Source organism: Podarcis raffonei, chromosome 5 (assembly GCF_027172205.1).
Source record: "Podarcis raffonei isolate rPodRaf1 chromosome 5, rPodRaf1.pri, whole genome shotgun sequence".
In the NCBI taxonomy this organism is placed as follows: domain Eukaryota; kingdom Metazoa; phylum Chordata; class Lepidosauria; order Squamata; family Lacertidae; genus Podarcis; species Podarcis raffonei.
The window spans coordinates 7,353,636-7,595,867 of NC_070606.1; the positions used below are offsets into that span (position 1 = coordinate 7,353,636).

Consider the following 242,232-nt stretch of genomic DNA (forward strand, 5'->3'; position numbering starts at 1 on the left):
TGATTTATAATGAACTGAAAAAGGTATTTAAATATACTTTCCCCAAGAAACCAGAGGCCTTTCTCTTGGGTATTGTCGGCCAGGGGGTGCTAAAGACAGATACAACCTTCTTTATGTATGCTACAACAGCAGCTAGAATACTCATTGCAAAGTACTGGAAGACACAGGATCTACCCACACTGGAAGAATGGCAGATGAAGGTGATGGACTATATGAGTTTGGCAGAGATGACGAGCAGAATCCGAGACCAGGGAAGAGAAGCGGCGGAAGAAGAATGGAAAAAGTTCAAGGACTATTTAAAGAAATATCATAAAATTGGAGACAGTTAGAATGATGTTGGATTAAAATAAATGGTTACTATTAGTAATGGTTATGATAAAGAGAATAAGGGTGATTAGCATAAATTTATAATAAAACAAGGCAAGATTTCGCTGAATAACTGTAAGAATTTGGAATACAGAAACGGGAAGTAAGAGGAGGTCGAGGAAGTAAGGTTTAGAAATTGGGTTATGAAATGGTACTTGTTTTATGTTTTATTATTGTTGAATGTTTGTTCATGTATGTTTTGTTTCTGTTATATAAAAAAATTGTTTAATAAAAATATTATAAAAAAAAAAATACTTTCCTCCAAATGCCCCGGCCAGCTCAGGTAAGGCAAGTGAGAAACTAGGGAGAAGGCCTTTTCTGTTGCAGCACCCATGTCTGCAACACTCTCCACAGGGAGGTTCTGCTGTTATCTGGTTAGTGCCTTTGGTCTCCTCCAATTTGTCTAATTTGTTTTTGTGCTATTTTTCACTGCTGTTTTTGTTTTATGTCATGATTATGTCCCCCCTCCCCATTTATTAATTGGCATTACCTTGAAAATGCTATATAGATGGTATATAACTCCAGTGAAACTTGGAAAGATGTTTAAAGTTAGTAATAAATGTTGGAAATGTCAAGAGAAAGAAGGAACACTTTATCACATGTGGTGGGAATGCAAGAAAGTGAAAAGTTTTTGGGAAATGATTTATAACGAGATGAAAAAAATGTTGAGATATACTTTTGTTAAGAAACCAGAAGCATTGTTACTAGGCATATTAGGTAATGATGTTGAAAAGAAAGATGTGAAGTTATTTAGATATGCAGTTACAGCAGCCAGAATCTTAATGGCCCAAAAATGGAAACAGGAAGAAATGCCAACGAGGGAAGAATGGAGAATGAAATTGATGGAATATGCAGAAATGGACAAATTAACGTGTAAAATTCGAAACCAACGCGATCAGAGATTCACTGAGGACTGGAACAAATTTACAGAGTATATCAAAACTGTGTGTGATCAGGAAATAACGCTTGTTGGATTTCAGGAAGCTCTGTGAAAAGAATAGATAGGAATGTCGCTTAAAGGAAAAGATAAAATAAGGATTGTTAAAGTGCAACATAAATTTAAGGAATGTGAAAAGTTGTGATAAATATGGAAATTGTCAGATAGGCTGATGGAAGTCTACAAGATGTATAAGTTAAATTGGATGTTAAATTGTAATTGGAATGGTTATTGGAAATTTGAATAAAAATTAATTATTAAAAAAAATATATTAATTGGCATTACCTTGGGAACTGTTCTTGAAGGGTGGTGTAGAATTTTTCAAACAAATGAATTTGGGGGCCACTGTGTGGTTCCCAGTGTGCCACGATAAGGAAATCAAAATCACCTCAAATCGCAGAGGAGGCTGCCCACTGTGTCTCTACATGATGCTTTGCTCTGGCCCTGCATTGCCTCCACTCAGCTTTATCCCTGCCTCTGGTGCGATGAATCGGTCACTCATTCCCCTAAGCAAAACCACAGAAAAATTGCTTGTCCTCAGGCAAGTCGTCCTGCTGCATCTCTGCATGGATAACTGCCCAGGCTGTGCCTCCCTTCTTCTGCAGAAACACAGAGACTGGGTTTCTCTGAGAGAGGTTCTTTCCAACCTTACTCTTACAGTGCCACACTCTAAAAGTACCGTATTTTTCGCTCTATAAGACGCACCAGACCACAAGACGCACCTAGTTTTTGGAGGAGGAAAACAAGAAAAAATATATTCTGAATCTCAGAAGCCAGAACAGCAAGAGGGATCGCTGCGCAGTGAAAGCAGCAATCCCTCTTGCTGTTCTGGCTTCTGGGATAGCTGTGCTGCCTGCATTCGCTCCATAACACACACACACATTTCCCCTTACTTTTTAGGAGGGAAAAAGTGAGCCTTATAGAGCAAAAAATACAGTAAACTTTTGGGCCCACAAGGTTGAGTTGTGCCACCAGTTTTAATTCAGAAAAAGTATTTCTCTGCTATCTGAAGTTTAGGAAACAGACAAGAGTGGGAAGTCCAGTTATATGTTGAAACTGACTCACTGAGGCTGCAACTCCTTTGCAATTTCCTCGGAAACTGGTTTCTCTGCTTTGCAACAAGCCTTCTCTTTCTACCAAAACTTCCCTGTGACGAGAGGAATTTCCTTCAGTCAGTAAACAGTGGATCCAGTCTCCGTGATCCGCTTTGGAGAATACTATCCAGTGTCCCCGGAGGCACTCCATCCAGTGGAACAATCCATTTGGCAAATAATGGCGTAGGAAGAAAATAAAATAAAAAAGCTTTGTGGGGAGGACAGCTGAATAGCTGCCAGTTTAGTCATCCAGCAAAAATCTAACCATTTCTCCACACAGCGAGCTGAGCACCGCACCCTTGAAGGCTCTGAACTTACAGGGAGCCCTTTCATTTTTTTGCAGGGTTTCTTAGGCGATTAATTGCAACACTGTCAAACACAAATAAGAAAGGAATGTAGGTAGGCTTATATAAACTTTAAAAAACAACTGGCAGGAAAGCCCAGGGAACTGTTACTCTAGAAACCCAGGTCTGGGACAAACCCAAAAGTTACTGATTCCAGCTCCACACCCAAAGGCAGGAGACTGCATGTACTGGAGCGTGATGCATTATCTCCTCCCATCATGTGCCCACAAAATGTTAACTCATTTCAGCGATGGCACAAACACAGAGCAGTGGTGAACAAATTGGCCCAGCTAGAAGGGTCTGTGATGTTTGCCCTCCATTTCAAAACACACACACTTTCATTCCTCTCTGTCCATGGCTCCAAAGAGCATGGGTTTGCTACTACATATTCATTGGGAACATGATATTTGTCTGAATGTTAATTTGCTGGAGACGGTTTACAGCTTTAAATAGCATCTGTAAACTGCAGCATGTTTTTAATATTTTCTTGCTGTGCTGTGGTCCCAACCCACAGCTTTTTGCTTTGGGAAGCTAGGTGCCACTGGCAGATATCCTCTGGGCACAGACAGAAGGAGCTTTAGGGGTGGGGATTTTCATTGGGGTTGAGGTGCAGCCAACAGCCCTCCCACTGAAGAAGCAGTCTTGATGAGGCCTCCTGGCAGGTGCTATATAAAGAATAAAAATGAAGCAATCCAAGCTAAACAATGCAATTTAACACAATTTCACATACGTAGTTCAGTATTGTTTTCTGAGCATGATTCACGGTGTGTGTGTGTGTTTAGCTGGCAACATTGTTTTATTTGAAGGCAGTGGTTGCGTTACTGCCTGAGAGGCACTTTGGTATTTTTTAAAATAGTTTTTATTAACTTTTTCCACCCCACCCCCAAATTACATTATAACAAATACCATAATTCACCAATACCAAATTATCCCTCCCCTCCCTCCCCCCGAACTTCCCTCAACCTCCTTCTCTAGATTGCTTTTACACAATATCAGTTCCTGCTTATTTCCTTTCCATTCATTTTAAAAAATTTAATCTTATAATTTGTACAAATTTTGTTACTTGTAAATGTTTACTCAAAACCTGCTAATGAGTCCAGTTCTTTGCATTGCTTTTGTAGGTATTTTGTAGGTATTCTGCAAAAACAGTGATTCGCGGCGTTGATGTGGCCTGTAACACACACACAGCCATAATGCCTTGGGCCCCACATACTTCTGAGCCTGCCTTCTGTGTTTTGCACCATTATGCCCATTAACTGAAGCTGAGCATATGCTACTCTCTGTATCAACCAGGCAAGGATGGGCAAAGAGGTATTTATAATAGCTCTCTCTGCTCCAAGCCCTTCAAAGTTTGAGACCAAATGGTTTCCTAAAGAGCTGTAAAACATTCCTCTGTGAGCCAGCATTCTTGGCCAGGTCAACGCAGCAAGGGATAATTTTATTTTTAAGTGTGTGTGATGTTTATTGTTACCAACCCTGAGCGCCTGAGAAGCAACTGGATGTTGCCTGAAGGAGGAGAATCAGGGGAGAGGAGTGCTAAACCACTAAATGCCTCCCTTCCTCCCTAATTTCCCCTGTAAATACCCCCTTCCCCGCTACCTCTGCCAAATGCTTTTCTCCTTGCCCAAACTAGTTTCCAGATTTGGAGCCTGGCCAAGGAATGACATCCCAAGGATTTGCAGGAGAATAAATATTTACTACTACTGCCCAGCCACAAATTATCCCAGTGAATACCTGTGTACCTTAGCATTGTGAACGTCAACATTTAATTCCATTCTTAGAAGTATCTGGATGTTATTTCCCTCAGTGTCATGAACCAAGATAATTACGGGGAGCCATACGAGAATTACTACCATGTTTCTGAAGAGAAGATGTATCATCTCAGCTCTTGTGGTATTCAAACATTTCCCAAAGAAATGCATCATAAAGATAATAATTCAGAATGGCTTTGGGGCCATTGCAACCATAAGAAATTCTGTCGTGAAGTGGGGAGGTCACTCCTGTGGTATCTTCAAGGAAAAAGAAACTCCCACTTTAACAATGAGCAGAAACATTTCAGGGTGGCCTCCTTCCTTAGACTGAAAATGAGACATTTATGTCGGGGGTTAAGTAGCGGGAAAGAGCTGGCCAAATGTAAATAAAACGAGGAAACAGGCTGGATGTTTGAACACAAGGAAGTGGGTAAGGAAGACTTGGGCACCATGATCAGGAAGGCTGGTGGTTCCAACTTGATGACAGCGAGTCGAGGCCTTGGGAATGGTGACGCCAAGTCAAAGACACACAGGTCTGGCAGAGTTTTTCGTTGTTCTTGCTGCCAACTGCCAGAAAAGCAAAGGGCAAAGGCACTTCCTTTTCAGTTGTATATGTTGTGTGAGCAATCCACCAGAAATGGCAGAGCTCTAGCCCTGGTTTCCCAAAGTTATCAAGCTTAAATCCAAGGCTTCAGAGAAGGGAGCAAGAAAAAAAAAATGCAGTTTGATGGGCAGCCTCCACAATGAGTACTCTGAGAATGTAACATTATGAACATCAGGACTGTCAGGCTTCAACACTGAGGAAATGCATGTACCTTTGGACACCCAAATGTCTTCTTTCCCCAAACCTGCCATTTGTTGTGCTCCCTGGTACATGCAGTAAATAAAGGTAAAGGTCTCCTTGACCGTTAGGTCCAGTCGCAGAAGACTCTGGGGTTGTGGCGCTCATCTGGCTTTAGTGGCTAAGGGAGCTGGCATACAGCTTCCAGGTCATGTGGCCAGCAGGACTAAGCCGCTTCTGGCGAACCAGAGCAGCACACGGAAACGCCGTTTACCTTCCCGCCGGAGTGGTACCTATTTATCTGCTTGCACTTTGACGTGCTTTCGAACTGCTAGGTTGGCAGGAGCAGGGACTGAGCAACGGGAGCTCACTCTGTCACAGGGATTCGAACCGCTGACCTTTTGATCGGCAAGCCCTAGGCTCTGTGGTTTAACCCACAGCGCCACCCTCGTCCCATGGAAGCTTTAACATACGAAGCAGTAAAAAAAAAAAGCTACATTCAAAGGTTGCTGCCAAGTATAAAGGCATTTATAGTTGTGACAGAATCATCAGCTGTTGTCACTGAAAAGTTGTATTAAAATGATGCAGAGGTTAATGTGTTGCAAGCACGTCAAAGTGCAAGTAGATAAATAGGTACCGCTCCGGTGGGAAGGTAAACGGTGTTTCCTTGCGCTGCTCTGGTTTGCCAGAAGCGGCTTAGTCATGCTGGCCACATGACCCGGAAGCTGTATGCCAGCTCCCTCAGCCAATAAAGCGAGATGAGCACCACAACCCGAGTCGGCCACGACTGGACCTAATGGTCAGGGGGTCCCTTTTCCTTTCCCTTTACCATGGCTTTGACCCTAGCAGAACTTCCAGATCCATGCTTCTGTTAATAGCATTATTAATAGGGGGGGCTATTGGATTGTCTTTTTATTATTAGGTATTTTGTGGTTTTATATCTTGATTTTATTCTGTGAACCACCCTGAAACCCCTGGGTATAGGGCGGCATATTAATAATAATAATAATAATAATAATAATAATAATAATAATAATAATAATAATGTTGGAACCTGGGCAGCTGCTAGATGACAGTTGCAAGATGGGTGGGGATCAGCAGAAAAACACAAGCCAAAAGAATTTCCATTGTAATTCAAGACTTACTAGCTCCAAAGTTAGCTAGTTATGGAAAGGAATATGTCGTACCTCGCAGAGAGAGCACCTGTGCATGTGCAGATTACCTTTTCCTCCTGTTGAGTAATCCGAGCCAGCCTCTGCATATCTAGAATGGGGAAGCATAACCATAACATTGCTTTAACCCTATATAAAGCAGTCACACACCCCACTCCTGGGTGTTTAAAAGTTAAGTACTTTCCTTGTGCTTCTGTTCCCGGTCCACCCACACCTACGCTGGTGTTGCCTTGGCAAACACAACTTTGCCTTGGCACTGTGGCCTGCGGTTCCACCTTCAGCACACTGAAATCAATGTGGGAATGCTTAGAATGACAGCCAGTTTCTTCTCCAGAACGCTCATCTTAAGAATTGTTTCTACTACATCTTAAAAGCTCTAAATCTGCCGTAGTCCGATTTGCTGGGAGTTTGCTGGGATAAATGTCACAATTGACAAACCCACGCACAAAGGCCAGCAGTTAGCTCAGCTCTGAAGATCTATTGAACATCAGACAGGGCTCTCAGTCAAGTGAAGCATTCACGCCCAATGAATGGCTGCCTTGTAGATTTATTTTCAGTAAGAGGAGAATGTGGCAGTCTGTGTCTGACAATGGAAAAATCTCTCATCTGGTTTTGCGATCCAGTTACAGAGCACACAAAACAGCCTCTCGTTCTATATAACTGTTTGGGGTCTTGAATGTTGCAAGCTGTAATTATGCATTTTAGTTTCCCTCTTTTTTCTTTTCTTTTTAAACCAATGTAAAAGAGCAAAACAAAAAAAAGATGTAGCTCATTATGTGTGCCTTGCAATTACAGGGGAACTTGCAGGCACCACCCACATTCTAAATATAGAAGCCAACACGCCTCGATTAAGCTTCTACTCCATAGCCAGAACATACTGCTCTGGGTTACACAGGCAGATGATAATTCAGCAGCAAGTACGCTTTAAGAATCAAGTTCCTTTCAAGATTAATTAAAATTATGCCATGGCAAACCGTAATACAGTGGTACCCTGGTTCTCAAATGCCTTGGTACTCAAACAACTTGGAACCCAAACACTGCAAACCCGGAAGTAAGTGTTCCGGTTTGTGAACTTTTTCCACAAGCCGAACATACTCCGTTTTGAGTGTTATGCTGAGGTCTGTCTGTTTTTGCTATTTATTTTGCGTTTTTGTTTTGTGGCTCTTTTTGGTTTTGGTTTTATGACTGTGTGGAACCCAGTTCAGTTACTGATGGATTGTGTGAGTGTATTACATTATTGCTTTCATTTTATGGTCTCGTTAGATAGCAAAATCCATGTTAAATTGCTGTTCAAGGGGTTGTTTTTAAAAGTCTGGAATGGATTAATCCATTTTGCATTACTTTCTATGGGAAAGTGCGTCTTGGTTTTGGAACGCTTTGGTTTTGGAACAGGTTAAGTTTGAGAACCAAGGTACCACTGTATGGTTAAAAGAAGCTCTTGGGTATCATCCTCATTTTGCTTTATTTACGTGATGAATAGATAGACTGTCCATAATCTATCTGTTTTAAAAGTGAGAATTACAGGTAAATGTCTTCTTCTTTGGTGATCACTCGTAGCCGAGTAAGATTGTCTTCCATAAACACGGTTTTAACAATGAGTCCGTAAGTGACTGTGGAGGCCAATTCTGGATCCACACATCCTTCCACAGTGGGGACATTGGTTTCCGGGCAGGAGTTGATCACAGTGTGGATTTGCCAAACATGCCTTCCTCTTAGCACGTTTCTCCCTTGCGTTCTGAGTTTGAGTGTCTTCAAAGCCCATGACACCTTTGGTAAAGGCTGTTCTCTTGCTTTGGAAGACGATCATCAGGCATCTGCACAACATGATCAGTCCAGTGAAGTTGATGTTGAAAAATCATTGCTTCAAAACTGGTGTGCCCAGGCCTGCAGTCCACACTCCATTTTTTTCCTGCTCCGTTTTTACAAAAGCTTTGTTTCTCTCTTTAGACAGAATTCTGTAGACAACCGAAAATTAAATTACCGTATATACTCAAGTATAAGCCGACCCAAATATAAGCCGAGGCACCTAATTTTACCACAAAAAAACTGGGAAAACTTATTGACTCGAGTATAAGCCAGTTCACCATACCACAATAAAAAATGTGCTGAAAAAGTAGGCTTATACTTGAGTATATACAGTATGCATTTCACATTGGGTATGAGGGAGTTGGGTATGTTTACCCTGGAAAAGAGTTTGAGAGGAGATACAAGAACCATCTTCAAATATCTAAAGGACTGTCACATGGAAGAGGGAGCAAACTTGCCTTCTCCTACTCTGGTGGGTGGGACCCGAAAGAATGGATTCAAGTTACAAGATATAAGATTCTGGCAATAAGAGCTGTTTCACAGTGGAATGGGTTCCCTAAAGAGGCTGTGGACTCTGCTTCTTTGAAGGTTTTTAAGCAGAGGTTGGATGGCAATCAGTCAAGGATGGTATAGCTGAGATTTCTGCAATACAGGGGGTTGGACTAGATGACACTCAAGGTCCCTCCCATCTCTACAATTCTATGATTTAGGTCTTGAGTATAAAATGCGAACCTATCTGCATAAATTCTGTCCAAATATTTTGACTCATCTCTTCATGTCTGTCACATGTTTTTTCCCCCAGCACCACAGTGATCCATGCGACGGTCACCTCCAGGCTTGACTACTGTAATTCGCTCTACGCGGGGCTGCCCTTGAAGCTGTCCCAGAAACTCCAGCGGGTGCAAAATGCTGCAGCTAGGCTCCTCACAGGGTCTCTGCCATGGGAGCGTATTCACCCAGTGCTTTTCCAGGTGCACTGGCTCCCGGTGGAGTACAGGGTCAGATTTAAGGTGCTGCTTTTGACCTTTAAAGCCCTTCACGGCCTAGGACCCTCGCACCTACGGGACCGCCTCTCCTGGTGTGCCCCGCGGTCCATAAACAGCAAGGGTCCTGGACCCTAAGGAAGTCAGATTAGCCTCAACCAGAGCCAGGGCCTTTTCAACACTGGCTCCGGCCTGGTGGAACGCTCTGCCTCATGAGACCAGGGCCCTGCAGGATCTGATTTCTTTCCGCAGGGCCTGTAAGACTGAGTTGTTCCGCCTGGCCTTTGGCTTGGAGCCAATTTGATTCCCTCCCTCTCTTTCTTTTTTCTTTTCCTTCTCCTCCTGCGATGAGGCTACATTTTAATATTTTAATGTTTCATTATTTTAATGTTGTATTTTAATTTTGTTTTTGAGTTGTAATCATTCAACTTGTTTTTATTATTGCTTGTAAGCCACTCTGAGCCCGGCCTTGGCTGGGGAGGGCGGGGTATAAATAAAAATTATTATTATTATTAAAAAATACTCCTCTGCATGGATATTCATTGTCAGTTACCATCCATTAAATCACTTCCAATATATATCTAAAATAATTTAGATAAATTATAAATTTTAAATAAATTAGTTGGTTGCTCATGAATAGGATGCTTAAGTTTATATTTGCTGCCCACGAAGTCTGTTAAAGTAATGGGAGAAAAGAGTCAGGATCTCACCCACATGCAAGAAACATTTTCAGTATTTGAGGATTTTGCTAAGAAATAGAATGAAAAAACAATTTAGCCCTCTTCTCCCCTCCTGTGTCAGAATCAGTACACTGAAAAGAAAGGCGCTTAAAAAAAAAAAAAAGTCACTATGTGGTCTTAAATCTTTATTAAGTATCAAATTTTCTCCAATGTAAGTTACATCCCAGTTGTTAAGTCTGAATAAAGAAGACAAACCCTTATATACAAGTTGTTAGACTTTAGCTTAACAAATATAGTACCTTCTGAAAATTAGATTTCTTTTAAACTTTTATAAACAAAGCATAAAAACGAAGATCAGTACTAAATAAAGCATTTTTAAAACAAATATATAACTTTAGAAATGACTTTCAGAATGCTAAAGTGAATAACTGGAGATTCCTTGAATGCTGCTAACGTCCCACTCTGCCTGAGGCTCCTTTAGACCATTTCTCGGTTTCTACGAATAGCACAGCAAAGGATCATGCTGAAAATCATACCGAAGATCTAAAAAAAAAAGACAGACACACAATTGGCAAAGTTTCTCCATGAAGAATACCACGAAGGAGATCAGTGAATTAAATAATTTTGGTTTAGGTTTAAAACTGCAATGGTTCAAAGCCAGCGATGGTTTGGAAAGCAGTTCAGCACCGCTCAAGTTCTGAAGTGCCCTCAATCCTCCCATCTTGCAGGAGAGTAGATCACAACAGCCACTGAGCTTCACAGTGTTTGCTACTGATGGTTTTCTCTCAGCAGGCTTCCCACTGTTGGGCAATTGGACCTGTTGATGGCTTTTACACGTAAGGGCCTTTTCGGTAGTGGCACCCGCCCTGTGGAACGCCCTCCCATCAGATGTCAAAGAGAAAAACAACTATCTGACGTTTAGAAGATCTCTGAAGGCAGCCCTGTTTAGGGAAGATTTTAATGACTGGTGTTTTACAGTGGTACCTCGGGTTAAGTATTTAATTCATTCCGGAGGTCCGTACTTAACCTGAAACTGTTCTTAACCTGAAACACCACTTTAGCTAATGGGGCCTCCCACTGCCGCCGGAGCACGATTTCTGTTCTCATTCTGAAGCAAAGTTCTTAGCGGAGTCTGTAACCTGAAGTGTATGTAACCCGAGGTACCACTGTATTGTATTTTAAATCCTTATTGGAAGCCGGCCAGAGTGGCTGGGGAAACGCAGCCAGATGGGCGGGGTATGAATAATTAAATAGCATTATTATTATTATTATTATTATTATTATTATTATTATTATTATTCAAAGAACGCCATGCTTGGCATTATGCAACATGCAGCTATTATGCCAACCTTATGGAAAATGCTGCCACTTACCATCACCACACCAACACCAATGCCGACTGCTCCAATCACATTCAGCTTTTTGGTGAAGACTTCCTCAATAACCGTTGGGCATGCCTGGAAGAAAAACCAATCCTTCACCTTGTGTACTCTTATACATTAGGGTTACCCGATGTCCCCGGTTCCTGGGGACAGTCCCCGGATTTGCAAATCTGTCCCCGGACAAATTCCGTCCCCGGAATGTCCCCAGATTTGCAAATCTGTCCCCGGGAAACATGGCAGTGGCAGTCTCAGCAGCCTGGTAGTGCAGTTGGCTCTGGCCGGCTTCAGGAGCTGCTCACTGCCATGGCGCCTGCCATTTTTCCTCATCAGAAGTCCCCATTTGATGTGTCTTGTGCGCAACGCATCATATGAGGACTTCTGGTGAGGAAAAATGGCAGGCGCCACGGCAGCAAGCAGCTCCGGAAGCCAGCCAGAGCCAACTGCGCTACCAGACTGGCTGCCACTGCTGAAGGGGAACCAGGGACGTCCGGTGGTACAGATCTCCTGCAGAAGCAAGGGGCCAGCGGGGACTCCCAAGGGAGCAGCGGAGGATCAGGACCAGCTCCCCCACCAGAGCGCAGTGGGGGGGAAGAGTCACATGAGTCAGGACCAGCCTCTCCTCCAGCAGGGAGAGAAGATGAGTCAGGGCTGACCACGCCCCCATCAGAAAGTGGGGAAACGGAGGGGAGGTCAGGTCCAGCTAGCCTCCCCGAAGGAGGGAGCAGTGACACAAGTGTAACGGTCAGAAGGAAAGTGGGAGGCTGCGCGCGCGCGCCAAGTTCAAATGTACAGGCGCGCGGGACAGCAGGAATCCCGGATTGGGAGCCAGGTCCTAAAGCCCGAAGGAGGGAGGGGGAAGAGTCAGGGGACTCAGCGTCAGAAGAGTCTAGGAAGGGTGAGACCCCGACTAGCAGGCGGACCCAGAGAAGGAAGGAACAGAGGAAGAGGTGGAGTAAGGCTAGAATCTTAAGCTGGTGTCAGGGGGGAGGAGATTCAGACGGAGCTTCGGCGGTCTAAGGTTACAGACGTAGCGTTGCACGCTGCGCGTGGGGAAGTGAAACTGAACTTCAATAAAGACTTTTATACTAAAGAACGAAGCAGCGTTGGTCTTGTGTGAGCTGGGACCTCGGGCAGCGCTGACAATTTGTTTCACAGGGTGTGAAAGAAGGGCTTTGCACCTTTATATAATATGCATGTGTGCTTGGGCCCAGGGTCTTTTGCCTCACCATCCCCACTACTGACTCCCTGTTGCTACTCAGCTTCAAAAAAAAAAAGGGGTCCCCGAATTCATTGGGGAAAAAGTCTGGTAACCATATTATACATGCAAGCACCAAAGAGATGGAATTTGCCATATAATGCTGAGATTTAGTAACAAGAGGCATGTCCCTGTCTGCGGCACGACGACATACCTGTAGCTGAATGGTTTCGAGGACACCACTCTGTTTGGGACAGGTGTCTTCAATTGCTGCCTCAATAACCCCTGTGAGGCCACAGCAGTTCAGCTAGAGCAGAGAGAAAAGTTACATTTCAGTTGTGTTTCAAAGTACGGATGAAGCATACAAGTCAACAGCTCTGGGTAAATTATCAGTTTGAAGGACTTTGCCAAAATAAGATCTTTGGAGATTATTCGAAAGCATGCCTACAAACCACTGAAGCCTCCTGTGCAGTAAAACTTCTCTAGAACTCAGTATAGTTATACTCTTGCCCAGATTTGGCCAAAGAACAACTGCATGTAGAATCACATTTCCATGCAAGACGTCAATATGAACGTGCACTGGAAACACCCCAACCCCACCCCATCCGTCCTTATCCCGGTCTCCAGCAGGGACCTGGATGAAGAGACTAGAAGCTACAGGTGGAAAACTGTCTCACAAAGATTGGGAGACCAGAGTGCCTGCGGCAATTGGGCGAGAATTCCCAGAGGAACTTCTCAGAGCACCAGGGCTGATCCGGCCAGCGTCTGGACCCTCAGCTGAGCTTGAAGAATCAGATGCCTGCCATCACACAACAACAGTCCAGCAGTGCTGGGAGCACACCAGGCGGGAGGCTGTGGAACAAAGGAGGAGAAGGGCCTGTCTTCAGGCCAAAGGGGCTGGCCTTTTGTGGTTCTGAAACAGTCTATAGGGGGTGAAACCTGGAGGAGTTAAGGGTAAAGGGACCCCTGACCATTAGGTCCAGTCGTGGCCAACTCTGGGGTTGCGGTGCTCATCTCGCTTAATTGGCCGAGGGAGCTGGCGTACATCTTCTGGGTCATGTGGCCAGCATGACTAAGCTGCTTCTGGCGCACCAGAGCAGCACACGGAAACGCCATTTTACCTTCCCCACCGGAAATAGTAGACCTATTTATCTACTTGCACTTTGACGTGCTTTCGAACTGCTAGGTTGGCAGGAGCAGGGACTGAGCAACGGGAGCTCACCCCGTCACAGGGATTTGAACCGCTGACCTTCTGATCGGCAAGTCCTAGGCTCTGTTGTTTAACCCACAGCGCCACTCGCGTCCCCCTGGAGGAGGTAGTCTGGGGTTAAAGGCATGAAAGGCCTGCCTGCTCCCCAACTTGGTCAGAGCAAGCTGCTCACTTGGAGCTATCCATGGTCCAGCAACCTTTGAACAGCCTTGCACTGGACCGGAACACAACACATCCAGACTACAATGAGCCCAAGTGGTCTAGGTGGGAGCGACTGATGGTCATTCAAAGAAACAAAATGCAAATAGCACCCCTTTCACATTAAAGGTCAAGGACCTCTCGCAGTTAAGTCCAGTCACGAATGACTCTGGGGTTGCAGTGCTCATCTCGCTTTATTGGCCGAGGGAGCCGGCGTACAGCTTCCAGGTCATGTGGCCAGCAGGACTAAACCACTTCTGGCGAACCAGAGCAGCACACGGAAACGCCATTTACCTTCCCGCCGGAGCAGTACCTATTTATCTACTTGCACTTGATGTGCTTTCAAATTGCTAGGTGGGCAGGAGCAGGGACCGAGCAACGGGAGCTCACCCCATCGTGGGGATGCGAACCGCGACCTTCCGATCGGCAAGCCCAAGAGGCTAAGTGGTTTAGACCACAGTGCTACCCGCGTCCCAGATTAAGCTGTTGCAAATTGGGACTCCTGGCTTTCATTCCTAGCACTCACTGGCTCAGTGGAGATGGGAAGTTTTTCAATCTCTTAGGCATGGTTAAGAGATTTGGAAACTCCCCCACCCCACCCCCCAAACTCACAAGCACCTCCTCCCCTCCCCCATTTCAATTCTCCTCCAACTACGGACAGTGTTTGTGACGGATGCAACCTGAGCACCAACCACAGTCGCTTTTAAACACGTTTGGTGAGGATGTTAACATCAACTATAGGTAGCACTTGTCCGGGAGGGGAAAATACAAACAGTCCCATCATGGATAAGTGCTCTGAACCGGTTACAGAAGCAAAGAAAAAAATAGTTGAGCTCTGATCTGACTTACCGCGGCCTGAATGGCTCTCAGCGTTTCTTTGGTGGCAGGTTCCCTTCTTTTGTCATATACTGATTTGTAAAAGTCCTGCACCTCCTTAACAATCTAAAAACACAAACAATATAATAATTCACCCCAATAAAGATGACAGTGGTTACATTAATATTTTTGCTTAAAAAGGAGAAGCTGGAATATGCTGTCTACGACATGACTGCTGAAGTCCTTCAGGCTAATCTATCAAACACTCCTTGCCCTCCCCGCAAACCTAACTTGGCCAGATCTAGGGGCTTAATGTCTACAGAAGTGCAGGAAAGGAGGACAATAGGTGAATAGTACTTGTGTAGCTTTGAATTCTCAATTGGCGTTAAAGCAGAACACTGTGGTTGCATCTAGGTCTAAGTGGTGTGTACCGCATCAATCAGATGTGAGGGGTGGGGAGGCGGCCCCTATTCTACCAAAAAGGAATGCTTGGAATAAGGAAATATAACGTATGCCCTGTGCTATCTTAAAGAGTGACAGGTTTATTATTGGTTGTCAGACTCGATTTGGGGGACAGTTTTGTCTTGGTTCCAGTCCTTTCTGGCCAGGATAGAGCCTGTTGGTGGTGCTAGTGGACTGCTGCTGTATCTCATGGCCTTCTGCTTATGGGATGCCTCAAGTTCTATTCTGTCCCCCTCAGTTAATTATTACTACTACTACACTACTACTATTACTACAACTACAGCCCCCATAGTAAACCACTGGGGAAAATCACATGGAGGTTCCAGTTGCCAAGTACCGAAAATGCTGGTGACCCAAAACTCTACTTCAAGTTTCTATCTGCTAATCCTGAGCAGATATCTGGAGCCAGAATTTTGGATGTATAATTCTGTTATAATTCTAGATGGCATATAAAATCAACTTTAAAAATATGTTTGCCTTACCTTTTCCTTGTTTGAAAATCCCAAGATGGCAGCAGCTACTTCAAGGGCAAAAATCACAAGAAGGAAGGTAAAAAACTAGAGGCGAAGGAGAAGAGAGACATTTTGAGTTAAGGTCGTGGCTGAACAATGGTTTATAAAACCATGAGATGATAATACTTAACAAGTCTATAGATAGGGCTTTAGAATGCTCTGCGTGCTTTGTAAACTTTATCTCCGTTACCATATCACAGTCACCTTCCAAGGCAGGTTAGTAGGCTAAGTGTAGCAGCTCACGTAAGACCACTGAGGACATTGGAGGAGACATCGGAACGAATGGCTTCCTAGCTCACACTTGCGCAGCCCAATCCTTTGCAGCCAGAAGTTCCACTTTGTTCAACAGCATTTACACATGCATGCTCAGGATTATTGTGATAAATGTGTATTTTCCGTTGAAAAATTCTCAGCGCAAAAACAGAGATTTCTTCTCTTACCTAATGAGCATGTTATTGCTAAACACATCTCTGAACCCTAAGTGACGTTTCCCCAATACAGTAAGCCTGTCACTTATGCAGGGGTTACCGTACTTTTCTGTGTATTAGTCGAGGTCCCCCCCCAAAAAAAATAACGTTAAGAAATGGGGAGTGGGTGTCTTATACATGGGCAGTGCATTTTGCTGAGTTGGGATTTGTTGGTCTGTGGTGTCATTGCTGGCTTTGACAAATTCTGGCATCTATTTGCTTTTGCTGCAGTAATAATGTGTGCGTTTTTTTGTTGTTCATCGAGGAAGGAACAACTGCTAGGCGGCTTTTGCTGTGTGTGAGCGGCAGCGCTGCTCTGACGGGTGAGTGATTTTCGGCAATCTCCCCCCTAAAAAAACCCAGCTTAACAGCTCTGGGCAACCTCCCCCCATTTTCTTCAGTTTGAGTCCCCCAAAATAGGGGTCGTCTTATACATGGGGGCGTGTTATACACAGAAAAATATGGTCTGCTCTGGGGGTCGCGCCTAAAGCCAAAATGTCATATCGTCAAAACACATTGGGTTCAATAGCAGGTGGGATTGCCAAAGTCATTACCCCCAGAAACCCTGCCCCATATTTTTGCTTTTTAATGTCAACACACCTAAAGCTGAATGTGCTCACGTTAAATGTGCAATAAATTGCGGGCTTACTGTGTTGCATTCCTCCAAGCACCGTATGTGAGCTCTGTGATCAAATTATAGCCGAGTATCCATTTGCACACCCTGCTTTGCTTGTTGCACTATACGCGTACAGCAACCAATGGAATGGCGTCACTTCTGTTCCCGTATCTGGGAATTCCAAAAAGCAATGCCATGCACTGAGAAGCCTTGAGCCTCACAGACTTGGAGCTGTGCTCCACATGGGTACCTACTGGGAAATTCCATCGGCTGCACCCAAAGCCTTAAATGGCTGTTCTAAATCATAGAACCCCTTAGAAAGGAGGACGAATTAGGGAGTGGAAATACTTCAAAGGCAAATTATATCAAGACTTCCCACATGGAAGGAGATTTTAATCCCCGGCAGCTCCAATTCAAAGGGATCCTCGGGTAGCAAAACTAGGAAAGCCTTCTTGGAGAACTTTTACTGGATGAAGTGGGGAGCACTGGGTTTGAGGTACCCATGGTCTAACCACACAGGGGTCAGCAACCTTTTTCAGCCGTGGGCCAGTCCACCGTCCCTCAGACCATGTGGTGGGCAGGACTATATTTTGGGGAAAGAAATGAACCAATTCCTATGCCCCACAAATAACCCAGAGATGCATTTTAAATAAAAGGACACATTCTACTCATGTAAAAACATGCAGGTTCCCGGACTGTCCGCGGGCCGGATTTTGAAGACGATTGGGCCACATCTGGCCCCCGTGCCTTAGGTTGCCTACCCCTGGCTCTAACGTGAATTGAGTTTCACCACATGTAGCAGGATCCAGTTCTGTGACATAAACATTGCAATCTAACTTGTCTTGGCAACTTTTGCACATGTGCATTCTAGGAGGAGTTTATGTGCATTGTGAAGGAAAGCACCGTATTTTTCGCTCCATAAGACGCACTAGTTTTTGGAGGAGGAAAACCAGAAAAAAAATATTCTGAATCCCAGAAGCAGCGATCCCTCTTACTGTTCTGGCTTCTGGGATAGCTGTGCAGCATGCATTCGCTCCATAAGAAGCACACACATTTCCCCTTACTTTTTAGGAAGGAAAAAGTGAGTGTTATAGAGCAAAACATACAGTACTTCCTTTTGAAAACAGGATCCAGAAAGAATTCAGCAGACATGAAAGCGGTATAGCCTTCTACCTACCATATAAACTAACATACTTACCAAACCAAGCATGCACTGGGACTCCTGTATCGCTCCACAGCATCCCAAGAAACCAACCAGCATTATGAGGGCACCAGCTCCAATTAGAACGTAAACCCCTGCAGGCAGAGGGATTTTTAAAAATTGAAACAGAGAAGATTTATTCTCAACTAAAAAAAAAACCTTCACATTTTCCAAGTTTGAACAACATGAAGGCTACCAGCTACACTGCCACTACTGTTTATGTCTTACATTTATATACCACTTTTTCTTCCAAGAACCTCAAGGTTGTGTACATGGTTACACTAGCGCCATTATTGTTGCTTCTTTAAAAAGAAAACACTACTAGCAGTGTTTCAGAACAAGTCTCTATAATAATGGGTTTTTGGTGGTGAGTGCAAAGGACAGGGGGGAAGGCTATTTTGTCTACTCCCATAATAGAAACCAGTCACTTCTCTTATCACCAGAAAAGGTTTACAACAGTCCTTTTTAAGAGTATTTCCCTCCTGACTAGAGACTCCCTCATGACCCATCAAAGCTTATTTATCAGTTGTGCAAACCTTAATAATCCAGCTTCTGGACTCAGCAAGACCCCAATTGCATCTGCAAATGTTTGCAAGCAGCCAGCACCTTCAACTCCTGCAGTCGGCCAGACAAAATGGCCATTCTCAGCCAATGGCCTTTAGATGACCACTTTACCCATAAAGAAAGATCTTTGCAATATATGTTGTGGAGGGCTGCCCTCAGCACTTCTGCATCACGGTACCTCTGTCCTCCTCCTAAGGAATCCATAAAATCCTCCGATTTTATTATCGGCTTCAGCACTGAACTATCAGTGTGAGAGACGACCTTTCTGCTCGTGCATGACCTTTGGGATAGGCTTTCCGATATCTTCCCACAATGCTTGAGGCCATATGAGAAAGTTACAGCTGGAGAGCCATTAGTGCAATTCAAAGATGACCTATAAGGCAGAGCACGCCATCCACGTCTAGGGAGCATGGCATAAAATCCAGGCTGATTGCAATTCCAAAACACAAGAGGTTTAGCTGATGACATGTATGTAGGAAGAAGAAGAAGAAGAAGAAGAAGAAGAAGAAGAAGAAGAAGAAGAAGTCGCTCAGCAGATCGAAACTTCTGCCAGACAAGGACTAGGAAACCAGTAACACCTTCATGGAGTTTTGATGGAATATATAACCATTAATAACTTTGCCAGTGTGTCAGTGGTCTGGGGACTATCTAAGAAAAAACTGACACTGGTTGGTACATTGGCAGGGGGGGAGGAGCAAGGGAGAAAATCCCACAGACTTCTTTGTCCACAAATCCAATGTTCCTACAGAGGGACTGTCGAAAGAAAGGAAGGACAGCAATTCCCCTTTCTTCAAGGCATAGCAATCTAAGACCAGGATTCCATGCCTGGGATCATCCCCGCCCCAAAGTATTCTAAGGCTGCTTTTCTGGGAAAAACTAAAGATAAAAACAGTACAAAATATAATAATTATTTTACTATATTAATATTAAAGGTCTTTCCCAAGAGTGGCTTGGCTTGCTTTGTGCTAGCATCTCTTAATGTGTATCCTTAGCGGTGATCATGAGATATCAAAGTATCCAATTTTCTGCCAAGTGGTGGCATATCTACACAATTTCAGATTTCCAGCTAGATTAGAAGTGCCATATCCTTTTTTAGGGTGCACACTAGACCCCCGTTTCCATCTGGGAGATATATTTTTGTACATTTTTAGAGACCAAGGAATCTGAGATGGCACATATAAAAAAAATTCACTTTGTCAAGGGCAAGGAAACACCCTAATAATTTTGGTATCTATGTGAACAGGTCATTCCATACCAAGAATCTTTACACATCTTATCACTGGTTTCCTTAGTCACTGTTAATACTTTTAAAAGCAGTGTAGGTATCAGGTGTACTGTTCATACCGTTGAGCAATAATTTTACAACATACCTGTATAGAATGTATTGTTATTCTCCTCCTGATCAAAAATATCTTTTGTTTGTTTATCAAATCGAAGCCATAGTCCAATTGCAAGGACTGCTGTTCCTGCAAGCTATGGAGAAAGGTGTGGGGAACAAAAAAAGAGAACATTTTAATTATGCATTTTACCATTTTAGTTGTATAACAAGTCAATTTTGGACAGTCCTCAGGTATTATTGACTTTTTAAATATCCATATGCGTTAGACTAATTGGTTTTCAAACTTGGGGTCCTTTGGAAGCTGATATCATGAGAAGGGGTTCCCAGAAAGATTGCTTGTTGTGGCTGCAGTGTTCCCCGGGCAGTGTGGAGAGCACTTAGGGTGAAAACACATGGGTCACCAATTAATATAGCCCTGTGCCCACAGGTTTCACAAAAACAGAGAAGAGTGAAACTGCATTTTTATTAAATGGCTGAAACCATCTGCCAAATCATACTGATCCTTGAGCATGCCAATACGTTTACACCTTTCACAATAAACATGTAGTTTATGTAGAAATAAGAGTTTGTAAGAACGTTAAGTAGAATTCTGCTGGGGTAACAGATATAAGATGTAAGAATTGCCTGTTCTGAATCAGAACAAGAGAGGCCCATCTACTACCATCTACTGTTTTCATAAGCTGCCAGCCAAATGCCCTTGGAATCTCTCAAACAGGCCACGATCATTTGCTGCAAGCATCAGTACTTGGTCATTATGGCAGAACAGGAATTCTAGAAATCTTGGGTGGCAAATACAGGATCCCAGGATGGTTCTCTTTTAAAAAAGAGGGTTGGCGGTGAAGAAGAGAGAAGAGAAAAAGCTTGAAGGGGAGCTGCTCATGTATCTTTTGCCTCTCCCCATCCCAAACTCTGAAAAGTTACAGGTTTCTTAAGAGTGTCCTCAAGCTTTCCTAATTCACTGCAAAGTTGTACAATTTGTGTTATGAAGGAGATTATTAAATTCTGGACACAAGACTGCCATTCATTATATTAATAATAACAATAAACAACAACAACAACTCATCTACTACTACTAAATGCTTTTATACTCATTTCTCCCAAATTGGGACTCTAGGAAAGAATGCCAGCACTTTACAGCTTTCTAAGGTGAGCTTTTGAAGATGCACATTCTGCTGTTGTGGAACATCTGGCTGAGCTGGTTGGGCTTCATCGCCACACTGTGATCTGCAAATGCTCTCTAGAACGCACAGTCAGCACAATGTACATTGCAGAAGCTTGGTAGAATTCCTTCTTTTTGAAGGAAGTCACTAATCTTGTCACTTAGAAAGCCCTTAGTTTTCCAGATGGCAGTTTGAAACCCGCAGACCCATCTAGGGTATGGAAGCGCCAGTGCCAGATCACAGAAGATCCAATTCAAGGACACACTGTTTCATCTCTGAAAGCACAATTATTATTGGGTACAAGGTGTTCCCTGGAGAAGACCATTAAACCACTGCATAAATGGTTTTAAGAGAAGAATTTACAATAACATGTCCTTGCAACATTTCAGAAATTTATCTTTTTATATATAAAAAATTTCAATTTACAAATGTGTGTTAATCCATTTTAAAGTCTCAGATATATAAAATAGATGTTCATAAATGTACCAAGCAAACACATACAAATATGTGGTATCTCTGAAGAAGTGTGCATGCACATGTAAGCTTATACCAAGAACAAACTTAGTTGGTCTCTAAGGTGCTACTGGACAATTTATTCTTTTCGACATACAAATATGTAAACCACATGTCTGAAACCTACAGAAAAGTCCTGAAACCATTTTCTCTCTTCCAAATTGACCTCAAATATTTCTCTGCCTCCCCATTGTCTCTTTGCTCACAAATCCTGTCTCAAGGGCACATTTAAGATGTGAATAGGGTGAGCCTGTGACCTGGATTCAGAAGTTGTGTAGTTATCATAACAAAAGAGTGGCCAGGATGCCCAGGTAATCCAATCAGGTAACCTGTCAGACAGGATAAAAACAAGGCACTCAGGTTTCTGTTGTAGTCCACCCCTTCTCTGATGTATTAAGGGGGCGGTCTTGGGCTACACCCCTTCTGTGCTGTAGGTATGATGTATCTGGGGTGGGCAATTTCAAAGTCTATATAAGGGCTTGCACACCTTTGTCCAGGGTCTCTCCCCCCCTCCTGTGTGTGTGAGGGGGGAATAACCCTGTAGCAACAGCTTTAATAAAGATCAGGCTTACTAGCTGCTTTGCTTCTCAATATTCTCTGGTTGGCCTCTGTTATTTTCTCCTACCAATGGAGAACCTACAAAAGGACCTCTATATGGGCTCTTGGGTACCCCAGAAGGGAAAAGGAGCAGTTTTTTCTCATAACACCTCCAAATTTAGGAACACAGGGAACTACTTTATGCAAGAGACCATTGATACATCTAGCTCATTACTGTGGAGGAGAAATGCAAGTACAAAGCAATTGAAAGTGAAAGAAAGAGAAATGCGTTTATGAGAAATGGTGGATCCTGCAACTCTGGGCTGGGTGGAATGTAAGGTCTGCATAAACTGAACGCAACAGGCATCCTTCACCAGACCACGTAGGCTCTGGTAGTTTATCTCAAGACGTGATTATCTCCTAGGGGCAAACACACAAACAAGAGGGAGGAAGACCAGATGATCTTGTTTCGTGAGTGGAAAATTCCTACTATTCCCATGGGTATCTCTTTGGGTTATGCCACATTTAGTAGAAATAGGAGTGTGTTTTAGCTGCTGGGTGTCCCATTTGCCTCATTCACATGGTGAGAGCAAGTTGGGAAGCACTGCAAAGTTCTCACAAATGTGTCATTTTACTGACAACGGTTTCTGGAGTTCCATCGGCCACTGCAAACATCCTAGGTTGGGGGCTTGAATCCTGACACTTCCGTAATAGTGACCTGCTACACGTAAAGCAGATTTATACCTGAGCCACAGCCCTTCCCTTTGCAATGGCTTGCTAGACGAGACAGGAAGCATCACAAATCCAACAAGAAGGTGAAAATGTAACATTTGATATCTCCTCAAACGCTAGTCTTTTCCCAATGGAGGCAGTTAACCCTAGAAAAACCTGTACAGTGGTACCTTGGTTTACAATCATAATCTGTTCCGGAGGTTAATTTGTAAACCAAAACAGGTTGTAACCCAAGACGCGCTTTCACCAATGGGGCCTCCAAAAAAAATTTGCTCATAATCCAAAAAAAGGGGTCGTAATCAAAAAAAAAGGTTGCAAACCGGGACACGCACTTCCGGGTTTGACGTGTTTGTAATCCAAAACGTATGCAGACCAAGGAACCACTGTACAATGAACGGAAGGCTGTACCCTAGCATACAGAGAAGGTGTCAGATTCAATCCAGTGTTTGAAATTTGCCAGGCGCATTTTGCACCTGGCTACCAAGTGAAGTTGCCTGGGCACCAGGATGGTGCCTGACATCTACACCATCTCAAGATGCAAGCCTGGGGATCCTTTAATCTCAACTGTTTTCACACGCTAGCAACACATCCTGTAGAATTCTGTTATATTTTATCTGCACAATCAGAATATTTCAGGAACCAAAAAGTCGTACAGTAGTACCTCATTTTGCGACCGGGATCCCTTCTAGAGTCCCGGTCGCTGGCTGAAAAGGATGCTGGACAAAGCACCACGTCTGCACGTGCACACAGAGAGGTTTACACTTCTGCATATATGTGATTTAGTGCTTCTGCGCATGCGCGAGCGGCGAATCTGGAAGTAACCTGTTCTGGTACTTCCGGGTTTGCCACAGACGTTCGATGGAACAGGTGCTCGATGAGGCGGATGCTAGATGAGGTACCACTGTATTGAAAAATATGACTTTCATCTATTTCTTTTATCTCGTATTTAGTTGCATTATGATCCGAAAGTATCTTTGGTTAAATTTCAATTTTTATAACTCTAGGTACTAATTTGCTGGATGTCCAAACATAGTCTATTCTTGCATCTGATTGATTTGGTTCTGTAAAATGAGTAAATTGTTTTTCTAATATGACTTGCAAGCCATCTGCCCCTCTAATGGACACGGCAACCCTGGTTTAAGGAGGCATTTGACATCTAGCTTATATATCTGAGTTTCTAACATTGACTCAATCCCTGGCATTACCAGTTCAAGAGGGATATCAGTAGCAGGGCTGGAAAAGGCCTGTGCCTGAGATTTTGGTGAACCACTGAAAACTGGAACAGATGGCGTAAGCCTTGACAGACCAATGGTTGAACTTAAGATATTGCTAGAGGGGAGAGACTGATGGAACATCAAGGGCAAACCTTTTCCACCTGCCTCACATCACCCCTTGCCTCAGAACTTTCTAAGGAGCAGCTGTCACCTAAGTAGCTATTCTTGTTCTCTCCAGCATTTGTTGTGAGGTACTACACTTTGCCTTTTTTTTTTTTTTTTTTTGAGGAACATGGCTGCATTGGGTTTTAAATATTTCTGAAATGTTTAAGATTTTGTTACCTTAATTTTTTGTATTTTTTATTTTGTGGGGGTTTTTTTGTGAACAGCCTTGCGGGGCTCTCCTCCTTTTTTGGCCGCAAGGTATCTTATAAATAAACAGTAACGTAACATACTGGATGAGAGTTATCCAGCGCTGTATCGTGGTCAAATATCACATGTTACGGTTCCATGTGTGAGCTGACCCAGAGAAGGCAGTGGTTGAATAGCCAGCAGCCTGTGAGGCAGGTCTAACAAAAGCAACGCAACACACAAACAGAGTCAATCCTTTCATTCTGTCAAGGTTTCTTTTGTAGCTTGGAAACACCTCTGATGTGGTTCTCACTGAACATTCAAGAGTCACTGCAATATTCTTACACAAGTTATCCGCTGTGAACAGTGCTATTTGTTTCTCATATTTGAAGTCTTATGTGCATCCTCTGCACTTGTCAGCCTTCATGAAAAGAAGAAGGGTATCAAAAATGCACCAACGTCCTGATATGGAGGTGGTGATTAGCAGCTCTTAAAGGAGATCTCAGCAGCTACATTGAGAGAAGTTTCAAACACTGCCAGTGTAACAAACTTTACAAGTTTTTCCTTCCCTCTTCTGGTTGTTTGGGAATGCATAGCTCCCTTCTCCTCCACAGTTGCTAGGATAAGTGGATGGCTCTATCAGACCAACACAAAGAGAAGCTGCAAGGTATCAAGTAGCTCGATGGCCACATTCCAGTCTAGCATCCTCATGCTCCTGAGAGCTACCCAATCATCTGGGCACAGGGCCACAAGGAGGAGGAAACTGGAATCATCTGCTTCCATTTGCAACCACTGAATGAATGTCATTTCATTCAAACTCAGCACAAAACTGAGGTTAGTTCAAAACAAACGCTATAAGCCCCCGTGTTAACATCTGAACCAGGTCAGTGTGCTGTGGCATGAAGTTTTCATTGACAACACTTTACTGTACAGTGGTACCTCAGGTTACATACGCTTCAGGTTACAGACTCCGCTAACCCAGAAATAGTGCTTCAGGTTAAGAACTTTGCTTCAGGATGAGAACAGAAATTGTGCTCCGGCGGCAGCAGGAGGCCCCATTAGCTAAAGTGATGCTTCAGGTTAAGAACAGTTTCAGGTTAAGAACGGACCTCCGGAACGAATTAAGTACTTAACCCGAGGTACCACTGTATTATGAACACTTCTTAAGAAGTGATCCACAGCTATCTTGGGCGGGTAAGGTTCCTGGTGCGTTTAACCACAACTTGGCAATTAGGAAAGCAGGATAACATCTTCCCTGTAGACAACACCCTCTCTTCTGAAGCACACACTTCTCCTACTGCTTCTGGCTACAACTAACCTGGTGTAGACAATGATATATCACAAAGAATTACTGCATTTCTGAAGAACTGTGGACTGCCTTGCTTGCTTTTGAAGTTACCATATTTTTTGCTCTATAGGATGCACCAGACCACAAGACGCACCTAGTTTTTGGAGGAGGATAACAAGGAAAAAAATATTCTGAATCTCAGAAGCCAGAACAGCAAGAGGGATCACTGCGCAGCAAAAGCAGCAGCTGATATTATCTACGCAAGTCTTGAATAAAAGCAACCCAAGAACAGCAGCTCTGCCTGCCTGCCACCCCTAACCCTTAACTCGCACCCACAGTGCAAGTCTAAGCAGGGAAAGAATTGGTTTCTGGCACAGTATGAGAAAAGCTGGCCATGCCAAAGGATAGATGGTGCAATTTATGTTCAGAGGGTGGAAATAACCTTTTCAGTCACAAAGGAGAGAAAAACCACGTGGTGCCACAGAATTCCTAGGAATGGGCCGGGACTGGATTAGAGTTATGCTAGGATATCCGGGCACACAGTAATTTGATGATTGTGTATTGATTTCATAGTTGTAAACTATTTAGGAGCCATTTTGGCATATACCTATAAAATAAATAGATGGTGATGGCACCTAGAGCTTTTTGAAATACCATATTTTTCGCTCTATAAGACGCACCAGGCCACAAGACACACCTAGTTTTTGGAGGAGGAAAACAAGAAAAAAAAATATTCTGAATCTCAGAAGCCAGAATAGCAAGAGGGATCGCTGTGCAGTGAAAGCAGCAATCCCTCTTGTTGTTCTGGCTTCTGGGATAGCTACGCAGCCTGCATGCGCTCCATAAGACACACACACATTTCCCCTTACTTTTTAGGAGGGAAAAAGTGAGTCTTATAGAGCAAAAAATATGGTATATATTTCAGCCCTGTGCTGCCCAAAAGATGTACCGTATTTTTCGTCCCATAGGACGCTCTGTCCCATAAGACGCACCTAGTTTTTTGGGGGGGAAATAAAGGAAATTTTTTTTCCTTTATCTACCCCCCAAAACCAGGTCGGGGAACAGCGGGATGGTGGCGCTCCGCCTCCCCGCTGTCCCCCGAGAATGTGTGGCTGGCCGATGTCTGCCCGAAGCACGGGGCGCTCTGCTTCAGGGCGCCCCGTGCGCCGGACAGCAGGCTGCTATCCACAGCGTAGGGAGCCCTGCAGGAACTCCCACAGGGCTCCCCACGCTGCGGATGTCTGCCCGGCGCGCGGGGCGCTCTGCTTCAGGGTGCCCCGCGCGCCAGACAGCAGGCTGCTATCCGCAGCCTAGGGAGCCCTGCGGGAACTCCCGCGGGCTCCCCAGGCTTGCAGATAGCTTCCTGAAGCCTGGAGAGCGAGAGGGGTCGGTGCGCACCGACCCCTCTCGCTCTCCAAGCTTCAGCGAAAGCCTGTATTCGCCCCATAGGACGCACACAGATTTCCCCTTCATTTTTGGAGGGGAAAAAGTGCATCCTATAGGGCGAAAAATACGGTATATTTTTCAAATCCTAGTGCAGGGAAGATTCCTCCATAGCCAGTGGATAAGGTCCTAAGTAAAAGGCAACTGCCAGCTTCCAGTTAAAGCTGAGAAAGAGAAATGAGGGCAAAATAATCAGAGAGGGATCTGAGTGCAAATGTCAATATAGCTCAAGACATCCTATAAATGAAGTTGGGGGGGGGACAGAAGAAGAGTTACGCAACAGCTTCCAAGACCCTAGCACTGCACTTAAATAGGGCAAGTGGTATTTTCCCTTAACAATAAAAACTCAGCTCCAGATTGGTCTCCTTGTGTAATTTTGCCCTAAATAGCCAAACATTGCTAGAGGTTAATTAGGCAATTTCCAGAAACTTGGGTAATATTCTTTCTGTGGATGCACCACTAAGCAACTTTTACAGCTAAATGATGTTTGATGAATTTCCCTGTTAATCACTGACACCTATTTGCCTTTCCAATATGTAAAATGCCTCTTTGTAAAAGGGAGCCTTTTTCTAGACAGAATCACCCTTCAGGCTTAACCGGGACATCCCTTGTCACTGCTGAACAAACATGGACACTAAGGCATCGGGGAAGATTTCCTCTAACGTGTAATTTAATCCAGAGAATAAACACTGCAGGATAGGCTACTGCAAAATGCAAACAGCAGTCTGAGAATCACTTTGAGGCCTCGTGGAGGCGGGATGTTGCTCAGGCAACAATCTTTGGCATAAATGCCCCCATTCAGACAAATATAGAAAAAATGTCCCTGTTTTCATCAGAGACATGTTAGAGGGCATGCAGTTTTCCATGCAAGTTCTAACCTTGGACATAACTTCACTTGGTGTTTGGAAAACTTGCACAGGATTGTGTTGTACGCATAATTTGGCGAAAATAAGGACAATATATTTTCATCACATTTTGTATTAAACCGTGTAAATATATGGGATATAAACAACTTTGCTGATCTGCAAGCACTTTCATAATTGATAAATTTCAATTTCCCACACCCAGCTCAGAGGAGACTTAGTTTCTCAATCCATTTCAATTGGGTTTTTGTACAGAAACTGCCCTGATCACCCTGTGGTAGTAGATGGAGAGTAGGAGCGTGTTGGTTCTCCTAGACCAGTGGTTTCCAAACTTTTTTCAAAGAGGGCCAGATTTGATGAAGTGAAGGGCCGTGAGGGCCGACCAAAGGGCCAAACTTTTTTTTAGGATTGAAGTTCTTGAGCTTGAGGGCTGAAGTTGTTGAGTTTTTTTTAAGGATTTTACCCCAGGAAATAAACTGCCACAGGGGCTGGATTAAACTGACCAATGGGCCCGAAACAAACTTTGGACATGCCTGTCCTAGACCTTTCAGGGCTTTCCACACCACTGATCATAGTACCCTTCTAGATTTTGATCATTGGGATTTAAAGGCACCGCTTTTATGGTAGTTGCCTTCTGACTGGTGCTCCAGGACAACTCTCCCATTCCTTAGTACAGGGTAGGGTTTAATCTTGCTACCTATGTTTTTTGACATATACTGTATATATGGAACTGATCGAGATGCAATAAATATGTGGACATCAACTTCATTTCTATTTCTCATCTAATTTAGGTAAGTGGTAGTGACAAATGGGAGCTGAAGCACGCTAATAGACTGGATGAGAGCCAACACACTGAGGCTTAATCCTGCTAATACAGAGATGCTGTTGGTGGGTGTTTCATCCTGTTTTGAATGAGGTTGTATTCCCTGGGTTAACAAGCCTTGGGGTGCTCCTTGAACAATCTGAAGATGCCATTTACCACCTTTGGCTGGTTCACATGCTATGTCCGGATGTGGACAGAGATGGTAGTCTATTTTGCACTGGACCACAGGCTATTGTTATCGTATAGGCATGGAAACAATTCACTGTCTTGATCGAAGCGTTCCTGTGAAATCCATAATAACCAGTTCATACATCTACTTCCTGAATACATGCACCTCAGTATCTCCCATCTTTTGTCACAGAATCTCCCACTATCTCCCATCTTTTGTCTAAGGCTAGAGGCTACAGCAGGGACGTGGGTGGCGCTGTGGTCTAAACCACTGAGCCTAGGGCTTGCCGATCAGAAGGTTGGTGGTTCGAATCCCGTTGTGAGCTCCCGGTGTTTGGTCCCTGCTTCTGCCCACCCAGCAGTATGAAAGCACGTCAAAGTGCAAGTAGATAAATAGGTACCGCTCTGGCGGGAGGGTAAACGGCATTTCCGTGCGCTGCTCTGGTTCGCCAGAAGTGGCTTAGTCATGCTGGCCACATGACGCAGAAGCTGTCTGCTGACAAACGCTGGCTCCCTCGGCCTGTAAAGCGAGATGAGCACCGCAACCCCAGAGTCGTCCACGACTGGACCTAACAGTCAGGGGGTACCTTTACCTTTTTTAGAAGTTACAGAAAGGTAGCCGTGTTGGTCTGCCATAGTCAAAAAAAATTTTTTCCTTCCAGTAGCACCTTAAAGACCAACTAAGTTAGTTCTTGCTATGAGCTTTCGTGTGCATGCACACTTCTTCAGATACACTATGAAGAAGTGTGCATGCACACGAAAGCTCATACCAAGAACTAACTTAGTTGGTCTTTAAGGTGCCACTGGAAGGAAAAAAATCTTTTTTAGAAGCTACATCAGGCTTCTAAAAGCCTGCATCAGGCTTCTACATCAGCCTCAGCCCCCAGATGCTTTTGGCCTACAACTCCCATGATCCCCAGCTAGCAAGACCAGTGGTCAGGGATGATGGGAATTGTAGTCTCAAAAACATCTGGAGGGCCGAGGTTGAGGAAGCCTGGGCTACAGAGCCAAGCCTCTTAGGGTCCAAGCTTTATAGAAACAGACAGACTGCGGACATATTCATGACTATTCTATACAGGATCTACACTTCTCAAGAGGTCCAGGGTCTACTGTATGGCATTCTCTTGGTGAAGTAGAGATTATAGTTTAAAACAAATCACATCCATATCCTACAAGCGAGCATTTCCTCATTTCTTGAGGCAGCTGTCCTCTGTGCAAGAGAAGAGGAAGACATGACCTCAGAGCCATTTCTTTCCACATAGACAGTAAACAGGGATGTTTGTGACAGCAGACTGACCACCCGCCTATGTCCCATGTGCAGATTATGCTTTGCTTATGTGCGTTCACTGTGACACAACCACAACAGGTTTCAACATGGAAGAACCACGCAAAGCCGCCTTTCTGTAGCAGCCAGTTTTGCTGAATCACAAGGGCCCAGGCTTAAATCAACCGGGACTTCTGTGCGTGCATCGTGCCCCAGCATGTTCAATGCAGTTTGCAGTACATACTCAGTAATCCTTTACAAACAGCCTTATTGGAGATGTATTGTGCGTGTACTGGAGATAAATATTTGGAATGAATGGCTACTCAAGAAAATCTGCATTTAAAGGTTTTTACGTTGCTGTACTCCACCCTGATGGGGTGAGAGCAAAACAGAAATACTGTACAAATATAATTAAGAGATTAGGGGGTGAAATGAAGTGGTAAGCCTCACTTCAGATTTGTCATAGCTCATCTGTCATAAATGTATAATGTACTATTAAGTTAAAATGTGAGCTGCAAGTAGAAGTACTGGTGAAATTATCAGAACCTTTAACTAATGGAGCACCTGAAACCTCTGAAATGCTGTATTTGTGTGTGTGTTTTAATGTTATATTGAATTTTGCATTTATGGTACTACAGTGGTACCTCTGGATGCGAACGGGATCCGCTCCGGAGCCCTGTTCACATCCTGAAGCGAATGCAACCCGCGTCCGCGCATCGCTGCTTCTGCGCATGACGTCATTTTGAGCATCTGCGCATGTGGTGAAACCGAGAAGTAACACACTCTGTTACTTCCGGTCGCCGTGGAGCGCAACCTGAAAATGTTTAAGCTGAAGCTACTTCAACCCGAGGTATGACTGTAATAAAAATAATTCATCAAAAAAGGGGTAAAGATTGCAAGATGTAGTAGGTGGGAAACTTGCTGGGAGACAGAGAAGAGACACTTATGAAACCCAAGAGTGCAAGAAAATGACAATTTGGTTAGGATTCTGACAATTACACTACTTTAAGAATAAGAGTGCCTCAAAGTATGGCATTTCTGTTCATTCTGAATCAAATTATTCATCCTATCTTTCTGAAGCTTAGCATGGATATCTACCTCTTGTTGAATCAAACTTCAGTAAAGTTGGTTGTTGTTTTTTTAAAAAAATGGCTGCCTTATAGTACTTTTAACATTTTTGCACTGAAGCACTGCTTTCCCACACTTGTGAAATGTTTAAATGTCTCTTCCCACTTTTATATCCCACTTTTCTTCCAAGGGGCTAAAAGGAGTTGTACGGTCATACCTTGGGTTGCGAATGTGATCCGTGTGGGAGGCACGTTCGTAACCCGCAGCATTTGCAGCCTGAAGTGCTGCGTCTGCGCATGATGCGATTCGGTGCTTCTGCGCATGACGTCATTTTGTGCTTCTGCACATGTGCGAGCTCCAAAACCCGGAAGTAACCCATTCTAGTACTTCCGGGTTTGGCGCGGTCCGCAACCCAAAAATGCACAACCCGCAGCGTTCATAACCCGAGGTTATGTATGTGTACATGGTTCTTCCCCCTCAGGAATTTATTGTCACAACAACCCCATGAGGTGCATTAGGTTGAGGGTATGTGATCAACCTGAGGTCACCCAGTGCGCTTTATGGCCAAGTGGATTCAATGAATCCTGACCTCCCAGGTTTTACTCAAACAACCTAACCACTACACCACACTGCCAAACAGGGCTAGATTTAGGTTTGATGAGGCCCTAAGCTACTGAAGGTAACAGGACCCTTTTTATGTCCAGCTGTCCTTTGTCAACAACAAATTGTCGCTTTTGTGTGTGTTGAGTTTATGCTGTATGGTAATTTATGGACCTAGTAGGTATCTAAAGCCATTTGCACATTACAAACACAGCCAGCAAAGAAGTGTAAAGTTAATGATGACGCTGTGTAATATGAGGTAATGCATGTTCTTTGTACTTTTGCCCATTTACTGTCATTATTTCCCCCGATTTGAATTATAAAATGGGGATTTTCTTGAGTCACAATGAGAGTACCCCTAAACATTTTTTAAGGGGGGGGAAAGCACTGGATATACTTACACAGTACATAAAATTTACACAGCATACTTTTTGGGGTTTCCTTACAACACATAGCTCAAAAAATGATAAACCAGGTAGCAATAAATTTTGGTGCACCTGAACACTGGGTGCCAGCACTGCGGCAGAAAGCATGGGTGCACAAAGGCCCAGTTCTAAGCCAGCACATCACGTGAGGCGAGAAATGTGTTTACTGTGCCATGACTCCTCACAGTTTCCTTGCTTTTTTGGTGTCTAAACTCTTCAATTAAAGTGAAGGGTGTTTCCCCCACCCAATTAAAAAGTACCTTAGAATATATCCTATGTTGTTTGGGGAAGGCAGCGGGGGCTGGATTGAGAAAGGATATGTATTTATGCATGCAGGCAAGTGGAGATTTCGCTAACTTCACTTTAAAACAAGCCACCTCCTTGAGCTTTTGCACCTTCAAAGCCAAGTCCCTCCCTCCCCCCCTTCCTGTGCAACCAAGACATTTCACAGCTTCAGGGGAGGGACTGCTGGGAAGCAGCTTTCGCAGCAAAAAAAGGAAGCCACCCGGCTACCTCTTTAAGCTGTGCTGGAATGTCTGGTTTTACGGCACCATCACTTTTCACAGACAAGAACCGAGTAAGAGCCACTTCTTCCTGGGGTTCCTCGGTAGCTTATCAGAAATGCCTCCGTCAGCAACAGCAGGCAAGATTCCACAAAACACACCTTGTGCGCCACTTTCTTCCATCATGTGTGCATGTGTGTGTACTGGATATGACATTTTAATGTATTTTTAATCTTTTGTTGTAAGCTGCCCAGAGTGACTGGGGAAACCCAGCCAAATGGGCGGGGCACAAATAAATAATAATAATAATAATAATAATAATAATAATAATAATAATAATTAGTCATAGGATTGCTCTGTTTGGAAACAGGCCCCAAGAAAGAGCTCCGCCTGGTCCTGTCATTGTTATCTTTAGATGGGCAGCAAAAACTTATTTCAATGAACTTCCGCAGGTTGCTTTCTTGAAACTGGTTTTATGTTCCAACTGCTTTTTAAGATGCTTGCTGTCTTTCAGCGCTCTTTCTTTCTTACCGTGTGCTTTCTTTTTGACTTCAGCTGCGTTAGAAAACTTCATACTAAAGCGAAGCATTAAGCATCAAAGGACAATCTGAACTATGCAAACACAAGCCTGTCCACTCCCTAGCAACAACAAAATGCCGAACAAGGAGAAATGAAATTTCTCTCCCTACTTCAATCAACTACTCGCCACACACACACAGAACCGACAACAGCAGACAAGCCAATTTGAAACTGGTCAAGCATGTTTGAAGCAGGGCCGTCTTAAGGTTACCTGGTGCTGTGGTGCAAAGCTCCCTCCGGCGCCCCCCTTTCCCAGAGTTTTTTAGGGAGGACGGCGCTGGAAGAGGCGGGCAGTGGCTGGAGGGTGGCTACTCTGGTGGGGAAGAAGTGAAGGCTGGACACGGCGCCTCCCGGCTCAGCTGGCCGCTTTGTGCCGCGGTGGCCGCGGCAGACAGAGGCTCCAGGCGCGGCACTGCTTTAGAGCGTCATGGTGGAGGTTGGGAAAGGGCGGCAAGCTGATGCTGGGAGGTGCCACATTCAGCCTCCGCCTCTTCCTGGCGCCCTCCAGAACTTGGCGCCCTGGCGCCACTAGCCTCTATGGATAAGACGGCCCTGGTTTGAAGTGCTCCATAACAGCTTCTCTGCCACAGAGACTTCGCTTCAGCTGCTTACTGTGAGATGCAGGTGCACAGCTTGGATACTGCATGGCTAGAACACGCCAACAGCAAATTATACAAAGTATCCAAGAGTCAAGAGTGCACATTCACCCACATACCTAGCCCCACATCCAATATCTGAGCTCTGCGCTGAGCGGACTCAGATTTTGTTATTGGGCTTCTTTTACAAAAATAAAATACAATTAGGGCCCCTTTAAGACGGTGTTTTTTTCAGAGCGCTTTGAAGATTCTGCCACAAGTTCTTGACAGTGTAACAGTGGATTATCATTCTGCTTCCTTAGATGTTCTGTGATGTTTGCTCAATGCGACTACAGTGGTACCTCGGGTTAAGTACTTAATTTGTTCTGGAGGTCCTGAAACTGTTCTTAACCTGAAGCACCACTTTAGCTAATGGGGCCTCCCGCTGCCGCCACACCACCGGAGCACAATTTCTGTTCTCATCCTGAAGCAAAGTTCTTAACCCAAGGTATTATTTCTGGGTTAGCGGAGTCTGTAACCTGAAGCATATGTAACCTGAAGCGTATGTAACCCAAGGTACCACTGTACATTGCTGCTATCAGAAGGGGCTATAGCGTCACTAAAGCAGGACAACAAAACCCAACTGAGAACATTTAGGGATATGATATTTCTAGAATACCGTTCATCCGAAGATCACCCTATGGAGGAGTCACCAGATGTCACCCACTCACTTTCAATCTTCTGCATCATTGCTTTGTTGCAGTGGGGGTGGGGTGGGGAGAGAGAAGGGCAATATACATAAATATACCTGCACACACTCTCTGAACTTGTATGGCATCCATGCCCACTTCGATGTTCTCCTGTTTCCACCTGAAGGGAAATTCCTTGTACTGGAAAATCCCTTTACACATATGCAATACTGCAACAACCTCCCAAGCAGGTTAGACCTGAAGTTGCACAATGGTGGGGGAGGCAGGCAGAAAGTATTGAATTTTAGTCTCCTGGTGGGTACAATAATTCTTGGAGAAACTAGCCGATTACTCAGCTAAGCTTTCTCAGAAGCCCCCACTTCACCACAGCCTGAAACACAGGGCCCTTGCTAAAATCCACTATCAGCGCTTTGGCTCCTTCGCCATTTCAGTCTCAGACCTCCTCTGGAACTTACTGAATGCCAAGTCACTTCACAAGCTGTGATGGCACAGAATTCCTATGGGACTCTATCAGCTTTGCATCACTGTGAATTAACATTTGTATAGCCCTTTCTGGTGTTCATGGGGACTTGATCCACATGCACCAGCAAGATGCATTCCAGTTTTATTGTTATTCCCCATACTGTAGATAAGTGGACTGAGGCAGAGAGGGCAGGTTTCTCAAGGTCACCTAATGAATTCAAAGCGAAAGGCAAGATCTGAAGGGGAGGGGGGTTGTTCTTGGTTTATTAGTAGTCATTATGCTACACCAGCCTTTGAAGGCCCTTTGGGAGAGTTTCGCATATTTTAATAAATGCATTTTGGCACAAGGTGCTTTTAACAGGTAGGCAATTTCAAGCAAGCAACACTGATGTGCATTCTGGGGGAAGCAGAGTATTGGATTACACCAATGTTAACTCCTGTGGAGGAGTTTATTTATTTCAAAGAGACAGATTCCAGATAAAGCCAAGATAAAAGATGGCACTAGGGCAGAAGAAGTATGTAATTCAAACACAGATTGAAATACCTCCCCCCAGCCTGACGCTCTCCCATAATCCCTGACCATTGGTCCTGCTGGTTGAGATGATGGGAGTTTCAGTCTGGAGAAAAGCTGGTCTACAACTCATTCTGCCATCTAGAATAGAAAGCAGGGAAATGATACCATTCCTAAGGAAGCACCTTCAGAATGTACCTTCTTTACAAAAACCGTAACAATCTGGAAAACCTTCCAGGAGTCTCCTGCAACCTATTAAGAGAACTTCAGTCTATGATATGGAAAGCAGCTACAGTGGTACCTTGGTTTACAATCATAATCCGTTCCGGAGGTCTGGTTGTAAACCAAAACAGGTTGTAACCTAAGGCGTGCTTTCGCCAATGGGGCCTCCAAAAAAAATAATGGGTTGTAATCCAAAATGGTTGCAAACCAAAGTCCCACTGTACATCCAATTATTTTTCTGGCTACTGAAGATCTTGCAAGTATGTACTTGGAAAGGGCCTTTCAAGTTACAACTTAAAAACTGCAACATCTTTCCCAGAAGCTTTTCTAATCTGGGTGCCCTGTGGTTATACCTTTTTACATGAAATGCCCTCTGCGCATGATCAGGGCCCCTAGTGTTACATTTCGTCGTGACCTGATCTAGTAAGACAAATCCTGGCTTAGTGAAAACAAGCAAATGTGGGGGCTCCTGGAGAGGCCCTCCAGCTACTGTGAGCCAAGTCATGGCTTGCCTTCAAGTGTTGTCTGAACCCAGGACTATGGCTTGCCTCCAGAAAAACCGCAAGCTGTGAACCCAAGAACAGCTCACGGAGCAAGGGCAAACCACGAGCCTGGGTTCAGACTGCACACACCAAGCCAAACGGTGGCTTAGCTCACAGCAGACGCAAGCCAGAGAAGGACGCAAGCGGCTGCGATCTCCTCTCCCGGGAGGTCCCACTAAGCCAAAGAGCTTCGGTTTAGCAATGCTTCCGGGCCAGGTCTGTGTTTATGTTCTTAGAACGGAGCTCCTGGGAGTGGAAAACAGTTTCAGACTTGAATCCTAGAGAATCCCCAGCTCAAATCGACTGTGAGAGCTACAGTGTGACACTGGAGGGGGCACAAATTGAGGCAGCCCCCCCCCACTGCTCAGTGACCCTCCCAGCAGAGGAAACAGCAGAGAAGCCCTCAAGGGACATGATGGGGGGCTGTGCCAAGAAACCACGTGCTCTGCCAGATTCACCGGTGGCGCAGACCACTCCTCTTACCATGAGTCCTGATAACTCACACCTCTCTTGTGCGGGGGATCAACTTAATTATAAACTCTCCACCAATTACCAGCTCTCTGGAACTCTTCCCACTAGCTCCCAATATGTTCTCTGTGGTTTCTCAGCAGAAAGGGAAATACACTCTGCAGCTGCCCAGGGGTAGGTTATCTTTTACGCACAAGCTGCCGGCTGAAACCCTGCACCTGGGCAGGTGTGCTATCTCCCTCCGTTCCCTTACTCCCCCGATTCCGGCGCTGGGTTGCCACTCCCCGCTCGGGCTCAGCTTCAGGGCCTGCCGGGAGACACTTCCCGGGGGAGCGGGAGGAAGCCAAGGTCCCTAAACTCCCAAGGGCCTGTTTATGGAGCGCTTGCCCGGCGACTGGAGGCGCAATCCTGCGCGGCACCAAGCAAGCATCACCCCGCAACTCCCCGGGCGTCTCCCCGCCCAGGGGTGCCAACTTGAATAAAATATTGGGGGGTGCAGGTAAGCCCCACCCTGCATAATCGATCACACACCAAACTTTTGAATGGCAGTGCCAATAAACTTGGGAGGGGGGCAGCCCTATCAAATATTGTTTAAAAGAGGAAAGGGACCCCGGTCCCTCGGAGTTGGCTCCTATGTTTCCACTGCTTGCCTTGCCGCAAAGTTTTTTTGGGGGGTGGGAGCGGGCGGCTAGACTGCGCGAAGGGTCCTAAGTCCCTTTAATTAACCGGACCCACCCCAAACAAAGGCGCGGCCGCGGAGAGGTTAGGGACCCCCGGCCTGGCCGGGACGCGCCACACCTGGCCCGCAAGGGAAGCTCAGCTCCGGCCGGCCGCGGCTACCCGGCGCTCCGCAACACGTGGCCGGGGAGGGGGTCGTCTCAGGTCTCGGGAAAGCAACGAAACGCCCCCCCCAAGCCTCTCAACGTGTTGGGGGGCCACGAAGCCCCGGCCGAGGAGAGTAGGGGCGCCGCCAAGTCTGCGCTCCCCGGCCGCGCCCTGGCGGGCTGCCGCTCCGACGACGCGCCAACTTACCCAGAAGAAGAAGTTGAACGTGAAGAGCAAGTACTTGATGCACTTGGTGCCTCCCTTGACGGGCATCTTGGAGGGTTAGACGGGCGCGTTTCACTCTCGGGCGACTTGGCTCCGGCGGCGCTCCTGAGCTGCTCGGCTTTGCTCGACGACGCGGCTCCGTCTGCCCGCCCCGCTTTCTCCTTGCTGCTGCTCCGACCCGCAAGCCCCACCTCAGACCTGGCGGCCTCGCCCTGCCGCTGCGCGCCGCCTCCTCCGCCTCCTCCTCCTCGAGCGCTGCGCCCGCCTCGCCGACGCCCTTCCTGGAGCTGCCCAGCGGCGCCGCCCCCTCGCCGGCGGCGCAGACTTGCAGGTTGGGGCGGAAAGAAGCCCCGGGCTTCCCTGGGGCTGAGTCACAGTCGCGGGCGAGCGGGGAGGGTCGCCGTCCTGCCCTGGCGCGCCCACCCACCCCGCCGGGGCTCGCCTGCTTTCCAGCGAAGAGTCCGGTGGACCCCGAAAGCTTGCCGAGTTGCCGGAATTGCTTGTTGTTTTTCGCCCAGCTTGTTTGGCATTATGACTTGCCCGGCGTCATCGGTGTTTGCTTTACACAACAAAAGAGGGCAGGCCCTTGCCCTAAAGATCTTGCCACCTGAAACTCGGTGGGGCCAAAGCGAAACAAGCGGAAGGGATTCTTTCCTCCTCTTGTTTTGCGCTCCACCCTCGTTCTCTTTGAGCAGCAGCCCCAAACACAGAGACGTTTAGGAGGTGGTGCTTTTTCCTTCCTTAGCCACACTTCCTAGGCACAGGTCTGGGGTTTCCAGGTGAATCCCGGCTGAATCCGAGCAAACAACAGACCACAGAAACCCCAGCTCCCGTTTGCTCAGATCCAGGGCTAAAACGCAGATTTTCCCAGGAAAAGCTGCTGAAAAGAGAAAGAAACGACGCAGATGTGGAGCTGGAAACCCCATCCCCATGCCTAGAACACAACACAAAAGGAAGCGTGGATGGGCCCTTAGAATTGGCATTTTGTGTGTGTATGAACACAAATGTTTTCAATCCTAAAGTACACAGATCAGAGCATGGAAATGTTGTTTAGTCGTGTCCAATTCTCTCCATGGGGTCACGAAGAGTCGGACACGACTAAACGACTAAACAACAACAATTCTTTGTGACCCCATGGACCAGAGCACGCCAGGCACTCCTGTCTTCCACTGCCTCCCACAGTTTGGTCAAACTCATGTTTGTGGCTTCGAGAACACCATCCAACCATCTCGTCCTCTGTCGTCCCCTTCTCCTTGTGCCCTCCATCTTTCCCAACATCAGGGTCTTTTCCAGGGAGTCTTCTCTTCTCATGAGGTGGCCAAAGCTTTAGGATCTGTCATTCCTGTGAGTACTCAGGGTTGATTTCCCTAAGAATGGATAGGTTTGATCTTCTTGCAGTCCATGGGACTCTCAAGAGTCTCCTCCAGCACCAGAATTCAAAAGCATCTATGCTTCGGCTATCAGCCTTCTTTATGGTCCAGCTCTCACTTCCATACATCACGACTGGGAAAACCATAGCTTTAACTATACGGACCTTTGTTGGCAAGGTGATGTCTCTGCTTTTTAAGATGCTGTCTAGGTTTGTCATCGCTTTTCTCCCAAGAAGCAGGCGTCATTTAATTTCGTGACTGCTGTCACCATCTGCATGTGATCATGGAACTCAAGAAAGTAAAATCTCTCACTGCCTCCATTTCTTCCCCTTCTATTTGCCAGGAGGTGATGGGCCCAGTGGCCATGATCTTCGTTTTTTTGATGTTGAGTTTCAGACCATATTTTGCGCTCTCCTCTTTCACCCTCATTAAAAGGTTCTTTAATTCCTCCTCACTTTCTGCCATCAATGTTGTGTCATCTGCATATCTGAGGTTGTTGATATTTCTTCCGGCAATCTTAATTCCAGTTAGGGATTCATGGAAATGAGTCCTGCTGAATCTCATCCAAGAGCCACCTAGTCCATCCCACTCTCACATTGGCAAACTATGGGTAGCCCACAAGCAAGACATGAGTGCAATAGCAACTGATATTCAGAAGAATATATGCAGTGCTTTTGGGGTGGGGCACAGGGATATGCATACCCCTAAACATTTTGTGAATCTATAATTTATAAGAATTTATGAGAGTAGGAAAATGAGAGTATCCCTGGACATTTTTTTATATATAGAAAAAAAGCACTGAATATATGCCTCTAAGATGGGAAGAGGGTACACAGCGATTATGGCCAGTAGCCATCCATAAATGCCCATGCTCCATAAATTTGCCCGGCCCTCTTTTAAAAGGCTCTCTCCACGCTACCACTTGTCCTGCCCCTTTCCCCCTGGAAAACTTGTTCCATACCACTGAATTGGAGCGCAGGGGGGGAACTTGGCTTTAATCCTGGCCAAAGCCTCAGATTGGGGGCCCTGCCACACCTACACACCCCTCAGCACATTTGTTCTTAAAGGGCATAAAAAGTGGGCAGTGTATTATCTGAATACAAAGTTTTATTTTTATATAATATTTTTATTGATTTCCAACGTCATTTACGCAACAAAATGTCCAACGTAACAAGTAAAAAAAAGATTTTATTTTTTTTACAGTATTAGGAGATATAATGTATATCAATTTACAGCATTATAATTTTAAAGCTTGTATCGCGGAGAAGGTGGGCCAGGAAATGGCTTTCATATTACTATGGCGGGCACTCTGTGTGGGGGAGCTCAGGCTGCCTAATTAAGCTGCCCCAGCAATTAAGAGTTTCAATAGATGACTTTCTCTTCCGATTGCCACATCTCTTTATTCCTGTCCCTCTCCAGTGTGACGTCAGATCCCACTTGTGGTATCATTGCCACAGATGTACTGGTTGACCTCGCTCCTTTCCTCCCACTCTTCTCTCTCTCTCTCTCTCTCTCTCTCTCTCTCTCTCTCTCTCTCCCTCCTTTTAAATACATCTTCTTTTAACCTCCTACTCTCTGGAAGTATGGGTACATGATTTGGGGGTGGCCCGCAGCTTTATTTATTTATTTTTTTTAAAAAAGTATACCATTTGATTGCAAAAAGCCTCAAAGAGGTTTGCAAAGCATAAGACAGCAAAATCAAGGGGGGGGGGAATACAACCTTATTTTAAAACATGCAAAAGTTAAAATACTGAAAAAGAATAAAATTGCCTCAGCTTTCGAAGCATCTGGGTAACCTTATCTAAAGAAGAATGTTTTTAGCAGGTCCCTAAAAGAGTACAATGAGGGCATCTGCTTGATTTCAATAGGCAGGGAGTTCCACTGCCTCATTAAATGATTGAGATCTTACAAAAGCACATGTCAGGGAAGGTGATCTCATAGGTAAACTGGCCCTAGGTTGCTAAGGGCTTTGTATGCTAATCGTAACACCTTGAACTTAGTAGTAAATCAGCAATCGCTGCTGATCACTGAGCACAGGTCTTATATGTCAATAAGGCCTCACTCCTGTTACTTTGGGGCTGAGAACTCCAGTTCCTCATTTATACCTATATTGCGTGTGTGTATTGGCAATTATTGGCAATGTGAAGAGCAACGGGTAAAATCTTTCACCAAAACAAAGTGTGGACCAGTCACAGTGCTATGGTGTCCTGTAGGGAATTTTAGAATGAAAATTCCCCAGTTCCCTATTCATAAGCATGGCCTGAGGTCATCATGTGTTAATGTGTGTTACATAAGAAAGTTTCATTGCAGAGAAGAGGACAGTCTCCTGGTTTTTTTACGTGGGTATCAGTTCCTGATTCAGGCTATTCAGACACTATTTCCAATAAGGAACTGGAAACTAGACACCAACGTCATCCCTGTGAAATGCAGGCAAGAAGCTTGTGTAGACAGCAGCATTCATAGACTGAGGGCAGCTTCGGAGCAGATCCACACTATGCAGCCAATGCACATTTAAAGCACATGACTTCATAAAGGTAAAGGTACCCCTGCCCGTTCGGGCCAGTCTTGCCAGACTCTAGGGTTGTGCGCTCATCTCACTCTATAGGCCGGGAGCCAGCGCTGTCCGCAGACACTTCCGGGTCACGTGGCCAGCGTGACAAGCTGCATCTGGCGAGCCAGCGCAGCACACGGAACACCGTTTACCTTCCCTATTTATCTACTTGCACCCGGGGGTGCTTTCGAACTGCTAGGTTGGCAGGCGCTGGGACCGAATGACGGGAGCGCACCCCGCCGCGGGGATTTGAACCGCCGACCATGCAATCGGCAAGTCCTAGGCACTGAGGTTTTACCCACAGCGCCACCCGCGTCCCACATGACTTCATAGAGTCATGGAATTGTAGAGTTGGAAGGGACCTTGAGGGCCATCTAGTTCAACCCCCTGCGATGCAGGAATCTCAGCTAAAGCCCTGGACATGAAGTTGGCTGTTCTGTGTCTACAGGACCCAGATTAACTTTCATTTTGCAAAAGCAGCTGCAGTCCTTAGTTTGGACTCAAGCTGTGGGTTATGAGAAGCAGCCCAGTCCAGATTCCCTTTGGAGCCAATGTAATGATTATTGCTTTTGCTTCTGTTGTGATATTATTTTTCCTTCAGCACTGGCATAGTCCTCCTGCTCTTTTGACTTTTATTAGGTTGTGAACTTGAACTTTTATTATTATTAATTATCAGTTGTTTAGTACTATAAAGAATTGTTTAGTACTTAAGTACTAAAAACGCGGGCGGCACTGTGGTCTAAACCACAGATCCTAGGGCTTGCCGATCAGAAGGTCGGCGGTTCGAATCCCCGCGACGGGGTGAGCTCCCGTTGCTCGGTCCCAGCTCCTGCCCACCTAGCAGTTCGAAAGCATGTCAAAGTGCAAGTAAATAAATAGGTACCACTCCAGCGGGAAGGTAAACGGCATTTCCATGCGCTGCTCTGGTTTCGCCAGAAGCGGCTTAGTCAAGATGTACGCCGGCTCTCTCAGCCAGTAAAACTAGATAAGCGCCACAAGGCCAGAGTCGTCCGCGACTGGACCTAATGGCCAGGGGTCCCTTTACCATTTTACTATAAAAATAATGAGCAGTGACAGTGGTGGAAATCAATCTAACTTAGGATTTCAATTTTCTAATGAAGTGGACTCTAGTCTCTTTCAGGTTACTGGGAGGGTTCACCAATGAGGCAGTTAAGGGAGGGAGAGCAACTAATTTATGATGGAACTTAACCTTTTAATTCCTGCGTAAGGTAAAGGTAAAGGTACCCCTGCCCGTACGGGCCAGTCGTGTCCGACTCTAGGGTTGTGCGCTCATCTCGCTCAAAGACCGGGAGCCGGCGCCGTCCAAAGACACTTCCGGGTCATGTGGCCAGCGTAACGAAGCTGCAGCTGGCGAGCCAGCACCAGTGCCGCACACGGAAACGCTGTTTACCTTCCCGCTAGAAAGCGGTACCTATTTATTTACTTGCACTTAAGGGTGCTTTTGAACTGCTAGGTGGGCAGGAGCTGGGACCGAACGACGGGAGCTCACCCTGCCACAGGGATTCGAACCGCCGACCTTACAATCAGCAAGTCCTAGGCACTGAGGTTTTACCCCAGCGCGACCCGCGTCCCACTAATTCCTGTGTAGTCCTACCTTTTAAAATCCGTTCAGCAATTCTGTCATTTTGAATGTTGGCACATACTTCCCCAGAGTAGCTGAGGAAACCCAGCCAGATGGGCAGAGTATAAACAGTACAATACCATCATCATCATCATCATCATGGTAACTGTGACTGCTAAACAACTTCCTTCATCATCACCACATATGATAGAGAAATAGCTGGACTGGCTCAGCAGTCTTTGCCACCGGACTTCTGACCTTGCTCACACTCAGCAGTGAAATGTATAACTGCGCTTGTTGGAGGGGCTCAGTTAAGACCAAATTTGCCAAATTTGTCTGCATCACAAAGGACCAGGAGGAAATTGCCCTATCATTCCATGTGATCGTAGTGTTTGTTACGTGCTGCTCCAAGGTGCCAGGGTTCTGTATTCTTGGAATGAAGGTCTTCGGAGACTTTTGTGTCTTTAGGGTACATGGTTTTATTTGCACATATATACAACCTGAACACAGGATTGGGGAGAGGCTCACAGCATCAACACCCCAACAGATCTTGCTTCTCCATTAGGTTCCCATTGAAGCTCCAAGTCACAGCTTTGGATTCAGCACAGAACAAACACTTAATGGGCCAACTGCACCAAGCTTTTTTTTAAACAACAACAACAACAACCCATGAAACAAACCCACTTTATTCCATATAACCAGTTGCCAAGAGAACAGAGCTCTGGAAGATGGAATTTGGAGCAAGTCAGCTTTTCTTATCCCTGCTGAAATCACTTCTGCCATGGAACTGCCCAAGGTGCAAGCCCTGCTTTCCTCTGGCTGTCATACTCAGAGAGAGAAGCAGGTCCTGAGAGGGCTTCTGTTGGTGGAGCAGCCTAGCAACACGACACAAAGAAATTAAACAGGCACAGTGTTCAGCAGAAAGAGGGCAAATGTTGAAATTGTAGGAGAACATACTAATTTTTCTGTCCGACACCTGTTTCAGTTTTAGTGTATAGAGCAGCTGGTAATGCTTTTGGATAAATGAAGTTTGGAAATTGTTTTAACAAAACTTAGGGCCACACGCTATTGCCAGTTAACTGCTCATTAATGAAAGTAATGTCCCCAGTGTTCACAAACAAAGGTGATTATACCTCCTCTCTCACACTAGAGTAACAGCTGCACTGTAAACAAGAAGCTCAGAACCTTCTAGAGAGGAGGTTGTAACCACCTGATTTTACATCCTGTCACCCCAGAATATCTGGCTTGAATGCTGCAAAGATGAATCTTTGTCACATTAATATATGCATATATGAGATATTTTACAACATCTTACTTTTTTTGAAAAAAAGAGGTGAATGTTATTTCTAGCTGTTGCTAATCCGTGTCTATTTGTAATAGCTGTTTACATCTATATGAGGCGGAGTACACACAATGTACAGCTTTTAGCAGGTTACTGCCACAGCATTGTTTACACCAGGCATCCCCAACTTGTGGCCCTCCAGATGTTTGGGCCTACAACTCCCATGATCCCTAGCTAACAGGACCAGTGGTCAGGGATGATGGGAATTGTAGTCCAAAACATCTGGAGGGCCGAAGGTTGGGGATGCCTGGTTTACACCACTGTTTTTAAACTCTGCTCCTAGGAACCCTGGGGCTTTCTTTTCTTGGAAAGCTGTCTTTGGCTCCTCAAGGAGAAGATCAGTAATGAAAGAGAAGCTTCCTTGAAAGAGAGTGCTCCACTAACTATCAATCATCCCTCTTAAGTTGCCTAGCTGTAAGGAAGGATGGCGCATGCACCAGCAGCAAATGGAGAGAGGGATTCTGGTACCCTGTGCTATCACACAGCACACACAACCAGCAATTTCCCACCCTGCAATACAACATTTCCAAAAAGTAGAGTCACCATGATCACGCAAATAGCACCAGAGTGGCAGAGTGCCAGGTCTTACAAAATACTTCTGTCTGTAATCTCTGTACCATTTGTCTGTGGAAACTAGACTTAAGTATATGTATGAATGTACTTGCATGTTTGGCTCATCTTCCTTTAAAAGGTGATACATACAAGGTGTATGAGGGACGCGGGTGGCGCTGTGGGTTAAACCACAGAGCCTAGGACTTGCCAATCAGAAGGTCGGCGGTTCGAACCCCCGCAATGGGGTGAGCTTCCATTGCTCAGTCCCTGCTCCTGCCAACCTAGCAGTTTGAAAGCTCATCAAAGTGCAAGTAGATCAATAGGTACCGCTCCAGTGGGAAGGTAAACGGCATTTCCATGCACTGCTCTGGTTCGCCAGAAGCGGCTTAGTCATGCTGGCCACATGACCCGGAAGCTGTCTGTGGACAAACGCCAGCTCCCTTGGCCAATAAAGCGAGACGAGTGCCGGTCACGACTGGACCTAATGGTCAGGGGTCCCTTACAAGGTGTATACTTAGTTGTGTGTTGAGACTTATGGTCCCGAATCTTGAAAATAAAGTGCAGAATGTGAAAAGATCAGATGGTGATCAGACTTCATGAGATTAACTTCATGAGATATGGATTGAAAAGAAGATTTGGGGAAGTTATATAGAGCCAGTAAAAAAGACTATTTAAAATTACCTAGAGGGAGAAATGCAATAATTGCACCAATTGTTCTTTCTAGGACCAGTGAATGTCTCAAGACTTTATCATCCATCACAATGAGTAACATGCACCGTCTTGTACTAGGGTAAGGCACAACATCAGAAAAAGGGCCGTGTGATTTCCATGGCGGGGTGGGGAGTCTATTTATTTACAAAGCAGCTGTCTGCTTCACTATGAAGTGAAAAGAGCTCAACAGGAACTCTGTGCTGGAGGAAGAATTATTCATTTATCTGAAAAGCCGTGCCTTTGGGGAGGGAGGGATAAAGACAGTGGTAACTTGTTAAGAAAATATCTTTAAACTCTGGATAAAGTTATATAGGGAAGTAGTAGACCTGGGGGGTGGCAGTGCGAAGGAGGACAAGGTTCTTGTAGACATCTTGTGCAGCAACAGGAGAAACCTGTCATGTAGAAGTGAAAAAAGGCTGAACTTGCTGAAAACTATTTTTTCTGTGTAACTATTAAAGGAACATCTGACCTTCCAAGTGTCCCTAGTTTCCAAGGACAGTCCCAGATTTACAGAAGCCTTCCCGGTTCCTGATTTGATCCCGGAATGCCCCGCTTTCCTTTAGGACCTCCCTATTTTCCTCAGAGAAATGTTGGTGGGCATGGGGTTATGAGCCCACCAAGCCAAGGAGATAAATAACTATACAACCTTTGGAAGATATTTGAAGGCATGAAAGCTTTAAAATGTTTAACGTTTTATCATGTTTTTATATATGTTGGAAGCTGCCCAGAGTGGCTGCGGCAACCCAGTCAGATGAGTGGGGTATAAATAAAAATATGGAATAGGACAATTCTGTTTTCATCGGAGAAATGTTGGAGGGTATGGAACATGAATCCTTTTATGGACTGGCCAGCTTATCAAAATGTGAAGCTCTACACACACACACACACACACACACACACACACACACCCCTTTGTATTTCCTCACACCTTCTCTCCTGCCGGTGGGGCTTTTACTGACCTGGTTCTGTATTTCTGAAAAGAAACCTGATTTAGCATGTGGACTTTCTGCTGTTAGATATCTCAGAGTTAAGAAAAATCTTCATTTGCCAGATTTTAGTATTTAAAACTAATATTCAAAGGCACGTGAACAGAGTGTGAGGGAGAAAGCCAGCCATCTGCCAGCAGAGGTTTGTTAAATTGTTGGCTGTGACTACAACCTTGATCCATTGTAGAACCAGGAGAAGACAACTGCCATTGCCCTAGAAAGTCTGTTGTACCAGGCAGAATTTCCGCAAGTAGCTGTGCAACTCCTGTTACAAAATACTTATGAATAATCTGCTACTTGATGTTCATATATGACTCCTTTGTACATGTTTGCACAATCCATTTGCTGTGCAATAACTCTTACGTAGTATTTATGAATAATATCGTGAAACTTGGTGTTCATTTGTTACTCCTTCCTTTTACATATTTATTTTTTTCTAAATATAGACAGCTTTCAAAATGCAGTTTTGAAAGTCTGGGTGTTGATATTGCAGAGGAGTTGCCAATTTTCCATGAGATTACAAAGAATCTGTTGTTTTTTGTTCGGGCAGCCAAGGTTACTGAAGAGGCAATGAATTCTTGCTGTGGGTACAAAGATCTATATAAATGAACAGGTTGCCCCATACTTCCTTGGTGAACTCTTCCTGGATTCACTAGAAGAAATTTGAGTCTTAAGTGGAGCATACTCGCAACCGCTGGGCATTATAGTATCTCTGGGTTAAACCACAGAGCCTAGGAATTGCCGATCAGAAGGTCGGTGGTTCGAATCCCCGCAATAGGGTGAGCTCCCGTTGCTCGGTCCCTGCTCCTGCCAACCTAACAGTTTGAAAGCACCTCAAAGTGCAAGTAGATAAATAGGTACTGCTTCGGTGGGAAGGTGAACGGCGTTTCCCTGCTCTGCTCTGGTTTCGCCAGAAGCGGCTTAGTCATGCTGGCCACATGACCCAGAAGCTGTACACCAGCTCCCTCAGCTCCCTAATGGTCAGGGGTCCGTTTACCTTTAATCACAAGAGGAAATGGGGGGCATTTGGGATTCCATTTGGTCAATTGTTCCCATCACCCTGGCACAGAAGTAGCAGAACAAACCACATGTGGCCAACCTGTGCCCCTCTGAACGTTCCCCCACCACCTGTCGATTTTACTATCCCTGTTGAATTTTGCTGTCCAAAATGTGACCTTTCCCGCTGCCCCTGCCCTGGGTCATCAAAATCAAACCAGCACTTTCCATGTGTTTTTTCTCCTGGCTGCTGAATGTTGCCACTGGACAAAAGCTGCTTATTTTCCTGGTGCCCCTGTCTTGGGTGTTTATCTCCTGCCACCAAAATCCAGCCAGCACTGCCCATTTTCTACTTCTCTGTGGGTGCTCCATGGTCACCCCTCTGAAGGTGTCTTCTAGAGCCAGTGTGGTGTAGTGGTTAAGAGCGGTAGTCTCGTAATCTGGGGAACCGGGTTCGCGTCTCCGCTCCTCCACATGCAGCTGCTGGGTGACCTTGGGCTAGTCACACTTCTCTGAAGTCTCTCAGCCCCACTCACCTCACAGAGTGTTTGTTGTGGGGGAGGAAGGGAAAGGAGAATGTTAGCCGCTTTGAGACTCCTTAAAGGGAGTGAAAGGCGGGATATCAAATCCAAACTCTTCTTCTAGCAGATGCTCTGGCAGCTGCACGCCATCTCAGCCCAGCTGCAGTATTGTTGGGGGCTTTACATTGTGACCCCCATTGGTCTCTGGCCCTGCTTCAGGTCAGCATGATGCTCCCTGCAGGGCGCACCAAATGAAGCCCTCTATCCTCAGCATATACCCTATGCCAGGGAGAGGGCACTTACTGCAAGGCGACTCTTCATTGCTCATGAAAGCAGAACTCCCACTGGGCGTGCAAGACAGGGGTCACCAACCCAGCTCCTGTGGGTGCCAGTGTGCCCACAAAAGCTTCCAGCACTGCCCTTGGGCATGTGCCACAGACTCTGAACTTTCTTTTTCTTATACATAAGTTTCTAGCACTCCTGGGAAGGAGGTTGAGGGTCAAAATGTGTAGGCACATTCGAAATTATTTCTGTGAAATAAGAGTGGTATGGCCAGCTTAAATAGATTTTCCTGGTACAGTGGTACCTCGGGCTAAGTACTTAATTCGTTCCGGAGGTCCATTCTTAACCTGAAACTGTTCTTAACCTGAAGCACCACTTTAGCTAATACGGGCCTCCTGCTGCCGCCGTGCCGCCGGAGCCCGATTTCTGTTCTCATCCTGAAGCAAAGTTCTTAACCTGAAGCACTACTTCTGGGTTAGCGGAGTGTGTAACCTGAAGCGTATGTAACCTGAGGTACCACTGTACTTAAAAATGCTCCCTGTTGTTGTTAGACAGGAACAGCATCAGTGTGTGACTCCATAAGGTTGTCTTAGGGGTGGTTGTCCCTAGGACTGAGCGACATCTGGCTTTCAGCATCTAATAATAATTATTTTATTTTATTTTGTTTTGTTTTGCTTTGTTTTGTTTTGTTTTGTTTTGTTTTGTTTTGTTTTGTTTTGTTTTGTTTTATTTTATTTTATTTTATTTTATTTTATTTTATTTTATTTTTGCCCCACCTATCTGGCTGGGTTTCCCCAGCCACTCTGGGCAGCTCCCAACAGAATATTAAAAACACAATATAACATCGAACATTAAAAACTTCCCTAAACAGGGCTGACTTCAGATGTCTTCTAAATGTCAGATAGTTGTTTATTTCCTTAACATCTGCTGGGAGGGCGTTCCACAGGGTGGGCGCCACTACCGAGAAGGCCCTCTGCCTGGTTCCCTGTAACCTCACTTCTCACAGTGAGGGAACTGCCAGAAGGCCCTCAAAGCTGGACTTCAGTGTCCTGGCTGAACGACGAGGGTAGAGACGCTCCTTCCGGTGTCATCAGCTAAACACCGTGATATATCGATATATCACGATGTCTGAAATAAGGATGTAAAGGAGTAATGTCCTGGAAATTGCTGCTACTTAGGGGTCTAAAACTTACCTTTAACATATCCTTACAACTGTTACAGTACAGAGCAACAAGGAACCACATCACAGGATTTTTTTTTACATAACACACACACATTGTGATTTGTGATATATCACCATGTTTAATATTATGAAACCATTACCATGATGTGGACTTCAAACCGGTTTCTGACGATGTAACAATACATTGCCCAGCTCTAGTTATCTCTCTAATTTTGTGTTTTGCCATGCCATTCCAGGACAGCCATTTTGTAACAGGCTCCTAACACTCTGTTAAAATCTGAAATGTGCCCACGAGTTTAAAAAGGTTGGTGATCCCTGGAAAAAAAAAGCTAACCCATTTCCAACATCTGCCACGAGGGACCGTTCCAACTTGACGCAATCACCTATAGTCTAAACTGTTTTGAGATTTTATTTCTACAAAAAAGCATATAAATTTTATATAATAATAATAATAGTTTACAAATATTTTTAAGTATAAAATTCAAAGTTGCATGTTTCATGAACAAGTTACTGTATACCTTATTCCTAAACTCTAGCTACACATTGACTTTTTGAAAGGAAGGAGCCAAATTGACTGTTTTCCTGGAAACAGGCAGGAGTTGGGCTAAGGTGACAGGTGTGGGTTCAATTCTTAGTAAAGGTAAAGGTAAAGGGACCCCTGAGCGTTAGGTCCAGTCGTGGATGACTCTGGGGTTGCAGCGCTCATCTCGCTTTATTGGCCAAGGGAGCCGGCATACAGCTTCTGGGTCATGTGGCCAGCATGACTAAGCTGCTTCTGGCAAACCAGAGAAGCGCATGGAAACCCTGTTTACCTTCCTGCCGGAGCGGTACCTATTTATCTACTTGAAATAGTGTGCTTTCGAACTGCTAGGTTGGCAGGAGCAGGGACCGAGCAACGGGAGCTCACCCCGTCGCAGGGATTCGAACCGCCGACCTTCTGATCGGCAAGTCCTAGGCTCTGTGGTTTAACCCACAGATACTATAATGCCCAGTGGTTGTAAGTATGCTCCACTTAAGACTCAACTTTCTTCTAGTGAATCCAGGAAGAGTTCACCAAGGAAGTATGGGGCAACGGGAGCTCACCCCGTCGCGGGGATTTGAACCGCTGACCTTCTGATCAGCAAGCCCTAGGCTCTGTGGTTTAACCCACAGATACTATAATGCCCAGTGGTTGTAAGTATGCTCCACTTAAGACTCAACTTTCTTCTAGTGAATCCAGGAAGAGTTCACCAAGGAAGTATGGGGCAACGGGAGCTCACCCCGTCGCGGGGATTTGAACCGCTGACCTTCTGATCAGCAAGCCCTAGGCTCTGTGGTTTAACCCACAGCGCCACCTGCGTCCATTCAATTCTTAGTGGCTTCCATTAAGTCCCATGTTCAGTCTCCAGGTCACCTAGTTAAAAGGAAGACAGGCAATGAGGCTGGGAAAGCCTTCTGCCTGAGACCTTGAATGGTTGTGTGCCTGTTACTGGGTTAGATTAAGCTACTGCTTAAGGTTCTTATTACCAAGGGCACCAGCCTATTGACTTGGGAGTGGCAAGGTGTCAATTGGCTCCACTTCTGTTTTTATTCTCCAGGAAAGCTGTCAGCTCTTTAGAAATAAGCGTCAATCATCGTCTTATTTGGGAGCTATCACTTTGCTACTGTCAGGAAGCATTGCTTTCCAATATAACCAAATCTATTATTTCACTCCTTCCCCCCAACTGGTTGTAAAGTCTTATTTGCAGCGCATAAGCAAAACGTCTCTCAGACTTTTATGCTCACGCACACAGAGACGCACACATCATTTCAAAGGTTTATCTGTCTTGTAAAGATATTTAATACGACTTCCCTTCATTGTTATTTTTTAGCCATTAAGGCAACTGATTTTCCTGGTTGCACCATTGTGTTGCAAATCTGGCGGAAGCAACCGTCGCCCTTTATCTTTTCACTTTGGTGAACAAGAGTTCCTGGCTTATATAACAGGAACAAATAGCCCACCGAGGCCATTCCAATGTGGCCTTCTAAAGAAGAGGAGACTTAAGGACCTTCAGGAGTCTAGTTTCGATCATTAGAGAAGCACATTGTTGATGGGCAATTTAAATTTTGCACAGAAGCAAAGGTATCTATATTATTATTTCAGCAGATTTTATGATTATCGTTGAGTGCAGGTCCATCGGTTGAAAATAATTAAGTGGACCCTTTATAGATGTTAGGAAGGAATTTGCAACAGATAAATGTTTAGAAAACTGATACTTGTTTACCATCTGGGTTGTTCAGGCTTTATTTGATGTGGGTAGTCAAAAGAAATATTCATGGAATCAGAAATGGGCAAAAGGCAAAAAGCAAGCTTAAAATATGGAAGTGCATGTGTGTACTTAGGGTTGTGAAAATTTTAGAGTTCTAGAATGTCTCTGATGCAAGGAGTAAATGCTGTACGTTTGAGGGTCTGGGTTCGTATTCCAGCTTAGAGGTAAAGCAGATTGGATGGCATGGAGAAAGACACCATCTGAGTCTGGCTTTATCTCATTGGGTGGTTGTGATGATACAGAATATACTGTGACATTGAACTGACTTGTTACACAAACTATAAGAACCTCCAGTTGATTTTACTCTCAACTGTTCCTTTTTAAGATCACATTTAGACTTTTAAGTTGGACCAATTGCAAACAGTTTTTTCTATACGAGCACCCAGAATGGGGGCCTGTCCATCAAATTTCACTGATTCTTCAGGGACCCAGTCATTAATAATATTCTGAAGCTATACCCTCATAGAACCTTGTGCTGGATAGTTTTGGAAACTTATTACATGCAGCCTGGCAGCTCATCTGCTAGGGAATCCATCCACTGCAAGTACCATTGGGGTACTACAGTATTGTTGTTCTGTTGTTTTCTTTGCTATTGCTGAATTTTTCAAATGTTCTTGTTTAATTTTCCATACATGCATACACCAAATTTATGTTTCACTGGTATTAGTGAAATTAGACATGTGGGAATTTATTCCATGTACCGTATTTTTTGCTCTATAAGACTCACTTTTTCCCTCCTAAAAAGTAAGGGGAAATGTGTGTGCATCTTATGGAGCAAATGCAGGCTGCACAGCTACCACAGAAGCCAGAACAGCAAGAGGGATTGCTGCTTTCACTATGCAGTGATCGCTCTTGCTGTTCTGGCTTCTGAGATTCAGAATATTTTTTTCTTGTTTTCCTCCTCCAAAAACTAGGTGCTTCTTGTGGTCTGGTGCGTCTTATAGAGCGAAAAATACGGTAACTGATGACATAATTCAATCAACTGCATATTTTCCCCTCCCTTTCCCCAAACCTGCCCAAAAAAGTGTTTGCATTGCACCAGCGCAGTTAGCATGTGGTAGCCTGGCTGGGCTGTTCATAAACCACTTTGTATAATTCTGCTAAGAGATAAGGAAAATATTACTATGCTTCTGCGCTTGCTCAGAAATCTGGGGGAGAAAGGAGTGGTAAAAAAATCTTCCCAACACTTGGCTGCTTGCTACCAACTGGTTACGTACACTCTGTGAGAAGTTACTAGTTGGTAAATGCTTATCCATATTCACTCCAGGTTGGTTAAAGTCTATTAGCTCCCTGTATTTGAAAGCATGCATAGTTCATTATGCCTGTTGGAGCAGCATTCTTGATATTTCTTCCTGCAATAGGCCCATTCAGAGGAACATAAATAATCTGGTTTTTGAAGCTCTGTGTAGATGGCTACACAAAGCACATTTAGTTATATTGGGGGGGGCAGGATCATGGCCATTGAAACCACCCCCAGTCCTGTCTGTATGTGCACACTCCAACAGGCATAAGTTCTGAATGCACACTTCATTTTCTAAGGGCTAGATACAAACACCTACATGCATTGCAGAGTTTGTGCGTAGAATCCAGTGCAGATCCAGTCCAACGAATAAAGATTGGGTGTGATGAGGGGGCAGGAGTAACTGGTGGAATTGTGAACAACACACACATCTGTCTCTTGTCGCTGCATGGCTCTGGAGATGGCTGGTTGTAAGCCATAGAAAGACATCCCTATACATATTTTGTAATAAATCCAAAGCATGTAATTTTTTTGGATATAGCTTGCGGGTGGGGGGGTGGAGGAAAGAGACCAATTAATAAATCACATTTTTGGGGTCCAAATATCCTTCACAAATGGAGGAGAAATAGAATGCCAATGAATATAAAAAGAATGAACGGGATTTGATTAAGCCTAAAACCCTATGCACACTCTCATGGCAATAAATCCCATTTAATCCAACGAGATTTGCTTCTTTGTAAATATGCGTAGGGTTGTACTGCATGGCTATGCACTTTAAAGACCCATTGATTTCAATCCTGTTTTAATCCTATTGAACTCAAAGCATTAACTTTGGCTAGATCATGCTCAATATAACTAAAATGTGCATAAGCTGTGCGCTATTTGTACTGTTGTCTCTACAGTTTGATACATTAAGGGGTGGGGAAAACTAATAACTCTGTTGCGTTTATTTTTTAGATGATAGGCTCTACAGTGTTGCTGCTCCTGTTAGTTCTGCCTGTCTCAGCACTAGGTAAGAAAGTTTATAATTCACGCCCTGCATTTTTTGTCCTGGTGTTCTTGCCGAAACATAACAAGGGATCAACAATTTCATTGAGAAATCCATCTCCATACCAAGTGCATACCTTTGCGCTTATTCACACTGAGCCACAGAGCAGACAAGGATGAGCTAAATGGGCTGGTGGTCTGAAATGAGGATAAGGCAGACACATATTATATGCAATTGAAATAAATGACTCTTGGGATCCCTTCTAACCATATTCTCATGTATTACTGTGAGACTGGGGTCAGGAGAAGAGGAGGACTGCTAAAATGATTAAACCTGTTCTGTAGCTAAGTGTATAGCCCCTGGCCCTGGCCAGATCTGTTATTCTTGGCTATATAAGCTAGGAGAAATCTGTTGCTCTGGAGACACTTCTAGAAGGCGATTGCCAGCAGGGAAAAAGAACTTCTAGATGGGGATGGCTTTGTGTGAAAGAGAAGAGGCTGGCAGTTTTTGAGATGTGCTAGCTGCTTCCACACCAGGTTTTTAGTCCAGAATCACTATCCTAGTTTACTCACTTTTTACTGATCACCCAGATGGTGCAGCCATCAAACCATCGTTCTTTCATTCTCCTCTCTTTTTCTGCTGCTCCTTTCCCTTTGAGAAAACATCAGCGCAAAAGCAGTGCAAACCCAACCAGCATAGGGCAATTCAATGGACAATCCTGTCCCTTCGTCCATTATGTTTTCAGCCTCTGTTTCCCTTCAGGGTGCGGAACCTGTGGATCTCACTAGCCTGACAGAGGCCCCTATACGGCCCGTGAGGCTGCTTTCCCCAGACCATGTGCACCTGCCCCACACCTCTTGTCATATGTGATGCCAGGTGTGGGGCAGATAGACCTGCTTTTGGTGCACAATTCCCATAGGGTACTTGCTAGCTCAGTCGACCCCTGCCTAGTACGGGGAATGCCAGCAGGCTTGATGCCACCGCCTACCAGCTGATAGGGAGCGATTCAAATCCCACTGAATTGGCTGCACAACCAAGTTCCCTGTAGGAAAAACCATCACACAGCCAATCCCTGCAGAAAGGACGCTGGGAGCGACTGCCCATCAACGAACAGGTGGTAACTTCAAGATTCTCTTCCCTCTGAGCGATCTTCTGTAGCACAGCTGGCCATGCTAGAAAGGAAAAGTTTTAGATTGCTTTTAGGGCTCCTATTGACGATGGCATTCTCACCCCCTCCTCCTCAGAAGAGGCTTGTGTTGGTCTCTTCCAGAGGGAGGTAGATTTTTGGCCAAAAGGTTTGTTGTTGTTGTTGTTTAGTCGTTTAGTCGTGTCCGACTCTTCGTGACCCCCTGGACCAGAGCACGCCAGGCACTCCTGTCTTCCACTGCCTCCCACAGTTTGGTCAGACTCATGTTTGTAGCTTCGAGAACACGGCCCAACCATCTCGTCCTCTGTCGTCCCCTTCTCCTTGTGCCCTCCATCTTTCCCAACATCAGGGTCTTTTCCAGGGAGTCTTCTCTTCTCCTGAGGTGGCCAAAGTATTGGAGTCTCAGCTTCAGGATCTGCCCTTCCAGTGAGCACTCAGGGCTGATTTCCTTCAGAATGGAGAGGTTTGATCTTCTTGCAGTACATGGGACTCTCAAGAGTCTCCTCCAGCACCAGAATTCAAAAGCATCAATTCTTCAGCGATCAGCCTTCTTTATGGTCCAGCTCTCACTTCCATACATCACTACTGGGAAAACCATAGCTTTAACTATACGGACCTTTGTTGGCAAGGTGATGTCTCTGCTTTTTAAGATGCTATCTAGGTTTGTCATTGCTTTTCGAATACCAAATGAAGAGGGGGCAGTGCAACCCTGCATTTCAGGCTGCCCACTTCCTCCTCCTCATTGCACAACCACCCTGCACCCACTTTACAGTGGGGGTTTCTATTGCTGCCTTTTCTGGGGCTGTGTAGGATATTTTTGCCGGGGGGCGGGGGACGGCTCCTGCTTGGCATTTGGCACTGCTCTTTTTTGCCTCCTTCACACTGTAAGGTGTTCAGTTCTTTTGGTGAGGTTGATTTTGCTAATTTGGTACCATTAATTTGGTAAATTAATCTAAGACTATATTTGATAGACAAGGGACGTGGGTGGTGTTGTGGGTTAAACCACTGAACCTAGGACTTGCCAATCGGGAGGTCGGCGGTTCGAATCGCCGCAACGGGGTGAGCTCCCATTGCCCAGTCCCTGCTCCTGCCAACCTAGCAGTTTGAAAGCACAGCAGTGCAAGTAGATAAATAGGTAGCGCTCCAGCGGGAAGGTAAACGGCATTTCCGTGCGCTGCTCTGGTTCGCCATGCTGGCCACATGACCCGGAAGCTGTACGCCAGCTCCCTTGGCCAATAAAGCAAGATGAGTGCTGCAACCCCAGAGTCATCTGTGACTGGACCTAATGGCCAGGGGTCCCTTTACCTATTTTGTTAATTTGGTACCGGTGCAGGCAGGAGAGTTAAATTAATCTAAGACTTCATTTGATAGGCACACTGAAAAATTATTGGGTAGGGGCAACTCCTGGGGCATCACTCACAGCATGAGGCTTGGGGCTACTTGGGGTGCCCTTAGGGCCAGGCATATGCCCCTTGGTGAACACTGGACAGCGGGGTCTGGGTGTGCAAGTTAGGTTCACACCCCCAAAGTTCTCTTAGCATGGAAAAATAATTTTCTCACTATCCTTGGCTGGGGAACCACAAAATGCGGCTCAGTGGCCTTGAAGGGGACATTACCCTCAAACTTGTGGATCAAACTCACCTGCCTGAACTCACATATTACCTATGCAAAAAGCTCCACTGAGGATGCTTATATGAGCAGCAACTGTGGACATGTCTCTCAACTTCCTATCGAGCATCAGAACAACCTGGCCACTATAAGGAAATTCTGCCCTTGGTGTGTTCATTTTCCACGTCTCCATTTTGATTCTCTGGCCCCATAGCTGCACAAGCTTATTATCCCAAAATACAGCCATGCTTTTACACTTGCAAGACTGGATGTTTTGCCATCTGCAGTACTTGAGGGTCGATTCCAAAAGATCCTGCCTGAGAAACGTCTTTGCCCCTGTGGAGATGGTAGCACCGAAACAGCGGCACACGTCCTCCTGTCTCTACAAAGACCTGAGGAACGAGATCATCACCCCGCTCGTACTAACCATCCCAGGGTGCTCAACCACTGCCACAATGTCCTTTCTTCTAGCAGATCAAAATGAGCAGATAACAGCAAAGGTTGCTAGGTTCATAGCAGGGGCTATAAGCATAAGGGCTACTAACTGACGGCTGATTCAGGACTTTAAATTGTGCTCTTATATCAAACGTCCTTTTCTGCGTATACTATAATGTTTTACTGTTGCTATAGCCATTGGCTAACCCGAATAAAGTTTTATCTTTATCTTATCTCTCAACTTCCCGTGCCAAGATCAAAGAATTCTGAATACAGATAATTCACCCTGATATTATCTCAACTATTGTTGTACAAGGGACGCGGGTGGCACTGTGGTCTAAACCACAGAGCCTAGGGCTTGTGGATCAAAAGGTCAGCAGTTCGAAACCCCGCGACGGGGTGAGCTCCCGTTGCTCGGTCCCTGCTCCTGCCAACCTAGCAGTTTGAAAGCACGTCAAAGTGCAAGTAGATAAATAGGTACCGCTCCGGGGGGGGGGGGGGAGGTAAACGGCATTTCTGTGAGCTACTCTGGTTTCACCAGAAGTGGCTTAGTCATGCTGGCCACATGACCCAGAAGCTGTACGCTGGCTCCCTTGGCCAGTAAAGTGAGATGAGTGCCTCAACCCCAGAGTCGTCTACGACTGGACCTAACAGTCAGGGGTCCCTTTACCTTTGTTGTTGTACAATTGATTAATATGAGAGGAATTTGCACAGTCTTGTGTTTGCTGGATGGCAAAGACCATTGGAATAAACAAAAGCATGTGTTAAACTAGCACTGTTTCAATATGCAAACTGAAACACAGCCATCCCTCAAGATCTGCACTTCAACATTTTGGACATGCTATATCATTATTATTTTTTCTTTTGCAGATGTTCAACCTTTTGCACAATGCAGCCTTTTTGGAGATCACCACATTAAAACATTTGATGAATCTTTGTATGATTTTGCCGGTGACTGCAGTTATCTGCTTGCTGGAGACTGTCACACAAGATCCTTCTCACTCTTGGGTGAGTCTAAACTGGATTCTGAATGAACAAACTTCAACCACACAATTGTGGTTGATAGTCAGGTGTAAATGAAATCTAACAATCTAGTTATCTGGGTATCTGTAACCACTTTGTTCTCTGGATTTTAACATCTAGCCAATAGGCTTTTCTACCTTTTCCAGCCTTGTGGCAGATGTTTGTGAAGTGTGTGGGGTGGGGGCAGCAGCATGAGACTGGTGGAGGCAGGAATTGCTGTCCAAATTTTGCAGCAAGACTGTTGGCTTCCAAGTCAAGAGGTGGGCAATTTGTATTCCACTTCCAGAAACTGGCTCATGAGATTTTGCCACCTGGGGCAAAGGTCTAAGATGGTGCCCTCATTTCCATTTGTGGAGGCCAGCTGGACTGACAGCTGAATCTCACTGGCGATGGGACTGCAGCTGCCACCGTGTCTGAGGGCAGCAGGCTAGGTGAGGGGGGCAGGGCAGACTGGGGGGCACACCCAGCTCTGACTGCCATCACTTCATTGCCACCTATCTGTTGCTTTATATTTATATCAAAGGTATAAACCACTGAGCCTCTTGGGCTTGCCAATCAAAAGGTTGACTGTTCAAATCCACACAACGGGGTGATCTCCTGTTGCTCTGTCTCAGCTCCTGCCAACATAGCAGTTTGAAAACATACCAGTGCAAGTAGATAAATAGGTACCACTGTGGTGGGAAGGTAAATGGTGTTTCCATGTGCTCTGGTTTCTGTCACGGTGTTCTGTTGCGCCAGAAACAGTTTAGTCCTGCTGGCCACATGAGCCAGAAAGCTGTCTGTGGACAAACGCCTGAAAGCAAGATGAGGGCCACAACCCCATAGTCGCCTTTGACTGGACTTAACCATCCAGAGGTCCTTTATCTTTTTTACTTTACCTATTTATATCCCACCTCTCCTCCAAAGGAGTTAAAAATGGAATACATGGGTCCCCTCTACTTCTCCATTTCGTCTTCTCAGCTGCCCTTTGAGATAGATTAGGTAGAGAGGCTGAATGGTTCAAGGTCTCCCACTGAGGTTCATTGCGGAGTGGGAATTTAAATCCATTTCCCAGGTCCTAATTCAACACTGTAAACCATGGGTAGGCAAACTAAGGCCTGGGGGCCGGATCCAGCCCAATCGCCTTCTAAATCTGGCCCACAGACAGTCCAGGAACCAATGTGTTTTTATATGAGTAGAATGTGTGCTTTTATTAAAAATGCATCTCTGGGTTATTTGTGGGGCATAGGAATTTGTTCATTCCCTCCCCCCCAAAAAAATATAGTCCAGCCCCCCCCCACAAGGTCTGAGGGACAGTGGATCGCCTCCCTGCTGAAAAAGTTTGCTGACCTCTGCTGTAAACCACAACAGCACCCTGGCATGTTCTGCCTAATAGTAGGAGAAGCCCTGCTTGGGCAGGCATTATATATTATTTTTTTCTAATTCTCGGTGCACTATAAAGTGAATCTGCAAGCTTTTACATCACTTAAAAGCATGTCATGTTCCTTCACTTCCCTGAACGACCTAGCTTTTTACAGGGACAATTTCTTTGTGAGAAGACGGACATGGGGGATTATGACAAGCAAGTTGTGGTTTTGGAGGAACAAGCAAGGCTAGCCTTGAAAGATCATCATTTCTCCAAGAACAAAATGTGTGTCCTTGGATCCTCAAGACTGCTTCTTGCCAACCAAATCCTGCAAAAGTCCAGGATTTATTTTGTTGCTGCCTACATTCCAGCTTCAAGCTCCTTTTCTTTAGTCCTCAGCCCTTCCCTGAAGAAATGGGGCACGATTCCAAAGAGGCTCCATGCAAGATGTGACTGCCTTGGGAGTGTCAGTTTTGCACTGGTGCTATCCTGACAAGCCCATAAAACTTGAAGAAGAGACAAGCTGTCCCACATAGATAGTAGGCATGTGCTAGCTGCAGTGATGGCCAAACTCGGCCCTCCAGCTGTTTTGGGACTACAACTCCCATTATCCCTAGCTAACAGGACCAGTGGTCAGGGATGATGGGAATTGTACTCCCAAAACAGGTGAAGGGAATAGCGGCCAGTAAAGATTTCCTGGCATACATCCCTCTATGTTCAGTATTTTGAAATAATAAATCATTGTTCTCTTTGACAATGACACAATTCCATTTACTGAGGTTTAGCGGCTTAATGGGCCTAACCGAAAATGTAACATAGTTGTGAAACGGTTTTGACTAAATGGAAATAATTAAAGGTTAATTAGTGCGCAATCATCATTTTAGTGGTGTTGCACTTGGATAATGTTTCTAAAGGGACATCAGGAATTAAACAGCAAAACAGGCCATTCACTTAGATGGTGCCTGTATTCTTTGTTTCTCAGCGCAACTCAGATGAAGTACGAAGGCCCACCCTCTCTGTGGGATCATGCCCACGTCAAGGTGTAGCGTCACCCTGCTTCCCCTGGGATTGCTTACTTCTTAAATGGGTTTTAGGAGCAGCACCCTGTTATCACCCCTCAGCTTCTGTATGCAAGATCAGTCATGTTGGCATGAGGCCATGATTGCCAGATGGTCTCAGGCAATAGTAAGGGCTCTCCCTCAGCTCTTGGGGAGAACTCAGAAAACAGCTGTGTTATAGATTTCTACATACTAAGTGCCATAAACAAAACCTGTATGCTAAGCCCAAGTCGAGTGAATGGGCACATGAGGAAACAGTATGGGGCTGGCCTTAAGGTCTGTCTGTACTTCTTAAAAAGGGCAAGCGTCATTTTTGAAGGGAGAAAACTCATAACATCTTGTTTCTTTCCAGGCGATTACCAGAATGGAAAAAGAAACAGTATTTCCCTGTACCTCGGAGAATATTTTGATATTCATTTGTTTTTAGACGGCACGGTGACTCAAGGTGATGGAAGGTAAAGATTTTGATAGCGGCAATGAATTGTGAAGAATCCATTTTTCTCTGCATCCTATATTTAGGAATTTTTGTTTCTCTAATCATAGGATTTCAATACCTCATGCCTCCAATGGAGTATTTATAGAAATGGAGGCAGGTTATTATAAGTTATCCAGTGAAGAACATGGCTTTGTGGTGAAGGCTGATATCAGTGGAAACATTCATATAATTCTTGCGGACAAGCACTACAATAAGACCTGTGGACTCTGTGGCAACTTGAATAGCTTTGGTGAAGATGATTTCATGACACAAGAAGGTGAGGTTCATCATTATTCAGGAGAGATTTGAAAATATATTTGAAAATATTTGAAAATATAGTTTTCAACTATATTTGAAAATATAGTTTTCAACTATATTTGAAAATATAGTTTTCTTCCAACTATACTTGAAGCAGCAAAGTAAATTAGCTGATAATACTACCTTTTACCTTTTCTATAGTTTTTTTTATATATATATATATATAAGAAAGTGTTCAGAGTTCTTCTCAAGCCTAGGTTGGTGGTTCGAATCCCCTTGATGGGGTGAGCTCCCGTTGCTTGGTCCCTGCTCCTGCCAACCTAGCAGTTTGAAAGTATGTCAAAGTGCAAGTAGATAAATAGGTACCGCTCCAGTGTGAAGGTAAATGGCGTTTCCGTGCGCTGCTCTGGTTCGCCAGAAACGGCTTAGTCATGCTGGCCACATGACCTGGAAGCTGTACGCCGGCTCCCTCGGCCAGTAAAGCGAGATGAGCACCACAACCCCAGAGTCATCCGCGACTAGACCTAACGGTCAGGGGTCCCTTTACCTTTACAGTGGTACCTCGGGTTACATAAGCTTCAGGTTACAGAGGCTTTAGGTTACAAACTCCGCCAACCCAGAAATAGTACCTCGGGTTAAGAACTTTGCTTCAGGATGAGAACAGAAATCGTGCTCTGGTGGCGCGGAAATTAGTAAATTAGCTGATAATACTACCTTATACCTTTTCTATAGTTTTTTTTTTTTTAATATAAGAAAGTATTCAGAGTTCTTCTCAGCAGTCTTTCCTATCCAGCTTGGTACATCAGTATTACAATATTCAAGTTGCAGATGGGCGTACAGAGACTGAGAGAACGTTTTCTTGCTTAAGGCTACCAAGTGAGCTCCCCAGCTGAGGTGAAATTATTGTAGGAGGACTGGCTGGCTCACATTCAAATCTGTTTACACTTCCATTTATGAGGGTTTTATATGGAGTGACAGATGGTCTGTGGTCTCAGTGTTATTTACTTGACCTGGCAGTAGCCCTCCAAGATCTCAGGCCGAGGGTCTGCCTCAGCTCAGCTTCCTGAGTTCCTGAGGTCCTTTCAAGTTGAGATGCCAAGGAATGGGCCTTGGTCTTGCTTCATGCAGAAAATGGACTCTAGAACTGGAAAGTATGAGGATTTCAGTACTTCCTTGAAACATATTTCTACTTTGATAAGGGGCCATTAATGAGCACTCAGGGTAGATGTTTTTTTTTTAACCAGTTCTGAATCCACCCGATGGTGTTATTGCTTAGTTTGCTAACCAAAATAGCCTGGCAAACTTTGTCAGATGTAGTCCACCGTATGCCCACAATCTAGTACACCAGTAACTGTTATGTACTGAGTTGAATAGGATCCAAAATGCAGCAGTCTGATTGGTCCTAGAACAATAGTATCCAAAATGCAGCAGTCTGATTGGTCCTAGAACAATAGGATTCGGAATGCAGCAGTCTGATTGGTCCTAGAACAATGCAGCAGTATGATTGGTCCGCAGGAGCCACCCAATCCAGCTCCAGGTGGAAGTGAATCCACAACCTGATTGGCCTACAGGAGAATCCCGGAATTAGCCAATCACATGCAGCCCATTGCGTAAATAATGTATATAAAGCAGATATTTTGGGGAAACATTCATTCCTCCTCACCTCTATGAGCTGAATAAAGAGCGTGAAATCCACTCTCAACTCCGAGTATATTTCAGTAACCCAAACTAGTAATCCAATAACAATTTAAAAAGAAGATAAGATTCACCTGGCAGGATTTATCCTTGGAAATAATTCTGGCTCCTACTTATTCCAACATTATGATCAACGTCCTCTTTAATCAACTCTTTTGTCATGTCTTCTAGTATATTTGTTTCAAGCGTGAAAACTCCTACGGAGCAATTGCAAATCAGAGCAATTTGCTCAGAACTAAATATTAGCTCAGGGACGCGGGTGGCACTGTGGGTTAAACCTCTGAGCCTAGGACTTGCTGATCAGAAGGTTGGCGGTTCGAATCCCCGCGATGGGGTGAGCTCCTGTTGCTCGGTCCCTGCTCCTGCCAACCTAGCAGTTCGAAAGTACGTCAAAGGGCAAGTAGATAAATAGGTACCGCTCAGGTGGGAAGGTAAATGGCCTTTCCGTGCGCTGCTCTGGTTTGCCAGAAGCGGCTTAGTCATGCTGGCCACATGACCTAGAAGCTGTACGCCGGCTCCCTCGGCCAATAAAGCGAGATGAGCGCCACAACCCCAGAGTCGGCCACGACTGGACCAAATGGTCAGGGGTCCATTACCTTTAAACTACCTTTACCTTTAAATATTACCTTTAAAAATTACCTTTACCTTTAAATATTAGCTCAGTCGGTTAGAGGATGGTGCTGATTAACACCAAGGTGGCAGGTTTGATCCCTACAAGGGACAGCTGCAGATTCCTTCATTTCAGGGAGTTGGACTAGATGATCCTCAAGGTCGCTTCCAACTCTACAAATCTATGATTCTATGATTCTAACCTGGTCATTGCAGCCTTAGCAACTATACTACATACAACTCTAAAAGTGTGCTTAGCACTGGATATTTTTTTAAAAAAAAGAAAAAGCAGCTGGATTTGGAGATTGGCCTATGGGGAGGGTTTTTCCATGCAGCCTTGTTTCCCGATAACAATTGTCCTTCCAACCTGGTTCTTCGTGTAAGTGCTATTTCCTGCAAAAAGCACATTAGGAGGCTAATGCCTGTTAGGGTAGAGGAGTCCACAGAAAAATGAGGTAGATATGTGGCTATGGCAGCAAGTCTGTTAGACAAATAGGTTCAGTGTGAATCAACTATTAAACAGTGCATTCAAATTCCCCGTGAATTCATTACAAATAACCTCTGGGTATTATTGTGTGGAGTTTAAAAACTGAATTCAGAATAGGTGTGTGTGTGTATCTTAAAATGTTTTGCACTTTAAAACACCGTGAGTGTGTTCTTACAAGAGTGGGAAAGGGCTGTTAAATTAACAGCCAAATGCCAAAGGTCTCTTTTCATTGTTTCTGACTGACCTTGTTCTAGCCCTGTAGAGTCCCTGTACCTGAAAAACATCCTTCTTTTGGGAAAAAAATACATGAAAAAAGTGGAATGCTGACTCAGTTAGGAGTATGCATGACTGGGAAGTCCGCGAAAATATTCCAAAATAAGAGGCGGAATATTGCTATCTGCTGGCAGAGCTGTCAAGCTTCGTAGGGGGAGCGTCAATAGAGGCAGTTGGCAGGCAAGCTGCCTGCTTTCTTCAGAGGTAGAGGGCAATCTCTTGTAGCCAATGTTTACTCCCTTGCTTATTCATCCAATACAGTGGTACCTCGCAAGACGAAATTAATTCGTTCTGCGAGTTTTTTCGTCTTGTGAATTTTTCGTCTTGTGAAGCACGGATTCCCATAGGAATGCATTGAAAATCAATTAATGCGTTCCTATGGTCAAAAAAAGTTTAAAAATCACCAAAGTGTACAGTACTGTACATACATTTTCTAAGACTCTGGGGGACAACTCGAAGAAGGTTCCTCTTCCACTCTTTGCTTCTTGCTGAAGAACCTGTCCATGGTCTGCTGCTTCATCTGCCTTTTCAGCACCTCCCTGAAAGACGACATGACCCTCGTATCAAAAGTGTTCGCAAGGTCACGTGTCAGGTCCTTGTCAGGGTGGTGCCGCTGTGCAAAAGCCTGCACATCTTTCCACTTCTGGCAAATGTCCCTCAGTTCTTTGGAGGACAGCTGCTGTGGAACGTAAACCTCCGTCGTCACAACCTCCAGGAACTCCGCTGCAAAGTCTTCAGCCGCAGGAACATCAGAACTGGCAGCCTCTCCATGCCTGACCACGCTGTGGATTCCAGATCTCATCTTGAACCGGTCAAACCAGCCTCTGCTTGCCTTGAAGACTTCTGGCTCGCCTGAGGTTCCTGGCTGTTGCCAGACGAGGTCTGCGTGCAAGGCCTTGGCCTTCTCACAAATGACGGCCTCAGTCACTGTGTCCCCTGCACACTGCTTCTCTTCTAACCAGATGAGCAGCAACTTCTCCACCTCCTCCAGAACAGCTGGGCGGTTCTTCATGATCCTGGTGACTCCCTTGGCTACATCAGTCGCAAGGATCTTCTCCCTCATCTTCAGGATGGTCCCGATGGTCGATGGATTCCTCCCGTACCCCCTGGCGAGGTCTGTCACACGCATTCCACCGTCGTGCTTCCGGATGATCTCCTTCTTCATTTCCAGCATAACCTTCTCCTTCTTCCTCTCGCCGGCCTCTGCAGCAGCAGTCTTCTTGGGCCCCATGGCAGCACAGCCCCTACCTTCGCAACCCCCCCCCCAAAAAAAATCAGTGCTTCACATCCAAAAAATTCAAAAGCACCAAACCTCCTAGAAAACACCCCAACCCAAAATCCAACCCCCCCAAAAAAAAGTTTTAAAAGTTTAACTTACCAAATGGCTGCAAAAGAAGTTTTGGAAAAGCTTCAAAAATCACCAAAGTCTTCAAAAACCTCAAAAAAGGCTACCACACCACGTGCTATGAGTTGCTCCTCAAAGTCAAGTCGCAACTGCACCTCTTCAAGCAATGCACCCTGGGTATTAACGGTTTTAAGAAAAAGGAAACAAACTTGCAAGACGCTTTCGTCTTGCGAAGCAAGCCCATAGGGAAATTCGTCTTGCGAAGCAACTAAAAAAATGAAAAACTCTTTCGTCTTGTGAGTTTTTCGTCTTACGAGGCATTCGTCTTGCGAGGTACCACTGTACTCATAGAGGCTGTTTCCAAATGGACCTTTTTAAGTGCCTTCTCTGCACTGCACTCCATTAAGATTTTGTTAATTTCCCATTGTGGAATTATCCAGGGTCTTTTCCTCTTATCTCCCCCACCCCCCGCTAATGAGGGAAGCCTTTCATTAAAATTCTGAAACAGCAATGTTAATAATAATAATAATAATAATAATAATAATAATAATAATAATGTGTACATTAGGTGTGGATGTTTCTTTGTGCTTCAGTGGATGTGGTTTTCAGATAGGTAGCCATGTTTTGGGGGACAATTCGATTTTAGGGGGGGCAATTCAAAAATGAGTTAACAGTTAATTGCCTTTTAGGTTTCCTCCATGTGAATAGGAGTTCACTTTTTGAATAATAAGAATTATACATCCGGGGGGGGGGGGGGACCAGGATTTTAGAGATGCTTAGGTGGGGCATGGCCAATATAAGGTTGGGAACCACTGCTCTAGCCACACCTTCTATCTGCCAGTTGCTCCTCAAGAAAGAGGGAGAGGTGGGTGCAGCCCGCTCTTATAAGAGGCTGCAACCACACACCCCAACTCCTCTGATTGGCCTGTTTAAAGGGGTTTTTGGCTCCAGTTTGCCTGGCCAAAGATGGAGGCCCTGGCTTCCCTCCAATGCCTGGGGGGGCGATCCAAATATTGCCCCACGTAGACCCGGCACTCTGCTGGACAGCAAACCCCACTCCATGAGTTCATTTGAGCATTAATTCCTCTAACCACATATTCTCTCTGCCAGATGCTTCTCAAACCGATTACATCCAAGCCACTTTGTTTCAGTCCACCACAACTGCCAGGCATGCTTTTACTTTTATATGTACAAATAATCACTCTAAATAGTGCTATTCATAGGACCTGTAACCGGTTAACGTGGGCAAGTTTTCATCACTTGTTCTTTTACATTAAATTACATTAATAATTGAGGGATGCGGGTGGTGCTGTGGTCTAAACCACTGAGCCTAGGACTTGCCGATCAGAAGGTCGGCGGTTCGAATCCTTGCGACGGGGTGAGCTCACGTTGTTCAGTCCCAGCTCCTGCCAACCTAGCAGTTTGAAAGCACATCAAAGTGGAAGTAGATAAATAGGTACTGCTCTAGTGGGAAGGTAAACAGTGTTTCCATGTGCTGCTCTGGTTCGCCAGAAGCGGCTTAGTCATGCTGGCCACATGACCCGGAAGCTGTACGCCGGCTCCCTCGGCCAGTAAAGCGAGATGAGCACTGCAACCCCAGAGTCGTCTGCGACTGGACCTAATGGTCAGGGGTCCCTTTACCTTTACATTAATAATTAAATGTGATGCTTTCTGGAGTTCTGATGTCTTCTCTTTATAATAAGCTACCTCAGTAAACAGTTCCAACCTTTATAAGGAGGTATTTGGCAGTTACATTTCAGATGTGTTATTATTCTAAGGATCACATTGTGGGAACATGTTTAGGAGACAATTGCGCACTTTGGGCAGAAGATTTTAAATGGGCTGCTTGTCTGCAGAAAATTATCCAGCACAATCGACCGTTGAGGAAGGAAGATTCATTTGCTTAAGCTTCATTCTTGATCAGAGACCTCTAAGCAAATTGTCATATTCAAGTAATGGCCTAGTTTCCTCCTTGCAACTGCAGGAACTCTGGAAGAGAACCCCTACATTTTTGCGAACTCCTGGGCCATGCACAGTGAAGAGAGGAGGTGCCAAAGGGTGAATCCTCCAAGCTATACCTGCAACATTTCATCTGAGATGGAAGAGAAGGTTGGTACAGCACCGAGAGATTCATTGACAGCAGGGCAGAAGGGAATCCTACATTTTAGTTAATTTATATTATAGTTTTGCAGTTGTTGTTGTTGTTTAGTCGTTTAGTCGTGTCTGACTCTTTGTGACCCCATGGACCAGAGCACGCCAGGCACTCCTGTCTTCCACTGCCTCCCGCAGTTTGGTCAAACTCATGCTGGTAGCTTCGAGAACACTGTCCCACCATCTCGTCCTCTGTCGTCCCCTTCTCCTTGTGCCCTCCATCTTTCCCAACATCAGGGTCTTTTCCAGGGAGTCTTCTCTTCTCATGAGGTGGCCAAAGTATTGGAGTCTCAGCTTCAGAATCTGTCCTTCCAGTGAGCACTCAGGGTTGATTTCCTTCAGAATGGATCAGTTTGATCTTCTTGCAGTCCATGGGACTCTCAAGAGTCTCCTCCAGCACCAGAATTCATCTTGGGTGCCCTGCTCAGCATAGTTCATAGCTTCTCTGAGTTATTCAAGCCCCTTCGCCACGGCAAGGCAGTGATCCATGAAGGGGAAGCAGTGATCCATGAAGGGGAGTTTTGCAGTACAAAATAGTAATTCATGTTCACACACACAGTATTTCCTGTGCCAAAATAACAGCATTTCAGACGGGGGAGTTCAAAGCATATTAAAGAATGCACCTTATTCTCTTGAACTGTATGTGCATGATTTAAAAACCCCACAGCAGGGGCCTTTTCCTGCTGCCAGTGGATGGTAACCAGTTTCTACTTGTCCTAAGCAGTTTCTCAGATGCTGTTTTAAAATTTGCACAAAGCATTTTAGTGTAGATTTTTGACAGGACCCAGGCAATTCCTGTGAACACCTTTTCTTTACCCATTTGGCAGGAGACTGATAGCGGACTTTAAAGTTCCAAATGACATTTTTTAAAGGGAGTTTCCCCTTCCCATTTCATTTGTCTGACTGTCACCTCTGGTCAATCAGATTTTGAAACCATGCAAATTCCCTGCAGAACCTGTTTTAGCAGAGACAATGTGCAACACTCCCTCCTTTGACATTCCAAAAGAAAAGAAGCGAGGCACACACCCAAAATTTGCCTTTGGCCACTGTTGCTTCTCTCAAATACTGTTACGTTGCAAAAAATCACGGCTGAATCAGAAGACAAGGCAGCTGTGACTATCTCCTGGGCCTTTTCAACTGTACTCGTCACCTGCCTGCTGTTTTTAGCAGGTCTTCAGGTATTGTGGCACAGCAGGATTTAGCAAAGGGAGGCAACAGGGCTCCTGTACCTTTAGCAGCCATGTTAGGAGGGAGGTGGGATTTTAGTAAGCGCTTCTTGTCTCTTCTGTGCTCTCTTCTATCCGGCTGTGGTTAGTCGGGAAGAGAGATTAACAGTTAGATGCTAAGGGAAGCCCATTTCACAATTGGCAACCAAATACAGTGGTACCTGAGGTTAAGTAGTTAATTTGTTCCGGAGGTCCGTACTTAACCTGAAACTGTTCTTAACCTGAAGCACCACTTTAGCTAATGGGGCCTCCCACTACTGCCGCACTGCTGCTGCACAATTTCTGTTCTCATCCTGAAGCAAAGTTCTTAACCCGAGGGACTATTTCTGGGTTAGAGGAGTCTGTAACCTGAAGCGTATGTAACCTGAAGCATATGTAACCCGAGGTACCACTGTACACTCGATAATTCAAGCACCTGAATATCCCACTTCCTGCTTCCTTTTAAGAACATTTATTTACTGATAAAATAAGAGGTTGGGGTTGACAGCATCTTTTCGTCTCCAGGAGCAGAAGTAAGATCTGCCCATAGGAAACAATGGCATCCACCCAGAAAGAAAGAAAGAAAAATTAGTAGGGAGATGCTTTCATGCTTTTTCTAAGTCATGCTATCTTTGTGGGGGGAAATAAGTTTGTGGTTTGTTTGTTTTTTACATTGCAAACAACTGGCCTGCCAAGACAAATGCATATTTAAGATTTGTGGCATTTTTGTGTGGGGGTGGGGGAGTGCTGTGGCGGAGAGAGCAAGAGAGAGGCCAATGTACTTTACTGTAAACACTGTAAGCTGGAGATGCGGATGAGAGAGAAGGCAGAGTAGAGCGTTTGTTTTGAAAAGGGAAATGCAGCGGAAAGGTTGCAAAGTTGAGCGCAGGGGTAGTAATGGGAAAGAGGGACGATTCAACTCTCTGTGCCCATTTCTTTGTGGTTTTGTAATGGAAATTGCCTATCTTCACAGTTGATAAAAGAAAAGGAAGTATCAACCGTTATTAGAGCCCCATACTCCATGCTGGCTGTCCCTGCCTTTGCAGTTAAAAAAATCAATATGGAAAGTGGCTGGGTAGCCTATAAAGGTAAAGGGGACCCCTGACCATTAGGTCTAGTCGTGGCCGACTCTGGGGTTGCGGCGCTCATCTCGCTTTATTGGCCGAGGGAGCCGGCGTACAGCTTCTGGGTCATGTGGCCAGCATGACTAAGCTGCTTCTGGTGAACCAGAGCAGCGCACGGAAACGCTGTTTACCTTCCCGCCGGAGCGGTACCTATTTATCTACTTGCACTTTGACGTGCTTTCGAACTGCTAGGTTGGCAGGAGCAGGGACCAAGCAACGGGAGCTCACCCCATCGCGGGGATTCGAACCGCCGACCTTCTGATTGGCAAGTCCTAGACTCTTTGGTTTAACCCACAGTGCCACCCGCGTCCCTTGGGCAGCCTATAGACAATTGTTAAAAGAAGAGGAAGGGAATTTAAAAGTAAAAGCCTTTGAGGAGATAAGACATTGTCTCACTGACTGACTTCAATATCATCAACTATACAATATTTTTAATTTGGACAAGAAAACGGGTTTTGGAAAGGAAGAATCCAAATTACAAATGGTTTTATTAAAAAGCAATAAAGAGCTATTATCTAAAACCTACAAGTTTTTATTGGAATGTGATCTTAAAGACGAAGCAGTAAAAGAAGTAATGGTAAAATGGGCCCAGGACATTGGCCATACAATACAATTGGACCAGTGGGAGAAATTATGGAGGTTGGTCATCAGATTTACTGCCTGCCAAGCTATCAAAGAAAACATCATGAAAATGCTATATAGGTGGCATTTGACACCTATTAAACTAGGCAAGATTTATAAGTTAAAATCCAACTTATGTTGGAAATGCAAAAATTCAGAGGGGACAAGGATGCACGTCTGGTGGGGCTGCGAGAAAGTTAAGAGCTTCTAGGGGATTATTCAAGAAGAGCTTAAAAAGATGTTTAAAATTTCAATTGAAAAGGCTCTCCTTTTGAGCATAGTAGGTAAAGATAAGAAAAGAATATTTTTATATGCAACTGCTGCGGCCAGAATATTACTGGCAAGAAATTGGAAAGAAGATATTAGCCCCACAAAGGAGTGGATAAACAAATTAGGCGAATTTATAGGTTTGGTTAAATTAACGGCAGCTATAAGAAATCAATCTAATCAAAATCTGAGGAAAGAATGGCAATGTTTTGAAGAATATATGGGAAAATACTGGTCCAAAAAACCCCCAAAACAGTATGTTGATATGTATAGATTAAATATGTAAAGATGAATCAATTAGAAATAAGTTTAATGATGGTTAGATAATGAACAGGATAATGACACAATGTAATATACAGCGGTACCTCAGGTTAAGTACTTAATTCATTCCGGAGGTCAGTTCTTAACCTGAAACTGTTCTTAACCTGAAGCACCACTTTAGCTAATGGGGCCTCCTGCTGGTGCCGCGCCACCGGAGCACGATTTCTGTTCTTATCCTGAAGCAAAGTTCTTAACCCAAGGTACTATTTCTGGGTTAGCGGAGTCTGTAACCTGAAGCGTATGTAACCTGAGGTACCACTGTATAGACTAATTTATAAGAAGTTGAGCTGTGGTGGAGGGAAGCCACACAGGTGTATATTACTGTCTTTCTTATTTTGATGTACACACGGTTTGTTTTATCGATTAGTAACTGTAAAATTATGCATTTATAGTCTTTAATTGTGATAAAAAAATAAGAAAAGGAATTAGTGGTGTTCCATGTTGGCAAAGTGAGGTCAAGTGGATACTGTTTTGCTTGCAAATATGCCTCTGCTTTACCCAGCGTGGCTGTTGCAATGAATGTTGCAGCCAGTCAGTCACTTACACTGTGCAAAGGCAGGGTAGGTAGAAGAAGATGCAATTTGGAGAATATGTGGTCCAATCCAGCAAAAAACCTGTGAAGCAGGGCAGCCTGCTAGCGAGCAACTTGACTAAGCCCGAGAGTGTGCAGGGAGCTTTTATGCTTCTAGGGCTTCATCAACCAGTCTCTTCCGACAGGAATGGATGGCTTAAAAGAGAGAGGCCTCTGATTTGGAGCCTTGCACTCCTTCTCCTCTTTAACAAGCCCTCCAGACCAGGGGTCAGCAACCTTTTAAAGCATGGGGGCCGGTCCACCGTCCCTCAGATGCTGGAAGAGGAATGGACTTCATCGATCGAGGGATTTGATTGTGGACAGTAGAATTGTATTGTACCATGCTACTGAAAGAAATAGGCATCCCAAGAAACCTCAGTGGTTCAAAAACATTCAATAGGTTTTATTTCTGCTGCGGTAAAAGACCAGGCCATTAAGGATCTGAGGCAGGGGTCAGCAATGTTTTTCAGCTGTGGGCCGGTCCACCGTCCCTCAGACCATGTGGTGGGCCAGACCATATTTTGGGAAAATATATATGAACGAATTCCTATGCCCCACAAATAACTGGGCATGTTTAGCCTGGAGAAAAGGAGGTTAAGGGGTGATATGATAGCCATGTTCAAATATATAAAAGGATGTCACATAGAGGAGGGAGAAAGGTTGTTTTCTGCTGCTCCAGAGAAGCGGACACGGAGCAATGGATCCAAACTACAAGAAAGAAGATTCCACCTAAACATTAGGAAGAACTTCCTGACAGTAAGAGCTGTTCAACAGTGGAATTTGCTGCCAAGGAGTGTGGTGGAGTCTCCTTCTTTGGAGGTCTTTAAGCAGAGGCTTGACAACCATATGTCAGGAGTTCTCTGATGGTGTTTCCTGCTTGGCAGGGGGTTGGACTCGATGGCCCTTGTGGTCTCTTCCAACTCTATGATTCTATGATTCTATGATTCTAACCCAGAGATGCATTTTAAATAAAAGCACACATTCTACTCATGTAAAAACACGCTGATTCCCAGACCATCCGCAGGCCGGATTGAGAAGGCGATTGGGCCACATCCAGCCCCCAGGCCTTAGGTTGCCTACCCCTGCTCTAGACCTCTTGACTGCATTGATGTGGGTCTCTGGTGGGGAGAGAGGCAGTTATTTGGGCAGTGCAAGCGGTCTCGACCGCTGGAAGTTCTGCAGCAGGGATCATTCAGTTCTAAGATGGGGAGGTCAGAGTTGTAGCAAGGGTCAGAATACATATGTAAGCCTTTATCCATAAACAATGATCTAAATTAAAATCACACACACACACACCCTTCCATACACACATTTGGGTCTGGGGAAGGGGAATTGCCCAGCTGGTTGCAAAATGTTATTCAGATTAGAGTCGCTAATCTGAATAACACTGGAAGCGGCTGCTAAGTCATGTATGTCTGAAAGCATCCTGTCTCTGTGTTGTCTTTTACCCAAACTGCCTCACCCAGGCCTTTCCCCTCATGACTGTTTATTATGTTCTAGACTTCCTTTGAGGTGCTAACTTTGTTTTTTGCCAATCTGCTTTCCATCTTCTGTTCCCTTTTGCAACACCCAGCCACTTGTTGATAGAAAACAGAGGTCCTGGTTTATACAAATAATCCTGTTTGTTTTCGTACCATTGAACTTTCTGATGACTGATGCTTTCGGCTTGTTTGGGGTTTTGCTTGGAGATGCTTCACCAAGGCCCTCAATGCTCTTCACTCCCAGAACAGGGACAATTCCTCCTTCCTCTGCCCTCAGCCAGTCTAGTTCTGCCTACCTAACCACATCTAGCCCAACTTGCAGCTTTTGCCTGTTTAGAAAAAACTTACAGTGTTTTGGTTGTAATGGCCCTTTGGCATGGAATGGTTAGTATGGAGGGCTTGCAGCCCGTTCCAATGCCCCAAGGGACCTCCACAACAGGATTCTTTATTGCTACCCTTCATCATGAGACCCCAGCTTTGTTTTTGTTTTTTAAAAGATATTTATTAAAGTTTCCAATTTTTTATGAGACCCCAGCTTTGGAGGAGCCACATTTGCGGTAACGACAGCCATTTTAACTGTGATGCTATTGTTGGGTTGGCTCTAGAGTTAGACTCTAGAGGCAACACAGGTGGTGCTGTGGGTTAAACCACAGAGCCTAGGACTTGCCAATCAGAAGGTTGGCGGTTCGAATCCCTGTGACGGGGTGAGCTCCCATTGCTCGGTCCCTGCTCCTGCCAACCTAGCAGTTCGAAAGCACCTCAAAGTGCAAGTAGATAAATAGGTACTGTTCCGGCGGGTAGGTAAACGGTGTTTCCGTGCGCTGCTCTGGTTCGCCAGAAGCGGCTTAGTCATGCTGGCCACATGACCCGGAAGCTGTACGCCGGCTCCCTTGGTCAATAAAGAGAGATGAGCGCCACAACCCCAGAGTCGTCTACGACTGGACCTAACGGTCAAGGGTCCCTTTACCTTTACCTTAAGCCCCACTGAATGCAATAGGGCATGTCTGAGTAGGCATGGTTAGGAAGATTGCGCAAGTAGTCATGCTTACAATAGCCCTATTGAAATCAATGGAACTTAGCTTAGTCATGATCAGCTTGTTCCATTGGTTTCAGTGGGTCTGCTCTAAGCATGATTAAGTCTGGATCTAACCTATTTTTAAAATATATATATATATCAGAACTAGGACTAGATTTGGACCTTTAACCTAAAGCAGAAAATCCTAAGGGCTCATTAGCATGACTTCTGCACCTCAGGCTCCTTTAAATATGGGGTGCACTGCTTGCCAACTTCCCAGTGTCCTGTGCCCCCACCTATCTGCTTTGCTGACCTTCAATGGCGCTAGAAATGTTCTCTTTGAGGTGGCCCACCTCACCTTGCCTCATGGGAAGACTGAGCTTCACTTGGGCAGAATTACGGATTACGGAAAGATACCACAGCAGTTGTGCTTGTATCAACTACTATCAAACAGAGTGCTTGGACAGAGGATTATTTCTCCTGCAGGCTGAAGAAGCGAAGCCTCTGTGTTATGTATTCAGGAGACTTTTGTGGCATTTTCAAACATTAGTTTAATTTATTCATTCTCAAAGCAATACATTGTTCTATTAATAGCAGTTCAGCAATACCAGGGCCTGTTGGAAGAATTTTGATCTTTTACATAAAGAAAAACAGCTTCCTTTGTTTGCTAGCCTCTGCCTCAAGAATGCACAATTCCCCATCCCTCAGCGCCTTTCAATGTGCCATGGTCAGCTGTCGGGGGCAGAGAACAATAGCTATGGTTCAGTCTGTATTCTGCCCACCACAACTGAGCTATGGGGTTTCGGACTCTTTCTTCCCACTCAAAGGGGTTGGTGCAGAAGTGCTGCGTGACTCTTGAGTCCTGCCAGTTCCTTCAGTGAACATTAAATCTGATTCTCAGATTAATCTCTCTGAAGGTTAGTGTGAGGATAAAATGGATGCAGCGTTGAGGCATGTCTATGGGATTAAGAACCTAATAAATAAAAGGAGCATAGGATAAAATTTATAATAACATAATGAAGCATTTAACTCTTTTCAAAAGAGAGAGGGGGCAGGATCTAGCCTGCCTCCTCACTTGAAAGGAAAGTCTGTGCCTTGACTAAAGACACTTTGTATAATGAGTTGATGGCAAAGGTGAGATTTGCACTGGGGACTTGGCCTCTACTCAGTGCCGGATTTACGTATAAACTAAACAAGCTATAGCTTAGGGCCCCACTCTCCTGGGAACCCCAAAAAAATTTAAAGGAAAAAACCCTGGATGTACATTTCCAAAATATAAGATAAAAAACAAATAAAATAAAACCTACAGCAACAGTGTTTTGTGTTGTGTTGTGTAGGCTCCTATTTGTTATGTGCAAATGGCTTTAGATACCTCTTAGGTCCATAAATTACCATATAGCATATATTCAACACAAAGAAAACAGCGACAATTTGTTGTTGACAAGGGCAGCTGGACATATAGGGGGTCCATTAGCTTCAGTGGCTTAGGGTCTCATCAAACCTAAATCCAGGGCCAGGCCTCCCATGAGGTCTCTGCAGTGAATGAGACAGGGGTGAACAGAGGAGAGAGTATTCAGACATGAAGCCCTGCTCCTGACATCTCTCCAGGGTCAATTCATGGGGTGGAGGAAGAGAATAGCACCTGCATATTCCTGCAGTTACACCCTTCCCTTCCCGAACCCACCCTTATCCCATGAGGCTTATTGTAAAAGCTTTGTGACAGCTCTAATTATTCTGTACCTGCAGGGCGTTATAGAAAATTGCCAGCTGCTGAGGACATCCACTGTGTTTTCCAAATGTCATCACTTGGTTGATCCCGAGCAATTCATTGGCCTCTGTGAAGAAGACATCTGCAGATGTGCCCAGGATAGGAACTGCCACTGTCCCGTTTTTCTAGAGTATGCCAGAAACTGCGCTCGGCAAGGTGTGATTCTGGAAGGATGGCCTGACAGCGCTTCATGCAGTAAGTTTCCAAGACTTGGTTTCTAGACTATCCCCTGGACAGCAGTACAGATTGATTTGGAGAGTTCTGAAACACTAGGAACATGGCTTGAACTCCCAGTTCCGAGCAGAAAGCTGTCACGATTGCCTAAGGGCACAGACAGGGCATGCGCTGACCTTGCATCTCTCATGGTGCCAGCTATTTGTGGGCTATTTCTTATCCATGCTTTTCAGCAGAGATGTGTAACCATTGGAAGGGACTGTCAGGTGGTGTTACTGCCACTGTGCTAATGACACACAGGACTTCTTCGTCTTTTCACCAAACCCGGTGGCCATGGCCAAGTCCCTGAATGAATGTCTGCACCAAATTATGGGTTAGATGAGGGCTAGCAATATGAAAGACAATCTGGATAGGTTAAAGGCTATGATGGTGGTCTGGCCACAGGCAAGAGGGTTTTTGCTTTTGCGTGTTCAGACTCAGAAACCTCCCCCTTAAATAAATTCACACGTGGCTCAAATTTTGGCTTTGGGCAGAATTTAGGCCACAACTTTATTGATTACAAAAAGTGAATGGTTGCATAGCTTCTGGTTCGACTAGCTTCCTGCCATGCAGGTAGCGCTGACCCAGGGCACCAGCATAGGTCAGCCAAGGGTGAACACCTGGATAAGCGGAAAGCCAGGAACGGGCTATCTCTGCCAACCAAATGTCCCCCTGGACTCAGGCAGGGGCACAACCCCCTCTCAGGGGTTGACCAAACCATCGAGTCCCTGGATTCCTTTAACGGAATACCCTTCACATAGGGATGGCAAGAGCCTTCTCCCATCCCTATCACCTGAACCAGAGCCTATCCACAACCTTACAAGTTGTGACGATTTGCTACATGGCAGGCAAAACCCAAATGGCAACAGCCAGTCAGCCAAGTGGGGAAAATTCCTGCCGTGCCCCTGTCCCAATGACAGACGACACACGACGGAAAGCAAGGTCAAGCGCACAGCCCCAAATATAGAGAGAGGTGGGCGGGTGTTCCAAATGCACGCGCCAAAAGAGGAAGCCCTGGGTCACGTGCATGGGCATAAATAGGTCCCTTGAACCATTTGGACAGCGTCCCATTGGCCAGATTGCACCCAGCCATGAGGGACCTACCAATCGGGTGTTGTGGCTGACCAATCGTACCCACCCACAACTCAGGGTGTCGGTTGTCCAGGTCTCACCACAATATGTGCCCTCTTTAAGGGAGGACCTGGTTTATCTGTCCCTCTAAAGGACAAGGGCTACTCCTGCATTGTTCCTTTTCACAAGCTTGGACAGGTGAGCTAGTTCTGCGGGTGCTTTTCTCCAACAAAATTGCCCTTGGTCATCCATTGGAAACCTCTCATATCAAATGCTGTAAGGTGCTCCGCTGAGGGCTTGAAGACAATTCATAAGCTTCAGCTGATGCAGATTCCTGTTCTGGGAGAGTAGTACATAAACTGGGTCTCAGCTGCTCTGACTCCCTATTAGCTTTGTGGCGTTTGCCCATTCTTTGGGGATATGTTTCTATTGGGGGAGAGAAAGGGTTAATAGGTTGACCGATAAGAAAGCCCGGGGGTGGAGCCTGCATGATTTTGAGGTTCAGCCCAGAGGTTTTGACAGTTAGTTCCATTGGTTCTTTGGGGGGGGGGAGATAGAGGAGTTAGAGACAGGGACAAGACTGAGAGGGAATAGAGTGACATCGTTTGGAATATATTTTAAAACTTGTTTGTGTTTGAAATAAACTTTAATCTTCATTGTTAACTCTACCTGACTGAGACTCAATGCTTCACCAGGGAACCCTGGGTTTTTTCAACAAAATTGGTGGCAGCGGAAGAATAAAGTAGTGGTGTACAGGTCAATAGTCTGTGAAACGACCGGGGGCTCTGTATGAACGCCACACGCTTCTAGGTCGAGTTATGAGTGCTGGTGAAGACTTTTAAAGCCCTGTTTAGTCTAGTGCCTCTATACTTCAGGGAGATCTTCCTCCTATATATTCACCCTCGTCTCCAAACTGTGTACAGAGGCTCCAAATTTTGCAATGATTTTTCTGCAGATTTTTTTTTTTTGGGGGGGGCAGCATTTCATAAATTCATTAGTAACAATGAATGGATCCCTATTGCAAGTACATAGCAGGCCAACTTGGCAGTTTCAAATTTTTTTTAATACAGTAGCCTTATTTACTGAATACACGTAACATGAGAGCCAGCATGGTGTAGTGGTTAAGAGCAGTGGACTCATAATCTGGTGAACCGGGTTCGCGTCTCCGCTCCTCCACATGCAGCTGCTGGGTGACCTTGGGCTAGTCACACTTCTTTGAAGTCTCTCAGCCTCACTCACCTCACAGAGTGTTTGTTGTGGGGGAGGAAGGGAAAGGAGAATGTTAGCCGCTTTGAGACCCCTTCGGGTAGTGATAAAGCGGGATATCAAATCCAAACTCTTCTTCTCTTTTAATACAAACAGACTGTATTAGGGCTACTCTCCAGGGCAGGGGTGGCCACAAAGCTGCCTTGCAGATATTGTTGAGCAGCAGTTCCCTTCTCTTCCACGGCATCAGAACATTTCCCGATGCAAATCACCATAATTTGCAACAATAACAGCCAGGCATTCACCTTTGTATCTTGGAAGGTGGAGACAGATTATACCGGTAATTGTTTCCAGAGAGCAAAAGGCAGAATGAAAGAACACCCAGTGCATGTGGTATGTCTGCTCATCTCACTGTTAACTGTATCTAATAGCTGTTTGCAGGTTTTGGTGTTCCTTCAAAAATGATTTGGCCAGAGATAGAACAAACAAACTGCATGTTTACACCGTGGAAAGCAAAATATCTCCTGAGCCATATTCAGTTCCTGTCTGTCTCCAGAACTAAGTTTTCAGATGTACACAAACGTTTCTTGGAATTTCAACATTCACACATGATTCTATTTGCCAAATGTTGTATGGTCACTGTAGTATGTTATCTGTTTTGTATGTGTAAGTTTTACCTCCTTAGAAGTGGTTTTTAAAAATAAAATACGAGAAAGGAATTGACCAAATAAAATATCCAGCCTTCTGTATAATAAAATAAGTAGAGTACTAGTAGATTCCTAAAGGATTTGTCTCTCAGATCACTGCAACTTTTTCAGGGCCAGGATGTCCAGTTGGCTTGGAGTATAAGGAGTGCACATCCCCTTGTGCCAAAACCTGCCAGAGTTTGAATATCAATGAAGTGTGCCAAGAAAAATGTGTTGATGGCTGCAGCTGCCCTGGTAATTTATTTACTGATTTGTGTACAGAGCCAATCTTTGAGCAGTAGCATTTCCCATTTCATTTAAAGAAGAAAACTGGTGTCTGTTTTCAAATGTTTAGGAGTATTTATTTCTCTCTCTTCTTCTCTTTTTCTCTGCCCCCAGATTAGGCAGTTTGCATACTGACTACATGCATATTATCAAAGAGCTACTATTAAATAAAAAGAAATAAAGGTCTATGTGAGTTCAGCGATGGATGATGATCCATTACTGCTTTCCTTTTGCCTGCAAAGTCTTAAGTTGCTTCTGAATTATTTCTAAGTCATTCCAGCTGTTAGGGAAAGAAAATGAAGACGATATACTGTGAGAGGCTTTTTCATTGAGCCTGGAGATGTAAGAGTATGTATTCTTTTCAGCTAGACATACACTGGGTAGTATACTAGCTCTCTGATCAGAGTTGTTTTCGCAGCTCAGCTAAGGCAAACTTTGTTTGCTAGGGCAATGGTGTTCAGGGGACCTGTTCCATATTGACTTGTCTGCTGAGGAACCCCTACGAAGCCCCAGTTTATCACAGAATATTGTAGGAGCACATTAAGGTCAAGGGTGGGCAGAAGGTATATTGGCATCTGCTGGTAGATCTCTGGGTGATTTGCAATAGTTTGGCAAGGGTTTCTGACTTGTGGTGGTTTAAGATAGCAGCAACAAAACTCCTCTTTCCGCCTTAATTGTATGTGTGCGTCTGGCCATCTCTGCCAACCAAGCAGTTCGAAAGCACACCAGTACAGGTAGATAAATAGGTACTGCTGCGGTAGGAAGGTAAACAGTGTTTCCGTGTACTCTGGTTTCTGTCACAGTGTTCTGTTGCACCAGAAGCAGTTTAGTCATGCTGGTCACACAACCCGAAAAGCTGTCTGAGGACCAACGCCCTCGGCCTGAAAGCGAGATGAGCGCCGCAACCCCATAGTCACCTTTGACTGGGCTTAACCATCCAGGGGTCTTTTCAGCTTCTGCCTTCTGGAAGAAGGTATAGGGTTATAAAGGCCAGGACTAGCCGCCTGAGAAACAGTTTCTACGCAAATGCAATTCTGGTTCTAAACGCAGCATAAGGGGTCTCTATAGTATAGTGTATTTTAAAATGGGGTTTCAGAGTTTTTAGGGGATTTTGAATGTTTTATGTAGTTTTGTAGTAGTTTTATGTAGTTTTATGTAGTTTTTCAATTTCATTGTTCTGCATGGGACAATGACAATAAAGATATCGTATACCTTTACCTATCTCTCTATCTCCTTATATGTGGAAACATAGAAATCCCTTATAAGTTTGCAAGGAAATTCCTGCACAGTTTGAAAATAATTGTGCTAGGGTGAAAGATGTCAGCTGATAAACATTTATGACTTGTGTCAATCTTCTTCCTTAGAATTTAGGGTTAAAATGGTTTTGTGGATACTAACAGTGTTTTTGCTGGCCTCTCTAGAGGGCAAGCTGCTTGATGGAGACCTCTGTGTTGACAGTTCTGACTGCCCCTGCCTACATTCAGGCAAGCGCTACTCTCCCGGCTCTTCTGTCTACCAGGACTGCAACTCATGGTAAATAGGATAATGGGATCCACAATGGTAATGTTGTCACAGGCGATGAGACCCTGTGTGATTATCCCCATAGACACTTACATTTCTGGCCAACTCAGTGGTTATATACCTTGAGGACCAATCTATACATGCAGCCAAATCAAGTCCTAATGTTTATTTTGGATTGTGGTGCTTTAGGTGCACATTTTCAGTTCCACAGCACCAAAAACACCAAAGAACAAAAACTCCACTCAACTGACACATAGAAAGCTTTCAAGTGAGGGAGGAGACCTCAGTCTAGCTGTCTCCCATACATGCTGTTTTTCTATGTACAAGGAACTTCATTGATAGGGAAACATTCAGACATGTAGCTCCTTGCCTGGAGCATGAATTGGTATGGAGATGATTCTCCTGTATCTCAGTGTGTAAAATAAGTGCCCAGGCCAGAACTATAGATGATCCCAAGGAATAAGTTTCAACACACTCATGCATGTGCTTAAGGCCTTGGACACTATTACAGTGGTACCTCAGGTTAAATACTTAATTCGTTCTAGAGGTCCGTTCTTAACCTGAAACTGTTCTTAACCTGAAGCACCACTTTAGCTAATGGGACCTCCTGCTGCTGCCGCCGCGCCGCCGGAGCACAATTTCTGTTCTCATCCTGAAGCAAAGTTCTTAACCTGAAGCACTATTTCTGGGTTAGCGGAGTCTGTAACCTGAAGCGTATGTAACCTGAAGCATATGTACCACTGTATTATTATTACTTGTATACCACCCTTCATTTGAAGATCATTACGTAAAACATTAAATAGAACTTTGTTGAATAACAGCATGAGAAGTGAGATTTAATTGATTTAAATCAGCGATAAGGATTAGGATCTGGGCTTCCAGAGAAGGATTTCCCTCCATGGGGACAGCCCAGTGCAAAGTGCAAAAGGTTCTCATCCCCAGGAGCTGCTATTAGCTGCGGAGATGTAGGCATGCAGGTACAAGAACAAGGATCTGTATGGCTTCCCTTACCTTGTGTCAATTGCCCCATCAAATTCATCTCCTTGACTGCTAAAGAAAAAGACCTTTGGTGATCTCATCATGAATCTCCATGTCATGTGCACTTTAGTATGAATAATGATAGGCTATGTTCAGTTTGCCCATGTATCTAAATAATAATAAAAATTTGCATTTTTCAGTATTTGCAGGCATGGCACCTGGATCTGCAGCAATGAACCTTGCCCAGGTAGGTTGATATTGAATAACCAGTAAGTGAATCTGCACAATCTATTTCAGTCCTAACTCTCAAGTGTCTCACATCGCAGATAGTATCTTGCTCTCTGTTGTAGATTCTTTGAAGGAAGGATACATATTTCTACCCCGTTGGTGAACTCAAATTTTAAACTAGGTGTTTTGTGATGGCACACTGAAGACCCTTGATAAGTTGATACAACACACACACACAAAATGCTTAAATACATGCACTGTTTAAATTACACTATTTTAATGAGTTTGTTATGAGGTGTGGATCTGAACCCACATGCCTGTCTAACACTCATGTGTATTCCTGCTAGGATCTTAACTGGAGTTGGAACACATGTCTGTTATGAATATGTGTTTCTCCCTTTAACCTTATGCCCCATTAAAAAGTTCACACACCTGAGGAACAAAGAAAGTTTGGTTTATTATGCAGAACTGAAAATGACAGCAATGTATTTATTGCAATATTCAAACCAGATTGAGGGACATTGAAAAACAAAACACCAAGTCAGCTGCATATAAAATTTGCTCCTCCAAGTTCTATGGTTTAAATACAACAGATAACAGGGTCATTTATACCTCAAAATTAATAATTCCAGTCCTTTATGTTAGCTTGATTGAACATTTTCCTCTCAGCTTTTGCCAAGGGCAGATATTTAAACATACCCAGAAATGATAGATATTGTGGATGTCCTTTGAATGTGTCGAACACTGTAGAACATATTCTTTTCTACTGTCTGTTATACAACCAGCTATGCAAATGCATGCAATCCCCATTTTTGGGTAGTCTAACATCACAGCACAATGAAAATACCAGATTCTATGCGTCTGACATTAACCCAGAAGTAACTGCAAGGCTGGCTGAGTTTTTATCAATAGTATCTTTTGGATTGGTGAATGGCACTATTTAGCAGGAAGAAATCCCAATGATATATAATCCTTGTCATGGCTGTTTATTTGTATATATTTTAAATTTTTATATATTGATGTTTTATGATGTTTTATCATAGCCTGTGTTTGTAATGCCTACAAAGGCGAAGAAGAAGAAAATGACAGTGTGTCTTGATGCTGCTTTCAGATAGCAAGGTTACAATAAAAGTGGGCAGAAAACCACACAGCAATACACACCTTGATCTTGAGAGTAAAAAGGACCCCAAACTATCCCAGAGACCTAGAAAGTGAGTGTGACGACTTGCCACAGACCCCTGCTAAAAAGAAAGCTCAAATAAAGGAGTGAATTGGGTATATCTGATCTGGAACCCTAATGGAACACAAAGGGGGTGCGCAAACCAACCAGAACTATAAATGTCTTGCCTTAAAGGTGGACTTGTAACTGCTGCCTCTCATGTTGTTTTTGCTGCATCAGCAGCACTGAAGATGCATTGCTGCTGCGTATTTAAGTGCAGGTCCATTGTAGGTAAGCACACTAGTACTAAGACTATAAGAAGATCAAACCTATCCATTCTGAAGGAAATCAGCCCTGAGTGCTCACTGGAAGGACAGGTCCTGAAGCTGAGGCTCCAATACTTTGGCCACCTCATGAGAAGAGAAGACTCCCTGCAAAAGACCCTGATGTTGGGAAAGATGGAGGGCACAAGGAGAAGGGGATGACAGAGGACGAGATGGTTGGATAGTGTTCTTGAAGCTACCAGTATGAGTTTGACCAAACTGCGGGAGGCAGTGGAAGACAGGAGTGCCTGGCGTGCTCTGGTCCGTGGGGTCACGAAGAGTCGGGCACGACTAAACGACTAAACAACAGCAATAACACTGCTACTTATCACATCAGAGGTCTTTCATCTCATGATTACTATTGGCACGTCCTATTTTATCCTACCATCCCATTTGATACCAGCTTTCTTAGATCCCAGGCCTAAAAATATTTAAAATTCAGTCCTACAGATCTCAGTGATACTTACTTTTGAGCAGTTATTCTTACAAGGGCAACCAGAGAGGAATATGGTTTGAGGCAGACATCTGCTCAGCCCAGCCATTTGAATCAGGAATGCTTCTTTCTTGTTTTAATATGATCGTGAGAACTCTGCTTTAGCTTGAAGTCATGTTGTTTAAAATCAATATTTGGTACTGTTTTTTTCAGGTGAATGCTCTGTCACTGGCCAATCACATTTCAAGAGCTTTGACAACAAACATTTCACCTTCAGTGGCATCTGTCATTACTTGTTTGCCAGAGATTGTGCGGAGAACACCTTTTCTGTTTTCATAGAGACTGTCCAGGTAAGAACATCTTCCTTGAGAGGAAAAACAAGGGCTGCCTCTTTCACTCAAAAACACACCGACCGATTTGACAAAGTGCTTGGGCAAACAGCATGTTGAAGAGAGCAAAGCTGAACATGGCAGCCTGAGGTGTTGTGTTGTGTTGTGTTTTTAAATGGCAGCCTGGTGTTGCGTTTTCCTTCTTCCCCTCCATAAAGTATCAGGCCATCTTGTGTCCTGACATAATTACAGTGAGATTTACATTGAGACTATTTGTATAATGACAGCAGCTCACTTGTGTATCAATATACCCCATGGTAGGTTAGGCAAGATGCTAGCTTGTAAAGAATAAAGATTTCCCATGGATGACTTAATTGCAATACCATTTTCACATTTGCAAATGAACTGGGTGTTTTGCTTTAGGATATATGCCAGTGTTATCAGAGGTAAATATGTGTGTCTCTTTTTTGAAACATGGAGCATACCAACACAGTAAATTTATATTGCATTTATATGCAATATAGCTGTTATGGTTCTCCACCCTCAGCTTGGTGCTGATAAATTATCTGTCCTAAACCAAAATTTCAGTTTCCTTGGGAGAAGGAACGGCTGCTGAACCAGACATGCCCACTCTCCCTCATGCAAAAAGGCGCTTATTATTCCTACTGCTGACCACTGTGCTGTTATTTGGTCACAATTTGTTAATTTTTTTTTAATGTTTTTAGACATTGTGGGGGAATAACTCTACAACGAATTAGTAATGCCCTGCTTTTATCATTATTGATTCTATTGATCTTTCGTGTTTTATTTTCTGTTCTGTAAATTGCTTTCAAACTTTCTGCTAGTTGTAGGAAGCGACTGTCAAATAAACGAAACAGAACTTACAAAACATAGGTGCACACAGCAATAGATCGTAACAGCGGTACTGGCTGTGTACAGATAGCAATTTTAACATTGGTTCAAGTATTACTTGCATGGTCTCACAGCAACGGATGGACTGAGGCTGCAGCTAGATCAAAATTGCAATGCTAATTTAACACTTGGGTTTCTTTTCAGTGTGCTGATGACCCTGATGCGGTGTGTACCCGATCAGCCTCTGTCCAGCTTCTGGAGGAGAACAGCATTATTAAACTGAAGCACGGTGGTGTCATTTCTTTGAACGGGCAGGATGTACAAATCCCTTTCATGCAAGGTGTGTTTGTGTCACGTTACTAAGAGTATCTCAGCATAGCTGTCAACTTACAGATTTGAAAATAAGGGACCAGCAGCCTCAAAAATAAGGGATCAGCAGCCAAAATAAGGGATCAACAATTACTTTGATAAAATACATATTTTGTTGCGTGCAAATGGCTTTAGATACCTATTAGGTCCATAAATTACCATATCGCACATATTCAACACAAAAAAGCAACAATTTGTTGTTGACAAAGGACAGCTGGACATAGAAAGGGCCCCATTACCTTCAGTAGCTTATTAAAGGGACATCATCAATAAGGGACAGCAGCGGGACATGGCGCTGGGATAAGGGACTGTCCCGCCAAATAAGGGACGCTTGACAGCTATGTATCTCAGACTGGGCCAAGGGAGTGGGTTCATATCTCCCCCTCCCCACCCCAGGCAATTTCTGGCCCACTATTTAACATTAGGAGGTACACAACACACCCTCCTGTTGACTCTGGCCAAGCTGTGGGAATAATGATGAGGCTCAATATAAAAATTAAGTCCTCTCTGCAGTCTAGTCTTCTTTTCCCCACTCTCAGCTACTCATTACTTAACAGAGCATCACAGGGTGGGTGATGAAGAATCATAAGTAGAGCAGAGTTTTGAACCTCCCTATATGGATTTACGTATAAGCTGAACAAGCTACAGCTTAGCACCCCACTTGGGCCCCCCAAAAAAATTTAAAGAAAAAATAAATCCTGGATGTACCTTTCCAAATTATAAGATAAAAAAACCAAATATAATAAAACCTACCGGTACATACAGTTAGAGCTTAATAATTATTTCACTATTAATATACTTCTTCTTAAATGTATTTCACTATTAATATACTTCTTAATTGTATTTCAGTTCAACAATTACTTTGATAAAATACATATTTTCTTATGTGCAAATGGCTTTAGATACCTGTTAGGTCCATAAATTACCATACAGCATATATTGAACATAAAAAACAGCGACAATTTGTTGTTGACAAAGGACAGTGGGACATATAAAGGGCCCCATTAACTTCAGTAGCTTAAAGATAAAGGTAAAAGGACCCCTGACTGTTAGGTCCAGTCGTGGCCGACTCTGGGGTTGCGGCGCTCATCTCGCTTTACTGGCCAAGGGAGCCGGCGTACAGCTTCCGGGTCATGTGGCCAGCATGACTAAGCCACTTCTGGTGAACCAGAGCAGCGCATGGAAACACCGTTTACCTTCCCACTGGAGCGGTACCTATTTATCTACTTGCAATTTGATGTGCTTTTGAACTGCTAGGTGGGCAGGAGGAGGGACCGAGCAATGGGAGCTCAGGGCCTCATCAAACCGAAATCCGGCCCTGCCCTTGCCCCTCCTATTGTCCATGTCACAATTGTCCTCCATACTGCTATTAAGCTTAGGGGAAAGCAGGGGAAAGAAAGGATGTGAAGTCCTTCTGCCCCCTCTCACTGCTGAGAGATCATGTGCAAGAGAATTCAGTTCTTGGCGGGGAAAGGGGCTCACCCAGACTTCCTTTCAGGCACTCCAAAGTGCCATCCGTGTTGAAGTACTTTTCCTTTTTTTATTTTTTGCCCTTGCGCTTTCCCCCAGGAAAACCTGCTCTTTAACACTGAATCAGAGCAAACAGCAATCTGCAGAAAACTTGATTTGCACATTCCCTGGGGTTATGTAGATAGATAGGAAAATGTGCACAATTCTCTCTTCATGGACAGATTATAGTATCCTAGAACTGCAGAGTCGGAAGCGCCCCCGGGGGTCATCTAGTCCAGCCCCCTGCAATGCAGGAATCTCAATTAAAGCATCCATGACAGATGGCTACCTAACCTCTGCTTAAAAACCTCCAAGGAAGGAGAGAGTCAACCACCTCTTGTGGGAGTCCATTCCACTGTCAAATTGTTCTTACTGTCAGAAAGTTCCTCCTGATGTTGAGTCAAAATCTCCCTTCTGGTAACTTGAAGCCATTGGTTCGAGTCCTGCTGTCCAGAGCAGGAGAATAATAATAATAATAATTTATTATTTATACCCCGCCCATCTGGCTGGGCTTCCCCAGCCACTCTGGGCGGCTTCCAAAAAAACATTAAAATACTGTAATACATCAAACATTAAAAGCTTCCTTAAACAGGGCTGCCTTCAGATGTCTTCTGAAGGTCTGGTAGTTGTTGTTCTCTTTGACATCTGGTGGGAGGGCATTCCACAGGGTGGGTGCCACTACTGAGAAGGCCCTCTGCCTGGTTCCCTGTAACTTGGCTTCTCGCAATGAGGGAACCGCTAGAAGGCCCTCGGTGCTGGACCTCAGTGTCCGGGTAGAACGATGGGGGTGGAGACACTCCTTCAGGTATACTGGACCGAGGCCGTTTGGCCTCTTGTGACAGCCTCTTCCATGTGACAGCCCTTTAGATATTTGAAGATGGCTCTCATATCTCCTCTCAGTCTTCTCCTTATCTGGATCATAGTATTGTTGCCCTCCCTGCCTGTGGAGGGAACTTTTCAGTGCTCCATTCCACAAGAGCACAGTTATTATGATTATTAATTAATTAATTTGTTTATTTTGTATACCACCCTTCATTTATAGATCTCAGGGTGTTTCACAACATAGAAATGCAAGATAAAAACACAAAATAATTAAAAACAAGGGGAGGGGGTGCATAGCTCCCCCTGCATAGCTACTTGCTATGTGAGCCTCATAAGGCGTCGCTTGGCTCTATACCTTCAGCAGACAATTTAGATCTGTCTAGATTTCCTGTATTACATTCACATTTTCTGTTGCTCATCCCTATGCATCTGTAATTAGCAGTTGGTTTTCCCAGGTGCTCTTCGTATCCAGCACACCGTAATGTCTGCAGTTCGTCTCAGCTATAAAGAGAATATACAGATTGACTGGGATGGGCACGGAACTCTTTCGATGAAGGTATGATTCACACACAAACACACACACATAAATATATATTTGTATTTAAATTGATTCCCCCCCCCCTAAGAAAATATGGTTGTGGTGTGCTAGAAATTCTAGATATACTCTAGAGTAGAAGAGACTGCGCTGCAAATAAGAGGCACAGCTTTTAACCCCAGTTGGCAGACCAGCAAGCATTTCTGCTCTCGGGTCCACTGACCACTCCTTGCTGCCAGGGAGTGTGGTGGAGTCTCCTTATTTGGAGGTCTTTAAGCAGAGGCTTGACAACCATATGTCAGGAGTGCTCTGATGGTGTTTCCTGCTTGGCAGGGGGTTGGACTCGATGGCCCTTGTGGTCTCTTCCAACTCTATGATTCTATGATTCTATGATTCTATGACCAGGCTCCACACCATTGGCTGCCCATGATCGGGCAATTTAAACTTTGGACTCGACATGCTAACCTGCCCTGCAATGTGGCCAGCTGGCGAATTTACAACAGCCAGCCACTGGGATGTGACTCCTTGCTACCCTGGGAACGGAGGGCAGCTTGCGAGGGGCTGCAGCCACCCTCCAGACAGATTGCAGATTGCATCTTTGTGGGAATGTTCAGGGTGGCAGGAGAGGATATATTGTTTATTAATATCCTTCCTAACTTGCGCTAGCAAGTTCCTTTACTTAGCAGAGTTACATTCCCCTTTTACATGCACAGCAGATAGCTGGTTGCAGGCTCGTGTGAGCCTCTCACTATTATACAATGCAGTCTGTCTCAGATTGAATTGTACGTTCCTGGTAAATTCCCTTGAATTCCTCTTAAAAGAATAAAGATGCCACAATCTTATTCAAAGTCAATATAAGAAGTTTACTCACATCAGTTCACAGTTGGATTTCTGAAGGCAGACTTAGTTACAAATATGTACGTGTGGATCTACCCTGTATGGGGGAATAATCCCAGTGCTTCTGCTAGCTGAGAGCTAGTAGAGCAGTCCTAGCTAAAAGCTGGTCAAACGAAGAAGGAAGTCAAAAAGAGAGGAGGGTGTGCTGTGTGACTTGTCCTTTTGTTACCTGGACTGGTTAGGTCACACCCACCTTCTATCACATGCAACAGCCAGGAGGAACAGGAAGTTTCAACTGGCTGGACCAAACATTCCCTTGCATGTCTTCTCTAACATTTCAAGGTATGTTGTACTTGACTGCCTCTCATGGATCACATCCCACAATCTTGGTCTAATCCAAACCATTTCCTGTCTTCTTAAACAAGGATCACTTAATACTCAGGATAACACAGTTTTGACTCTTAAGGCAGCCTGAGGACATATTCTTTCTCTGAGATTTAAGACACATGAAGATTTTGATTAATATATAAAATTAGATCATGCAAGAACAAAGCCATGATTGACCTTTTCCTGCTTTTCTGGCTAAACTTACTCAGGCCCCAGACTACGCCAGCTGTGTCTTCTCAACTTTGAATGTAGTCGCGATAGTGATAAAAGCTAAAGAACATTTCCAGTGCCTTTTTAAATTGTCATGTTCCTTTTCATCTGCTCCTTAAAGGTCAGCATTGTTGCTTTTGGAGCAATCAAAAATAATTTCACGCACACAAACGCACAAATGTTTGTGTGTTGTTGCCAAATGTTTTAGACAACTGGGGGAAGTGGTTTACTTTCACTCCCAGTGACCTGGGCGGACACTTCTGAGAAATATAATGAACTCTGGGTTTTCCTGCTTTAGTCCCGAGGAACAACATCCATTTCCTACTTAAGACTTAACTAGAAAATTGGAAAAAATAGATTATAAAGCTGAACACTTTTTAAAGGTTATATTGATTTTAGGAAAAGTTCAGTTTTCTTTGGTTTGGCTGGATTACATCATTATGTCCCAATAATATTTCAAACAGACAGCTGGCATGCAACATAAACTATTTTAAATATTTAAATTCCATGGATCTCAGCACATTTTTAAATCTCCCCTTGAAATCAGTAGGATTTGAAAGGGTTAAACTTTGGCTGAATTGCACTCTGACAATGCAATGTTATGCATATCAGTTTGGAGGGAAGACATACTGAATTCATTGGAGCTTACTTCTGAGAAACTGTGTAAAGCATTGCAGCCTAGGGGGCGTATTGTTTTGAAATTTTTTTGCAACGCATGTTGGTGCCAAAGTATGCGCTAGAGCACACACACTTTTGTGTCTTTTGCACGTTCTGTGCGATGAGAGGACTATTGCCTTCTGTCGATGGGAACAGAGTTTGGGCATCCTCTGAGGCCCTGCTATAGCAAATTCTTCAGGCATGTTGAAGATAAACTATTTTAACTGGGAATTTTCCTGCTCAGATCCATAGCTATTATGCTCCCTTGGATCTCAGATATAATGCATTTTAGGTATAAACTGCCATATTAAATATGTTTATTGGAAGAGTGATACAGTGGTGCCTCGCAAGACGAAATTAATTCGTTCTGCGAGTTTTTTCGTCTTGCGAATTTTTCGTCTTGCGAAGCACGGAACTGCACCTCTTCAAGCAATGCGCCCTGGGTATTAACGGTTTTAAGAAAAAGGAAACAAATTCGCAAGACGTTTTCGTCTTGTGAAGCAAGCCCATAGGGAAATTCGTCTTGCGAAGCAACTCTAAAAACGAAAAACTCTTTCATCTTGCGAGTTTTTCGTCTTATGAGGCATTCGTCTTGCGAGGTACCACTGTATTGCTATAAAAGAGGAGATTAATATTGATAATCATCTGGCTCTTTCCTTATCCAAGATTCCTAATACTGTTGGGCAGATGCAGAATGCTTATATGGGCAAAACAATCAATCTGTGCCACCATTTTGTCAGTTGTGATCCTGAAGATCACAGATCTGTCCTCTGTATGAGGACAGAAACTATTATGTTTGTTAAGTTGTGGGTGAACATATTAGATGACACAGCGATTCTTCAAACATCTCTTCTTTATTCAGAGGCCACAACAGAACTGAACTGAAGGGCTCAGTCAGCCTGCTTATATAGATCTCCAGTACCTTGCTACTGTAACAACTTTCTAAAACTATCCAATCACTCAACGTCACTTTCGATCCTTCATTTGCATAACTATCTACAGTATCCATCCAATCACTGAACGTCACTTTCGATCCTTCATTTGCATAACTATCTACAGTATCCTTCCAATCACTGAACGTCACTTTCGATCCATTATTTGCATAACTATCTACAGTATCCCCCTGCTGGCCCAGGGTGAGAACTTCAGTACATAACACCGTTAATCCAACACAAAGTTTAATGTGTACTTATATACACTTAAATTTCCTTAAGTAAAATTTACTTGGGTAAGGGGATCATTGCCAGTGCCTTTTAATTTGTTTTATATACAGCACTTTTATATTTAGCACAATTTGTATAAGATTCATTCAACAGAAGTCCTATAAGTAGCTGACTGGAGACAAAAAAATTGAAACGTGTAAATACTGAATTTAACTCCTATGCTTCTTCAGTTACCCTCAGAATTCACGGAACGAACTTGTGGTCTGTGTGGCAACTACAATGGCAACCAAGGAGATGATTTCCTTACACCTTCGGGCCTGGTGGAAACCCTTGTGGAAGACTTTGGGAATTCCTGGAAACTCAAAGAAGATTGTCAAGATTTGCAGAAGCAAGACAGCAATACATGCAGTCTCAACCCTCGCTTAGGTACTGGCCCTTGCAATGAAGCCAGGGTTAGCTTGTGGTGAAAGATAGCAGCGTGTTTATCTTCTTTCAGCATAGCGTCTTCCATTGCAGATAAGTCCACAAGGAAAGGGCTCCCTGAAGTGGAAAAAAGAGAGAATCAGCCTGCTGGTTTTCAGCATTTTATCTCTGAACTGTCATGCTCAGAGCTTGACAAAGAAAGGGAGAAAAGGGAGACCACCACTGCCACCTGGGGCACATGCCCTCTTTTGCCTTGATCCACCGTTTGTGCATTTTCTTCCTCTGGTCTGGCTGCAATAATAATAATAATAATAATAATAATAATAATAATAATAATATATTATTTATACCCCGCTCATCTGCCTAGGTTTCCTGAGCCATTCTGGGCAGCTCCCAACAGAATATTAAAAGCACAACAAAACATCAAACCTTTATAACTTCCCTAAACAGGGCTGATTTCAGATGTCTTCTAAAAGTCAGATAGTTGTTTATTTCCTTGACATCTGATGGGAGAGCGCCACTACCGAGAAGGCCCTCTGCCTGGGTCCCTGTAACCTCACTTCTCGCAGTGAGGGAATCGCCAGAAGGCCATCTGAGCTGGAACTCAGTGTCCAGGCTGAACGATGGGGGTGGAGACGCTCCTTCAGGTATATGCTATCGGCTAAGCCACGGTTTGGCTTACTGTTTTGTCTAAAGCCTGGCTCATGGTTTGTCTGACAAACAAGTTTGGCCTGGTGTTACACGCTAACTGGGTCAATGCATTTTTGATGGCTTATGGTGGTTCCTATTTCTTTCTACATCTGATAACTGCTCATCTAATGTTTTGAAATTGTTTTCATTTCAGCCAAGTACGCCGAAGGCTCATGCTCAGTTCTGTTATCTCCATTGTTTGAACCTTGCCACCGCAAAGTCAGCCCTTCTCCGTACCTGAAGAATTGCCGCTATGATGTCTGTTCTTGTTCCGACGGAAAAGACTGTCTGTGTACCGCTGTCTCTGCTTATGCGATGGCCTGCGCTCGCAGAGGAGTTCTCATCAGCTGGAGGAAGCCAGATTTTTGCGGTATGTGTGCTTTGCCGAAATGTTAGTAATATAAAACATGGCATGATGTTTCATGTGCATTGTGGGCATGTGAACATATACCATATTTTTCACTCTATAAGACACACCAGACCACAAGATGCATCTAGTTTTTGGAGGAGGAAAACAAGAAAAAATATTCTGAATCTCAGAAGCCAGAACAGCAAAAGGGATCGCTGCACAGTGAAAGCAGCAATCCCTCTTGCTGTTCTGGCTTCTGGGATAGCTGCGCAGCCTGCATTCGCTCCATAAGACGCACACACATTTCCTCTTACTTTTTAGGAGGGAAAAAGTGAGTCTTATAGAGCAAAAAATATGGTATTTTAATGTGCATGGTGGGTATGCAATTACGCATGGCTGACACGCCCTTTCCCACTTCAAATGGCAAAACCAGGACCTTCAGCACCAGACGTGGCCCAGAACTATGCAAAGCCACAGCAAGGCTTCATAGTTTGTGCTTAGGAAGTGAAACAGTAGAGGAGAAACAAAATATATCCTCCTTTGAAATTATGCAGGCCTGGAGACTGTGTGAGAGGACGGCGATAATGAACCTCTTGTTGGCAGCAGTACTATGCTAGAATGATGCAGCGATCATAAAAGGAACGAGGGGAAGGAATGGGAAAGGACTGCAAATGGTAAAATGATACAATTGGAACACATTCAATTGCCACAATTAATCTTTGGTATGTGGTGCAGTCCGTTCTTCCTTTCACTTGTCCGTTATGCACATTTACACCTTGCACAAATGCTGATTTTCTGTGGCTGCAGATCCATTAAAAGCCTCATTACGTGATCCTGGTTCTCCAGATACCTCTCATGGTGCAATGAAAAAACGTTTGCTCATTTAGATGGATTGAGATTGCAGCTGGCAGTTTTGCATAATTACTGCTAATGGACCAGAGTATTAGAGTATTGGGCAGCTTCCTGCTCAGGGACTGAGGATCATATTTCATAATATGTTTATCATGTGGTTTCCCCATGAGCACAGTATTTTCCTTTCACAAATAGCCAGCGCAGGGGGCCTGGTCCAGATTGGGAACCTGCCACAGGGCTTGGGGGCTTGTGCGAGGGGATGCATTTACTGTGGTCCTGATTCAGATTGCCCCTGTGGTGTCTGCTGTTGGCATAGGGGAAAAATTTTTCATTGGGGCTGTTATGTACTGAAGTTCTCACCCTGGGCCAGCAGGGGGATACTGTAGATAGTTATGCAAATGAAGGCTCGAAAGTGACGTTCAGTGATTGGATAGTTTTAGAAAGTTGCTACAGTAACGTTGTACTGGAGCTCTATATAAGCAGGCTGACTGAGCCCTTCAGTCAGTTCTGTTCTGGCCTGTGAATAAACAAGAGCTGTTTGAAGAATCGCTGTGTCGTCTGATATGTTCACCCACAACTTAACAGGGGCAAAGAGGAGTTTGCTTCTTATGCAAATAGGAGGCAGGGCCCCCCTCATCCAGATCAGGATTACAGTGGGGGATTAAATTGGGCTGGAGCCCCCTGCTGGCATCCCGCCCACGGTGCGATCTGGATTGGGACCTGCGCACAGGCTGTTAGTGAAATAAGAATCTTGTGCTTCCAAGGCCATTTAAAATGACTTGAAAGAACTAGTTTTGGTCCTTGGGATATTAGGCGATGTATGAATGATTGTTTTGTTTTCTAGAAGCTCAGAGGTGAGGCGGTGGAGCTGTGCTTGTGCCAATATTGTTCTGTCCGCTGTGGACTCTGAGCAAATAAATTTTGTGCAGAAACCTGTCAGACAAGAGATGCACAAACCTTTGTGCAGTTGTGGGCAGCATGCCAAGGGTGGCATTAAAGGTGTGGCGCTGGTGGTTCAGGAATCAGTTTTCCTTCTTGGGATTCAGGAAGTGGGGAATATCACGTTCCTTCGGCATTGAATTATATTTCCCCTATTCTAATTTTGTGTCCCCATTTTGTATTTTTAAGTTGTGGACCAGCCTGTGATCTTCAAATGAAGAACAGCGTACAAATAAAATAGATAAAAATAATAGACGTTACTTTAATTTTGTGGCCAGCAGCAACATCTGTTTGTTTTTTTAAATGATACCAAATGTGGGTTTGTGTATGTGTGTGATATTCAGAAGGGATTTTAGTTAGGATCATGGCTTTGGCAGCAGGGAGCAAGCCTTCCCTCCTCGCGGTCCCAATTAAAACCACACATACCTCGCACATACTGTTATTTTGTTTAGTTATAAAATAAATAATTTATTATTAATATTTGTGGCTGGCTGTTCATCATGAAATTAAAGTAATACCTAGTTTGGCCTTCTGGCTAGCTTATGAAAAGAGAATAATAGCTGCTCTGGCAAAGAAAAAGCACTTTATATGTGTTGTTTATGCATTCTAACACTGAGACACCAGATGGCGCCTTGCAGATCTGTTTTGCTAACCCAATTTCTCATACAAAGTTTGCAACGCGTTGAACTGAAATGCTTCTCTGATGTGTCTAGAACCAGCCTTGGTGCCATATAATGTTGGGAGCATAAAAAGAAGAATTGGTGTTTTGCTGGCATTTTTCTGTCGTCATTTGTACACACAAGAACTTTCTAGCTATGATTTGTGTCCTTATTTTCACACAGTGAACCACACTTGAATAACCCAAATCCCACCAAATGGAACATTCAGACATGAATGCTGACCCAGCAAGGATTGACTAATCTCTGCCTTTGCTAGGACTGCAAGAATTTGGCTGGGGGGGAGGGGAATCCAGCTGGTAGGGTACAGGGTTCATACCTGATGTCTTGCGTTTAGCATCTTCAGTCTTCAAATGTGCTCTTGTCACTCATGGCCAGTTAATCTTATTGGCAAAACCTATTTGGTGTTTCGCAACTTTCTGACTAGTTGCAGGACCTTAGCCAGACCTAGCAGAGTAAACGCAGAATCCACGGAAGCAATTGGCGACTTGGCTGCAGACAGGATCAAGAAGGACACTGACAAACTGGAACGTGTCCAGAGGAGGGCAACCAAAATGGTCAAAGGCCTAGAAACGATGCCTTATGAGGAACGGCTAAGGGAGCTGGGCATGTTTAGCCTGGAGAAGAGGAGGTTAAGGGGTGATATGATAGCCATGTTCAAATATATAAAAGGATGTCACATAGAGGAGGGAGAAAGGTTGTTTTCTGCTGCTCCAGAGAAGCGGACACGGAGCAATGGATCCAAACTACAAGAAAGAAGATTCCACCTAAACATTAGGAAGAACTTCCTGACAGTAAGAGCTGTTCAACAGTGGAATTTGCTGCCAAGGAGTGTGGTGGACTCTCCTTCTTTGGAGGTCTTTAAGCAGAGGCTTGACAACCATATGTCAGGCGTGCTCTGATGGTGTTTCCTGCTTGGCAGGGGGTTGGACTCGATGGCCCTTGTGGTCTCTTCCAACTCTATGATTCTATGATTCTATTCTAGGATAGATGAAGCAGGGACCAGGAACTTGTAGTTAGGTGTTTATTATAAACAGTGGACTATATACAGGAACAGAACACGGATCTTTTGCTAGCTCTCTCTGACACGAACTCACAACTCCTACACTCACTGACACACTGACACACTGAACTCTGAACTAACACATTCCAGTTAGTAGGCCATTATCACTCCCTTGAGAGAGCTTGACCAATCAGGGAGCTGTCTCCATGCCTCTGTTATCACCAGGCAGACTTACTCCTTCAGATTGCATTCTGGCTGTCTGCCAAACCTTAATTGACTCTGTGTGAGTAGCTGCACGTACAGTTTCTCAAAAAATCTGACCTGGTGGCCCTAGAGTATGGTCTGAAGATTGAGGCTACCATTTTGTTGTCGCTAAACATGCCTGACTCAAGTCTGTACGCTACCTTGCGTTCCACAAAGAGAGTTTCAATTCTATTAAAGTCCCCCCCCCCTATTTTTGTGATTGTAAGCTGCCTTGAGTTCCATTGGTGGGGGGAGATAAACTGGAGTATAAATAAATTAAAAACAATAACAAAATAGTACGGATTCCCCCAAAATATTGTGTGGAGAGGATCTATGCTGCAGTGGCTTTTGAGCTCAGAAGTGATAATTATTTGGAATGTCTTTCCTTAAGACAGCACTTTTTTGTAGTGATTTCCCCAGCATTAAAAACCTCCAAAGTTCGACATTTGGAAATTGTTTCTCCATCCTGTCCCCACTGGGAAGTGTGTTCTTCAGTGTGCTTGAGAACAGGTCAGAGGCACCAACAGGATCTTACCTCTGGCATGTCTAGTGGTGAGGGGCAACTCTGACAAAAGATGGCCAATTCTTCTCTCTCGCCTTCCCAAATAGTATTCCTGTTATATCAGGAACTGTAAAATAATAATTTTTAAAAATCTACAATACATTTCTTCGCTCTTTTATTCTGTTCCACAGCTTTGAGTTGTCCAGAAGGTCAGATTTACCAGCAGTGTGGAAGTCCATGCAATCAGACTTGCCGATCCTTGTCCTATCCAGATACAAACTGCAATGAGTTTTGCATGGAAGGTTGCTACTGCCCTGCTGGATTATTCCTTGACCAGCAGGGAGACTGTGTGCAAAAGTCCCAGTGTTCTTGTTACTACGATGGCGAGATCTTCCAGCCAGACGACGTCTTCTCCGATCATCACACCATGTGGTGAGTGCATAGCTCGGGTCTCGTTGCATGTGCGTGGCTGTGTCTAAATCTAGGTCTGGAAGGTGAGGAGAACGGTAAGCAGGGCCAGGCCGGGATACAGTGGTACCTTGGTTTTCGAACAGCTTAGTTCACGAACAACTTGGAACCCAAACGCTGCAAAACCAGAAGTAGATGTTCCAGTTTTTGAACTTTTTTTGGAAGCCAAACATGCTCCGTCTTCCGTCCCCTTGTGTTTCCTGTTGCACTGCTACTTTGCGTCCCCCCACTGTAATTCAAGCCTTCTGTTTCTGATTGCAGTGTTCTGAGGTGATATTTGGAGCTTATATTTGATGCTTCTGTTTTTGCTATTTATTTTGCGTTTTTTGTTTTGAGGCTTTTTCAGTTAATTTGTTTTTGTGGCTGTGTGGATCCCAGTTCGGCTACTGATTGATTGATTGATTGAGTGAGTGAGTGAGTGATTGATTGAGTGATTGTGTGACTGCGGAAATGGATAAAAGCCCCCCATCCAAACAATGGCTACCATCAGTGTAGGTAAGATTTTTTTTAAAAAATTATCCTTTACAATACTGTTTTATTTATTTTATAGTACAGTAGCAGTACGAAAGCACGTCAAACTGCAAGTAGATAAATAGGTACCGCTCCGGTGGGAAGGTAAACGGCGTTTCCATGCGCTGCTCTGCTTCTCCAGAAGTGGCTTAGTCATGCTGGCCACATGACCCGGAAGCTGTACGCCAGCTCCCTCAGCCAATAAAGCGAGATGAGTGCCACAACCCCAGAGTCGGTCACGACTGGACCTAACGGTCAGGGGTCCCTTTACCTTTACCTTGATTATTGCTTTCATTTTATGGGTCAATGGTCTCATTAGATAATGAAATTCATCTTAAATTGCTGTTTTAGGGGTTCTTTTTAAAAGTCTGGGATGGATTAATCCATTTTGCATTACTTTCTATGGGAAAGCACGCCTTGGTTTTGGAACGCTTTGGTTTTGGAACGGACTCCCGGAACGGATTAAGTTTGAGAACCAAGATACCGCTGTATTTTGCTGCTTGAAGTGAAACAGAACATGGCATCCCACCACCGCCTCCACTGGTGACTAGAGGTGGCTAGGGCTGATGGGATGCGTTCAAGGAAGCAGGGGCAATTGGCAGGCCCCCAGCTGGCTCCAGCCCACTGGCCGGTTGCCAGTCGGACTCCAGTCCTTGATTCTGCATCAAAACTCCGACTCAGAGCTTCAGAAGCCTTTCAGAAGCTGAGCACGCAAGCCAGCAGAGTAAACATACTCTTTGCAATGGAAGGGAAGTTTATTCAGCATACATCAGGACAAAGGAAAAAACATGTCTTCCCCCTTTCGTGTCCAAGCAAGAAGCATAAGCAAAAGCTATACACAAATGGAAGTTCCCAGCAAGCTGTGCTGGAGTGTAAACAGGCATGTAACACACAACAATCATGCCTGTTTCTTTTAAGGTGGAACAGAATATTCTAACAGCCCTGGTACGCTGTAGGCAGTGGGAAGAAAAAAGGAGGCTAAAGAGGAACAGTCGGCAGTGGTGAGGTTGATGGAGGAGGCAGTGGAGGCAGCAGCTGGTGACAGGAACAGGAGGAGGCGAATGGCGTCCATCTTGGGACCCAGATAAGTCCCCCCTCCCAGCTCTCCCCATCCTGCTGCCTGATGCAACTACCTCACGGTGCCTCATAGGTGGGCCTGTCCTGCTTTTAAACTACTAATGAGATGCAACTTGGCCCAGGATCAAAATTCCACGTTTCATTGGGCTACCTAGCTTGCTGCCCAATCCCACAGATGCTCCTACAACCACTTTTTGTTTTTTGCCTCTGGAGATTGCAGTTGACACCAGTCAGGTAGCCATGTGGCTACTGGCTGCTGCGGCAAAGCATAGTATGTAAGCCGTCCCTCAGTTTATTGCAAGGGAGCCACTGCTTCTTTCTTTCTTCTAGCTATTGTGAAAACGGCTTCATGCATTGTAGCTCAAACAGACTTCCAGGGGCTTTCCTGCCAGACGTTTTCTTTCAACATCGTCCTTCTGCCAGAGGTTAGTATTTTATTTTTTACAATAATGAGTTTGAAGAATTAACATTTCTTTATTATTCCATTTGTTCCACTGCTTAATGCTTCATTATTCATTATTATTACTTTTTGGGCAGGGATACGATAGGGTACAGAGAATGAGCAACGAAGTTTGACCTCCTTTGGAAGATTGTAATGATTTGCTGTTGGGAATGAATGCTAACTCTCGTGTTCTAATGTTATTTCTTAAAGCAAAACGTAGTGTGGCCTGCAGGCACCCAATGACCATGTTTGTATGTCCTGCAAATGACCCAAGAGCTAAAGGAATTGAATGCATGAAGACGTGCCAAACCTATGAATTGGGCTGTTTCAGCCAAGGATGTACATCCGGCTGCCTCTGTCCCACTGGATGGGTAAGAATCATACAATCGTAGAGTCAGAAGGGACCCTGAGGGTCATCTAGTCCAACCCCCTGCAAGGCAGGAATCTACAGCTGTCCCATCTGGGGAATCGAACCTGCAACCTTGATGTTACCAGCACCACACTCCTGGATTTCACTTCTGGGTTGGTGGCAACAGTGGTGGTGATTGGAGATTCACCTGCGAAGGTGCCCCTTGGATTCTGCTGCCTGAGGCAGCTGCCGAAGTCTGCCTCATGGATGGGCCGGCCCTGGTAGTGGTCACAAATGTAGAAATGTAGAAAAATGCAAACACAACACGCTGGCTATTAACTGTTAGTAAATATATAATTGATATGATGTCATTCAAAATATACAAATAAGCCACTTCAAAATAATACAGTGGTACCTCGGGTTACATCCACTTCAGGTTACAGACGCTTCAGGTTACAGACTCCGCTAACCCAGAAATAGTACCTTGGGTTAAGAACTTTGCTTCAGGATGAGAACAGAAATCGTGCTCCGGCGGCGCAGCGGCACCGTGAGGCCCCATTAGCTAAAGTGGTGCCTCAGGTTAAGAACAATTTCAGGTTAAGAATAGACCTCCAGAAAGAATTAAGTTCCTAACCCGAGGTACCACTGTATATGTATCATACAACACATCTCACAAAATATACAAGTAACTGCAAAGATTGAAACAACAAAGATTGAAACAACCAATGAATAGCCAGTGAGTGGTGAATTCTAACGACTTTATTCCGAAACAGTTGACCTATTCCTTTTGAGACTTCGGAGAGACGTCTTCCTTTGAGACTTGTGTGAGACGTCTTCCTTTGAGAGACGGTTTGGCGTTCCTCACTATTCATTGTTTGACTCTGATACATGTAACAACTTGCAGTTACTTGTATATTTTGTGAGATGTGTTGTATGTTATATATATTATTTTGAAGTGGCTTATTCATATGTTTTGAATGACATCATACCAACTATGTATTTACTAACAGTTCTTAGCCAGCGTTTTGTGTTTGCATTTTTGTAGATTGTCACATTTTGCAACACGGGGGTTTGTGTTTGTTCAGTCACAAATGTAGAGCAGAGGAAACAAGACCTTCACATGGTTCAGGCTTTCACCTGAGGGCATAAGAGTTTGTGGAGCAAGGACAGTGGAAGACATCATATTTTTCCTCCCTCTGCATATTCAGTACACATTGTCTGGACATTGTCTGAATATTCTCTGGACAGGCTAGTTTTTCAGTCATAATAAATTATTTTCTCAACACAGTTTTTCAGTCTAACCTACTTCAAAGACTTGCTGAGGGAATTAAATGGAGACGATCAACACAACACTGTCCTAACTAAGCACTTTGGAGAAAAGACAGGATTCAAATGTAATAATGATTACAACCTCTTTACTGAGGAAAATATTTGTTTTGCACATTATTGGGAAAACTTTCACTTTTGATTGACTTTTTCTAAAAACAACAACAACAAAAAATAAACAAGGGAAAAGCCCTTTTGTTACAATGTAGGAAACAAAATGTTTCCTGTATGTCGATTGTAGAAAGGCAGTGATGCCAGGCTACAGATATAGGAAAAAATATATCAGAAAGTATATATTCGCACATGAAAGCATCCTCCATAATTTTTCTTTTCCTGTGAAAAGAAGTTGTCTCTTTGGTTACTTGCAGATTATTTACTCAGTTCAAGTCTTAGCTCCTGCGTCAAAGTTGGGAAAGCCATCTAGATTTAACCGCTCATTTATTTTAATCATCTATCCTGTAAATCTTCATTTTGGATGTGTCTTTGCCATACTCCCAGCCAAAGCTGCTTTTAATCGGCTGGGTATAACATTTTCCCATTTGACAAAGCAGGAAGAGTATTTTGTAGGGCACTAGATGGCACTGTTGCTCAACGCTGCTTCTCAGCGCCTTACTCAACTAAGAAGTTGATGCCTAAACAGCTAAAGAGATCCTCTGCCTTCAATGTTTGTGTGGAAAACTGGAAAATCTGCAGCTTTTTGTGCCCCTGCATGGCAGGCTAGATCTGCTCAAATTCTGCCTTTTATGAGAAAGAAGGCGAAGCCCCATAAGTTGGAAAAGCAGGGAAAGGAAGGTGGAGAAGAATCGTCAACATTTATTTGGAGGCACAAAGCAGCTCGCAGCATGAAAAAACGTTGCACAAATGCAATCATGAAAGCATCTCATTAAGAAATATACAATAAATCAAGCAATTCCCTTAAAAATTAAGAGTAAGGTCTAACAAGAACTTATGAAAAAACAATCCCAAAAGTAACACACCACCACTATTAAATCTTGACATGACTGAAAGCTCCTAAACAGCCTGCTTTTCTGGGTTCACAGCAAGTTGTTCTCTGTCTTAACAGTTTTTGTCAGCAGGAATCCATCAGGGCCCCAGGACCAGAGAGAAACAGGGCAGCGTCTTTGCAGCACTCCCAGGTGTGACATTCTCTGCTGGATGCGAAAGAGAGAAGATTCTAAAAGCTCATTATTACCAAATTCTGAAGGCGCACGTTGCACTTTCTTAGGGGTTAACTCATTCAGGTTATGTAGGCAGCAGACTTACTCAGGGTTAAGAGGTATCTTTAGTATTCGTTTTCACGAGGTTCCATTGAGAATGCCAGTCAACTGACTGTTCAAATATTTTACTACTGTTAAAATCATCTTCTTATATTATTATAACGTACCGTATTTTTCGTCCTAAAGGGCACACAAGCCCACAGGATGCACCTCATTTTTTTGGGGGGGGGGGGAAATGAATAAAAAAAATTATTTCCCCCCCCCCAGCCGCGGCTGCCGCCCCAAGCCTTGCGGACACCCGCCAGAAGCACGGGGAGCCCTCCGGAGGGCTCCCCGTGCTTCGGGCGGCAGGCTACTGCCTGCAAGTCTTGTGAGCCTGTGGGAACTCCCGCAGGGCTTGCAAGGCTTGCAGATAGCTTCCTGAAGCCTGCATTCGCCCCATAGGACGCACACACATTTCCCCTTCATTTTTGGAGGGGAAAAAGTGCGTCCTATGGGGCGAAAAATGCGGTATTACTCGCCTTCACCCTGAGGAGTTCGGATGGGTTACAACATCAAAACACAATAGGAAAAACAGTTTAAAGACCATTTGAACCAACACACGATTACAGAAACATCATCATCATCATCATTATTATTACTGTCCATCTGGTCGGGCCTCCCCAGCCACTCTGGGCAGCTTCCAACAAGATATTAAAAACACAATAAAAGATCAAACATTAAAAACTTCCCTAAAGAGGGCTGCCTCTTCTAAAAGTCAGGTAGTTGTTTATTTCCTTGACATCTGGTGGGAGGGTGTTCCACAGGGTGGGCGCCACCGCCGAGAAGGCCCTCTGCTTGGTTTGTAGCATGGGTCCTACAAACACATCTCACTGGTGTCAAAGGTCAGGGAAAAGAGTTGTGTCTTCAGTATTCACTGGAGGCTGTATAATTTTCTCCGTATAATTTGGCCCGGATAGTTTTTACTTAGGTGCCTTGTTTTCATGTTCCTGTTGTGTGCTACCATATTTATTCTGTCCCCTATAATGGTTCCATAAAACCCCCATCTCTGTTCTAGGTAAGACATGGAAACAAATGCATCGTACCTGAAAAATGCCCCTGTTTTCATAACGGGCGAGAGTATGCTCCAGGGGACACGGTCATGAAAGACTGCAATACCTGGTAAGCAATTGCTTCTCATTGAGGTCCCTTGGCTCAGGAAGGAGACTGATTTTGCATTAAAATAAAACCTGACTGTATGACAAATTTTTGGAGGTTCTCGCCCAGCCTCAGTAATCTAGTTTCTTGCTGGGAGGTGGGGCCAGGCCCCATTTATAAATAGGGGGTGGAGCTGACAATAGCCAGGCAGTCAGCTCTGGAGATTCACCCTCCCTAACCTCCCTTTGTTTAATGTTTCTTGTTTGCAGGTTAACTTTTTCTTCCTGTTTAGCGGCTTCTGCTTTGACTGGTTGCTGTTGAAGGACCGGGAAGAAATTTTCCTGCATTGGCAGGTTTTGTCTTCCCTGTAGCAATTCGTCACAACTTTGGCAGTTATGGCCTTGGGTGGAATCCTTTAGTCTTTTATTCCCTATATGGGGGGGGGCGTGAAGAGGTGATTCACCCCCCTGCATCTGCTGTTCCAGGGTCCCCTCTTAAAGGGGTTATATATATGGGTGTCACTGGCCATACACTGAAAGGTCATCAGTGAACTACCCTACGTGCGGGGATATGGGCTGGGCTGCCTGCTACACTTACGTCTGGCAGAGTGCCCCATATCCCATTTACCCTGATGAGGCCCAGTTCTCCCCAGCTGGGGGGCTGGGAGGGGTACACGCCCAAGGCCTAAGCCAAGGTCTTCCTACATTCGGAAGTTTAATGAAGTTGTGGCCTAATTTTAATTCCATATAACGTTGTCAGAGTCTTTATTCCTTCCTTATGATCCCTGGGGGCTGGGGCTGTCGCCGCCTGGTCACGCAATAAGATGCTAGTCTAAAAGAGCATCCCTCTTAGCAAAGTCATCTCTGTAAACTAGCAAGAGAACTCGACTTGGAAGGGGAGCCCACTTCCCATGCAAAGAATCAGAGGGCAGGGGGAGAACAAAAGGAAGGAGGAAGGAAGGAAGGAAGGAAGGAAGGAAGGAAGGAAGGAAGGAAAAGAAAGAAAGAAAGAAAGAAAGAAAGAAAGAAAGAAAGATTGATTTGCTGGGATCTTGCTGAGACCACCCTGTAGACTATCTTCTTGCAACTCATTTGTGGTTACTTCATTTATGTATTAAGACTTATGTATCCTGATTTTTATTTGAAAAGCCAGTAAGTGGCTAACAAAGATAGGAACCCACAAAACTATTAAAAACGCACAACATAATCAGAATAATGTCAAAATCAACAACGAGCAACACAATGATAGGTGCTGCATGGCATGCTGCTTTTGTGTTCACATGTGTGACTTTGACACACACAAGAGAGACCAGCTGCCTCCACCCCCAGCTTCTGAGACCCAGGAAACTTCTGGTACCCAAGAAAAAGATTCTTGCATTTTACTGTGGAAGCAAAATAACCAGATTTTAAAAGGCACCTCCAGAAATCTTCCCAGAGACGGGACAAAGATAAAAGAGATGCTAAAATAAAGAAAATAAAAATAGTGATAAATGAGACAGCACCAACCACAAGGAAACAAAAGGAAGAGGCGGTGCCTCAGAAGGGAGCTGCAAATTCCATTTCTGTAAAGTAGTAAACTGTCCCAATAATGAATTGTTCAACATATTCCAGTAAAACCTTGCACACAGCACTTTCCAGGAATTCAGTGTTCCTGTCAGTGCAGATGTTCCTTTAATGTGTTCCCTCTTTTTTTCGTTGTTGTTGTTTTGTTACCAGAAATTATGGACCATCCTTGGTAAACAGAGAACCATAGGAAGTATGCAGTCTCACGCCCTCGACTGCTATTTAGTCACCTTATGAGCACACACAAAAGAAAAGAATGAATGAAAGGAAATACTAGCCTTATTACACCCCTTATTTAACCCATACTGGCCTTCAGAGGGCAATAAAAGTGTTTTTGTAAGAGAATAAGCAGCACAGAGCAGGATATCCATGGTAAATCACTACATGTTGTAAAATGCTCCACTCCGTGTTATGCCTAGATCTTTTCTGGGAATACAGAAGTGGCAGAAATTTTTACACATAGCCTTTAAGTAAAGAGAGAATCTATTTGTGGTAACTTAACTTACTGTTTATAGATCTTTGTGGGTTCAACACACACAACATTAGTGTGTGCCAGACTGTACATTTCTTTAAAGAAGGAAGTTAGTGTTTTTTTCAGAAGCAGTATTTAAAATGCATGGAGTGCAATGCAGATAAACTTATGCATGTTTAAGATGCACAGTTTTCAACAGGAGAAGATTTCAGCACATGATTAACCCTCCCAATAAAATTGGTGGGTGTCAACGCTGCCCGAGGTCCCAGCTCACACAAGACCAACACTGCTTCGTTGTTTAGTATAAAAGTCTTTATTGAAGTACAGTTTCACTTCCACAAGCGCAGCGTGCAACGCTACGTCTCTAACTTTAGACCGCCGAAGCTCCGTCTGAATCTCCTCCCCCCTGACACCAGTTTAAGACTCTAGCCTTACTCCACCTCTTCCTCTGCTCCTTCCTCCTCTGGGTCCGCCTGCCCGTCGGGGTCTCGCCCTTCCTAGACTCTTCTGACGCTGAGTCCCCTGACTCTTCCCCCTCCCTCCTTCGGGCTTTAGGACCTGGCTCCCAATCCGGGTTTTCTGCTGTCCCGCGCTCCTGCACATTTGAACTTGGCGCGCGCGCGCAGCCTCCCACTTTCCTTCTGACCGTTACACTTGTGTCACTGCTCCCTCCTTCGGGAAGGCTAGCTGGACCTGACCTCCCCTCCGTTTCCCCACTTTCCGATGGGGGCGTGGTCAGCCCTGACTCATCTTCTCTCCCCGCTGGAGAGAAGGCGCCCCCTTCTGGGAATCTTCTGATTCGCTGGAGAAGCTCATGGAATCTCTCGGATCACTGTCATACTCCCCTACGCTCCCCTCGGATTCCTCTCCTCCGCTCTCTATTTGCTCTCTCCCCTGTGCTTCTGCTCCTGAGCCCCTGACAGTGGGTATCTTATCTGCCCTTAGACTCCTCTTCTCCTGGCTGAACATCCTCAAGCATTCCTCATAAGACTTTGTTTCCAGACCCTTGATCATTTTGGTTACCCTCCTCTGTACATGTTCCAGCTTGTCAATATCCTTCTTAAATTGTGGTGCCCAGAACTGAACACAGGACTCCACGTGGGTTCTGACTAAGGCAGAATAGAGCAGTATTCTTTCTTCCCTTGATCTGGACACTAGACTTCAGTTGACACGAAAGGGTCATGGGTACAGCCTGGAAAAATCTGGACATTACTAAACTTTCAAGCCTATAAAATGGTAGGGAATCCTAACTGGTTACACTGGTTTTTTGGGGGGGGGGTTTGCCTGTTTGGTCTTTGGTACTGGTGTGTTGTTATAAAGGTGTAACTATTCTGAAGCACATAAAAAGATTTTTAAAGCCTGGCTCCATATTTCAAAAGTTACCTTGAAATCTTAGGCCTTGGAATTCTCTCAGAGGAGAAGTAAGTTTGATGGCACCCACAAACTTTGGGTGGTTTCCAAACTAAATAAAAATTGGACTTCTGAAGTTTCAACAGTGTCATAACTAGGGGAAAGGATTTCAATTTCTGAAGTGTGTGTGTGTGTGTGTGTGTGTGTGTGTGTGTAAGTGTGTAATCTGACTGTCTAGGCTGAAGAAGCTTGTTATCTTCACAAACATGAATAGGTATTGCAGTGATATCTAGAAATGTTAGCGTCTCAAGGTTTTATAGGTGACATGATTTTTGCATGCTTCCTGCAAGACACAGACTGTCTTTTGTCCATGTACCAAATTATAAAGCAGACTTTTATTAATCAACATCGACAATAACAGCTGCTGGTCTTTTGCCCTCTGCAGTGTCTGTCGGGCTCGGAAGTGGGAATGCACAGAAAATGTCTGTGACGGTACCTGCTCAGTCATTGGCACATCTCATTACTTGACCTTCGATGGACTGAAATACAGGTTTCCAGGGAACTGTCAGTATGTGCTAGTTCAGGTAAGAGTGCGGGTAGAATGCAGTTCTTGGAGATGAGGGTGGCGGCGGCTGAGAGAAGGCTAAGGGTTAGAGATATGGAAAACTACCATCGAAACCTATGGACACTCTTTTGGCTTCCCTCAATAGTCTTCAGAATTTTTGCGTGTCAAGGTCCCCAGGGCCACCCCAAATAACTCACACATCACACAGAAATTTTTGTTTAAGGTTTTTGGCATAATTTTGGCCATAACTTTATTAAAATACAAAAATGTGAGTGGTTGCTTAGGCATTGGTTGCGACTATCTGCCCCCACCATGGGGGACAGATTGACATTCTGCACGATGCGAAAGTCAGAAAAGGGGAATATACTTGGGGGTAGCGACGGAGCAGGGGACCTGCCCTCAGCCTACCCCAAATGCAGCCAGGAGCTCTTGCAGTGGCCCGAGCCCCCTTGACAGAGTGGACAAGCAATAGTTAGCCCCCGATTCCTTTGACGGAATCCCTTGCAGCAGCAGCATTAGAGGGGCAGGCACAGCCCATCCATGCCCCTCAACCAACCAAACCATAAACCAATGCCTAACCGCAACCTTACAAGTTGTGACGATTTGCTACACAGTAGGCAAAAACCAAATGACCCAAGCCAATCAGCCAGATGGACAAAATTCCTACCGGGCGCCTGCCCCAAAAGCAGATGACCCCATGACAGGCATAGCAAGGTCAAAGCCAACAGCCCTAAATATAGGGGGGGGGATGGGCAATCCGATGCACGGGCGAAAAGAGGAAGCCCTAGCCTCGTGCAAGGAGTTTTAGTATTTATGGCTGTCAATCAACAAATGGCAACATTAACTTCTTCCCAACAACAAGGGAAGCCCAATCGCATCAGTGGCCAACAATCAATTAGCCCACCCCCAACTTTGGAGTGTCCTGGCGGCCCCCACCGCAACACGAGGTCTCCATGAAGGAGAACACGCTTTACCAGAGAAGAAACTCTCAAAAGTCACTTTAGATTGTATATATTTGATGACCACTTTAAATCAAGAGTGTGATTTCACAGTCTGGCATTGGAGAAGAGCACACCAGTGTCTCATCAACAGGCCGTAGGCCTGGATAGGAAGGAAAGCAGGGTCATAACAGGCCATGTCCAATAGGGTCAAAGCTCACTGCCCTCCAAGCTGGTGCAAACATTGGCCAGTGAAGCAATCATAGCCAGAAGGTTCCTAAGATGTTGAGTAGCAAGTGAGGCAGATCAAACATACCTGCCAAGTTGTCACAGTGATGGTTCACTTTTAATCCGGTGAGGGATACCTCACAGTTTTTGTTCTGGGCTTTGGAGGCACAGTGAGAAGTACAGCTGTTTCCAAGTTTCTCCAAAGCCCAGCATGATATTGGGAACAAAGTTATCACTCTTCTCCAAAGCCTAGAGAAAGAGGAGAGATTTCTGGGATATTGTGCTGGGGTCCAAAGGCACTTTGGAGCAAATTTTCTCACTTGAGTTCTGAAGGTTAGTATAGTGTCACAGATGAGAACCCCACCTGCAGTTAGGGGAAAGGGCAGAGTTGGTGGCAACTGTAAAGTTTTGCTGAGTATCAAGGCCAGACAAAACTGATGGACCCCTGGATAGAGTGGCAGAGCTGTGTTCCATTGCCTGGGACAGGATGATGCTATGAGAAGCAGGAGAGAGGGAAATAGGTTGTCCTGTAGCAATCTTTGCATGCTGACAGTTGGGTAAGTCCCTTTCAGAATCAGTGGGACTCATCCATCTATAAATGCATACAAGATTCTGAAAGGAAAACATTTTACATTAAGTTTTTTAATCACTATGCCCAGGTCCAATTCATGTGCTCCACAGCAGCCTAAAAGCCAGTTCTGGTGGTATAGTGCTGTGCAGTGCTGTAACTGTATGGACCTAAATTGGCTTTGTCCATTTGTGGGTGGATATTTTGCATTCGCAAGGGAAGCGGGTGGCGCTGTGGGTTAAACCACAGAGCCTAGGACTTGCTGATCAGAAGGTTGGCGGTTCGAATCCCTGCAACGGGGTGAGCTCCCATTGCTTGGTTCCAGCTCCTGCCAACCTAGCAGTACGAAAGCACGTCAAAGTGCAAGTAGATAAATAGGTACCGCTCCGGCGGGAAGGTAAACGGCATTTCTGTGCGTTGCTCTGCTTTTCCAGAAGCGGCTTAGTCATGCTGGCCACATGACCCAGAAGCTGTACGCCGGCTCCCTTTGCCAGTAAAGTGAGATGAGCGCCGCAACCCCAGAGTTGTCCGCGACTGGACCTAATGGTCAGGGGTCCATTTACCTTTACAGTGGTATCTCAGGTTACATACACTTCAGGTTACATACGCTTCAGGTTACAGACTCTGCTAACCCAGAAATAGTGCTTCAGGTTAAGAACTTTGCTTCAGGATGAGAACAGAAATCAGCCTCCGGCGGCGCTAAAGTGGTGCTTCAGGTTAAGAACAGTTTCAGGTTAAGTACGGACCTCCAGAATGAATTAAGTACTTAACCTGAGGTACCACTGTACCTTTAATCTGTGTGCATGTTCAAAACATCTGTCGTCAATGCCTCTTCCCTTTCTTAAAGGATTACTGCGATGGTAGTGATGATTCTGGAACCTTCCGAGTACTCATTGCCAATGAGGGATGTAGCTTCACAGGAGAGACATGCACTAAAAGGATTAGCATTCTCTTTGACAGTGGAGTGATTGAGCTATACAACGGAGAAGTAAGTATGAGCCTCTTATCTTTACTTCAGTCCACTTGTGGAGAAGCAAGCATTATAATGCTTTCCTAAAAAGTCTGGACCAAGAACTTTTGACTTGATTAATATGCTACTCTATGACCAGCCTGGATAGCTCAGTTGGTTAGAGTGTGGTGCTGATAACGCAAAGGTTGCAGGTTTGATCCCCGTAAGGGACAGCTGCCTATACCTGCATTGCAGGGGGTTGGACTAGAACAGGGGGTCAGCAAACTTTAGTGGGATGCGGGTGGCGCTGTGGGTTAAACCACAGAGCCTAGGACTTGCCGATCAGAAGGTCAGTGGTTCGAATCCCCGCGACGGGGGTGAGCTCCTGTTGCTCTGTCCTTGCTCCTGCCAACCTAGCAGTTTGAAAGCACGTCAAAGTGCAAATAGATAAATAGGTACCGCTCCGGCGGGAAGGTAAACGGCGTTTCCGTGCACTGCTCTGGTTTGCCAGAAGCGGCTTAGTCATGCTGGCCACACGACCTGGAAGCTGTACGCCGGCTCTCTTGGCCAATAAAGCGAGATGAGCGCTGCAACCCCAGAGTCGGCCATGACTGGACCTAATGGTCAGGGGTCCCTTTACCTTTACTATGATCTCAGTGGTGTCATGTTTAAAAGCAAGACATTCCATATTGCTGACTTTGCAGTGGGGCACGACTTTCTGGGCTTCTTCACACTTCTGCTTGTCCCATGCTTAGAAAGCATGGGTCTGAGCGGTTTTCCATTTGCCCCAGGGAAAACCTGCTCTTTAGCACTGAATCAGAGCAAACACCATTCTGGGGGAAACTCAATTGATGCATGCTCCGATTCAGCGGTAAAGATCTGGCTTCCGGGGGTGGGGTGGGGGAGTAGCAAGACAAGTGGGAGTCTTGTGGTGGATGATGAGAGCAACCAATTTAGGTTTACTAACAGAGAATCTCGGCTCTGCAAGGTTTCCTTTGAAGCAGGGCTCCTGCATATTAGCCCAAGAACTTGTTTTCTGTGTTGGTGCTCGTGGGTGCCTTAAATACGTCAAAAATTCCCCCCTGCTCTCCCACCCACCAAGATAGTCTGTATTAACCAGTTGTGGTGACAGTAGTCATTTCCAAAGAGCAGGTCCTGTTGTTAAGGCACACTTGAGCCCCACTATCTTTTGTTATTCAGAAAGTAAATTCAGATTTCGTGGCAGAAGAAAACTCTAACTGCTGGCACTCCTTTAAACCGTTTCTACTGCATCGCAGCGGTCTGGAAACCTGGAATACGACAAGAGAGGATAGTTAAGGGAGGCTGGATTGTTACATATCCAGCAAAGTGCCTCCTTCTTCCTTGCATTTAAAATATCACTACAGTTGTACCTTGGAAGTCGAACGGAATCCATTTGACTTCCAAAACGTTCAGAAGTGCAGCTTCTGATTGGCTGCAGGAAGCTCCTGAAGCCAATCAGAAGCCATGGAAGCCCAGTTGGACATTCGGTTTCCAAAGAACGTTTGCAAACCGGAACACTCACTTCCAGGTTTGCGGGGTTTGGGAGCCAAAACATTTGACTCGCAAGGTTTTTGGGATCTAAGGTGCGACTGTACTGGTGCTTCCTTGAAAGGGCTCCAGTTCTATCTCACACTTCCCAAAGCCGAGAACTTTAGGACAGATCTGGCCAAAATAGTCACCAGATTCTTTCCCAACAAATTCAGGGGTGAGGAGAAAAGACTGATGGAAAAAAGGCATACCTTTCAAGAGAAGGCGAAATCCAGGAGGCAAGAGACTTCAGATATTTAGCCCTCTGTTAAAAGCAAATCTTGGGTTGACCAGGAAAAATAATAGTTCTGTAGATGGCCCTGTTGCTCTTCCCTCCTTTCAACCGCATGTTATGCAAAGGAAATCAGAGGGTCCACCCCACTTTGCATTTCCCCTCACACAGAAAAAGGAAGAACAAAAGACCGAGCCCCCTTCCAGAGGGCAGAGTTCAGCTGTTTGTCTTGGGCATTGTAACAGCCAGGAATGTCGCTGCATTCATCCTTCACAGATCTCCAGTGTGTTATAGAATTACCATTACCTAAACTTCCGAAAGTGCTGTATTATCCCTGGAATACTAGAGCTTTGCAAACATTTTTTTGCAGTGAAATCTGAAGGCACACAATGCTTCTTTGTTTTGGGGCTTGAACATACAAAGAGTGGTTGCCACCATTTTTTTTTTCCATTCAAAGATTTCATGTTTAAGTTGAACTGGGGGAAAAAAGCACTTCTGTTTATTCGAAGACACAAACAATTCAGTTTTTAAAAAAGTTCAAATGAATTTGCACCAACAAAGGGAACAATATTTTAAAACACATAAACTAGCAGCTTGCTGGCCTGGATAACTCTGTTCCTCTGCCTCAAGGCACACTGGCCTTTAAGTGGCAGAGAGGAGCTGTGCCATCTTCAGGCATAGCTGTCAAGTGTCCCTTATTTGAAGGGACAGTCCCTTACTCCAGCGCCATGTCCCGCTGCTGTCCCTTATTGATAAATGTCCCTTAAATGTCCCTTAAATGATGTCCCTTAAATTTCAAAGGAAGCAGCTCCTCTCCCTCCTGGCCAGGGAGGAGGGAGGCTCCAACTGTGTTGCTTGGCTGTGTTGCTCACCCAATAAGAAGTCTAAGAACGACTGGGGGGTGGAGCTTGCATGCCTTGTGTGTGGCTAGTTAATGCAAGCTGAGGGGGTTTTTGAATGCTGGATGGCATTTTGTTGCACGTGCTGCTGCAAACTTTGCAGTGCAAAGCCAGGCCGGGAAGCCAACTTAAGTTGAGGCTGCATAGGCCTTGTGGTGCATGTGATTCAGATTCTAGTCAGTTGAACCTCTGGTTACAAAGTTGGTTGGACAGTGTTCTCAAAGCTACCAGCATGAGTTTGACCAGACTGCAGGAGGACAGGAAGACTGGAGTGCCTGGAACAGGTGAGGCTACAGGCCTAGACAGCATCTTGAGAAGTAGAGACGTCACCTTGCCAACAAAGGTCCGTATAGTTAAAGCCATGGTTTTCCCAGTAGTGATGTATGGAAGTGAGAGCTGGACCATAAAGAAGGCTGATCGCCGAAGAATTGATGCTTTTGAATTATGGTGCTGGAGAAGACTCTTGAGAGTCCCATGGACTGCAAGAAGATCAAATGCATCCATTCTTAATGAAATCAGCCCTGAGTGCTCACTGGAAGGACAGATCGTGAAGCTGAGGCTCCAGTACTTTGGCCACCTCATGAGAAGAGAAGACTCCCTGGAGAAGACACTGATGCTGGGAAAGATGGAGGGCACAAGGAGAAGGGGGCGACAGAGGATGAGATGGTTGGATAGTGTTTTCGAGGTTACCAGCATGAGTTTGACCAAACTGCGGGAGGTAGTGGAGGACAGAGGTGCCTGGCGTGCTCTGGTCCATGGGGTCACGAAGAGTCGGACACGACTAAACGACTAAACAACAACAACAACCCTTATTTTCAAATCTGTAAGTTGACAGCTATGTCTTCAGGAGTTGTTAATAATAATAGTAGTAGTAGTAGTAATAATAATAATAATAATAATAATAATAATAATAATAATAATATTTATTTATACCCTGGGTTCAGGGCGGCTAACACCTTCCGGCATCTTCCTTATCCTCTTTTAAAGTTAAAGAAAGAGATTTACCAGTTAGGCACATGGAGGGGGAACACTATGTGTTTGTGTGTGTGTGTGTGTGTGTGTGTGAGAGAGAGAGAGAGAGAGAGAGAGAGAGAGAGAAACAATAGAGATTTATAAACTATGAATTCTGTGAGTAAAATTTACAGACGTTTCCTTCTCATAACCAGCCAGTCAAGTGACAGGCAACAGGTTTATGCAAGAAATCAGAAAGTCTTTCTTCGTGCAATTAACACATGGAACTCATCATTCGTGGATGTTGTGATGCCCATTAACTTTGATTTTTAAAAAATTCAAAAGCACACCACAAATTCATGGAGAAGTCTATAGACACCTATCAGCTTTACACCTGGGTGTTACCTGAGATAAGAAAGAAATAACTGTCTCCACTGAGGTCTTTCTGAAGGCTCCTCAGAGGCATCTGGCTAGTGAAGACGAGTGGCCGAATTCTGCATTGAACCAACCTTGCTCTTTTCACCCAGGCTGCTGCTGCTGTACATCTGCACCATGAACATTGGTTCAGCCAGAAGCAGATCCAACATAAATTTTCCTATCCTTCTGGGATAGCTGGATGAGTGATCCAACAGGAGCCATGACTTGCTCCTAGAAAAGTTGCATGAAGCTGCAGGCCTGTACCTACTTACCTCTGAGCAAACTTGCATAGGTTGCAGTGCAGAAATTTTTGCATGGTGTGACACTTGATGATGGGCACTATGGACGTAGAAAATAACTGGATTCTTGGCTGAGTTCGGTCTAACAGGATATTTTTGAAGCAGAAGAGGGGGGAAGTATCTTCAGTCTGCTTGATGGAAAGAGTTACTAAGAGCTTTTAGGCTATTGCAGAGCTGAACTAAAGTTGTGTTTACGCTACTCCTTCCTGTGTGCTTGTTGCACATCTTTAAACCTCAATGCTAGTAAACTTTGCTACTCCCTTTAGCCAGCAGTGAAACAAATTCAAACTTATTTTATTTAAAATATTTCTAAACTGCCCTTCATCCAAGGATTTTAGGGCAGTGTACAATAAACCTGAGGAAAACTTCACCTATACTTGATAAATAGTTATTGCAAGACCCCAGAAATGTCCTGTACACTCTTCTCACAACTGATCCTATAAAGACTGTCGCCTGTAATGTCTTGCCACTTAGGGAAGTGGGAAAGCATAAAGCATGTAAGAGACATAGGCTGAGCTGGTCCTTTGCCAGTGGCACCTGCATTTTTGGGTCTGTGGAGAGGGCAGGATCCCCCACAAGCCCACAGCGTTGAATGCAAGTGCCAATCACTGATGGTGCTCCTGCGATTGTGTATGGAAGTAACCTATAGCTCCATTGCTGAAGTTTCTATATATATATCTTTTCTGATGAAGGTAAACATCTTGACACCTCCTAGAGAAGAAGTCAACTTTGAAGTCTTGAAGTCTGGGCGTTACTACATTTTGTTGCTGGGTGGAGGAGCAATTGCTCTCACTTGGGATCGAGACATGGGCCTTACGGTTATTCTGAAAGAGAACTATAAAGTAAGTCCACTCTGGTTTATTTCGAAATAAGTGTGTGTGTGTGTGTGTGTGTGTGTATTTATGCCAGTGTGCTGGTCCCGGGGGGTTACCGTGCGGTGTGGTCCGAGTCCAGTCCGAGGTTGAGGGTGGGACACGGGTGGCGCTGTGGGTAAAAGCCTCAGCGCCTAGGGCTTGCCGATCGAAAGGTCGGCGGTTCGAATCCCCGCGGCGGGGTGCGCTCCCTCTGCTCGGTCCCAGCGCCTGCCAACCTAGCAGTTCGAAAGCACCCCCGGGTGCAAGTAGATAAATAGGGACCGCTTACTAGCGGGAAGGTAAACGGCGTTCCGTGTGCGGCTCTGGCTTGCCAGATGCAGCTTGTCACGCTGGCCACGTGACCCGGAAGTGTCTTCGGACAGCGCTGGCCCCCGGCCTATAGAGTGAGATGGGTGCACAACCCTAGAGTCTGTCAAGACTGGCCCGTACGGGCAGGGGTACCTTTACCTTTACTATGGGGGCTGTCCGTCAAGGCTGAAGCAGGGTCCAAGGCAAGGAGTCAGGTGAGGTCAGGAACTCTGGCAGAAGAGCAGGACAGGGTGCCGGCAGGAACAGGTTACCAACAATGTTGCTCCCGCAACCTGGGACTGGGCTGGCTGGCTTTTATCTCCTCTGAGGCATAGGGCAACCCCGGTCCACAGGTGACTCGCCTCTCTTGGCCTGGAGGCAAGCACTACTCCTGCAGCTCAGGAGAGGCTGGAGGGTTACTGGACCCAGAGGCAACCTCCTCTTCCCTCGACGGGGCTGGGAGAGGAGCACCTGCAGGCAATAGGTCCTCAATCATCTCCGGAGCCAGAGCAGATTCAGCTGGTGTCTGCTCCTGAGGATCCGGCACAGGTGAGGGCCCTTCAGGTTCAAGCCCCAGCCCCGGCTCAGCTGGTCCTGGAGGCGGGGACTCCTGTGCAGGCTGGGATTCCTCAGGTTCAGCCTCTGAATCCGATTCCCAGGCCATCACACCCGGCCACTCTGCATTTTCTCACTGAGGCCCACAAGGTGGCTTAAACAGTACAGAGCAATCAAATGTACAGCATTCCCAGAACAGAATGCTTCTGGGTATACATTTTCCCAATCAACTGACACCCTTCGGACAGGAGAAAGGAAGAGAGCGATGGAGGCAGGGCAAGGCACCATCAGGGACTGATGGAGGTAAACACGTGCTGCATCTGACAGAACACATGATAGAGAGCATTATTCAGCCCAGCTCAGAGCTGACCCACTGAAATTAATGGACCCAGGGGCATCTTACCCATAGAGGCTAGTGGCGCAGGGCGCCAGGGCGCCAAGTTCTGGAGGGTGTCAGGGAAGAGGCTGGACGCGGCGCCTCCCAGCATTAGCTCGCTGCCCTCGCCTGCCTCTGCCATGCAGCGCCGCGTCCAGAGCCTCCATTTGCTGTGGCCACTGTGGCATGAAGCCCTCCCTAAAGAAAGGTCAACAACTCTGGGAAACAGGGGTGGGGGTGCTGGAGGGAGCTTTGGACCACGGCGCCGAATATGCTTAAGATGGCCCTGAATGAACTGAACTTAATCATGTTCGCTGCTCCTCTCAGTAAAACTTAGTTGAATTGCATCCTTTCTTAATTGCATATGAGATCCAATGGGGTAGTTGCTATAGTGTTGGGTATGAAGTGGGGAGACTGAGAACTGGATTAAACCCTTTGGAGGACCCTGGGCAGTCAAAATATCCGGGGTGGGTGGGGGATCGCAGATTATCTCCTAGTGGGATAACATTGAACTAAGAAAGCTTGGTTGTAATTTTCTTTCAAGATTAAATCAATATTATTTTGATTTGTTGTCGCAGGGCCCCACAAATCTGCCTGCTCTGCCTATTTGGTAACCCAGCACTGAGGAGACTGTGGTTCAAAGCCCACCTCAGCCATGAACTTGGGCCAGTCCCTCCCTCTCAGCCTAACCTGCCTTGTTCTGAAGATAAGAGAACATGGGGTGAATTACATTTCACCTCCACACTGCCATGATCTCCTTGGACCTAATCACCATCACCATCAATTTATTAAGCGCCTTCTAAGCAACTGTGTCTAGGCAGTATACATTAAAGATAATTAATAACAGTTGAAATCACAAAAAGAGCAAATGCATTGAAACCAAAATTGAAACCATAAGTAGACATTTGTGGTAGAGGCCCACTTTTTGGAAAGCCTGCCAGAACAAATATATTTTCAGTTGTTCTCAGAGCTCTCTGACCTCAGCTTCTCCCCGTATGAACCAACTCAGACCCAGTAATTATCATCTGAGGCCCTTCTTCGCGTGCCTCTTCCATGAGACACCTGGAGGGTGGCAACACGAGAACGGGCTTTTTCTCAGGTGACTCCCCATTGTGGAATGCTCTCTCCAGAGAGGCCCACCTGGCACCTTCGTTACATATCTTTAGGTACAAGGCAAAAACCTTCCCAAGTAAACTAATTAGGAATCTAATTTAACAATCTATGGCCCTTTGAATGGTCGTGATGGAGTGTTACTGTTTTTGTTGTTATTTCGATATGCATTTTATGTTTTTATATTCTAAACTCCCCTGTGATCCTTGGATGAAGGACGGTATAGACATTTAGTAAATAATAATAATTATATCAGAGTGCAAAAATCATTTTTATTGAATAAATGTGTGTCATTGTGGTTTGTTTATATTCAAGGATAAAGTATGTGGTCTGTGTGGCAATTTTGATGGTATCCAAAACAATGACTTGACCAGCAGCAAAAACCAGCTTGAAGTGGATCCAAGTGACTTTGGGAATTCCTGGAAAGTTAATTCACAGTGTGCTGATGTCACAAAGGTATTGCTGGTGTGAACAGAATGGGAAGGGGGCAGAATCACCTGTCCACACTTCCACTTTTTAAATCTCCAGATAGATAGGTCTAGTGAATGGTCTGGATGTGCTTAATGTTCTAGGATTTGTGTGTGACCCTGATCCTTTCCTCATGGGTTTGACTTGGAGAATTGTCTAAGCCTCCCTAACACCTTTCAACAAAGAATCCAATCAAAGAATAATAAATAATTCTGAAGACAAAATAAGTACATGTTGACGGTTGTGATGCGTTTGCCTTGAAGTTTGCATCAACCATGATTTTATTGTTGGAGATTAAGCTAAAGTAGTTATGATTGTGAGTCTGGTAAAAATAATTATTATTATTAATAATAATAATTTTTATTTATATCCCACCCTCGCTGGCCAAAGCTGGGCTCAGAGCGGCTAATATCATACAAGTAAGACAACGAATAAAAACAAGTGATCAATAAATTAAGATACACCCCACAATTAATTCAAACAATGAAGTCTTCTAAGGCTTCAGTATGAAATTAAAAACTGAGTTGTGAACATTCTACACAATAGTGTATGGCTGGATACTGAGAAGCTGGCTTTTCATGGTTTCCAGTTTGTTATCGATATTTGGAGGTCCCTATGGCGCTGTGGTGTAAACCACTGAGGCTTGGGCTTGCCAGTTGGAAGGTTGACTGTTCGAATCCCCGCAATGGGGTGAGCTCCTGTTGCTCGGTCCCAGCTCCTGCCAACCTAGCAGTTCGAAAGCACATCAAAGTGCATGTAGATAAATAGGTACCGCTCTGGTGGGAAGGCAAACGGCGTTTCCGTGCGCTGCTCTGGTTTCGCCAGAACAACTTAATCATGATAGCCACATGACCTGGAAAAACTGTCTGTGGACAAACGCTGGCTCCCTCGGCCAGTAAAGCGAGATGAGTGCCAAAACCCCAGAGTCATCCACGACTGGACTTAACTGTCAGGGGTCCTTTACCTTTTTATTTACAGCAGATTCTGCTATCATGGTTTTCAAATGTACTTCTTAACTTACCTATTTCCCTTTTTGTATGTACACTTGTTAAAATTGTGAATATAGGACAGGGTGCAAGAACTGCACAGCTACTTCCACATGCCCAACCATAAACTGCTCAGCTTGCCATTTTCATAAAGAAATGAAATGTCAGATATTAAGATCTTTCCCTGTCCGTTTATTGGGATCCAGTGGTGACTTCCTAGATTGGATTATCACCGTTGTTGCTACATATCGGCTAAATAAATAAGCAGATGAATGTTAAGTAGTCACATATGTTATAGTAATAACAACATGTCAATATCACTTCCCTTTCTTAAGCTTTCTCAGGGACAGAGCTTGGCATCTTCCTTGTGCAATGGCAATGTGGTGAAGCAAGTGATGGTGGAAACGTCTTGCAACGTCCTGAACAGCAATACCTTCAAAGAGTGTAAAAAATTGGTAAGAAGCTTCTTATCCAGTTCTCATTCTCTCTTTTGCCGGCTTCATTACCCGGACAAATATTTAGCAGCAGCAGCAGCATCCCCACCCCCCCATAGCTGTCAACTTACAGATTTGAAAATAAGGGATCAGCAGCCTCGGAAATAAGGGATCAGCAGCCAAAATAAAGGATTTTCCAAGCACAGGTATGTTCAGCTTCTGAGCCCCTCCAAGCCAAAGACAGAAAGCCCAGCCACCAAACGAAGCCTCAAGCGGTGGTTCCCTCAGTGCAGCAACCCGGCAAAGGGGATGCAGCAAGGAAAACCACCGTCACCTCTCCGCTGGGAAGCACTGAGCAAAGGCGAGTCCCCAGGCAATACGGCCAATTTGATTGGCACAAGGCATGCAAGCTCCACCCCCCAGTCGTTCTTAGACTCCTTATTGGGAGAGCAACACAGCCAAGCAACACAGTTGGAGCCTCCCTCCTCCCTGGCCAGCAGGGAGGGAGGGGGAGGAGCTGCTTCCTTTGAAACCCGGGAAATTTAAGGGACATCATCAATAAGGGACAGCAGCGAGACACAGCGCTGGGATAAAGGACTTTCCCGCCAAATAAGGGACAGTTGACAGCTATGCCCCTCCCCCAATAATCCTTCATCCTATTTGCTGTGGGATCTAAGGGCTAAACTAGACATGGTGCCCATGACAACATTGTATGCTTAGTCATGTTCTGCTGCATTCGCAGATGATGAGGATGTGTTTTCTTTTTGTGGATGTAGGAGAAGAGAGTTGAATTCTCCTTTCTTCCCTACATTGTCCAAGGCCCTTTCCTCCCAGTCTAGCTCACTTCCCATTATCAGACCCAGGAACACCCAGAAAATGGAGTTTGGACAAATAATCATAGAAAGTAAGGTGGAGGTCACTCAGTTTACTTTGTTTGCTTTGCTTTAATTTTGAGATGATTAAAGCTGCCTTCGGGTCTGTCCTTGTGGCTCGTTGGAAGTTGAAACTGCTTCACATGTACTATTACGTTGTCGTCTTTATGAGGATATACGTTTGATTTTTATTACACCTGTTTTGCAAAAGTCCAGGAAAGAATCGGATCACCATAGTTTAAAACTACTGCTAGAGGACAAGAATCCCAAGACTACATTAAATGTAGCTAAATTCTGTGCGTCTGCAATCAATCGCAGGAAGCAAGTGGTATCCCATAGTGACCAAACCCCTAAATGTTAATTACAGGGGGCACGCTAATAATTAATTTTAATTTTTATATTTAAATCCTTGTTATATTCATATTGTCCTTTGTATTTCTGATATTTTTTATGATCTGTGATATTGTGTGTGTTGACGCTGGTCTGTGACCGTATTAATAAATTCATTCATTCATTAAAGCTGCCTTGAACTTATGGAAATGTAAGTTTCCAATATTTTATGAAGAAATAGAAGAAACATGTTGTTGCAAAGAACAAGCAAATAAGAAGAATTCCTCAATACAAGAAAGAAACGAGTTGCTGCCAAGGATTATCGGATAGTGTTGACCATCATTTTTGATACCAAATTAGGTCCTGTATATGGGACGCGGGTGGCGCTGTGGGTTAAACCACAGAACCTAGGACTTGCTGATCAGGAGGTTGGCGGTTCAAATCCCTGCGACGGGGTGAGCTCCCGTTGTTCGGTCCCAGCTCCTGCCCACCTAGCAGTTCAAAAGCACGTCAAAGTGCAAGTAGATAAATAGGTACCGCTCTGGCGGGAAGGTAAACGGTGTTTCCGTGCGCTGCTCTGGTTCGCCAGAAGCGGCTTAGTCCTGCTGGCCACATGACCCGGAAGCTGTACGCCGGCTCCCTCGGCCAATAAAGCGAGATGAGCGTGCAACCCCAGAATCGGCCACGACTGGACCTAATGGTCAGGGGTCCCTTTACCCCTTTACCTATATGGTTGAGTTTGGCCATCTTGATAACAGGGAATGGCTGTTCAGGCTCCCACCTAACACAGAGACAGAAGCTCTTGCTTGTGAGAAAGGACGAGGTATCCTGACAGGCGAGCAATGATACAGGTTTGGAAGCAGACACAGCTCTCAGACGTCATGCTTTGGGAATTCAGCAACAGGGCAAGAAGTGACAAAGATGTCCCAACAAGTTTCCCCGCCCCTCCTGCTAGCTTGGCACCCCTACTCACTCAACTCTCCCTCTGCTTAGGGGAATGCCAAGATTTCCAGCATGCACCCCATCGGGCGGGGTGGGTCTGCTGCCACCTGAGAAGCTGCCACCTGGTTCTAGGCGAACAAAGGCTGCACCCTTCTGTACAGACACCCCGCCCAGCTGATAAAAGCCCTTCGCAGCCCCCACTGAGACCCTCCACTCCGCAAGGAAGCTTGACAGGGAAAGACCACATACCAGCTCTGGCTTCCAAAGTGGCTGAAGTTTTGAGGGTTTTGTGAAACAAGCAACATAAACAAGAAAAAGAGGTCCTTCCCTCAGTATAAGGGGAAAGACACACACACACACACAGACACTGCAGTGGGTTGGGGGGGAAGGACACATCTTCTCTTCCCCACTCTATAGAAACCTCCTCTCCCTTCTATGTTGCAATAAAGCACTCAGGTTTGGAGCTTGCAACCATCTTTGAGCTCCAGCCCTTTACTGACCTTTCCCTTCCTGCGCCTGTCACTCTCCTCAAGAAAGCTCCCTCCCATTTTGGGAGTCTTGATCAGTTCTACAAGCTTCCTGTTTCAAGACAATTGACGCTCTGGACCAGAACCCTTTATAGCTCTATCCTTTCGTTATTAACATGACTTAAATCCTATTACACAGACAAGTTTAGAGTCTGAACTGGAGAGAAGCTCTCTCTCTCTCTCTCTCTCTCTGTGTGTGTGTGTGTGTGTGAGAGAGAGAGAGAGAGAGAGAGAGAGAGAGAGAATATACCGTATTTTTTGCTCTATAACACGCACCCGACCATAACACGCACATAGTTTTTAGAGGAGGAAAATCCGTAGGCATGCCACCTAAGTAAGCATTCCCTCCATAACACGCACAGACATTTCCCCTTACTTTTTAGGAGGAAAAAAGTGAGTGTTATGGTGCAAAAAATACGGTAATCCCTGGTTACTCAATACAATGGAAAGCTACTAGCACATTTAACCCATATGACTTTCTTTGCAGGTGGACCCTGAGCCATATGTGGATATCTGCCTGTATGACACCTGTGCTTGTGAATCCATTGGGGATTGCGCTTGCTTCTGTGACGTCCTAGCTGCCTACGCCCATGCCTGTGCACAGAAAGGGGTTGTGGTTCACTGGAGGTCTCCTACTCTATGTCGTAAGTGCTGGAGAGTTGTAGGGGGCTGGGGAATGGATAATCACGGCATGAGCGATGTGCACATTAAAAGCACTATCATACTATGCTAGCTGTCATGGGATAAAGAATCATGGGAACTGGAGTTTGTTAGGGGTGCAGGCAGGGTGCTCTGCGGCAAACACACCACACTTCCCAGGATTCCTTGGGGGGAAGCCAGGACTGTTAAACTACGCAGTATGGATGTGACCACTTCCATTGGCATAGGAGAGAGTAGGGTGGTTTCATTTAATCCAAGTCTCTGTTTGTTGCTGTTAATGGGAAATCTCCCCCAAAACAAAACCAAGAAATAGCCACCCGTGTTCTGCAGAATTGAGGCAACTGCGATATTTTGGTTTGTGCTGAGATCTCATGCGTATACCAGAGTGGCAAAGCACACCTAAGGCATGACTATGGATGGAACTCGCTGGAATTTTTGCATTCAGCTAGGTAGTAATATGTGTAAAAAGAAAGTGAAAGCAAGAAAGAGAGCCTTTTGTCCACTTTCTGTTGTTGTTTTTAAAAAAGTACTGAATTTGTGTGGATTTTTTTGAATTTCATATATATATAGTCAGGCTGAACCCGTGGCATAGAAACAAACCAGATTAAGGTCGCCGAGTCCACCCCTAGATGGAATCTATAGTAGTGTGAAGTGAAGTTTCCAGTTTGAATCTCACTTCTTCCATGAACTCATAACCTCCATCTGCAATATGGTCATAACTGGTGCTGACACATTGCAGGCTTGTTATAAACGGGATCGTGCAAAGCATACTGAATACTCAGAAACACTGTAAGATGTGAAGTCTCGTTGTTACTTCATGGCACAAGCATCCAGTTCTTGTTGTTTTTCCTTCATATTTGGTAGCACAAAGCTGTGAAGACATGAACAAGGAAGGAGAAGAAGGAGGAGGATACCTGTGTGAGTGGCGATACAATAGCTGTGGCCCTGCCTGTCCAAAGACATGCCAGCACTTGGATCCAGTGGTCTGTCCTGTGAAGTGTGTCGAAGGATGTCATGTGCATTGTCCAACAGGCAAGCATGGTCCTTTTGGTGTGGACGTACTAGCTTAGCTTCTGCAATCAAAAGTGAAAATAAATTTTGTTATCAATCTCTGGTAGGGAAAGGTGGGGATTGGTTTGGAGTTTCTTTGGGATTGCCCCTCTCATCAGCAGGAAGTCACGCAGATGATCTTGACTTCCTTCCTTACTGTCCACAGCAGGTGTGCCGAGTGGAATAAAATATTGAGGGTGGGGCAGGTAAGCCCCACCTCACATAATCAATCACAAAACACTGCACACACACACACACACACACTCACCATGTGAATGGCAATGCGTGTAAACTGGGGGGGGGCTCAAGTATTTTATTGGGGGAGGCAAAGGGACCTTGGCCCCTAGGAGATGGCTCTTAGGGTCCCCAGAGCAGGTAGAGATGGGATTGGCTGAGTTGTTCAACTGGACCACCTGTGGGTATCTCAGTTCCTTCAGAAAGCAGATGTCGGATCCCATCCTTATCATTGGTGCTTGGGGAGTGCAAGTGTAGATTGTTGCTTACTGTTTCTTTTGAAAGCCCAACTTCTAAAATTGTTGTGTGGTGTAGTGGTTAAGAGAGCCAGTGTGGTGTAGTGGTTAAGAGCGGTAGTCTCGTAATCTGGTGAACCAGGTTCGCGTCTCCGCTCCTCCACATGCAGCTGCTGGGTGACCTTGGGCCAGTCACACTTCTGTGAAGTCTCTCAGCTCCACTCACCTCACAGAGTGTTTGTTGTGGGGGAGGAAGGGAAAGGAGAATGTTAGCTGCTTTGAGACTCCTTAAAGGGAGTGAAAGGCGGGATATCAAATCCAAACTCTTCTTCTTGTGAAACAGGGAAAATACTTGATGAGCTGTCAGAGTCTTGTGTTGATCTTGAAGAATGCCCAGTGTGTGAATTAGACAATCTCCGGATTCCCCACGGGAAGAGGATCATGTTGAACACTGAAGATGCGGAGCTCTGCCGATCCTGGTAAAGCTGATGTGTTTTTCTGAGCATGGAGAGCATGAATGTTTGCATGCCAATAACCCAGAGCAGTGAATTTCAGTATTGATTTTGCATGAAGGCACAAGTATTTAGTCAAGACTCCGGAAAAGTTTTCTGTTGTGGAGGAAGGACACGCTGCAAGTAAAAAACAGGTTCTGGCTGCAGAATCATTCATTAGGTTACATATCTGAGGGTTGATTTGATTCCTAAAGCCCCCTTTCTGAATGATGATTGCCCTTTGAATTCAGGGAGGAAATGCAGGCCTTGGTTATCAGCGCTGTAAAATCAGATCATTTTAAACACTATATCGTTTGAGAGAAATTGCTCGCCTAGAATCCTATACCACAGTTTTCCTGCTAATGATTTAACGTGCATGGCAACACACTGCGACTTCTTCCTCCATGAAGTTTTGGAATGTTATGTACATTTGCCTCACCAGGGATACATCACTGCACGTAGCTGTCACCTAATTTAGATGCCCACACCACCTGTACAAACAATAAGAAAACATTTTTATAGCAAATATCCAAAGAAAATTGGAAGCTTGTAGAATGTCATCCACCAAATATTTACACCAGGATTAAAACAATAAATTGCAATAGTTCTGTAAATCAGTGTACTCATTCCAATAATTCTTAGCCACAACAGCATTACGTCACCTCCAATGATGTCAGTGGATTGTGCGCTGCTGTTGTTTCAGAACTTCCAAAGCCTCAGCTCAGTCCTTGTCACACCCAGGATGAGGCAAGACAAAGGCAAAAGCATCACATTCCAGTGGTTGTCCTCAGGGGTTGGGGTGTAGGGGCCCAGCCGGTTAAAGCCTCTTACCAAAACACTAGAACACGGGTGCAGAGCAGCCCAATATAGGAACTAAGATCATGAATGGAGAATCAGTCTAGGTTTGACATGATAACAGAGGCAAGGTCAAGCAGTAGTGTGAGGTCAGCATCACAGGAAATTCAGGCAAGGTGCAGCACAGCTAGGGAACTAGAATCAGGAGCGAGAGATCTCTGTTGCTTCCAGCAACTGGAAGCTTCAAGAGGGAGACTTTATATGCTGTGGCATCCCTGACCACACCGTAACCACATCTCCTGGTAGAAAAAGTGTTTCAGGGACGCTTAATTCTCTTGATTGTATTGTATTGCATTGTCCTGGTTGCATCAGAATTAAGAAGACGCATTCCCACCCCCCTTCATATCAGTATTGTGCTTATATTTTGGTGGAACAATGGAGCAGCTGAAACAAAACATGGTACATAAGCATTAAGATAACATTAAACAATCATGCAGAATTCTTTAATGTTACCTTGGCTAGGTTCTAGAACCATAGACTCATGGAACTGTAGAATCGGAAGGGGTCATGTGGGTCATCTAGTCCAGCCCTCTGCGATGCAAGAAGGTACACATGGCATATTGTTCCATCAAGATAGAAACCGCACTTCTTAACTTAGCCTGCTCACTCTTCTTGTGCTCGCTCTTCTGACACTGTTTCAAGATCTGCTTTTTTAACAACTGGAAGAAACAAACTCTTTGAAGATGCCGAGAACAAGGGGGAAAGCATGCTTGAGATATATTGAAATGTTGGTGGATAAGCATGTTTTCATAACCAATTCTGTAGTTTGATGGCCCTAGTATGTAAGTGGGAGAGTCATGACCAGTAGAGTGAGAATGAAGGCCACTTCCAGTTAAGGCCACACTGCAGTAGGGATTTGTGACAACCCAATACGCTTGACTTTTATTCAACTCACATATTCTGTTCGTGCAGACAATTATTCTAAATCTTTCCTATGCATATGTTACTAATTCTAGCACAATGACAGTCCAAAGGTGGAGAAAAGAATCAACTCATTTCCAGTTTACAGTGTCTTCTCTGCCTGGTTTGAGGCAATCCTTAGTTGCAAAAGTTTTGTGGAGAAATACTGCTTTTGTTTCTAATGGTTTATCTTGTTGATTCCCCCCCAGCCATTGTGAAGGACGAAACTTGACATGTCATAGATGTGATCCAAAGGAGACAGATGAAATCCTGATGACCACAACTATTGCTCCAGAAGATCAGATAACCTATGAATACTCTTGCAGTAAAATGATGGACCTTGCTTTCTTAGTTGATGGCTCCAATAAGCTTTCTGAGAGTGATTTTGAACAGCTGAAAGCTTTCATAATTGGCATGATGGAAAAACTCCACATCTCCCAGAAAAGAATCCGCCTGGCGATCCTAGAATACCGATCTGGCTCACACATTTACCTTGGCCTCAAAGATATTAAAAAGCCATCTCAAATGAGGAGGATTGTCCAGAATATAAAATACACTGGTGGAGATGTTGCCTCTGCAACTGAAGTACTTAAGTATGTGGTATTCCATGTGTTTGGGAAAGCTCCACGAACAAACGCTGCCAGAATCGCTGTCTTACTTACAGCTAGCAAGGATCCGAAGAAAATTCAAACGATCTTCCCACTTCTGAAAAAGAAGAAAATCACCGTAATACCTGTCGGACTTGGGCCTCATATCAGCATTGACCAAATTCAATTAATTGAAAGGCAGTCACCTGAGAATAAAGCCTTCATCATGAACAGTGTTCTTGAACTAAGGGAACGTAGGGATGAAATAATTGATTACTTCTGTGGCCTTGTGCCTGAAGTAAGTGCCATGTTGTTTACCACACAGCCTCCTATTGCAACCATCCCCAGTGTCACCGCAGTCCCTGGACTCGGCTGGGAGTTAACCAGAGCAGCCCCAACAACATTTCTAGTTTCTGTTCATAAGGCCATGGACATTGTTTTTTTACTTGAGGGGTCTGACAAAGTTGGCGAGGAGAATTTCAATTTGGTCAAAGAGTTCATCGCCCGCACAATCAGAGAAATGGATATCGGAGAAGAAACCATTCATATCACTATCATTCAGTACTCGTTCACAATCACGGTGGAATACTCCTTCAGGGACAGACAGTCAAAAACCGACCTGATTAAGAAGGTGAGGGAGATCAAGTTCCGTGGAGGAAATGCCACCAACACTGGAAAGGCTCTCAACTTTGTCTCTGAACAAACTATAGCCACAAGCAGAAGGGGAAGAAGGCAAGCTCCACACTTGGTTTACATGGTGACTGCGAATCCTGCCACAGATACCATCACTCGCCCACCCACTGATGTCAACCTCATTCCCATTGGTATAAACCCTAACGCCAACATCCAGGAACTCAGAGAGTTAAGCCAGCCTCAGGCTCCCATCATCTTAGAGGATTATGACAGACTCATCCAAGAAGGACCTGACTTGATATTAAAAACGTGCTGCTCCAAGGAAGGTAATGCCTGTTTTCTTAACTTGGGGTTTTGTTTTGAATCTTGAGAGCACCCTCTTAAAAATTTAACCCATTTTTCCCTGCTAAACTCTGGAGCCAGTAGATTGCATATTCTCTAAAACATTTGAGCAGGCCATGGAGAGTTCAGGGTGGGAGGATAGCACAGACACTGCCATACCATTTCCACCCTACCCTCTCAAGCTGTTACTTCTGGCTGGTTTTTGTAAAGCTTCATCTCTCCATTGTTTTGATCTGCAGGCCCAAAGGAGAGCTTGTGTGAGTGGTTTGGTGCAGGGATACCAAAGAAGGGGGCCAAAAACGCCAAAATGGCCAGTTCTAGTGCTTACCTGTGTGAGCATGGCTACAAATAAGATAGATACAACCAAGCAGTTGGCATGACTTGTCTGTGAGGTGCTAATACGTTCAGCATTACTTATATGCATAGGAAGCTATGTAAGTTGGCACCAATAGCCCTATTAACTCACCCCTGGCTTAGAGGCCCCTTCCCAGTCTACTTCCATCACTTAGATCAGGCATAGGCGACCTCGGCCCTCCAGATGTTTTGGGACTACAATTCCCACCATCCCTGACCACTGGTCCTGTTAGCTAGGGATCATGGGAGTTGTAGTACCAAAACATCTGGAGGGCCGAGGCTGCCTATGCCTGACTTAGATAAAGGTAGAAGCTGACAGGCAGCCAGTGTGAGAAGCCTCCCCTCTCCTGACCAGCTGAACCAAAACTAAGGCTTCAAAGATTCAAAACAGGTGAGCTCATTCTTGCACCAAATGACAATAAGTCCCAGGGTGATCTTGACTGCCAAGATGGCATTTGCAGGCCTTCTGGAACATTTTCACTGTTTGGTTCTATACTCTCCCTGCAATTTTCCTACATGGGAAATGGGTTGTGTTTTTTATTGACATGAGGTGACAGCAGGGCCCAAAATCTGAGCATGGTGTGGATGCTAGAGCTATTCTGCAGTTCAGTGTTTCTGTGAGAGGCATGCAGGGTTGACAGGGAATGTATTCCCTCAATATTCCCTCAATAATGTTTTGAACCTATTGTGTTCTCTCTGTGAAATCATGCAGTTGCTTTCTATCAACAGTGCTTTGTATAAAATTTTAAAAATAATTACAAGCTTTTTCTTTTTTAAAAAAATCTTTAGAAACCTGCAGCAAACCAATGGATGTCATATTTCTTCTGGATGGGAGCTCAAAGGTTAGCAAATCAGAATTTGAGGAAATGAAACAATTTGTGAAAGCGTTTATTGAGCACAGCAATGTTGGTGAGTACCATGTATTTACTCAATCGCTTTAGAAGTTTGGGGTCCATGTTCATTGTATTCATGAGGAGACTACTGAAGTGGTGAACCAGAAACTCTTTCTGCAAAGAATCTTGATTTGTCATAGACATAAGCAGGTATGTGTGTTTAAAAAAACAAACAATTGAAATTCTGCAGCAAATGTAGCCAAAGTGCCAGAATTTTCCCATCCCTGATATGGAGGAACCAAAATTCACCCCTGAGAGCTGAGGTGCTCTGCTTTGCCTCAGGAAACAGCACAACCCTATAAACAGTTGAAGGCAAAGTGTAAATGAATTTTTAACATAATTTTAAAATAAGCACTGCAAACAGCAATAATTTTCTTTGTCCCTCTGAGAAATTTGATTATCCTGAAATAATTGCAAAAGCAGAAATAGCCAGTGAAGTACTGGGCTGCATTCGCAATTTCATTATTGTTAAGCTTGAGACTGGGAAATTGAAAATAAATTTTGTTCTACACGTGGTGCTGTATGATATTGATTAGTATGAAATCATCTTCTTGAAAACTGAGATTTCTGGGGCATTTGTCTCCCCTGCAAATGGTGATAAAATGTTGGGTTGAAAATACATTATTACCGTGTATTGCTACAGATGGATTTTTAAAATATTGTTACAGAAAACAATTATCCAAGTCACAGATAAATTCTTGAGGCTGGTCACAAATGTTAAAACACAATAAAAAAGGAACACATTTAAACTACCTGTGACATTCTTGGTTATTTTTACACCAAGCATGCAAACAATTTAATGTTAATTGGAATTCAAATAATTTTAGCTGAAATATTACGTAAAGAAGCTTACAAATGATTACCCATTAACAGAGTTCTGTACCAGAAATCCCACATATTAGAACTAAATCATGTTCAGAGATGAACAAATCATGGATAAAATCTAAGATATGTGCAGACAAAAGAAGAGATACATATCAAAGTGTGGTTCAGTCTACATAGATCTCCCCACATATCAGCCACCCTAGAAAGGTTTTATATTGAAGGATGGGATATACATTTAGGGTAGTATTGACACCTTTGCACCCATGGAAGGGATCTGACCATTCGAGGCATCCGATAGCAAAGGAGGTAGGAAGACAAATTTTGCCGATTCTTCTCCTTCAACCTCAACCCCAGTGCTGTCTTCCACACAGCTCAGGAGGTTTCCCAAGTTCTTTTGAGATGATTATCAGGGACACTTTATTGGCCAAGGGAGCCGGCGTATAGCTTCCAGGTCATGTGGCCAGCATGACTAAGCCGCTTCTGGCGAACCAGAGCAGCGCACGGAAACACCGTTTACCTTCCCGCCAGAGTGGTATCTATTTATCTACTTGCACTTTGACGTTCTTTCGAACTGCTAGGTTGGCAAGAGCAGGGACTGAGCAACGGAAGCTCACTCCGTTACGGGGATTCGAACCGCTGACCTTCTGATTGGCAAGTCCTAGGCTCTGTGGTTTAACCCACAGCTCCACCCACATCCCTTTGACTTAGCATAAATGCCTCCAATTATGGCAATCACCACAGCAAGCTGCACCAGATTTTCTGCTTGTTTGGCACATGCCAAACTCAAGGCAGATGTTGGGCTAGCTCAGACACCTGAATCCATCCAACCAGACACAGCATCTCTTCTTGTTTTTTTCTGACCTTGTTAAAGAGGACAGACACTTAGTGGCAGACCAACAAGTTATTGCTTCCCTGCTAAGCAACTTCGAATTCCTGAGCTGTTTTCAAACCATGAGCTGTTTTCAAATTCAAGGTCTTCTAAAGCAAAGAGAAATGTACTATCCCACTTTTTGGTAAAGACACATATCAGAAATATAAATTAATCGGCAACTTAGGTTTTAATAACATGCCCGTGTAATATCTATGCAAATAGAATTTTTCAACATAAATTGTTTGAATTTGGTCTGTTTGCATTAGATGTTGCTAAAACCATTCTGCTTTGATAAAAAAAAAATATGCAAACCAATATGTGACATATGGGGGAAACTAATATGTTTTAGTAAAAATGAACACTATGACTTCAAAGTAGAGGAGTGTAAATTAGGAAATTCTCAGACAGGGCTTAATCTGCCGCAACATGTAACAGCACCATGTTGGTAGTGTCATGAGAGTGGTCTGTAGCGCTGCAGGCTGCAGATAGGAGCGCCATTTCTCCCCCCTATAGAAAAACAAACACAAACCATCTGCAAACATAAAAGTAGTTTGGCAAAGACAAAGCTTCTAGCCCCCTCTGTTCTCTCCTGTGCTAGTTCGTTGAATGCAGGGGAACTTTCAAAAATAACTTTCCCACTTGCATCCTTGCATTCATTCTGTCACCTTAGAACTATACTGCCTCATTTCATGTGTTGCCTGGGCCTGTCACTCAGGTAATTATTTTTCTGGCAGGGTAGATGCATTGACAACTTCAGCCAATATAAGGTGTACAGAGCAAACTGGTGACCAAAAGAACTTTCTTCTGAATGACAGATCTAAGTTAATCTGGGAACTAGGTGGCCGATTTGTTGTTTAGTCGTTTAGTCGTGTCCAACTCTTCGGGACCCCCTGGACCAGAGCACGCCAGGCACTCCTATCTTCCACTGCCTCCCGCAGTTTGGTCAGACTCATGTTTGTAGCTTCGAGAACACTGTCCAACCATCTCTGTCATCCCCTTCTCCTTGTGCCCTCCATCTTTCCCAACATCAGGGTCTTTTCCAGGGAGTCTTCTCTTCTCATGAGGAGGCCAAAGTATTGGAGCCTCAGCTTCACGATCTGTCCTCAGGGCTGATTTCAGGATGGATAGGTTTGATCTTCTTGCAGTCCATGGGACTCTCAAGAGTCTCCTCCAGCACCAGAATTCAAAAGCATCAATTCTTCGGCGATCAGCCTTCTTTATGGTCCAGCTCTCACTTCCATACATCACTACTGGGAGACAGATCAGGTGATTAGGCACTCCCATTTCTTTAAGAACTTGCCATAGTTTGCTGTGGTCGACACAGTCAAAGGCTTTTGCATAGTCAATGAAGCAGAAGTAGATGTCTTTTCTGGAACTCTCTAGCTTTCTCCATAATCCAGCGAGGTGGCCGATACCAAGTGTTATAAATGAATATAGCATAGATCTAAGTGTCCTCTCATTTCTAGCTATCCAAACTATTTAACTGTCTCGTGGGTGCAAACCATTAAAAAATCAGACTGCATACATCCCACCACTTTAACTTCTTGATGCCTTTTCCTTCAATAATATTTATGTTGTCCCCACCCCCTTCCCCAGGTCGAACTACAACTCAGGTGGCAGTTCTTCAATATGGAAAAGCAAACACTTTGGAAATTTCATGGAACGTACCCCAAGAAAAAGCGAGCCTATTGTCTCTGGTGAGCTCAATTCACCAAAGAGAGGAAGGCCCCAGCAAACTAGGTAAGTGATGGACCAGATTATTGTGAGGGGGCAGGGACATTATACAGAGAGCGACTCTATGAAGGTTTATTGGGTTGACCCCACCTACACTTGCTTTTTGAATTTAAAACATTTCATCCCCTGCTCTTCTGTAGCACAAGGTGGCTTACAACATGGCTTAAACAACAACAACAATTCTAAAAATCGCCTGTCAGCAGTCAGAAAATGTAGGACTTCAAAGTCTATGTATTGGTTCCCAGCTATACTGGTGGGATCTAAACTCTGGTGTAGCTTTAATGTGGCTTAGCTGAGTTCTCTCTCTCTCTCTCTCTCTCTCTCTCTCTCTCTCTCTCACACACACACACACACACACACACTTTTATCTGCACACTTGACAGCAAAGTGACATTCAGCCTCAGCCCCAACTCTCGCTTCGCCCCACTTCTCCTAACAGGAAGCCATTTCCAGTTAGCATGTCTTTAACAAAAATAGGAATTGGGGATTCTGTGTGACAGCTTAAGGGTTTTCGTGACAGTCCTGGCATTCTTGCCACAGTTGGAGACTATGCTTAGGGTCAGCTGACTTCCTGACCAAGTCACATGGGCTTTCAGCAGGTGAAAGGATGCTCCTGTAGGTCACCTGCGTACATAACTGCGTCGCAGCCAACGATGCGGTGAGGGGCTTGCCGACATTTCTGTCATGGCAATCGTCGGGGAATCACGAGTGGAAAGGGGACCCTTAATGAAATCCACAAGCTTCCATTTCGCCCCGTCTTGGCCAAATCGTTCCTTATCACCTTTGAAAAACAGTAAAGGTAACGAGGTCGGCCCCTTGCAAACGGAAGGCCCCAATGCAAGCCTTTAAAATGTCAAGCCTCATTTTGTGGCTTTCCTTAAATGGTCATAAAATGAATTGTGCGAGACCCAAACAGACTCCTGTGCACATCTGCTTGGAGAGGTGGCAGTTCGTTGGTTTTGCTTCCTTGTGCCACATTTATTCCTACTCTGGAGAATCCCACAGTCTTCAGGAGCAGCAGGGTCCTATGTGGGGAGAGAACTTGCTACAGAAGGGGGAGAGGGATCAGTCAAGCCCCGGTGCGTGTGTGCAACACCGTGGATGGCCTTGGATCCCACCCATAATGTTTTTGGACTGGAAAATATAGTCTGTCTGGCAGCAGCCTAACATCAGGGCCCCATAGGAGCAAGGGAGTATCCAGATTTTAGGATCCTTGGCCTACTTTGTGCTGTAGAGTTTATTGCTGCCGAAAAGTGAGAAATGAAACCTGACTTCCATAGTTCGCTGGAGGATTGGCCATGATTGCTTTCTCAGCCTGGAGAAATAATAATAATAATAATAAAACCAAACAGATGGTCAAGAATTTTCTGTCAGGGTTTGTGTGTGTGTGTGTGTGTGTGTGAGGAATGGCTTCGTTCCTTTCGGTAAGTTGCAGAAATGCACACATAGCAGTCTGGGGCGGTCAGCTGGGCTGCAGCATGAGGATGCCTTCGGCAGGGCTGGGTCAGTGGAACTGTCTAGCCTGGCAATGCCTGCTCTGGCTAGTAGTGATTTTGCAGAATTTTAGGTTGGGGTCTTTCTCAGCCCTGCTGCCTGGGCTTTGGGGCTGGAGATGCATATCAGCAATCACCAAGGGCTGGTAAAGATGCAAAACTAGGGTTACGAGACTGGAAATGACATGCAGAATCTCTCCAGACCCTTGCTTTCATGTGGACTCCATCCCTTTTTACGCCTTCAGCATTATGTCTGATTGGCATTAAGCTTGGTCCTTATTTTTATCTGTAAGATGCCTAAATACGTAAATAATTGTTAGTGCTATCGGTTTGTTGATTGCTCAAGAGCAATCAGGCAATATGCCTCCAAAGCGTGTTCTACGGCTTTCTTAGTAGTGATAAAACCTTTAGAATGCTGAGCGCCTGTATTTCGTGTCTTGCTCAGTCACTGGCAGAATCTGAGATTGGGCGGTCCTTAAACCTTCCCCAGCAGAGTAGTTTCTTGACGCCCAGTCTGCGCCTCCCCTCTCTGCGCGGAGGTTTTCTGCGCAAGGAAGGCTTGGGTAACGGGGGAGCTCCCTCCTCCCCGCTTTGCTCCGGCAAGGTGTCCTGGCACTGCTTTGCCTCCTCCGCCCCCTGCCTCTCCTCTTCACTAGAGGCATGGCTAGCTTCCTCGGCTGAGGAAGTGCTGCTTTCCACGATCTTTGGGGGCTCTCTGTATTCCACCTGGCCTTTCCCCTCTCACCCCTGAGCTGATGGCAGTTCCCTGACGACGACGACAACAACAACAACAACAACAACAACAACAATAATAAAGAATACTTCTGCAGCGCCACTCTGAAACTGGCTCCTAGAAGTCAATTTTGGAGAATATTATCCCTGTATTTGATGAATGAGAAAACTCTAAGATGGCCTTTCCTGCTAGCAATAACAGTAGCTTATATATTCCTTCACCATCCTCAGCAGGGTAGCTTCGTTCAGATATTGCAATATATTATTTGCTGTATTGTCAGATTATTATTATTTTGTTAAAATGTGACAGTTATGTTAAATATGATGAATCACATTTAGTGCACTTCTGGTCACATCTACAACCATACATTTAAAGCAGATGGCTTCTCCCAAACTGTCTTGGAAACTGTAGCTTACTCTTTATAGAGTTGCAACTCCCAGCACCCTTAACAAGCTACAGTTCCCAGTATTCTTTGGGGAAGCAATGTCCTTTAGATCTACGGTGTGGATGTGACCTCAGTCTGCATCCATACTTCCAGCTTTTCTCCAGGACAAGGTTCAAATCATTTTGGCACCTGAGGCAGAAAAATTGAAATTGTTATTTGGAGGGATGATATAATTAAAAAAGGATGCTTAAAATCTGCACCCAGAAGCACCTACCTATGTAAATTGAACTTTGGAACAAAACTTTGCTGGATAAAACAGATAATGAGAGTCCCAAATGCCGGCCCGCCATCATTGCAAGAGAGTTGTGATGTTTTAACAGTGCAGTGCTTCAAGAAACTCAAAGAGCTGGAGAGGAAGGAAGAAAAAGGAGGCTACACATTCTTCTGGAAAGGTCTGGCTGAACAGGAACATTGAATACATGGAGCAGGCTTTGCTATCAAAAACGTTCTTGTGAAGCTCTTGTCAGAAGTCCCTACCAGCATCAATGAGTGACTTTAAACCCTTCAAATAAAACTTGCCCAAAACTAACAGACTACTATTTTAAGTGCTTATGCACCAACACTGGATGCCGATGAAGACATTAAAGAAAATTTTTATTCTTAGCTGGATGTCTTTCTATCAGAGACGCCAAAGGAAGATAAAATCCTGGGTGATTTTAATGCAAGAGTTGGGTGAGATTTCGATCTGTGGCCTGGGACTATTGGGAAAGAAGGAATTGGCAACAATTACTTTTGACTATATGTGCAGTGCACAACCTTGTTATTACCAACACACTCCTTCAACAACAAAATAAATCTTACAACACCATGGAGGCACCCTTGGTCAAACCACTGGCACCTCTTAGACTATGTAATTTTAAGAGCTGAAGATTATCATGATGTGCTCCTTACCAGAGCTATGATGAGTGCCGACGACTGCTGGACAGACCACAGATTAATACGTTCCACAATGGCTATCAAGATTATACCTCAATGCAAGCTTCACGGGAGGAAACCAAGACACAAAATGAATACTCAAGCCCTTCAAGATCCTGTTAAGTGAGATTGCTTCCAAATGACTCTTAAGGACCATCTGCTTTCAGTTCCTTGATAACATCGATGAACACTGGACCAAACTAAAGACATCTATTATTGCAGCCTGTGAACAAACTATTGGATAGCAAACTAAGAAACACCACGACTGGTTTGATGAGAGTGATAGTGATATTGAATGCATTATTGACAAGAAAAGGAAGACTTTTCAGATCTAGCAAAGAGATGAAAACTGCGCAACTAAGAAAAAAACCTATGCCAAGACTATAAGGATGAGGTTCAAAGAAGAACCAGAAAACTAAAGAACACCTGGTGAATAAAAAAAGCTCAAGAGATCCAGCACTTAGCTGACACTCATGATGCACAAAGTTTCTTTAAAGCCACAAAGACCATCTATGGCATATGTCCCCTATGCTCAACTGATGGTACCACACTTCTAAAAGATAAAGAAGCTATTGCATTGTGCTGGAAAGAACATTACCAGCATCTCCTTAACCACAACTCCCCCATAGCTGCTGAGGTTCTCTCACAAATTCCACAAAAACAAATTACAGATGAGCTTACAGTATCTCCAAATCTGGGAGAGTTGTGTACAGCTATTAACCAAATGAAATGCAACAAAGCCAGCAGACATGATGGGATACCCGCTGAAGTCTTCAAAGTGGGTGGAACTGAACTTACACAACAATTTCACAAGCTCATTGAAAAAATACAGGAGAGAGAGGAGATCCCAGCAGACTTTAGGGATGCTAACATTATCAACCTTTTTTTTTAAAAAAGGTGATCAAGCAGATTGTGGAAACTATTGAGGCACCTCTTTATTAGCTGCGGTCGGCAAAACTCTTGGAAGGATCTTGGCAAACCATCTCCTAACTATATCCAGCGCTACCCTTCCTGAATCCCAAAATGGTTTTCAACCTTCCAAGGGGGCAGTGGACATGATTTTCTCTCTGCTTGACAGCTTCAAGAAAAATGCAGAGAACAAAACCAACCCCTGTATATGGCGTTTATTGACCTGACTCAGGCCTTCAACACTGTAAATCGTAATGCCCTGTGGACTGTCCTTCTGAAAATTTCAGATAAATTTGTGAACATCCTTTGGCTCCTCCATGATAATATGACAGTAACTATCACAGATAACGATGGCTCTCAAAGTGAACCATTCACAGTGGGATCAGGTGTTAAAGAGGGTTGCGTTATTGCCCCAACTCTATTGTCATGATCCTACACATTGTCAAAGGGAAACTCCCCACCAGGATAGAAATCATGTATCGAAAGATGGAAAGCTCTTTAACCTGAGTAGACTGAAAGCAAAGAGTAAAGTTACCATAACTTCCATCATAAAGCTTCAGTATGCTGATGACAGTGTAGTGTGTGCACACTCGGAGGACGACCTCCAAACCATCCTAAATATCTTCGCAGGAGCTTATGAAAAGCTTGGCCTATCACTCATCACCCTAGAAACCAAAGTGCTGCACCAACAAGCACAAAACAACCGCTCTGCAGTGCCAGAAATCCAACTCAGTGGTGTTACATTGGAAAGTGTTCACTTCTCCTACCTGGGCAGTTATCTTTCCACAAGGGCCAACATTGATACCGAAATCCAGCATCGCCTAAGCTCTGCGAGTGCAACTTTCACCCAATTGAAGCACAAAGTGTTTGAGGACCGGGACATTCGCAGGGAAACCAAAATACTTGTTTACAAAGCTATTTTACTATGAACCTTACTGTATGCTTGTGAAACATGGACCACTTATAAATGCCATCTCTGACTCCTCGAAAGATTCCATCAACAGTGTCTCCGAAAATTTTTACATATCGCTTGGGAAGACCGGCGAACTAATGCCAGTGTACTGGAAGAAGCAAAGATCACTAGTGTCGAAGTGATGATTCTTCAACATCAACTTCGTTGAACTGTTCATGTTGTGTGGATGCCTGATGCTCATCTTCCAAAGCAACTACTCTATTCCAAACTTTAAAATGGTAAGCGTAATGCTGGTGGTCAACAAAAGAAGTTCAAAGACTCTTTCAAGGCAAATCTTAAAAAATGTAGTATGAACACCGACAACTGGGAAACACTGGCCAATTGGAGAACAGCCTTTACCAAAAGTGTCATGAGCTTTGAAGATGCTTGAACTCAGGACAAAAAGGAGATACGTGCTAAGAGGAAAGCAGGCTTAGCAAACCCTCACCGTGATCAGCTACCATCTGGGAACCTCTGTCCCCACTGTGGAAGGACATGTGGATCCATAATTGGCTTCCACAGTCACAGACTCACTGTTAAGACTGTGTTCATGGAAGACAATCTTACTCGGCTACGAGTGATTGCCAAAGAAGAACTGCTATGTTGGGTATGTCCAACAGGTTAACCTTTTAGTTCAGTGCAGTTGTATCGTATATCACAGGTCTTAGCCTTCCTGTCAGGTGTCTGCTTTTGTCATATTTCAGTAATAGTAAGTTGCTTCTTTTGACTTCTTCCTCAGGAAGCATTCCATAAGTGTGGGGGAAGAAAGGCCTTTGGGGATTCATGCTTCCGTGGTCAAAGCCATTGAGGAGGTGTGATTAGAACCGTGGAGACCTTTTTAATATGGTGATTCATGAGGTCCAGGCAGGAACTTCTGCTTTGTTGAATTCCCCTGCCTCTTGTAATCATACAACATCCTAAAATGATTTAACATTTTATTCCTTGGGTTTTTGTTGGGGGGGGGGTTTCCAGACGAAGAATATAGCTACTAATGGATATTCTATCATGTTTCATTTTCTGCTTCTCTACCATTTGAGTACATTTGGATTTCTCTCTACATTGCATTTCTCTTTCCAATCATTATGTTTTTATTTCCTGTCCAATTTTTTAGTATTAGCTTTGTACAGCTTCTCTCACATTCCCATTGCGCCCAAATATAATGCGCGAGGGATTGTTTTGTCTCTTGTTCTGCCCCCGCCCATTCTCTAAATCGTGAATGGAATTGTTGAATAATAGATCCTCATATGCCTAAAAATCTCCCATTAAGAACTTGACTACCTGTAAAGTTTATTGTTATTGTGGAAAGTTCATTGATATGGCAGGTGCAAAAGACGGCCTGTATAATTTTAATAGTTCTTCTTTGTGGGTCTTTAACTAATCTACATATGGGATCCATGCCTGCACAGAGCAAAGTCAGAAGTCTTCTACAGCTAGGAGATTTTGGTGGACAGCTCATGCCTAAGGGAAGTGGCTCTCACCTTTCTGGCCCCTGTTGTTGCATCTTTAAGAGCCTGTACTTTGCTCCGTTTCTGAAGAAAGCACATGCCTAGCTTTTATTATCTTTTCATCCACTCTTGATTTCTCCTTTCCATTAAATGGAAACTGCTGCTCTTTGAAGGAGCTTCATGTCCCCCCTTTCAGCCTCCAGTTGGAAGGCTGAGGAGCAGAATGGGACATACTGCAAATAATAAATGCTAGGCAGGCAGTATACTGGGAGGTAAACCCAGCAATCCTGCTTGATCTGGGTGTTTCAAGCTATGTATGCTCCAATTCTGGAATTAATTTTAGAAGTTCTTCTAGTTAAACCAGAACTCAGCATGAATTCAACACTGCAAAGATCCAAGTAGAGAAATGATAAAGGAATTGAAAGAAGTAAATCTTCTCATCCCCTCTCATAGTGGGGAAATCTGCAAGTCATAGACTTCTGTTGCAATTCTCTCCCACTATATGTCCCTAGCATGGGGGTTTTAAATTATTATTGGTTAGAACAAATGTCTGCTAGTCTAACCTACACAGTGAGTGGCATGGCAAAACTGTTTCTGGACTTTGCCACCCATGCACTGATTTATTTTTACAGTTCATATATCATTTAACATAAACATCTCTAAGTAGTTTATAAGAATAGTGTAATTGTAAAATCAATCGTAAAAATCTAAGCGAGACATAATCACAACTCTGGGCAGTGTAATATGAAAAAACATTTCAATGATCATGGAAAGACCAAATAAACAAAACTAAGGCAAACTAAGGCCCGGGGGCTGGATCCGGCCCAATTGCCCATGGACGGTCCAGGAATCAGCGTGTTTTTACATGAGTAGAATGTGTGCTTTTATTTAAAATGCATCTCTGGGTTATTTGTGGGGCATAGGAATTCGTTCATCCCCCCCCCTTCAAAATATAGTCCGGCCCCCCACAAGGTCTGAGAAACAGTGGACCGGCCCCCTGCTGAAAAAATTTGCTGACCCCTGTCTAGACTCTCCTATGTGGGGACCTTATACACACACACACACACACACACACACACACACACACACGAGTATATAGGGCAGCTCAGAAAGCAAGGCTAGTATATGGTGGTCAAAGGTTTGGCAAACGTGTCACAAATCAAGTTTAGATTCTCGGATGATGCTATTTTGCTGTACAGCTACTGTTTTCGATGTGGCTTTGGGCAAATGGAACTGAACCATTGCATGTCTCCACATGTCCCTGTCCATACGTTAAGTTCTTCATCAGAGGTCCTTCTCAGGGTTCCCCTGCCATCTGGGGGCACAGTGGTCCTTACCGTGCAAAGTATCTCCAACACAGTTATTGTTACTGTAAGGCATCAGAAGATGTCTTTGGAGGTGGGGGGACAGAAATTCCCGATAGTGGTGATTAATATGTATAGAATGTTTTAGCCAAGTAAACATTTCAGAAGAAACCCAAAGAGTACAGCATAGTCAAGTCCGCAAGTCTCCTGTTCCTATCCATTAATGCCACAAACATTTCAACCTTTGCCACTCCTAACAGCAACATACAGATTAGTCACCCAGATTGGCAGATCATTGGCCACACAGGTAATTTGCTGTTCTGTTGCTTGTGTGGGTGTTTTCCTAGTAGCAGTGAAAACACTCCTTAGGCCACGTCAGGAATTTGTTAAATATATCTTTTGGTGTTCAAGTGACTAAGAGTTTGGGGTGGTTGTAGCATGCTGTCCTAATGAATGAGTGAATGAGTATGTTTGTGCTTTTTTCTTTCCACTGGGTGTCACTGTAGCACCATTAAAAATATTTAAATAGGGCATTAAAATATGCTGTGTTTGAATATTTCTCCTAGCCTTCAGCCTAAATAACTCAATGATGTTTCATAACTAGAAAGACAATATTTCCGAATTTGCTTTGAAAATGGTAATTTTGTATCATAGCCCTGATGAGTTAGTTCTTTTGTGAACTTTTAATTTTATTTAAAATGGTATTGTCATCTAATTTATCTATCTTTTTTTAAAAAAAAATTAAATAATTTTCCACCTAGTTTAAAAACAATAAAACAAAGTAAGGGATAAATGCGAAACACATTTTGATGGACAGTAGACATAAATAATATAGATGACTGGTGTGTCTTGCACTTCACAGAAGTAATACAAACATAAGAAATGAGCTAAAAATAAGGGAGGAAAGGGAAGCATAAAAATATCAATTGAATTCCACAAAAAACTGCACCATTTCAACATATTCCATAATAATAGTGTTTTTTATTTTATTTTCTCATTTCTACCATAAAATATTGATAATAGCACCAGCCAAGGTGTAGCTTGAACAGCCTATCTAAGAATATTCCTTATTTCAATAAAATTTTTGGATCATAACATCCGTGCCAGAAGGCACTCCCACCACAAATAAAAATACATTCCTGTATTTCCACATCCTTTCCAACAACTGGAAGACTGACTGGAGGTGATGAGGAAGAGTTGAATGGGTGTATAAATGCCATCTGTAATTTATTTTTACTGCAAAGTTCCATTGTTCTGGCTGATACTGAATTAAAAATATTTCCTCTCCAGAACCTTTTTCATATATCCTCTACATTCTACAATGTTCCCTTGCAGGTTTGTTTTCCATGTAAGCGCCAAGCTATTTGCATATACATTAAGTACGTTATTATATTTTGCTCTTCAGTTTACGTACAAATGCTTATAATTTGTACTATTGTACTATAAATCTACTATTGTACTATAAATCTACCATTGCAGATCTATAGATATAGGGATATTGTGCACATAACATAAAGAGTAACAAGTGTAAATATATAAACAAATGTACTGTCTGGTTTGCATGAGAATGAGCAAGTCCGAAGGTTCCTATTTTTATGTTGTGAACTGCCCTGTCATCTTCAGATGAAGGGCGAAATACAAATTTAATAAATAATAATAGCAATAATACCCAGAAGGGAAATCAAGGCTGCTTTGCACTTCTGGTGTGCTAGCCAGAATTGAGCCACAATGTGACTTATTGATATGTGTGAACCAAGGTTTGTGGTTTGTCTCCCCCCCAAAAAACAACCTGAAACCAATAATAGTTCTTGGTTTACTGCTCTTGGTAGGTCTGGGCAGACTGTGTTAAGCTAAACCATGGCAAGTTGCAAGCAGTGCATTTTCTGGGGAAGAGCGAAGCAGCTGCCATTTTCCTTCTGGGTCCCTACGTGCCTTTTTGTTTGGTTTAGGATTATGCATGACCTCGATTTATGGCTTAGTGCAAGTGTGCAGTGTTAAGTTGTGGGTGAACATATCAGACGACACAGCGATTCTTCAAACAGCTCTTGTTTATTCACAGGCCAGGACAGAACTGAACTGAAGGGTTCAGCCAGCCTGCTTATATAGAGCTTCAGTACAATGTAACTGTAACAATTTTCTAAAACTATCCAATCACTGAACGTCACTTTCGATCCCTTATTTGCATAACTATCTACAGTATCCCCCTGCTGGTCCAGGGTGAGAACTTCAGTACATAACATGCAGGTTCTGGAAAAGGAGATGGCAGCTGCTTCCTGAACATTTTGGTTGCAGCTTGTGGTTAGTCTGGAAAGAGCCGAGCCACAAGTCCAGGTTGGATGATATGCTAAGTCAAACTAAGCTCAGCTTGATGCAACAGCAAAACTACCACAGTCTCTTGGTGGTTGGGCTTAACCAAGCCTATGTCTGCTTACAGCAATGCCTTATCTAGTATCATAAAGTAGATTAAATGAAGCCAGTTATTAAATTGTCCTATTTTTAATCTTCTGTCTCTCAAGAGTATACATCCCATAAACATTACCATTCCTACTACTCTCTAAATCAGGGGTCAGCAAACTTTTTCAGCAGGGGGCCGGTCCACTGTCCCTCAGACCTTGTGGGGGGCCAGACTATATTCGGGGGGGGGAATCAACGAGTTCCTATGCCCCACAAATAACCCAGAGATGCATTTTAAATAAAAGGACACATTCTACCCATGTAAAAACACGCTGATTCCCGGACCGTCCGTGGGCCGGATTGAGAAGGTGATTGGGCCGCATCCGGCCCCCGGGTCTTAGCTTGCCTTCCCATGCCTAAATCATTCTTCACTGACCTGGTACCTTCCAGATTCATTGAACTACAGATCCCATCAGCCCCAGCCACAACATGCAAGTTGTAGCCCAACAATATGTGGAGGGCCTCTTTACTAACCCCTCTTGAAAATAGTCTGCTGTGGGTTATGGACCACTTTTTCTTTTCATTTTCAGGAGAAGTGATGGACTTCACAGTTCAGCATGCCGTTTCTGAAGCCAACGGAGGAAGACCCAACGCATCCAAAGTAGCTGTGATCATTGTATCTGCCCCATCACAAGATTCCGTGGAGGCTGCTGTATATTCTGCAAGAGTCAATAGTAAATATTCTGCCACTATTTTTATTTTTATAGTACGAGGGAATTTTGGAAAGTAACTCAATTTTTTAAAATAAGCCCTGGGAATTGTTCTTGTTAGTGAAACCACATAACTGTGGACATGTTGGGACAAAAGAACGTCTGGCAGAAAAATGATTAAGAGTCCCTTTTTCCTCTACATTGTCTCTATTGCAAAGTACCCCTTTCTGAGACCAGAGGCTTTGCAACCATGAAAACATGCAAGTAAATCCCACTCCCTCAATGTCACAGCACACACTGGTCCCGCTCCCAAGCACAGCCTTCCCCTCCCTGGCTCTCTCCAGATGTTTTGCATTCAGACCCTCCAAGTGTCCCTATTTTGCAGGGACAGTCCCGCATTTACAGAAGCTGTCCCAGTTACTAATGCCTTGCTTTACCTTCGGACGTCCTATTTTCATTGGAGAAATGTTGGAGGGTATGGAGTTGCGTGTGAAGACCCCCAAGCCACCCCCCCCCCAAATAAAGACACAATAGACACAGAATTTAGTTTTAGGTTTCTGGCATTAATTTTGACAGCATCTTTATTGATTACAGCATGTGAGTGGTTGCTTAGGCATTGGTTCCAGACTACCTGAATCTGCACAGTGGCAGGAACAGGACTGACACTGGGCACCACCAGAGGTCAGTAAGGGAAAACATCCTGGGGGAGCGAGAAGCTAGTTTTAGTCTCACAGCTCACCCCAGATGCTCCCAGGGGCTCTGGCGTGGCCCTAGCCGCTTGTCAGGGTTCGGGCAAAAGCAAGGCGAGCCCCTGGATTCCTTTAATGGAATTCCCTAGCAGCAGCGATGGGGGGGGGGGCAGGCACAGTCAACCACTTCCCCTCCACAAAACATTGAACCAATGCCTAATCGCCAACCTTACAAAGTTGTGACGATTTGCTACATGGTAGGCAAAAACCAAATGGCAACAGCCAATCAGTCAAATGGCAAAATTCCTACCGGGCCCCTGCTCCAAAACAGATGACCCCTAGACAGGCATAGCAAGGCCAAACGAACAGCCCTAAATATAGGGTGGGAGGGCGGGTGATCCGATGCACATCGCAAGAAAGAGAAGCACTCCAAGTACGTCCAGCCTCTTAAATAGCCCCTTGGCAGCCAGTAGACATCCAAACCAGCCAAATTTCAGCCCCAGCAACCCAGGGGCAACCAATGGGGTGTTGTGGCTATCCAAACAGTCCTGCTCCACAACAGGGAGGCAGTTTATGGTGATCTGACCGCAACACATGCCCTCCATGGAGGAGGACACGGTTTATCTGACCCCATGCCATCTGAAGGCTGCCTTGTATAGGGAAGTTTTAAAATGTTTAATGTTTTATTATAAATGTTTATATATATTGCAAGCAGTTTAGAGTGGCTGGGGCAACCCAGTCAGATGAGTGGGGAAGAAGAAGAAGAAGAAGAAGAAGAAGAAGAAGAAGAAGAAGAAGAAGAAGTAGTTAAAGAACTTCCGATGAAGCAAGTCCACCACCTTCTAAGGGTGTATTTCAATATGTCAAACTTTTCCTTAGGGGTAGCTTTGCTTCCCATTGGAGTTGGAGACAGATATGAGAAGGCACAACTGAGGACTTTAGCTGGGCCATCTGCCCCTGACAGGATAATCGAGCTACAACGCTTTGATGACCTTCCAACTCTGCTGGCATCGGGTGATACATTTTCCAAGAAACTTTGCACAGGTGAGCTTCAGAAAAACAAATCAAAAGAAAACAACTTCACCACAACAAGATATCTAAGGTGCACTCTTTGCTTCTTTAATTGCTTCCATTATTCTCAGAAATTGCTGCTCTCTTTTCATAAGCCAGAGGATCCTACTTTGTAGAAGTTCTTCAAGTATGCCAGTTCATCACATAGTCAGAGATGAAGAACAAAACTTGTTAAGAAGAAATGGAGACCATGAGCTACGCTTTGCCAACTCCCATCCCCACTCCCACCCTGGTTATTTATCTGTTTTGTAGCTTAAAACAAATTTTGTCAGAAAGCGAGAAACTTAGAAAGGTCCCAAGTCCAGTATAGGGTCAAGTTGGGTGTGAATAGGGCCACCACTGGTAAGGGTGGACAAATCTGTTCTGTTGTAGTCTGTGGGCATCTTGAGGTCCGTCCCATTCTGATCCTGGGTGGGTTTTTTAGGATGATTCCATGACCATAAAAAAGGGAATCAACAGGGTTACACTCTCCATCCCTGTGCTGACCTACCATTCCTAGTTAAGAAGGAAGAGGCTATATAGTCATTTGTTAGAATATATTTCGGGCTAATTTTCTTCTGAAGCTTGTATTTTGTTTTATTTTTACAATACTTTTTATTGAACTTTGTGGATATATCAAAATTGAGAACATAATAAAAAGATGAGGAGCGAAACTTAAAATCCACGAAGGATGATTCCTCAGGATACTGCAGCAACGATAACATATGTTGTGACATGTGGGCGATGCTGAAACCTGTATTTTTTGAAACTACAGTTTAGTAGTCCTTTGCACACTGTATAAATGAGATGTTCTAAATGTGTAATGATTGCTTCTCTTTCAGAGCCTGTCTTAGAGTGCATAGATGAGGATGGGAATGTGAGGGCAGTAAGTAGATGCAGTATATTTTTATATTTACATTATATTTACATTTACATAACTTAAAGATACTATGTGGATGTGTAGCCTTATTAGACTTTACCGATTGGTTGGGTGAATGTTGCTCCTGGACGGGAAGAAGGAAGTCAAATGACATCAAGGTTTGGTTCAGAGAAAGAGTTTATTCTGCTGTCTGGATAGCAGAAGGCACTGCGTGAATCAGTTCACAGCAAGCACAAAAGCAAGAGAAATTGCATACAGTATATATATCCTCCAGGCACCCTCTCCCCCCTTCCCCAGGAATCCAGCCTCGTACGTTCATACACGTAAGTTGACATCCATGAACATAAACAGATGTTCCTGTACGTAAGTTGACATCCATGACCATAAACAGATGTTCCTGTTCCTGTATTCCTTATCTTGGGGTAAGAAGGTCAGCAACTCTAAGAGCACTTCTGGCACCATCCCCAAGCGTGAGGGTGTCTTGCAAGATCTGTGCGTCAGTGTGTCAGGATATCTACAACCCACAAGATAAGATAAGCCCCAGCTCTGCCATCCCGTCTCCACTTCGGAACTGACAAGGCCATCCATTAAGCGTCACGTACTGATAAAGGAGAGGGCTTTGTTTATACAGCTGGGTCCTTGTTATGCATTGGCTCAAATGCTCCAGTTAATGGATTTTAGCTAATGGAGAAGGAAAAATGGGGATTTTGGGGGCCCGTTTCAGACTGACTGCACAGTCAGGCTTTAGATTTGGGAAACCCATTCCTTCAGATGTCCAACTAATCAAATCAGCCTGCAAAGCCACTTGTCTTGGAGAACGTCTCTAGATGACCTCCATTTTATGGGACTGGGTGTGTGGAGGAATAAATGCCTTTTAGGTTGATGGTGCTTAACCGTGGAACAAGAGCTTCTTATTTTTGGCTAATATATCAGAACTGCCAACATTTAGCAAAACGTCAGGGGAGTAGAGAATGTATAGCCCCATCCCAAACGTGGTGCCACCTAATGTGGCCCTTTCTTACCTGATATTTCTAGTAAATTTTTATCAAGGGACTGTCTACTGTTTCACTCCTGATGTTTTCATGTTGGAAGAAGTAAGAGAGATCCTGTGCTTTACTGGCATGTTTCTCTTTTGAATTTTGTACGACTAAGCATGAACTCATATACTCTCATCGTAAAGTCCTTCATAGGACCAATACCATTCTCCTCAAGTGTTGTATTCCATCATATTAATTGTTTCACATTTTGGCATGTCTTTCTTGCAGAGGGGACAATCCAGTCAGAGTTAAAGACAACTAAGTCCCATTGATCTCAGTGGAGCAAACATATATACATTAAGGTTACCAGACACCCCCGTTTCCCAGGGACAGTCCCCAGATTTGCAAATCAGTCCCCTGACAAAATCCATCTATTTATTAGGAAGTTGAAAAGTGTCCTCGGATTCATTGAAAATAATCTGGTAACCTTAATATGCATGCTTAATTCTCCTGTTGAAATCAGTCGGAGTTGAAAACACTGACTTTGGCTGGTTCATGTCCAAGTGTTTCTCTACATCGTTCATATTTTTGCACACATAAAAAAAACCCTGTTCCTTTCTTTTATTTAATTGTCCAAGGCTATTTTAGCAGCCCAAGGAGAGTATCATCTTGCTTGCTAGTTTTAGACTGTAGGTCAGTCTGGTGGCTACTTACCAAATGTTCTTCCATTGTTATCATTTAAACATAGAATCCTATTTTAACTTCAGTATGTCGTTTTTGCTCAGCCTGGTGACAAATGGACATTGCTGGATCAATGTCACACTGTGACATGCTTCCCGGGTGGCCGCACAGCTCTGGAGAGCCATGGAATTAATTGTGAGAAGATGCCCAGACCAACATGTCGCAACAGTCTCCCTGCTATTAAAGTAGAGGAAACATGTGGCTGCCGCTGGGTGTGTCCATGTGAGTAGTTTGTTCTGCTGCCTTTTCATCCTCCCTCAGGTGTGATTGGTACTTGACAGAGTGAATGAGGGCAGTTTAAGTAACAGGCAGGAGAGTTTCAGCTTACCTCAACTTAACACACAGAGCAAAGCAACACATTTTTACAAATGATTAGTTAAATTAGACTCTATGCGCCTATAAGTAGAGGATACATGTGAAAGCAGGTAGCCTGGAAGAAAGCTGAAAGTGGCACTAGGAAGGCGTGGGTTGGCAGTTCGAAAACTGCTCACTTTCAGGAGCCGGGCTGCAGACAGCAGCTTTCTCTCAACCATTGCCAGCTGGCTCCTTTTACAACCTGCAATTGTGGTACTAGAACACAGTAGAGGACTGGCACAGTGGTATAGAGAGCAAGGCACCAGAATCCAACTGCTCAGTGTCCCCTGTTGCTTTGCCTGTCAACAAAGAGAAGATTCAGGTAGGTAGCCGTGTTGGTCTGACGCAGTCGAAATAAATAAAATTAAAAAATTGCCCAGTAGCACCTTAGAGACCAGCTAAGTTTGTTCTGGGTATAAGCTTTCGTGTGCTTGCACACTTCTTCAGATAGGGTATCTGAAGAAGTGTGCATGCACACGAAAGCTTATACAGTAATACTTCCACGAATGTCCACCTCATCTAGCGTCCATTCCGGTGAACGTCCGCAGCAAACCCAGAAGTACCAAAACGGGTTACTTCCGGGTTTGCCGCATGTGCAGAAGTGCAAATCGATCCGCGCACGTGCGCAGATGCAGCGCTTTGCCCTGCGTCCTTTTCGGCTAGTGGCCGGGGCTCCGGAACGGATCCCGGTTGCAAAACAAGGTACGACTCGACTCAGAACAAACTTAGTTGGTCTCTAAGGTGCTACTGGACAATTTTTTAATTTATTTCAAGAAGGAGAAGGTTTACTTAAAATGATCAGGTCCCCTGATGGTCGTTTTTGTTTTCTTCCTGCCACTTTACAGGCACGTGCATGGGAAGCTCAACCAGGCATATTGTCACCTTTGATGGACTGGATTTCAAACTGACAGGCAATTGTTCCTACACATTGTTTGAAGACAAAGAACATGATATTGCGGTCGTTCTTCGCAACAGGCCCTGCAGTTTAACCCCAAGATTCAATTGCATGAATGCCATGGCGATCACATACAAGGGCTCGTCTGTGCTGCTCTTCAGCAACATGACGGTAAGCCATTGTAGTGGGAATAATGCTTGACTGGGGACTAGATAAACAGCTTAGAGTTGTAGTATAGCCAATGAAGAAGAAACGAGCCTGGGGATGGTGTTCAACTAAGGTTTACTCAAGGTAGACCCATTGAAATTAATGGACCTAGTCACATTCCTTCATGCCACTGGGTCTACTTTGAGTAAACTTTAGTTGAATACAACCTTGAGTCTTGCAGGTGGCTAGAAGGTGCCTTGGAAGATTTCCACCATATTGAAATAAAATGGCAGTTGGTCTCCAAACATTTGATGAAGAGCATCGCATTCCACTTGGGAAGCCTAGTGCCAAAACAATACCTCAAGAGGCAGCTGAACCTAAGCCAAAAAAATGGGCAAAGTCACCCAAAGTGACATTTCGGTTGACCATCTTGATTCAAAATGGCAGCCAGTGTCCCAACAAACGCCGCTACCTCCACTTCCAGAACTTCCTTGCCAAATTTAGCTGTGATCTCTCAAGAGCTGGCTTAACCTATAGAGAACAAAGATGGACGGACAGACGAATCACTTTCCAAAATATATAGTATATGTAAAAACCAGTTCCCAATGTTCCATCTCTTTCCAGTGTCACCCAAAGCAGAACCCGGGACTGGGCTATGCTTACAAGAGCAGTCTTGATTCTCAGGGGCTGAGACCAGGGCTGACTTTTCCTAGGGGTGCAAGGGGTGCGGGGCACCCGGGCGCCAGGCACCCGCCACTGAAACCGCCTAAGCTCTTAACTATCTACCTGTTATGAAATAATAAATAATTTTGATCAAGCTAGAAAAAACAAAATACATATATACCTAGGTATTACCAAAATGTATACCTACTGTTTCACTAAAGGGCATTTGACTTTGTGCGCTCATTTACCAAAGACACGCTACCAGCAGCGGCACTTGTCATTCACAACAGCGGCGTTTGACTCAGCGACAGCATTTGTCATTCTCAACAGCACCGTGCATGTGAAATTAACTCTTACATCAAAATATTATGTTACATATTGTATTGAGCTGCTACGTGGCAGCGGGGTCAGCGGCACCTTTGACATGACTGATGTTTCTCCTAAGTAGGTGACTAAACAATACTAATAAGTTTAAGTGTCGTGGTGTTGTATACTTAAGTATAAGTGTATTGTAAATAAATGAGCAAATAAAAAAGTTTTTTTCTTTTTCCTCCCTGCTTTCATAAACAAGAGATAAGGCTTAAGCGTGGTGTCTGACATAAGCATAATAAAAGTTAATTTGGGGTCTAAACTAAATTTGGGGGCGCTGGGTGGATCTTTGCACCCCAGCGGTGCATATGCTAAAGACTGCACTGGCTGAGACCTCGGGGGAGTGGAGAGTATATAGCCCCCATCCCAAATGTGGTGGCCACCTAATGTAGCCCTTTCCTGTCCCCCAAATGAGTCAGTCATTTACCTTAATCATCCAGTGCTTTACCAGTTGCACTGGTTCCTGGTGGAGTATAGGGTCAGGTTCAAGGTGCTGGTCTTGACCTCTAAAGCCCTTTGTGGCTTAGGACCCTCATATCTACGGGACCACCTTTCCTGGTATGCCCCGCAGAGGACCTTAAGGTCCATGGATAACCATAGTTTAGAAGTCCCAGGCCCTAAGGAAGTTAGACTATCCTCCACAAGGGCCTTTTCAGTGATGGCTCCGATCTGGTGGAATGCTCTGTCCCATGAGACCAGGGTCCTTCAGGATTTAACCTCCTTCTGACAGGCCTATAAGACAGAGCTATTCCGCCTGGCCTTTAATTTGAATTCAGCCTGATCTTTTATTTCCCTTTTCTTCCCTCCCCCTCCCCTTTTATGAAGATTACCCGCTCTGAGATCCCACTGCTAATTCTCCCTTTGCTTCCTTGCTGGCCCAAGTAGGACCAATTCATTCAGCTAGCCCTGGGGATTATTCTAATGCTTATTTCCCCTAAATTGATTTCTGAATTTTGAATTTTATTGTTATCCATGATTTTATACTGTAATTTATGCTGCTTTTAGAATTAAGTGTTTTAAATTTGTTGTTAGCCGGCCTTAGCCTGGTCTTTTAACTGGGAAGGGCAAGGTATAAATAAAATATTATTATTATTATTATTATTATTATTATTATTATTAATCATCTACATTACCCTCAAAGCAATTCACAGCAATGCATGGAAACAACAAGAAGCTTTTCTCAATTTTTTCAAACAGGTTGCTGTGAATGGCATAACAACTAATGTTCCTTATGCTGACGGTCATGTTGCAGTCAATGTCTATGGAGCAATAATGCACGAAATCCGTTTCTCTCTTCTGGGGCACATCCTCTCCTTCACTCCAAGCAACAATGAATTTACTTTACAACTTAGCCCAAAGAGCTTCGCTTCAGAAACGCATGGCCTTTGTGGTATGTTAGAAAATTTAGACTTTGGGTGGTTTTCAGGTAGTTATCAGGTAAGGGTTTTTAATGTTTTAAATGGTGGGCATTTCATATCAACTCAGCACGAGCTTTTCCAGGGGAAGCACTGGGGCAAAACAAGAACAACAACAATTGATTATTTATATACCGCCCATCCGATTGGGCTGCCCCAGCCACTCTGGGCAGTTCCCAACAAAAGTTATAAAAACACAACACCACATCAGAACAAAAAACACTCGGACATGCAGCTTCAAAGCCCAGACCTTTGCCTAGAAGTCTGGATGAGCCCTCTCTAGAAAATAGTGTGCATTGGAGCTGTCATAAACCAATTCTCGCCATTCTCAGAAACCTTCTAGGAACTTTTGATTAGAATTGTGTCTGCCGCTCACCTAAAGTACAGAAAATGTGCAGGGGGTGTAGCATTAGGTGAAGCAAAATGTGAAGCAAATTTGAAGGGTCCTCTTCAGGTGAAACGGCTGTAGCAATTTTGAGATGGGCCTAACATAGTTTGGGTAGGACTAGCAAACGTTTTCAAGTATGGGTCTTATACATATTCTAAGCTCAATTCCCTGTTGGAGATAAATAACTTCTAAAGCTAAGATATTATAAAATTCTCTTCTGTCCCTCTCCTGTAGGGATCTGTGACCAAAACAGTGGCAATGACTTGGTGCTAAGAAATGGCTCCTTTACATCCGACAGCAGCATCTTCATTGAAGAATGGACTGTGAAGCAGCCAGGGGATATCTGTGAGGTGAACAGAGCTGGCCAATGCGTTGGCCATGCCACGACAAAGTGCAGCATCTTGCTGTCTCCTCAGTTTTACGAATGTCACCAAATCATTCCTCCAAACTTGTACTATGCAGCTTGTGAAGAAAACAACTGCTATGGTGATGAAATATGTGAGATCATATCTTCCTACGCACACCTCTGCAGGATGCAAAGGATCTGTGTGGATTGGAGATCTCCAGAGTTTTGTGGTAAGGATTTCACTGCTTCTTATAGAAATACAATCTTCAGTAATCCAACTTGGTCTTTGAGCTGCCTCAAATTTCCGAACACAATATTTAAGCCTTGAAGGTGGGGGTGGGGAAGGGCAGGTTGGCCATTCCCCCCTCCCCTTGACTACCAGCAAAGACAACGCAGACACATGTATGACACACACACAGGTGTGAAATGTATACCTTTTAATTCAGACTGTTGTCCTCCCTGCTTATAACTGATTTTGATTTTCTGCCTCCCAACAGTAACCATGCAAATATGTCTACAAGTTCATAAGCAGGGTGTGAAGAAAGTAGCCCTCTGCTCTGGTTTCTTCCCGGCTTTTGAAGTTCAGAGAAATACCGTATTTTTCGCCCTATAGGACGCACTTTTTCCCCCTCCAAAAATGAAGGGGAAATGTGTGTGCGTCCTATGGGGCGAATGCAGGCTTTCGCTGAAGCCTGGAGAGCGAGAGGGGTCGGTGTGCACCGACCCCTCTCGCTCTCCAGGCTTCAGGAGAGCCCCACCGCCAGCCCCACAAGCTCGGGGGGCAGCGGGGAGGTGGAACGACCTGGTTTGGAGGCTGGCAGCGGGGAGAAGCCCGCTTCTCCCTGCCGCCAGCCCCGCAAGCTCAGGGGACAGCGGGGAGGCACAGCGCACCATCCCGTTGTCTCCCGACGTGTTTGGAGGCTGGCGGCTGGTTTCCCACGCCCCAGCCCCGCAAGCTCCCAGAGCGATGGCGAAGCTGCGCACAGCTTCGGGATCGCTCTGGGACTCGTTCTGGGGGCTGGGGACGGGGGAAGCTCGGGCTTCCCCCTCCCCCAGCCCCGCATGCTCCCAGAGCGGGCTTAGCGCAGCTCTCCGCAAGCTGTGGGATCCCAGGCGCGACTTCGCGCTGAACTCCAACGGCTTGCGGAGAGCTGCCTGTTCTGGGGGCTGGGGTGGGGGAAGCTCGGACTTCCTCCACCCCAGCCCCGTGCCGGGGGGGAATAATTATTTCCCCTTTATCCCCCCCCCAATCTAGGTGCGTCCTATGGGCCGGTGTGTCCTATAGGGCGAAAAATACGGTACTACTTGGGACACGGAGGCTGGTTTTGTTTTGTTTCTATTATTAAACCATCCTCACTAATAGCTGTGGTTAGACTGGTTCTTTACACTGACTGTGGTAGCTCCCTTACAGAGATGACTATGGATGAAACTAAATGCAATTAAATACATGCAATTAACCGTGGTGAGAATTGCTCTTTGAAATTCAGTTGGAGGTTTGGTAAGCCACACCTAGATTTGGATCCTCCCACACTTTCTCTTTGCTGGTGCAGAGAGAGCTCCGTTTCTCTTGAGTTGACGCGTCCCCTTCCCACTCCAATGGAGTCAACCATCATGGGCTCTCCAGTCTTGATTGGGACCTACACCTATTGCCAATCAACTTCATTGGGTTATTCTGAACTCTAGTATTATGAGGAAAGGAGAATGCTTTCTGTTCACTCTTCCCATCTTACTCATAATTTGCTGCCTCTACCATATCCAGCCTCTTTATGTTTCAACCTTTTCTCACAGAGAGAGGGTGCTCCAACCCTTTGCTCAGTTTTGCAGACTTATGTGGGAAATACATGTGATTGCCACTGGCAGTGGCGAAGCTTCATGCTCCGGCACCGGGGGGTGGAGAGCAGGAGGGAGCAGGGCAGGCACGCATCATGGGGGCATGACACGCTTCCTAGGGGCGCGGCATGGCACCCAGCGCGGGCAGGGGAGGCAGCCGCGATGGCACCCCACCAGGATCACGTTGCCCGGGGCGGTGTGCTCCCCCCGCACTCCTCTTCCTCCACCAGTGGCCATTGGTAGTGTAATTTGACGCCAAGCTCTGCTTTCTAAGGCTAGAAGATGGTTGTTGAGCTTTCGCCCCGGAAAGTTGAAAACGGCTGGTTGTGGTATCATCTCACATTTGCTCTAGAGGGGGTGAGCCAGGAAATGTAACCATCCCTTCCTCTTCAGAGGCAACATACCTTGGAATACCTAAGGGAGGGCAGTTGTCCATGCTTTATTTATGGACTTCTCAGAGGCGTATAGTTGGTCATTGTTGGAAACAGGAAGATTGACTAGAATCATAGATTCATAGAATCATAGAGTTGGAAGAGGCCACAAGGGCCATCGAGTCCAACCCCCTGCCAAGCAGGAAACACCATCAGAGCACTCCTGACATATGGTTGTCAAGCCTCTGCTTAAAGACCTCCAAAGAAGGAGACTCCACCACACTCCTTGGCAGCAAATTCCACTGTCGAACAGCTCTTACTGTCAGGAAGTTCTTCCTAATGTTTAGGTGGAATCTTCTTTCCTGCAGTTTGGATCCATTGCTCCGTGTCCGCTTCTCTGGAGCAGCAGAAAACAACCTTTCGCCCTCCTCTATGTGACATCCTTTTATATATTTGAACATGGCTATCATATCACCCCTTAACCTCCTTTTCTCCAGGCTAAACATGCCCAGCTCCCTTAGCCGTTCCTCATAAGGCATCGTTTCCAGGCCTTTGACCATTTTGGTTGACTAAGTGGACCTGTGATCTTGCAAGACTCTTCTTACATTCCAGTTTCAAAAATCCATTTGGTCTGAGAAGAGCCATCATAAGTATATTCGGCGCCATGGTGCAAAGATCCCTCTGGCGCCCCCCCCATTTCCCAGAGTTGCCAACCTTTTTACGCCACTGCTAGAAGCTTTGCAGGGCTGGAGGAGGCGGGCAGTGGCTGGAGGGCGGCTCCTCTGGCGGGGAAGAGGCGGAGGCTCCGGGTGCGGTGCTGCTTCAGCGAGGCGGGCGAGGGCAGCGCTGTGCCCAGCCTCCACCTCTTCCCTGGCGCCCTCCAGAACTTGGCACCCCAGCGCCCTGCGCCACTTGCCTCTATGGGCAAGACGCCCCTGGGCCTGAGATGCCAGTAAATAAAAAATGCCTATCTTCAACAGGAAATTAAGTATCTTTTACATCACTTTCAGTTTTCTTAAAAACAATAGGCTGTCTCCAAGACAAATCTTAGATATAAATTTTGAATATGCCATGATTCTCTTGTCTACTGTTAACTCCCACTGCTCTACTGATCTGCCCTCTTTCTCCCTAGAAGGACACAGTGACGGGTGTCCTCCTGTACAGTATTGCTCTTTTCCCTCTCACTCTTTATAATATTCCTCTGCTACTCAGCCACACAAGCCTGCACATAAAATAACCACAGCCTGAAAGGTTGGTGCAACCACAACAAAAGGTGCAGTCTAGTCTCTACCTTGGAAGTATATGAAGAAGGCATCTCTCTGTGGTTTTGGTGGTGTCATTTGTCCTTCAGACCCAAGCAGAGAAGAAATTGAAGGGGAAATTAGGCAGACTGAAATAGATTTCAGTTCTTAGAGAACTGCACAAGATGTATTTGAGAAGACACTGTTATTGTAGCCTAGTGTTTTCAGAAACTACCTACTGCAAATACTCCATAAGGAATAATCTGAGAAAAAGAGAGAGAGAGAGAGAGAGAGAATGAGAGAGAAAGCACTGCCTGCCATTTCCTGGATTTAGTGAGAAAGCCAGCTTTCCCGTCATAGCATCCAAGGCTCAGGCATTTTAATAACCTCTCTGAATTCCTCAGATTCTCAGCTTGTGACATAGCCACATACAGCCAAAGAACTCCCCAATTTAACTACCAGTTCGCATAAAGTAGTCTTTGGTGTATTAACAATGGCATCTTCTTTCCCTGTTTCTTAGGAGCAGGTGCATGTCTTAGGGTGGCCAGGAATAGCATTGTCAATTACAAGGACATTGTGCAGAATACACAAATGACACAGTGGACAGCATTGCTTAATCACTGTAACACTGCAGGCCAATAAAAATACGTATAGGTTTACCAAACCTAATTTAACCTACTTCTGCAGATCTCTGTTTGAGAACTAGTTAATTCCTGGAGCTGCAATGTAATTCTTCATGGAGCTCCCACCAGGTTGCGGTGCTGCTCTTGCATTTGTTGTCACACCCCTTAAGGCCAGGGAGAAGAAGGGATCTTAAAGGTGGGTGGGTAGATGGAAAGCGGCGGTTGACAACTGTCCTTATTCATAAGGCAAATGGTTTATTGTTGTTTAGTCATTTAGTCGTGTCCGACTCTTCGTGACCCCATGGACGAGAGCACGCCAGGCACTTCTGTCTTCCACTGCCTCCCGCAGTTTGGTCAAACTCATGCTGGTAGCTTTGAGAACACTGTCCAACCATCTCGTCCTCTGTCGTCCCCTTCTCCTTGTGCCCTCAATCTTTCCCAACATCAGGGTCTTTTCCAGGGAGTCTTCTCTTCTCATGAGGTGGCCAAAGTATTGGAGCCTCAGCTTCACGATCTGTCCTTCCAGTGAGCACTCAGGGCTGATTTCCTTCAGAATGGAGAGGTTTGATCTTCTTGCAGTCCATGGGACTCTCAAGAGTCTCCTCCAGCACCATAATTAAAAAGCATCAATTCTTTGGCGACCAGCCTTCTTTATGGTCCAGCTTTCACTTCCATACATCACTACTGGGAAAACCATAGTTTTAACTATACGGACCTTTGTTGGCAAGGTGATGTCTCTGCTTTTTAAGATGCTGTCTAGGTTTGTCACTGCTTTTCTCCCAAGAAGCAGGCGTCTTTTAATTTCGTGGCTGCTCTCACCATCTGCAGTGATCATGGAGCCCAAGAAAGTAAAATCTCTCACTGCCTCCATTACTTCCCCTTCTATTTGCCAGGAGGTGATGGGACCAGTGGCCATGATCTTCGTTTTTTTGATGTTGAGCTTCAAACCATATTTTGCGCTATCCTCTTTCACCCTCATTAAAAGCTTCTTTAATTCCTCCTCACTTTCTGCCATCAAGGTTGTGTCATCTGCATATCTGAGGTTGTTCATATTTCTTCTGGCAATCTTAATTCCGGCTAGGGATTCATCCAGCCCAGCCTTTCGCATGATGAATTCTGCATATAAGTTAAATAAGCAGGGGGACAATATACAGCCTTGTCGTACTCCTTTCCCAATTTTGAACCAATCAGTTGTTCCATATCCAGTTTTAACTGTAGCTTCTTGTCCCACATAGATTTCTCAGGAGACAGATGAGGTGATCAGGCACTCCCATTTCTTTAAGAACTTGCCATAGTTTGCTGTGGTCGACACAGTCAAAGGCTTTTGCATAGTCAATGAAGCAGAAGTAGATGTCTTTCTGGAACTCTCTAGCTTTCTCCATAATCCAGCGCATGTTTGCAATTTGGTCTCTGGTTCCTCTGCCCCTTCGAAATCCAGCTTGCACTTCTGGGAGTTCTCGGTCCACATACTGCTTGAGCCTTCCTTGTAGAATTTTAAGCATAACCTTGCTAGCGTGTGAAATGAGTGCAATTGTGCAGTAGTTGGAGCATTCTTTGGCACTGCCCTTCTTTGGGATTGGGATGTAGACTGATCTTCAAATGGTTTACTTTACAACATTTCTCTGGGTGTCCTGATATTAGGGCTACCTGGGCTTGAACGAGAAACTATATGGGCTGTATCTGGAACCTGGCCCAATGAGTATCTGGGACCGTGTGTGTGCAGGACTTGGAGATCTCTTTTGAACAGGAGCCGGTGATGCTGGCTTCAACGACTGGCCAGCAGCATGAAGCCTGTGTACTGACCAGGCCTGTCATTCTGCCCTTGTCTGGTCAACAGGCCAGTAACTTTTGCCTGTTGCACTTCAGGTTCTAGTCCCCTGATTCTTCAGCTCCAGCCACTGACCACAGGGTTTCTGAGCTAGAGAACATAGCACCCAGGTTCAGATTTAGGATCACCTGCCGTCCCCTCTCGGCCCTGATTCGTGAGTTTGACAATGATTGGACCTCTGGTGTTGATTTGCAGTGGATTTTTCAGCTAGATGTTCCATTTTCCACTGCCTCCCTGATAAGCTGGGCAATGTGCAATTTGTATCTCCTTTCCCACCAGCCTAGTTTCTACACTGGCCCACTGTTAAAGGTAAAGGGACCCCTGACAGTTAAGTCCAGTCGCAAATGACTCTGGGGTTGCAGTGCTCATCTTGCTTTAAAGGCCGAGGGAGCCGGCCTTTGTCCGCTCTGCAGACAGTTTTTCCAGGTCATGTGGCGCAACAGAACACCGACAACAGAGCAGTGCATGGAAACACCGTTTACCTTCCCACCGGAGCGGTACCTATTAATCTACTTGCACTTTTTAAAGTGCTTTCAAACTGCTAGGTTGGCAGGAGCAGGGACCGAGCAACAGGAGCTCACCTCGTCGTGGGGATTCGAACCACAGACCTTTTGCTCGGCAAGCCCAAGAGGCTCAGTGGTTTAGACCCATTGTTATTGACTCATAATGTGAAGGCTGCCCAATCTCTGAGCCTCTCTGCTTAAATGTTGATTGTGCTGAGAGCCAACTGAACTTCTCTAATCCTTTTCTGAAGTCTATCGATCACATTTTGTGTTGGAATCCACTTTGGGACCACATCTGAAGTGAAAAGCAGTCTACAACTTTTATAAATGAATATAAAATTGAATAGTCTTATAGTGAATTGATCAGTTAAGCTAAGTTAAGTGTGCATTGTGTTGGGAAATAGTTCTGTCATGCTAAATCTACCGTCAGTCAGTTTCATTGGTTGACACTGAGTTACAATATTTGTGGAGGGAGGGGAATCTCTCGCCCACTATTCATAATTTTGTTTTCTAAACAGATTGATATATCTGAACAGCTCACTGTAATAGTAATAGTATTACTTTTAATATAATTTTGTTTAAACTTTTGTTTATGTCATCAAATAAAATAAAACCTCAAAGCAGTTTACATTTTGATAATGAAATAAAATAAAGAAAAAAATCACAAACCTACTTTAAAACATAATAAAGATAAAAATTACTTCAACTTTCTAAACATCTGGGAAGGCTTGTCTAAACAGGAATGTTTTAAGCAGGTGCCGAAAAGAGTAGAGTGAAGGCACCTGCTTCATCTCAATTAGCAGGGAGTTCCAAAGTTGTAGGCGCTGCCACACAAAATGATCACGTTTTTACAAATGCAGAAAACGGGCATTATGTGGCATCTGTGGAAGTTCCAATTCTGCCGACTGAAGCGGTCCAGTGGGCACATGTGGCGCAAGGCGAGATGTTAGGTAAACTGGTTCGATGAATTTTCTATGCAAATAGTAACACTTTGAACTTGGCCTGGCAGCAAATGAGCAAGCAGTGCAGATCTCTGAGCATGGGTCTTATATACTGACAAGGCCTCACTCCTGTCAGCAATTGTGCTGCAGCAGTCTGCACCAACTGCATCTTCTGGATCAAGCACAAGGAAAGCCCCACATGAGAGGCTTTATGTCTCCATTTTGATGCAAGTGTTACAAATAATACTTCCAACTTTTATAGCCCTGAACGTATTTTAAGGACCCGATCTGGAGCTAAAAAGAAAGGAACGTTGCTGCGCAATTAAGTAAACACAAAAGTATGATGTAACCTATGAGCATCACGCCTTGCAACAAACAACTTGCAGATGGATGCTGATGGTGTTTAGGAAAATGTTCTCATTTCTGAACATGACCTCACTGTCTGTGGAAAGGAGAGGGCATTGTAAAACTAAAAATAAATTAATCCTTGGCGAGTTACCCGTAGTAATGGATGTGAATGAGCAATGCATGCCTGCGACAAGAAATAGCTAGGGAATACATTTACAGTCCACCTGCCACCCGACCCCAAAGGCACAGCTTTCATAAGGTCCAAATTGTATATGCTATGGGGTGAGATGATCCTACGTGTAGGGACTCGGGTGGCGCTGTGGTCTAAACCACTGAGCCTCTTGGGCTTGCCGATCAGAAGGTCGGTGGTTTGAATCCCCATGACGAGGTGAGCTCCCGTTGCTCTATCCCAGCTCCTGCCAACCTAGCAGTTTGAAAGCATGCCAGTGCAAGTAGATAAATAGGTACCATTGCAGCTGTAAGGTAAATGGTGTTTCCGTGCACTCTGGTTTCCGTCGTGGTGTTCTGTTGCGCCAGAAGCTGTTTAGTCATGCTGGCCACATGACCCGGAAAGCTGTCTGCGGACAAACGCCAGCTCCCTTGGCCTGAAAGAAAGATGAGCGCCGCAACACCATAGTTGCCTCTGACTGGACTTAACTGTCCAGGGGTCCCTTTCCCTTACCCGTAATATGTACGTAGTTGACAAATGTCTGGCATGACATGGTATTACGTCACACTTTTCCAATGACTGCTCTGTTCTAGGTTGGCTTGGGCTATGATGGGGAAAAGGGGGTAGGGGGTAGGGAAGGAGAACCTGGGGGGAGTTTGGAGAAGCAAAATGTTCTTGCATGCAAAGGAAGTGGTAACAGGATTCTTGCGCTCAGCTCATGGTGCACCAGTGCCAATGGCAGTCACCATGATGACAGCAATGACTTTCCACCATGACCCTCCCTGGGTTACACATAATTTTGTTTCATTCTTGAATAGCCGGTGATGATCCTGTCCAGTGTATGAAAGAATGATACATGGGAAAGGAAAAGTTCTGGGTTATGTTTGCACTGAAGTCTAATAAAACTCATAATAGTCACTCAAATAAATGAGAGAGCAGGCTCAGCAGCTACAAAGCCAACTTTCTGGCAGGGCTTTCGATAAAGATGTCTCTGTGATATATATTTCCCCCCGTTTTAAGATGCTGCAAGGGTAACACCTTCATTAAAGTCCACTGCAGTTGCTTTACTAATATCCTTCAAGCACAAACCAGAACATATTTTAAATACACTACAGGTTGATCAAGGGCCCCGTCTTTGAATCTTTCCTGCATACTATATCCCACGAGAGGGATTGAGATGTCAAAGACCCTCTGCAGCCTTCTGCCAAAATGCAAAGGCAGAAGGAGAAGGGAGGACAAAGTTTGTCTGATGACCTGAATTGTCACAGTGATGTGCAGCCTGCAAAGTTAACTGCGGCACCTTGGAGCAGTCTCTGACTTGGAGTGCCACAAAATTTGAATTTTGCCCAGATCTCTGCTTTTGCCATTTTGAACTCTTAAGTATCAAAGTCTGCTTTAAATGCCAATTCTGCATTCAAAATCTGAGTGCTTTAGATTTCTTGGTATGCACTGACTTCACTTCTCTTAACTTTGAGCTACATCCTGCGTTGGAGGCAGTACGCCTCTGAATATCAGTTTCTGGGATTTCCAACTGGGCGAAGGACTGTTGTCTTGCTGGCAGGCTTCCCACAGGCATCACACCCTGTTCTGCCCGGGAGAGCAGGATTCTGGGCTAGGCTGTTCTTTGGTCTGATCCAGCAGGGCAACTTTTAGGGTTCTGCGATCCTATATTTGATTTGAAGTGTATTGCATTATACAGGTCACAATATTGATGTAAATAAGATCTCTAACAAGCTCTGCTTATGTTCACGTCTGCACAGAAAATCCCTCTCATCAAAAACAAGAGAAGATCTTCAGTTGGTCAGCTTCACTGAAGGCTGTCAAAATCTACTTTAGGAAAACGCAATACAGGGAATGATTGAGGTGTACTTCATTCGTGTAGCTAAGGGTCAGAAAAGGCTTTTTTTTATAGAGACAGAGTGAGAAGGACTCTCATTCCATTTCCCTGATTTAAATTACCTCTCTTGAAGTTGATATTAGCCTTCACTGAGGGAGGGGCGGGATGCAGGCCCAATACGATACCTAGCAACTCTTTTAGTACTAGATTCTGGCTCCTGTAGTGTCAAAACTAGATCATCTGCAAACGCTCTTAATTTAAACTGTTTGGCTCCGACCTGTATACCTTTAACCATCTGGTCCCTTCTAATCATGTTCAGCAAAACCTCCAGGACCGAGATAAAAAGCAGGGGGGAAATTGGGCATCCCTGTCGTGTCCCTTTTTCTATCTTGAACTGTTCTGTAACCACATTATTTACAATTAGTTTAGCCGTTTGTTCTGAATATATTGCACCAATACCATTCTCAAAACCATGGCCTACCCCCATACCCTGTAGGTTCTTTTTCATAAAGCTCCAAGAAATGTTATCAAAGGCTTTCTCCTAGCATCCCCCACTTCCCAATGGCAGGGCTACTAATAACTATGGAGGAGGTTATTGGTTGTTAGCCCCTAAACAAGCAAGAATATGCATTGTTGGATTTTGATGGCAATCACCCATGAAAGAAAGTGTGGAATGGGTGTTCTGTGAGCCCTTGTCGATTTCTAGATTCCACCCACAATGAAGTCTGGAGAGACAGAGAGAGAGAGAGCATATTCTGAATTGGCATCTCCCATCTGCACATAGCCAGCTTTGCTACCTCAAGATCCCCAGCACTCAGTCTACCGCATGCGTAGACCAGCCCCTATTGACTGAGGTTTGAAAGAATAGCTGTGAGACATATGGATGCTCCAAAAGCACTCATTCCATAGTAAACACCCCCTGGAGCACTCTAAATGCCTGCATGTGAGCCATGTGTGCCAAAGGCTGACATCCATTTGCTTGAAAAAATGGCATGCTGTCCAGTGCTGACAACATTTTTATAGTTGGCATCAAAAAGCAACCACAATAAAGACTTCAGAAAGCGCCCTTCTTCTTCTTCTTCTTCTTCTTCTTCTTCTTCTTCTTCTTCTTCTTCTTCGTCTCCTCCTCCTCCTCTTTCTGTATTTTAATATTCAATGTGCCCAACTAAAATCTGAAATGGCACTCTTGGCATTTCCTAGCTATGTCAGGAAATGCTTGGTATTTTACTATGTTTTTATATATGCTGTAAGCCACCCAGAGTGGCTGGGGAAACCCAGCTAGATGGGTGGGGTATACATAATAAAATTATTATTAATAATATTGATTGATTGATTGGATTGAATTGAATTGCAGTGAACTTAGATTTTTCTCACCCTAGTCCAAGCATTCAGGATGCATTTAAGATGGACTGTTTTTATTTTGTATTGTATCTCCATTGCAGACAAATAATAATAATTTTTATTTATTTGTTTACTTACCGTTTCGTTTATTTCCTTGTGTCTGGTGTTCTTAACAGCTATGGAATGTCCAGTCTCGATGAGGTATGGCTACTGTCAAGGAGGCTGCATAAAGCACTGTGCGAATGGTACCACCACAGAAATCTGCATGGATTATCCCACAGAAGGCTGTTTCTGCCCACAGGGACAAGTGACCCTGGATGGCAGGTGTGTTCACGAAGAAGAATGCACCCAGTGCATCAGTGAGGATGGGACACGCCACCAGGTAGATTCTCTAGATACTGCTTAGCGATTCTGAATCTTGGCTGGCTCTTGAGGAGTCAGCGTTGTTTTCCAGGGAGATCATTCTTAGGTTCCAGCTGACTTAAGGACATCCATGTTACTCCAACTCTGTGCTCTCCATTCTGCCTTTGTGCTTCTAACCACCCACAAGTCAAGAGAGGGAGCCCCACCCATTTGCCATCTGGCACAAGAGCCACTTGCTTTGTTCCCCTTAACTCACCAGGAAACTAGCTTGGCTATTTCAAGAATTAGAAGGGGACCTGGGCATTCTGCCTAACTGCCCCTGCCCCCCCAAATGCATAATAATACATTTGCTAAAATAATGTGTACTTCTATCATAACCCTCCTCCAGATTAAAAGTAGGTCAGGTGTAATGACGTCTGTATCCTTGGGGGTATCATTTATAGCAGGGGTCAGCAAACGTTTTCAGCAGGGGGCCGATCCACTGTCCCTCAGACCTTGTGGAGGGCCAGACTATATTTTGAAAGAAAATATGAATGGATTCCCATGCCCCACAAATAACCCAGAGATGCATTTCAAATAAAAGCACACATTCTACTTATGTAAAAACACCAGGCAGGCCCCACAAATACCCCAGAGATGCATTTTAAATAAACGGGCACATTCTACTCATATAAAAACACGCTGATTCCCGGACCGTCCGTGGCCTGGATTTAGAAGGTGATTGGGCCACCCCTGGCCCCCAGGCCTTAGTTTGTCTACCCTTGATTTATAGCCACTAAAGAAAACACATAACACTACCCCCCTCTTCACCTTTCCATCTGCTCTCACACTTTTGTTCCTATGCCTCTTGGTTTAAGAGCTTTCTCTTTTCTTCAAACCCAGATACAGCACAGAAACCCCTAAGGGTATCCCAGGAGGAAGAAACTGCAATTAAATTTGCTCCAAGTTTGTAGTACATTATTGACAAAATAAATGAGTTCTGACCATTTAGGGAGGAATGTTTTGGCTTGCCATAGAATCTTTCCCTGCCCGCTGCCAAGTTTCTCCACTCACGAGGAAGGACATAAGGCTCCCCGCAGCCAGTCCCGTCCCAGATCTCCAGCATTAAAGGTAAAGGTAAAGGACCCCTGACAGTTAAGTCCAGTTGTGGATGATTCTGGCGTTGTGGCACTCCTCTCACTTTACTGGCCAAGGGAGCCAGCGTTTGTCCACAGACACTTTTTCCAGGTCATGTGGCCAGCATGACTAAGCCGCTTCTGGCGAACCAGAGCAGCGCACAGAAACACCATTTACCTTCCCGCCAGAGCGGTCCCTATTTATCGACTTGCACTTTGACGTGCTTTCGAACTGCTAGGTTGGCAGGAACAGGGACCGAGCAACGGGAGCTCACCCCGTCACGAGGATTCGAACCACCAACCTTCTGATTGGCAAGCCCTAGGCTCTGTGGTTTAACCCACAGCGCCACCCGCGTCCCTTATCTCCAGCATTACAAAGGTTAATATGCATAAAACTCTGAAGGACATAAAAGCAGCCGCAGAAGGGTGATGCAATACACACAAACTTTTTAAGAGCCTTGCAAAGGAAGCAGGGTTAGGGCGTCATCGCTTTGCAGCAAATCTCCATCGGTTTTCACAGCATGACAAATATGGTGCTCTTACAACTGGGAGCCACTTTTCTAAGGGCTAATCCTACGATACTGTTGTAATACTTCAAGTTCCACAACAATGGAGGTAGGGGCAACCGCAGCGTGTGCCAAATTTCCCCTGGGATCATGGTTATTAAAAGTACTACTGCCTTGTCATATAGTAGGTGTATGTTTTACAGTGGATTTAGTCACAGCGGTAAGTGGGAATAACTTAATACCAGCAGAAAGAAAGAAAGAAAGAAAGAAAGAAAGAAAGAAAGAAAGAAAGAAGTAGCCTAAGAAGAGGTGGAGTAAGAAAGGCAACTAGGATAGGCTTTTGTGGATCGAGGGCCCGACCCCCGCTATGTGAAATAAACACACAAGGACACGTGATATAAGGTTAATGGGCAAGAAAAGGCCACAACTTTATTGATTACAGCAGTGAAAAGCTATTGGCTTAGGCATTGGATGACTATAGGAGGTGGGTTTATTCAAGAGTAGGTGGAGCCTGTTGATGCTGATCCAACTATAGGCTCACCCCCTGATGTCACCGAGGGTCGTGCCATGGCCTCCCGCCAAGCAGGCATCGGACGGAATACACGACCGCCAGATTCCTTTAACGGAATACCCACGGTAGATAGCATAGGCGATGGCCACACCTAGCCCTTGACACACATGAATCCAATGCCTAACCTACCCACCAATACCACAAAAGTTGTGACGATTGCTACGAGGTAGGCGAAAAAACCAAAAAGCCTAATGCCAAATGGAAAAATTCCTACCAGGCCCCCCAGACAACCGGGGCGACCAACCTAAGGTCCATAGCAAGGCCAAAAAACCTAGACCCTGAGCTAAATGGGAGTGGAGGGTGGGTGACTCGCTGCAGGACGACGACGACTGAGGAGGAGGCGGAGCTGGAGCCGCAGCATTAAGCTGCTAAACACGCCCCCCGGAGTCACCTGGTTGGCTGCCTCCGGTGGGCGTGGGCACCAGCCAGGTGAGGAGGGGCGGGGGCTAAGGCCCCCGGCCAAGGCCGGAGCTCGGGCTCCAGCCCACAACCACTCCCCTCACTTCCAGGGAGGAGAGTCTTTCTCACCTGGCCATTTTTAACAGCTCCTAACCAAGGTGGTGGGTGCTCTATATTTGGACCTTCCTGAAATTCCCCCAGAGTCCATCTAATCCAGGGATGGCAACCTAAGGCCCATGGGCCACAAGCAGCCCACAGGGGTCGTTTAACCGCCCCTCGAGCTGCCCCCGAACCAAGCCGCCTCCTTCGCAAGTCCCCGTGAACTGCGCTAAACTGGTGCAGCCCAGGGATTTCCTTCCGTGGTGCCAGAAATCGCGTCTGCGCGCTCCAGCCCACGGACGGATCTCCGCTGGAGTGAACCAGCACAGGTGAGGTAAACCTTGCTGACCCCTGATCTTATCCTTCTGCTGGCCATTAAAGTGGGGGAAGACATTTTGGCAATGGAGAGGGAAACTTTCTAGGAATTTTCAGGATGCATACATACAATAGAAAGTACAGTGGTACCTTGGGTTACATACGCTTCAGGTTACATACGCTTCAGGTTACACACTCCGCTAACCCAGAAATAGTGCTTCAGGTTAAGAACTTTGCTTCAGGATGAGAACAGAAATCGTGCTCCGGCGGCGCGGTGGAAGCAGGAGGCCCCATTAGCTAAAGTGGTGCTTCAGGTTAAGAACAGTTTCAGGTTAAGAACAGACCTCCGGAACGAATTAAGTACTTATCCCGAGGTACCACTGTAGTGATGGCAGAGGCTTTTAAAAAGAACTTATCCCATTTTTCTCAATTCCCCCTCCCCAGAAATCTCAAAATTTCTTCCCCATAGCTTCCTCATTTCCAAAGACAAAAAGTGTATGCTGCACTCCCTTCTCAGCCCTTATTTATTTAGTAATTGAAAGTATTCTTTATTGATGTCAATGTATCAGTCTACCTTTTTGCAAAGTCCCCCAATTTAGAGTTCCTGGCTTAAAATACACTGAGCCTGAGATTGTTGAGATTTATGCTACTCAAATCAATAAGCTATTCTGCACCTTCTGAACTTTGTCTTGCTTCTGTTGGCGACAGCTGACTGAATGCCTCTGGAAAGCTTTTAAGCAGGGCTTTAAGCCAGTGGCTCTTCCCTATCTGCAATGTTGGGTTTTCAGAAAGACTGGCTGTTGGGGGGGAAATGGTGCACTTAACCGTAATGAATTATAGATTTTGGTTTTCCAATGCTGTGTATTTACTTAAAGCTCAGTCAAAACACGTTCTTTCCCTCAGAGAATTCTGGGCAATGTAGTTGGTTAAGGGTTGCTAGGAACCATAACTCTGTGAGGGTTAAACTACAGTCCCCAAGATCCTTTAAGAGGAATAACGTGTTTCAGGTGTGCTTTAAAGGTATAGTATATACACAGCCTTATCCTCCGTGATAATTTATTAAATCCATTTTATAGCCCTCAGAAATGGTGATAGTCGCTGCATCTTGTGGCTGTTAATGTTGATTATGCATTGTGTGAAGAAGTAGGTATTTTTGTGTTGTGAACCTACCATCAGTTGACTTTGATGGGTGACCCCAGGGACTTCGCTTTCCTCCTTTACATCCCATTTCTGCCTCTGTCTAACTTTTATATGAATTTCTGCATGTTCTGTGTGTATGTAGATCCACTGATCATGGGTAATGTACTGATGCTTTGGCTGAAAGCCTAGGACCAGGCTTTTAAGTATTTCCCCTCAGCTTCCTTCATGTGCAGAACACCTGTCAATTGCTCGTCAGCTACCAATTTATTTATTGTCTTTTAGCAATGTCTCTGAGGTTTTTTTGATGTCTCTTTACTCCCAGTCTGAATCCAATAGAAAAGGACTACAGTCATATGCTGTAGCGAGAAATCTGGAACATTCTCAGCCTAAAATAGGATTAATTTGAAACATTTCATTTAGTGAAACTTTATAAGGTCCAGCTTTACTTGGCTTACTCAGCCAATGTTTGGTATGTGTTCTTCAACTTATAGAACCCCAGAATGCCTTGTATTTCCTCTAGTATTTTATAATTGTGCTCATAAAGTCAGGAAAAGGGCATTGCAGAGATCTGATTTGTTCTTTTCATCTTGTGCTAAATGTATTAGCCCTAATGTTAAATTGGGCAACATCTCTGGTTTCTTGTAATTATTCTAACAAACCAAAGCAATACCATATGTAGTATTCTGTTTTGCTTTATTTTCTAGGTAGCTCTCTCTCTCTCTCTCTCTCTCTCTCTCTCTCTCCTGTCCCTCTCCCCACCCCCCAAAATCAGATTGCATAACAAATAATCAGACAATTTTTCTTCTTCAAACATATAGCACTTGGAAACATGGATTCCTTCCAATGAACCCTGCAAGATCTGCATGTGTCTAGAAAATAGGACCATCAGCTGCGCCATTCAGCCTTGTCCAACCCCCCAGCGTAAGTCAAGAATTCCCACCCTTCAAAAAAGACATAACACTTCCTTTACTGTCTAAAACTTCCCTGCTTTTTCATGGATTAAGCTGTCGGTCCGACATTACCTGTACTTCCACCCCATGGCCCTGCCTTCTACGTGCATCCTGTAAAACACACTTAAAACATGTGTGCAGACCTTTGTGTTAAACACATGAAGATGTGAAAATGAGCCCATATGCCCCTGGGGATGTTGGGATGGATGGAGCTTGCATGCCCATCCCTCCCTGTCCTCTGTTTTAAGTCCACTTGTGTTCAGTTAAAAGCCTGAGCAGGGCTAATTCCTCATGCACAGTGTGGAAAGGCACAGAGCCACTGGAAGAGACTTTTCAGGAGCTGCATTAATTCCTATCTCTTCCTATACCGATGGCCGGCCCACTCATGAGGCAAGGTGAGGTGACTACCTCAGGCAGCAGATCCACAGGGGCAACAAATCCTGATGTAGGTCTTCACTCACTTTTTCTTCCCTTATGGGGAGGGAGATTCCATCTTGTGATTTGCCTCAGGTGCCAGGTCATTGATTTCATCAATGAAGCCCTCACTACAATCTATGAGAAATATACCGCAATTCTGGCCTCCAAGGAGAGTGGCCCTTGAGGGAAAGTTTGGCTGTTCTTGCTTTGAGTATTAATGGACGTGGGTTATTGTTTCCCTCTTGTTGTAGCTCCTGCTTGTGGTTCCTGTGAAATTCCAAGATTACGAAGGGATTCTGAGCAGTGTTGCCCGTTCTACGAATGTGGTGAGTCTCTGGGGGAGTCGTATGCACAGAGCCTCCAAGTGTCCCTATTTTCCAGGGACGGCCTTGATTTAGAGAAGCCATCCCGCTTTCTGATTTGATCCTGGAATTTCCCGCTTTTCCTTATTTTCATTGGAGAAATGTGGGAGGGTATGGAGTTATCCAACCCCCAAGCCACCTGAAGGCAATCCTGTGTAGGGAAGGTTTTTTCCGAATGTTTATTGTGTTTTTTATATATGTTGGAAGCTGCCTGGAGTACTGGGGCAACCCAGTAAGATATGTAGGGTACAAATAGGAAAATTGTGTGGCCAGGCGGAGACCCCCCCCCCCGACCCCAGGCAACCCCCGGGAGGAATGACGACTCATGACAACGTGTTATGGGATTAAAATTGGCCACAACTTTATTAAATTCTCAGATGTAGGGAGACCTTGGCTTAGGCATTGAGCATTTATCCCTCCCAGACCCCAGCTGGGGATCTGGGGAACATCAGGGTTATCTAAACTGTGTGGGGATTGGGCTGGCTCTGAAAATGCATAACGCTTGATTCCTTCCATTTTCTGTTTTCTGTTTTTAGTCTGTGACCTGGTCAGTTGCAAAATGCCAGCTGTACCTCATTGTGAAGATGGTCTCCAGCTTTTGCAGACGAATCCTGGAAAATGCAGGCCAGATTATGCATGTGGTAAAATTCCTTTGAAACATCAAATACTGGTTTTACTTACTTATGCAATTCTTTCTGGTGCATGTTTGTGTGTTTTTGTGTATGTATGAGCATATGAGATGTGCTCTGTGAGCTCCATGTACTTGATTTCTTTTCGTGGTGTTTATGTTGATTGCTGGTGGTGGTTCTGTGTCTTTTAAAAAAAATACGATTGTTTGTTTTTGCTTGTTCCTTAATAAATTAATTACTGTTTTCACATTGTATTCACTGCCCTGAGAACATTAGCTTTGGGGCAACATACAAATACTGTTCTTTAAAAAAAAAAAAAGCAAAGGCTCCTTTTGCAGATTGTGTTAAGTTGTGGATGAACATATCAGACGACATAGCGATTCTTCAAACAGCTCTTGTTTATTCACAGGCCAGAACAGAACTGAGCTGAAGGGCTCAGTCAGCCTGCTTATATAGAGCTCCAGTACAACGTTACTGTAGCAACTTTCTAAAACTATCCAATCACTGAACGTCACTTTCGATCCTTCATTTGCATAACTATCTACAGTATCCCCTGCTGGCCCAGTGTGAGAACTTCAGTACATAACAGCTTGCTTGTTGCATAGCCTTGTTTGTTTCTGGATTTTTTTGTTTCCTAGTGTGCAAAAAAGAGGATTGCGACCCACAGCCAATTGCTCCCTGCCCACCTCACCGGAAGCTTACTATTAAGAAGACTCAGTGCTGTGATGAATTTCAGTGTACTTGTGACTGTGTCAATTCAACAGTGGCCTGCCCTGCTGGATACTTATCAACAACTCTCACTAACGACTGTGGCTGCACATCTACCACCTGCAACCCCGACAAGGTAAAAATAATGAATTGTCCTACCTGCCCATGAAGAATGACTTTGTTGACAAGGCTCGCACCATGCATGGGCTATTCCTGCCCATCTCACCCAGACCATCTCCTTTATTCCCATCAAGATGCTACCTTTGCAGAGTTTGTGCAAGTCAGGGGCTGGAATTGTGCCTTCCTCTCCCATCTTCCGCCAGCTCTGGTGTATCCAACCCAAATCCTGCTGTTATCTGAACGTTGTGTCATTTTGCAATAGGGGTGTAATGCCTAGGGCTCCATCAGAATGGGAGGATAACATCAAAAGGAGATTGTTGTTATCAGGGCTGGATTTACCGTATTTTTCGCTCTGTAAGACACACCAGACCACAAGACGCACCTAGTTTTTGGAGAAGGAAAGCAAGAAAAAAAATATTCTGAATCTCAGAAGCCAGAACAGCAAGAGGGATCGCTGCGTAGTGAAAGCAGCAATCACTCTTGCTGTTCTGGCTTCTGTGATAGCTGTGCAGCCTGCATTCGTTCCATAAGACGCACACACATTTCCCCTTACTTTTTAGGAGGGAAAAAGTGAGTCTTATAGAGCAAAAAATACGGTAGGTTTGATGAGGCCCTAAGCTACTGAAGGTAATGGGGCCCTTTATAGGTCCAGCTGTCCTTTGTCAACAACAAATTATTGCTGTTTTTTGTGTTGAATATATACTATATAGTAATTTATGGACCTAATAGGTATCTAAAGCCACTTGCACATAACTAAATATGTATTTTATCAAAGTGGTATTTTAGGGAGCAGGCTAGCAGGCGGGGTCCATTACTTACATCATAGGAGCCTACACAACACAAAACACTGTTGCTGTATGTAGGTTTCATTTTATTTGTTTTTTATCTTATATTTTGGAAATGTACATCCAAAGAGATTGGGGCTCCAAGCTATAGCTTGTTTAGCTTATATGTAAATCCGGCACTGGTTGTTATGGAAGGCAAACTCTGGCATGCTAAATGTCAATGTTTGTTTTTGAATCCTATCCTAAGTTTCTTTGTAAAAGAATTCAAAACAGCTCTGGGGGTTGCTAAAATACGTAACACACAATAAATGCAAAACACAAAACAAAAAAATACAAAGCAAGATGTACTGAAATCAGAATCATTTAATAAAACTGATAGCAGATTGTAGGCGCTTCCAGACAATCTGTTTATTGAGCATTCATTCTGATTTTTTTGCAGGGAGATTAGATGACATTTCATGAAAGCAAGTGTCACCCCACACTTTCCAGTGCATTTCTTTATCTCACGCCCCATATCAGAAAAAATATGGTGTTTTGGGGGACCAGATTTGTTGTGCAAGCTTCTTACTGAAGTGGTTTAAGTTTGCTAAAATGTTTTGCAAATATATAAAACAGTTGCTGGGACCCACTGTATCTGCATCAGCATAAGGAGGATTAACTGAGAGTGTGCCCTGAAAACAAAGTCAAAGCTTCCACAATTGCACATTGTGAGGGATGTTAGCAACAGTGAACAAACTGATATGCCTGTTGTCATACAAGAATATACATGTTGTCATACATACACCTGACCACCTGATAAATCAGGTCCTCCCTTAAAGAGGGCACGTGTTGCGGTGAGACCTGGCAACCAAACCGTGTTGTGGGTGGCTACGATTGGATAGCCACAACACCCAGTTGGTATGTCTCTTGATGCTGGGTTTAATCAAGCCAATGGGACGCAGCCTAAATGGATCAAGGGACCTATTTATGCCCATGCACATGACCCCGAGCTTCCTCTTTTGGCTCATGCATCAGACCACCCGCCCACCTCTCCCTATATTTAGAGCTGTGCACTTGACCTTGCTATGCCGTCGTGTGTCGTCTGTCATTGGGACAGGGGCACGGCAGGAATTTTCCCCACTTGGCTGATTAGCTGTTGCCATTTGGGTTTCACCTGCCGCATAGCAAATCATCACAACTTGTTAGGTTGCGGATAGGCACTGGTTGAGATGATAGGGATGGGAGAACGCTCTCGCCATCCCTATGTGAAGGGTATTCCATTAAAGGAATCCACAGACTCAACTTGGTTTGGTCAACCCCTGAGAGGGGGTTGTGCCCGTGCCTGAGTCCAGGGGGACATTTGGGTGGCAGAGTTAGCCTGTTCCTGGCTTTCCGCTTATCCAGGTGTTCACCCTTGGCTGATCTATGCTGGAACCCTGGGTCAGTGCTACCTGCATGGCAGGGAGCTAGTCGAACCAGAGCCTATGCAACCAGTCACTTTCTGTAATCAATAAAGTTGTGGCCTAAATTCTGCCAAAAACCAAACCAAAATTTGAGTCTTGTCTGAATTTATTTAAGGGGGAGATTTAAAGGTCTGAACACGCAAAGGAATTCTTGCTTTCCTTGCAACCCAGCAAAATCCTATGAGAACACTTGGTGTGCAGTTTTCTGTGAAGTAAGTGTCATGTTTTAATTATTGGCAGGTTTGCGTCCATCAAAATGTTGTCTATCCTATTGGGAAGATTTGGGAGGAAGGCTGCACAGAATGTTCTTGCACAGATATGGAAGATGCTGTTACCGGGCTTCGAATTACAGAATGCCTTGAGAAGGAGTGCAATAAGATTTGCCCACCGGTATGTAAAACTCCAAGATCTTCATTAGAATAGAGTTCTTTCTAATGGGGAAATTGCACCCTTGCATAACTGCTGCGAAGCAGATGGCCTAAAGGCGGCAAGGCTGTTCTTAGAAAGCACCCTTCCTCCTATGGCCATGTTAGTCTTCTGTAAGGACGGGAAAGAAATTCGATTCAGACCCAATTTGCACATTTGGAAACAATATGAGAACTTCTTTGAAGTTCACATTTCTCCAATATACTATGGTAAAGTACCATAAAATGCACATATAAGTGAAAGCAAAATTAAAAATGCACAATATTATAGAAAATTTCTTGCAGAACTTTGTAAACAAGCATGCCTATGTTAGGAGAAATTAGCATTAAAATGCTGGTGGTTTTCATGATTCTCAAACTGATGTGGAAATGTGAAGAAGTGAATTTAAGATTGGAAAAATGAGAAACCGAGAGAAACAGAAAACGGGCAGATTCGCTCATTGTTGAACTTCTTTCCCTTTCCCACTGCAGCTTCTACTCTAAATGGAATGGTTGGCTGATTTGTATACCTAACACTTTATATTTGTTGTTCTTGGTAATAAAGTAGTTTAGTTTCATTTCATAACTAATGACCGATGAGATTGACATCGATACTGGGGAAGGTCCTAGAACAGATAATTCAACAGTCAGTTGTGAGCACTTAGAAAAGGATGCTGTGATTACTAAGACCCAACATGGGTTTCTCAAAATTAAATCATCCACCCATCTTCAAAATTTGTAGTTAGCCGCTTGGTGCTACAAAACCTCAAGTTCAAAATAATCTAACAAAATATAAAAAACCAAATATATATATATAAAAATTTTAAACCGCTAAAATATTTAGTGTGAAGACTTGTGCAGTACAGTAATAATTTCACTTGCTTAGCGGTAAGCATAGCAAACATAAAAAGGCATTTAGAGTTGAACCACACACTTGGCTCTTAATTTCCTGGCTGTCGACACAAACAAGGAAACATGCAACGGGACATAATTTTTCTCGTGTAATAGCAAAAAGCACAAAAGGTCATCAAAAGGTAACTTCTAAAAGTGGATCTGAGGCTTTTAAAACCATACTTGGTATGGTTTGCCTTCCTTCTGCTCCCTGGAGTGAGGCCTCATTGTTCATGGCACACAATGTAGAACACTGAACATATATCGCGTGGGGATCTGTGCTAGCTCTGGCGCAACTGGGCGTGGGAACTGTTCCTTCACAGTCTCCTCTTAACCTAAAACTTTTTCCATGGTTTCATTCCCCTCCAGACCATAATGTAGAAGAAGACCTAGACCTGCACATTCTCTCAGTTGTGTAATAAAACAAATTCATTAATACATCGCAAACCAGTGTTGTATTAAATGTTCCTAGCCAGGTTATAAAATCTGACACCTATTGCTTGACTAATATTAATAAAGCAATTTTAACTCTGGCTTCTGTTGTTTTCTGCGAGGCCGGTTGCCAGTTACAGTTGGTTTCATGCTCCAGGTTCCCTGGCTGTGTGTGGGTTGTGGCAGGTAGTAAAAAAGTTAAGAACTGACACCAAGAAAACTCATTTGCAGACGATCTAGTATGCAGCCAGCAGAATTTAATAACAGGCTAGCACTGCACTCTTCTTGTGCACATGAGCAGAGCTGGTAACATGCTTGCTGGATTTTCAAAAACTTGAGGTGGTGCCAAATCTCATTTTAAACTCCCTTTACTTTAAAGAGCAGGTTTGCTGGGGGCACTTTTGCTAGGGAGCCACTTATAAAAAAACCAAAAACATTTCCACAAATGATTATGAGCTATCCACACTCCCTATTGTCAGTTTTAAAACCATTTTCATTCCAATCCCCAAAACAGATTTTTAAACTCCAGGGTGCTTAAAATGCAGCATGAGAAGTTCTGTGGTGGAAACTCAGAGGGGAAAAAAGTCCAAAAAGTCCAGGTGTGTTCACAGATGGTTCCTGTGTGCTCTTTTGGATCATGGACATTATAACTTTTAGCTGGGAAGTCCAAGGGACAGTGTAAAAATTATTTGTTGCAGGAGGGATGTTTTTCTGCTCTAAACCAAATCCACCATCTACTTCTAAAACATTAAATTCAGAATGCTTCTTTGCTGAGGAGTACTAAATTGTTTTATCTGAGGATTTAAACCTAGATAAGATTTTCAGGTTTTGCTAAAGCCTTTCCTTGCTTTCCTTGCGGGTGGCGCTGAGGGTTAAACCACTGTGCTGCTTGGGCTTGCCAATCAAAAGGTTGGCGGTTCGAATCTCCGCAACAGAGTGAGCTCATGCTGTTCGGTCCCAGCTCCTGCCAACCTAGCAGTTCAAAAGCACGCCAAAGTGCAAGTAGATAAACAGATACCGCTCCGACGGGAAGGTAAACGGCATTTCCGTGCGCTGCTCTGGTTTCGCCAGAAGCAGCTTGGTCATGCTGGCCACATGACCCAGAAAAACTGTCTGCGAACAAACGCCGGCTCCCTCGGCCAGTAAAGCGAGATGAGCGCCACAACCCTAGAGTCGTCCACTACTGGACTTAATTGTCAGGGGTCCCTTTACCTTTACCTCCCTTGCTTTAATGAAATACAGGGTTGTCTTTTTCAAAGGGGAGATCAAATAATATTTTCTGTATATACCCTCAGCCAGGGGTAGCCAATATGGCCTCCTTTGGATGTTGGGCCTGCAACTTGGCATCCTGGATCTTTGGACACACTGCTTGGGGCTTATGAGAGGAATAACCCTAGACAGTATGGAGGACACCATGTTGACTTCCCCTTCCCTAAGCCATAGGTTCGAATTAGGACCAACACTTTATAGAATGAAAGCCTCAGCAAAACACTGGTTCAGAAGCTGCTCTCAAAATGAGTGGCAGCATAGAATCCTATCTCCCTCTTGTCTGTTTCAGCACCCCCCCCCCCATATTAAAAAAAAACCAACTGGGGCCAAGCATGAAGCCGAGCACAGCTTGACTTCAGTGCCTGTCTCCATCTCCTCCTGCTCTAGCCATGGAGGGGAAGGAGGCAGCGGTGGAGTATATGGACGCGCTGCCCAGGGCGGGCGCGCTCCCGAGTGGGGCGTGGTGCGGAGGGTGCCCTCCCAGGCCTGAGCTAGCTGCTCTGGCACCCGGAGCGGTGCACGTGCACTGCAGCTGGGGGCAGAGCGAGCCGCCCTTGGGGGCGGAGCGAGCCGCGACTCCCAAGCCTCCCCAAAGCTGTCAAAATGAAGGGGGAAGGGGGGGAATGACACTGGCAAAGCGGCGCAGCTCCTCCCCTTACCCCGACGGCTCGGGGTAGGCTTGGGAGTTGTGGGCGGGCGGCGCGCCGAATGCCACCCCCCTCAGTGAGGGCACCTGGGGTGACCCGCTCCCACCGCCCCCCTTCCTACGCCCCTGGAAGGAAGAGGAAGCAATCTCTGGATGGTGGTGGCAGGAGATGGAGGAAGAGGCACCAGTGATGGAAGCCACGCTGCTGCCATGTTCCTGGTCCCCCCAACATCCTGATGCATGGAACATCCCCCCAATCTATCTCACAAGTTGGCTCTGCACTAATTATACGCAGCCATATGCTGAAATGTTGATTGTTGGGTATGATGAACAATGAATTCAGGGTCAAGTGGTCTTCTGATTCCTTCACAAAATACAAAGGAGCAACTCCTAATCTGTGTGGATGATGAGGTTAGCATGTACATTCTGGGCTCGCTTGCAAGAAACACTTACTGTGTAGCAGAATTTTCAGGAAAGAACTTCTAGGGCAGGCATAGGCAAACTCAGCCCTCCAGATGTTTTGGGACTACCACTCCCATCATCCCTGACCACTGGTCCTGTTAGCTAGGGATCATGGGATTTGTAGTCCCAAAACATCTGGAGGGTCAAGTTTGCCTATGCCTGCCTTAGAAGCATACCTGCACATTTTCCTTTCATAATTAGAGACTTAGCCCTTGCCCCCTTTTTAAAGGAAGCTCAGAGTCTGGTGCCTCTGCCAGGGGTGCTTTGCACCTGTAGCCATCGGGTTGGTGACCCCATGTTTAAACCAACATTTAGCTTAAGAGGCAAACCAGCCTTCTGTAACACATTTGTTGTTTAGTCGTTTAGTCGTGTCCGACTCTTCGTGACCCCATGGACCAGAGCACACCAGGCACTCCTGTCTTCCACTGCCTCCCGCAGTTTGGTCAGACTCATGTTTGTAGCTTCGAGAACACTGTCCAACCATCTCGTCCTCTGTCGTCCTCTTCTCCTTGTGGCCTCCATCTTTCCCAACATCAGGGTCTTTTCCAGGGAGTCTTCTCTTCTCATGAGGTGGCCAAAGTATTGGAGCCTCAGCTTCAAGATCTGTCCTTCCAGTGAGCACTCAGGGCTAATTTCCCTAAGAATGGATGCGTTTGATCTTCTCAAGAGTCTCCTCCAGCACCATAATTCAAAAGCATCAATTCTTCGGCGATCAGTCTTCTTTATGGTCCAGCTCTCACTTCCATACATCACTACTGGGAAAACCATGGCTTTAACTATACGGACCTTTGTTGGCAAGGTGATGTCTCTGCATTTTAAGACGCTGTCTAGGTTTGCCATCGCCTTTCTCCCAAGGAGCAGGCGTCTTTTAATTTCGTGACTGCTGTCACCATCTGCAGTGATCAGGGAGCCTAAGAAAGTAAAATCTCTCACTGTCTCCATTTCTTCCCCTTCTATTTGCCAGAAGGTGATGGGCCCAGTGGCCATGATCTTCGTTTTTTTGATGTTGAGCTTCAGACCATATTTTGCGCTCTCCTCTTTCACCCTCATTAAAAGGTTCTTTAATTCCTCCTCACTTTCTGCCATCCAGGTTGTGTCATCTGCATATCTGAGGTTGCTGATATTTCTTCCGGCAATCTTAATTCCGGCTAGGGATTCATCCAGCCCAGCCTTTCGCATGATGAATTCTGCATATAAGTTAAATAATCAGGGAGACAATATACAGCCTTGCCGTACTCCTTTCCCAATTTTGAACCAATCAGTTGTTCCATATCCAGTTCTAACTGTAGCTTCTTGTCCCACATAGAGATTTCTCAGGAGACAGATGAGGTGATCAGGCACTCCCATTTCTTTAAGAACTTGCCATAGTTTGCTGTGGTCGACACAGTCACAGTCTGTAACACATATCAGATTGCTAATGCAGCCTTGTGAAATGGGCTTTGAGCAAGGAAGCAATGATAGCTTCATTCTCCCTTTCCTTTGCAAAGAGTGCTGTGTTGTGGGCTGGGTGGTCCATAATGACCTTGCTTGTCCATAAACCAACAAAGACGCCACATAAATCTTCTCTACCTAGCCTTCTGCTATTGCTAAGTTAGCCACAAGGTGGAGTATTGCCTGGACCAAAATGCCTTCTGGAGATTCGTAAGCATGATTTGTGTGCACATCTTAAAACACGGCAATAATATAGAGTGGGTGACAACTTTGAAACCCTTCATGCAGAAACAAAATAACAAAGCATTTACTTCTTTATATGCTTTCTTGATCCTTTCTTCCTGGAAATTGCATTAATTATATATAACCACTTTTAAAGCAGAATAATTGCCCTATTCCTATTCTGATTTTCCGAAATATACACTTGAATCATACACCCGTTGAATCATATGTAAATTGACCATGAAATATTTCCCAACCCTTTGGACCAATGTGTGACATAGGAAAACTAGAATATTTGCTTCACTTATAGTGGGACGTGATGCATTATTAGTGTAATAGAGGTTGACCATGAAATCTATGAGTTTAATCACTAATATTTCAGTTTGATAGTTTTATTTAAAGTCACAAAGTTCCCCCAGATGTTTAACATGAGTGTAAAAGGACTTACCATTAGATGCACTAAAGATCAAAAGGGCCTTTATTTAAAGGAATGCTAGCATTTAAAAGAAAATAGCACATTTAATTTTTAAATAAAATATTTTACAAGTTAAAAAGACAGGCATTGCCAGGATTGAAGGCATTAATACATGAAATACCAAGACTTAGTATTATTCATTTATCACATTAGAAGTACTCAAAGCATACATTTTCTTTGTAATAATTACAACTGTGTAAGATAGGCCAGTTTTATTATCCCATATTATAGAGGGGAAATGGAGACTGAATGTTGTATTCAGTTGCCTTATAAGAAAGAATGTAGATTCAGACGGAGCTTAGTAGATGTAGAGCTTTGTTTTATTTTTTTATTTTTTTATAGGATATTTATTAAGATTTTTAAAGTATTACAATAAAGTGAAAAAGAAGAAAAAACAGATAAATAACAAAAATACAGAATAAAGAAAATTAAAAACACATAAATTTTCAGTTGCTTATTTTCCTTTAACTTGTTTCCCGGACCTCCTCATACCTCCCTTTTTTGTATTCCACCACAAATTGTTGGTTCAGCAAATCCTTACCATTATATTATTACCTATTTATAATCCTTTTTTTTCATATTCTCTTAAAGCATTACAGCTGGAAACCACTTAATTTCAATCCAACATCATTCTAACATTCATTAATTTTACAATATTTCTGTAGATAGTCTTTAAATTTCTTCCAGTCTTCTTCCACCGACTCTTCTCCCTGGTCTCAGATTCTGCCAGTCATTTTTGCCAATCCCATATAGTCCATCACCTTCATCTGCCATTCTTCCAAAGTGGGTAGATCTTGTGTCTTCCAATACTTTGCAATAAGTATTCTTGCTGCTGTTGTGGCATACATAAAAAAAGTTCTATCCTTCTTTGGCACCAATTGGCCGACAATGCCCAGAAGAAAGGCCTCTGGTTTCTTCAGAAAGGTATATTTAAATACCTTTTTCATTTCATTATAGATCATTTCCCAGAAAGCCTTAATTCTTGGGCACGTCCACCAAAGGTGAAAGAATGTACCTTCAGTTTCTTTGCATTTCCAACATTTATTATCGGGCAAAAGATATATTTTTGCAATCTTGACTGGGGTCATGTACCACCTGTATATCATTTTCATAATATTCTCTCTTAAGGCATTACATGCCGTGAATTTCATACCTGTGGTCCACAACTGTTCCCAGTCAGCAAACATAATGTTATGTCCAACATCTTGTGCCCATTTAATCATAGCAGATTTCACCGTTTCATCCTGAGTATTCCATTTCAACAGCAAGTTATACATCTTTGACAAAATCTTAGTTTTGGGTTCTAACAGTTCTGTTTCTTATTTTGATTTTTCCACCTGGAAGCCAATTTGCTTGTCCAAATTATATGCCTCCATTATCTGATAATAATGAAGACAATCTCGCACTTTGTTTTTTAGTTTCTCAAAGCTCTGCAGTTTTAATCTCCCTCTTGTTTCAAAATTTCCCAATATTTCGGCCATTTGGCCTCCATATTGAGCTTCTTCTGGGCCTTTGCTTCCATTGGTGACAACCACCTTGGGGTTTTATTTTCCAATAAATCCTTATATCTTATCCAAACATTGAACAAAGCTTTCCCGACAATATGGTTCTTAAATGCTTTATGTGCTTTAACCTTGTCGTACCACAAATATGCATGCCACCCAAAAACATTATTGAAACCTTCTAGATCCAAAATGTCTGTGTTCTCAAGAAGCAGCCAGTCTTTCAACCAGCAGAATGCTGCTGATTCATAGTAAAGTTTAAAGTCTGGCAGGGCAAATCCACCCCTTTCCTTTGCATCAGTTAATATCTTAAATTTTATTCTGGGCTTCTTGCCCTGCCAGACAAATCTAGAAATATCTTTCTGCCACTTCTTGAAACAATCCATTTTGTCCACAATCTGCAGTGTTTGAAACAAAAACAGCATTCTAGGCAAAACATTCATCTTTATAGCTGCAATTCGGCCCAACAAGGAAAGCTTCAAGTTTGACCAAATTTCTAAATCTTTTTTCACTTCCATCCAACATTTTTCATAATTATCTTTAAATAAGTTCCCATTTTTTGCTGTCATGTTAATCCCCAAGTATTTCACTTTCTTAACCACAGTCAGACCTGTCTCATTCTGAAACCTCTCTCTTTCGATCGGTGTTAAATTTTTCTCTAAAACCTTAGTTTTTGACTTGTTCAGTTTGAATCCTGCCACTTGACCAAATTCTTGAATTAGTTCTAAAACCCTTTTAGTACTAGATTCTGGCTCCTGTAACGTCAATACTAAATCATCTGCAAATGCTCTCAATTTGTACTGTTTGGCTCCGACCTGTATACCTTTAACCAACCGGTCCCTTCTAATCATATTCAGCAGAACCTCCAGGACCGATATAAAAAGCAATGGAGAGATTGGGCACCCCTGTCGTGTCCCTTTTTCTATCTTAAATTCTTCCGTCACCACATTATTTACAATTAATTTTGCCTTTTGTTCAGAATATATTGCACCTATACCATTTTCAAAACCTTGGCCTACCCCCATCCCCTGTAGGTTCTTCTTCATAAAACTCCAAGAGATGTTGTCAAAAGCTTTCTCCGCGTCCACAAATATCAGAACTGCTTTAGTGTTTATATTCACTTCTAGTTTTTCCAATATATCAATTATGTTCCTCAAATTATCAGACAAGTGTCTTCCCGGGAGAAAGCCCGCTTGATCTTTATGAATCTCTTCCATCAATACTTTTTTCAATCTCTTGGCCAGAATGTCAACAAAAATTTTGTAATCCACATTAAGTAACGATATAGGGCGGTAGTTCTTAAGCTGAGTCTTTTCAGTCTCTGTTTTCGGTATAAGTGTAATATACGCCTCTTTCCACGACTCTGGTGCCCTTTTCCCTTCCAGAATTTCATTGCAGACTTCCTTCAAAGGTTGTAATAGCCACTCTTTCAAAGATCTATAATATCTAGAAGTCAGCCCATCCGGTCCTGGAGATTTGCCCAATTGCATATTTTGAATGGCACCTTCTACTTCCTGTTAAGATATTTTATAGTTCAACATTAATTTACTTTCTTGGGAGATTTTCTGTAATCCATTTATTTTCAAAAATCGGTCTATGTCCATTTCTTTCTGTGGCCCTTGTGAATATAATTGTTTAAAGTACTTCTGGAAACAATTTCTAATCTCAGTTGGGTTATGTATGTTCTTTCCTTCCACTTCTAAATTTGTAATAGTATTTAGTTTTTGTCTTTTTTTCATTTGCCAAGCCAACAGTTTCCCACATTTATTGGCTGATTCAAATGTATTTTGTCTCATTTGTTTAATTTTCCATTCTATTTCCTGATTCATCATTTCCATATATTGTACTTGATATAATTTTATTTCTCTCAAAATCTCCTGCGACTTTGGTTTTGCCCTCAATTTCTTCTCACTTTCTTTTATTTTCTCCAAAAAAATTTCTTTCTTCTCATTTTGACTTCTCTTCTTTATTGCATTCTGTTGTATCAGAAACCCTCTCATAACAGCTTTGCTTGCGTCCCAGATTACTCTTTTTTACTCAACAGGGCAACTAGGTCACCGTAGTTAAGCCTTAAGTTCAAAAGATGTTTTGGAATATCCTTAAATATCTCCACTCTTGAGTCGTCAATTTCCAAAGTCCTTTGGTAGTGTAGATTCAAAATTTTATCTCTCTCCTCTTTTGTTCGAAAAGTAATCAAGCAGTCCCTCACCTTGTTCCTCCTTTGTCCTCTTCCAAGTCTAAATGCACTCACTATCTTAAATTCTTCCTTCCCCAAGTCCTGTTGCCAAAAATCTGTAAATTCCTGTGTAAGAAAGTCAGCCAGATTATCTTTCTCACGTTCTGGTACAGCCCTGATTCTTAAATTTGTTTCTCTTTCAATTCGATCATGGACAGTGTCAAACCGTGGTCCTCCAATTGCTTGTATACTGGTGGTATCTTCTCTTGAGTAGCAGTTGCAATATCTTTTGCTTCTTCAGCTATCTTTCTGGTCGAAGCAGATTCCTGTAATAATTTTTCAATGGACTGTGTATTGGTAGTCACCTTCTGTCCCAAATTGTTAATGCTTGTAGTATTCAGGTCAATTTTAACTGATGCTTCAGCTACTTGTTTATTTGTCTCAGCTACCTGCTTGGCTAAATTTTCCAAAGATTCATTAATTTTTCCAAGTGCATGTGCCAAAACGTCTTCGGACGACATAACTTTTGGTTTGACCTGTGGAGGAGCAACCCCTGGTGTTCCAGATGCTCCAGATGTTGAAGCCCTTCGCTGCTGCGCAGTGTCTGTCCGATAGTGTCTGCCAGACCTAGTAGTCTTTTCCTGCGCCAGCTCTAACTTTCCTCTTCCATCTGCCATAACACTCTCATGGAAATCCAAGGTCAATCCCACGGTTTGAGAGTTTGTTTTGGAAAGGAATTTTCCTATAACCCAGTTGTTATTGTAACAATGTCAAGCCTCCTCTAGGGGGACACAGTAACAGCCAGAACTTGCAACTTTTAAAAACAAATATAGTCCTTATAAGTCCCCCAATTCACTTAAAAACAACAGTTTCAGTCCACTTAAAGAGTGACTTTAAAACCAGGAGAAGACCAGAAACACTGTATCTCTTTTTGCAGAGCTAGGTCAAAAATCCTCTGCTTACCGATAAGCTTTCCACTGAGCGGCTTTCCTTGTCTAGGGGCTGTCCATTCCCAGGTTTTAGGCAGCGGATTTTAGCTTCCTTTTCCTCTTGTTTTTGCTGGTAAATAAACCTCAAACTTTCCCCCCTCCTCTCCTGCAATCTGGAGGGGAGACCGCTTTCCTGATGTTAGGATTTAAGTCTTTTTCAAAGACGTTTTTCCGAGTTTCCGCTTTACAGTCTCTTTGCTTTGATCTATTTACAAGAAGGGAAGGCAGACTTCCTGTTTATACCTTCCCGCTTCGGTGTCGAATTAGCTTATTCTTACTCCTTTTAAATCCAATTTAATCCTAGTCACGGGTAGTTGCTTTAAAATCCAATTGTCCCAGGAAAAAGTCAGCGCTCTCCAATCACGGCTGTGCGGCTTCACTCCGTGGAAGAAGCAGTCAACTCTCAGCACCGTGCCGCTCGCCCCGTCCCGCTCCGGAGCCCTTAAAAGGGTCCCTTCGCCGATTGGGGGGGCGCAAATGGTGCCCGCCGAGTCCCCACGTTCACAGGCTTCCCCCGCCTGTGATTTTTAAAGGGCCCCCGCTTTGCCGCAGCGGTAAGACCCGATCCCGCGGAGCTGGTCCCTCCAAGACTCAGAGGGAATCCGCCATTAATCGATGGCGCTGACCCGGAAGCGATGTAGAGCTTTGTTTTATATCACCCTCCTTTCAAACAGACATACTAGTATTCTTCTTCCCATATTTCCCCCTTTCCTGCTAATCTGTTATAAGACTTGGGGTAAATTAGTGTGTGCTTAGCCCAGGGCATTCTGAAAATCCTGGCATTTTATCGAGAAATGGATTTCCCACAAACATTAAGCAATGTTGGCTGTCATTTCTGGCCAAAGTGAGATTTGAACTAAGGATTTCCTGGTTCACAGTTCATTCTCCTGCAGCATGATCCTGTCTTATGGACAATATCACTTACTCCTAAGTAAGTATGCAAAGTTGTGGCCTCAGCTATTTTACCACAGACAATAAGATTACCTGTCAGAAGTCAGTCTCCCCTGGGAGTAGTTAATCTGAGGGAGAGGCTTTGGACCCTGCAGGATGCCTGGCTCACCCACCCTCACCCAGGATCCTGAATGAAACTTCATGCCACACCACAGACTCTCTTTCTTCACCTTCTGATACCTAGGAGATATTTTGGGATGCAGGTGGCGCTGTGGTTTAAACCACTGAGCCTCTTGAGCTTGCTGATTGGAAGGTCGGTGGTTCAAATCCCCGCAACAGGGTGAGATCCCATTGCTCGGTCCCTGCTCCTGCCAACCTAGCAGTTCAAAAGCATGCCAGTGCAAGTAGATAAATAGGTACCACTGTGGTGGGAAGGTAAACAGCGTTTTCGTGCGCTCTGGTTTCCGCCACAGTGTCCCGTTGTGCCAGAAGCGGTTTAGTCCTGCTGGCCACATGACCCGGAAAGCTGTCTGTGGACAAATGCCGGCTCCCTCGGCCTGAAAGCGAGATGAGCGCCGCAATACCATAGTCCCCTTTGACTTGATTTAACCACCCAGGGGTCTTTTACCTTTACCTTTTTACTGCCTAAACAGATGAAACTAGAGATTAAGCATTTGTTACAGCTTCACTTTGAAGCAAATCAGTTCCACGACGGAGCTCAGAAGACAGGCAATAACTGGACTGCATACTTCTCTGAATTATATGGTGTGGTTCTTACAAAATGTGAAGAAAAATTCATATTTTAGGGGGGAGGACACAGAAAAGCATGTGAAGATGAATATTTAAATCATAAAATGCATCCAAAACACAAATTTTCAGGGGATGTGCATAAAAATGTGTGCAATTTAAAAGTGATTGTGTGTGTGTTTAATGCTCAGAAAATGAGACAGAACAGATTTACAGTTGAATACATTATATACAATTTCCCAGACTGGAAATTGGCTGATGGTTCCAGCTGGCTTCCTCGGCCTGAAAGCGAGATGAGCGCTGCAACCCCATAGTCACCTTTGACTGGACTTAACCGTCCAGGGGTCCTTTACCTTTTACCCAGGAGATAAGATAAAGGCAGGAGCAACAGGAGATCTAGAATGGGCAGAGGAGCAGAGTTACCTTGTCATGGCTCCTGTTTGCTCCATCTCTTCTGCCTGACCCAGAGAGACCTTCCTAAACTGTGGGGTTGTCCTTGCATAGATGCATTGCACCAGATTCCACAGCCTTCCTTCAGTCTTAGTCTGACCCCAGGTATTTCCATATAAAGACCAGAACATACAATGACATTAAAAAAAAAAAAAGCAATTCAAACGAAGCCATAATCGAAACACAGATATGTCCAAAAACCATCAGCAAATGAAAAATAGTTTCAGCAGTTGGCGGTAAGCAAGTAGCGAGACTTTGGTAGGCTTCTTTGAGCGCATTGTTCCATAATATGAGTATTGTCTCCCCCAAAAAACCAATTCTGACTTTACAAGTAGAAAGAACATGGTGAAAAGTGCAAGTGTCGTCCTCGGTCTCACTGTTGGATTGTACTTGTTTTGGCAAAGGAAGTCAAAAGAGTTATTGTACAGAATATGAGCAAGTCTCCCCACAGCTGCTGCTGATTATTACTCCCAAATCACCTGCTCAAACCCAGAAAATTACATAAAACGTGACCTCCTGGGACAAGTATTATTATTATTTCCCCCCACAAGTCTTGTAGATAGTGATCTTCATGCTGTCCATATGACCAACTTTAGGAATATTTATCACAGGAACATCTTGTGTTTTAAATCTTCGTTAAATTTCTAAATCCCAACAGCATAATACAACTGGATAAACAGTACAAGGAAAGCAGACATTCTGACGGTGAAAACATCCAGGTTAGCAAAAAGCTGAGGTGACAGAATCACCACAAATTGGACTGTAGCAGATGCAAAGCTTTCTACCACTTTCTGTACATTGTTCTCATGTAATCATTTTGAAAAGGGACAGGAAACTCTCTTAGATTTAATTAATTTATGTTCCGTAGTATCAGAACTATTTAAATGCTTCAATTTACAATAATCTGTTCACACTGCTTTGGTTTATCATAACCTGTGGATTTGGCACTGTTCTGTCTATTAGATGATGATGATGATTTACTTATTAAATTTGTATACCACCCTTCATCCAAATAGTACCGGGTAGTTTCCAACATAAAACATACAAAATGAGAACACAAAATACATAATAAAACAATCACAAACTAATAACACCCTCCCACAAACACAGTTAAAAGGCCACAGATTAAAAGGCCAAAGGCCTGGTTTTAGAGGAAAGTTTTTGCCTGGCACTTAAAGATATGTGATGCTGCTGTCTAGGGAGAGCATTCTACAGCTGGGGAGCCACTGCAGAAAAGGCCTTGTTCTCGTGTTGTCACTCTATGGATCAGATGGTGATTGCAGGGTCTGGGTTGGTTCATAAGGGGAGAGGTGATCCTTCAGGTAGATCATATGAAGATAATATAAAGAATGAATGGTTAATAAGAATGTGGCATGTAGCAGGATATGGCAAACACAGTGAAACCAAGATATAGAATATAATGTATTTTTCGCTCTATAAGACCATAAGACGCACCTAGTTTTTGGAGGAGAAAAACAAGGAAAAAAAATTCTGAATCTCAGAAGCCAGAACAACAAGAGGGATCGCTGCGCAGTGAAATCAGCAATCCCTCTTGCTGTTCTGGCTTCTGGGATAGCTGCTTGCGCTCCGTAAGACGCACACACATTTCCCCTTACTTTTTAGGAGGGAAAAAGTGAGTCTTACAGACCGAAAATACGGTACCTTGAGTTAAAAATCTGGATGGCTCTGGGAAAATGGCTGAATATGTATATAGCAAGTTATTTCAATGTAGATGTATTTACTGAGGTTTCAGAAGAGCCTTAGCAGGGGTGACTGGAGGGGCAGCTCACTGCTCTGGTTGCTTCCTTTGCAAGAGGTATTAGGTTCTTTGTCAGGGGTCAGCAAACTTTTTCAGCAGGAGGCCAGTCCAGTGTCCCTCAGACCTTGTGGGGGGCCGGACTATATTTTGGAAAAAATAAATAAATGAACGAATTCCTATGCCCCACTAATAACCCAGACATGCATTTTAAATAAAAGCACACATTCTACTCATGTAAAAACACCGGGCGGGCCCCACAAATAACCCAGAGATGCATTTTAAACAAAAAGACACATTCTTTTCCTGTAAAAACACGCTGATTCCTGGACCGTCCACAGGCTGGGTTTAGAAGGCGATTGGGCTGGATCCAGTACCTGGGCCTTAGTTTGCCTGCCCATGCTCTACGTCATCACTTCTGGGGGATGGGATCTGCTGGAGGGGACCTGCAGCCGGGGAAGAGACAGATATGGAAGGAGGGGGAGAATGGGGAGCACATCAGTATGGACATGCCAGATCCTACTCTTGCCTAGGTGCACACACAACCACCCCATCAGGTATAGCTGTCAGGGCAGAATGGGAGCAAGGATCTGCTCTCAGGGCTTGCCAGAAGGTATAGTTTAAATAAAAAACGCAGCTTATTTTTTAAAAAAAAATGCTTGCCAATGGTTAACTTGGGTTAGTTATCTCTCTAGTTGCGTGTGTTAAATTGTGTGTCATCTGATCAAATTTGCAGATGACTCCAAACTGGGAGGGGTGGCTAACACCCCAGAGGACAGGATCACACTTCAAAACGACCTTGACAGATTAGAGAACTGGGCCAAAACAAACAAGATGAATTTTAACAGGGAGAAATGTAAAGTATTGCACTTGGGCAAAAAAAAATGAGAGGCACAAATACAAGATGGGTGACACCTGGCTTGAGAGCAGTACATGTGAAAAGGATCTAGGAGTCTTGGTTGACCACAAACTTGACATGAGCCAACAGTGTGACGCGGCAGCTAAAAAAGCCAATGCAATTCTGGGCTGCATCAATAGGAGTATAGCATCTAGATCAAGGGAAGTAATAGTGCCACTGTATTCTGCTCTGGTCAGACCTCACCTGGAGTACTGTGTCCAGTTCTGGGCACCACAGTTCAAGAAGGACACTGACAAACTGGAACGTGTCCAGAGGAGGGCAGCCAAAATGGTCAAAGGCCTGGAAACGATGCCTTATGAGGAACGGCTAAGGGAGCTGGGCATGTTTAGCCTGGAGAAGAGGAGGCTAAGGGGTGATATGATAGCCATGTTCAAATATATAAAAGGATGTCACATAGAGGAGGGCGAAAGGTTGTTTTCTGCTGCTCCAGAGAAGCGGACATGGAGCAATGGATCCAAACTACAAGAAAGAAGATTCCACCTAAACATTAGGAAGAACTTCCTGACAGTAAGAGCTGTTCGACAGTGGAATTTGCTGCCAAGGAGTGTGGTGGAGTCTCCTTCTTTGGAGGTCTTTAAGCAGAGGCTTGACAACCATATGTCAGGAGTGCTCTGATGGTGTTTCCTGCTTGGCAGGGGGTTGGACTCGATGGCCCTTGTGGTCTCTTCCAACTCTATGATTCTATGATTCTATGATTCTAACTCTGTAGTTAATGTTTAAGGGCAATCTGTAATTGACAGTTCCTTCCCCCCGTCCCAGAAAGCAAATAGACTAATTTCTAACTCATCTTCGTTTCTATTGTATAATCAGAATGTCTTTTATTCCATTCCAACCCCAGGGATATAAGTATGTGAACAAGGAAGGAGCGTGTTGTGGGAAATGTCTCAAGACGATGTGCGAGGAGGTATCACACTGGTCTCCGGGAGATGAAGATGTCCATTGGCATGAGGTCAGTCTGTCGGTTGGACCATGGAAAGGGCACAGCTGACGTCTTCCCCCACTTATCTATCACCATAATTAGACCTCGTCCAAGAGTACACCAACTAAAGGGTAGTGACTGTTCGGTGTCTAAACTGTTGGGATAGCTCCGCAAAATCCTGCACTGATCCTGACAAGGCCTGAAAGCCTTGGGCACCTCAGCACTAGGTCTCAGCTGGCGAGTCCCATAGGGGTTATATATTCAACGCCAGATATAAACACAATTGGGACTCCTAAAAAGTGAAGAACATGGTGGCGGCACCCTATTGAGAAGCCACATAGGGCATAATTGAGAAACTAACCCTCTTTCTGCCTTTGCCCGGCCAGGTTTTGGTGATACAAGGCAGATTAACGCTATCAAGTGTCATCATCCTGATAGCATCCTTGGCAGCTGTTTTCTAATGACTGCTTGACATTTAGCAACAGCAAGGCCTAAGGCAGGCATAGGCAAACTTAGCCCTCCAGATGTTTGGGGACTACAACTCCCATCATCCCTGACCACTGGTCCTGTTAGCTATGGATGATGGGAGTTGTAGTCCCAAAACATCTGGAGGGCTGAGTTTTCCTATGCCTGGCCTAAGGGCTGGCTGACACGGTCGCCACAGTTTGCTTGGATGGGATAAGGCAACTGCCTTGATATATTTCTCCCTCTACTTTAAAAGAGGAAGGCATTCTTCATTCCACAGAAGTCCTTTTCCTGTGTTTCCTTTACAGGTTGGCTCTGAGTGGCATTCTCCCTCCGATCCATGCATCGTCAGAGAATGCGTCCGGGTGAATGAGGAGGTGTTTATTCAGACAAAGAACGTCTCGTGCGCTCAGGCACAGCAACCCAGTTGCCCATTCGGAACCGAACTGCGCTGTAGCCGAACAACTGGCTGCTGTCCTACATGCCACTGTGGTACGGAATGGTCTGTCACACAAAAAAGGGCTCGCCAGTTTCTTGTGTATTTCTTATGAGGAAAAGTGGTCCGAAAAGTTAAGCATTTGGCTTGGTCTGTACGACTTGGGCTACAAACTCAACAGTTCGCTTTCTGTTTTGTTTTTGTGTGACATCAAGAACATACTGATGCCACTATTTATGCTTTTTTCCTCTCTAGATCACTCACTTCCCCACTTTTCTCCTCAGGCCCCACTCACTTTTGCTTTTTTAATTTTTTTTATTTTTGCACTTTTCTTTTCAGACACACAATTGCCTTGTGGAATTCATTGCCCCAGGATGTTTTTTCTTGGAGGAGAAGACGACTGACTAAGCACTTTACGGCACCATTTTGTTGCCTAACAGTTTTGGAAGCAAAAACAGGCTGCGCAAAATAATATAGCAGTTTCTGCTTCCTTGGGAAATCAGTGCTCCATTTCAGAATCCTCAGTGTGGCCTGTTCCATTATGAGGTGGTCTGAGGGCTTTGTGCTGCCTCTGCTTCTTCACTCCCCTCTAAAATGGTATACCACTTAGGGATTTGTTTATTTTTTAAAGAACTATTGAGAAATGGTAATAACCAGCTAAATAAAAACTGGATATCCAGCTACCCACAGCCTGAGCAGCTAGTGCCTGGGACTCCTTGCCACCAGCATTTTCAACGCAGATAGAGCAAGTCTCTGGGAGCAATAGGACTTGATGTTCCATTGCTCCCAGAGGGAATCATACAGAACAAATGTGTTATTTGCCCCATGTATAGCACAATGCAGCAATGAGGTTACCAGGCCCCAGATAGCCTGATGGGGTGGAGCTGGGGCATCCGCCAACGCTGGCGGGAGGCACCCTATGTCATGGGAGTGATCTGTGCCACCATGACAGCAATAGATCCAGGTGTACCCCAAGCTATGAACCTGATCCTTCAGGGGCAGTGTGGCCCCATCTAGTCCATGACTGCAGTCAAGAATGGCCATAACCACATGTGCTTGAGATGAACAGGAGAAACAGGGCCGCAGGCCATCTGAATATGGGTGACAGTGCACTCCAGATGACATGATGGAAATGCAGAATTTGTTGTTGTTTAGTCATTTAGTCATGTCCGACTCTTTGTGACCCCCTGGACCAGAGCACACCAGGCACTCCTGTCTTCCACTGCCTCCCGCAGTTTGGTCAGACTGATGCTGGTAGCTTCGAGAACACTATCCAACCACCTCGTCCTCTGTCGTCCCCTTCTCCTTGTGCCCTCCATCTTTCCCAACATCAGGGTCTTTTCCAGGGAGTCTTCTCTTCTCATGAGGTGGCCAAAGTCTTGGAGCCTCAGCTTCAGGGTCTGTCCTTCCAGTGGGCACTCAGGGCTGATTTCCTTAAGAATGGAGAGGTTTGATCTTCTTGCAGTCCATGGGACTCTCAAGAGTCTCCTCCAGCATCATAATTCAAAAGCATCAATTCTTCGGAGATCAGCCTTTTTTATGGTCCAGCTCTCACTTCCATACATCACTACTGGGGAAACCATAGCTTTAACTATACGGACCTTTGTTGGCAAGGTGATGTCTCTGCTGTTTAAGATGCTGTCTAGGTTTGTCATTGCTTTTCTCCCAAGAAGCAGGCGTCTTTTAATTTTATGGCTGCATATAGATTATTATAATCCCTGTGGTTGCATTGAAGTTACTCATGCTAATGGACACCCATTTTCTCTTGTAGAACCTGTAAGCGGCTGTGTTTTGAATGGCACCGTTCTTGCGGTAAGATAATAGCTAATCAACTTTTGAAATGATCTTCAGTTTGGGAGTTAAGAGATCTCTGTTTTGAAAATTTTCTCATTTCTCTCCATCAGTTTTAAACCTTTAACCACAAATCTTAGGCTTAGTTCTCACCAAGGTGGTAACCCTGAACATCAGATCTCTGAAGAATGAATTTTGTCGGTGTGAAACATTTCTTTGGCACAGAAAACTAGATGTCAGGGTTAAGGACCTACGAAACATACTGGGTCAGGCTATCTAGGTCAATGCAATCTACACAACAGGAACCACCAGTGGGTCCCATCCTGTTTTCAGGTGAACATCAGAACTACAGCCCGTTCTTTGGTTTTGGAGTAGCAGTAGCTCCATACATGTGCTGTTCCTAGGTGTGTATAAGAACAGGAGTGGGCGGGAGGGTGAAGAGAAAGGATGGATGGACCCAAAAGGAATGGCCAGACTGAGGAGGAGGTGAAGGCCCTGTTCGGGCTCCGGGGAGGGTCTCATCACAAGCTGGAGGTGCAGGAGGTCTTTATTGAGGCTGCTTAGCCTCCCCGCCAAAGAGCTGACATGTGGGGTAGCACAGCAGCAGCCGCATTCCCATGCATCAGCTGAGCAAAGCCCTGTTGCACCTCTGACTCATGAGGAGACCCTCCCCAACATCATCTTTGGGCTCTGGGGAGAGTCTCTGTATAGGTTTATGGTATAAATGACCCTCATAGTTCCTCTCCCTCTACATTCCCTTGATCTGAGCCATCAACCAATTTTTTTGAGTACATTCAGCCTGGGGGTACTTTACTTCCATGCTCTATATTCTCTCGCTCTTTTAAAAATTATTGAAGTAAGTCAAACAAAGCAATACAATAAAAATAACGGAAGTATAATTCCCCCCCCCAAAAAAGCAGTACAGCATATCTGGTAAAGACTTAAATCAGGTAAGCAAAGTACAGTTAAGACAGTGGAGAAGGGGAGTCTTGTATGTCTGTGTTTGGCAACACGTGATTTATGCATTATTTTCCCAGCTAGTGCTAAACTCCACATATTTTTATACCAATTTTTATTGCAAGTCCATTTGATGGGTTTTGATTTGGGGGCAGGAATTCTCTACTTATAACTGGTCTTACTACTTTATTAATTAAATGTTTACACTGCTTCTTGCTTCTTACAATTTCAATAATATACAAAAGCTCTGCTTAACAAAATCACGATAAAAATAGCCAATACTATGCGGAGTCATAAACGTCAAGAGACCATAAGGTTTCATAGGCTGCTTGAATCACTGATGTGTAGAGCTGGAAGGACCCTGAGGGTCATCTAGTCCAACCCCCTACAGTGCAGGAATCTCAAATAAAGTTTACATGACAGATAATTGAGATAACCTCTGCTTCGAAAACCTCCAAGGAAAGAGAGTCCACCACTTTCCGAGGGAGTCTTTTCCACTGTCAGACAGCTCTTCTTGTCAGAAAGTTCTTCCTGATGTTGAGCCAGAATCTCCTTTCTTGTAACTTGAGGCCATTGGTTTGGGTCCTACCCTCCAGAGCAGGAGAAAATAAACTTTTCCCATCTTCCATGGGACAGTCCTTTACATAACTAAAGATGGCTATCATATTCCCTCTTATCCAGGCTAAACATACCCAACCCTCTCCACTGTTCCTCTGTTTCCAGACCCTTGATCATCTTACACACACCAGAAGTGGAACCATAAATTGGAGAGTTTTTCATACAGTTATTCCCTTTGATTGACCAGGGAATAAACTCTCATCTCCTCTTCTGGGTTTTCTCCTCCTTCTCTGGCTTTCTAAGCACTTGAATGACATGTCCCTGCTTGATTTCGCTACCCCTATTACCATGAAAGGGACACAGGTAGCGCTGTGGGTTAAACCACAGAGCCTAGGGCTTGCCGATCAGAAGGTCAGTGGTTTGAATCCCGGTGACGGGGTGAGATCCCGTTGCTCAGTCCCAGCTCCTGCCAACCTAGCAGTTTGAAAGCACGTTAAAGTGCAAGTAGATAAATAGGTACCGCTCCAGCGGGAAGGTAAACAGCGTTTCCGTGCGCTGCTCTGGTTCGCCAAAAGCGGCTTAGTCATGCTGGCCACATGACCCAGAAACTGTACGCCGGCTCCCTTAGCGGATAAAGCGAGATGAGCGCTGCAACCCAAGAGTTGGTCATGACTGGACCTAATGGTCAGGGGTCCCTTTACCTTTTTATTACCATGAAAAGGAACTGAGACCAAGGGACTTTCCTTGCAACATTAGCATTTTCCTCCATGGGGGGAATGTCTGTGGAAAAGGGAAGCTCACTCTGAAAGCAAAAAAAATCCAAAAGTATTACAGAGAAGATGCCCGAGAAGCTGTTTGGTTGTTCAAAAAGTGCTTCATTATGTTTCAATCCAATCTGGAGCCCCAGCAGCAGTTTTTAAGTAAGAATACAATTGCCCACAAATCTAATTAAGGCATCAAAAGCTTTGCCCTGAGAGTCAGGGAATCAGAGAAAGGCAAATTAGGATAGGATAGAGAAAGACAGGAAAAGGAAGCGGGGGAGGGGTAGAGAGAGGGAGAATGCTAGGAAAATATTTTTAAATCATTCTTATTAGCTCTATCTAAGGCCCAGTATTAGTCCTTCATTATTATAACTGCTTCAGGGGGCATTTATCTGTTTATAGTGCAATTCCATGAAACTCCACTCAGAAGAAAATCCTACTGAATTCATGGCAATGTATTCCTAGATAAAGTAGTATAGGATTGCAGGTTTGTTTGTTTGTTCTAAAAGTTGTGCCCTGTCTTCATTCGCCAGTTGGAATGTCCAGGACAAAAGTGCAAAAAATAAAGCTTTACAAAACTAGAAAAAAACAATAGCACTGCGAAAACTCTCAGCAGTTTAAAGTATGTGCGTGTGTTAATTAAAAGTTTTTTTCTTTGTAGAACACCCTTCCTAGTTCAGTTCAACCCATCAGTGTTTCTTTGGTATATCCACCCATCTTTCCTCCAGGGTTTCTGTTTTCCCATGAAAAAAACCAAGACTCTCCAAATGCATAATCTGTGATTTGTAATATTTAGACATTCTCCTGAGAGTTTGGCCTTCATCCAGTAAAGTACTGCTGGAAGTAACATGGAAGCAGGACTTGGTATCTCACACACTTACATTTCCCAGACTTGAAAAATGTATTTTTAACCACCCTTGAAGTGCATATTTCACTTTCCATTAAAGGAAAAGCCCCTCTCTTCTTTCCTCACCTCTCCCTACTGGCCCCCATTAACAACGTTCAGAGTCTTCTGTTGCCATTATATCACTGGAGTCATTTGTTTTTGCCTTAATCCCTTTACATTTCCACCTCGTATCTAGTTACCAGCTTTATTCTCCCATAGTTTGGTTTAACTGCGTTCATTCTGAATTGCTTTAAACTTCCAACCAGGTGGCTTGACTTACCAAATGGAATCGCCTTGCAACAGTCATCTGGTTTCCCAGGCTTTTATTGAGCAGTGATTAAGGAAGACCCGGGTGCTCTTTGCCTTGATACTGACTTTTACGGCTTGCATTGGCCAGTAGTGTGTTAGCAGATGTTGTAGGATTCTCATGCAGCAATTATTTCGCAAACTTAAAAAATAAAAATAATATGCATTTGCCAGCTCCCAGTAATCTCCTTGTTAATGGGGCTTTACTGTCCAGGATCCTGCCAACCTAGCAGTTCAAAAGCACATCAAAGTGCAAGTAGATAAATAGGTACCACTCCGGCGGGAAGGTAAGCGGCGTTTCCGTGCACTGCTCTGGTTTCATCAGAAGCAGCTTAGTCCTGCTGGCCACATGACCCGGAAGCTGTCTGCGGACAAACGCTGGCTCCCTCGGCCAGTAAAGCGAGATGAGCTCCGCAACCCCAGAGTCGTCCATGACTGGGCTTAACGGTCAGGAGTACCTTTACCTTTTACTGTCCAGGAATAATCCCTGAAGAAATTATATAACAATTTTATCTGGGTGGCAGCTTTCCCCCAAACATGGGATATTAGTGGGTTTTTAATTTTGCCTTGCTGCTAGGTTACAGCGTAGAAACTTCTTTTTCCCCCTAAATAAATGATTCAAACTAAAAGAATGGAGAACCATTGGATTCAATTCTGTGAATATAATTCCCAGCAACCCTAGGATATAGTAATTTTAGATTTTCTGTGGCAACTTTAGCCAATGCAAAAATTAAATTCTCCTACTTCATGTAGGAATCTAAGAAATCAATCCTGTGTATGTGACCCTGTCTTAAACATAGGGCTGTGAATTCAGATGAAGGGGATCAGGATAATCAGGAGCCTAGTATAGGTTTGTCTGGTAATAATTGGCATATCATTTCCTTGCGTGTGTGTCCTTTGTTGCATTTATTGTCAACTAATGGATTGTAATGTGGGACGCGGGTGGTGCTGGTGGGACGCGGGTGGCGCTGTGTGTTAAACCACAGAGCCTAGGACTTGCCAATCAGAAGGTCGGCGGTTCAAATCCCCACGATGGGGTGAGCTCCCATTCCTCGGTCCCTGCTCCTGCCAACCTAGCAGTTCGAAAGCACATCAAAGTGCAAGTAGATAAATAGGTGTGGCTCCGGCGGGAAGGTAAACGGTGTTTCCGTGTGCTGCTCTGGTTCGCCAGAAGTGGCTCAGTCACGCTGGCCGCATGACCCGGAAGCTGTACGCTGGCTCCTTTGGCCAATAAAGCGAGATGAGCGCGCAACCCCAGAGTTTCCAATAGATTCTCTGGACACCTTAATATTATTATCATTTTTGCTTGAACTATCAGCAAAGTAGAAGTTTTCATATCTTTTTTTTGGAAATTATATGTTTAGAGGCTGAACGGTTTTATTATTATTATTTTTCATCTGGTTCAGAATGGTCCATTCTTCATGTTTCTGATGAGAAAGCATGATCAGTTGAAACTGCGGTTTTGTTTTCATCTTTCAGCCTGGGAAACGCATGCTGTTGGATCAATGCACCAGCTGTCAGTGCAGCCTACAGAGGGGACTGTTTTTGAAATATAAATTGACATGTGGAAAAATCACCTGTGAACCTTGCCCCAAGGTAAGAGAGTGTGTTATGGCCCTGCTGATATTGAAGGTCTAGGATATATTCCAAGCTACTTTATTCTCACACCTCTGTTAAAAGACGCACACTCACAGTCGCAAACTCTACCAAAATTCATGGAAATGTGCAGCACGCGTTTTGTGCCACAGGAGTTGGCTGGACCATATAAATTAACTACATCCTTTTTCTTACAGTATCACTGATTTCCATACTACTTTGAGGGTTTTTTAAAATAACAATCAGTGGTATACAACTTTTACAAAATAAATAAATACTTGAGCCCGAAGGCCCTTTTAGCCTTGCCATAAAGAAAAGTAGGAGGTAAAGCGCTTGGTCTGCAAAAAGTTTTAAATGTTTCTAATGCTACCTGTAAAATAATAATAATAATGAGATCAGGGTCTTTCTGTACACTTGACAGCTGCTGCCAGATAATTTTCAAGACTCTTTTTTGTTCTTCACGGCCACAATTCTTACCTAAATTTTCCATGTTCCCTCACTCCGGTTGGCTCAGAACGGAATATTGTAACATGTTTAGTGTGAGCCTTATTTTTTATTGAACTTGGTTAGAGTTGCATTTTGCATATTTCCACATGCAATTAGGTAAACGATCTGTTTAAAATCGCTTAAGAAAACATTTCTAAATACCTGAAATTACTGTTTTCATAGTGGATGCATCCCAAACTGGCACGGACTTTAGGTTGAAGCATGAATGGCTCAGAACCTTGCTGAAATTCTCCCCCTAAATTACCAGTTCATAGAACACAGCTTGTACTGGTAGAAACTTAATGTGTGTGTGCAACAGCAGCAGCAGCAGCAGCCAAGGTTTCTAGGGACCCCTACATTTCTCAAGAGTTCATAGATGGACTGGACACTTTAAGTCTTTACATGCTAGAAATACAGCCATTATTTCAAAAAATGTAATATTTCTTATGTAGGCCCTTTGCCATTCAGATTTGCTCATTTAGTTTTTGTGTGAAGGCAGAACCCCTTCAGCGTCATTCAGTATAGATTTCCTATTCTGTGCCCAGTTCTGTTCCCACAAGACTTGCTTCAGAGATGAAGAGAGGTCTTAACATTCACTTCATCCCTGAAAGCAGCTGTTGAAAAGAGGGATTAGACTCCAGGGAAACTTCCTCTGAGCCCAATCCCTCCTCATCAAATGATGAAATCATTGAGGGGGGACAGGAAGAGGGAGGAAGGAATAAAAATAGGCCTTTGCCAATCTCCCCCAAAGCAACATTGCACGCAGTATTTATGTATGTGTTGTTATAAATGACGACAAATGTGTAACTTCTAAGGACAGACTCTCAGGTTATTGTTGTAGAACAGTTGCGCTTTGAGATCCCCCAGCCACCCCCCAAAATGAAGACACAATTGACAAGGGATTTTAGTTTAAGTTATTGGGCAAAATTTTGGCCACAACTTTTTTGAATACAGAATGTGAATGGTATTGGCTTAGGCACTGGAATCATCCAAACTATATCAGACTCCCACCCACATCACGGGGAATCTGATAAAAGGGTGAAACACAACCAGAGGGAGCCCCATGATGTGAACTGACTCAAGCTTGCCCCCATGGGGTCCTGGTATGGCCCTAGCCCCTACTGCGGGGTTTCGGACAAGACCCAGGCCAACCCGATTCCTTTAACAGAATACCCTTGAGCTTGGAGTGGCAGGTGTGACCGCACCTCTCCGCCCCACACATTGCTGATCCAATGCCTAACCGCCAAACCTTACAAAGTTGTGATGATTGCTACGTGGTAGGCGAAAACCAAATGGCTCTGCCAATCTGCCAAATGGAAAAATTCCTACCAGGCCCCCATTGCAAAACAGGCGACCAACAATGTCCATAGCAAGGCCAACACACCAGATAAAGGGGTGGGCAGGCGGGGGATCCGCTGCGCGAAGGCAAAGAGGTCCAGCAAACATCACGCAGGGCTTAAATAATGTTTTGCGGCCACCCCCCAAGCCAAGCAATTGGCTTTAGGGACCAAGTGACTGCGAAATGACCAGAGTTGAGCAGGGCATAGCCCTGCCCACACCAGGAGGTGAGAGATGCCTGGGGGCCCGAGTGCAATGCGTACCCTCCTTGAAGAGGATCTGATTTGCCACGCAAAAGTGTTTCATCACAGAGTTGCCTCCCACCAATCTTCATCTGTAACCCAGTAGCCACATAATCATATGGGGTGTCTCCCCGCAAGGGACATGAGCCACTGGTGTGAGAAAGCGTGTTCTCCATCATGGAGAGGTCTAACAGGACACACTCTCTTGGTTACTGGGCGGGACCATTTGGATGGCCATGACTGTGATTGGGCCAATTTGGGTTGTTGGGGAGATTTTGATGTTACCATTTAGAGGGTTGGCCCGAAGGTTATATATTCTTGACACACAGTTTTTTCAGTCTCTTTTGCTGTGTGCATCGGATCGCCCCCCCCCTCCCTAATTTAGGGCTGTTGCGCTTGACCTTGCTATGCCTGTCATGGGGTCGTCTGCTTTTGGGGCAGGGGCCTGGTAGGAATTTTGTCCCTTTGGCAGATTGGCTGGTGCCATCTGGTTTTTGCCTACTGCGTAGCAAATCGTCACAACTTGTAAGGTTGTGGTTAGGCATTGGTTAAAAATTGGTTGTTGGAGGGGATGTGGTTGGCTGTGCCTGCCCCTCCAATGCTGCTGCTGCAAGGGAATTCTGTTAAAGGAATGCAGGGGTTTGCCATACTTTTGTCCGTATCCCTGCTAAGGGGCTAGGGCCGTGCAAGCCCCTGGGAGCATGTGGGGAGGGGTGCCCAGCCCCATTTTCTCCCCAATATTGTTTTCCCTTACTAGCTTTCGCTGGAATCCAGAAGTCAGTTCTGTCCCAGGACGGGGACAGATAGTCATAACCAATGCCTAAGCAACCACTCACATTATGCATTTTAATAAAGTTGTGGCCAAAATTATGCCAAAAACCTTAAACACAAATTTCTGTGTGAATTGTGATTTATTTAGGGGGTGGCTTGGGGACCTCGACACACAATGGATTTGACTGTCTCCTGAATGGCATGCCCACTGGGTTACAGATGATGTGGCTTCAGTCTAGTGGACTGCCATAGCTGAGTATGGCCGTGAAGTGAGGCAGTGTCACTGCACTTTAGCAGATTATTTTGATGTTGGTGAAGACTGAGGTTCAGTGAAATCATCCATTTTATTTCTTTGCAGGGTTATAGGATGGAAACAGTCTCTGGCTCCTGCTGCGGCAAATGCTTGCCATCTGCATGTTCCATACAGCTGAGGAACAGAACTATTATTTCCCTGAAGGTGAGTTGGTTTCACCTAAAACTGGGTCCACTATAACGCCGAGTGAACGCAGTTTGTCTGGAAGATTCCATATTAGCATATATTCCATTGACAAGAAAGGAGCTTTTGCAAGAACATTTCCTGCCATTTCAAGCTCCAGATGAAAAGGCAAGAAGTGGTCCAGTTCCTTGTGTCCTGGTGACAGCAGTAGCACTACTGTTGTATATTATTTATAGAGTGTCAGCTACATACAGGATAGAGTCCCTTTTGCTTAGACATCTACAGTCATGTCTTGGGATGAATACACTTCATGTTAAGCATTTTCGGGTTCTGCGGTGACCCTGAAATAACGGAATGTGTTACTTCCGGGTTTCACCGCATGCGCATACACTCAAAATGACATCACGCGCATGTGCGGAAGTGGCGAAACGCAACCCGCAGACGCGCAATCGTGTGTTACGTTCACTTCAGGATACGAACGGGGCTCCGGAATAGATCCCGTTCGCATCCAGAGGTACCACTGTACTGTAAGGAACTTGCAACAGGAGATGCACAAAAAATGATGGTGATGATTTTATTTATATGCCACCCATCTGACTGGGTGCCCCTAGCCACTCTGTGCAGCTCCCAACAAAACATTAAAATACAAAAAAATCTCAAACATTAAAAACTTCCCTGCAGAGGGATGCCTTCAGGTGTCTTCTAAAAGTCAGATAGATGTTTATTTCCTTGACATCTGATGGGAGGACGTTCCACAAGGCGGGTGCCACTACAGAGAAGGCCCTCTGCCAGGTTCCCTATAGCTTTGCTTCTTGCAGTGAGGGAACCGCCAGAAGGCTGTCGGAGCTGGACCTCAGTTTCCGGGCTGAACAATGGGGGTGGAGACGCTCCTTCAGGTTCATAGAATCATAGAATCATAGAATCATAGAGTTGGAAGAGACCACAAGGGCCATCGAGTCCAACCCCCTGCCAAGCAGGAAACACCATCAGAGCACTCCTGACATATGGTTGTCAAGCCTCTGCTTAAAGACCTCCAAAGAAGGAGACGCCACCACACTCCTTGGCAGCAAATTCCACTGTCGAACAGCTCTTACTGTCAGGAAGTTCTTCCTAATGTTTAGGTGGAATCTTCTTTCTTGTAGTTTGGATCCATTGCTCCGTGTCCGCTTCTCTGGAGCAGCAGAAAACAACCTTTCTCCCTCCTCTATGTGACATCCTTTTATATATTTGAACATGGCTATCATATCACCCCTTAACCTCCTCTTCTCCAGGCTAAACATGCCCAGCTCCCTTAGCCGTTCCTCATAAGGCATCGTTTCCAGGCCTTTGACCATTTTGGTTGCCCTCCTCTGGACACGTTCCAGTTTGTCAATGTCCTTCTTGAACTGTGGTGCCCAGAACTGGACACAGTACTCCAGGTGAGGTCTGACCAGAGCAGAATACAGTGGCACTATTACTTCCCTTGATCTAGATGCTATACTCCTATTGATGCAGCCCAGAATTGCATTGGCTTTTTTAGCTGCCGCGTCACACTGTTGGCTCATGTCAAGTTTGTGGTCAACCAAGACTCCTAGATCCTTTTCACATGTAGTGCTCTTCATATATATTTGTGGATGCCCCCAGATGCTGAGCCACAACTCTCACAGATGGCTCCCCATAAGGTTGTCTTATGAATGGTTGTCTCTAGGCCTGAGTGACTGTCTGGCTTTCAGCATCATGAAATATTAATAATAATAATAATAATAATAATAATAATAATTTATTCATAACCTGCCCATCTGGCTGGGTTTCCCCGGCCACTCTGGGTGGCTCCCAATGGAATATTAAAAACACAATAAAACATTGAACATTCAAAACTTCCCTAAACAGGGTTGCCTTCAGATATCTTCTAAAAATCAGATAGTTGTTATTTCCTTAACATCTGATGGGAGGGCGCCACTACCGAGAAGGCCCTCTGCCTGGTTCCCTGTAGCTTTGCTTCTCGCAGTGAGGGAACCGCCAGAAGGCAGTCAGAGCTGGACCTCAGTTTCTGGGCTGAACAATGGGGGTGGAGACGCTCCTTCAGGTGGACGCTCCCTCTCACTTACAGTCAGAGGGGGAAACTTGAGGGAAGATAGGCAAAAGGTATTGTCTTGCTTGGCTTCTTCCTTTTTGAACATGAACAATAAGGGGCTGGTTTATACATGTTTTCCAGACAAATACACTGTGTATCTGGAGGGAACAGTGGAGCTATCTGTACCCCCACAACATGAATTCTGCTGAACATGTTACGCATACCATGAGTACACATGGCCAGTTACCACAACACTTCAACCTCCAAAAAATATTCATATTTATTTCTTTATTAAATTTGTATACCATCCTAAATCCGAAGATCACAGGGCGGTACCCACCTTTTGCCATAAGCAGATGACTGGGAGCACATGGGACTGTTCCACACTCAGCATCCGGTGAATAATCCCTGGTTGGTAGAAGTACGAGCTAACCTTGAGACTTTCACCTGCTTGCTGTAGGGAGGGAGAAAAATACAACTTGATGGTGGTAATGGTGACAATAATTTGTATAATTGGAAATTCTGGTTTTTCCCACAGCCCACTGAAATGATCCAAGACGGGTGCGACACCCATTATTGCAAAGTCAACATGAAAGGAGATTTCACCTGGGAGAAGAGAATCACTGCTTGCCCGCCATTTGATACCAACAAGTGTCTGTCTGAAGGAGTAAGTAATGAACCAAGTGCCCTGTTGAATAGATCGCACAATGTGGCGATGATGCTGGCGCCGATTATTATAGCACCATTTGTGTGCCTGGTCCTTTGCAGAGCAACACAAGCACTCTGCTGCTTTGATTTGCAGAACTGGCCCTGCTATAGGTGCCACATTGTGCATTTGTACAAAATCCGTATTTTAGTGTGACAGCACCCACACATGGGGCTTCCTGCCTACGGACATCAGGCAGGCACCTTCATCTGCTGAAACATTTTTTGTTTTTAGATAAGCCAACTCAGATATACAGAATGTTTGCAAGGGTTTTAATCTCTCTCTAGCTTATTGTTAATTTTAATTATGTTCTGAATGTTTTAAATAATATATTTGAGGAGGACGGTCTCCCCCTCCCCCAGTTGATGGGCATTGCCTTAAAAAAAGGTGTGTGTGCATCACATCTTGTGATCATATATGCGAGGTAGGGCTTACCTGCCCCCCCCCAATTATTTGTTGAAGTTGGCACCCCTGAAAGAGAATTATTATTATTTTATTCATACCCCACCCATATGATTGGGTTGCCCCAGCCACTCTGTGTGGCTTCCATATACAGTCACATCTCGGGTTACAGATGCTTCAGGTTGCGCGATTTCGGGTTGCGCACCGTGCTGAACCCGGAAGTACCAGAACGGGTTACTTCTGGGTTTCGGCGCTTGCGCATGCGCAGAAGCACGCCGAATCGTGACCCACGCGTGCGCAGATGCGTGGGTTGCGGGTTGCGAACTTGCCTCCCACACGGATCACGTTTGCAACCCGAGCATCCACTGTATTTTAAAATATTTGAAATGAGATGTGTTCTCTTTTTAGGGTAAAGTCGCAAACCTTGACAACACATGCTGCAAAACATGTAAGTAGCTGTTTTGGTAGCTGCATATCTTTTATTTATTTTTACATTTGTGTTTTTCCCCAAAGAGCTCAAGGTGGCATACTTAGTTCCCATTTGCCGACTTTATCCTCACAGCAAATCTGTGAGGTAGGACATCCGGCGAGTTTCATGGCTTCCTTAGGGTTTGAACCCTGGTCTCCCAGGTCTTAATCCCACACTCAAACCGCTACGCTGCACTGAATCACTTGGCTCGATTCCATTTTGTCTGTATTGGATGTGACTGGACTGCAGGCTTCTTTCTGACACAGAGATATAGCACCCTGAAATGCACGTATCCCCCATTTTTGGAAGCTTTCAAAAATGTATCTAATACTTGTTGGAGAGGTGGAGTAGAAACTGGTACTATGTTCCACATGTGGTGGCTATGTAAAAAAATTAAGATCTTCTGGGACGACATCTATATAGAACTTTACAAAAAGTTTAGGGTTTCATTTTAAAAAAGACCAGAAGCATTTCTACTCAAAATTACAGGATCAGACATTCCTAAGAATGTAAAAGAAGTTTTTTTTATACGCCACAGTCGCAGCGAGAATCTTAATAGTGACTAAATGGAAAAGTGATAAAATCCCTTCCAGGTCAGAATGGTTACAAATACTAGCCAAATGTGTAGAGCTAGCCCAACTATCTGAAAAAATTAAAACTAAGTCAAAACAAGTATTTATTGCAAAATGGGAGGTTTTCAAATCATATCTTAAGATCAATTATTGTAGTATGAACTCAGTCACAGCCTTCAAATAACTTCTGTAGTTGTACTAAGTAAGAAACAAGGGTATAAGAGAATAGTACTTTAATATAAAATGAACAGATAGATTTATGCAATAAGATTGTAAATATTAAAAGAAGCATGGAGAAGACGGGAAGTTAGATGTACCTTAAGAAGATTTACCGTCAAAGCAGATGATTTTATCCTTTTGTTTATTTTGTATTTGGTGTAACGACATAAATGTATGGTTTTTCTTTTTGATTTTTGTTGGTGTTTACAACAAAGCATAAAAAAGAGATGCACAATGGTCAATGACTCCTGCAGAAAAAAATTCATGCAAGAAAGTTCCTTCCTCAGGGGTTTTGTTTTTGCTTTTGGTTTTAATTGCCTTCTCTAAAGCATAAACCTTTTGAGCTGTAAAAGTATGATTCCCACTGCCAGAAGTTTAGGAAACACTATATTTCTTAAAGTGGAGACTTTACCCTGATTTTCTTCTTTTGCCTGGATCAGTCTCCAAACTAATTCTTCAACATGACCTCAAATAAAGGCGTCAGTTGTCAAGTTATATGGTGGATAATTATAGAATTTGTTTATCACTGAAAACTATCCCTCCTTTGAAGGTCAAAATGTCAGCACCTCTTCACCCTTCATTCTCTCTCCTCTTACTTTTTGTTCTGTTCATGTGCCAATAAATAAAAGATGGCCATCCCTATGCAGCCACAGTTAACTGCTGTAACAAAACCCCAGTTTGAGGAATTTATTCCAAGATCATTTCTTGCCGTTGCCTGTCCATATATCAGCAAGTTCCAGTTTTAAGAAATAAAAGTCACTGGAGCTCTTGAGATAATAGACTCTCACTGTAAAGTGCTCACAGGTTAATTTAATTAAGATGGTTTTTTTTTTATCTGCACAGTGACTATTACTGAAAATAGCCAATTAACCATTACATAAAACAGATGTGAATGTAATACTGAAAAGGCTCAAAGACAACTTTAGAGAAACACTGCAGAAAACGAATAGCAAAGCAAATAAAATAAAATAAAATCTCCTAACATTATAATCTCCCAGTTCTGGCTTTCATCTGCTAATGGAAAGCTTTTTATAGGATGATGCTAAATATGTTGAAAAGTCCAAACTTTGACCAATATCAGTTTTCTGATTGGATTTTCTACTAATTCAAGGTTGAGGGAATCCAGTGAAAACTGAGGGAAAACTCCAATGAACATCATAGAGGCCCAGAAGTTGCTTTTAGGACCAACATGTCAGTTCTAGGGCTAAGTCCAAACCACCTGCCCTCTTTTCATGTCGGTTTCTGCAAATGTTGAAAAGGACCTCCTCTTTATAGCCATTTTTGGCACTTGTGAACACATCTGCATGGTCTCAATGATATTCTTGTATTTCCTAACACTGACACTTAAAACCACATAGGAAACCACTGCCAAACGACAGGATTAAATGACAACTTGGGCAAACGAGTCCTATAATGGCAATGAGAGCAGACAAAATGAAGGGAAATGGCAACAAGAAGGAGCAGCAGCCAAGAGAAAATGGGGCACCAAATCACAGTCAAGGTGCCATGAGTCAATGTGCCCCTCCTTTGCCACACCCTATCATGTACCAGTTTTGGCATGAAGATCCTGTTGTTGTTGTTTAGTCGTTTAGTCGTGACCGACTCTTCATGACCCCCTGGACCAGAGCACGCCAGGCACTCCTGTCTTCCACTGCCTCCCGCAGTTTGGTCAAACTCATGCTGGTAGCTTCGAGAACACTGTCCAACCATCTCGTCCTCTGCCGTCCCCTTCTCCTTGTGCCTTCCATCTTTCCCAACATCAGGGTCTTTTCCAGGGAGTCTTCTCTTCTCATGAGGTGGCCAAAGTCTTGGAGCCTCAGCTTTAGGATCTGTCCTTCCAGTGAGCACTCAGGGCTGATTTCCTTAAGAATGGAGAGGTTTGATCTTCTTGCAGTTCATGGGACTCTCAAGAGTCTCCTCTAGCACCAGAATTCAAAAGCAATTCTTCGACGATCAGCTTTCTTTATGATCCAGCTTTCACATCCATACATTACTACTGGGAAAACCATGCAGATCCTAGACTGTATTAAACCAGAGTTCCCAAGTTTAGACATAAAAAGACTGTGTGGCTTCTTAACTGACACTGAGCCATTGTTCCTTGGTATGGAAATAACAGGGAATTCTTGCTTAATAAAAGCCAGGAACGTCACAGTGAAGTTGGCCAACAGAAGGTGGAAGAAGGGACAATGGAGGAGAACTCTGCTCTGACACTCATTCAAAAAAACCCACACCTTTCAAAGTTAATATATTTAGCACAACCTTGTTGTTGTTGTTTAGTCGTTTAGTCGTGTCCGACTCTTTGTGACCCCCTGGACCAGAGCACGCCAGGCACTCCTGTCTTCCACTGCCTCCCGCAGTTGGTCAAACTCATGCTGGTAGCTTCGAGAACACCATCCAACCATCTCGTCCTCTGTCGTCCGCTTCTCCTTGTGCCCTCCATCTTTCCCAACATCAGGGTCTTTTCCAGGGAACACAACCTTAGTCAGTCCCAATCCAGCGCCCATTCAAGAATCTGGCGCCGGATGTGTTTTCTATTGTGGCTTGTATAAATAAGCAGATTTGGAGTGCAGTGACAGAATTCAGTGTGATAATGCTTGCTTCATGCATTTGCCAATGCCTTTGCAGAGTCCATTTTAAGAACCTCTCACCTGGTGACAACCATAATGATGTAAAAGGGTAATATTGCTAATACAGATTTCTTGTACTGGTCATGCCCAGTCGACAAATACAGTTTTTTAAAAACTTTTTTTAAGCATTTTATTTATTTATTAACATTCTTAGATTGCATCGGTAAACATTGTCATATTACATTACAGGACTTACTATAATTTCCAACATGTATACATAAATTATATACAAATTTTATATACCTAAAAAGAAAATGAAACAAAGTGGAAAAAAGAACAAAGAAAAGAAACATTTTTTTTCCAAAAATCATATACATACCAACACACTAGACTTCCTGTCTTTCCCATTGTATATTCCTTTTTTACAAATGAATGTACTCTTATATCTATCCCACTTTTCCATAAATTTTTGTTTTGAATTGCCTCTCAGGGTATTTGTTAACTGTGCCATTTCAGCAAATTCTTGTAGCTTGTACTGCCAGTCCGTTACTGTCGGGGTTATTTTAATTGCAACACTAGAAATAACTGAAAAATTTCTCAGTTTATTTGGGTACTCATCACTATGAGTAGATGAGTTTGTATCTTAGTTCTCTAAGCATTTTCTCATCTTAAATTCAGTTCTTCACATTTCTGCAGAAATATGTGGTTTTTCAAAAATAAAAAATCCCCATTAAATTGCATTTAATGCAATTTTCTTCTAGCAAATATATTTTTGTATGCTGGTTTAATTAATATGCACATTTTTGTAAGCAATTTCCCCACATAAAATACATTTCATGTGTTATTTACTGTATATATTACTGTAATAATACATGTATATTTCTACGCATTGCTTAGTTGGAGAGTTGCATTGCAAAATTCAGATAAGTGCAAACTTTGAAGTATAGGTGTATTTTGGTTTACATATTGGTTTGAGAAGTATAAGTTAAGTAGTTTCTTATTAAAACGCAAACGAAATCAAATTTTCAATTCATCTGCCACATGCATTCTACGTCATCTTTTAAAATTCATTTTACGAACACCAGCTACTATGGCCACATAGCTTAGTATATTGAGCCCTAAATCTCTATTTTTTTTTATCTCTGTCTAAAGTTTTTTACAACTAGGCTTGCCATACGTCAGAAAGATTCCTGACATGTCCTGGTTTTCAGTGTAAAAATGGCGCTGGGGGAATTTTGCCGAATTGGCAAAATGTCAGGGAAAATGCGCATGTATGGCAACACAATGGAAAAAGCGGCGGAAACAGCTAAAAAAGCTTTAAATCACTATTTTTGGGTTATGACTTCTTAAAAAAAGGTCAACAACTGTCAGGAATTTTACTTTTTGAAATATGGCAACCCTATTTACAGCAAACTGTACTGATGCGGCAGAGAACTAACCCTCCATTTCAAAACATAGTTACATACATAGCACATTACTGAAAGAGCATGAACAAATACTTATATGTATACTCAGATGTATATGGCTTTTATGCAGCCAGAATCTCCTTTTATAGACAATTCATAACTTTACCCATCCAGTTCATATTTTGATTTAAACCCCTGGAGGATTTTGTATCCAGTGTCTACATCCAATATACTTCTTTCTGCAGGAATTTCTGATGGAATTGTAATCCTTTGGCACGGATCTCTTCCAGGCAGAAAAATTTAGGTCTTCCTGAATACATCCATATTCTGGAAAAGGCTGGATAATGGGAGCTTGTATTCTGTGGTTCCAAATGCAGCTTTAATGCTCACAGATGCGAACCTTGAAGGATCTCACTGTTGTTCCCACATAGATCTCATTACAGAGACACAGAATAGCACACACCGCTCCTTTTGTATTACAGTTATAAAACCGTTTGTATGTATACTGTTTGTTGTCAGTAGGGTTCAAAAACCTTTTCCCCACGAGGCAATTAATTGCATACAGAACATCAGCCTCCAATTTCTTCTGCTAACAATGTCTCTAAGGTTCTGTTCACATCTTCATGAGAACATGGGGCCAGCCTAATACTATATAGGTTGATTGCTTTATTGATTTGTCAATCATGTCTCTGATTTTCCTAGTATATCACTTATATATGAAAGGGATCACAATTCTTTTTGGGTTTTTGTGGATTATCAGGTTTTATTCAAAGTTAGTAAAGCCCATCCTTTGTCAGCTGATTGAAATATCACATAATATTTAGGATTAGACAAGCTCTACTGTTAATTTGTGCTATGCACACACGACAGTTTTTTTCAATGTTCTGTACAAGTTCACGATGCCTGAATAGTGGGGGTTTTGTGCATGGATTGAATGTAAACCTTGTTCTAAATAGTGCAGTTTCTATCCTGGATTGGTGCAAGTTCCTTCATTAAAGGAATCTGCATTTTTTTACATTTCTGATTACAGTGGTACCTCAGGTTACATACGCTTCAGGTTACAGACTCCGCTAACCCAGAAATAGTACCTCAGGTTAAGAACTTTGCTTCAGTATGAGAACAGAAATCGTGCTCCGGCGGCACAGAAGCAGCCGGAGGCCCCATTAGCTAAAGTGGTGCTTCAGGTCAAGAACAGTTTCAGGTTAAGAATGGACCTCTGGAACGAAGTAAGTATTTAACCCGAGGTACCACTGTATAATGCAGCCATAGAATGTATCAGTATAATTAGCTATTATGATGGACCAAAAGAAGACATTTGGAATTATTTGAACATTCACAAAACAAAACAAAGCTTTCTCGATTGAGCATCTGATTCAGATAGCCATAGATTTGAGTCTCCTGGACACTACCAAGGTTTGTCAAAGCTCAGGACACAGAAGGAAGGAAGCCATCAGACCTGTGAGGCCCACAGCTGCATGTTTGCAGGGTCCAGGAGAGCACAGGTGCTAGTGAGGATGGACAATATGAATGCTAAAGCCCACACATGTCATTGGCATGTGTAATGCTCCTGCAGATTGGCTGATCGCCTTGTGGCACACAGCTTTATTACTGGTGGTAGTTATTAAAGCAGTGACAGCCTTATTGCCACCTCATGGAGAAAAACTGCTCATGTGATATGCAGCACATGGTTTGGTCATGTCAATCCACCTGTAGAACCCAACAATATTTACCCTGTCAAGCTCAGCCCACTTGTGTCACAGAAGATGGCTTACTGTTTTGGTATGCAGTATAGGGTGGAACCACTGAGCCTCTGAGGCTTGCCAATCAGAAGGTCGGAGGTTTGAATCCCCATGACGGGGTGAGCTCCCGTTGTTCGGTCCCAGCTCTTGCCAACCTAGCAGTTCGAAAGCACTTCAAAGTGCAAGTAGATAAATATGTACGGCTCCGGCAGGAAGGTAAACAGTGTTTCCGTGCGCTGCTCTGGTTTTGCCAGAAGCAGCTTAGTCATGCTGGCTACATGACAGAAAAACTGTCTGCGGAAGCGGACAAACGCCGGCTTCCTCGGCCTGTAAAGCGAGATGAGTGCCGCAACACCAGAGTCGTCCGTGACTGGACTTTTAACTGTCAGGGGTCCTTTACCTTTTTATAGAATGGTAGCATGCATGCCTCTTTCTTACAGATGCTACCACTGCATTTTTCTTTCCTCTTTAGGTGTAGAGCCAGAATGCAAGCAAATCACAGGCAGACTGGAATATGTGAAAGTGGGTGACTGTGTGAATGAAAGCCAGCTGAATATTCACTACTGTGAGGTAACCTATCCTTACCCATTTCGTGAACTCTGGGGGAGCAAAGTTGGAGGAGATATTTCTGTAGACAATCTATGACATGTCCTAGCATCCACTCACAAAGATCAGGCTGCAGGGATGCATGTTCCTTCCTTTCTGGAACAGTATTTTCTGGCACTGTACACGTTGCCAGCCTAAAACACACCCAGATCATTCTGTTTCTCAATTTGGATCAAAGTTGGTTTGGCTGGGAGTGGAGAAGCATCAAAATAGACAATGACAGAATTGATCCAGGCAAGATATGGGTTGTGGCTAAAAATGTGCACTGCTCCCAAACCACCAGTAGGAGCACATTGGGTACAGAGTAAACAGGAATGTGTACACAGCGTCAGTCAGTCTCCCTGTTTCTGCCCAGCCTGAGTTGCTTCATAAGCAGCAACTTAAAATCTTCTAAGGAAAGAAGGCTTGCTAAGTGTGGGCATATTGTCAGGGACAAACTACACTCGAGGCCCTACAACAAACCCCCGATGGCCACTTTGCATAAAGAAAAGCAACTCTGGGGGTTTATTTTTCAGTATAAACACCATGCGTGGGGAAGAGAGCAATGACTGTAGTGGAAGGATGGCCAATAGGAAAAGTATTAATCATGTCTTCTCCTGCCACTTACCCAATTCCAAAGCTCGTTTCCATTTTTGAATGGCCATTGGGGTTTACATTTATATTAGGCCTCCCTTCTTTGTCTCTAGATTGGAGCCAATTCAACTATCTTTACCAGACATTGGCAAACTCGGCCCTCCAGATGTTTTGAGACTACAGTTCCCATCGTCCCTGACCACTGGTCCTGTTCTCTAGGGATGATGGGAGTTGTAGTCCCAAAACATCTGGAGGGCCGAGTTTGCCTATGCCTGATCTTTACTCTTTCCTTCGTAGTTCTGGGATGGAGGTGAGGTAGCAGTCATTGTGACTCTGTGCTGCCAGCCAAGAGCCTTTTTAACTAGAGATACAAAGATGTCACCTGGGGAGGGACCTTCTGAATGCAAAACATTTACTTCCCCAATGGTCTATACAGTGGTACCTCGGGTTACATATGCTTCAGGTTACATACGCTTCAGGTTACAGACTCCGCTAACCCAGAAATAGTACCTCGGGTTAAGAACTTTGCTTCAGGATGAGAACAGAAATCGTGCTCCAGCAGCGCGGCAGCAGCAGGAGGCCCCATTAGCTAAAGTGGTGCTTCAGGTTAAGAACAGTTTCAGGTTAAGAACGGACCTCTGGAACGAATTAAGTACTTAAACTGAGGTACCACTGTAATACTTTGTGAACGTTGTTTATACATAAAAATGTTCTGTGTATCATGAGGGTTTTATAGCAATAAATATCTAATCAATAAAGGAATAGAATGGGAAGCATCCAGCCAATGATCAGAAACTCTTGAGTCCAATTAGAGGCCTGCCAGTCTCCATGTTAATGGCTGAAGCTTTTTCCAAGACATTGTTGGCAAGGCTATTACAGCTGAACACTGCTGCTCCTTTCTGTGTTAGTGGGCATGATGTCATGTTAAGTTATGCTTAAGGCAAATAAGGTAGAATTTTTGTTTAGGAGGAGTGTAGATACTGCAGCCAGAGTCCAATTTGCAAACCATGGTTTATAGAGAGCTGGCCTTCTGTTTGCACCTGACCTTTTACAAAACTAATTTCCCAGAGACTGTATGAGCAATTGTCATGGCAGAACATTTTATTTTGGAAATAAAATATTTCTAATTTCACTTTCAGGGCAAATGCACAAGCAGAGCCATTTATAACATTACACTGAACAGCATTGAAGATCGGTGCACCTGTTGTTCGGCTACAGCGACAGAGTCCATGCAAGTGCCCCTCCGCTGTGCCAACGGCTCCATCGTACAGCATGAAGTCTTTAGCGCCAGACAGTGTGAATGTCTCTCTCGGAAATGCAAGCCATAAATATCTCTGGGAGCTAGTGTGAATTTTTTTGTGTGCCCAGCTGCCAAGAAATTTACAATCCAATTCTAATTTTCTTTGTGTATTTTGTATTTTGATACTGTTCTTCTAGCCAAGGCATTCATTGTAACATACCAAGCAATAAACTCTGAACTCATTTAGCCACATATTTGGGATATTTTGCTTTCTGAATCTTGCAGTGTTCCTTATACGGTGGTATGGACAACTGTCAGTTCTAGAATCTAGACAATTCACATAGCTACTCTGGGTTAAAAATTAAGGTCTCTGATCTATGTTTCTGCTGTTCCCACTGAATGAAGAGCACTGAAGTCAGGATCCATTGACTTATAGGCCAGTGGGTTTTGCTGATGAGTGAACTGCCATCCCAAACTTTCAACTGAGAATTGTTTGCTCTCCAAGAACACTTATGTAAGAACCCAACTCTCTCCCTGCAAGAGTTTTCTTCCAGGTAATATGAGCCCAGAAACACTTTCCGTCAGTCCTCCCAGCGCTGTCTTTGGCATATGCGCCACCAGGGTGCAAAGATCCACCCAGCGCCCCCAAATTTAGTTTAGCCCCCAAATTAACTTTTATTATGCTTATTTCAGATACCACGCTTACGCCTTGTTTCTTGTTTACGAAAGAAGGGAGGAAAAATAAACAAACTTTTTTATTTTGCCCTGACCTCGCTGCCGCGTATAGCAGTGCAGCTCAATACAATACGTAACATAATCTTTTGATTTAAGAGTTAATTTTGCGTGCACAGTGCCGTTGAGAATGACAAGCACCTCTGCTGGTGCAGCGCATCTTTGGTAAATGAGCGCACAAAGTCGAAAGTCCTTTAGTGAAACAGTAGGTATGCATTTCGGTAATACCTAGGTATATATATATATTGTTTTTCTAGCTTGATCAAAATTATTTATTATTTCATAACAGGTAGATAGTTAAGAGCTTAGGTGGCTTCAGTGGTGGGTGCCTAGCGCCCCCCAGAATTTGGCGCCCGGGTGCCCCACACCCCTTGCATCCCCAGGTATAGACGGCCCTGGTTTCAGCCGCTGAGAATCAAGACTGCTCTTGTAAGCATAGCCCAGTCCCGGGTTCTGCTTTGGGTGACACTGGAAAGAGATGAGACATTGGGAACTGGTTTTTACATATACTATATATTTTGGAAAGTGATTCGTCTGTCCGTCCATCTTTGTTCTCTATAGGTTAAGCCAGCTCTTGAGAGATCACAGCTAAATTTGGCAAGGGTGTTCTGGAAGTGGGGGTAGTTGTGTTTGTTGGGACACTGGCTGCCATTTTGAATCAAGATGGTCAACCGAAATGTCACTTTGGGTGACTTTGCCCATTTTTTGGCTTAGGTTCAGCTGCCTCTTGAGGTATTGTTTTGGCGCTAGGCTTTCCAAGTGGAGGGCGATGCTCTTCATCAAATGTTTGGAGACCAACTGCCATTTTATTTCAATATGGTGGAGATCTTCCAAGGTACCTTCTAGCCACCTGCAAGACTCAACGTCTATAGGTTAAGCTAGCTCTTGAGAGATCACAGCTAAATTTGGTCGAATGCCCTTTAGTGAAATACCTAGGTATATATGTATTTTGTTTTTCTAGCTTGTTCGAAATTATTTATTATTTCATAACAGGTAGATAGTTAAGAGCTTAGGTGGCTTCAGCGGTGGGTGCCTGGCGCCCCTCAGAATTCAGCGCCCGGGTGCCCCACACCACTTGCACCCCCAGGTAAAGATGGCCCTGAGTCCTCCCATTAGTCCCTTTCCTGAAACTTAACTTGTGAATGGGGGGGGGGGACGGACACAATGGATTGAGGAGTGGGGCATTAGCTGCAGCAACAGAGACAGATGCCTGAACTTGAGGCAGTTTTCTGAACTAGAGAAGTTTAGCTCTTGACTTCTCAGAGACAAAATCCAAATTCTATTTTCATCACAAATGAAATAATAACGTTTCACGTCCTAATCTTCTCAGAGCCCACCTAAGTCACCACTGCCTTAAAAAAACCTTATGTTATATTCATTTTCGCTGATTGTCAGCTGCCTCGGAGTCCTACTGTCAGGCAGAAAGACAGGATATAAACATTTGAAGAAAAGACATAATAAAGTACATTTTGAAAATTAATAACTTCCGTGTTCTCCCCCTACTCAATGTTCACACAACATTGTTGGTAATGATAAATGCTGAAGAGCCCATGTTTCATTAAAGTCTCTGCAAGGTATACTTGCCTCACCCAGTCTTTCAGTAATGAGGATATATCCCGTTCAATTGAATGCCTCTCTTGTAAATAAGCTATGTCAGCGCCCATCATTTTCAAATATGTTAAAATTAGCTTTTGTTTCTTGGATTCTCACAGCCCTTTAACATCGACTAACTGTACTCAAAATAGTTTTAACTCCTTTATCAATGTTCTTCCATTATTTCTGCATTTAACAATTTAACCTTATAGACTAAGATTCAGTTTTAATATTTTCTACCTTCAAACCTTTATTATAATCTCTAAAAAGTCTAAGTTCAAGAACTACACAGTCACTAAACTTGTCATATGAATTTGATTCTATTAAATATATGTGTGCTCTATTTCCCAAATTGAGAATAAATCTTAAACAATATTTTTTAAAAAATGCCTGTGTGAATTAAGAAAAAAAGGTAATAATATTTTAAAAAGTAAAACTTGCAGCATACTTAAAATTAAAAGTAAATAAAGCAGAAAGAGAAAAAGAAAGACAAAAGGAGATTTTTTTTTAAACTTTCTACTTGAATCAGGCTTATGAAATCCCTCTATTCTTGACAATGGAATTAGAACTCATTTAAAAAAAAATTAAAGCAAAAAATAATCATGGTAAAAAGAAAAAAGGGGGATGGAGAAAAGAGAAATAGGAAAAAGGGGGAAAGAAAAGCCATTTAAAAATATTTTGCAGGTGTGCAAATAAAATGATGAAGAAGTGAGCCTAACAATTTGCCTACATGGCAAGAAAGAGAGGGGTGGGGAAAATGCTTCACTATAAGCTAATACTGCAGTAGTTTGGCTGAGTTCTGCGTATTGTTATATGGACGATTTAGCTGAGTGTTATCTGCTTCTTGGCGATATGCCCAGAACAAGGAAAAGAAAGTTAAAATGTGAAGAAGGAGGAGGAGGAGGAGGAGGAGGAGGAGGAGGAGGAGGAGGAGAAGGACAAAAAAAAATAGAATCACGTCTCTCTTTTTAGTGTGAAGAAGTATCACAATGCTGGAGGGAGATGAAGAACTCCTTTTCAGTATTGGAATTACAGTGACTTGGTCTATTTCAAGTGGGGAAACTTCCCCCAAAGATAAAAGTTTTTTAAGGAGGTTCACCATAAACACAGAGCAGTTTTCTTCATACAGAATTTTTCTAACGTCAATTATATGAAGATCGCATCTATGCATCTGGCTTATAAGGAATGTTGTCCTCTTGTCCAGAATGTAACTTGCCCGAGAAATCGTCTATTGGAAAGTCAGGTGTTTTTCAGAAGAACCAACTTCTCCATTTGTTTGTTTTGAATCTACTTTTATTCCAGAAATGTCTGCTTTAGAATGGGCAGCACCTTGAAGCATGGAAATGTTATCCCTAACGGTTCTTAAGTTCTCTTCAAAAGTTGAAGCTGACCCAAGTTCTCTTTGAGGACATCTGAAGAAGTTGTCTCCAGGGCCATGTTCCCCTGCTCAGCCAAGACTGATTGATTGCAAATTGAGGAGGCTGAGACACAGGCAGAAGCAGCAGATGGTCTTTTAGGGGACATCTTGTTAAGGGAATAGAAATCTAAGATAAGAAATTTCTTAAATCCCTGTTAAAGTCCAGGGAGACCGATAATTTGGCTACTTACGAGCTGATTTTTGCAGAGAGCGAAGAGGGGAGCTGTTCACAGCGCCATTTTCAGAACTTGGGTCTTTTGTAGCAGGATGCAAAGAGTGTTAACATGGCAGCTTGCCAAAAGAGGCAACTTCTGGCCTACCTTCTGCTGTCCTTCAGATCTACCACTGTGGAAGACCGGAGGGCAAGACTTCAGTTGCCAGCTCAAGCTGAGCTGCTCATCCGTCAGGTACAAAATGGTGACACCACCACTAGCAGGCTACTCTTGGTGGTCCCCCTGTGTTCCAGATGAAGCACAACACCCATTAGGGATGCGGGTGGCGCTGTGGGTTAAACCACAGAGCCTAGGACGTGCCAATCAGAAGGTCGGCGGTTCAGATCCCCGCAACGGGGTGAGCTCCCGTTGCTCGGTCCCAGCTCCTGCCAACCTAGCAGTTCAAAAGCACGCAAAAAGTGCAAGTAGATGAATAGGTACCACTCCGGGGGGAAGGTAAATGGCGTTTCCGTGCGCAGCTCTGGTTTCACCAGAAGTGGCTTAGTCATGCTGGCTACATGACCCGGAAGCTGTACGCCGGCTCCCTCGGCCAATAAAGCAAGATGAGCGCCGCAACCCCAGAGTCGGCCATGACTGGACCTAATGGTCAGGGGTCCTTTACCTTTACCGTTAAACATTCATTAAGCCACCCTCATCAAGACACGCTGCTATCATAGCTGAAAAGGAAAACATTCACTCTCTCACCTGCAGTGGGGAGCTTTCCCACCAGAGGGCACCCTTCCTCATTAACACTAAGCAGGAAGTATTCCTGGCTGCTATTTTTTTTTAGATTGCGCTGCTAAATATTTAGTTTAGCATTTTGATTCTGACTTTTTATTGTTGTGTTTGTATTCTAGTCTTGAATGTATGCTTTTATTTTGTAAACTGCTTAAAGATTTTAACAAAATGGTTGATTGGGTAGATAAATGAGTGAGCACATAATCCTGATAATTCGAAATCAACCCTAGCTTTCAGTTAATATGAATAACTTCACAGAATCACAGACTTGTAGAGTTGAAAGGGACCCCAATAGTCACCTAGTAGAACCGCCTGCAATTCAGGAATCTCAGCTAAAGCATCCATGGCAGATGGCCATCCAGAAACCTCTGTTTATTAACCTCCAAGGAAGGAGAGTCCATAACCTCTCAAGGGAGGATTCTGGTTTCTGCTTGGGGTTCTTCAACCCTTTGTATTCTTACAAACAAATATAAGTATTCTATACTTGATGCTCATAAACCCACATGTGTATGTGTATACACACCCACACCCCATTGTGAACCAGTGCTCAGACCTTGCCAATAGTAGCCTGTCAAATAATGGCCTTGAGCCAGGGTCTTCTGCCCAGGGGATGTGAGTACCCTTTCCCCAATCCAAGCCAGTGTGGGTATTGTTTAGAGCAGGGGTCGGCAAGGTTTACCTCGCCTGGGTCGGTTCACTCCAGTTGAGATCCCTCCACGGGCCGGATTGCATGCGCACACTCGGTTTCTGGCGTCTGCGCATGCACGGAAGAGATTTCTGGAGCAGCGCCGGTTTAGCGCAAGGGGCAGGGACTCTCCAAACGAGCGGCTCGGTCCGGGGGCAGCTCGTGGGCCGGTTAAACGACCTCCGTGGGCTGCTTGAGCCCATGGGCCTTAGGTTCCCTACCCCTGATTTAGAGTGAGTTGGGGGTTGGAGGAAAGCCTCCTTGCAGCCTGCAGATTGCAGACTTCAACCTTGAGAGTGACAGCACAGATTTTCCAGATGAAGAACCTGAATTAGCCCATTAATTGCCCAATGGTGTCCACTGTCCATTAAACTTTAATTAGTTTAATGTTAAGTAAACGTCCAGTGCGCTTCCAACGCCATAAATCTTATCTCAGCAGAGAATTTCGTGCAGTGGTTTAAGAAGGCAGGAGAGTCAGTACCTTTCAATGAAGAATCCTGGGGCAAGCACTTTGGAACTCAGGAAAAAACTTTATTTACAAAAGAAAACCCTGGCGATAAAGCACACATGCTCTTATCTCCGGCATAAAGAAAACTTTACTCTAAACCTAACTCATATCAGCCCACCGGCCACAAACTGAGTGAACTGACTATTTATACAAACTAATTCACATTCTTGGATGCTTAATGACTTCCAGCTGCTCAGTGATTAGAGCGACTTGTTACCTCTTAACCCTTTAGTACCAAGATCCACTCATCAAGAAGCTCCCAACAGAGAAGACCATGGGTTTTCAAGAGCATCCAGCAGCATCCCAGAAGCCAGTTACCATAGCTGTTAATGCAATTTGTTTTCTCTGACTGTTGCAGGAGTGGGAATCTGGGAATCAAAGTCTCGGGCTAGAGCTAGACAGGGTTATTTAAAGTGGTATGATAGCACCACTATTGCCCATGGTAGGCATAATCATCTTTTATCTCCTTGCTACTTCCACTCAAATAAGTTTTCAGGCCTTTGATGCATTATACTTTGAGCACGTTTGACATTTATCTTACCTTTGTCTCTCTCAAAAATTATTGCCAGTGTCCAGTGTCCAGTGCCGTGCAAGCCATGCTCCTTCCTTCTGCATCTATTAATTTAATCAAGCCAGTTTGGGTGCACAGTTTGATTAGATGGCTCAGAAACAGACCCTCCCCCTCAGGGCTGCTAATGTTGGCTCTTTCATGAGATCAAGAGATTAGATTGAGAAACGAGATCGGCCTGCAGCCAGGTTGAACGCTGCGCACATAAACTCGTTTAGCAAACTGCAAGAGCATGATAAGGACTCTACGGCTCCCTGCTGTTTTGCAGTGAGAGTGCATTTGAGTTGAGTCTCTAGTGGGAAAAAAATCTTTGAGCTGCTGTTCCTGGGTCAAGAGCCAGGATTTTTTTTCCCCTGTTGCGTTTGCTACTGTGGGTGGAGACACAGTTATATAAGCAAGTCATGTGGGAAGGTTCTTGCTGATAATAAGGAACAGGTAGAAATCAGCCCTGAGTGCTCACTGGAAGGACAGATTGTGAAGCTGAGGCTCCAATACTTTGGCCACCTCATGAGAAGAGAAGACTCCCTGGGAAAGACCCTGATGTTGGGAAAGATGGAGGGCACAAGTAGAAGGGGACGACAGAGGACGAGATGGTGGGACAGTGTTCTCGAAGCTACAAACATGAGTTTGACCAAACTGCGGGAGGCAGTGGAGGACAGGAGTGCCTGGTGTGCTCTGGTCCATGGGGTCACGAAGAGTCGGACACGACTAAACAACAACAAAAAACAACAACAACACAATAGCAATACTATTCAAAAAAAGAGCCCAAAGCCCATGCAGGGCAGCATCCTGTTCTCAGTGGCCAACCAGATGCTTCAGGGTAGCCTGCAAGCAGAATCTGATCACAACAGAAGTGTCTCCACTTGTGATTCCCAATAAATGACATTCAGAGGACCACTGCATCCAACACTGGAGTTAAAACTGAAAGCCTTACCCTCAACAATCCCCTTATAAAGGCCAACATTTTTATGGGAGTGAATTCTATTGTTTCACTAGGTGCTTAATTTCATCTCTTCTGTATCTTATAACATATGGCTTCATTGGATGGCCCGGGGTTTTAGTATTATGAGAGAGGGAGAAAGACCCTCCCTGTACACTTTCCCCCTACTATGTCTTATAGTTTTTCCCACCTAGATCAGGCACCTCACTTAACCACGGAAATGCCTTTTTAGGGAGAGTATGTATACACACATACATGCTGGAGGAGACTCTTGAGAGTCCCATGGACTGCAAGAAGATCAAACCTCTCCATTCTGAAGGAAATCAGCCCTGAGTGCTCACTGGAAGGACAGATCCTGACGCTGAGGCTGCAATACTTTGGCCACCTCATGAGAAGAGAAGACTCCCTGGAAAAGACCCTGATGTTGGGAAAGATGGAGGGCACAAGGAGAAGGGGACGACAGAGGACGAGATGGTTGGATAGTGTTCTCAAAGCTACCAGCATGAGTTTGACCAAACTGCGGGAGGCAGTGGAATACAGGAGGACCTGGCATGCTCTGGTCCATGGGGTCACAAAGAGTCGGACATGACTAAACGACTAAACAACAACAACATGTACACACACACGAGAGAGAGAGAGAGAGAGAGAGAGAGAGAGAGAGAGAGAGAGAAGGCAGAAGTTTTATAGATAACATACCATTGAATTCTGTAGCACAATGATGATCAGTGTAAAGAGCGAGCCATGAATACATGGAAGATGGAGCAAGCTTGTTTTCCTCTGCTCCAGAGGGTAAGACCTGAACCAATGGATTCCAGCCAATGGATCCAAAAGGATCTATCCAAATTGGGTAAATGGGCATTAAAATGGCAGATGTGTGTCAACAGGTAAAGAGACATTGGAGCAATTATCCCTAACATGACAAGAAAGAGACCTTGGGATTGCGGTAGATACCTCAGCAAAACCTTCAACCCAGTATGCAATATGATGCTAGCAGGTGTATTCAATATTCCTTGCCTAACAACCCGCAACTTCTTTCCATTGTGCTGCCCACCACAACCCCCAAATCCCTTTCTGTGTTGGTGGGCTCCCTGAAGAAGTTTGCATTGGGACCAGTGCTTTGAAACTTATTCATAAATAACCTTCACCTCACTGGACTCTTTGTTTTTAAACACTATTTCCTGCCCCCTTCCCCAAACTCTGGAAGGCCAATACTCCCAGTTCAGTCTGGAGGCAGCTTTTGCCCCAAGTTCCCTGACGGTGAGCAAGGCAGCCTTTGTGTGTTCTTGGTGCTCCCTTGCCCTGCAAAGCACCTTTGGTGAAGGAAAGGGCACTTCAGGGCCAGAGTCTTCCTTTGCCTGTTAATGTCCATGCAGCCAGGATCGTGTGCAGCATACATAGATAAGAGCCCATCTGGTACAGGGCTAAGTTGCAGCTTGCCCATGCGGAGCTTAAATACGTCTGGCGGTGAGGTGTGATTGGCTGGTGGGTTGCAGCCAATGTCAAGAGCTCCTGTGATGGTGTTGGCATGACTGGGGTTGAAGGTGTGGGGCATTGAAGATCTCCATCTTGGGCCCTTCCATTCCTTCTTGTGGTGGAATTTCTTTTGCTACCCATTCCTCACCTTAAGCACAGTCCCTTAGTCACCTTTCCACCTGCGCTTCTTCCTCTGCATGGTACCTCTTTTGGGGGGTTGCTAAAAAGCGTAGCACTTACTGTAACAACTTCATGGTGAGTACTGGCACCTATTTTTCCAGGAAAAAAGCTCTGGTGCCACCACTGATATTGTATATTTAAATACGTTTTGAACTTGGCCCCAACCATTTCAGCCAACTGGAGAAGAACTGATTTAATTGCAGCTCACCAGAGAAGATGGATTACAGGAACATTAAATGGATTTAGGGAGAAGTTTTATATAACTCCTCAATTATTAACTGCATGTAATCTCTCAGTCAACTTTAAAGACTTTCAAGCACTATTCTCCTCCAGTACGTGAAACACTATCTAGCATAACGGCATTATTTGTCACAGCTCTGCATTATCAGCTAACACCACTCTCCTACCCTTGGGAAGAAAACAAAGACACCCAGCGAAGTTGGAACTAGGATGGTTTATATAATCTAAAAACACCTGTGTTTCTCTATTCATCTCAACTGAAAGTTGTACTACATTTATCATTTATTTAATTGGACATGTAACCCACCCCAAGGTCTTGGGTGAATAACAATATACCCGTTATTCTGTGCTATCCCTGGACACCAGAATCCAGTTTGAATAAGGACATCTCACAACATTTCCCAAAGGCAGAGAAGAGAGGCAGAGGTTCTGCTGAGGGAGTTGAAGGTGATCCCAAAGTTGAGTAACAATGTCTCTCCACCCACCCATGAAGATCTGTTGGTGTACTTAAGACAGCATCCTTTATTTTGGCAGAAACTGCAAAACAGATTGAATCTTGGTTTGTCACCACGTCTTAAGTTTCTTTTAAAAAATAATGAATTATTTTCCTCCCCAGATCTTCTGGGAGATATCTCACCTTGTCAATATAAACAGCAATTGGGGATCTGTGGGAAGATAATTGTTTGAGCTTCCAAAAGGTGGGTAGTCAAATAGAAGGGGAAGACTCCCTTCTTTTCTATAGTCCAAATTTTTAACCTCCTTAAATGCATAAAATTTTTTTATGAAACTGAAAGTTTTGACAAGTATACGGTATCCCTTGCTTTCAAAGATTGCAGTTACTGACTTTAATTGTAAGCACCACTGAGGGGGATAACTAAAGGAAGATTTATCTTCATTATATAAAAAGGTAATATCTATCCCCCTGGTACCTAACTTTAACTCAAACCATCTGAAATAAATTTACAATCTCCAGGAATACAAAAGTTGGAGGTCTCAGGCTGTACCAGAGGGATGTGTCAATGGACAAGGAATGGCCTACTTCATATCCTGTAAGCTGCTTTACTTGGCGATGTAAAAGTTAGGGTCTTAAGAAGATTTTGAACTGGTTACAAAGATGTTAGCCTCAACTAGATGAAGTAAATAACAATTCCTGTTTTGGAAGGGTGTTTTGGGAAGTAGTCAGGAATTGGGGCTCTGGGTAAAAGCAGACATAAAGCCTTACATACAGGCAATGGTAGGGGACGTGGGTGGCTCTGTGGGTTAAACCACAGAGCCTAGGACTTGCCGATCAGAAGGTTGGCGGTTCGAATCCCCACGACGGGGCGAGCTCCCGTTGCTCGGTCCCAGCTCCTGCCAATCTAGCAGTTCGAAAGCACATCAAAGTGCAAGTAGATAAATCGGTACCGCTCCAGCGGGAAGGTAAACGGTGTTTCCGTGCGCTGCTCTGGTTCGCCAGAAGTGGCTTAGTCATGCTGGCCCCGTGACCCGGAAGCTGTACGCCGGCTCCCTTGGCCAATAAAGCGAGACGAGCGCCGCAACCCCAGAGTCGGTCACAACTGGACCTAATGGTCAGGGATCCATTTACCTTTACCTTACAGGCAATGGTGGAATTTGGGGTGGGGGGCAAAATGGCAATCCAAAATATACCACAAAATATTGCCTGCCTTCTTTATCTCAGCAGAGACATTCCCATGGCAGCATGTAAGAAAGAAATACAGACTTTCCTTGGATCAAAGACAAACTTCACACATGATTCTTTCATGGTATTGTTTCCTGTGGATGGAACAAAAGGTGGTAGATTTAAGCAAATGGTGAAGTTAAATTGGTATTTGATGTTAAATTTTTGCCTAAAATGGGAGGAGTTGACCTTGGAAACGGGTGCAAAGAGGAGAAACTGATTCAACAGAGTTGCTGACTGAAATCAAGAGAGATATTTTTTTTAGGTTGATTATATAAACTAAAACAATTCACAGCTTGGGCAGCCCTTCAATTTAGTCATAAGTGCAATGCAACATTCAATATATTTACTTCCCATTATTCCTGATGTACCTGTAACTGTGCGGAGGCTTTTTCAAAGTGGATGGACATTGAAATTATCTGTACGGTTCTCAGTGGTGGACTTGGGTACCATGGCACGCTGTGTGAAGCAAAAATTTGGCACCCTTCATCCTCGTACTGTCTTCCCAAGGGCAGGCAAGGAGGCACCCGGCTTTGGGAAGGAGGAGGGAGGACTATAGGACCTGGCCAGAGCATCATGCCTCCTTCATGCTGCAGGTTTGACCCTTGGTGTCGCTTCTGGCAGGTGGACTGGAAGTCCAGCGCCTTTGCCAAACCTCTCACATCTGTTGTCAATAAAGCTGTGGCCTCATTTGATCCAATCTAAGTGTGTTGTGCCCATCATTGCAATGACCATGACAATTGGCAGAAGATGGTGCTTCATGACTGATATGCAAAGTAATATGACTGTGAGCGGCTGCTGAGACCACATAACACTGGTCTTGAAAGACCTACACTGGCTCCCAGTACGTTTCCGAGCACATTTCAAAGTGTTGGTGCTTGAACTTTAAAGCCCTAAACGGCCTCGGCCCAGTATACCTGAAGGAGCGTCTCCACCCCCATCATTCTGCCCGGACACTGAGGTCCAGCGCCAAGGGCCTTCTGGTAGTTCCCTCATTGTGAAAAGCCAAGTTACAGGGAACCAGGCACAGGGTCTTCTCGGTAGTGGAGCCCGCCCTGTGGAACACCCTCCTACCAGATGTCAAAGGAAAAAAACAACTACCAGACTTTTAGAAGACATCTGAAGGCAGCCCTGTTTAGGGAAGCTTTTAATGTCTAAAGGACAGTTGTATTTTAATATTTTGTTGGAAGCCGCCCAGAGTGGCTGGGGAAACCCAGTCAGATGGCAGGGTATAAATAATAAATTATTATTATTATTATTATTAGCTAACTGAAGCTTCAAAACTGCCTTCAAGTTTCAGGTTAACAGTTTCAGGTTAAGAACGGACCTCCAGAATGAATTAAGTTCTTAACCAGAGGTACCACTGTATTTAAAATACAGCACAGTGATCTGGAAATAACTAGCACATGAATAACCTAGGCCATCTATAGTTTCTGGTGAAGCTCAAAACAAAGGAAGTGCAAAGTGGTCCTAGCCACTGCCACAACATTTCAGTTTAGAATAATGGGACACATTTTCACGGGTAGCGTTAGAAAAGGCTGATATCAGTCTGCACAATGACTGCAGACCAGGCAGAATCTCATGCTGTCAACAGTTTAGTGGTATTACGCCTATCAACCAACACAATAAAGAGCGCATGCAGCCACTTGAGAACTCTCCAACCCAGCCAACATTGTTAAGTTGTGGGTGAACATATCAGACGACACAGCGATTCTTCAAACAGCTCTTGTTTATTCACAGGCCAGAACAGAACTGAACTGAAGGGTTCAGCCAGCCTGCTTATATAGAGCTCCATAACTGTACAACATAACTGTAACAATTTTCTAAAACTATCCAATCACTGAACGTCACTTTCGATCCCTTATTTGCATAACTATCTACAGTATCCCCCTGCTGGCCCAGGGTGAGAACTTCAGTACATAACAAACATGATGAGGGATGATAGGAACTGCAACTCCACAACATCAGGAGGGCACAATGTTGACTATCTGAGACGAGAACTTAGCATCAGTACCCTGCAACCATTATCAACTCACCCCAGATTTACCAGCCACTCAGCATAAATAGACAATACATGGCCTTTTAAACTGTGTGTGTGAGAGAGAGAGTATTGATTTTGTTTATTACTATGCTATGCATTTCTGTGTTTTTTAATTGTAAACTGCCCTTTGATCCTCGGATGAACGGTAGTATAGACATCCAATAAATAAAATAATATAATATATATGTATTTATTTGACAGGCGTCCCAAACATGCAATGCCATGGCAAGCGAAGGAGGAAACACCCATGAAAATAAAGCTGCATATTTTGCACAGCCCTTTCACCACTAATCTGTTTCCTAGTAAAGAGGTCAGTGATCTTTTTGGAATACTAATCTAATGTGGATTGGTTCCCCGTGGCTTGGTCTCATTTCCTAAACCAATAAGAAGCAGCAAGTGTCTTTTTAGATTATTGCTAGTTGAAGAAGGGAGAAACTCTTGCTGATGTGAACTAATTAATACCACACTGACTACAGTTAATCCCTGGGTTTTATTCTACCCTGTCATTAAAGAACACATGGTCAGCATTTCTAAGAGGCAAATCTTTTGCAACTTTCTGTCTTTTTGTGCTTTAAGGAAAATGTTTTCAATAAACAGGCAGTCTCATTTTCTATTTCTCCCATGTGAGAGATGTCGCAGTACAAAATTGTCTAGGCTACAGAAGACAAAATAAAAAATCATTTGGGATACCAACGGCAAAAGGGACATTTCCCCGGGGATGCACACTTGCAACATTTCCATTCCTCTGCCCAAGAAAACTTTTACCAGCAAGAGCTCAAGCACAGAGTAGGACCTGCTTTCGCCTCGGGGTTCGAGGCTAAGTAGGACCTGGTGGCCTTGCTCTGATTATACCATTGATTACAAGATAATCCCTTGAATATTTCATGTTGAAATGAGCATGCGGCATCCAGGTAGTATGGTAACATGAGCAAGCTGAGGTGCAGGCTTTTAAAAAGTCTGCCACACTTACCTCCTGCCAGGTAGCATTGTCCACTCTTTCAGATGAACTGCGGCTTTTTGCAGCAGTAATAAGCTAGGATTCCTTGCCTAATCCTCACCGACACAAGCAGCTGCTTCCTTTGGCTTTTGAGCAGAGCGGATTCTAACTTAAGACACTGGCTTTGCCCTGGATTTTTCTTTTTCTTATCCCTCGCTGTTTGTGCTCTTGCTTTTGGCAGTCTGTGCAGCTGGAGGCAGAGATGCTGCCGTCCCACCTAGGAGATACTCTTGAGCGTCAGCGGCTGGTGGCTGGTTATTTTTGCTCTTTGCTTAGATGTTGATTATTGAAACAGAAGATCTGGCTAATTTGCTTTGGCTCGTGGTTGACTTTCAGAAAGCACAGGCTAGGATGGAAATAGCTGCTCATCAATGATAGCCCAGCGTGAGACCAACGCAGCCGCGTCCTCTTAGTGTCCAGGCAACTTCTAGGCAACTTTAAGCCCTTGCTGAAATATGGAAGCCCACGGTAAGGTTACCTTTGGCTTCACTGTTAATTTGACACTAGGAGGTGAACTCATGGAGGGGAAGGAACGGAAGTGACTTCAGAATGGTATTTGACTGGTTTTCTTAATTATGCTTTCCCTCCTAACAGGGTCCAGGAAAAAGGTCTTCTTGTATCTGGTTTTAAGTTTCTTACTGGGAAAATATAAATGAGCACAGGCAACATAATCTATATGGAAAAGCTAGAAAAAGGGAAGGGGTGATAATTTGTGTATTATTATCGGCGTATTTCCCCATATTTGTGGATTCTGAGATCATGTTCACAGGTTGCCGTCCTACGCAGAATTGGGGAGTTTTCAATGGGCCTAGACATGCCCTAGCCTGCATATTTCACATATTTCATATGGGAAGTCAGGCTGGGATAAGAGCATCTTAGCAGCAGAGAGAGGGTCGGTCAGGCCTCTCAAAGGAGGACATTCTGTAACCTGGCTGCAGTGGCGGATCACGGGGACTCAAAATTCAGCAACCCCTTTTGCTGCTACACCAAAATCTGGTGCCTCCCACCTCTTGCACGCCGTTCTGAATCATAGCTGCACCGTCCCCTGAGGCACCCCCAAGGCTCCATGCCCAGTGCGACTGATCCAGTAGTGCTCCTCTAAATCCGCCTCCATTGGCCGCCACAACAGTGAAGGGCCAGGGGCGTAGCAAGGGGTGTGTGGTGGTTGTGGCCCACCCCGGGTGTCCCCACTGGGGGGGGGACAAAATGGTGGGCGGCACTCACCGCGGGGCCTGCAGCGCCGCGCCTGAGCCACACGTCTCTTCTGGGAGTGACGTGGTGGCTTGAGCAACCGCAGGCTCCACACTGCCCAAACGGTCCGCCCGTTGCCTCCTTCCCAGCGGAGGCCCCGTGGAGCATCCTGCCCCGGCTGGCCCCACCCCCACCCCCGGGCGCAGGGCACGTGCGCCGCCCCAGGTGCCCGATCGGCTTGCTCCGCCGCTGAGAAGGGCCTGCCAGTCTGAGCCCCAGTGGGAATGAGATGCCAATTAAAGCTAGCAGTGTTGAAATCAATTTGAACTGGAGAAACCATTAGCCTGCTTCAAGCAGCCTGGTCCCAAGCAAGAAGTGCAAGTGTGAGGAACAAAACTCTCTTCCTCCCCTGCCTTATTTCCCCCGAGGTGCTTGCTTCAGGCACCCTTTGTCTCAGTATGGCTCTTGGACAGAGCTGGACAGAAGATCAGGCTGTGGGCCTCACTGTGCACACGTTTTGTAAAACAGGGACCTCACTCCCCCCCCCTTTTGTTTATTTGAGTGGGGCTGACATACAAATAAGAACGGTGCCTACCCCATCAGATCTACTTTGGTTCTGATGAAACACTTCATGCAGAACTTTCATAACAGTGTAATAAATTATTGTAATATTAATAATTTTATTATTTATATGCTATCCATCTGACTGGGTTGCCCCCGCCACTCTGGGGGGCTCCCAACAAAATATTAAAAACACAAAAACATCACACACTAAAAACTTCGCTGAACAGGGCTGCCTGTTTATCTGTTTGACATCTGATGGGAGAGCATTCCACAGGGCAGGTGCCACTGCCAAGAAGGTCCCCTGTAGCTTCATATCTCGCAGTGAGGGAACCACCAGAAGACCCTCAAAGCTGGACCTCAGTGCATAGCTGTCAACTTACAGATTTGAAAATAAGAGACCAGCAGCCAAAATAAGGGACCTGCAGCCTCACCTGTTCCAGGCACTCCAGTCTTCCTGTCCTCCTGCAGTCTGGTCAAACTCATGCTGGTAGCTTCAAGAACACTGTCCAACCAACTTTGTAACCAGAGGTTCAACTGAATAGAATCTGAATCACATGCACCACAAGGCCTATGCAGCCTCAACTTAAGATGGCTCCCCGGCCTGGCTTTGCACTGCAAAGTTTGCAGCAGCACGTGCAACAAAATGGCGTCCAGCATTCAGAAACCCCCTCAGCTTGCATTAACTAGCCACACACGAGGCATGCAAGCTCCACCCCCCAGTCGTTCTTAGACGTCTTATTGAGTGAGCAACACAGCCAAGCAACACGGTTGGAGCCTCCCTCCTCCCTGGCAGGCAGGCAGGGAGGGAGAGGAGCTGCTTGCTTTGAAATTTAAGGGACATCATTTAAGGGACATTTAAGGGACATCCATCAATAAGGGACAGCAGCGGGACATGGCGCTGGAATAAGGGACTGTCCCTTCAAATAAGGGACACTTGACAGCTATGCCTCAGTGTCCAGGCTGAATGATGGGGGTGGAGATGCTCCTTCAGGCAATTAGCTTCACCCACTAATTATTTACTGAAGGTAAATGAGCATAACGGTCACAAATCCAACTCTTCAGGATTGCAGCAAAACCTTAAAACTTACAATAAGACTAAAACCTTAGCACTTAAATATGCTATGTACAGATCACCACACGGGGCGAAGTAGAGAGAACCAAGAAAGAGAAAGTGAAACCAGGCTCCTTCTGGCCTGTTTTTATAGTTAGCATGACCTTGAGAGAGATAATAGAATCAGTTTGAACCATCTTAAACCAAAACAACACCTGCTCTCAGCACAAAGGAAACTTACTTGTCAGCTAGAAACTTCCAGCTTGCACCAGCTTGTACCAAACAGAGAAAGTTCCAGAACCTTCTTGAATCAAGTAGAATAGAAAAGATCCCTACAATTTGAACCAATACTTTCTGTGCCAAAAAAATGCCAGCCATGACACTGTTACCCCATTCAGGACCCGGGAGTCCCCCACACCTGCCCTCCCCCTGTCCCCCAGAAACAGTAGTTCTGTCTTGTCAGGATTCAATCTCAATCCATTACTGCCATCCAACCTCCAACCACCTCCAGACATTCACATAGGACATTCACTGCCGTCACTGGTAATTCCTGTCAATGGAGGCAAATTCACACATGCTACTATGAATCAAGTACTAAGTAGTGAATTATTCAGTTGATTTAAATGTTACAGAATTATTCCTCTTCTTGACCTTTGCTCCTCAGATATGCCTTTAACTCTCCCACACCCTGCCTACAACAGAAAAGTCACCCAGATCTCTGCTTCAAAAAACAGCAAAAAATACCTCACCGTTCCTCAAAATCAGCGCTCTGTACATTTTGGAAGAGTCAATGGAGCTTCAGAACCATCTGGCTACAGAGTGACTCATAAGAATTCTGTAAGTAGAATCAGTAGAATGACCATTGACTTACTTGAACTTATCTGGAATCTGATTAATTAAGCCGTTATGAATGAACGAGGATATGTCTGGTTAAAAAGTCGATCTTAGCAACTGGCTAACTGGATGCCCTTCTGCTAGAACTCCCACCGCCAGAGCTTTTTTGCTAGTCTTACCGAAACTCTTCTTTCCTCAATATTCCTCAGACATTTCACCTCAAAAATGGGTGACATTTGATTGCAGCTTAAAGATGTGTGGAAGCTCACTAACCTTATCAAAAGCGGCAACAGGTGTGCTCCTCAGGTGCAGCCTGAAACATCAGAGGGGGTTGTTAATATCAGTACAGAAGAGGAAATTTCAAGCAGGAGTATCTTACCTTGCCTTTGCAGGGCTGCATCTACCAAAATTTGTTCTTCTGCAAAATGTTTAAAGATTAAGAAACTCTGCTCGCGTTTGCCTTACATCGCATGGAGTCTTAGCCTTTCTGTCACTGCTCCTGGCTGTTGTTGCTTTATAAAAAGACTCAATCTTATGTCTCTCCACAGCCACTACCACTTTTGCTGTGTGAATATATATGTCTTGTCTGAACTTCCATTGCTCTAACACTCCTGTCCTCTCTCCAAACACTGGAACCATCCTCATGTGCAGGTAATCTCTGGGTTGGCCAAGGCCAGGCACTCCACGCCAACCATTGCAACTCATGAGTGGTTTTCCCTTGCAGAACCACACCCCAAAAGCACCAAGGGGAGCAAGCTGTCACCACAGTGTTTGTTACCAGAAGAAAAATGGAAGGGGTGAGTTTACTCGCAGTCACTCTAGCCTCCTTCTTCCCGAGTGGCAGAACCTAAGAGAGCCCGAGGCACCTGGCATTGCACTCAGGTGGCACCACTCCTGCCCAAATGGCTTCTGTGCATGCAGGGCCAGGAACCATGTGCTCCAACTGCTGCCCGTTGCTCTTCCTCTGTGCCTTTCCTTCCTTTCCACTGATGTTCTCCAGCTGGCACAGGATCCAGCAGAGGCCTGCCACCTTACAAGAAGCAGCAGCCATGATGCTCCTGGTGTTCTGCTGTGGGGGTTGCTTCATGCAAACTCCTACATTCATACATTGTCAGGAGTTCAGCCTACACTCAAGTAGGACCCTGGTAGAGACACATGCCTGACTGGCATGTACCGTCCCTCCTGGTCTTTCGTTCAGGAGCTTCAAAAGCTTTCTTCAGCCCGAACATCACAGCAACTGATGCCAACTGACACTGGCATGCTTAGGGATCCACAGAGTTTGCGCATCATGTGTAACAGGGGGTTGGACTCGATGGCCCTTGTGGTCTCTTCCAACTTTATGATTCTATGATTCTATTCTATGATTCTATGATTCTATGATTCTATGATTCTATGTAACAGACCTCAGCAACTCAGCATTTTGGCTAATCTACTTTATTTACATATAAACACACACGGAGCACTGCAACATGGCTCCCTCTCTCTCTAGCATCAGACAGCAAAGAGAAAAAGAACAAAGGACAATAGTCCCACTTCACGGAACACAGTAACACAAACATCCTGTCTCCGTCACTTCCCACTCTGTGGAGTCAAAACATATACTGTCATGTGAAAGACAACATTCCCATGACTGCAATCATGGAGCAGGAATGCTAACAGTGCTGGTCTCCTTTGATTGGACTGGTGGCATAAGGGGCACTCCGTTTGCTATCCTGATGTCAGTCTGGACACCCCCCAAGTCATAGGAGCCCTGCAGGAGGGACTGGCTGGCAACCCTAAATGTTGGTGTTGCGTTTTTAGGATCTGCTCCATCCCTGGTGCTTTTCACTCAAGGTTTTAACTTTATTGATGGGCAGTGGTAGGCAGGGCCCCTTGGCCACCTCAGCTGCCTCAGGAAGAGATTCACTCGGGTTCCCAAGGTTGTCAGGGAACAGACTTCTCATGGTACCCATGGCGGATACTGCCATGGTGTGAGAGATAATCACAACAATACAAACACAACCCCTAGGCTAATAGTTAGTAGAGAATATAAAATAGAATAATGATACCATTCAAATTATAGGAATAAGCCAATCAAAATTCATATGTACAATATAACAGAGTGGTAGCAAGGACCGTCAAGCCGTGTGTTCAAAACAGATGTCTAAGGACAGTCTCGCAATAGTCTTTCAAAAGTTTCAACAGAAGACGTCTCAAAAGTTTCAAAAGTAAAGTCTAATAGTCTTTTAAAAGTTTCAATGGAAGACATCTCAGAAGCCTCAAAAGGACAGTGCCTCCGGAATGATACTACTGTTTCGTAATAGTCTTTGTCAGCTGGAAATAAAATACAAAGCATACAACCGATAAATAAATAAAATACAAGGCATACAACAAATCTGAGCTACTGGCATACACATTGTTATATTGTACATATGAATTTTGATTGACTTATTCCTATAATTTGAATGATATCATTATTCTATTATATATTCTCTACTAACTATTAGCCCTTGTGTTGTGTTTGTATTGTTGTGATTGGTTCTTATTGAAACACAGGGGTTTGGTTTTGGTTCCTGGTGTGAGAGATAGGCAAAGACATGGACATGGGAGGGACAATTGGCTGGAAGGAAAGAATGCAGAGTCCTATCAGGCTACAATGTGGGGGGCAGCCTAAAGAGCTGGTTGACCCATGAAGGAGCCAGGCTTTTGGTTTCTGCAAGGCTCCTGCCGATTGGCTGAGGTGTGAGCCCTCCGCCCCATATGTCGTTGTGCCTCAGAGACAAACCAGGAGTCTTCCACATGCATGTTCCCTGCTCCCCAGCGCCAGGTTCCTCCAATACCCCCTAAGCTTGTGGGATCTTTGTTGGGACTGGGGGAATGGCCATCTGCAGCTGTGGCTTAGTGGTTAGGGTGCAGCTCTGTGGTGTCTGCAGTGTTTGAGCATAGGAGCTTGTTGATATGGAAAAGGCAGGGGGGTCACCTTTCCCCTGGTGGTGCTTGAACTCCTGCCTCCAGCTTATCTAGTGGACTTTGCCATTGTAGCTACCTCTCCATTCTGAAGGAAATCAGCCCTGAGTGCTCACTGGAAGGACAGATTGTGAAGCTGAGGCTCCAATACTTTGGCCACCTCATGAGAAGAGAAGACTCCCTGGAAAAGACCCTGATGTTGGGAAAGATTGAGGGCACAAGGAGAAGGGGACGACAGAGGACGAGATGGTTGGATAGTGTTCTCAAAGCTACCAGCATGAGTTTGACCAAACTGCAGGAGGCAGTGGAAGGCAGGAGTGCCTGGCGTGCTCTGGTCCAGGGGGTCACGTAGAGTAGGACACGACTAAACAACTAAACAACAACAACATGCTGGGGGTGTGTGTACAGAACATTATTGGGGGCTGCTGTCTCCATATGTCTGTGCAGAGACAGCAACTGTGGGCTTTATCCTTAATTAGTTACTGTAGGGTGCAGCCAACCTATTCCAGCGTCCAACGCTTTTTTCTGCGGGACTTGTCTTTTCATCCTGTTATTTTTAGCCTCGCATGCTGGGCTGAATAGGTTGTGGCCAAAACTCAATTGGGAGAGTGGTGCTTAACCTGGCATAAATGGGAATATAGAATTGATCTCCCCAAGTCATGTTGCTTCTGAAATTGGAAGTTGCCTATATAACTAGTGGCCATTGGTTAGACTCCTCTTCCATGAATTCATTGAAATTTTTTAGTTGTCAAAATCCATTCAAGTATATTGTCAAAATACGTAACTGCCTGCCACACAAGGCTCAGATGAACATAACACCTTCTCTTTGAAGCATTGTAGCAGTTCTGTATATGTACAGAACATGGTTTATATCTCTTGCAACGCCAAGCCCTGGGTCCTATTTACTGTTCTGAAAGACCTAAGCAAACAAGGATGATTTTGAAGGCTAGAAGAACCAGGGGAAAAGCCTTGTGATGCTTCAAAGGCTGATGTCAGGGGAAAGCTGTGCAGCTCCTGAATTTGTCTCTGGAAAGCTTCTAACTCCAAGGAACCAGCAGCATGTGTAAAAAGCTCTGTTATTTCCCATATTGTAATTTTTATTATTTATGGTGAGAAATTGGAAAAGATAATGGCAACAACTACCTCCTTGATTGCTTCGTGTTTAATGCATATTAATAATCCATACAAGACACCGAGGCTTCTTCAAGGCAATCTTTCCTCCCCGCACCAGAAGAAAACAAATCTTTAAAAACTGAGACTGGAGGGTGGCTAATTGCAGGAGACCAAGTTGCTGTTTAAATGTACAAAGTGATAGGGTAAAGGGTAAAGGGGACCCCTGACCATTAGGTCCAGTCGTGGCCGACTCTGGGGTTGCGGCGCTCATCTCGCTTTATTGGCCGAGGGAGCCGGAGTACAGCTTCCAGGTCATGTGGCCAGCATGACTAAGCCGCTTCTAGCGAACCAGAGCAGCACATAGAAACGCCATTTACCTTCCCACCGGAGTGGTACCTATTTATCTACTTGCACTTTGACATGCTTTCGAACTGCTAGGTTGGCAGGAGCTGGGACCGAGCAACGGGAGCTCACCCCATCGTGGGGATTTGAACCGCCGGCCTTCTGATCGGCAAGTCCTAGCCTCTGTGGTTTATCCCACAGTGCCACCCGCGTCCCTTGTACAAAGTGATAACCAGGTGCTTATACAGCAGTGAGACCAGGCATCCCGTATCAGTGAACACAGGGGCAGGAATCTCTGCTCATTCAGTGCTCTCACCTCTGTGAAGGAAATCCTATGAATACAGAAGCAGTCATCTTCAGATGGATGCCAGCCATGGGGCAGCTGGGGTGGCAGCAGCAGACAGAATGCTTCCTGTTGTTGAGGGGGTTGGCTAACCCTATGGGTTCCCATTGACCCTATCAGACATTTGGTACCCATGCACACCGAATGCCTGAACAGAACTTAGCTCTAGGCTACACCTTTAACAGTTGTCTAAAGGAGGGGATTTTGTTGTGAAATGTTTGCTGTGCAAGGATGAAAGAAAGTGAGGGTCTTGGTTAATTCCCCTTTCTACACACTTCTGCAAGGCAGAAGAAACCTTTGTCTAGCCTATTGTTTAAGATCATTGCAAGATGTAGGGGAATACTTTTGAAATATAAATGGCTATTTAAAATGGCTATTTAGAATAAGTGATAAGCTAAAGAAATTATGAAGCTAAATGCAAATTGCTGTTAATTAGCTGACTGATCATTTATAGAGGGACCCTGGGATGTTGTGATAATAGGGGCATTTCCTTGTACACATCTCTCCATCACTAGAGCACCAGGCTCCAGTAGCTCGCTCCATTGGGCATAGAAGGGGCCAGCATGCTCCTAGTCCCCTCTTGCATGCTTTGGGCAGGTGGGGTGAGCCACATTGGGGTCCAAGACTCAAAGCCACCCTGCAAGCTCCACAGAGCTGTTCTCTGACCACTGAGCCACAGCGATTAATGACTCTCCTTGGATGTTCCCAGCCAAAAGATCCAATCAGGGTACACAGGCGCTGCCTTAACCACTCTGCAAAAATGCGTACGTCAGAAGAAATTGACACAACAATGCTGTTGAATTTTCATGAGGACTCTTTTAAAAAAGAGCGAAAAATAGCAAACTGATGCAGAGAATCTGAGGTTGGAAAAAGGTGAAGGAGACAGACACACACACACACACACCTGCCAACGTGGTTGTGGTGCTGGCCAGGAGGTGGGCCTCTCTTCTGGCCAGTGTGGAAAGGGACGTGGGGGGGGCACGCTGCACCTGTGGGAGAGCAACCTGTTTGAGTGCAAGGGGAGAGACCGAAAGAAAGGTTCAGTCGGCAGCTGGAGCACATGGTCCCTGAACCTGCATGCACAGGAGTTGCGGGGGGGGGGAGGAGAGGGTATGGTGCCACCTGAGTGTTCAAGTGGGTGCTCACGCCTCAGCCCCCTGGATTGGGGGAGACTTCAGTGACTGCGAATGTACATACTCTTCTCCCCCGTCCCCCGCCGCCGCCGCCCTGTTTGGGTGTGGCAGTGAAACACTGCATGTATGGTGACCGAGTCTTCTGCTCCATGTATGTGTCCATGTGAGGTAATTAAAAAATGCCCTTGTCCTTGGTTTCCCCTCCTTGTGAGCTATAAGTGTATTTAGCAAAATGCCAGAGATATAGCCCCATATCTCTGGATGTGACTGGATGCTGAATAACACCATAACCAAACCTCTATTGTGGCAACATGGGCAGGGCTCCCTCATGGTGAAATTAATGGAAGGGAAATGTCTTGCGCCAGGGTTGGTGATGGTGCAATGAATGCACCAATGTGGGCATCAAGGTGTGTAGCCTTTGGTGCATGTGTGTCCAGCGCCACATCCTTACTCTGTTTTCTCCCAGTCCACCAGGGTATCTTCACTGGGGAGGACAGTGCTGGTGGAGTGTACCTCAGGCTTCACCCACAAGGCAGAACAAGGCTTCCACCAGATTGCGTGGCATTTTAGCCGACAGATCTTAAACAGAGGAAGATTGTGACATTAATCCCAGTAAACATGCACTGCAGTGAGGCAGTCCAATCTTGTGCATATTTACTTAAAAGTAAGCCTTGCTGAATTCAGTGGGACTTGACTTTCAAACAAGTGTACCTAGGCTGCAGCTTAATACAAAATTACCTGAAAGCAAGCTGCAATGAACTTCTTGCTTCCAAGAACTATGCTAATGCTTAGACCTTTAATCATGGATGTGTTGCATGGCGTTTAACACTGAAATGATGAGTTGACCAAAGATGAGTGACCAAATTTAAAACTGTGAAACCTTTTTTTTCTATTGAAATTTTGGAAGATGATAGTGGTGGTGGCAAGGCATGGGATCGGATTTTATTTTACAAATAGTCCTTCCTAAATTTATTTGCCATATAATGTGAACCTAAGCATATTTAAAAGTAAAGGGACCCCTGATCATTAGGTCCAGTCGTGACCGACTCTGGGGTTGCGGTGCTCATCTTGCTTTATTGGCCGAGGGAGCCGGCATACAGCTTCCGAGTCATGTGGCCAGCATGACTAAGCCGCTTCTGGCAAACCAGAGCAGCACACGGAAACGCCGTTTACCTTCCCGCCAGAGCAGTATCTATTTATCTACTTGCACTTTGACGTGCTTTCGAACTGCTAGGTTGGCAGGAGCAGGGACCGAGCAATGGGAGCTCACCCCGTCGCGGGGATTTGAACCGCTGACCTTCTGATCAGCAAGTCCTAGGCTCTGTGGTTTAACCCACAGCGCCACCCGCATCCCAAGCATATTTACCGAGATGCAAATTGAGTGAGTTCAATTAGACTTACTTCCTAGTAAGCTTGCTTTTGATTGCAACCATGCAGCCCAATTGTATGTATATTTATTTGGAAATGGTTTGCACGGGGTTCAATGGAGCTTGCTCCCACATGAGTGGCCCATAGGATTGCAACCGTAGGATTCAGAACTGTACATATATCCCTTGCTCCCCTGAATCTTTAGTGCTGCAGGACCCACCTGAGTCTGTAACTTTATGCAACCAGAGGCATCTTTTCAAGCTCCTGAAGTTCAGCCTCTTTGCAGCCACACCTGCTTCTTTGTCCCTGGTGTTGCCATGGTGACTTCTCAGGTGGCAGCCATGGAATGAGGCCCTTGGGTATCTTCAGATGATGAAGAGCACAACACTTTCAGCAACAACGACACTGGTGTTGTTGTCTTTCCTTCTGGTCCTGAGTGCTTTTTTAAAAAATATATATACTTTTACATGCAAGGAAGGAGAAATAATAGTTGAAGACCATCTTCTCTAGACCTGGCTTATAGATTTCCTGGGATTCCCACCTGGGCCAGCAACTACGAAATGGCGCCACGTACGGTGTGTCTCCCTTTGAAAGGGTAGGCTGAAAATCTGAGTCTAGGCATTTTCACTCTTGCAGAGATGGATCCAGAAAATCTGCATGGACTGCCTGTGAGTACAGCATGACAATTACACAGTGGGGGGTGCTATAATCGACCCAGGGCTATGTCTCAAATAAACATGTAAATAGTCTGCACCAAGAAAGCCACGTTTCTACATTTCCCCCATGTAATTTATTCTGCTTTTCCTATTCATGGGGAGGGAGAGTTAAGTTCTGCAGGGCTCTAATGCTTCTCTTTCAGCCAATGAATGTTCTAATTCCTCTGTTCCTCTGGCTCCAGAGATTTCACCAGGCATTGCCTACACACTTTACCTGAAGGTGTGAGGGCTGTAAACTTTCTTTCTTTTTACAATCAATGCCAGATTCTATGGCTGTTGTGCACTGCGAAGCACTGTAGAGTACACACACAAGGCACTGAATATGCTATCGCCATCGCTTCCTCAATCTGCCAGTGATAAGTGTGTATAGGGGAGGCATGATATGGAATGACATGGAATCCGTGCTCTGTGTTTGAATGTAACAAGTAGGTATGTCTTTTGAATGCAGTGCATCATGAAAAATAAATAAATAGACATGCCTAAGTTGTAGGTATGGCAGATGGGGAAGGATGGAACGCAACACAATGGAAGAGTGAAATTCTGTCTCCAGAGAAGGTGACGATGAATTTGTTGGGCAGGGGGGATATTCCAAAGAAAACAAAGGCTACTATTCACTACTGTGTGGCTACAAAAGGAAAGGTATATCAGCTAGCTGATTTACATGGTGCTATAAGCAAAATAAACTATCAAAGGGAGGGGGAAGTCCAACAGCAAGCAGATCCCTGCTTCAAAGACCTTACAATCAAATTTTCAACAAGTGAGAGACATGAAGGAAGGGAAAGCAAAGCAAAGCAGCAGGAATGAATCAGGGAGATGCAATTACTTGTTTTTAGGCTTTGTTTTAAGTTGCAGGTGAGGCTAAGGTTAAGGGGTGAATGAGGAAAGATTTGAAAGAAGAGAGGAAGAGGCATCCTAAAAATAGTCCTGTGTATAAGAGCTCAAATGCACAGCATTATACGCAAAACTGAACGTCAATGTTGAATGAATTGCCTCCTTATTTGCATTCTGTTGCTAGGCTGGGTTTTCTAAGAAGGACTTGTTTTCAAATTCATATATCCCAAGACAATAACTTCCTCACTCACTATTCCCTTGCTCT

At 44.4% G+C, this 242,232-nt stretch overlaps 3 protein-coding genes across 3 annotated transcripts; 1 reads left to right on the top strand and 2 right to left on the bottom strand.

Moving 5' to 3' along the window:
• Positions 1-10,086: 10,086 nt before the first annotated feature.
• On the bottom strand, positions 10,087-38,165 carry CD9 (CD9 molecule). The gene is made up of 8 exons (XM_053387703.1): positions 37,930-38,165; positions 19,908-20,010; positions 17,971-18,068; positions 15,660-15,734; positions 14,749-14,841; positions 12,706-12,798; positions 11,288-11,371; positions 10,087-10,457 (listed from the first exon to the last, which is right to left on the bottom strand). Exons 1-8 carry the CDS (start codon positions 37,993-37,995, stop codon positions 10,392-10,394), a joined length of 678 nt encoding a protein of 225 aa, XP_053243678.1. The 5' UTR covers positions 37,996-38,165; the 3' UTR covers positions 10,087-10,391.
• A 13,851-nt stretch (positions 38,166-52,016) lies between these two features.
• VWF (von Willebrand factor) lies at positions 52,017-215,785 on the top strand. The gene is made up of 52 exons (XM_053387704.1): positions 52,017-52,124; positions 54,509-54,563; positions 58,600-58,737; positions 61,508-61,610; positions 61,699-61,907; positions 68,282-68,406; positions 76,800-77,016; positions 80,130-80,252; positions 81,704-81,815; positions 82,982-83,028; positions 85,138-85,274; positions 86,310-86,445; positions 89,261-89,361; positions 92,825-93,020; positions 93,862-94,077; positions 98,464-98,704; positions 100,658-100,752; positions 100,980-101,140; positions 104,719-104,822; positions 108,628-108,766; positions 111,329-111,469; positions 116,469-116,618; positions 119,296-119,436; positions 120,770-120,889; positions 124,027-124,183; positions 125,064-125,231; positions 126,063-126,198; positions 128,175-129,511; positions 130,671-130,790; positions 134,067-134,210; positions 145,385-145,528; positions 147,073-147,237; positions 148,086-148,129; positions 149,886-150,063; positions 151,041-151,261; positions 153,467-153,659; positions 154,307-154,648; positions 165,627-165,832; positions 170,777-170,879; positions 171,577-171,651; positions 172,224-172,328; positions 172,955-173,160; positions 175,612-175,761; positions 191,872-191,982; positions 192,726-192,909; positions 194,625-194,665; positions 199,592-199,708; positions 202,904-203,002; positions 205,573-205,701; positions 206,551-206,590; positions 213,587-213,684; positions 215,433-215,785. The coding sequence occupies exons 2-52, from the start codon at positions 54,509-54,511 to the stop codon at positions 215,619-215,621; spliced, it is 8,409 nt and encodes a 2,802-aa protein (XP_053243679.1). The 5' UTR covers positions 52,017-52,124; the 3' UTR covers positions 215,622-215,785.
• LOC128413581 (tigger transposable element-derived protein 1-like) lies at positions 65,326-66,261 on the bottom strand. Its single transcript, XM_053387707.1, has 2 exons — positions 65,659-66,261; positions 65,326-65,628 (listed from the first exon to the last, which is right to left on the bottom strand). Exons 1-2 carry the CDS (start codon positions 66,181-66,183, stop codon positions 65,386-65,388), a joined length of 768 nt encoding a protein of 255 aa, XP_053243682.1. The 5' UTR covers positions 66,184-66,261; the 3' UTR covers positions 65,326-65,385.
• Positions 215,786-242,232: the final 26,447 nt, after the last annotated feature.

Coding starts and splice junctions, on each gene's coding strand:
- CD9 (XM_053387703.1), bottom strand. CDS start 37,995: ATGCCCGTCAAGGGAGGCACCAAGTGCATCAAGTACTTGCTCTTCACG. Junction 18,069..19,907: donor TAACAATACATTCTATACAG/GTATGTTGTAAA, acceptor CTCTGCCTGCAG/GGGTTTACGTTCTAATTGGA. Junction 15,735..17,970: donor CCCAGTGCATGCTTGGTTTG/GTAAGTATGTTA, acceptor CTTCGCCTCTAG/TTTTTTACCTTCCTTCTTGT.
- VWF (XM_053387704.1), top strand. CDS start 54,509: ATGATAGGCTCTACAGTGTTGCTGCTCCTGTTAGTTCTGCCTGTCTCA. Junction 58,738..61,507: donor AAGATCCTTCTCACTCTTGG/GTGAGTCTAAAC, acceptor GTTTCTTTCCAG/GCGATTACCAGAATGGAAAA. Junction 134,211..145,384: donor GGAAGGCCCCAGCAAACTAG/GTAAGTGATGGA, acceptor TTTCATTTTCAG/GAGAAGTGATGGACTTCACA.
- LOC128413581 (XM_053387707.1), bottom strand. CDS start 66,183: ATGGGGCCCAAGAAGACTGCTGCTGCAGAGGCCGGCGAGAGGAAGAAG. Junction 65,629..65,658: donor CAGCGGAGTTCCTGGAGGTT/GTGACGACGGAG, acceptor GTTCCACAGCAG/CTGTCCTCCAAAGAACTGAG.